Genomic DNA, 288,358 nt, shown 5'->3' on the forward strand with positions numbered 1-288,358 from the left:
AAGGCAGCCAAGAGGTTCCAGAAAGAAAGGAAGAGGAGGAGGTCTACAGTGCCACAGCGAGCCCGGGCTCCCGGTGGGGGGAGGGGGGGTTAAAATGTCTGATGGCCAGGCAGGGCACTTCCCAAAACGCGAAGGCCCCCATGCACACCATGCAAGGGGAGGACCGCACACTGGAACTGCACGCTCCTTTCTCCCACAGACCCAAACCACCACACGTCAGTAGCACAGGGGACACAGAGGGGGAGGGCGATCCCAGGTGGGGAGCTTGGGAGACGCAGACCCAAGGAGCCCTCCGGGAATCGGAAGCAATTGTCCAGAGGGAGGAGGAGGATGACAACGGAGGGAACTACACGGACCAGCCACCCAGCACCAACTGGGAACAGGATTTTACACACACTACAGCAGAGGAGGAAGACCTGTCAGGCTTCCAGCCCTCTTTACAGACATCAGACCAGGCAACCCAGGCCTCAGAAAGGGGGAGGGGGGAGCCTGGAGGGGGAGTGGATGTAAGAGAGAGGGCTTGCAGAGAGCAGCCCACTCTGCTTACTTCCATCAGATGGGAGAGCAGCAGCAGGTCTGGGAGTTTAAATCAGGAACAGGAAGGGTTAAGACGGGTCCAGGGCTCTGCAGAGTCCTGGTGGCTCAGCTCCAGGTTGGTAGCAGGGAAGCAGGGGAGGAGCTAGCTTCAGCAGGGGCTGGGAAGGAGGTAGACCGGCACCTCAGGAGCCTGGTTTGGGACCACGGAGGACCCATAGAGCAAGGAGGAGGGGCGTTTGGATGCCCAGTCTTAAAAGGGGGGTCAGAGCCCACGAGACGCCATTGTGGGCTTCTGCCCCATGCAGAGCAGACATGATTTGAGACATCTCACCACTGTATATAGCATGCACAATAAAACAATGAAAATCCAGAGGATGTGTGGAGTGCTTACTCGGGAGTAGCCAACACCCCATCTGTGACACTAGGTATTACCGAAATGTATACCTACTGTTTCACTAAAGGACTTCTGACTTTGTGCGCTCACTTACCAAAGACACGCCACGCCAGCGGAGGCGCTTGTCATTCACAATGGCACCGTGCATGCAAAATTAACTCTTAGATCGAAATATTATGTTACGTATTGTATTGATCTGCTATGCGACGGCTGGGTCAGCGGCACCTTTGACACAACAGGTATTTCTCCAAAGTAGGTGCATAAGCAATACTTATAATTTAAGTGTAGTGGTGTTGTATACTTAAGTATAAGTGTATTGTAAATAAATGAGCAAATAAAAAAGTTTGTTTCTTTTTCCTCCCTTCTTTCGTAAACAAGAGATAAGGCAGAAGCGTGGTGTCTGACATAAGCATAATGAAAGTTAATTTGGGGGCTAAATTAAATTTGGGAGTGGATCTTTGCACCCTGGTGGCACATATGCTAAAGATAGCCCTGCTGGTAAACTCTGAGGGTCCCATTACGTTACAAACTCTGGCATATAAATCAGACTGAAGTCTCTGGACAGGACACAATGCATAACTGAAGCAGTGTGAATAATTTGAGAACAATTCATTATTTACCACACAAACAGAAGGGTTGGCTTGCTGTTTATCTAATAAATGCAAGGTGATATTTATTTGTGGGCAAAGAGGATGTTCCTGCCTTCACAAACTGACATTGCCCATTCCGTGGTTTAAATGCGGATGGTGGGAGGGTCTGCCTTCTTCTCGGTGTGTCAGTACCATAAAATATTTGAGACCCATTAACGTTGATTTATTCCCACCGAGGCTGGCTGTTCCTTAGCATATGCAAATGGCACGGCATCATTCATTTCCCATAGGAGTCAGCTCTGCTGTCTAATTACACCAGCTGCCAAAATGTTTTCCAAACACACTTAACCTCCCCCCGCCCCAACCAACCAACTTTTACATCAAGATTTTTCTCCTCCTTTTGAGACCATTAATATTCCTCCCAGTTACTAAGCCTATGAATAATTCCTTTTCTTCTCTACACGTTGTTGTTACCTGCCAGGTATTCACAGATCATAATTATGTGCTCTCAAGCCTCCGCTGCTTAAATATTGCCCACTCAGTCTCTGCCTTTAAAATAATGTGCTCTTTATTTCCCCACTAATTTAAGCAAAAGCTAAGGGGATGATGCTCTCTCCAGCGCCATTATGGAGACCATGTTTGTGGAACACTTTGACCAATGCTAAGGGTGAGATTCACCTAATGATGGTTGCCAGTGAAAGCCCTGCAAAAGGACTTCGGCTTGGCTTTTCCCTCTCTGCTCCTCTCACCACCATTACCACCCTGAAATTGGCAGGGGTGTGTGTGGCAGAAGACCCCCAAGAATAGCCTGCAGGGAAAGGAGAGAAGAGGAGAGATCATTCTGGTAAACTGGAATGCTTGCAGTGACAGGAAGTTTGTCATAGTGCAGTGAGGAATTCCACCCTAAGTATTTTTAAAATTAATTTCCCCATAGGAACCAGGAAAGGGCAGGGCTGTGGACTGCCAATCCAAGAACAGTAGAAACCAGAAAATAGTCAAGACTGAAGAGCAATCAGGACCAGAGGCCAAACAAAAATACAGGAGAAGGCCAAGAGACAGGATCAAAGACAAAACAAGGATGTGGAGCAATGACAGAGCTCCAGAAGACGTTGTTGCTTGCATCCATAGCTGGTAGACTTGGACATACTGAAACTGGAGAGACTTTATGAATATAACTCCCCATTTTCATAAGCAATTTCTGAGGCTTGCCTCCTTTGTTTCTGTAGTTTGTAAGTGGAACTTCCCAACCTTCCTTTCCCCTCATGTGACATGCATGTACCAGTCATAATCTGTGGAATATGGTTTAGTAACTGGTCACTTCACTACTCAGTTGGTCACTCAGTCAGACTCCAGTTGGCCACTCCTGGTTGATCAGCTGGCTGGTTGGTCACTGGGTCGCTCTCCATCACTTGGTTGCTTCCTCTCACTATGTCCAGTGCTTTTTTTTCTGGGGGGATGCAGGGGTACACATACCCCTAAACATTTTGTGAATCTAACAGGAGAATAAACTATTTTTTTTAAAAAAAATTAGTTTATTTAGCACTGTGAATCGTCAGTTCCATTGTTACCACCTCTGATGGCGGCCTCATTTCCTGTCACGGTGTTTCCTGAGTCTCAGATGGAAGTGAGTGTTTAATGTGTGAAGTAAGAGTTGGAATCTAACATGGTGATTGGTCAGTTTTGTTGTTACCACCTCCGATGGCAGCTTCGTTTCCTTTCCCAGTGTTTTCCGAGTCTCAGATGGAAGTGAGCATTTAATATGGAAGTTACTGTCAGCTGTCAGCTGTGTAATATGAGGCAATGCATGTTTTTTGTACTTTTGTCCATTTACTGTATTTTCTGTCCCCAATTTGAACTATAAAATGGTGTTTTTTCTTGAGTCAAAATGAAACTAGGCCTAAACAATTTTAAAGAAAAAAGTACTGTCTCTGTCTCTCCTCAAAAAGCTTCTCTCACTTAAAGCCTTTGGCAGGTCCTCCAGAATGAAGCTTGTCACAATGTAGTATATACCATTACTTTAGCAACCTTGACCAACAGAAGTTATTGTTCCATATTAGCTCAGTTTTTATGGTCCTTAACCTGTTAAGCCTATTGAGAATTGCATGTGCATTTTCAGAGGTCTACAAATACCGTGTTCTTGTAAAAGCAAGAATAAAAACAACCTAAAGTGCTCACCAACAATATGTACAAAAGAGCAAATTCAATATTGTTGCTGCCCAAGCCTAGCCATCCCACACTAACCTTTGGTAAAGGCCTTGGCTACTGCCAGGCAATGTGTTTTGCTCAGAGGTGCCACTCTTTCAACTAATAAAGGAAGCTTTTGAGTGGGTGCTTTTCATGCAAGGAATAAAACCAGGAAGCTTGGTAGTTTGGTCTCTCCAGTTTGACATATGCCTTCCAAATGGCCAAGGACAGTGGCAGACTTGGGTACTATGGCTCCCTGTGGAACCCAAAATTTGGCACCCTCCCCCAGCCCTTGCACTGCCTTTCCAGAGGTGGGTAAGGAGGAGACTAAGCTTATCATATCAAGCCCACCAAATGTTTCAGACTACAAACAGTATACCTGAAGTCCAGTATACCTGAAAGAGCGTCTCCTCCCCCATCGTTCTGCCCGGACACTGAGGTCCAGCGCTGAGGGCCTTCTGGCGGTTCCCTCGCTATGAGAAGCCAAGTTACAGGGAACCAGGCAGAGGGCCTTCTCGGTAGTGGCACCCACCCTGTGGAATGCCCTCCCACCAGAGGTCAAAGAGAATAACAATTACCAGACCTCTAGAAGGCATCTCAAGGCAGCCCTGTTTAGGGAAGCTTTTAATGTTTGATGGATTTCTGTATTTTAATATTTTGTTGGAAGCCGCCCAGAGTGGCTGGGGGAACCCGGCCAGATGGGCGGGGTATAAATAATAAATTATTATTATTATTATTACAACTCTCATCATCCCTGACAGTTCATAGAATCATAGAATAACAGAGTTGGAAGGAACTGGAGAGTCATCTAGCCCCACCTCCCGCAATGCAAGAATTCCAAATAAAGTAGACCAAGCTGGCTGGGGCTGATGGGGAAGGTCCAAAACATCTTTTTATTATTAAATTAAAACATTTATAATTTAAAACATTTTATATTGTTTTAAACTGAACCTGTTTCCAAAATGTCTTAACTTCTTTTATAGTGCTTTTCTTTTTAAAATGCGAATTTGCTTGCCTCCCTGGGTTCCTCTGGGAGGAAGGACGGGATATAAATTCAATAACTAAATAATGACAGGTTGAGAAAGGCAGTGACTCTCTAGGGTTTCAGAGTTGTCTTCCCTGAGGTGCCTGGGATTGGGTCTGGGACCCTCTTCAACAACAACAACAACAACAACAACAACAACAACAACAACAAAGCAGCCAGCAGACTGTGTCCCATGAGGACCCAACCTCATTTAAAACTTCTGGGCTCCCATGAAAGCTGTGGAGACTACCGCTATGATCTGAAGCATGTTTCTTGGGAATAATTCCCACCAAGCTAATAGGACCTACTTCTGAGTCAGTGTGTTCAGGATCTGTGAAAAACCAAGATTTCAAGCACGAGCTGAGGACTGAGTGGTCCAAAAAACACAAAAGAAGCCAATAAAGCCCAAGTAAATTAAAGAAGCAATTATGTAAATGCCAATGCAATCGCATCCCGGACCAGATGGAATCATTGCTGGGTTTTATAAGAAAACATTAGTCGTCGTTGCAGGTAAATTAACTTCTCTTTTTAATGAGTCTGAGAGAGCAAGGAGACACACAGAACAACAAAGGAGGCAGATATGGTAATACAAGAGAAAGTGAATCCCTGATGAGAGAAGGGCCGGAGCTCAGGGACAGAGCACAAGTTCTGCGTGCAGAAGGTCACAGGCTCACTTTGCATCTCCAGGTGGGGCTGGAGAAAAATCCTGCCTGAAAGCTTGGAAGGCTGCTCCCCGTCAGGAGAGTAGACAATACGGAACTTGCTAGACCAATGGCCCCAAAATGGTATAAGGCAACTGCATATGATTTGTAGATTATAATACAGTGGTACCTCGAGATCCGAACAACTCAACTTCTGAAGGTTTCGACTTCCAAAGTCGACAACCCCAGAAGTCTTTTCGCCATACGTGCCCCGCGCAGAAGTGGCACGCGCGGTCAGCGCATGTGCAGAAGCTTCGCACATGCGCAGAACGGGTGCTTCAACAACCGAAGACTTCGACTTACGAAGGTGGCCGCGGAACGGATCATCTTCGTAAGTCGAGGTACCACTGTATATGTTATTTTGTTGTTGTTGTACTACCCTTCCAAGTGGTTCCCCCCTCTTTGTACTCATGTGGCTTGCTCATGAGCACCGTATTTTTCTTTCACAAAGAGTCAGTGTGTGGGCCCCAGTACAGCACAAAAGCAGGGAGCTTTAGCCCTTTGTACACACCCCTGCAGTCCCAGTCCAGATTAGCCCCCCAGCCATACCATTTGTGTAGGCGGGGGATGATTCTCATGGGAATGAATGGGAGGTTCCCCAGCATCCAGATTGAGGGCAACATGCTGGCTCTTAAAATGTTTTATGGAAATAGACAGATATTTTCACATTAGCACGGATTAGCATTTCAGACAGTGGCTGTATTAAGAAGGTAGCCATGATAGGATTTTCAACTGATTTCTTTTTTAAGGCAAGGGGAAAATAAAGTTTTAGATTTGGGGAGGCAGCTTGTTTTGGGTTTAGATTTTCATGGGTTGTTGGAGGTGATTAATACCCAGAGGACATCCCCTTTCTGCCTGACCTTCAAGGTCAATAACTTCCTGCCATTGTATATAGGCAAAAACCTACTTATCCAAAGTGTCGTGGAGTAATCAATATTGAATAGTTTCCCCTCTGCAGTTACATTAGGGCTGCTCAGAGGGGTTTCCCTTGGAATCCCTGGAACCAGGTGGAGGAACATGTTTGCAGCATCCTATCCTCACCCAGTAACTATGAATTGTGGGTTAGGATTGCTCTGTAAGTGGCTGTGCAGAGTGATTTGAAAAGTGCTTCCAAGATGCCTTTAAATGTTATAAAACAAGGGGAGCCAATGTGACGCGCAGGCCATTCTGTGAAGGTCCCATGTTCAATTCCTGGTATCTCCAAGTAGGGTCGAGAATGCCCCTGTTGGCAATACTGAACTAGATGGGCCACTGGTCTGACTCAGCAGAAGACAACTTTCTAAGTTTCTGTGTAACACAGAATTGATATGTGCTACCCCATGCAATCACAACTGCTGGTTAAGTCTGGATAGAATTAAACAGAGGCTAAGGTCCCGTCCCCCCTTACTCTTAAAATGTAAGCCACTCTTGGCTTACATTGATATTGATATTAAACTGTAAATGCATGTATACTAGGTCCAGATGGTTTTTAAGAAGTTTCCTGGTTAGATGCTGGACTGTTTTCTGTGCAACTGGAGGTGATCCATAATTTAAATGGACTTTGAAGCAACAAGTGACCAGGGGCATCAGATGCTTTCTGAAAACAGGCCACTCTAAATTCGACAAGGTGCCAAGTACCCTCAAAGTCTCCTGGATTTTAGTATTATTATTTTTGGCTCATTGTTTCATGAGCAGCACCTGCTACAACTGTCCACTCTACTAATTTGAAACAGCTGCAGTATAAAAGGACTTTGAGGGGGGTGGTAGAGAGAAGCACTTACTGAAGCAAAGGGTGAAAATAGATATAAAAGATATGAGATGCTGGTGATACACATATCTTTGATCCCCCAATTCCTTGTGATGTGATATTAAATCTAGATCTTAAACAACTCCTCACCCACAATAATACAACCACCAGACTTAACATGGACACTGGTACCAGAGCCTGCAATAAACCCAGATGCCAACTTTGCTGCCACATACACCCGGACAACATCATTACTGGCCCCAACAACATCCAACATACCATCTCAGGACTATTTAATTGCTCATCTTCTAACATTGTGTATGCCATCAAATGCCAACAGTGCCCTTCAGCTCTCTATATTGGACAAACAGGCCAAACCCTACGCCAAAGGATAAATGGACATAAATCTGACATCAGGAACCAGAAGACAGAAAAACCAGTAGGAGAACACTTCAATCTCCCAGGACATTCTATACAAGATCTCAAAGTAGCTGTCTTACTACAAAAGAATTTCAGAAATAGACTGGAAAGAGAAGTTGCTGAATTACAACTTATCACCAAGCTCAAAACCATGGAGTGACCTGGTTTGAACAGAGATATCGGATTCTTATCTCATTATACATGATAAGCGATCTTCAGCCATCTCCACCCTTGCTTTTTCATGCAAAACCATTTGCAGTCGTTTTCGGTCATCAACAGCTATCAGTCAGTCAATCACCCACTTCTACCACCCTTCTGAGTGATCCCCCCTCTCCTCCCCCTCCCCACCCCCTCCCCACCCCTTCTCTACATAAGTGCCTGGGGACTCCTATTTCACTGTATCTGAAGAAGTGTGCATGCACACGAAAGCTCATACCAAAATAAAAACTTAGTTGGTCTTTAAGGTGCTACTGAAGGAATTTTTTTATTAAATCTATCATCTATCTATCATCTATCATCTATCTATAGGGTTGCCAGACTCAATAGAGGATAGGACTTCTGTGCCTTTAATTGCCCTGCTCTCTTTTGAGTCTGGACACCTTAAAGAGAAACCAGAAGACCCTTTGCTTGGAAATTAAACAAAGGGTCTGCTGGTTTCTCTTTAAGGTGTCCAGACTCAAAAGAGAGCAGGGCAATTAAAGTCACAGAAGTCCTGTCCTCTAGTCTGGCAACCCTATCTATCTATCTACCTACCTACCTACCTACCTATCATCTATCTATCTATTATCTATCTATCTAATCTATCTATCTATCAATCAATCAATCATCTATCTATCTATCTATCTATCTATCTATCTATCTATCATCTCATCTATCTAATTTCCTTCTTTACATATGCTGTTCAAGGTGGCCAACAGTACAAAATTATGTAATAAAACTATAATATAAAAAGAATCATATCTAGATGTATGATGTGACAGACTTATTAGGAAATGGAAAATAGACTGGCTGGATATTGAATTGCTTTTAAAATGTTGCATGAATGAATCAGCAATACTAAGAGAGATCCTCTGACATCAGTACTGGTGCGAATCAATAACATCACCATTATCCCAGATGAAGAATATGGATGGGTGTCAGTGTGGGTTTCCCTCAGTTGCTTGTTTTTCATATCCTAAGCTCAGGACCACATTTCCCCCTCATCATATCATGATTAATTTATTTTTAAAGCCCTTGTGAGAATTCGCCAGCATTTTTGTGTGAATGTCTCCTAATAAACACGTTTGTATTCAAGTTTTGCCAAAGTATCCCCATTTTGTATGTCATTAGCACTAATATGTGCATTTTAATACATATTCTACCCCAGTATACACACTGAAAAATTCAGAGACATGCAAATTTCAATGGATGGCTGTGTTTCTGTTCTCATATTGTTCAGGAAAGTGTGAATTAGGTAGATTCATCTTTAAATGTGAACTGAATTGAATTTATCCCCCATCACTAATGAAGCAGTGAGCAATTTATTCATCATTTTCAATAATGGCACAGATTAAAAAGGGATTGCAAACATCCTAGAGTAGGTGCGGAAAACCTCTGTCCCTCCAGATGTTGTTCCCATCAGCCCCAATAAGCATTGCCAATTGCCAGCAGTGATTGGAGTTGTAGTCCAACAAGATGGTCAAGGGCCTGGAAACGATGCCTTATGAGGAACGGCTTAGGGAGCTGGGTATGTTTAGCCTGGAGAAGAGAAGGTTAAGGGGTGATATGATAGCCATGTTCAAATATATGAAAGGATGTCATATGGAGGGGGGAGAAATATTTTTTTTCCTGCTGCTCCAGAGAAGCAGACAGGGAGCAATGGATTCAAACTTCAAGAAAGAAGATTCCACCTAAACATTAGGAAGAACTTCCTGACAGTAAGAGCTGTTCGGCAGTGGAATTTGCTACCAAGGAGTGTGGTGGAGTCTCCTTCTTTGGAGGTCTTTAAGCAGAGGCTTGACAGGCATATGTCAAGAATGCTTTGATGGTGTTTCCTGCTTGGCAGGGGGTTGGACTGGATGGCCCTTGTGGTCTCTTCCAACTGTATGATTCTATGAAAATATGAAAGGCCACACCTCCTAGATGCTGAGGATAAACGCTCAGAACATTCACCACAACAATATTCAAGAGTTTGTGACAAAATGGAATTCAACAGGCTGGGCAAATGCAGGAGCAAAGAAGTGAAAAACATGAGAGAGAGAAAAAAGGCAAGGCAGGCAGCTGTACCTTCAAGGACATTTGAGGTGTTTGATAGATTATCAAATGCGTTCTTCTGAAAACATGACCTGAAGTTCTCTGTAAGGATCAGGGGATTGATCGACCTAGAATACCACATGGCATACACTTTAGATAATGTGGATGCAGTTCATTGATCGTTATATTTTACCACCATTCTCGTCATTTTGTTTTCGCACAAGTCCCCTTGCTAGAGTACGTTGCAGACTGTATGTTTCTATAATGCAGTTCTGTATCTGAAATGTTTCAGTAAACCCAGTGGGGAAATCTAAGCTTTTAAATATGTCTTTGGTCTACATTAAATGGGGATTTATTTATTTTATTTGGGGGGGGGATGCAGCAGCAGCAGTAAGCTCAGGTTAGGGAAATTGTGGATCTGAGCCAGTCAGCGCGTCCTTAATTCATCCCATTTGTACAGAGGCTTTTGTGATATGGCCATTAATGGCATGATCTCCTCTGGGCTTTGTCCACAGGATTTCAGAGCCTTCTTTGGTGCAGAGGATGGTTAGCGCTGAGAGAGTGCGCTGGCAGCATAACGTTCAAGCTGGTTGTCCGTGATAACCAAATAAAAGGAGAATTATTAATTAAATGCTTTACTTTCAAAAGAGGATTTAATACTAAAGAGGCCAAGTGAACAGCTGCTTTGCGTTCACCTCGCAAAGGTACTGGCATTGAATAGTGGCAACAAAGATGCTGAATGCATTGATGAATGAACACCAGTGCTGTGTTCTTGAGCTAGCCAGCGGTCTCACTTGCACAATACAGTATGTCCAACCCTAGCCAACACCAACAGTAGATGCATGAGAGGGGAGGGTAAAAGCAAAGCAATCACAGAGTGATTCAACTATCCTGCAGTTTACCCCCGCCCCCAATAAACCTGGGGGTGTAATTCTCTTCCCCCTCCTAGATTAAAAATGAAGGCACACCATGCTACACTCAACAAGATGTGTGGGTGTCAGGAGACCACCAGGGGTCAGCGCAGAGTCCAGGAAGTGGGGAAAGGGGCTCTCTGATGCAGGAGGAGCCCGGGGTGGCAGCGCTTCGGAGCATAGCTGCCAAGTCTCCCATATTCCCCGGGAAACCCCCATTTTTCCTGCTGTTCCCAGCTGAAAAAACAGATTTTTTTGTTTCCCCCCAGTTTATTCTGGTGCAGCGGCCATTTTGGAACTGGGCGGAGCATGCTCAGAAGCGACTTTTAATGCAGCTCTGCCCAGTTCCAAAATGGCTGCAGTGCGACTTCTGGTGCGGCGGCCATTTTGGATCTGGGCAAAGCAGCATCAAAAGTCGCTTCTGAGCATGCTCCGCCCAGTTCCAAAATGGCAGCAGCGCTACTTCCGGTCTGCTACTTCCGGTCCGGTCCCTTATTTCTCAGACAGCAACTTGGCAGGTATGCTTTGGAGCAGTCTGCAGAAGGTGGTGCTGACCCTCAGGAAGCAGTGCAGAGCCTTGAGGATGCTGAGAGGGGAAGGTTCCCAGAGGGAAGCGTTGGAGGGTCAGACCAGAGCGCCCAGGAGGGGGAGGTGCCAGAGGAGACAGCCCCAGCCCTCCAGTGGGGAGGGTTCTCCAGCAGCCCCATCACCCTAACAACGGAGGGGTGAAAAGAGGCGTGCAGAGAGGAGGAGATTCAGAACACCCAGCATGTTCTGTTGGCGAAACTCCCGGAGGGCAGTGCTTCCGGATTCTGATTCGGGATAGAAAGGTCATGCTTTTTGTTGCTCTGTCTTGTACATATGTATATAATAAAACTTTGTAAAAACCAGCCACAGAATTTGGAGCTGCTTACTCGTGAGGAAGCAACAAGCACCATTACTCATTGATCAGCATTCAGAACAACTAGGCAAAGTTATGATGGTTGCTCCTTGCAGAGGTAGGACAACCCACTTGGTATATCCTCCAAATGTCCTACCCGTCTTTTTGCCCACTTGCAGCTCAGATCTGGGACCATGCTTTCCGGTCAATGGTGATGTTTGGGGGATTTCCCAGCAGCTGTCAGCTGTAGCATATCAGGACAGTCAGATACATCCTTAACTGGTTCTCCTCAGGAAGATGTTATGACTCATCTACTGGGAGAGAGAAGGCTGGTTCAATGTTTCACAAGGTTTCTCAATTCTGGGAGGTGATTGATTGTTTAATTTTGTAGGGAACACGCCATCTCACACCAAGGGATGCGGGATAAATTTTGCGGTGCGGTTCTCTAGCCAAGAAACATGTTCTAATGCATTTACCTTTTTAAAATTATTATTAAAGACTTTCTTGATTTACAAAATATATGCAATGTCTCTCGTAACGTTTTTACAAATCAGTTTCATTTGTTGAGACATTGCTAATGCATATACTTAGCATGTGATTTTTTAAAAAAAACCCATAAATTAGTGAAAATAGCATACAAAGGTGCATTGTGTTAGGGGAAATTGCACTGTTAGTCTTTTATACTATGCATTTTTGAAAGTTTGTGTTACCATGTGGTACATGCTGTGTTGGTTTCATGCTATGTGGCATCTCAACGTCCTTTTTCACAAGTCTGAACCTATTGCATCAATACACAGGCAATATTTTACAGCAGATAATGGATCAGCACATTGAGTGTTAGGCAAGCGACACTTGTGTTTTCTTTTTTAACCTTCCCATCCTTATCCGTCCTCTCGGCTAGCAAGTGGAACAATTCTAATAATTACTGAGAAAGACTGGGTTTTATTTCTTTACAGAAGGAAATTGAACTGAATGCCATATTGTGTATCTGGGACACTGGTTTTCCATTAACTTTTATGTTATCTCTCCATTCCAGTTATCTCCTCAAGGACAAATGGAGACAAGTCATTTCATTTTTATTTGTATGAACACTGACCGTATGAGGAATTATAGTACACCAGCCTCTACAAGTTGGCAAAAAGCACTGTAAATACTTATAAGTGGCTGTAGAAATAATATAGCAAACCTGCTTGAAAGAGGTGTGTGTGTGTGTGTGTGTGTGTGTGTGTGTGTGTGTGTGTAGCACAGAGTATTTCTACAGATACAACTATTTACAGTGTTCATTTCCCCCCCTGCCTCTTTCTCATTTTTTTCTGCCTCTTTTGAACTGCAATGAGTGTAAGGTAGGGATGAGGGAGAAATTAGATTCTGTTTTCATTCAATGTGACCCTTCACATTTTCTGAAACAATATGTGTACCCAAACACAGCAGTCCTTTGAAATTTGAACTTCAATGAATTTTGCAAGGCAGCCCTTCAACCATGTAATGTGTACAGGAATGCATGCACTAGGGTAAAGTGTGCATACAAATGCATATTTTTTGGGGGGGGGGTGTATTATATTAAGGAAGGGTATATTCTGAATTGTAAAGCAAACATGTGTTTATTACGAGAAATTCATATGAAAAGTCTGGTGAATTTTCATGACTTAAAAAAAAGAACTGATGTGCAAATGTGGAGAATGCAAAACTTAAGAATGCAAATATTAGAAACTGGGAGAAACTGAAATGGACAGATATGCCCATGTGAGGTAGCCAAGAATGGTGTGTATGTTTCTTCCCATTAAAGATTTATCCATAACTTTTCCTGGCTGTCTGATTCCTGACTTCGAAAAGCCTCATAGGAGCAGCTATCTCATTCTGTCTTTCCCTGAGTGTATATCAAAACACAGGACACCAAGACGAGTGACTGACATTTGTTGGGTTCCTCCTTCCTCTCTACTGTTTTTTGGGGGGTGGGGTGGGGGGATACTGTTGTTTTATGACAATATTATGGTTTTTAGTTTGTTATAACCTATCATGACTGAAGCAGAACCTCTCAGACATATGTAACTTGTGTCTCCATAAGTAATTGGATGGAATCTTTTTGTATTCACCACTTTATGGGTCCAAGGTTTTTACTATTTAATATATAAAGCCCTTAGCAGCTTGAAACTATAAAGGTCACAAAAAGGTCTTGAAAATGGTGGAATGGGGGCGGTGCATGCTTATATGCACTCCATCGATGAAGGTGGAATTGTCGTCAACTGCGTATGTTTGTGTGCATGCATATCTATCTATCTATATCTATCTATCTATCTATCTATCTATCTAACATCTATCTATCTAATCTATCATCTATCTATCATCTATCTATCATCTATCTATCTATCTATCATCTATCTATCTATCTATCATCTATCTATCTATCTATCTATCTATCTATCTATCTATCTATCATTCTATCTATCTATCTATCTAATCTATCATCTATCTATCTCTATAATAGCTTCCATCTATATCTTTCATCTATCTATCTATCATCTATCTATCTATCTATCTATCTATATCTATCTATCTATCATCTATCTCTATCATCATCTATTCATGTGTCTGAGAGGTTCTGCCTTGTGCGATAATACAATAATACAAGTCTCTCAACTTGTATTTCAAACATCTTTTACCCCACCCCCCCAGTATGTGTGATCTTGACAATTTACATGCCACAGGTGTGGCCGGGAGGGTTTCTGAGCATTTATCCAGGATATCGAGTGCAAATAAGCTTGCTTTTGCCATTCTCTATCCACAGGGTGTTCTGTATGTGCTTGAGGCTCAATACCCCAGTTGAACTTTCTTTCATCAAATTCCAGGGAAGGTGTGCACACACCTGTTAGTAGTTTCATCCTCCATTGCTGTTGGATCTTGTGATCCACTGTTTACATTCCTTTGTGATAGGAGTATGAGAACGGAACTAGACACTGTACTTCCGTCCTACGTGCTTTTGTTCTTTCTCTTTGTTCGTTGCTTTCGGACAGAGCAGATGTGTGAAGCTGCTGCTCACTCTAGCCATGTTTGTTGTTTTGATTTGTAAATAAAGGAAGCTTTTGCCATGCCAATGCCTCCACAGCCTCGCTTCTTGCTGTTACTCTGCTGATGCATTAGCGTGCCCACAGCTCCACTGGAGGTGGGTCGCTGGACACCTGCGTGCGCTCCTGGACCAGGCCATGGCCGAGGGGGTTGGCACATTCAACACCCTTTGAAATGACATGGATTTCAAGGGGAGTGGAATTTAATTATGCCCACAGGAAGCAATGGAGACAGATGGGTACTGGAATTTTGAAAAGCTTGAGGGCAGACATTTTTCCTTCAAAGCACAGTAGAGAACCTGTAAAACCTCCAGGTACTGTGGGACTTCAACTCCCATCAGCTCCACCTGGCACCGCCAATGGTCAGGGGTGATGGATATTGTAGTCCACTGATATCTGGAGGGCCACAGGTTCCCTATCTATATCTTAAAGGGTGTCTTTTCCCTCCTAGAACAGAAAGGGGGGGATCCACAATTAGGGTTATAGGGTTATTTACTTAATACATTCATATCCCATTCTCTTTCCCAAAGGAGACAAGGAAAGCAAAAACAGAAGCAATGATGATGATAGCAGATCAATCAATAATATATATGCATATGTATATTAGGAACAATGTAAAAATATTTCAGTGAAGGTTGGTGGTGGTGGGGAACTGTTGGAATATTTACCAAACTGGACCTATCTGTACAATGAGTCGAAACATAACTGTATAAATAAACGTATTTAAAGGAATGTCAATGCATTTTTATAACACCTTTGGTCCCTGGAAGATCTCACTGAGCTTTCATTCTCACTTTCAACAGATACTGTGAAGTAATAGTTAAACCTCAGGTGGTTCTGCTGTGAGACAAAGAGCCACAGGCAATAGATTCTGAATGCTATCAAAAGATGACAAGTTGACAGTTATTTAATTTATGATCACAATTTTTTTAACCCTAGGGAGGGCATCATTTATTTATTTATTATTTTTGCCTCATATGCCAAAAATATGTAGGTAGATCTACCTAGAGTTCGAAAAGAATCAACTGATGTTGACAGCAGAAATTTTATTAGTTAAACAACAATCAAGTGAAGACATTGCCACAAGGAATGGAAGAGATTTTTGTTCAGCCCATATGTTAAAGCAAACGAATGTAATTTACTGGTCGTGGACCTATATCAGAACATACTGACTGAACTGCTGCCACCTGTTCACTCTCCCCAGCCACCCATGAGGCTCTCTTCTCTGCAGGAGAGTCAGGGGGAGAGGTTTCCTTTTCCAAAGTGACTGAAGTTGGGGTGGAAATGGGATACCTGCTCTCCTCCAATCAAGGTTTCCATCCTTGCCTCTGTTTCTTCAGCCTCCTCCTCTTCCGTTCGGGCTTGCCAATCCATTGCCCAGTTCCGACTCTGCTGCAGGGTTCATGACATCTAATACAGTGGTACCTCTACTTACGAATTTAATGCGTTCCGAACACACATTTATAAGTCGAAAAAAATTGTAAGTCGAATCCCATAGGAATGCATTGGGAGCAAACATTCGTAAGTCGAAGCAACCCTATCTAAAAATTCGTAAGTAGAAAAAATCCTATCTAAACCGCATCCAAGATGGCGGACGGAGCTCCATTTGTAAGTAGAAAAATTCGTAAGTAGAGTTATTTGTAAGTAGAGGTACCACTGTACACTACTTTCTTCCCTGTCTCCTGACTCAAAGTAATAGGAGTGCTTTGTCCATGGTGCTGATTTTGTTCCACTGCTGGGACAATGCATTTTCTTTTGCTAATTCCACTCAAGATACCTTTACTTTGTCCAATACTTTTTTTTAAGGATAATTTCTCTCTTAAATTATCTGTGCTGGTGGAGACATTACTTACTATAGTGCCTTTTAATTTTCATTTAACTGAAAACACTTCCACAGAAATGAAGACGCCAGAGAGTAAGAACTGTTTATCCATTCATGCTTTGCTGAATGCTCACTTCACATTCCCATGCAAAGGTGAGCACTGTTTTTCCCATTCCAAAGATGTGCAAGGGGTTAGGCGCTGCAAGGTTATTTCCATCTTTCCTCATAGTGGCTCCAGATTCTTGATACTTTTTGTTCCTAGATACTGCAGGGGATAAAAGCAGGGACAGAGGAATTATTACCAAGGTCTAGTCTCTTGTACTATAATAATAAAAAATTCATTATTTATACCCCGCCAATCTGGCTGGGTTTCCCCAGCCACTCTAGGCGGCTTCCAACCGAATATTAAAAACAATACAGCATAAACATTAAAAACTTCCCTAAACAGGGCCGCCTTCAGTTGTCTTCTAAAAGTAAAATAGTTACTTATTGCCTTGACATCTGCTGGGAGGGCGTTCCACAGCGCGGGTGCCACTACCGAGAAGGCCCTCTGTCTGATTCCCTGTAACCTCACTTCTCGCAATGAGGGAACCGCCAGAAGGCCCTCAGTGCTGGATCTCAGTGTCCGGGCTGAATGTTGGGGGTGGAGACGCTCCTTCAGGTATATAGGTCCGAGGCCATTTAGGGCTTTAAAGGTCAGTACCAACACTTTGAATTGTGCTCGGAAACGTACTGGGAGCCAGTGTAGATCTCTCAGGACCGGTGTTATGTGGTCCCAGCGGCCACTCCCAGTCACTAGTCTAGCTGCCGCATTCTGGATTAATTGCTGTTTCCGGGTCACTTTCAAAGGTAGCCCCATGTAGAGCGCATTGCAGTAGTCCAAGCGGGAGATAACCAGAGCATGCACCACTCTGGTGAGACAGTCTGCGGGCAGGTAGGGTCTCAGCCTGTGTACCAGATGGAGCTGGTAGACAGCCGCCCTGGGCACAGAATTAACCTATGCCTCCATGGACAGCTGTGAGTCCAAGATGACTCCCAGGCTGTGCACCTGGTCCTTCAGGGGCACAGTTACCCCATTCAAGACCCCATACTATTCCCTATTATGTCAGCAGCACTCCAGATACTGTAGTACCACTTCACATTGCAGATGTGGCCTGCAAATGGTGGAAGGGGCCTTGTAGACCATCTAGTCTAGAAATGGGGAACCTATAGTCTTCCAGTTGTTGATGGACTAAAAGTCCCATCATCCCCGGCCATTGGTCATGCTGGATGGGGCAGAGGAAGTTGGTGACAAATAATACCTAGAGGGCCACAGATTCTCCACCCTGATATAGTCCAACCCGTTTCTTGATCAATGCAAGAAAAACAGTGCTAGATGACTATCCTGAAGACCTCCGGCAGGAAAGCCCACCCCCATCCCTCAGGAAATTGGCTCCATTGCCAAACCACAACTTTCGCCATCCCTGACCTTTGATCCTTCTAGCTGGGCTGGTGGGCATTATAGTCCAAAATGTCTGGAGGGCACCAGGTTGGGGAAGGTTGCTTCAGAAGTCCAATTTAGAAATAAAGAACCCTGAGAAATGGGAGTGGTGGAAGGGCTTGCCAGTGAACATACCTTCTGTTACTTCTCCATCATCAATTAGTGTCTGGAGAGCAGGCTGAGCAGGCATCTAGGGTCAACTGGCCAGTCTCCCCTGCTGTAGTGAGACGACTATTTTCTAAAGAAACACAGTACGATATTTCTAAATTTGCATCTATACACATAAGTTAGCAACTGCATCCTCTTTGTTGGTTTCCCCTTTCTTCAGCAACGTGGAAGTGGACACCCACATTTTTAAGTCTAGTGTTCTCTGGACAAAAGCTCTGTCTTTGGCATAATGGCCTATGAGAAAACACCAGTCACAACTAAATATTTAGTTGCTGGATGGATTCCCAGCGCAGAGGCTTAACAGCTATTTCCAGAGTTACAGCAAAGGGGTGCATTTCTTTGCTGGTGCTGCAGAGATGTCAGTCAACCACTCTTTTGCTCCTGAGCCCAAAGGTAATAGACTGGCTGAGAAATCTGGACACATTCATTGTACCAGGGGGACGGGGTGCTGCTGGAGGTAATGCACATCAGATGAGATGTCACATTTCTCAAGGAAGCGCAGAGGCGTTAAGGCAAGCCAAATTTCTGTTGCTTATATTCCCTTTCGCCAGTCAAGGGAATTGGGATGGGAATAGAATGCATAAAGCTTCCAGAGGTCCACCTGCATGGCAGGAGCTATTGAGGAAAGGAAGAGAGGTCAAGGTTTGTTTGTTTTTACATTTCCCTTCAAATATGGTTGTACCTGCTTGCCTATTAATTTAAAGAAATCTAATTGGACAAGGTGATGGATAGTGAATGCAAAACACCACCTTCCATTTTAGGAATGAGAAAGCCACTGTGGGTTAAACCACAGAGCCTAGAGCTTGCCGATCAGAAGGTCGGCGGTTCGAATCCCTGCAATGGGGTGAGCTCCCGTTGCTCGGTCCCAGCTCCTGCCAACCTAGCAGTTCGAAAGCACGTCAAAGTGCAAGTAGATAAATAGGTACTGCTACAGCGGGAAGGTAAACGGCATTTCTGTGTGCTGCTCTGGTTCGCCAGAAGTGGCTTTGTCATGCTGGCCACATGACCTGCAAGCTGTATGCCGGCTCCCTCGGCCAATAATGCGAGATGAGTGCCATAACCCCAGAGTTGGTCATGACTGGACGTCAGGGGTCCCTTTACCTTTATTGGACAAGGTGATGGATAGTGAATGCAAAACACCACCTTCCATTTTAAGAATAAGAAAGCCATGGGTTGTTTTTTTCCATTTTAGAAGAAAACTCAACAGTGTTTTAAAATGGCCCTCATAAAAGTTTTAAGTGGAAGCCTGACATGCCACTACATAAAGCTGAATCTGAATCTTGGCAAGTCAGGGGCCTGGTGAACAGGTTATTCTCATGATTGTGAATTAGACAGTTTTCCTATTCTGGATAAGTTGCATTTCCCGTTAAGGAGTGAGTAGTCTGAGGCTGCTCATTGAACCATCATTGCCACTCAAGGCCCAAGTGCCTGCAATGGCATTAGACTGGCTCACCAAATATGACCATTTCCTCACCTGTCAACAAAGATCTATGCTTCATTCAGTAGCCACAGGACTGGACTGTAGTCTTTCCAGCATACAACCATAAGTTGGCTTTTGAGGAAATCCCTTTAATGTGGCCTTGATTTATTATTATCTGTTTTGTTATCTTTGATGCGTGCCTTAAATGCTTTCAGTGGAAGCTGCCGTGAGCATTTTCCCACAGGAAGGAAGTGTATGAATATATTAATAAATGAAAAATAAAACAAATAAAGCATAGAGTGGGCATTGTAAAGGTGATTAGACTTCAGAGCCTCCAGTTCACCATTTAGACACACAAATCACAATCCAAGATGGACTTCAGAGCACAAAGCCTTCTCATGTATTTCAAGTCCCGTTGAACTTTATGAGAATTGCAGATGGTTACATTGTTTGGAGAGAAAGTTCCCATCGGAAGAAGACTCATCCATTTCAAGGTTCAGAACATACTAGGAAAGTTATAGCAAACGATGGGAAATTGAATGTGGGAAGGGTTGTCAAGGGAATCTGCAGCAAAAAAAAAGGAAAAAAGGATCTAACAGCTGTGAAAAATTCTGGATGGAAAACGGTAACAGTGTCAGCTGTGTAAACAACAAAAGTACCTTTAAGTTCCCAATGCATTTCAAAAGCCAGTCTTTCTCGAGGGAAATTTTGCTTAACAAATGGGTAAGGCAGTTAAATCTGTTCCTCTGTTGGGTGTTTTCCTGTCACTTATTATGAGATAAGGCTGTAGTCAGATGCATGCTTACCTTGGAGCAAGTGACCTTGATCTCAGTGGGACCTATTCCTGCGTAGACATGCTTACAATTGTGCTGTTCTGCACTATAACCGCCCAAATAGACTTCAGAACTTGTCATGGCGGCTACTTATTCGTGAGGCAATTTTCCCCTTGAGAAAGACCACTGTTGAAAGTACATCAGGGATTGAAGATACTTTTGTTGTTCGCTGCTACTGTAGCAGTGCTGTGTGGTATTTCTCGCCTCCTCTCCAAGCGATCGTATTAGCAATAGTAGTAAGAATAAAAACAATTGTATTGCTTTGGAAAGACAATGTATGACAACAGAGTGGGTATTTGCCCATTTTTGTTCTCTCTTAGTTTCTCATCTTTCCAGCGTTAAGTTTGTAGGGTCTTTTTCAAAGTCCTCATGAAAGTCCTCATGAAAATTCATTAGCCATTTAGTGTGAATTTCTCCCCCCCCACACACACACTTGCAGGAAATAGTTACAGGTAGGTAGCTGTGTTGGTCTGAGTCGAAACAAAATAAAAACATTCCTTCAGTAGCACCTTAAAGACCAACTAAGTTTTTATTTTGGTATGAGCTTTCGTGTGCATGCACACTTAATCAGATACTTCGTCAGCAGAAAATGTTTGCCTAATACTATATACACATTGTTAAAGCAATGCTTCCTAAGACAATGCATTTTTCAAAATGTTATTTTGTGCATGCTTTCCCACACATATGCATTTTTCTGGAATATTTTTATTTGATTTTACATATATAAAATTATAACTATACAACCATACACATCAACAGTTAAACGATTCCTCCGATTCTCTGGACTTCCCACCTTCCCCTCAATGGGTCCTTGTTAAACCTTTTCTGCTGCATCTTTTTCAATAGTTCATGTTTTATATAACTCCATTATCTCCATAGTCCTTGCTACATTACGAGTTTTATTACAATCCTGCCAGGATTTTATTGCAATCCTGCCAGTGTTTTCATCTGCTTACAGTGGTCTCCAAGATATGCATACGCATTTCTGTACGCATTACGGAGAACTACATCGCAAAACCCAAGGGAGCATGAATTTTAAAGGATGCCTGTGTATCACTTTTCACATTGTTTTGGATAGTGCAAATTACGTAGGTTTGCCTTTAGTTGAAAATTGAATTGAATATCTCCAACTCTATATGGAACGCCTAGCATCAGGGCTTAGCTAGAGCGGAGGGCAACATAGGAACATAAGACAAGTCCTGCTGGGTCAGACCAGTGGCCCATATGGTCCAGCATTCTGTTCTCACAGTGGCCACTGCAGGACTCGAGCACAAGAGCACTCTTCCCACCACTGCCACTGTGGTTTCCGGCAACTGGTAATTCGGAAGCATTTCTGCATCCAAATGTGGAGGCTCAGCTATTATGGCAAATGGCTGTTGATAGTCTTGTTGCCCATCTTCTTTGAAAACCATCCTAGTTGATGCCCATCACTGCCTTTTGTGTGTGTGTGTGTGTGTGTGTGTGTGTGTGTGTGTGTGTTCCATAGTTTCACTATGTGCAGCAATATCTTCTATCTGTCCTGAATCTTCCAACGTTCATAGAATCATAGAGTTGGAAGAGACCACAAGGGCCATCCAGTCCAACCCCCTGCCAAGCAGGAAACACCATCAAAGCATTCTTGACATATGCCTGTCAAGCCTCTGCTTAAAGACCTCCAGAGAAGGAGACTCCACCACACTCCTTGGTAGCAAATTCCACTGCCGAACAGCTCTTACTGTCAGGAAGTTCTTCCTAATGTTTAAGTGGAATCTTCTTTCTTGTAGTTTGAATCCATTGCTCCATGTCTGCTTCTCTGGAGCAGCAGAAAACAACCTTTCTCCCTCCTCCATATGACATCCTTTAATATATTTGAACATGGCTATCATATCACCCCTTAACCTTCTCTTCTCCAGGCTAAACATACCCAGCTCCCTAAGCCGTTCCTCATAAGGCATCGTTTCCAGGCCTTTGACCATTTTGGTTGCCCTCTTCTGGACACGCTCCAGCTTGTTCAGTTTCATTTCAACATTCTGGTGTTTGACCCATACCTGAATTTAAGATTGGAAAAATAAGAAATGGAGAGAAGCCAAAGGTGTTAGATACTCCCACCCCCTAGCTCCATCCTAACAACTTTATTCAAAAATAAGATCCCCTGAGCTCAAATGCGGCTTACGTTTCCTGGTTCAGCATACCTTGGACTGCAGCAGAAGGTCTGAGTAACTGAGCGTGTTGCTCACCCTTCCTCTTCCTCCTCTTCCTCCTCTTTCAATTACATGTTAATCAGACTTGCTCCCTGTTCGTCAAGCAAGCAGAGGACAGCCCATTGCACATTCAGCATGTGTGCAGATGCTCAAGCTGACTGATGATTAATTTGTCGGGAGCGTAAACGGAATGGTGACACACACAAGGCTTCCAGCAGATTGAATGATGTCAGGAGATGTGCCTCTCTTCTTTTCTTCAAAGGCAAACTGGTGGCTGCAGCGAGAGGCTGTCACTCAAAGGGGGGGGGAGCCCCAAAGATGATCTCTGTACATTTCACTCTCCATCTCTAACCCCCAACTGTTTCATCATCTTTTCTTTCATCTGCACTGGCTTTCCATTTGTTTCGAAGCACAATCTCAAAGTGCTGCTTATTTCCTGTGCTCCATGCTCTGACAACCTCCAGATAGAATTATTGCAATGTGCTGTACATGGGTCTTTATCTGAAGCAGCAACACACACACACACCCATTCCCTCACCCTAGAGGTGTACCTAACATCCTCATTGTACAGCTTTTCATTGTAGGCTGAAAATGCATCATTTTACCCTGGTTTTGACAGCTGAGATATGTGTTTAGGACCTGCTTTTATTTTTGTTTTTGTTTAAGTGTTCATTTTATTTGATCTTACATTGCTTTGCGGTAACCCACACTGAGACCTTATGGTGAAGGGAATAAATCCTGTAAACAACCAAACAACCAAAGGAAATGAGTTGCAAAGAGAGAAGTTGTCAATGTACCCAAAACCTATGAAAAAGATTTGTCTAATTTTGGATTGCAGTTTTGGCATTATACAAAAAAGAGCTAGCTTTCTGAGAGATCTCCAAGGTATCAGTGCTCAGCAGATGTTGCTACTCTTTGCTGGTTGCTTCTTCTGCGATGTGTGCATGGCAAATTGGCCATGCACATTACGCTGCCCTGAGCATAAATCTGTACTGTCATTTCACTGACACAGTGCATTGTGGGCTTGCTGGCAAATCTCTCCCATGGCAAGCTGATGCCACACAACCAATACAATATGCAATGAATTCCCAATCCAGGTGAGAAAAATTGACGAGCTGCCTGACTTCATTTATAAAGTAAGGCACATTGCCCAAGCCACAAGAGAATTTGATCAGAGAACGGGGTGGAGCCTATTAAATATAATTGTTTAATGCACATTGAAATGGAAAATGCCTGTAATATGTCTGTGTGTATATTGTAAAGCATGGCGTGGAAATTCCCATTGAAGCTAAAGAAGTGCTGAAGTAGAGAGCCCAGTGTTACTATTTCTGTGCCTCATTGACAAGGTGAATTGTGTTACAATTCTTTCTTTAGCTTTCTTTAGCAATTCTTCTTTAGCTTCCATCTTGGTTGGAGTGAGTCTTTGTTCTTAAGCTACTGGAAAGAATGGACGTGCTAATTCTCTCTGTAGGAAAACAGCCTCAGGGTAAGGAAGAGAGACAGAACTTTGGTTTTTTAGCTCTGGGTGGAAGATATTCATAATCTATGATAGTTAACCTATGTGAGATCAGCATAGGATCTTATGCATGTATCTGAATGTTACTTTATTATTTTAAGTTGCTGTGGAGCAACGTTCTGTTGTAAAGCTTTTGAACCATATTTTTGGAGCAAATAATTTCTTATTTCAAAGAAGAGTCAGTTTTTATTCATCAAAATTGCTTCCATATGCAGAATACTAACAACCTCCATAGAGCCTAAGGCAAGAATGGTGCAGCAACAGAGGTATAACCCGTGACCCTGTTGTGAAGAGTCCCTGGAGACCGCTGAATGGGGCAGGGGAGGAAGAAGCAATAGTCTGCATGGAGAAGTGGGTGGATGTTCGCATCTCTTGAGTTGGTCTTCACATTTTGCAGACTGAGGTGGTAGTACCCTGGACTCAGTGCTATTTTTCTAGAAAAAGAGGTGCTGGAACTCACCATGAACACCTCTTATAAAGTCAATGGCACCCACCTGGCAGGTGTTGGAACTGAGTTCCAGTGAGTTCTGGCTGAAAAAAGCCCCGTCTGGGCTGTACGGATTGCAAGGTGGATGAGTCAGTCTTATTTTTTAATTGGTCTTTCCTGTAAACATTCCATGCATGCAGTAAACTAGTACATCTGGCAGAGGCCTGTTCTGAACCATTCTTCCCAAACTGCCAGCTTACTACCTGAAGTGAGGTGTTTTTTACACGGCAATGCACTAAAATAATGCCCTCCCCAAACAGCAATCTGAAGTGCAGAATTCTCCTGCCTCAGTCTGGTATCTGTTTTGTTCCCATTGTTGTGAGGAAGTAATGCAATGGATTTTTTTTTGGTCCCTCACATATGAACATTCCCCGCATTCAGTCTTTGTCCCAGGCAACACATTATTGGTAGACACACAGGCCAATGCAGATCCATGGCTCTCTCACAAAATGATGCTCAGTGTGTGTGCATGCGGTATATGTGACCAGACGTCACCATATTTGCACTTCCACAACCTAAGCAGCTGCCTTTTCATTCCTAGTCACACATACAGTAATACCTCCGCAAACGTCCGCCTTGTCTAGCGTCCGTTCCGGCGAACGTCCATGGCAAATCCGGAAGTACCGAAATGGGTTACTTCTGGGTTTGCTGCTTGTGCATGCGCAGAAACACAAACTGCTCCGCACACGTGCGCAGATGCAATGCTTTGCCCTGCCTCCTTTTCAGCTAGTGGCCGGGGCTCCGGAATGGATCCCGGCCACAAAACAAGGTACGACTGTACTGCATGCACACACACTGAGCATCATTTTGCTTGTGGAATGGAATAAAGTTGCACGACATCTGTTGTATGTTGCCCCTGTCTCCTTTGGGCAATGTATGACATCCAATTTTACCTGCAATATATGACCAACAAAAAATGAAGTGAATCTGTGTTAGCTATTTCTCTAAGCACCAGCAACACTTGGAACAATACTTTCTTCCCCATTCTCTCTCTCTCTCGCTCTTCGGGCTTTATTACTTCCGTTCATCTTGTAGAGTGTGGGATGAAAATGTGCCCTTGAGACTCTAAGCTTGCACAGAAGTTTAACTACCATCTGCCAACAGACATGCAGAGCTTCCTGCTTAAGACTTTCATACTGCCCATTCTTAGCAAAGGGCTTAACAGCTGTTCCAGTACCTACGGAGGGCATCCTGTCGATCGTCACACTTTTATTGCTGCACTGCTAAAATTTGAAGGCAGGCAAAGTAAGAGTGGGTATTAAAAATTGTGGTGAGCAGCATGCGAAATGTTAGCTGTCCCCCTCTTTAAAATTACTTTGCCCAAGGAGTTCAATAAGGTTCCTCATAAAGGCAGCAAACCTTTGGAAAGATCTGTTTGGAAACAAGTCTTACGCATGTGAAACTGGTGAAGTGTACATCTAAATAACATCGCTGATAGACATGGTGGAGCACAGCTCCTTTCCTTGATTCTAGCATGTCTGAAGAGAGGGAAGGCATGCCAAAAAGACTCATTGCAGCTACAGCAGACAGCCACTGAACAGGAGAGGCAACAGTTTTGCTGGGGGGAATTATTCCCTGCCAAATAAAGTGGACAAGACACACCCCTCAGGAGCCCACTTCTTCTTGTTGTTCTAGTCCAATATACTCTAGGAAAGGGGTCAGCAACCTTTTTCAGCCGTGGGCCGGTCCACCATCCCTCAGACCATGTGGTGGGCCGAAGTATATTTTCAAAAAAAAAATTGAAAATTTTTCCTATGCCCCACAAATAACCCAGAGATGCATTTTAAATAAAAGCACACATTCTACTCATGTAAAAACACCAGGCAGGTCCCACAAATAACCCAGAGATGCATTTTAAATAAAAGGACACATTCTACTCGTGTAAAAACATGCTGATTCCTGGACCATCCATGGGCCGGATTGAGAAGGTGATTACGCCGCATCCGGCCCACGGGCCTTAGGTTGCCTACCTCTGCTCTAGGATTTGGCATGCTGCTATTCTCCCACTTCTGAAGCAGCAAAACCATGCCACTGAGTCAAGGAGATAAGACACTCATGCAGGAGACAGACCTAGAGGGCCTATCAAAACTGTAGCGCTGTCATGGAGGCAGGCATGACCTACCCAGAGATGTCTTCCACATCTCAAGTATTCCTTTCCCTTCCAGCCCTTGCTGTGTGTATCTTGCTTGACCCCAGTGAAGGCTTTTCTTTCTCAGCCGGAACTCTGTTTGCTTCTGAACCTGGAGAGCGATGGAGACATGTAAACAGAATGCCACTTTGTCTTTTCAGAACAACACAACTGTACATTCAAAGATCTGTTCCGTTCTGTACTTCACCCGAAAGGGTTTAAGTATAGAGGGAAAATGTGGTAGACCAGAAATAAAGAAGGGCACTTCTTAACAAGTTCTGCAATAAAAACCCTGGGGTGTACTGCCTGGATTTTGCAGACTTTTAAAAGTCTCAGGAAATGTACTATGGCTGAGAAATTAATTAATCTTACATACTTGGAAAAGGACGTTGAAGAGTGTTGGCAAAACAACGAGCTTTTGTTGTTGCTGTGTGTTACCTGGTAACAATATAATTATAAATGAACTTAATGTGAAAACGGATCAGCTTGAGTACCTAACTTCAGCCACCAGGTCAACAACAGCTGCTGGGATATGACAAAATATACAAGAACTGCTTTATACAACTTTCTGAGTGTATCGTCAATGATTTGGTGTCTGTTTTTGAAGAAATTCTGGTTAGTAAAGCTTTGAATAATATTTATGGGTCGGGACAATTTTTATTCTAGAAGGATTCAATTTTGATGTATCCAATGGCTTCAAGCCGCACAATATGAATATCTGCAATACCATGGGCATCTGGCTGGCCTCTGTGAGACTAGGATGCTGGGCAAGATGAGCCTTTAGTCCTATCCAGCAGCTTCTTCTAATGTTCAGTTTATGCTAGTAATTGCTCGTTCAGTATTACCAGAGTCCTTGTAGATTCTGTTTGCCTTCCTTTTGACAGCGTCTGCTGTCAATATTTCTGAAAGGCACATCAAGGATTCTCCCCCCTTTTTTATTCCCTCCCTTCTCCTGCACCTGAAGTCCAACTCAGACGTGAACTGTGCACCTCCTTGTATAATAATTGTGGGCATGCAGTTTCTAACAGATGGAAGCTCAAGCTGGTTCGTTGCCCCAGGTGTCAAACCTTCTCCATCTCTTCCAGCAACTTCAATAAACAATTGGACTTGCCAGATGTTGTTAAGCCTAAGTTCCGTTAGTAGCCTCTGGCCTGTAGATTTCCATGTTATGGGGAGTGGGGGTGGGGAGGCATGGAGGAAACAGCATAAACCTGGTCTAACTGGTTCACCCTCTTAGATCAGAAAAGCCTTCTGCAGACAGCCTTTTGATGTTTTAGCCTTGGCTTCCCTCCAGTTGATAACATAGCTGCAAATTGCAAAGCAGAGGGTGTCAGAAGTTAACTGCTCTCCTATCACAACTGAAATGTGGCCAGGCCAGGATTACAGCAGGCACAACCAAGCCACGTTTTTTTTCAGTAAGTAAAAATATGTGTTACTGGCAAGCAATCCTGCAATAATTCACAGAGACTTTCCCGCTGCAAGATCTGGAGCACACAGACAATGTTCACCAGAGTTCATTATTTCTTACTAGAGGAAGATTGTCTGTGGGGAGAGGGAGGGCTAGCACACAGAGTCTGTGGGGAGGGAGGGCTAGCATATTATAGGGGGAAACTAGCCCTTTTCAGAGGAATCACTCATAGGATCATGAAAAAAATGGACAGGGGAGCGGGGTTGTACTGGCTAGCCACACCCTAGAGGCCAGCATGAGCTCATGCCCCTTGTGTTCAGATGAATGCATGAAAGGAAATACAACTGGACTCCTGGGTGCTTCATGGAGTACTTTCCATCAGTCCGAATATCTCTACAGGCCTTTGGACTGGTAATATGTAAGTAAGTATGCAGGTAGGGTCTTCTGAGAGGTCTACAGAACATCATCATCATCATCAGCTGCTGCTGCTCATCTGACTGAGTTGCCCCAGCCACTCCAGGCTGATTCCAACAAAATATTAAAAAACCCATTGAAGCATGAACCATTCAAGACTTCCTTCTACAGGGATGCCTTCAGATGTCTTCTAAAGGTTGTATAGTTGCTTATCTCCTTGGCATCTGATGGGAGTGCGTTCCGCAGGGAGGGCGCCACTACCGAGAAGGCCCTCTGCCTGGTTCGCTGTAACCTTGCTTCTTGCAGTGAGAGAAGCACCAGAAGGCCCTTGGAGCTGGACTTGAGTGTAGGAAGCTCCCTTATACTGAGTCACAACATTGCTCCAGAGTGCTGTCCACGCTGACCAGCAGAAGCTGGTTTCAGGGTTTCAGGAAGGGATGCCAGAGATTGAACCTGTGACCTTCTGCATGCAAAGCAGATGCTCTATTGTGGTTCTGCTGAGGCAGTGCCCCATTTAATGTCCCATCCTCCACTTTGTCTTATGGTTTGTAGATCACATTGCAATGCATTTGCATTATAGAATCATAGAGTTGGAAGAGACCACAAGGGCCATCCAGTCCAACCCCCTGCCAAGCAGGAAACACCATCGAAGCATTCCTGACAGATGGCTGTCAAGTCTCTGCCTAAAGACCTTTAAAGAAGGAGACTCCACCACACTCCTTGGCAGCAAATTCCACTGCCGAACAGCTCTTACTGTCAGGAAGGTCGTCCTAATGTTTAGGTGGAATCTTCTTTCTTGTAGCTTGAATCCATTGCTCTGTGTCCGCTTCTCTGGAGCAACAGAAAACAACCTTTCACCCTCTTCTATATGACATTCTTTTATATATTTGAACATGGCTATCATATCACCCCTTAACTTTCTCTTCTCCAGGCTAAACATACCCAGCTCCCTAAGCCCTTCTTCATAAGGCATTGTTTCCAGGCCTTTGACCATTTGGGTTGCCCTCCTCTGGACACATTCCAGCTTGTCAGTATGCCAGGTGTCTCCCATCCTGTATTTGTGCCTTTCATTTTTTTCCGTTATTGCTTTATATAAATGCATTATTGTTCCATATTTACAGTTTCATGTTAAGAGAAGGTCCACATGGCAAGGTATGCATTTCGTTAGAGACTCTAACCATGTTTTCAGTTCCTTGAGTTCCACCATGGAAGAAAGGCAGGGTATAAGTGTGCGAAGAAATTTTTTTTTTTTAAAAAAATGACATTATTCAGTGTTTTCTTCTCTGACATATATAGTTCCTCACAATGCAAAAGGAAATGTTCGAGCACTATATAGAGCTAAGGAGGGCTGGCTGAAGGTGGCATAAAGTGCATTGATAAAAGGATTGAGAAGTCCTTGTTCCATAGATTGCTAATATAGGCTGCTTTACACAATTCCAGGCCCTCCAACAAGAGAATTAATTGCTGATTGATTCATTCCCCACCAAGAAAATGTAATTCCGCATTAAAAAAGGAAAAGTGTATGTCATCAGTCAACTTGTCATTTGTGTTCTTTTAGGGGAAATGACTGGTTTTCAGAGAACGGGGGGTGGGGGTGGGGTTCTTGAGTCATACTGTGTTTCTCAAAAAATATCATAATTAATTACCAAAAGCAGCTGTGCCAATAAGACAGCAGAGAAATGGCAAAGGCCCCCATTAATTACCCGCTTTCCCTCCCTTACAAATTCTGTATTTCTATAAAGCAGGCCTCTGACAGTGTAATAGATATGACAAAAAGAACAGTTTGTGTCGTGAACTGTGGCTGTGCTGGTTCCAGAAAATACAAGCAAGCAATGTAATTGTTTTTTATTGGACAGACATCCATGGCTGGAATAATATAGCAGCTTTCCTTTGACTCTCACAAGGCCATTCTTTCTGGTAGAAGTGGAAAATAGAAGAAATATAGCAGTGGATTCAGTAGGGGGGGGGGAAGCTCTGAATTTATGTACTGATCAAATTCTGTTGACCTTGGGAACAGATGGGCTGTTTGAGGTAGACCGCCTCAGACGGACATTTTACATCTCTAAGGAGAGAGAAACAGTGAAGTATTCTCCGGTTTTCATTTGCAGCAGGTACACAGGAATAGAGGAAGCTGGCTTATACTGAGCCAGACAGACCATTGGTTCATCTCGCTACACTGACTCATAGCAGCTCTCCATGGTTTCAGATTGGGTTTTTTTCCAGTCCTACCTGTAGATGCTGGAGATTGAATTGGGTGTTGGGATAAACAACAGCCTATTATTATTATTATTTATACCCCGCCCATCTGGCTGGGTTTCCCCGGCCACTCTGGGCAGCTTCCAACAAATATAAAAATACATTAAAGTATCACAGATTAAAAACTCCCCTAAACAGGGCTGCCTTTAGGTGTTTTCTAAATGTCAGGTAGTTGTTCATCTCCCTGACCTCCGATGGAAGGGCATTCCACAGGGCGGGCGCCACTACCAAGAAGGCCCTCTGCCTGGTTCCCTGTAGCTTTGCTTCTCGCAGTGAGGGAACCGCCAAAAGGCCCTCGGCGCTGGATCTCAGTGTCCGGGCTGAATAATGGCGGTGGAGGTGCCTCTTCAGGTATATAGGAACGAGGCCTTTAATTAATAACACAGTAATGAGATGAAAAAGTCAATAGAGGGTTGGTGTATATAAGGAACAGGATATTAAGTGAACTGCCTGAGATGTGAGTTTATTTTCCCTTTCACCTTTCCTGCTCTCTTTTGCTGTAACCAGAAATGTATTAGGGTGTTAAGTAAAGATTCAGTTGAAATGTTATAGTCATGCCTGCCTTCTTTGAGGTGAGATGAGGAACCTGTTCTGCAACACCTTGGCCTTCTGCTTTGCCATTATGCTGTAGTCCTCCCCAGAATGGCTAGGTATAAATTAGCCATTGTTGTGGATATAAATCTTTCCTATCCAGGACTTTTTTTCCCTGGGGGAACTCACTGGACTGGAACTCAATTCTGGTACTTCTCAGGTGGGTTCCAGAACCTCTCAGGTGAGTTGCGGCATCACTCAGGTGGGCACCATTGCCATTCTACGAGAAAGAAGAAGAAGAAGAAGAAGAAGAAGAAGAAGAAGAAGAAGAAGAAGAAGAAGAAGAGGAGGAGTAGTAGTAGTAGTTTGGATTTGATATCCCGCTTTATCACTACCCGAAGGAGTCTCAAAGCAGCTAACATTCTCCTTTCCCTTCCTCCCCCACAACAAGCACTCTGTGAGGTGAGTGAAGCTGAGAGACTTCAGAGAAGTGTAACTAGCCCAAGGTCACCCAGCAGCTGCATGTGGAGGAGCGGAGACGCAAACCCACTTTCCCAGATCTTAACCACTACACCACACTGGGAGGTGTTCCTGGTGAGTTGCCACAATCATTTTCTAGAAAAATAGCAAAGCCCATATCACACATAACATACCAAGCATCTTTAGGTAAAGGTAAAGGGGCCCCTGACCATCAGGTTCAGCCGTGTCCGACTGGGGTTGCGGCGCTCATCTCGCTCTATAGGCCGAGGGAGCCAGCGTTTGTCCGCAGACAGCTTCCGGGTCATGTGGACCAAGCATCTTTACTTAGAAGGAAATATATATTTCGTTCTTTACCATTCAGCTATCTTCCTTGGTGGTTGCTCCTCCATTTCCTTCCTTTTCTAATCTAACATGCCCAGTTCCTTCAGCCGTTGCTCAAATTCAGCCAATTCATCATATCTGTGATCTTATCAGAGTCCTTTCCAGTGCTTTGCCAGCGTCTGTTTGAACTCTGGTGCCCAGAATTGAGCACGGATGCCATCTTACCAGCATCAAGCAGAAATATAAGGGCACACCATCAGGTTGTATTACTCATGGGTGATAAATTAGAAAATTAAACTGTCACAAGAATAAAATGTATTGGGTAACACTCCCAGCCTTGCTGGCTAGAAATTATGTTTCTATTTTTGGCAGTCGCCCTTTAGATTCTGATCTTTATATTTGTTATAGCAGGCTGCAGTAGAAAAGAATAGTAGTACTAGCAGCAGTGGTGGTGATTGTATAATTTAATAAGCTTCGCTGCGGTTCCTGAAAGCGGTAAATTGGTGCTGGGAGACTGCATAAGGTAAACAGACAAGGCACCGTCAGCAATTCACTTTTAAAATTTACTTTTTGCGGTGTTTTTATGTGCGTTGCTTTTTCTCAAAACACAACTCTTCTTTACTTAAAGGTCCCGGTTATCACAAGCTATTTGTTCTGGCTATTTATGCATGTCAGTGTTAAAAGGGGCATTTCTACTGATTGGCGTAAAGGTCTACGCAATTGGCTTCTGAGTCAACATGAAAACACGCTGTTTGACCTTCTCCTGGGCACTGAGGCCACTCCATTCTTATATTGCTTTAACATTATTAATAGAGAATGGGAAAAGGCATTTCACAGAGTTCTTTCATATTACAGCACATTTGCCCAGCTCCCCTTCTTCTTGACAGAAGAAAGAATAGCTTTCTTCTAACTTGTACACATTTTCTTCAGTAATATGGAAAGCCGGGCTCTGTCAAGTGACAGAATGAGCAATAGATTGAGAGGTACTATTTAAAGGTAAGAAAATGGACAATTATTTGCCCAATTTCCAGGCCCAGTTTACAGTTCTGCTTTTAAGCACCAAAGCCTGGGAGCAGGTTACCTGAACAACTGCAAACCCTCCAAGTGACCCTATTTTCCAGGGTCAGTCCTGGATTTCCCAGGTTCTGATCTGATCCTGGAATGTCCCGCTTTCCCTTAGGACATCCCTGTTTTCATCGGAGAAACGTTGGAGGGAATGGAGTTATGCAAACCCCCGAGCCAAGGAGATAAGTAACTATACAACCTTCAGAAGACAACAGGGGTTTTGCTCTTGCTGCTTCTAAATAGCATTTGTTTCTATGGTTATTTTGCATTTAGTTTTTATGAAACATATTTAATATATGCTGCCCAGACGATGCCCAGACGATGGTGATGCAATTAAAACTCGCAACTCTACAATTCCATGATGCTAAATGGGAGTGCATAGGGGGCCTTATTCATGTGTAATGTTCAGCAATCTTCACATTTGCATTTAGTGTTAAATGTTTTATTAGGATGGGGATGTTTTATTATTGAGTTTATTGCAGTTTTTGTTGTTGTTCTGTAAACTGCTTCAGGATTCTCCAAATGAAAAGCAGTATACAACTGATTTCAATCAATCAGTCAGTCAAAAAGGAACAAGTAGGAATGTTATCAGTGTGTGTGTGAAGAGCACCTTTAAAATCTTTATGTGGATTATATTATTAGTGTGAAACGTAACCCAAGGGAAGCCCTGCAAGCTTTAGAAGCTGAGTTTTCCAAATTTGAAATGATAGGCCTTTGAACTAACTCGGATAAATCTTTAATTATATACTATAACATAGCTCCAAGTGAACAATTGAAATTAAAAGAATTAGTTACTATTCCGCAATGCTGCAAGGATTTTTAGATATTTAAGTGTTCGGATTCCACGAAATTTAAATGAATTATATTCATTAAACTACACACCATTGGTGAAGAAAATCAGAAGGAACCTGTACTCATGGAGCAGGCTTCAACTATCCATGCGTTAGGATGAATTGCAACAAAACACAATGATTCCCAAATGCTTACATTTGTTTCAAGTGCTCCCCATCTTACTTCATCCTAGTGTCTTCAAAAACTAGCATAAAAAGGAACAGGTAGCAAATGATGGGACCCAACTGATGGGAGGTGAAACAGGGACCCAAGCCAGAGCTAGAATTGACCTTCATTGCTCAGTTTAAAGCCCCACCCTAAAAAGAAAGCTTTTATCACCCTTCCTGTTCATGAGAACCAATGGCCAAGAGGAAGAGATGAGTCAGGCTGGTGAAGAGTCACAGGTGTGTCCTCCTGCTGCTGCCACAAGCTCCCCTCCCCTCTTGTTCCCCAGAACTAGAAGAGGCGTGAAAAGGGCGGAGGAGAGGTTGGCTTCACACAGACACAGTCTCCAATTGCTTGGGGAAAACCCTAGACAGGATGGGACTTTCAGTCTTGGCAGCTGATTCATGGGGCCAGACCTATCAGGGATGAGCTGCTGTGCTTATTAGGCCAGGCACTCAGTGCTTTTTTCCCAGGAGGTACTCAATGGTATGCAGTGCCGGCACCTTTTTTTTGGTTGTTAAAAGTGTGACACTTACTGTAACAACTTCATGGTGAGTACCGGCACCTATTTTTCCAGGGGGGAAAGCACTGCTGACACTCCACCAAGTCTCTGCAGATTGTGTTCTTGCTAATGAAGAGTTAAGTCCAACTTGCACAGTGTGATTTACCGCTGGCTCACTCCTGAGAGCAGAGATGGATTAGAATCACTTCTGTCCCCTCCTCAACTACCTCCAAGGACAAGGAGGGGCTTAAAGCAACAGAAGCAGATGGGGATGCCATGCAGGAAAAGCCACTGCTTGCTTACACACTCCACGTGAGAAGACAATGGGCTGGAGGAGGTTTGTTGCTCTGTTGTGCCAACTGTTGGGATGGAGTAGAGATCTGAAGAAGGAGATGCCCAGCTAGCTATTTAGCAGGAGCTCTGTGTGTGATTCTTGCACCTTTGGAGCTGATGTAATTGAGACCTTTGCCGATAAAGAACTAAACTTCCAATCATGGGTCCTCCTTGCGGGGTCTGGGTGACATGATGACATGGCTCTCCAGGTATTTTGGATCAAAACTACCATCAGCCCCAGCCAGCATGGTCAGAGGTCAAGGAGTTGTAGGCTTGCCAACCCTGCTTTCCTCTTTAGGGCAGGGCTAGCCATGTGGTATCCTCCAGATATTGTCGGAACACAACATCCTTGAACAAACCTGGAAGCTCCAAGATCTAGGCCAGCACCTCCTGACTCCACCTAACCTACTTTCTTATCCATCATCATGGTGGACATTTAGAGAGGAGCTAGCTGTAGCTCAGTGGTAGAGCATATGCTCCATTCTCCAATTTAAAAGGCTCAGGTAGCAGGAGATGGGAAGGATATTTCTCTGCCTGAGACTTTGGATAGTTTATGCCATTCCAGAGTAGACAATATGGAGCCAGACAAACCAATGGTCTGGCTGAGTATAAACCAACTTCCTTTATGGAAATCACCTTGACATGGTGGTGTAGAAGATGATCAATAAATCAATAGCAATAATAATGACAATGCTTGTTTCGTCATAGCTGCCAAGTTTTCCCTTTTCTCGCGAGGAAGCCTATTCAGCATAAGGGAAAATCCCTTTAAAAAAGGGATAACTTGGCAGCTATGTGTTTCATACACTGGCCATTTATCATTACCCGTTTATCTCTGTAAATTATCACTCCATTCATTTGCACGAAGATGCCAGGAATGTCATCTTGCAATACTTTCTTAGCATAAAATAACACTAATTAGGTTCTTTCCCCTTTCTCTGCCTGTAGTTCAAATACTTATCAACTGGAATTTAAATAATTATAGCTGCTTTGGAAGGTTTTTCAAGAACAGCTTCGAAGTATTTAAAAGGAAGTACAAAAAGTTGGTTTCTCACTGGCTCATTTAAGCGCTATTGCGAATAAAAGTATTTTGTAAAAAATATTTTGAGCTGATGGCGTAGAATTACAAAGGAAGACCTCAAGCTCTGATTACTAATTAAGTTCATATTTAGCACCAATAGAACCTGAAGGTTATGAGGAAGCTTGACAAGGCAAAGCGTACAGTGTTCAGTACATATTTTTCAGCATAATTATAGCTGTAATTTTGTATTATAGTTATTAACTTGCCAATACTAAGCAGTGGAAAAACCCACCGCAAACACTCACAAAGTGCCAGTGGTGGAGTATATATCTATATTTCAGTGTGTTAAAATGTTTAAAAGAGTTTTAAAATATTGAACTAGATCATTCATTGAACACCTCACACTGTGTGTTTGGAACACGAGTTGCCTCACTTTACTTTAGACAGGTCATATGCAGAATGCTGTGTGTATTCTGTTGCCCCAGAGGGCAGAACAGCTTCTTCCTCTTATTCTTCTTCTATTTAATATTAGACTGTGTTCGCTTTTCGGCTTCTACTATAAACCTTCCTCTTTTAAGAAGCCTTTTATCACTTGTATGCTTGCTGTCCTTTGGGAAGAAGAACAGGATAGAAATTTTGATGACGACGACGATGTTTTGATTTCTCACTTGCCTTTCTCCCTAAGGTCCCATGATGGGTCACAGCAATTTAAAAACAATATTAAAATCAGTTTAAAACAATTACAAACAAGAGGATAGAGTGGGTCCCTATAGATAGATAGATAGATAGATAGATAGATAGATAGATAGATAGATCATAGAATCATAGAGTTGGAAGAGCCCACAAGGGTCATCCAGTCCAACCACCTGCCAAGCAGGAAACACCATCAAAGCATTCCTGACAGATGGCCGTCAAGCCTCTGCTTAAAGACCTCCAAAGAACGAAACTCCACCACACTCCTTGGCAGCAAATTCCACTGCCGAACAGCTCTTACTGTCAGGAAGTTCTTCCTAATGTTTAGGTGGGATCTTCTTTCTTGTAGTTTGATTCCATTGCTCTGTGTCCGCTTCTCTGGAGCAGCAGAAAACAACCTTTCTCCCTCCTCTATATGGCATCCTTTAATATATTTGAAGATGGCTATCATATCACCCCCTTAAATTTCTCTTCTCCAGGCTAAACATACCCAGCTGGAGAAGAGAAGGTTAAGGGGTGATATGATAGCCATCTTCAAATATATTAAAGATGATAGATAGATAGATGATAGATTAGTGTCAAAGACCAGAACAAAGTGGTGTTTCTTCAGCTTACAATAGAAACCACATACTGAAGGTACACCTCTGTAGGGAAGGAATCCCACAACTTAAGAGCTGCCACAATGAACATTCTCTCTCGCTGAACTGCCCCAAGAATGCTGCCATCTCTGAATTTCTGAGGGTGGTTGAATTACTTTGAATACACTTTGCTGATCTTAACACCTGAGAGGTTCTGTTGCAACCAAGAACTAGCACCAATTGGCAGAATTTGAGAGGAGAAAGAGGAAATTGTGAGGTGAGAGCTGTTCAACCATAGAATAGATTGCCTCAGGAGGTGGTGATCTCTTCTTTGTTGGCAGCATTTAAGCAGGAACTAGGCAACCATATTTTTGGGATACCATAGTTGCATTCTGCATTGCAGAGCCTGCACTGAGCAGGGGTTTGGGCTGAATGGCCTTTAAGGCCCCTTCCACTTGTATTCCATTGATACGGGTCACCACAGTGTTAGCAAGAAAGAGCTTTGGTAAATATTGCATTGCAGCATGGAATCAATGACTTCCTCCAAGCAAAAATCAGAAAAATGGAGAAAGGGTAGTTTGATATGTTTGATTGTTCATTTAAATGTTTTGAAAGCAAATAGATACCTCAGATAATAATATTGCACAGCTTGAAGCAACTGGAAGAATAAAAACTGATTCTTTTCCGAATAAAAACATTGCCCAGACCCATACATTTGATTGAGGCTTTACTCTCAGAACTTTCTTCAAAACAGAACAAAAGCATCAAATATATATATATCCAAATCATTCCATACAATATCTTGTGCATGTCCAGCACAGTCTCAGCATCTTATAAGAAATACAAGATATTTCCAAGCAGACCTAGAAGCAAAGGTCTTACAGTGTCCAATAGCCTGGAGCTGTTTTTTCTCTCCCTTCGGGAGACCCATTCATACATCTTGAGGATGAAGACTAAAGAGAAATCCTTTTCAAAATGGAGATTTGCAACCAAATATCACTTGTTCCAAAGTAAACATTCAGTATTAGAGCAGAGAATATTCAACAGTTAATTATCGACCGGTTAAAGCTCGGAATGCTGCCACGGAAGAAAACCCCCAATGTTAGCAATACACATTCTCGGGCATTCTCCATTTCAGTGTCAATTAAACAATTAACAATAACCCAGTAAGATAGCATGTTTGAAAGGTCAGGATTCCTGATCCCAGAGATTACACTGACAATGGCCTTTGAAAGGCTCAGTAATAAACAAACAAATAACCAACCAACCAACCATGTGGCTGAGCTCTATTATGTTCACAATTTTCTGCACTAGAAGAGAGAGAATGCCTTAAGGCAGGGGTCACTAAACTTACCACGCTTCGGGCCGGTGCCTGCAGCGCCGATTGTGCGGTGGGCCAGAGGGCGGGGGAAGCATGCACCCATACGCGTGCACGCACACAATTTCCGACGCACTTCCGGGTCGCAGGAGCACTGGAAATAGCTTGTGCACATGCGCATGGGCCCAGGGCCGTCTTAAGCGCCCCTGGCGCCGTGGTGCGACAGATCCCTCCAGCGCCCCCACCCCGTTTCCCAGCGCGGTGGGCGGGCGGGCGCAGCGCGGCTACCACAGGCGCTGCTGCATGGTGGGCGGGCAGGCAGGCACAGCGCAGTTGCCATGAGCGCAGCTGTGCGGCAGACCGGCCAACCAGAGGGCGGGCGCAGCTCGTGGCGACCCCCTGGTGGGTCAGCGCCATGGTGCCCTGCGCCACCCAGCCTGGCCGTAGGGCCGGCCCTGCACGGGCCTCCTCTGACCTGGAAGTGCACCAGAAATGATGCTTGCGCATGCGTGCAAGCTATTTCCGGTGCTCCTGCGACCCGGAAGTGGGCAGCTGCGCCATGCCGCACCGTGCCACGCCGATAAGAGTGGGCAGTGGCAGCGGGGGTTGCCACAGGCCAGATAAATGAGTCCTTTGGGCCATAGTTTGGGAATGCCTGCCTTAAGGGGCCACCTCTTTGTCACGAGAGCTCACCCCATCATAGGTCATCCTGCACCCCATTTTAACTACCTTAATTTAAGCAATGCCAAGCAGATTGTTAACCGTGATGAAGCCGCTCTCTGCATGACTGCATGCCCCACGTTGGGAGCAGAGGGCTTTATTTTCATTTGGCCCTCTCTTACCCTGAAAAGAAGATAGGCTCATTTAAACGTGCCGCACTGAGCTATATGACAATAGCTTTCTCCTTAATGGCAAGCATTTATCACATCTTATCTCATTAAAAGCTTTGTTTAACTAAAGAGGGGCATTTTTTATAATCAGAAACGAGACTATATATGGCAAGTGCAAATAAAATAGGCAGCTGCAAGGAAGATACTTCATCTTCCCTTTTCTGCTAGAGAGAGTTCTTTGTGATTCATAGGCCTGCTTCTAGAATCTTCCTAGAGGGGATTTTTTCTTTAACTGCTCCAGGCAAAACCTAGATCAATCTGTTTTAGGTGTTGCTTTCATTGCTGATATTTGGCAGGCAGGCACCAACGCAAGGGCATCTGATTCTCATGGAGGAAGGAAGAGCTGGGCCCAATTTATGGCACAGCAGATGCTGGATGTGTGATTCAGTCTCAGCGGATGGTGACACTGCTAATGAGAGAGTATACCAGGAGCAAAATATATTGCTTGATTAATTGCATTCTCTCAATTTGCTGCCTGCATTAAAAACAAGAACAACAGACAGCAGGCAGAGAAACCACAACTTTGACATCTTTTGTGATTTGGACATTTATCCCTTTTTCAAATGAGGGAAGGATGAGGGAGATATGGATTTAGCATACTTCAGATCAGGCATCCCCAAACTGCGGCCCTCCAGATGTTTTGGCCTACAACTCCCATGATCCCTAGCTAAGAGGACCAGTGGTCAGGGATGATGGGAATTGTAGTCCAAAACATCTGGAGGGCCGAAGTTTAGGGGTGCCTGCTTCAGATGCTTCGAGAGTTGAGATGAAATTCCATACATTTTTCCAGAACATTTTTGGCCCTTCATTCAAAAAATGCTTGCGTTTTAACAAAACTTGCCTTCACGCTTCCTCTGCCCATAGTGACATCATCACACCACCATATCTGATTGGTTGCATACACTGTAGACATTTACCCAGACACTTGGTGTGATCTCTGACTGATTGTGTAGAATCAACCAAGTGTCTAATGAAGCTGGAAGAAGAAGGAAATGGATGTCCTGAAGAAGATTGTGCAGATATCCATAACGATTCCAACTAAATGCTGCTCCTCGTCTGTGGAATGCTTTCCTCAGCAAGGTCCACTTGGAAGCTTCATTGACATTTTTGGCACCAGGTAAAGACTTACCTTTTACTCGGGACCTTTTGATAGGTTGAGATGATAGTATCCTGCTACTGGTATGCTGCCAGTGCTTTCTGTGGCTGTCACGGGCTTTGTTTTGATGCCGTAATATATTTAAATTAATGTTTTGAAAGGTGTTGTAAGTAGCCTGACGAGCACCAGGTAACAAGCAACTGACAAGTCTAACTAATAATACTCAGAGGAGACTTGCTGGAATTGGTTGAGCTAAGTTCCCCATGTCCATTAAGTTCAAAGGGTCTACTCTGATCAGGATTATCATTGGATACAACTGATATAAATAATAATTGATATTTTCAGGCACTTTTAGACTGCCCTTCATTACATAGAATCCCAGGGCAGTGTAGAGAATATACAAAATAACCAAATCACATCAATCCCCTATAGAGCTTCACACCACCAACTTGACAGCCTGGTTTACCCAGTTCCTTCTCCCTTCTGCTGAATAATAATAATAATAATAATAATAATAATAATAATAATAATAACTGACCCAATAAAACTGCATTTAAAAAAAACATTTCAGATATGTTGTCACTCATCATGTTGACTCATAAAATGCAGTAAACTGCCATCATCTGAAGGGGGAACATGATGCTTTCTAAAGAAGAAGAAAAGCCAAGCGAGAGTTATGAAAAGCACTGCAGGGATTTTGAGATTGTATACCAAAAATAAATTGAGATAGCCAGGTATCCAATTCATAATTCAAATGCACAGTACAGACTATTTTATGGCACGGATATTGTGTAAAAAATCAGCTGCTGACAAACGTACAGTGGTACCTCTACTTATGAATAATTCTACTTACGAATGTTTCTACTTACGAATGGAGCTCCGTCCGCCATCTTGGATGCAGTTTAGATAGGAATTTTTCTGCTTACGAATTTTTAGATAGGGTTGTTTCTACTTACGATTTTTTTCTCCCAATGCATTCCTATGGGATTCGACTTACAATTTTTTTCGACTTACAAATGTGTGTTATTCGTAAGTAGAGGTACCACTGTATACAGATTTTGCAAGCAATTTCCCCAATATAATGCAGTTATGTTAAGTTCACTTATTTATACACATTTCCCCATAATATATACATTTTGTACACACTGTTTGTCTGAAGAGCTGGAACACAAAATTTGGAGAAGTCTGAATATCAGGAGATGGCTGAAATTGGTTCAAAAAGTGTGAATTAGTTTCTCATTAAGATGCAAGGAAAATAGTGTTTCTTCCCAATGTGGATCTGGTTTTATTGTATTTTATTGTAAGCCACTTTGATGGAATCTACACACATATAAAAAAAGGCTGTGAAAATGCTTTTTTAAAAAACGTTTTGGAAAAGACATTGAATTTGACATAGCTCACTGTTGCCAACTAGTGTCACATTTGTACATTACAAATGCACTTTACAACACATTTAAAATGTTTTATTTGCAGCTGTATAGCTGAGTCCCAAGTGTTTAATTTTGAAACAAAAAAGGGTGTGCATATATATTTAAAATAAGTAAATATAAGCTGTGTTGACGGACCATCTTTTGTGATACAGTTGTACCTTGGTTTTCAAACAGCTTAGTTCTCAAATGTTTTGGCTCCCGAATGCTGCAAACCTGGAAGTGACTATTCCGGTTTGTGAACTATTTTTGGAAGCTGAACGTCCGACGGGACTTCCGTGGCTTCCGATTTGCTGTAGGAGCTTCCTGCAGCCAATCAGAAGCCGCACTTTGATTTCCTAACGTTTTTGGAAGTCAAACAGACTTCCGGAACTGATTCCATTCAACTTCCAAGGTACAACTGTACATACTACAGTATATTTATTTAATTAAAGCATTTGAATACCACCTTCCATGCACCATCCCAAGGTGGCGTAGAACAGAAATTAACAATAACAGCTGAAATGCTGTAAAATGATTGAAACCTCAGTAAACATCTACATGACAGTAAAAACATAGCAGGACAATAAAATATCCCTACAGAATGCCTCTATTGGTATGTGCTCACACTACAAAAGTTTGCTGGATCAACCTTCAAAAACGGGGGGGGGGGGGAGAAGCAACACCTTGCATTATACAAAGTTACATTGGCAGGCCGACATTATCTTAATTCTTAAGGAACGCATTTGTGGTTTGCAATCTCTAAAAAGCTTGTTTAATGCCTTAATGTTGCTTGAACAAGGGAGTGGTGACCTAAAAGACTGAAGCAGAAACACCAGGTCATTCTGTACTCTTGCAAAAAAAGAGCAAGGGCATAAGTATGTTAGCTTTGGAAAGGTATCACAGAAGAGCGATTACACCTTCACTGACGGGTATAGTATTTAAGGCAGGGGTAGGCAACCTCAGGCCCGTGGGCTGGATGTGGCCCAATTGCCTTCTCAATCCGCCCCACGAATGGTCCAGGAATCAGCGTGTTTTTACATCAGTAGAATGTGCGCTTTTATTTAAAATGCATCTCTGGGTTATTTGTGGGCCCTGCCTGGTGTTTTTACATGAGTAGAATGTGTGCTTTTATTTAAAATGCATCTCCGGGTTATTTGTGGGCAGGGCCGTCTCTAGGCCCGGGTCCGGTGGGGCGGGGCACCAGACCGCCAGGCCACCAGGGATGCCACTGCGCCCGCTAAGAGGTGCGGTGGAGGCCACCCCAGGCGCGCCAGATGCAGCCCTAGGCGCACCTCTCAGCTGTTCAGGCCGCTCGCTGGAGGCGTGGGCCTGGGGCCACCTCTGCCGCGCGCAGGGGCATCGCAACAGGGGGCAGCCAGGCTGGATGGCGCAGGGAGCTGGCCCTCCAGGCGGCTGCCGCACTGTGCCCACCTGCCCACCCGCTACGCCGGGAAACGGGGCGGGGGGCGCCGGAGGGGTCCGTCGCGCCAGGGCACCAGGCATGCTTAAGACGACCCTGTTTGTGGGGCATATTCATTCATTCCCCCCCCCAATATAGTCTGGCCCACGGCTGAAAAAGGTTGCCGACCGCTGATTTAAGGTAACGTATTTCAGTCAACATTTTGGGGTCACTCTACACAGCAAATAATGCCCATTGGGCTATTTTATGTGGTGCCCCCCCAACCCAGGCTTTCCCCTCTTAAATATTTTGGTACTTCAGCAAAATTGGGGTTTCCTAGGGTGGCCAGTTATTCCTCACCAGAGAGAGAGAGAAAGTGAGAGAGAACTTGCATCTGCTAATTTATATGGATAGAAGCAAATTCAGAAATATGGACTGATCCCGTGTTTTTCCACCACCTAGTGGTGCAACAGTAATACTGCTAGCACGTTTTCAAAGCTAAGCAGGGCCCGGTATGGTTTCAAATGGGATGGGAGACCACATGTGGAGATTCTTGCATTGCAGAAGGTTGGACTAGACAACCTCGGGGTCCTTTCCAACCCTACAGTTCTATGATTCCCTTAAATAAGGATAAATGTATGTTTGTCAGAAGCAGCTTGCTTAATGCAGTAGAACTGTGTTAGCTTCCAAAAAGGCGAGTTGCTGAGAGAGGGAGAGGCGGTGGGGGGAGGGCTTTGTATGGGGGGGGAGCACTGGATTAGCTCCTGCCAGTGTTTGCACCATGCCAACCTCCCTGTTGCCTTGCCCCTCTCCTTACGCCTCCCAGTAAGCAACAGCGACCCACCTCCTGAGAAGCTAGTATAGCGGCTCCTTGCTAGCTGGCAAGCTGCTTCTGTCTCCAGCTGAATCAAAAAACTGAAATCAAAATTACTCACCCTCTTTCTAGCCAGCATGCTAGAAATCTTACATTAAAGTTGTGTGTTTTTAATGCCACTTTTTGACCAAAAGCCCCTACCCCCACCCCACCCCACCAGTGCTGGAGTGAATGGATGTGCTTTTGAGCTTTCGTTTCTATTCTCAGCAAATAATCGTGGAAGTGACGCTTCTCGCCATCTGCCATCCCTTCCCCTTTCTTCCTCTGGCAACCCTAATTAAAGCATCACATTAGCCAAAGGTGTTCTAGGGGCTGTGGGGGCTTTGATGGAATATGTGATGTTGTCAGCACAACTTCCATGAGCCTCTGGGAAGAGGTTGAAAAAGGAAAGCGTAGGCTGGGTTGAAAAGGAAAAGGGCTGAGGATTTGGAAAGATTGCCTTTCATTGTTTTTAAAGGTGTCATCCTCTTTCAAAGCACTGCTCAGCATTCTTTTTCTTCTTGAAAGGAGCCTTTCTGTCATGCTGTCTGAGTTGCATTTTGTTACAATCCTCTCTTCTCTCCCCTTTCCTTTGCTTCTGGTAAGTCAAACTAGCAGAAGGCAGAATCCTGTTACATATCACACAGGTGATGTTTCTATTGTCTTTTTGGTGCCTGTTGATGACTTTCAAGTAGACTTCAAAGCGGAGATTTATAGCCTACTTGGCATTTAATTATTATTATTTTTAAAAAATCATTTTATATACCTGTTTTTATATATGTAATTGTTTTCATTTTTTGTTTTAATTGTTTTATATCTGTGATTGCTTTAACATATATATATATATATATATATATATATATATATATATATATATTTAATTCCTCCCTGCAATTTTTTTTTAATCACACTTGCAACAACACAACACACCAACAACACCATTCTTGGGGCTCAAATAATGGTCCTATATTACTGTATAGTCCAAAAAGTCATTCTATATATTACCACGAGATTTTGATGGATTGTGCTTCCTGTCCTCTTGCTGTATGTGGTCCAATAATCATAGAATCATAGAACTGTGGCATTGGAAGGGCCCACAAGGGTCATCTAGTCCAACCCCCATGCGATGCAGGAATCTTTCACACAACGTGGGGCTCGAACCCATGACCCTGAGATCAAGAGTCTCATGCTCTACTGACTGAGCTATCCCAGGTTTTGTTGTTGTTGTTGTTTAGTCGTTTAGTCATGTCCGACTCTTCGTGATCCCATGAACCATAGCACGCCAGGCACTCCTGTCTTGCACTGCCTCCCGCAGTTTGGTCAAATTCATGTTTGTAGCCTCAAGAACACTGTCCAGCCATCTCGTCCTCTGTCGTCCCCTTCTCCTTGTGCCCTCCATCTTTCCCAACATCAGGGTCTTTTCCAGGGAGTCTTCTCTTCTCATGAGGTGGCCAAAGTATTGGAGCCTCAGCTTCAGGATCTGTCCTTCCAGTGAGCACTCAGGGCTGATCCCAGGTTTAACTTTTATTAAATAGGCAGTTGTTTTGTATATATACGCTTGTGTCCCACTCAAAGTAAACCCATTGAAATGAATGAGCCTAAGCTATTCATGTCAATTAACTGCAATGACTCTACTCTGATTATGACTAGCATTGAAAACCCTTGGTTTTTATTGTAAGGTGAATATGCTTTGAGATGCTTAACAGGAAGTGATTCGTAAATATAATATTTCTGCTGCTACTAATTATTATTATTACTTGCAAACTTGCAACCTTACTGCTACCAGCACCATGCTCATCTAACCAACTGAGTAGTTACAGGTAGGTAGCCGTGTCGGTCTGAGTCGAAGCAAAATAAAAAAATTCTTTCAGTAGCACCTTAAAGACCAACTAAGTTTTTATTTTGGTATGAGCTTTCGTGTGCATGCACACTTCTTCAGATACACTGGAAACAGAAGTGTCAGACCCTTATATATATATATATATATATATATATATATATATATATATATATATATACAGAGGGTGGTGGGGGTCTACATGCCTCCAGCTACCATGCCTCCATCTACATGCCTCATCTACATCCCTCATCTACATGCCTCCAGCTACCATCCCAAACATACCAAACAATCCATCGTATACAGCCAGGTCCTACGTTACAACTGCATCTGTTCCAACTCTACAGACAGAGAATCTCACCTAAGAGATCCACAGCAAACCTTTTTAGAACTAAAATATCCACCTGATGAAGTTAAACAACAGATCAACAGAGCCAGACTGATACCTAGAGAGAACCTGCTGCAAGATAGACCCAAAAAAGAAAATAACAGAACACCACTAGTCATCACATACAGCTCCCAAGTTAAAACAGTACAACGCATCATCAGAGATCTACAGCCTCTCCTGGACAATGACAGCTCCCTTTCTCAAGCTCTGGGAGGAAGACCTTTCATTGCCTACAGACAGCCACCCAATCTTAAACAACTCCTCACCCACAATAATACAACCACCAGACTTAACATGGACACTGGTACCAGAGCCTGCAATAAACCCAGATGCCAACTTTGCTGCCACATACACCCGGACAACATCATTACTGGCCCCAACAACATCCAACATACCATCTCAGGACTATTCAATTGCTCATCTTCTAACATTGTGTATGCCATCAAATGCCAACAGTGCCCTTCAGCTCTCTATATTGGACAAACAGGCCAAACCCTACGCCAAAGCTTAAAACCATGGAGCCACCTGGGATGAATAGAGACATCGGATTCTTATCTCATTATGCATGATCAAGCTTTCTTTAGCGCCTCAGCCCTTGCTCCCCCCCCCCCCGGACTAATTGCAGTCATCATCAGCCGTTAACAGCCATCCACAGGTTTACCACTCCCATCAGCCCACCACCCATTCCCACCCACCCCCACCACCCTCTGTATATATATAAGGGTCTGACACTTCTGTTTCCAGTGTATCTGAAGAAGTGTGCATGCACACGAAAGCTCATACCAGAATAAAAACTTAGTTGGTCTTTAAGGTGCTACTGAAAGAATTTTTTTATTTAACCAACTGAGCTAAGAGTTGCTCTTAGAGATGCTTAGCTCTTGGCCTTCAGCTCTCTATATTGGACAAACAGGCCAAACCCTACGCCAAAGGATAAATGGACACAAATCTGACATCAGGAACCACAAGACAGAGAAACCAGTAGGAGAATACTTCAATCTCCCAGGACATTCTATACAAGATCTCAAAGCAGCTGTTTTATTACAGAAAAATTTCAGAAACAGACTGGAAAGAGAAGTTGCTGAATTGCAACTCATTAGCAAGCTTAAAACCATGGAGCCACCTGGAATGAACAAAGACATAGGATTCTTATCTGATTATACATGATCAAGCTTTCCTTAGCACCTCAGCCCTTGCTCCCCCCCCCCCGCAAGACCAATTGCAGCCATTAACAGTCGTTAACAGTCATCAACAGGTTTACCACTCCTATCAGCCCATCACCCATTCCCATCACCCCCACCCCCCACCCTCTGAATATACATAAGGGTCTGGTGGATTCTATTTCAGTGTATCTGATGAAGTGTGCATGCACACGAAAGCTCATACCAAAATAAAAACTTAGTTGGTCTTTAAGGTGCTACTGAAAGAATTCTTTTATTTAGTTTCAACTGAGCTAAGCTTATGTAATGCTTTGGACTGTGTTCAACAGCAACAATATTATTATTTGCAATAATAGTATGTATGTATGCAATGCCTCGGAGTGCTCAGACAAGTCTACATGTACTGCCTCAGTAATTGTTAAAACAATCCTGCCAGGTAGGTCAGTTTTTCTCCCTATATTGCAGGGGAGAAGGAAGCTGAGTGGGAGCAGTTTGCTTAAAGCTTCCTAGTAGGTTGGTGGTCAAGGTGAGATGGGAGCTGGGGGGGGGGGTTGCGGTTCACAGCTTTCCCCCTTAGCCACAGCGGTACTTTAGTCCTGCTAATTAACTAACATTATTAATCTATAAATAGTGAAGTAATACCCGCAGCCATTAGCATCGCTGCCTCCTGTGAAATGCATTATTTGATTGCCACATCCTAACGGTTTGCTGAACCTCAAACCATTTGCAGCTGTGCTTTTGTAAGAGGATGCCCAAGGCGGTTGGGAAATGCAGAGTGTGGGGGAATGGAGGTGCCACGCAAATACATTTAAGATGGCTTTGGATGTTCAGAGAACTGGTGACTATTACCATTATCTGCCCACAGGGTGCTGTGCAGTTTTGGATTAAGCCCTGTGGAGGCCCCTAGGCAGTCAAAAGCTCCAGGATTGGGGCTTCTCGCAAATTATCTCCTAATACGTTTTTGGAATTTTCTCTCAAGATCAAATCAATATTATTTTGATCTGTTGTCGTGGGGCTCCTAAAAGCCATGGGACCCATAGGCCACTGCCTACTCTGCTGGTAACCTGCCAGTGGTCTTATGTATGTGCTTGAAATTGGGTACCTCAGTGCCTTTGATCCCTGCCCACCAGCCATGCTTGCTAGGGCTTATGGGAGATGTAGTTGAGCAACATGTTGCTGTTTAGTTGTTTAGTCGTGTCCGACTCTCCGTGACTCCATGGACCAGAGCACGCCAGGCACTCCTGTCTTGCACTGCCTCCCACAGTTTGGTCAAACTCATCTTCATAGCTTCGAGAACACTGTCCAACCATCTTGTCTTCTGTCGTCCCCTTCTCCTAGTGCCCTCAATCTTTCCCAACACCAGGGTCTTTTCCAAGGATTCTTCTCTTCTCATGAGGTGGCCAAAGTATTGGAGCCTCAGCTTCACGATCTGTCCTTCCAGGGAGCACTCAGGGCTGATTTCCTTAAGAATGATTTCCTTGAGCAACATATGGAAGGCCAAAGTTCCCCCACTCCTGGTCCAAGTATCCTAGTTCCCATAGTGGCCAACCAGATGTTTCTCTGTAACCCACAAGCTTCTCCCATGGCTGCTGTCCTGCAGGATAACAGCCATCGGAGAGGCTTGTAGGTTTGCCACAAACTGGTCTTCAGAGGCACTCTGAATTGCATAGAGTCATCGTTTCATTTAATTTGCTTTTGTCGTTCATTCATTTGCAGATTCATCAAAACACTACACAACAAAAAGTTAACAAAGCAATGTACAGAGTTGCCTCATAGAATTGGAAGGGGCCAGGAGGGTCATCTAGTCCAACCTCCTGCACTCCAGGAATCTTTTGCCAAATGTGGGGTTCGAACACATGACCCTGAGATGAGGAGTCTCATGCTCTGACTTCTTCACTATACAGCTTCCAGAAAATGCTGAAGACGCACCTTTTCACTCTGATGTTTGACACCTGAGATGTGTGCTTTCAAGACCCACCCTATTCATGTGGTTGTCTTTAACTGTTTTTCATTCTGAAAATGAAAATTGTTGCAGCCCACCCTGGTGAAGAGGGGGGTAATCAATGTAATAATGATGATATAAAACAAATTATTCAATACAATTTTATTGCTGACTCAGCAGACTCATGACTAACAGCCATAGATAGACCTACTGTATATAAATTTGTCCAGTCCCCTTTTAAAGCCATTTAATCTAGTGGCCACCAGCTCATCTTGTGACAGTCAGTGCCATAAATTAATTACATGTGTTGCTTCCTTTTGCCTGCCTTGAATCTCCTGCCAATAACTTTATTTTATTTATTCAGAACATTTGTCGGCCGCTCAGTTGACAAAGCCCCCCGGGCAGTTCACAGCAAGTTCAAACAGTATACAACTAAAATATTAAAATATGGGGGGAAAAACATTAATTAAAAAGAGAAGGATGTTTCTCTGAATAACCCCACAGGTCTGAATGTTAAGAGGGAAGGAGAGAGAGAGAACGTATCTGTATATTAGCCTTCTCTACTCCGTACATGATTGTACAAACCTCCATGATGCCTGCCATGGTTACCAGTAGTTGCTTTCCCCACCAAATTAGGAAGACCCAAATTTTATAACCTTTCCTTATGGAATATGCCACTGCTTAGTGTTTCTGCTTTTTGTACCTGTGCATTGACTGCAAGGGAACTCAGACCCACTTATCAGTGTGGATTTGTCTACTCAGAATGTGTTTGCAACACCAACATACAGAGCCCATGCCAACCAGGTAGACAACAGGTGGTTGACCCCATTTGGGACCCCCCCCATTTTTCTGGTAGCTTCAGTGTTGGCCCATAAGTCCCAGCTTCAACTGACCCGAGGGCCTTTTGCAACGGTGGTCCCTCATCCATGGAATGCTCTCTCCAGTAAGGTCCACCAGACGCCATCACTAACATCGTTCGCCACCAACTTTCCTCTTTCCTTCTGGTGTTTGAAGGACTATGAGTCATTGGCTTTTATTGTTTGTTGCTGCCAAAACTTTTACTCCCTTTGGTTGGCCGTTTGTGGGGTTTTTCACGAGCTGTTACAGTTATACCTCAGTTTAAGTACACTTTGGTTTGAGTACTTTCAGTTTCAGTACTCCGCGGACCTGTCTGGAATGGATTAATCCACTTTCCATTACTTTCAATGGGAAAGTTCGCTTCAGGTTAAGTACAGACCTCCGGAACCAATTGCGTACTTAAACCGAGGTACTAATGTGTTATTATGCTATTATTATTATGTATTCTTTATTTATGCTTTATTCTCTTAAATATTTTTGTAACTTACTTGGGGTGCTTTTTGTGTAGCGAGCAATCAATAAGTTCAACAATTCATCATTGCCATTATAATCTACACTGATCAGCAGAGAAGCGTTGAATCCCTGTGTATGTCACATGACATACACAGGCATGTGTATGGCCACACCCACTGCTGGTATATGCCTCCCACCCCTGGAATGTTGGTCAAGATTAATGCAGCCCAAAATAAGAGAAAAAGGGTGAGCTACCCTAATCTAGCTAGATTAGGTTGGGGTTATGGCCCGATTCACACATGCACATTCCTTATTCAATTACTGCAGCATATAGTCATGACTTGGATCATGTCACAGATGAACAACCACACACACACACACACACAGCTTTTTTATATCGCTTTGACTCTGCCTGGTTCCCTGTAACCTCACTTCTTGCAGTGAGGGAACCGCCAGAAAGCCCTCGGAGCTGGACCTCAGTGAACGATGGGGGTGGAGACACATCCACTTTGCATGCGTAAGATGTGATTTCCGACACCTGAAATCACTAAAGAAGATGAAAGCTCAGGTAGCAGGCAGGAGACTAGACAATACTGGGCTAGATGGGCAAACTGGATTTCAGTTTGAGATTTTCAGATTATGTTCAGATTATGCCCCATTACCATTATTCAAGTTGGCACCCCTGCCTCCTGCACGTGAGCCAGCGTGGTGTAGTGGTTAATAGCGATGGACTCGTAATCTGGTGAAACCAGCCCCGGACACTGAGGTCCAGCTCCGAGGGCCTTTTGGTGGTTCCCTCACTGCAAGAAGTGAAGTTACAGGGAACCAGGCAGAGGGCCTTCTCAGTAGTGGCGCCTGCCCTGTGGAACACCCTCCCTGACATCAATACCAGGAAAGATTTTTGGAGCAGATCATTAAGCAAACGGTCTGTGAGCACCTAGAAAGGAACACTGTGATCACTAAAAGTCACTTATTTATCTACTTGCACTTTGACATGCTTTCGAACTGCTAGGTTGGCAGGAGACTCCTTAGGGTAGTGATAAAGCGGGATATCAAATCCAAACTCTTCTTCTTCTTCTTCTTCTTCTTCTTCTTCTTCTTCTTCTTCTTCTTCTTCTTCTTCTTCTTCTTCTTCTTCTTCTTCTTCTTCTTCTTCTTCTTCTTCATCATCTCCATGATGCAGATCTTTATTCCCCTCTCAGTCCTGATGGAGATCTTCACTCGCCCTTTCTTCCCAGGCAAGGGGCGGCGCCACCAATTTCGCTTTTCCTCTCAGGTGCGAAAACCTCTTGGGCCGGCCCTGCTCTTTTGCCTCGCGCGTCACCCCCGGGATGCTTTGGAGAGCCCCAGCCAGCGCCGACAGTCTTGAAACTAGAGAGACTTGTTTCCCACCCGCTAGCCTTTGCCTTAGGGCTGGGTCCTTTCTGGCACATGAAGAGCACTTGCTTTCCCCAAAAAATAAAAAAAAACCCAAAGAGATGCGGAAATGTGGAGACCCGAGCATCAGATGCGAAGCAATACTAAACTGGGATTGCCAGGGTCCTGCCACTGCATGCCTTCCCCCGCGTCCTCGTTTAAATCTGGCGATGGGCGAGGCGCGCCTTTCGCGTTGCGCGCACGTGACACCGGCGGAGGCGAGAGGAGGAGGAGCGAGCGAGGAAGGCAGCGGCGGCGGCGGCGGCGGAGAGAGGAGAGGGGCGGGCAGGCGGGAGGGCGAGTGGGGGGCGGTTGGCAGATCCACGCAGGAGGAAGAGGTGGGCGGCGGACGGAGGCGTCTCCTTTAAATCCTCCCGGCTGCAAGCAAGGCAGCGCATGTGGACGCGAGCGAGGAAGGCAGGGGCAGCGAGAGAGGGATCTCGGCGCCCTCCCGAGCAATGACCAGCCGCGCGATCGCCAGCCCTGCGGGACTCCCTGGCCGCTGCCACCGCGCCTCGCCGGAGCTGCTCGCCATCTGATGCCCCCCTGGCCAAGCAGCAGGAGCAGACGCCACGCAGCATGTCCCGGCGCAAGATCTCGTCGGAATCCTTCAGCTCGCTCGGCTCGGACTACCTGGAGACCAGCCCGGAGGAGGAAGGCGAATGTCCCGTGGCCAGGCTGCTGTGGAACGGCAGCCGGAGCCCCCCTTCGCAGTCCGGGGCCACCACCCCCGTCGCCGCCACAGCCCCTCCGTTAGAGGCGGCGGCGGCAGCGGCGGGGCCAGCCGCGGTCTCGGCAGCCCCCTCGGGCTCCCGGAGGGCTCCTCGCCGGAGGAGGGTCAACCTGGACTCGCTGGGCGAGAGCATCAGCCGCCTCACCGCCCCCACGGTAATTGCGCCGCGCCCGGGCCGCCATCAGGTGCAGGGGCGGTCTCGATGCATGCAACGCAGGGAAGGGAAGGGTTGCGCAGGCAAAGGCGGCCGCAGAAAGGGAAGGGATCGAAATCCAGCAAAACCTCCGGGCGACACCAGGCGCGCGTGTCGCCGCCATCACACGCGACGCGCTGCACGCGGGTTGCGCGTTCTGTTCTGCTTGCCGGGTAGAGAGGTTTTCGCAACGCGCGGAGCGGCCCTCCGTCCCTCGCCTGCATTCGGGTCCCGACTTACGCGCTTGCTGCGGAAAGCCGCGCGCACAACCCATGATCCGGGGTTTGAAAGCGCGGCGCCGTCGGCTCCGGAGTGTAGCCCTCTTGCTCCCGGTCCCCGCCTCGGCGTAACTTTGCTGTATAGCCGCCCTCCCCCTTCCCGGTCCGGTTTCTGCTCGGCGCCGTCCTGTCTCATCCTGGTAACAGTCCACAGCCTGCGCCTCTCCTCCTTGCTTCACCTACATAAATCGAGTGTCGTTGTCTGGTTCCACTATCCTGATCCTCAGCCGGGATCTGGGACTCCTCTTTTGGCTTCTCTCGCTGCAGCTTGCGCTGAAAGTGTGGGAAATCCGCTGCGTTTAGCGTTTCCTAAGCCACCACAACGGAGAATCGGACTGCAAGAGGAGTTGCCGTTATGCACAGAATCATCTCAGGATATTTAGGTGCCTAAGGCAGAAAATTCCAATACCATAGCACCCAGTCCTATAATGCCTTCTCTCCCCTGTCCTTAGCGTGGTGCACAGTCTATCCAAAGTTTTCCCATCAGTCCTGTTGAAAGGGATGAGTGATGGCCAGCCATGCATCTGGTTGGTACATCTAGGTTCCTTGGATAAATGTCAGTTGCTACAGAGGGGCATCGGCCAAAGAGCTCTATTATTGTCTTCATGTCCTTAGGGGGAAGGACCTTAGATCAATGGCACAGCATCCATCTTGCATGCAGAAGTTTCCCAGGTTCAATCCCTGGCATCTCCCGGGAGAGATTCCTGCTTGAAACCCTGGAGAGCTGCTGCTGGTCAGTGTAGGCAATACTGAGCTAGACGGAGTGAGGGTCTGACTTGGTACATAAGGCAGCTTCCTATCTCCCTCTGGGCTCCTGGCTGGCTGCTGTGGTTCTTTTTATGTTCTCTTGTGTGCAAGCCATAAGAGCTTTCCGGCGAGCGTATGGGTCAAGTGTGTCAGCCTTTCCACCTTTGTCAGCTGCCTGACCTTCCTTGCTGCTTATGGTAGCCTGAATCTGTACATGTAGTGGTTTGGATGCAAACATGTCTTATAGCCCAAGCATCTGCACAATTTAAATTGTTCCTTTTTTCATCTGCAAAGTTTCAACTGGGCAATGTTTCACCTGCAATCTCTCCCACCAATAATACTCTGTATCCCCCTCATTCTGTATTTCCTTTTAACGTCTCCCAGGATCTAGGGGATGGTTCAAAAGAAGAGATTTGAAGGTAAGATCTCATTCTTCTGAATTCTCCCTTACTCATCCGTCTCTTGCCAAGCTCCCTGTTGATCTTCTTTACACTTCTTAAACAGTTTGTATCGCAATAACTGTTGGACGCTTCCTCTGTGACACCTTTTCTGTCACTACTGTATTTCAGTTTTTGGTTATCCTTAATTATTCCCCTTGCTTCCGTCCTCAAAAGCGCTGTCCCTTTATTTCCAGATCCTATGGTCAGAGTTTCTCCTAAACCCAACATTTCCCTGCTTCCCCAGCTCTGGGTTCCTTTGTTACTCTCCTAAATGGTGGTGGTGACTTTGGACTTAGGGAAGGGCCATGTAACTCAGCGTCAAGAGCTTGTCCTTGCATGCAGGAGCTCCCAGGTTCAATCCCTGGCAGGTAGAGCTGGGAATATCGCCTGTCTGAAAACTTGGAGAGCTACTGTCAATCAGAGTAGACATTACTGAGCTGGATGGAACATTGGTCTGACTTAGTATGAGGCTGCTTCCTGCGTGGGTGTTTTAGATGCATATGTAACATGCAAACGCAAATACCCGAATTAAGAACCTAAGAAAGAGCCTGCTGGATCAGGCCAACTGCCCTTCTAGTCCAGCATCCTGTTCTCACCGTGGCCTCCCAGATGCCTGTGGGAAAACTGGCAAGCAGGATCTGAGCATGAGAATTCTGATGGTCCACCCCCAGGAAAAGCGATTTTGGGCAATTTGGAGCAAAGGAGAGGAATGTGTGTGCCTGTTGCTTCCTCAAACGAGGCTGCTTTTGCAGCTTGAATCCCACTGGATTCCCAAAGTGTCATTTCCTTTAAAAAGAAATGGGCAGCTGTCGTTTGGTTACATGGATTAATGTGTAAGGTGTAGCCAGGCTCTCAAAACACCAGCTTAGCCTCTTGCACTCCAGTGATCTGCACTGGCTGCTTGTGAAGATTCTCATCTGTGCAGAGAAGCTGCTCTTATTTCTGCTGGTGATTATTGCTTTGCTGTTTGACTTCAGCTCTTACAATTCTGGGCCCCTTTAGAGGAAAAGCCTCTGAAGTTTCCTACTGTTATTAACTGTTGCTCCTAGTTACTTCTGTGCATGTCAGGTGGACCCATGTGCTGAGTTTCAAAGACTGCTGCTGAGAATCCAATCAGAGAACAATGAACTGACCACTTATCTTGGGTGCAGTACACGTTCTTAGGTTCCCATTGTCCTGAGCGCTGAAAGGAAAAATCTGAAGGAGGGGAAAAAAGAACCCCATCTCCTGTTTACAGCATTTCAGGAAGGAAAGCAGCCACGTGTTTCAACAACACTGAAATCTGGGGCATTTCCCAGGGAGGCTGGAGATAACAAATCAATGGTTTGGAATTAGAAGACGCAACTGGTATCTGCAGGGAAATATTGCAGTTTGGAGTGCTCCTGTTTGTGGTTCCAAGATATTCCATCCCATTCTCCCCTTTTCCACACCCTCTGATCATATTCAGTCTGCATTGGGCTGTTTTGGGGTGTCCTCCATCATGGGGGTTTTTCCTCTAAAGAGCTTGTGCTTTGCTGCAACCCTTACCGTTTCCCCAAGCATACTGATACTTCTCTCCTGCATGTGGATGGCGCTGTTTTGTCTTCTTAAGGACCCTTGCGGAGAACGAGTTTGCCATTTATATATAGGACTAGCAAAATTCCAATCATTACGGTGGTTTTGTGAAAGAGAGGATATTGCATAGACCTCTCTGTGTCCCTTGCTGGGTTTGTGATCAGTGATAATAACTAAAGCACCATGTGTAGAGTTTGCCCCCACCACATCCTTGTTCCCAGTTGCTTTGCTTTACTTTCCCACACACCAGAGTTCTCTTTCTGGGTCACACTAGAGTGTGACAGAATCTCGAGAAACTTTTATATGCTCTGCAGGGGTGAAAATAGCTTGCAGGAGTGATTGGAAGTGGTGAAACACTCGATGGGGAAAGGGTTAAGCGCCCTCTTTTTATGCTGCATCTCTGCTCCAAATCTATGCTGAAATAATAGCTAAATATAAAATGATGGAAGCAGGTTTACATATGACACCTGTATGCGAATGTCTGCAATAGCTCACCAGCACTCAGGTCCATAAATTGATTTCAGTGATAGAACTCAGCCCTGGAATAGAGCCTCTCATATATAAAATATAGTTCCCAACATACTTTCTGTCACTGGCTATGTGGAGTCTTGCTTGCCTTATACCAAGTCCACCTAGCCCAGTATGGTCCCTACCAGCTTGAACCTGGGACCATTTTCATTCAAAGCAAGTCATCTCCCAACTGAGCTTCATTTCCTGCACATAGGCTAGTGCTTGTATGTTTGTGATTAGCAGGGACAGGGGTGAAGTTCGCCTCTAATTGCATCCCTTCGTTTCCCCCTTTACAGGCTCTCATCAAAGTGAATCATTGCCTTTCCCTCTGATGGGGAATGATAAATTGGTGCTGTTGGGTCACTATTGTGGTGAAAGTGAAATCTGCCTTCAGTTGGGGGACACTTAGCATTCTACCTGTTAGCCCCGTTTGTTTGGCTTGATGGACATCTAGAACTTACCAGCGTCGTTTTACAGCAACTGCAATGCCTCTCTTGTTTCTCAGCGCTGTGGAGAGAAGCTAAAATTGGTAGAGAGATTATTAGGAAACAGGTGCTTAGGATGAATGCAGTTTAGCCATGGCAGCAAACCTTCTTCCTCCACTCTGATCTGTTTTGTGGGAGCTCTTTGGTGCGATTTTACAAAGCGTGCAAAATAATAAGGGTGGAATTGACACTATCTTGAAATCAGTGAATTGAGTTCATCAGTGTTGTTGCTTTTTACACTTCATCAATCAGCACAACGTTGGGGGTATATATTTGGCATGTTCATAAGTTGTGTCTAAAAATGCAGATGTGCGTCTCTCCTCCCTCATTCCCACTGGCATAGAGCTTTCACATTACCATATACTGGATGTAATAAACAACAATTTTTGCTGTAAATGACCAGTGTTCATTGAAATGCTATTGTAGTGTCCTGAAAGCACCAGCTAAATTTTACTCTCTTATCTGTGCTGAAATAGTTTGTTTTGGAGTTAACGAAATGCTGAAAGCACTCAAATCTTACTCAAAGTCTTAACCTTGGACAGGAGATGTTAGGGATCCTTGTACTGTGTCAGAAGCCAGAGTGAACAAGTTGGTAGCTTAATCATAATTTCTGATGTCAGGCAGGAGTGCAGTAAATTAGATTATGTTTATTCTCTCCCCTTTCTCCCTCCAATTCATGGCATTTGCACCCAGGTTTATATGTTTAGGATTGCAGCATACAATTCTGATTTTTGATAAATAGGTTTTGACACGCGTTGTGGGGGAAAAATTCAAGGCAGTTGGTCATGCAGAATTTTGATGCTAGGGAACTGGAATAATCCTGTGTTAGACCGTGGTCCTGCAAAAGATGATTGCTGATTTCTAGATATTAGGAATCAGAACTGTGTCGTCGTCCCCGTCCCCACAAGAAGGGGTAAACAATTCCACCTATAATATTACAGCTAGAGCTAATGATCTGTTCAGTGGTTGGAGGTGGAGATTGCAATATAAAACATGCTGCAGTTATCATTACACTTGTAGCAGGTGGTATGTTCAGTTCTAGTCAAATTATAGTTGGTAAATGATAGGAATCAGTGGGCAGTCTATTGTCTGTGTGCCACCTTCCCATTTTTTTGGGGAAAAAAAGATTTCTATCCGAGCTCTTGATTTATTGGTCTGTCAATTGCTATGGTTCATCCTTGCTTTTGACATCCTTTTTATTCATCATGACAACAGTGGATAAAGCAAACGAGCAATGGGTTAGATATAGGTAGTATATTACATGGTTAAGTGTAGTACAGTTTGTTTAACTAGCATTTTCTTTCATTGATTTCCAACTCCCCCCCTTTTTTTTTGAGTAAGCAGACCTAACAGTTGGTGCTATGGTGTCAAAATTAACCGAAGACATCCCAGCTAGCCTGCAGTATATTTTGTCTATCTAATAAGATAGTGGCATAATTTTCATAACTCTTGTACGGTATGTTTCAAAGTGATCTGATAAAGTGCATTTTCGTATTCCCCTCCCTACCCCAAGATAATCCAGAACTGGTACTGCCTCAGATTTTAGCAATTATATTTTCACATTTTGATGCCTCATTAACCCTCCCATAATGAGATAGCTTAAAAGGTAGGTCCAGACATTCAGACCATAAAAAGAATATTTATTTGCCACTGTTCAATCTGAGGAAACAAACACACATTAAGGGGAATGCTCCTTCTGACCATTCTGGGTCGTCGTTCCGTCCCCCGGCCACTTGGAGGATTATACATTTGTAAATTAATTTTTCAGATCATGGCTGAGCCAACAGACTACTTGTTGCTTTGGTTTCACAAGTTGCTTCAGTAATTATCACTGCAGATTTCTGCTGCTGATAAGATGCTCTGCACACATCTCTGCCTCTACTTCTTCACAGTATATTTAATAACAATGTTTCAATTTAACATTTTTATATTGTCATAAGGTAAGTCAATCAATATACTTTATTCGACCGATAGTCAGAACAAAAACATTTCACAATACAAAGATAAACATATAAAACTGAAGGAATCAGGGGGATACATAAAAATATAAGAATATAAAACTGAAGACATCAGCGGGATACATAAAAATATAAAAATATAAAACTGGGGGCATCAGCGGGATACATAAATGGGGTATGACCGCACTACTAAACCTCCTAATCAATTTTGGAATAAGGTAAGTCAGTATTATTATGCCCCATATTAGAAAGGGGGTGGGGGAGGCAGAGAGCCATCTAAGAGTGTTTATTGCAGAGCACAGATCTGAGCTGGGGAATTCTCGATTTTTAGCTCAGCCTCTTAGATGCTACACCACATCACCTCTCAACTTGGCAGGATAGTGTTTACTGGGTCTGTAGCCCCGTGGTAGAGCACCTGTTTTGCATGTAGAAAGTCCCAGTTTCAACCCCTGGCATCTCCAGGAAGCAGCGGGAGAGACTTACCAACCAGAACCCTGAAGAGCTACTGTCAGTCTGTGCTGGCAGTATTGAGCTAGATCAGGGTTTCCCAAACCTGCGCCTCCAGCTGTTTTAGGACTGCAACTCCCTTGATATGTATAGTATAGGTAGGTAGGTATTATATAGAGTAACGTATATGCTCTGTGTCAGGGGGACTCCCTACAGGGAGCCTTCCCCGTCATCCTGACCAGCTCTTCGGCCAGCGATAGCACGAGCAGCGAGTCAGGAGGAGGGAATGAGGAATGGAGCGGAATGGAGGGAGGGCTCAGTGAGGTGAGCCCTGGCTACGCTCTGGAGAACAGAGCATGCAGGAAGGGCTCAGAGATGCGTCAGAGCCTTGGCACCGCTCTGGTCGAGGGACAGCAGATGAGGGGCTCAGAGAGACGCCGGAGCCTAGGCGCCCCAGCCAGCAAGAGGGGTGACCTCTCCTTCCGGCACCCAAATTGAGGTGCGTGCCCACACGTAGGGCGAAGGGGCGGCGTTTCAGGTGCCCAGGCTTTTATGCTGGTCCATAAGCAGACGGAAGGTTCTGAAAGTGACTTGGTGGTCATGTTTTCTGCTATCTCTGCACTGTAAATAGTATGCACAATAAAACTCTTAAAGACAGCGCGGACTGGAGTGTCTTTACTCGAGAGTAGCCGCAACAACCCCCTGACACTATGAATATAAGGTAGTGTGTCGTGTATGTGTTTTGTGTAAATGTAAATGTATGTGTTTTATATGTTAATAATAAAAAAGGACTGCAACTCCCATCATCCTTAGCTAGTAGGACCAGTGGCCAGGGATGATGGGAACTGTAGTCCAAAAACAGTTGGAGACCCAAGTTTGAGAAATTCTGATCTAGATGGACCAATGGACTGACTCCATGTAAAAAATAAATCCTGTGCCCCCCAAAATATCCTGCAGTTTCCCATAAGACCAACAGAATTTATATAAAATAAAAAAATTCCTTCAGTAGCACCTTAAAGACCAACTAAGTTTTTATTTTGGTAACTTAGTTGGTCTTTAAACTTAGTTGGTCTTTAAGGTGCTACTGAAGGAATTTTTTTATTTTACTTTGACCCAGACCAACACGGCTACCTACCTGTAACCAGAATTTATATAGCACTTCTAAGTGTTCAAACTGTTTTACAAAATTATTGCACACCTTTATCACAACCCTGCATGATCTGCTGGGGTGCTGCAGGGCTTTGCAACTGTGACATAGTGAACTGAGCAGAACGCCAGGTGAGGCAGGGGTCACACCGAATTTTAGGCTTGCACAGGGCGCCACTGAAATTTGAAAGGCCAAAGTTCGCCCTGGAATTTCTATTCCTATTTTGCAGATTGGGAGAGGGGGGTCTGGTGTAGACTGATAGGGAATTAGCAAAGGCTGCCTATGATGGTTCATATGCAGAGCAATATGGTTTGGAGGATTGGGGATAATAATAATAATAATAATAATAATAATAATAATAATAATAAATTTATTATTTATTCCCCAGCCATTCTGGGCGGCTTCCAACAGAAGTATTAAAATACAATAATTTATTAAACATTAAAAGCTTCCCTAAACAGGGCTGCCTTCAGATGTCCTCTAAAAGTCTGGTAGTTGTTTTTCTCTTTGACATCTGGTGGGAGGGCGTTCCACAGGGCAGGTGCCACTACCGAGAAGCCCCTCTGCCTGGTTCCTTGTAACTTGGCTTCTCGCAGCGAGGGAACCGCCAGAAGGCCCTCGGCACTGGACCTCAGTGTCCGGGCAGAACAATGGTGCTTCGGGTTCCTGAGTTTCCGCAGACCCAACTAATTTATTCTTGTTTAGCTCAGGTGATGTTTTATCACAGGCATAGGCAACATGGCCCTCCAGATGTTTTGGGACTACAATTCCCACCATCCCTGACCACTGGTCCTGTTAGCTAGGGATCATGGGAGTTGTAGTCCCAAAACATCTGGAGGGCCAAGTTTGCCTATGACTGTTTTATCATAAGGTTACTAGGCGTCCCCGTTTCCCGGGGACAGTCCCCAGATTTACAAATCAGTTCCATGACAAAATCCATCTATTTAGTAGGAAGTTGAAAAGTGTTCATTGAAAAAAACACAAAAAAACCTGGTAACCTTTTTTTAAATCATCATGTCTAGCACCCACCCAAACCAGAACTGTAAACCAGAATCAAACCCTGGTTTGCGATCCTTGCTTGGAAAGACAAGTGCTAACTTTAATTTGTCAGTTTGGATGTCATGGCAAATTATGGTTTGTTGCTTGTGGAAGGTAACAAATCAAACCGGAGAAATGCAAGGACAAGGGGGGGCTAAAAGAGGAGAGAGCTGAGCCTCATGCTCACTTGTGGTTTGGCATCAAGTTCATAGCGGAGGAATTCGTTGAGCTGCAGATTTCCTAGTCTACAGTGGGCCAGTCAATATGCTATAGTTCGGGAGAACATTCCATTGATGGGAAGCTAGAATGGGATTGCAGCTTCATTCTGCTTGATAAAAGCAGGTTAATTCTTATCAGAACTTTTACTGAAAAATGAGTCCCATTGAACTTAGTGGGATTTCTGAGTGAGTAGGTGGAATTCAGTCTTGCATTAATACAGTTCTATCTGTGGAGACATTTCTGTCTGCTAGTGATCTCCCCCCACATGCTCTTTGTGTGTGTGTGTGTCTCCGTCTCCTGACCCTCTACATCAGATTTTGGGGAAAGTCCTGTTAGAACTGGATTGCAAATTTCCTAGTCGGAGATGCGTTGGGAAACATGGATATTCCCCTGGTCAGAAGTGTTCAGGCGGTAGGCTACCTCTCACGATTAAATTGCAGATTGCGATACTTCATTGGCATTATAATATCATCATTTCCAAACTGTGTGTTAGGAAGGGAAATAGAGGCAAGTGTCACGGTGCAGTGTGTTGTTATCCTGGAGTTTAGATCTGAATCTCAGGTGCAAAATATTTCATTCTGATCAGGTGGCTGCATTGCACAATGCCAGTTCCATTTGTCTGAGTCTTCTCTCCCAGAATAGTAACCCTATATTATATAAAATCAGGTACAATTCTTAAGTTTCTGTTCTGACATGCCAGAGTATTGGAACATTCAAGAAATTATTTCTTAATTCTTAATAATCGTGATTGCTAGATGGATTATCTAAATTTGGAGTAAGTCATGATTTTGCACATTATGCGCCTGTGACCCACCAAATCAAGTACAGCCCACCTAGTGTGCATTGTGGCCTGCCAGATATGTGACAATCACTTCATTTTTTTTAGTTGTAGACAGGCAGAAAAACTAGGGCGCTTATCAAACCCTTGGTGGTTGTCATAAATGACTGGTGGTTTACATTTGGATTGATGGATTATGAATTGTGTATGCCTGGGACAACTTTTTTCACCTTCTATCGCACTACATAGGATCAGGAGTTTAAAGATGCTCCTGATACACATTTGACAATGCTTGGGTTATATTGCTTTTATTAGAGATAACTGGAGTATATACAGGATAAATTTAGAAAGGAACTGAAGGTTATCCGGCCCAGCCTTTTTATTCTAAGGCAGGATCCGTCAAACACAATTCTTTGTGGGCTGATTTCACACATAATACACATGCCCATCATTTTATGACGATGGCATCAAGTGGGTGACTTGAAACTGGAGATCAAACACCCCAGATAGAACTTCCACATCATCTCAAACGCAAATATTTTCAAAGGAGTTGACTCATGCATTTAGCTGTGATGCAAAAGACGAGAAATCAAGTGATGTACAAGCTATACGCGAATTGGTTCCAAGCGAATGATCACTATTATCTGCAGTAATGAGAGAGTCTTTAGAATAATTGAATTTTGGGAACCGGGAGATATTCCCCCAAAGTCATCTAGCCCAGCTCCTGCTCGGTGCAGACTTTACAATGCAGGGTGCAACTACAGCATCCCAGAAAAGTAGGCACCCAGTTTCAGTTTGAACCCTCCACTGATGGACATTCCACCAGCAGAAGCGGCTGTACGAGGGCTAATGGGGCATGGCCCCAGCAACAGCAGTCTACCCTCAGCCAGCTCCCACCTTACCTGCCTTACTTACAGCTAATCTCGGGGGCAGCATTGCCTATCAGCTTCCTCCTCCTTAGTATTGCAGGAGTTTGGATGAGATGGCCCTTGGGGGTCCCTTCCATTTCTACAGTTCTTTGATTCCAGAACTCTTATGCTCAGCTCTGTTCCTGGCTTCCAGCAGCAGTGGATCAGACAAGCATTTGATTCACACACCCCCCCCCACTCTCCATATTCTTTCAGTCTCACTAATGGTCCATTTTCATGATGGGGAAAGATTGCCAATGACCCATCTGTATTCTTGCTCCACTGTAAAAACCACCATACCACTCATCCCCTGGTTTTGAATCCCGCATAGCTGCCATGTCTCCCGTATTCCCCGTGAAACCCCCGTTTTTCTGGCTGTCCCCAGCCGAAAAAACAGATCTTTTTGTTTCCCCCTGGTTTATTCTGGCACGACGGCCATTTTGGAACTGGGCGGAGCATGCTCAGAAGCGACTTTTGATGCTGCTTTGCCCAGTTCCAAAATGGCTGCAGTGCGACTTCTGGTGCAGCAGCCATTTTGCAACAGGGCAGAGCAGCATCAAAAGTCGCTTCTGAGCATGCTCCACCCAGTTCCAAAATGGCGGCAGTGCTACTTCCGGTCTGCTACGTCCGGTCCAGTCCCTTATTTCTCAGACTGGAACTTGGCAGGTATGGAATCCCGTTGTTGTGAACAGTTGGACCTCAACCATTGCAGTGTGAGATTCCTGCATTGCGTTGCAGGGGGTTGGGCTAGATGACCCTCGGGGTCCTTTCCAGCTTTTCCATTTTGTGATTTTATGATTCTATGGCTCCACCTGTCATTGGCCCTGGCTCTTCCTCCAATGAGTTCTCTGCCTTCTGCCCTGCCAGTCCCATTGGGCACCAGTTCCCCCCATCTCTTGAGGCAGTCTGTGTCACTGTTGAGTGGCTCTTCCCATTAGGAAGTCTCCTCCGGTGTTTAGCTGAAAGCTGCTACCTTGCAATTTCTTTGCAATGCTGTCTTAGCACAGGGGGGAGCTCTCCCACGCTGTGCTTCCACTTGGTAATTGGCAGGTACGAAATGGATGGAAGAAAGCAGGAGATGTTGGAAATAGGAAGTCAAAGAAAGAAAGAAAAATAAGTGAGTTTTCTGTAGCATATGGGAGAGCCATATCCTTATGTAGAATATTATACAGAACACAGAAAAAGTTCTGTAAACTATTCCTCTGAGCGATGCAGGTTGCTGGTTGTTTTCAGCACTTGCGAAAAGTTAGAAATTACACGGTTAAGCAAAAATCAAATCAAATCTGCAAAGACGTGTGCATAACTGGCAGTGAAATATGGACTCCAATCGGAAATGTATCCTTGTGACTATGGAACGAGTGAAAAACCAGTCTGTGGGTACGAGAGGCAACAGATTTATAAAACTTAAAACATCCAATGTGAAAATGCTTTGAGCAAATTGTCTGCAAAGAGACTGGGGTATGAGTGGGGTCAGATGAGCGGGGTACAAATACTGTAATAAAATAATAAAAAAAGACACAGAAAACATAGCTGGATAGATGGCATAAAATTATAACTCAGTTATTAACTAACAGCACAATCTTAATCACGTCTACTCTGAAGTAAGTCATACTGAATTCACTGGGGATTACTCAGAGAAAAGTAGAGTTAGGATTGCAGCCTAAATAACCAAATAAACATATTTACAGTTTATTTATTTGTTTGAAGCTGTAATGCTATATATTCAACTCAGTGGGACTTAATTTGGAGCAGGTTTGCACTGCATGTTTAGAATTTTAGCTTATTTTTCAGCCCCAGGTTGGAGCATAGCTTTTAAAAATAAAATAAAATATTTTTCCCCACTGTGATTTTGTTTGCTTTATGACGGAGTTCTTAATTTGTTGTTTATTTGGACCTGTTTATATGATTTTGCAATGTTTGTATATTGCTGTTTCTCTCTGTTTATTTTTATTGCTTTCCCCACTTGCTCTGCAGTTGAAAATATTTAATGAAGAATGTGCTGTAAATGCTGCAAATCATAATAAAGATAATAAGAAGCCCCAACCTCCCCAACCACACTGGTATAAGTGATGCAAATCAAGCTAATTTGCACATATTTCCTTGGTTAGTATCGTATATTTTATTTCTGGCAGTTATAGGAAGGGACAAAAAGCTGGTAAAGGGCTATTTCCAACTATATTGGTCTAGGCAGTAAGCAGCACATGATCTGAATCACAAAGCATTTATCTTCTTTTGACTTCCATTCAACTATCTGGAAATCACTTCCCCAAAATACCCATGGCATTGGGGTGGATTTGCACTGTGGGGCCCAGTAGGTTGGGATGCAGGTGGCGCTGTGGTCTAAACCACTGAGCCTCTTGGGCTTGCCCATTGGAAGGTTGGTGGTTCGAATCCCCGTAACGGAGTGAGCTCCTGTTGCTCTGTCCCAGCTTCTGCCAACCTAGCAGTTTGAAAGCACGCCAGTGCAAGTAGATAAATAGGTACTGCTGTGGCAGGAAGGTAAACGGCGTTTCCATGCGCTCTGGCTTCCGTCACGGTGTTCCGTTGTGCCAGAAGCAGTTTAGTCATGCTGACCACATGACCCGGAAAGCTGTCTGTGGACAAACGCCGGCCCCCTCGGCCTGAATGAGATGAGCGCCGCAACCCCATAGTTGCCTTTGACTGGACTTAACTGTCCAGGGGTCCTTTACCTTTTTTAAAACCTTTAGTACGTTTTGACAGTTGCAGGGTTTTGACAGTTGCAGCTCAGTGATCACAACTGCAAAAGGTGTCTGTTCACCCAAGATGCAAATGTTATTTTTTTTAAATAAAAGTTGAGGCCTTGGTCTTGGCTTTCTTCTAACCAAGGCTTCTTTTTACCTGGAACTCACAGGAACTCAGTTCTGGCACCTCTCAGGTGAGTGCTGTTGCCATTCTAAGAGAATGAGGGAGGTGTTCGCGGTGAGTTCTGGCACCTCTTTTTCTAGAAAAATAGCAGGCAAAAAGCCTCTATAAAGTCCAAGTGTCTCTGCGTCCAGTCCCTGTGTCCGTGGGATTGCACTACTGCGCCGTTGGGACAGAGCGCGTTGGCAGGCGTGTAAGGGAGCTCAGCCTCTCGGCGTTTGGAGCAGCTCTCGCGAGAGAATCCAGAGGATGCGCGAGATAGCCCCGTGCTCGTGAGCGAGCGCGCTCTGTCTCCACGCAGGCACACTCGCGAGGCCGTTTACTTCTCGCGTGGACTTACTTCTAAGCAGCAGCGGCCGTTACAAGTGGCGGCGGGCGAGCGATGTCAGCTCTGCACATGTCCCCAAGGTTGCTAGAGCAACAGGCCTGTTCTAGCACCCGTTAATTTAACGGGCTTCATGACTAGTAGCTTATAACTTGCCTGAAACTTCAATAAATAGTACCAGAGAACTTAGAATCTAGCCTTGGCTGGACACATTTCTGCAACAGATTAGTCTAGTGTGAATCATTCACTGCACTGTGGTGTATGTATATTTGATACGTTGGCAGAGACCATTAAGCGCACCATTTCTCAAACCTTCAGAAGTCATTTTGGAATTGCTGCTTTACTTATGATATCAGAGTCCTTCTGTATTTAACTTCAGTGCTATGACAAGTATTTGAAATTGCTGTGATCCGTTGTTTCGTGTGGTTTGTGTGTTTTGTTTTGTTTTTTAAAAAAACCATATTGGCACTGTTGGGGCTATTCACTCTTTACAAAACACGGCTAATGTTCAGCAATCTAGACAAGTCAGGGCACTGCTTTTACTGCAGCTGAGGACATGGTGAAACCACCAAGATGCCTTTCTGTTTCCATTTTTCAAATACTTTTTATTTGCAATGCAAAATTATATTTAAAAAATCAATTACATATCATATAAAGAGATTCCTCTGAATCTCAGGGTGTTCCCCCACCCCTCCCCTGGAGTCCCATTTTAATAATTTAAAACTGCATATTTTTTATCAATCCATATTTTCCATGATACACTACAAGTGAAATCAAAATCCTGCCAATGTTTCCATCTGCTTACAGTGGTCTCTTAGATAACTTATAATTTTTCCCATTCTTTTATACAACAGTTGGTTTTTGTGTTTTCCAGTCAGCTTTGCCATTTCAGCATAGTCCATCAGCTTGGTTTGCCATTCTTCTCTGGTAGGGACTGTATCCTCTTTCCATCTCTTATACAGGAGCGTTTTCAAATTCCTCCTGAATGTTCATGACGATGGAATCAGGCAACCCTCATTAGGAAGGCATTCCGCAAATGTGGAGCCACCACTGAAAAGGCCCCATCATGGATCAGGCGCAATTGGGTTTCACCACCAACAAGGCCTCAGCCGATGATTGTAGGGTCATAAATTGTTGATATTGGGGGAGGTGCCTTTAAAGGTACTTGCATCACCAGGTCATTTGGGGCTTTATATACTAGTACAGGGAGGGTGGAAGGCAGGGAGATGGAGCAAGAGCCAATGGCCGAACCCATCGATTTGAATTTTGCCCCCACTCATCTCTTTGCTGAGTTCTACAAGGGCAACACAGACTAGTGTGCCATTCAGCCTAACCGACCAGCCTCCCCACTGCTCTCTGGGGTTGTGGGCCTGGCCACTTTAGCCCAGACAAAAGATGAAAAGCATTTCCTGGTGATTGCCAGTTATTCTCAGGACTTTTAAGTTCCCCTTTTCTTATATTTTGGGCCAGTTCTACTTGCCAAGTGGCCCCTCTGGCGGGCATCGCTGTGCGCTTCGGGTCTTTAAATTTGGTGCGCTTTAGGCATTTTAAGCATGCACTTCATAAGTGCATGACAGTTGAAGGGCCTTAATGGCTCTGCTAGAAGTCACTTAGCTTCTCGCTGAGAAGTGAGGGGAGGATCTTATTAGGTTTAGATGGAAATTCTCCCACAAGAAGTAGTAGGACTCTGTCACGTGAGAAAGGACATGCTTCTAAGATGCTTCACTTCAGACAGGACAGCTCTATATTCCACGAAACCTCACAGAAAATATTTTTCTCCTGGCTTTCTGTTTTCCTGTAACTGCAGGTATCTGTGAATAGGAATCGGATGATGAAAGTGATATAAATGAAGATAAATTTAATGAATAATAATAACAATAACAAAAAGATAAGGATGTAGGTAGGTTAAGAGCACTTGACGCCGGTGAATAACGCAAAGCAAAACAAATGCTTTAAAAAAAGAGACAGGTTACTGTTTGCGTAATTTAATTGTGTGTTGTCTTTATACAGTTGCCAGTTTTTCTTTGTTAAATTTTAATTGTGCAAAATCTGGCAACTGGTCAAATTGACCTCAGGTTTCAAGATAAAAGTCAATGGAGAAAGAGTTTAATTCTTGGGAAATGAACACTGTGTTCTTCTTTCATCCCTTTCTTCTCAGCAAAAATTTGTGCTGTGGAGCTCTTAAATCCCCACCCCAAGCAGCATCTGAAGAGAATTTCTGCTCCATCAGGTCCTTAGGTTTTAAACACCTGCTTCTCCAAATGGGAGGAAGCTGCTTCCTTATGTGTGGTCTCATTTAGATAGAGCTGCTGTTGATTTTTTATTTTATTTTATTTTGCTAGAGCATATCGGATTCTTTTTAAATGCTTTCCTGAGAGAGTAAAATTTAACTCCTGCTGAGGGTAGATGTAATTGCCAACTTGATTTTTTTTTTTAAAAAAACCACAATAATCCCAAACTTGTTCAAAGGCTTAACCCTCTTTCCCTTCTTTGTTTTTCAAGTCGATGCTGAGCTGCACATCTAAATGCAAAAGGGCAGGTAAATTGCTAGCTCCTGCTATTAGAAGAAGGCTCCTAAAAGTTGTTCATTCTACTTACGGCTGATATTGGACATTGTATGGATCTTTCATTTTTGCTGCCGTTGCAGCAAGAATAATTGAGCTGTGATTTATCACAGTTTTTATTAAATTGACTTGGCATGATGGCCTTCCTTTTCTTGCATATTGACAGAACAGGGGAAAGATGACTGAACTCAGCATTCAAGACATAAAATACAGCTGAAGTTCAAGGTCCCTCATCGAAGTACACATAATTAAAAGCAATTTATATTCACCTCTGCAATTTGGAGTCCATGCAGGGATCATTATCGCCAACCTGATTTTCTTAATGTGTGTTTTAAAGTCACATTTATCAAAATTAAGTAATATGTGAGTAATCTTCCCTGTTTTGTTTTTGCAATAAAATAGCAACCATTTTATCCACGCATTTGCAGGCTCAAACACACACATCAGATGTGCCAGGCGAAATTAAAGTGCCTTCAGACTGTCACTATTTTGAAGGAGGGATTCAAGCACATGCCTGGAAATTTAGATTTGCACAATTAAAGTAGGTTAAAGTGGTCTGTCACTCTAGCTCAACAAATCCACTTGAAAAAAAGGATGGGACTTTTTGCAATTTGGAAAGTGACAGGGAAATGCATTGAAAAGTGTGGGATGTAAGAAAGGCATGTAAATGGGGGACATAGAAACATCCTGCAAACAAATCCAGATGCATGCCAAATGTATGATCACAGTCATATAAGAACTCCTACAGGTATTGCAGTGAGGAGGAGACAGTACCTGGTGGTAACCCTGGCTCCCTCGGCTGCCATGACTCAGGGAAGCATTGATGGGGAGAGATGAAGGCAGAAGGGAGGAGGAATGAAACAGAGAGAGATGCAGACAGAAGAACAAGGCTGGGATGGTTCTGCAAGTGACACTTGGGTGATTGGCTCCAGCAATGGCAGAAAGCAGGAGACTGCTTCTGGTGAAAGATGCAGGCAGAAGCTACAGATCCATTCCAGCCTTTTGCTTCTGCCTGTGTCTGAAGAACTTTCCCACTGTCTCATGGTTATGTTTTCCTTCTTGTTTTTTAGTGCTGTTTCTTTATTGCTTTTGCGTTTCTTTGTAGTTTTATGCTGGTTTTACAGTCGTTTTTCTGCTGGTGCAACTTTCGTATTGCTTGTTCTACTTGATAATACAGTGGTACCTCAGTTTACGAACTTAATCCGTTCCAGAAGTCCGTTCTTATACCGAAACCATTCTTAAACCGAGGCACACTTTCCCTAATTAGGCCTCCTGACACTGGTGCCCTTCCACCGTTTGGTTTCCGTTCTTAGACCGAGGTAAAGTTCGCAAACCAGGACACTACTTTCGGTTCTGCAAAGTTCGCAAACCAAATCGTTCATAAACAGGACTGTTCTCAAACTGAGGTACCACTGTATTTGTTTTCTGTTGATTTTTAAATTGTGATGACATTGCAAGTTGGGTGGCATATAGACCTTATGCATACAAGACTTTAAATCCCTATCCACCTTCTCGGGTGATGAGATCAGCAAAGCGGGCCCTCTTGGGAGCCAGTGTGGTGTAGTGGTTAAGAGCAGTAGACTCGTAATCTGGGGAACCGGGTTCGCTTCCCTGCTCCTCCACATGCGGTTGCTGGGTGACCTTGAGCTAGTCACACTTCTCTGAAGTCTCTCAGCCTCACTCATCTCACAGAGTGTTTGTTGTGGGGAGGAAGGGAAAGGAGAATGTTAGCCGCTTTGAGACTCCTTTGGGTAGTGATAAAGCAGGATATCAAATCCAAACTCTTCTTCTTGGTAGTTCCCCGCTCAAAGTGCAGGGAATAGCGGCCCATGAGAGGGCTTTCCCTGTGACTGGCTCCACAGAGCTGGGTCTATCATATTCAGTGTACAGCTCTCACCATAAGCTGATGATACACCTTTTAAAGTTGGCATTTGAGGTATTTTGTTTTGTGGTCCTCACATTTGTACTGTTTTGAACCCTTATGATTTTTTTTAATGTAATTGTAGCAGTTGGTTTTCAGAATTGTTTATTGCATTTTTCTAACCTGCGCTGGGATCTTACAGTGAAGGGCGGGTAAGAAATACAGTCGTACCTTGGTAGTCGAACGCCTTAGTTGTTGAACAAATCGGCTCCCGAACGTCGCAAACCTAGAAGTGAGTGTTCTGGTTTGTGAACGTTTTTTGGAAGCCAAACATCCGACGTGGCTTCCGATCAGCTGCTGGAAGCTATCATGTGGCGTACTGCTCGTGAGTGAACCATGCTCACTTTTCTCCTCGCCAGGAGAAAACATACCATAATCCCTGCCTTAGTATTACGTTTGAACGCTATGTCTCTGCCATGATCAAGAATAAATTTGGTTTGCAAGATTATGGTTTGTTGTACATGAAACAAACCATGATCTCTGGTTAAGATGTAACACTAAGCCAGAGGAGTGTGTGTTTATTGCTCTCGGCATGAGTGGAGAGGAGCGAAGTGTGTATGAGTCCGTAGTGTATGGTAAGCTATGGTTTATGATGCGCTGTGACTTGTGAATGGGGCCCATTGTGTTTTCTGCTTGCTGCCTTTTGTATTAAGCAGCGCTGGCTAAAGAAACCACTGCTGATTTAATGGAGGACTAAAATATCAGGGAAGAGCCTTGAAATATTGATGTGTTTGTAGAACAAAAACAGCTTGCTACTTCTGGGCTGCTTCCTTCCCGTTTCTCTGGGGGAAGCACAACAGATGTGTGAGGAGAGAGAGAAAAAGTGTAATTGGAAAAAAACAACATACCATACATTAGATTAAGTGATAAAATCAGTAGTCACCTCCAGACATCGTGCTGAGCGCTAGGCTGGCTGACGAGCTGCTGATAAGCTTTTTTTAAAATAAAAACAACAACACCATTCTTTCTTTGTTTATTCTATAGCCTCAGACCATAAGGCAGACTCTCCAGAGGACACTGCAGCATTACGAGCATCAAGTTATTGGGTAAGTAGAGCTCATTTCTCAAAAAACGGATAGATAGATGGTGGTGACAATGAGAAGCAATTGACATTATGATTCTACGATGTTTGCTAACACGAACACCTCATGGGCGTATAGGAAGTTGCCCTTACTCGGAGACCTCGGGGATTGAACCTGGGACCTTCGCCATACAAAGCAGACGCTTTGCCACTGAGCTGTGGCCCTTCCCCAGGTGTATTCTTTACTGCTAGCTTGTTACGCCAATTCTCAAATGGCTGTGGTGCTGCTGTTCATATAATTTGGATGCCCACAACTGCTCAGCTTACGCTAGCTTTTTCTTCTTCTCAGTGCAGAAAGTTTATTTGTTGTAAGCTGCTGATGCAGTTTTGTCCACAGCCATGGAATTTCTCTTAGGGATCATTCACCCTTCTCTTTGTCCCGTGATTTCTAAGGAATGGGTGCGAGAGGTGGGTTGTTGTTGTTTTTTTTTGTCCCACCCCTTTCCCCGGAGAAACCCGCTGCCTACCGCTGAATCACCACAAACATTAACTGGCAGAAAACCCTATTGACGTTAGATTCAGTAAACAGCGGGTTTCCCCAGAGAAAGCAGTTCCTAGAAATCACGGGGCAAACAGACGTGTGGATGAGCCCTTAGTGTGGGATGCATTGTAAGAAAGAAACGGAATGGGATTTAAGACTCAACTAGGGGTGAATTTGGATTCCCTCAGGAATATGTGGAACTAGATTTTTTTTTCTAGAAAAACCTCCCTTTTTCTCTTATAATGGTGACGGCGCCCACCTTGAGAGGTGCCGGAACTGAGTTCCGGTGAGTTCCAGCCAAAAAAAGAAAAGAAAAAAAGCCCTTTGTGGCACTACCTCCCGGTTTTGGGAGAAGTAGCTCAGCTTATTTCAGAAGTCAGGGAAAGCTTTGTACTACTGGCTCAAAGAAATGCTGTGTGCGCACTCAACAGCATGGGAAGGGAAAGGTCTGGATTGAGCTCTTAGGGTTTTTTTAACATTTAGGTTTTTTTTATAATTTTGGGACTATTTTATGGAGAAACTGTATGCGGCTTGTGAATTTTATTGTACTGTAATGTTTTGTTTTAAATGCTAATGTTGCGCACTTCTTGGAGTATTTGCAGAAGTGATCAATAAAGAAATCAGCACCAAATAACATAACTAATTCTGGGGACAGGATTAACTTTATTTGTTTTTAAAAAGGAAAAGGTAGTTGGATTCCACACACACACACACACACACACACCAGGTTCAGGATTCTATTTTTTTTTTTAACAGAGTGTAAATACAGTCCTATGACCTTTCTGTAGAATGAATCATGTAATGGTTTATTTATAAACAGTTCAGATATATTTGTCTTGTGGAAGTGATTTCAGACCTCGGCCAGACTGCCTTTCTATTGTGCTAAATGTAAGACTACATCACCTAGTTCTTGCCAGAGAGAGTGTGCTATTCCAGTTAATGCTTTACATACGTGAGACACTGTGTTGTTAGAAAGGAAAGGAAAATGGCGTTGATAGCCAAAAAAGCAAAGCGGAGTGGTGTTGTAGCAATACAATAAACTCTGTTTATGATAATATTTTTTCTTTGGAAAAGATCTTTCTTGTCCAGCATTCTGTTTCCACAGTGGCCAACTGTGAACGCTTCTGGAAAGTCCACAAACGGGACCACAGCACTCTCCTGTTTGTGTTTCCCAGTACTGCTTCTGATACTGGGATGCATGAGCTGGCCGAGTTAGCACGATGCAGATGGATGATTTGCCGGGGAACTGGGGAAAGGTCTCTAGTGAGATGGGGAGGTCTTTGCCAGACTTGGGGGTGCCTGATAATTAGGATCCTGGGGTAGGGCCCCATAGCCTGCGTTCTCACCTCACCCTTGTCTATGGTGAGAGCCACAAGCCCCTCCTCCCTCTTCAGACCCGCTCCACAGTACGGCTGGGTGGTATACCAATATATCGTCCAAAACCAGTTTGAAGTCCACATCGCGATACTGGTTTCATAATTTTTGACCTGGCAATATATCATGATGCGTGCTATGCAGAAATCACAATGTGGGGGAAACCGTGAAGCCCAAATTTCTCTCTCTAGATGCAGTCCCTCTTAACTCTGCTGGGTCAGCGCTCCCCAGCTCATGCAAGGGGGCAACGAATAGCAAGAGCATGGCACTGGCAAAAATCATGATGCGGGGGGAAACTGCGAAGCCAGCCTTTACATAGCTCCATCCTGATTTCAGACATTGTGGTGTATTGAATTATATTGTGATGTTTAGCTGGTAGTTCGGTATAGAGCAATGTTGAAAACCAGATACCACCCAGCCCTACCCCACAGTGCCTTTTGCATTGCCCACCTTGGAGTCATCAGGAGCTGGATCCGTCTAGTCCAGTAGGAAGGATGCTGTTTCCCTCATGTCCTTTCTTCCAGGCTTCTCATCGATCTGGTTGGCCACTGGGAGAACAGGATGCTGGACTAAGAGGGGCCGTTGTTCTTACACAGAGCAGATCTGGGGAGAGCGTGAGGGCATACGGAGAGAAGAGAGGGGGGAAGTTCTGTTGCGCAAATGGAAATTCTTTGGCTAGTGGATCTGTTTTGTTGGCTAACGGTCCCATGTGTCTGGATACACTTGCTGAAATAGGAAGGTTTTCAGCCAGCCTCTAAAGAAGCACAGCAAAGGCAATTGCCTCATGCCATGAGATGTGGAGTTCCAGCGCACACCAAAAGAGTGACTCCTCGCGAATGAGGAGCATTAATATTGTGTGGCTGTAAGCAACAGCAATGGCTAGCACACAGTCTGTGTGTAAATAGTGAGTTTTATTCCAAATAGACAAAACAAAGGCAAGTAACCACAAGAAAGACTGCAACTTCCTGCTCAAGACCACTAGTTAATCAGATGATGACTCATCTAGCTCTCTAGCGTGAGTCCACCTCCTTTTATTCCTACGCTCGAACAACGCCCTCTGCCTCTCTCTCTGTAATTGCCATTTCCTCTTATCCTGTAACCCTCCCCTCCTACGTTCCTGTAACTTTAAAGAACTAGGAACAGACTCGGACAAACTCTCTTCTGAGGTTTGAGTTATTTCTGCCATTTGCTCACCCCTCCCAGCCAGTTCCTTTATCAAAGCAAGCCTCCCTTCCAGTTCCGGGCTATCAGCCAAGTCCGACAGCTGAGCCTCATTAGTTATCGGCTCTAACCTAACATCATCCCCCCCTCTAGGGGCCTCCTCTCCTTCCTCCCGCCTCCGCACTTCCTTACTTGGGGCGTTATGAGATACCTCCCACCATTCTCCCTCTTCACTTCCCCAATAACTGCAACCCGGTTGCGACTCTTCTACTTCTTCCTCCTCTTCAAACCCACCATTCACTTCAGCTTCCCAGTCTGCCTGTTCTGCCTGCTCCTCTACCCAACCCCGGGGTTTGGGTTTATTAGGGTACCTATGGTGAAACTCTCTCTGCAGCCTAGATGCATGTATATCACTCGCATTCACCCATGAGTTCTCCTCTGGTCCGTACCCTTTCCAAGCCACCAAATACTGTACCCCCCTGCCCCTTCTACGAGAGTCCAATAGCTGAACCACTTCATATTCCGGTTCACCCTCCACCCAGATGGGCAAAGGTGGTGGCTCCTTCCTCTTCTGATACCGGTGTCTTGGCGTTACTGGCGATAAGAGTGACCGATGGAACACCGGATACATCTTCATTGAAGTCGGTAAACGTAACTTATATGAAACAGGATTTATTTGTTCCAACACTTCGAATGGCCCTACCCGTTGCGGCAGTAACTTCTTACAACGTCCCTTGCTCGGCCAATCTTTAGTGGATAGCCAAACTTGGTCCCCTACCCTTATCTCCTTGCCCACTTGCCGGTGTTTATCAGCTTCTGCCTTATACAGAGCCTTCGCTTTTTCTAGCTGTTCTCGCAGAATACTGTGCAACGCTTCCATTTCTTCTGCGAACTGTTCAGCTGCAGGCACTGCCAGTCCATCTCCCTGACCTGGAAACACCCGTGGATGTCGCCCATGGCAGGCAAAAAATGGCGTCTGCTGTGTAGAAGCATGCACAGCATTATTATAAGCAAACTCAGCCAACGCTAGTTTCCCAACCCAGTCATCCTGTTGATAATTCACGTAACAACGTAGGTACTGTTGCAACGTCGCGTTCGTCCGTTCGGCCTCTCCGTTTGTCTGAGGATGCCGAGCCGATGAGAGGCACACCTCCACCTTCAGCAATTGCATCAGTCTCCTCCAAAACTGGGAGGTAAACTGCGTTCCCCTATCAGACACAATCTTCTGCGGCAATCCATGCAATTTGAACACATGTTCTATGAAGAGTTGCGCGGTCTCCTGTGCCGACGGTAATTTCTTGCAAGGAACAAAGTGTGCCATCTTGGAGAACAGATCTACTACCACCCAAACCACTGTCTGTTTCTGCGACTCGGGCAAATCAGTGATAAAGTCCATAGCAATGCCTTCCCACGGTGCTTGTGGTGTGGGCAGTGGTTGAAGTAGCCCGGCTGGTGTTTCGCGAGGTCTTTTGGACCGTTGGCACACTTCACATGCCCGGACATACTCCTTGACCTCCTCCTGCATCCGTGGCCACCAAAAATCCCTTGATACCAGACGTTCCGTCTTCCACTGCCCAAAATGTCCTGCTGTTGGACTGTCATGGCATTGTCTCAGCACCCTCGCACGAAGCTCTCCCTCTGGCACATAGAGAGCTTCCCCCTTGTACAGCAGCCCTCCTCTCTCAGTAAACTCCTTCCCTTGGACTTCCCCCTTACGTATTGCCTTCCTCTTCTCTTGAGCGAACCCATCCTTCTGCGTTTGTTGGAGAAAGTCTGACCGTTCTAATGCCGTCATTGTTGCTAGCTGCAGTTGTTCGGGGCTCAGGATCAATCTCCGTTCTAACCCGGTCTCTATTTCGGAATACTCCGGTTTTCGGGACAATGCGTCCGCCCGCTGGTTCTGAGCACTAGACACATACTTAATCCGGAAATTGAACCTGGCAAAGAATTGCGCCCACCTAATCTGTCGTTGGTTCAATTGACGAGCCGTCTGCCAGTACTCTAGGTTTTTATGATCAGTGCGTACCTCCACCTGATGCTGCGCCCCTTCCAAGAAATGCCGCCAAGTTTGTAGAGCATCCTTTATTGCCAACAACTCTCTCTCCCATATAGTATAATTTTGTTCTGACGAGTTTAATTTCCTTGAGTGAAAGGCACATGGTCTCAGTTCCCCTTTGTCATCTTCCTGGAGAAGCACCGCCCCAATGGCTTTGTCCGAAGCATCGGTTTCCACGACCATCGGCTTGTACGGGTCTGGATGAGCCAAGTATCTTTCCTCCACAAACAAGTTCTTAAGTCTCTCAAACGCCCTTTGGGCTTCCTCAGTCCATTTAAACGCCTTTTTGCCTTTCAAACAATCTGTTATCGGTGCTGTAAGGCCTGAGTACCTTGGTATAAACTTCCGATAGTAATTGGCAAACCCCAAGAATCTTTGTACATCTTTTCGAGTCTTGGGTCTTTGCCATGACACTACTGCCTGAACCTTTGCTGGATCCATGTGCACCCCCTCTGGGGTGATTCTATAGCCTAAGAACTCCACTTCTGTTACGTGAAAGTGGCATTTCTCCAACTTAGCGTACAATCGATGTTCTCTTAGACGCTCTAACACTTCCTTCACATGTTGTACGTGTTCTTCCAGACTCTCCGAGTAGATTAATAGGTCATCTAAATAAGCAAGGACCGAACGATCCAACAAGTCGGACAACACGTAATTAATAAATGCCTGAAAGGTGGCCGTGCCCGACTGTAGTCCAAACGGCATGACAAGATATTCAAATGTGCCGTACCTGGTGTTAAAGGCCGTCTTCCATTCATCTCCCTCTCTTACTCGTATCAAATTATATGCCCCCCTCAAGTCCAGTTTTGTAAAAATTTTAGCCGACCGTAATCTTTCCAGCAAATCCCCAATTCGTGGCAACGGGTAACGACTGGGAATCATGCGCTGGTTGATCTTCCTGTAATCAACTACAAGTCTTTTCTCAGAAGTGTTCTTCTTATCCACAAAGAAAATTGGAGCTCCTCCCGGAGTCTTGGTAGGCCGTATGAAACCCCGTTCCAAATTTTTTCGCAGGAACTCCCTCAGTTCTGCCAACTCCACTTCTGACATAGCGTAGATACGGCTGGCGGGTATCTCAGCCCCTGGCACCAGATCTATTTTGCAATCGTACTGGCGATGCGGTGGTAACCGATCTGCCTCCTTCTCGCAGAATACGTCTCTAAAAGACTTATACTGTGGGGGTATTTGTCTCTCTTCCCCAGTGAGCGGACCACAGTCTGGCGTACCATTGGCCTCACCATTCTTCTCCGCCCTGATTCCCAAACAATGTAGTCGGCAATACACTGACGAAAAGGTCATCGATCTCTGGCCCCAGGAGATCATCGGATCATGACGGGATAGCCAACTCATCCCCAAAACCACGGGGTAGGAGTTCAACCTGGTGATATGGAATGCAATGACCTCTCGGTGTCCCGGCAGTTCTAGACCAATTGGCATTGTGGCCTCTGACACACAGCCAGACAGCAACACTCTACCATCAATTGTTCTAACTTCTAAAGGTTCTTCCAATGACTGTGTCTCTATTCCCAACCTGCTCACCAAGTCCATGTCTATAAAATCAGTCGAGGCTCCAGAATCAATAAGAACTTCCACACGCTCGCCCCTTCCATCTGGGAGTCGTAGCATTGCGAATGCTGTAATTACTGGTAAGATCGGTCCAGGTGGAAGCCCTTTGGGTCTCTTTTCCCCCAACCCGAGGCCTCCAGAACGGGCTGGGTCATCTCGTTTCCCGACTGCTCCACTATGCCCTCTCCAGGTGTTGTTACATTTGTGCCAGACAGCGCACCTCGGTTTCTTCCTACAGTACACTGACGAGCCATGTGATTGGGGGAGCCGCAGATAAGGCACAACCGATCTCTCCACCTTCTCTCTCTCTCAGCGTGTGTAATACTAGGTGTTGTACCCCTTCTGATAGAACTACGTTGCATGGGTGCTTCTTCCTCCACCCTTCGTGAATCCGGCAGCTCTAAGGGCACAAATGTCCTGCGGCTCTCTGACCTTCCTTGGCCCCTACGCAACCTGTCCAGCGATTGGAACCTCAGGTCTAGTTGCAAGGCGACTTGTGCCACCTCTTCCAAGGTCTTCAACCCAGGATTTTTTGCCAACTCCACCCGAATCTCTTCACTGAGTCCCGCCTTAAACAATCCAACCAAGGCCTTTCCTTCCCAGCCTAGTTGTCTAGCAAGTCTCACAAAAGAGGACCAGAACTGTGCTACAGTTCCCTTTCCTTGCTTAAGGCTCAAGAACTCCTGTTCCCACTCTGCTTCTTGTGCAGGATTCCTGAACATGCTATCCAGAAGCTTCAAGAAGGCTGATAAGTTGGTGAGCACTCGGTCATTAGACATTAGGTAAGGGGCAATACACTGCCGCGCCTTCCCTTCCAAAAGCCCCACCACCAGGGCCACTCTGGCATCATCATCTCTGTATTCTTCTCCCTTAAGCCTTAAATAATACAAGCAGGAAGCCCGAAATGAATCATACTCTGCACCGCTCCCACTAAAACGTGGGGGAAGGGGAACAAAATTCTTTGCCACTTGCCTGCCAGATAAGTCAGAGAGTTGTCTTGCTTGTTCTGAGGTCACTCCTTCCAGCCGTGCTAATCTTGCCTTCAACTCTTGGTTCTCTGCCCAGAGAGCTTCAGTATTATCTTCTAACTTCATCTCCATTGCTGTTGCGCCGACTGATAAATCCCCAGCCGGTTGCTGCTTCCCCTTTTCTTCCATTCTTGCTTAAATCCACATGCTTCCCCTTCAGCAGCAAGTTAGATGAGTCATGCTGTAAGCAACAGCAATGGCTAGCACACAGTCTGTGTGTAAATAGTGAGTTTTATTCCAAATAGACAAAACAAAGGCAAGTAACCACAAGAAAGACTGCAACTTCCTGCTCAAGACCACTAGTTAATCAGATGATGACTCATCTAGCTCTCTAGCGTGAGTCCACCTCCTTTTATTCCTACGCTCGAACAACGCCCTCTGCCTCTCTCTCTGTAATTGCCATTTCCTCTTATCCTGTAACCCTCCCCTCCTACGTTCCTGTAACTTTAAAGAACTAGGAACAGACTCGGACAAACTCTCTTCTGAGGTTTGAGTTATTTCTGCCATTTGCTCACCCCTCCCAGCCAGTTCCTTTATCAAAGCAAGCCTCCCTTCCAGTTCCGGGCTATCAGCCAAGTCCGACAGCTGAGCCTCATTAGTTATCGGCTCTAACCTAACATCGGCGCCTGTAAAATGGCAAGTGTCGCAGGTCAGATCAGAGGAAGACACCTGCCTTCTTTGTCTTGCCCTCTAAGCTGAATGTTATTCCCAGGGGCCTGAAGTACACATTGTTGATGCAATTGTACCAAATCCATGGGATGCTAGAGCAATTGCTGAGCGTATATCACCTTAGAATCATAGAATTGTAGAGTTGGAAGGGACCCTGAGGGTCATCTAGTCCAACCCCCTACAATGCAGGAATATGCAGCTGTCCCATGCGGGGAATTGAACCTGCAACTTTGGCATTATCAGTGCCATGCTCTAACTAACTGAGCTATCCAGGCTTGACTGCCTTTACAATAAGACTGGCAAGCCCATAAAAGTCGATCATTTGCACCAATATTTAGAAACACAACTCCGCCCCCCCCTCGGGTTTAAAAATGGACCCAAGTAGCAGCACCAGATTATATATGCTCCAGAGATTTACCCAGTTTATCCCTTAACAACCCTGAGTAATTGCCTATGCCTTGTTTATATTGGCCACTATACCTTTACTATATAGTTTGGATGAGGCCTCTGCCAAGATGGGTTAAGCAGCAGTGACGAGTGGCAAATGCCAACTGCTGCCTTGGGCTCTTATGTAATTACCCAGGTGCCCTGGCAGCTTTGGGATGCTGTACAAGTCGGATCAGGTGTACTCATAGGTGCAAAAAATGCACCCCAGGCTTCTGAAACTCTCTACGCTTTAGGGATTTGCCCTTGTGCATCCCACAGCCTCTTTTGTCAAGCTAGGCTGCAGTGCTGTCCTCGGTGTTAATAATGCTTGTGTGTCTGGAGAACCCCTCGGGGGGGGGGGGGGAGAGAGAGAGAGAGAGAGAGAGAGAGAGCGCTATTGCTTGGGGAGTCGTTTGTGCATCCTTACTCATACCTCGATGCAGGATATAGAACAGATGTGGGAGAAAGGGAGTGGAAACCTTCTGGCAAAAGAGCTGCTCTTCTTTTAAAGCTTGTGTTCCTAAGACTCGAGGCTGTGCTGCCTGCAGAACTCCACCCCTTTTTCTCTCCCCTTCCCAAACCATTTGTTGTTGTTTTTTTCCACAAGCGTGCTTGCTCCTGACTGTAGGTGATTCAATCTAATAGCAGGTTCAGGGGTGTGTGTGTCAAATTTGGAGCAAAACAGGGCCATTCAAAATGAAGGTTCCATAGGCATGCAAAATTCTGTAAGCTTGTAAATTAAAAGATACTGTATATGCTTTTCTGAAAACCCCCAAAACTGTCTGTCATGAACCTTTTGCTTACAGAATGCTGGTAGCAATTGAGCGTTTGGAGGGAGGGAGAGAGAGAATACAAAGGTCTAAAGAAACCAGGTCAGGTAAATTGTGGGAGATTATTGATTAAATTTACAGTTGAGAACAGGGGAGGGAGAAGCCTAAAAAGTGGGAGAGTAAGGTTGGGGGGAGGATGTGTGCTGTGAGCTTTAAGAACCTCCGTCATGCACACTCATCCCACAGTCATGTTTCAAGAAGAGGGACGTGAAAACGCATTTTCTCCACTCTCCAGAACTGCATGTCTCCTCCAGTCATCCCCACCATATAGGGCTCATGTTTGGAGCTGGAAGCCTCCTAGTGCTGTATCGCCTAGCAAGGGGAGGTCATGGGGAGCGGTCCCTCCTCCTCAAACTCCTCCAAGAGGTCTGAACAGCACTCCCAAGATTACTGTTCCAGGTTGTTTGGAGTCCTCTTAGAGGACTGGATGCACTACAATGTTATGTTGCAGGTCCTGCTAGTCATTTATGAGATTTATATAGCCCCAGTATAGCCCCAGTATAGATCCTTGGGCAGTGGCTCTGAGAACTAATCATTTATTGCTACTTTCTGTTCCCAGTCCTTTAGCCAGTCGCCAATCAATAAGAGCACATTTCCTCTTATCCCTTGACTGCTAAGTTTACACATAGCCTTTGAGGAGGGATGTTTTGGAAGTCCAAAGTTCTTGGATTACCGGTACTCTCATCTGGCATGCTTTAATAACTCAAAATGTCGACGTGGCAGAACTTAACCTTTGCAGAAGCCATGCTGATTCTTCCTGAGAAGGCTTGTCCTTCTGTGCGTTCAGTCATTCTAGATGCCTAGTTTATTTTTGTTTTGTTTTCATGCACCAGTTTTGTGTTTCTTTCTAGTTACAGGGACGCTGAAAAGAACTTCCACAATCTCTCTAACCGGTGCTCCTATGCAGACCGCCCTGGCAACGACGAAACTGAAGATGTCTCAGGAATCCTCCAGTGTACAGCAAATATACTCGGTACTTGTGTACATTTGTGTCATTGGCAGAAGACATTTTTCTGAGTTTCCCTTCTTGATTTCTGAGCTTTCCCTTCCACGGAGGCCCAATATGCAGAGTTCAGCTTGGTAATGCTGAGGTTGCTTCCATGCAGCTATAATCATTGCCTTATAGTCCAACCTTATGTTCCCAACTGTTAATGGTTAGCAAGATGCCTCTCAGAATTGGGGCAGAAAAGCAGCCACCCTCCTCAGTCGTCATCTCCCCACTTTTCAAAGTATACCATCATATTTGACCCCACTAATAAAATCCCAAGCCTGATGTCCAAATATCCACTGGGTCCTGACCCCATTGGAGTAAGAGCCCTTGATTGGTAAAGGATGCTATCTGAGCATTCCCCACTATGCACACGGTGTACATGCCATGGCTTTGCAGAGAATGCAACAGCCTCAGCTTATGCTTTGGGGCTCTGCATTGCATTGCTGGATCAGGGCATAGCCTCCCACTCTTGTTTTCCTGCTGACAAGCTGCAAAGCCTTGGATAGATTATTTAGGATTTTTTGGGGATGCAATCTACTGCTTGTAAATGGTGTTGCTCATTGTCAAGAGGTTGTGGGTCAGATAATAGATGAGCTTATTTTAAAAACCTCCTTCAGATTCTTATACATGTGCTCGAAATGTTCTAGGGCTGGAAGAGTTTTGCTTCTCCTTGGTGAAATGTTCAGAGTTAGAAACTATGGGATTTTGCTACTGTGGGTGGTGGAAAGCTCACTCCCACTCCATCCTAACTGTGCTCTGTCAGTCCTTGTTGTCTGACTTCCATTCTGCATGATTAAAGGCCTTTTAAGTGGACCTCTCTCTAGTTCTGTAAGCAGGCATTCTTGCTTTTGCCTTCCAGGCACCCTGTTTCTGCGCTTCACTTTGAGTGTGGCCCCTTCTTCACCTTGGTGTCTCTTAGCCCGTTTCCTTCCTCTCCTTCCTCTTTTATTGTCCTCTCCAGTGACTAGACTTTTCTTCTCCCAAATTGCACAGTCTCTGCTCTCTAGATGCCACAGTGACCTCTAGAGGGCCACAGGTTCATCACCCCTGCTCTTCTGAGGGAGAAATTCCTGGCAGGTTGCTCATTTATTTAGTGCCTTTCCAGGAATTTGCAAGCAGCTAAAACATCTTTCCCCACCCCCTCCGCAATGGTGCTTTGCGATTCTCACACTTTAACATTATAGTGTGTCGAAAGCTGTGCAAGGGAATTCTCACTGTTTGCTAATATCTTTGCCTCTCGCATGCGTATTTTTAAGGGTGCGAATTTAACCACCAAATAGCTCCCTGCCCCAAGCCGTGTCTTGGAAAGACCCCTTGAAGCTTTCTATCACGTGTTTGTGCCTTAGGAGCTGGCCTGTTCTATTTCACAGGCCATGTTTTCGAATCCTGCCCATAGGTGTAGAACATTGTCACAGTGGTGGCTTGCTGGAAAAGATTAACTGGGCTGAGTCATGAGATTTATTGAAAAAAAGTATTGTGCAAAGGAACGGGTGCAGGGGGAAAGTGTCCAGCAACATTTCCACACATATAGATCTCTTTCTCCATAGCTTGTAGTTGGAGTCCATCCCATCCACAAGTCCTAGATTAGGAAACAGGGGTGGAGATGAGAAATATTTGATTACAAGGATATTAAGCTACTATGTTAAATTACAAAAAACCTATTTATTAATTAAATATATATCCTGCACTTCCTCCAAAAGTACCCCAGGGCAGCAGCACATGAATGAGAAAACAATAGAACCTCTAAAAACAATTCTAGTACAGGTTGCAGACTGAGATATAATTCCAGTGAGAGCCAGTGTGGTGTAGTGGTTAAGAGCGGTAGACTCCTAATCTGGGGAACCGGGTTCGCGTCTCCTCTCCTCCACATGCAGCTGCTGGGTGACCTTGGGCCAGTCACACTTCTTTGAAGTCTCTCAGCCCCACTCAGCTGACAGAGTGTTTGTTGTGGGGGAGGAAGGGAAAGGAGAATGTTAGCCGCTCTGAGACTCCTTCGCCATGGCTCAGAGGTAGATCATCCATCTTGCATGTAGAAGGCCCCAGGTGTAAGCTGTGGGAATCTGCACTTGCAAGGAAACTTATGCAATGCCTCCAGATTCCCAGAGGACAAAAAGAGAAAGAGAGAGAGACATTGTTAGCAGATTGGCGGATGTTCCTAATTTACGCAAATAAATCTACCAATGAAAGACCTGTGCCAATCACCTTTGAATGCAAGGCCGCATAATTGTGTGATTATGAAAGACTTGGTTAATGTAAATGCCCCCCCCCCAATTTCCTCCAAAATGAAGCGGTTCACGTTGTCGGTCCATTGAGTTCAGTACTGTCTACACTGATTGGCAGCAGCTCTCCAGGGTTTCAGACATGGAGTCTTTCTAAGGCCTATCTGGGATTGAACCTGAGACCTTCATGCAAAGGAAAGGCTTTAGCTCTGAGGCATTGAGGGCCGGTGCTGTTTGGCAGGTAGTTTAATTTTTTCCTGCCCCTGGATATCCTTGCTAAGTGAAAGGAAGGCTGGCATTAGCAGAGAGTGGGAGGGACGGTCTTCATAGAGACTGGGCCTTTGGAAACCCTTCTCAACATTCCTTGCCCTGTTAGGCAAGAGGCTGCCTGCAGAACACTTGCAAATGTCAAAGCCGTTGCTAGAAATATATTTTGTGGTTCCTAGGAAACTTCAGTTTCCCATGTTACCTTTCCCCTTCTTGCTGCTTCTGAGCTGTTCAGCCTAAGAGATAGCAGCGACCGGAGGGTCAACTGTTCAGGAGAGCCACTCCTCAGACTGCAAATGACAAGCAGTCATCTTAAAGCAGGCTGTCCTTATGCAGTCACCTTTTAAGGTAACAGCCTACCCAAGCCAGACAACATTTGGTGCACGTTGTCATTCCGTGGTCTCTTATTTGACAGTGTCAGCTCTTCCTATTCTGACATTTCCTTAATCATAAGCATGAGCTTCTGTGGCAAGAGCTTGAAAAGGCTGGATACATTTTTGTTTTAAATTATAGCTTGCTGGTACTGTCGTCTATCTAACCACTACCTTCCTGGCGTGTCTTTCAGGTAGGCAGTGCTTGAGGACAGTGTAGAAGCCGCTGTTCTCGGTTCTCTGAGCATTACAGGAGAAGGGTGGTGGGTAGGAGATTTCATCTCCTTCATTGGTCCTCTAGCAATTAGTATGTAACCATAGCTCAGTCTGAAGTCCACCTCACAGACATAGACAATAGAGCTGACCTCATCAAGTCTGGCCTCCTATGGAGTACTGCCTGACTTCCCAAATTGCTAACTTACAGTGCAATCCTAACCATGTCTACTCAGTCCTATTGAATTCAGTGGGGCACATATTCCCAGGTTAAGTGGGTTTAGGATTGTGGCTCTGGTAAAGAGAGAGAGATATGTGAAGGGTGTTGTGTCTGTGATAACAATCAGTTTACTTTCTGGTCCGGCCCAGCCCTGCCAATAGCAGGGTGAGTCAGTCGCCTTGTGTGACAGGAATTAGAGGGCACCAGTGCTAGCCTTCCTAGATCTCTGTGTGCCACAAATCTCTAGCTGTGTGTGCCACAGGCCTGCCATACACCTCTTAAACTAGCCTGTTTCTCTCCGGTGCATTGAAGTCATATTCAAATGCCAGTCCAGTCAGCTTCTGTACATGGAATGTGGGCAGGGCACCACCTCGTCCTTCACTTCAGGCAGAAAAACGTACTGGGGCCGGCCCTGTTTGTGGTTGGAGGGATAAGGAATTCAGGCTTTGGTCCTCTACCCCTTTCCATTCACAGAACCTACAAGGAACATAGTCGCTGACCAACCATTAAAACCATATTCTTCAATAGGTGGCCCATAGGTCTTATCACTCCTGCCAAACTTGGCTTAGTAGCCCCCCAAACTGGCCCACTTCCCTCCCCCCACGCCACTGCTGTGCAACAGTGGTCTCTTGCTGATATGTGCTATCTGTTGCTGTGCAGGCTTGAAGTTTGAAGAACTGCAGGAGAAATTTGGGGCCGAATTCTTCAACATCTGCTTTGACGAGAACGAGCGGGTCCTCCGGGCCGTGGGTGGCACCTTGCAAGATTTCTTCAATGGCTTTGATGCTTTGCTGGAGCACATCAGGACTTCGTTTGGAAGGCAGGCCACTTCAGAATCCCCTTCTTTCCTATGCAAAGAGCTCCCCGAAGGCAACCTGATGCTCCACTACTTCCACCCTCATCAGATTGTTGGTTTCGCCATGGTGGGTATGGTCAAGGCGGCGGCCAGGAAAATCTACCAGCTGGAAGTCGAAGTGGAGCAGATTGCAAACGACAAATTGTGCCCCGAGGACTCGAACCCGGGCAATTGCAGCTGCCTCACTTTCGTCATCAAAGAGCGTGAAAATGCAAACATCACAAAAGCACTTCCTCTAGGCTCTTCCCAGTCCCCCTCGGACCTGAGGATAAGCATCAGCAACTTCTGCCGCGCTTTCCCCTTCCACCTGATGTTTGATCCCAGCATGCTAGTGCTGCAGTTAGGGGAAGGGCTTCGGAAGCAGCTCAGATGCGATGCTCACAAGACGCTGAGGTTCCAAGACTGTTTCGAGATCGTTTCCCCAAAGATCGGCGCCACGTTTGAGCGAGTCCTCCTGAGGCTGTCGACACCCTTCGTGATCCGAACCAAACTTGAAGCGTCTGCCTCTGAAAATACAGACAAGGTAATAACGTTATGTTTAGCCTGCTTTTTTTAAAAAAAGGAGGTGTGTTGGCAGATCAAGGAGTCTTCTAGCAAGCACGATCTGTAAAACTGAGGGGGAAACAACATTTCATAAGGGCCAAATTAGACAAAACATTGGGGTGATGGGCACTGGTCTCTGCTTTACACTGCTGGAGTCATTTTACAGAGTGTTACTTCTCACCCCGTCCCCTCCTTCAGGTGCTTTACCTCACCTAAATAGTTTAAATATCAACAAATTAATTTTCACTGATGAAAGGTTTTTAATAAATTGCTTCGCTCAAGAGATCTTTTTAAATCCAAATGTATTTTTTCACCTTATGAAATCAACAGGTCTGACGCTAGCCAAGTCATTTAATATCATAACTCATAGCCTGGAGGTGTTGTTGTTGTTGTTGTTGTTGTTTTGTCCCATTTAAAATTCAAATGGAATGGCCTGAAGGTTATTGGATCATGAGGGACATCTGCCAGGTATAATTTCGGGGCTCTAATTCTTCCTTCATTCACAATCACTGAATGACGACGACGACAACAACAACAACAACAACAACAACAACAACAACAACAACACTTGGCTGGTGTCTGGAGCCTTTGTATAAAAATCCCAGATTCAAATTCCGGATGTTTTGCCCCTTCCTTCTCCCCGCCAATATTCCTCACGCTTAGTTGTCAAAACTTGTTTAGAGACTGATGGTTTCCAAAATGAATTATGTTGGCTAATTTGACAGCTGTCAGTGGCTGTAAATGAGAAAAGTGAAAGAATAGATGGCAACATGGCTTTTTTAAAAAATAAATAAATAAATCACCCAACACACTAATGGTTGTGCTTCATTGAACTTTAATAACATCTTGGATATCCACTTAGCATTTTTAATTAGGGATATGCAAAACTTTCCCTATTAATTCCAAGGATGCCGAACATTGCATGTTGCTTGGATTTACTTGGGAAAGCAGGTATGTGTTTTTCACAAGGGAACACGTTTTTTGAACGGTTCGTTTTCATGTTACTTTACATCCTAGCATGAGTGCCCATTTAAGAAAAACGTGGGAGAAAAATGCAATTAAAAGTTTCCCCATTCAAAGTAAGAACTGGCTTGCTTTCACTTATGTTCTGGTGTAATGTCAACTGCTTTCTTTGCTTATTGTCATTCCCTATTGATGTATTGCATGTCTTGCTCTTGAGAAACATGTCAGCTACTTCACAAAAGACATGCCTATTGCACACCCTTCTCTGTTGCTAGTAATTGGAAGCGGTTGTGAAGTATCGAGTGGTATCTGAAGAAGTGTGCATGCACACGAAAGCTCATGCCGAAATAAAAACTTAGTTGGTCTTTAAGGTGCTACTGAAGGAATTTTTAAATTTTGTTTTGACTCAGACCAACACGGCTACCTACCTGTATCGAGTGGAAAGTTATTGTTTCTTTGCAACTTTATAATTACTATTAAAAGGATCTACAATTACTATTAAAAGGAGTTCAGAAACTCTTCTTTATCTGCAGTACTTTTATGCAAATATGCAGTTACGGCTTCTGAATACAGAAATCACAAAATTTGTTCCATCCCTATTTTCATTTGGGTTTTTTTCCAGATACGTCAATAAAAACATTATTGTTATTTGCAGTTGTCACAGTGGCCGGAGTGGGCTACTTCAGAGTAACGACTCTACACAGCTCTGCATTTTATCTTTTATTGGTGCTGCGTATTTACAGTGCTGAAGGCAATGCTATTTACAAGGACACATCTTCTCAGCTTGAATCAGAACCTCCGAATGGTGTTTGGCGCGTTTTTCTCCAACATAACAACTTTGGTAGACCCATCCTCTTCCCTCTCCGCTTTCTGCGCAATTCCGGAGTTGGGGGGATGGGTCTCCCCCCCTTGCTTGCCCCTTCCTGTCCCACCTGGGACCCTGGCTCCGCTACCTTGTCTGAGCCTCGGACACGACTTCCTGCTTCCCCACTGGAATCGGAACTCTCCCTGCTTTCCCCTGCACTCGGGGATGGGCTTGAACTCAGGAGGGGAGGGACTTCGTGATATCCCCTGTCCCTCACAGCAGTCTTTTGTGATTAAATAGTGCATAATAACAACCTCAGATCGACGAGATTGATCTGTACTGTATTTTGTTGATCAACTTAGAACAGGCATCCCCAAACTGCGGCCCTCCAGATGTTTTGGCCTACATCCCCATGATCCCTAGCTAACAGGACCAGTGGTTGGGGAAGATGGGGAATGTAGTCCAAAACATCTGGAGGGCCGAAGTTTGGGGATGCCTGACTTAGAACCTGAGGACCCAAAAATGAAGTGAAATGCAGAAAGAAGTATATTTGGAGCAAATCATGTCTTTACCTTCCTGGGTTTAGAATTGATAAAAGTTATATATTCACTCATGGCCTGGTTCAAAAATCTGAAGTAGCAAAAAACCAAGACCTTCGTTTGTATATTTTTTTCTATTTTGTTTGCCTCTTCTTTTCTTTTGCCATCTGAAGCTAAGAAATAAGGTGCAAAGACTGGAGAGGAAGAAACTTATTGCCGTATTTCCTCCTATTAACTGAACTGGGTGCTGTGGCTGCTCCTTTGCCTTTAAATTACAGCAAAGAAGGAAGGATAGCTGCTTCTCTTCTCTGCATAGCTTGTTATGAAACTGAAACCATTAGGGCTTCTGGGAAGAGATATGATGTCATTTCCTTTTCTTTTTCTGGGATGTTGTATATTCAAAAGGAAACTGAAATGACATTGCTTTCCTTCCCAGGAGCATTTGAGGTTTCAGTTGGCTGCAGCAGAGGCAATTTTAGGGTAGTGCAACCACTGTGGTTGCAGGGGGCACTGAAACTGTAGAGGCAGGAGGTGTCAAATTTTAGCGTCACACAGGTTGTCACTGAAATTTCAGAGCCCAAAGTCCACCACTGTGCACAGCAGCAGTGAACCTAAACTTGCAGCTAGGGATGTGAGAGACATTTGATTTTGTTTGTATTTCAATAAGAAGCTACCTTCCCGAAGCAATATGCACACCCTTTGAAAAATTCAAGCTTCTCTGAATTGTGCAATACAGGTCTCCAAACAAATGTAACATGCCCTGGGATGTTAGGGTGAAGGGTGGGTAAATATTATTATTACTATTAATGACAACATCTACAAATGTGCAAATATTGCATTGTATTAGGGGAAAGTGTACATAAAAATGCATATATTTAGTGAAAATGACATTTAAAAAAGCACCGTATCCTATATAATAAAGTCCCTGTGTCTCTGTGTCCAGTCCCTGTGTCCGCGCTACTGAGCATGTGCCCCACGGACACAGGGATTGGACACAGAGACTGGACGCACACACGTGTGCGCTCTTCCCCCCCTCAACCCTCTGCCTATTGTTTACCTGCGGCCGCCAACCGCCGCTCCCGGCCGGACAAGCGCCTCACTGCCTCAAAGCGCGAGGAGGAGGAGGCTGCTTTCTTTTCCTCCCCCCCCCTACGCTCCCCCCGGCAACCACCAGCAAGCGGGCATTGCGCACATGCGCTCTCCCCCCCTTCTGCCTACCGTTTCCCTCGCGGTGCAGGGTGAGAGGCAGACAGAAGTGGGGGCAGCGCATGGGGGGAGGAACAGCAGCCGGGGGGAGGAGATGTTTGACAGGGAGCAGGGAAGGAGGGGCCAGTGGCAGCCACCCGCCTCTCTTTCCCTGCTCCGTGAAGCATCTCCTCCGCTACCCTGCGCCTCCTCCGCGTTCAGCAAGAAGCCGGTGGCAGCGGAGGGATGCTGCTCATTCTTCCCTGCCAACCCTTCGCAAAAGCAGGCTCGAGCCCAGGGGGAGGGCAGGAAGGAAAGAGGGCCCTGGCCACCCCTACCTTCCCTCCTCCCCTGCCTAGGCAAGGACCGCAGCAGCGGAGGAGGCGGAGCAGCGATGGAGCGCAGCCCAGGAGAGTCCCGGCGCGTGTGGGTGGAGAAAAGAAGGGAGGGGGGGAGAGAGAGCGGGAATGGGCGGGGGGAATCGCTTGTTCTAGCACCCATTAATTTAACGGGCTTCAAGATACTAGTTAGGGAATAAGCTTGCGATCTGTTCCGTGGCGCTCTTCGTAAGTTGGAACCTTCGGATGTCGAAGCTTCCATTTTGCGCATGCGCGAAGCGTGACGTTGTGCTTCTTTGCATGTGCAGACCGCGAACACCGCTTCTGCACAGGCGCAAAACGCACGCGCGGTGAATATACTTCCAGGTTTGCCGACTTCGTAAGTCAAAACCTTTGGAAGTTGAGGCATTTGGAAGTCGAGGTACCACTGTGGTTGAAACCACATATAAAAATGTGTATGTTAGGAGAAACACACAGTAAAAGGGTGGTGAGTTTTCATGAGCATTTGTAAAAAGAAGAAGAAGCTGCAGAAGCGTGGAAAATTGAATTTAAGATTGGAAAGAACGACACCAAGAGAGAAATTGAAATGGACTGATTTGTCCGTCTCTGTTAGCGACGGCAATGCAGCTTAGCAGCCAGCTTGCTCTTATTTAAGTAGAAAGAAAAGAAGAGAAACACATCTTTACCCCCACCCTTTCTGCTGCCTGCAGAGCTTAGGGCCTGGGGAGAAGAAGCAGGGGCCCTGTAGGTTATTGCTTAACAATACCCCTGGTGCCGCCAGTCCAATCCAGTGTGCCATTCCTTCACTTTATTCTGAAGCACTTGTACTGCAGACTCAGGCACAGGGGGCCTCCTCTGAGGGAGGATGAGTCTTCCGGCTCCCAGCATGAGCATCTCTGTTCAGGGACTCTGCCACCTCCTTATGCTACGTGCCTTGGGCTGTGTGGGTAGCTGCTCAGGCTCAGCTTCCCAATTGGAAGGCGACAGGCCTGTGGATTCTCGGGGAGATGCATTATACTCCGAATGGCATATACTTCTGGAGTCTTCATGAGGGCATGATTGAATCGTGCCAGTGTAAGGATACAGCCAAAATAACCTGCCCTCGGAGGAGACTGTTTGGATGAAAAACAAGCCGAGAGGTGTTTCCTCACTAGAAAACTGCTTTACATTTTGGAAAGTTGTTTGTCTTTCTGTTCTCTTGCACTATTGCAACCAGAATTGTTGATATTATTATTGTTTATTGAATTTATATACCGCCCTATACCCGGAGTTCTCAGGGCGGTTCACAGAATTAAATCAAAATATAAAACCACAAAATACATAATCAAAATAAAAGCAACAACCCAATAACACCCCTCCCCCCAAATAAAACCCTGCCACATTTTAAAAGGGCGTAGGATGTCAATCAAATCAAACAAAGGCTTGGTTAAAAAGGAACGCTTTTGCCTGGCGCCTAAAGGTGTATAATGAAGAATTAGGTTTTGTCTGTGTCTGGGTACGATTTGACTCCATTTTGAATCAAAATGGCAGGTTGAATCTTTTAAGAACGGCACTGATTTTAACCACTGATTTCAAAACTTTGCTGCTTTGTTGTTGTTGTTTTGGCTTCTTAGAATTGCTGGGCATTTCTGCATTTTATTTAAGTTCCATATATGCACACACACACACACCCTCCTCACATTTTATTTTGAGGCTTTTTTTCTTTTCCAAATCCCTACTCAGGCATGAAAACACGTGAGGGCCCTTTTCTCTCTGTCTCTCTCAGCCTGATTTATCTTGTTGGGAGTTAAACCTGGGGAAAGCGAGCTACGTGTAGTGCCTTGATCTCCTTGAAGAGCAGTGGGATATTAATGCAAGACATGAATAAAAACAATTGGTGCAGCACGTTGACATACCTAGTAGCAGAATCCTGAGTTTAAATAACTGCTGCATTGGAGCGATAATCTTACATATTATATTAGAGGCCCATAAAGGGGATTCGAGGGAGCTTGTACACCTTGCTACTCGTTTTTAAAATGCCAAAAGGAAAGAGCTTGATCTACTGTTAAGTGTTTCCAGTAGAAGCTTCATGAAAATTCTTAGAAGGCTGTACAATCATGATGGGGAGAAATATTACACAGCCGGAGGGCTGAGGGTGGAAGCACCGCCATCAAAACCAACGTTGAGCAGACTCATAATTTCATTTAACGTTCATGCAAATGTGTGTCCTTGTCTCTTAGCTGGAATGCTAAACATTAAAAAGAGCCTCAGATTTCCCTCACTCTCCCCATCATCTCAGCCGACAGGTCTTTCATCCTTGTAGTCTCTGCTCGTGAATCACGAAGAATTCAGTTCTCCGGGATTGGGCCAACATTCTGTCCCTTCGCTTGAACACAGAGTTTCTGGCATTGAGCTCTGGGAATATGGGGGACGAAATGGCACATGATGCTTTAGCCATCCAACTAGCGCTCTTAAGATCTGAGATCTCTCTGCTTTGATCCGACAGTGGCAGTTTTAGAGAGGCCCCTGCTATGTGCTTTGTGGGCCATTTGGGAAATGGGTTGAAATTACAGAGGCCCTTGGGTATGTTGGGAATAGAACACTCTCAGACCCGTAAACAGTCTCTCAAAAATAAGCATTGCCTTCGCTCAGCCCAGTTCTCCCCACTGTGTCAAATGTTCACCGTATGTATAATTAAGGGTGATGTGTCCAATGACGGCAGGCGGTGGGACGAAACGGTGGGAGAAATCTCATGCTGTCCAGCCCAGGCTGTTACTAATAAGAAAGGCTTTGGCAGGCTTCTGGGGTTTCATATTTTTGGCTAAAGCAGACCGTTAAAATAAATAATTAAACAAAATGCTCCGTTTCGTGTACTTCTCCACCAGGAACAGAAGCGGGAGAGATTTGAAATTCGTCAAATAACTGTTGAGCATCTAAAGCATTCATTTATGAGAAAGGCAGCAAAAGTCAGGGTACTACCAATTATAGCAATTGCTCTTTTGCAGAGTCTACTTAATTATTTTCGAAAACAGTAGCGGGCCCGAGCCCACTCTCCAAAACACAGTGTCTCAAAAGCAATGAACTTACACTTAAATCAGTCTGCATAGGGCTACAGCAGCCACTCAAATAATTCCAGATTTTGCAACCCTGTCTTGTGCATGTTTACTCAGAAGGAAAACAATAACAACCAACTGAAGTCTGAAGATTAGAATTCACAGAACACTGGGCTTTCGGACTTGCCTTTGCTTGTAAGATCTGGACTGCAATTCATTTGAGGCACAGTGTGCCTGTCGCAAAGTTTATCTTACGCTGCAGAGCCCAATCCTATGATGATTATGCAGAAATGTGGAGATTACACACCTCCTTTTCCATTGCTGACTCTGTTGCTCTCTTTGTGCCTCTATTTTCTCTGCACTGTGAGTTTCTAAAAATGGATCTGGATGCCCACACTAGAGCTAAGCTTGAATATAGACCTGCAATGGGTATCTATCTAATCTTACGTCTTCTCCTATTGATCTCAATGGTGCTTACTCTCAAATAACCCAATAAGTAGCGGGAGAAGTTGGCCACTGATCAGTCTTTTCCGTTCCTCTGATTATACATTGCCATTATACAGTGGTCCCTCGACTTACGAAGTATTCGACTTACGAAATTTCGAGTTACAAATGAAAAAAAATGGCCGCACGCTTACGGTTTTTTCGATATCCGAAAGGGAAACCGTTGCGGTTTAGATGGGTTTTTCTTGACTTATGAATTTTATATGCGGTTTACTCGACTTATGAATTTTTCCGTTTCCAATGCATTCCTATGGGAAACCGCTTTTTCCGACTTACAAACTTTTCAACCTACGAATGTGCATTCGGAACGGATTAAATTCATAAGTCAAGGGACCACTGTACTTTTCTCATGGATATAAGTTAGCATCCTCGATCAATCAATTCTTAATTAAGATGCAGAGTTATATGCACAGATAATTGAAATTCCTGCCCCTTTTGTCTCCTTCCCTTTTCAACCCGCCACTTTTTCTTATTTCTTCTATTTTTCTGTCAGCATGATTGTTTTAAATGTTTTTTATTGCATATGTGATCGGACATATTGCATTCTGTAGTGTAAATATTTTTCATCTTTCTATATATAGATAAATAAATAAAACCTCACCAGCACTGTCAGCATAGGAACTTAACTTTGATTGATCTCACAGTGCCTTGAGCAATACATATCCTTGAAGTCTGAGGCTGAGGTCTGTTAAAGGTGCTTGGAATTGTAGCTCTTTGAAGGGTAAACTACAGTTCCCATGCTTCTCTGGGGGAAAATATTGTGCTTTAAATGTATGGTGTGTACACAGACTGAGTTTGACTAAGCAAGGTTGATTAAACCCTGGAAGAATTTTACTGGAGCTTAATAAAATAGTGTTACACCTGAAGTTCTTAGCTTCTGCACGGTTGCTTTACCAGTGCATTCATTTGCCATTCAGCCAAAGCCACGACCTGGAAAATCCTATAAGCTTTATCTTTCTCCTGCGTGTATAATTTTTAAGCTTCTTTCCTGTAGTCAATGTAGTGCTAGGGAAGAAGCTTGCCATCTAATTAACAGTAAGCAGTGACTCCAACTTACTGCTTCCCGTTAAACATTCTGTAAGTAATACAGTACGTAGCGCTTAACAACCAGGAGAGCATCTAGCCCCCCCCCCAAATATTATGATATAAATTTTGATTCACAAGCTTTTTAAAAACAACAACAAGCCAAATTCTGCCCCCCCCCATTTGATTGCATGAGAAGTAAGAACTACAGCCATAGTTCAAAGCCACTGGCTTAGTTCCACCAAACTTCATTTTTAAAGAAGTTGGTGAGTTTAGGTTCAAGGTGCATGTCCTGCAGAGAAGACAGATTCCAGGAATGGAGCTTGTTAGAAGTATTAAGATTCAGCATGAGGATAGCTGAAGATGGAACGGCGTAGGGGTCAGCCTGATTTGTTTGCAGAGAGATTAGACCAGGTTTGCTATTTAATGAGCATCCAGCCTCATTTGTTCGTGGTGGGAATTAGACAGGGCTGCAGCAAGCAAGGGTTATCTCACACATTCATTGGCAACTTCACTTTGCTTATCACAAGAAGTCCGATATTTTTTGGGGAATTAGGTTTTGTTTCACAAGAGCCCCAAATTAGCTTCAATTGCACACCTCTTATTTGCCTGGTTAGGACTGAACCCTACCCGAAAATGATGATAGTTTGGAAGCACCCTTGGGGCATCATGGACCATGATTGGCAGGTGTGAGAGAGGTTCCTTAATACCCTCCACACTCACTGACCCTCTTCCTGAAAATCCCTCCTTCTCTCACTACCATTTTGCCTGCGGGACACATTTCCACTTCTGGAGCCCACCTGTGGATTAAAACATAGCTGCCAAGTTTACCCTTTTCTCACGAGGAAGCCTATTCAGCATAAGGGAATTTCCCTTAAAAAAAGGGATAACTTGGCAGCTATGGGATTAAAAGAGCAGCCGACACAGTCGAAAATGCCCTTTTGTAGGGAAGAATTAGCAGGTGAGAAAGTGTTATGCACTATCTCTTGCCCACCCAATTCCCACCCAGTTCGCACATTAATATCCTGAGGCAAATTTGATGTTGGGTCTTCCTAGGTTTGCCTTGTAATGTGCTGCCCCCCCACCCCCACCCCGGTAAGCCTCATTGAGGGAATCAGCAATGGAAACCAGTTCTAGTGACATAATTTTACCTGAGGTTGTTTTTTAATGAGGTGATTTATTGTTCATCAATGCTCGGTGCTCATAATGAGTAGTTTTAATGAGGATATTTAAAATCATTGTCTACTCTCTGGTATTCCGGAGGTTGCAAATCGCTGAGGTGAGATGCAATTTAATAGAGATGAGCATCTCTCTGCCATGGACAGCATGCGCCGGGGTTGAATAAAATTTCCTGTAAATCAGCAAGACGCAGCGTAGAGTACATCGCAATCAATAGTAGTTCTCTGACCTAGACCTGCAGTTTGAAACTGTGATCGTGCCCACCTTGTGTTAGTACAGGAAAATAGTATTTTAACAATATTCTAAGGTTACCAAAGCCTCTGTGTGCATTTTGTAAGGCTGCAATCAGGGAGAAAGAAAACCAACTTCCCAAGCCAAGAACTAAAGGCAATGGGGTTCTGTTTATCGGTGTTGAAATTCTTGGAGCAAGAAGCCAACAAAAGCAAATTTTAAAACTCAATAAAAACTATTGTCTGTAGTGAATAAGGTTGGGATAGGGGAGTTGGAAAGGGATCATTTTTGTGAGAAAGTTTGAAAATACTGTAAGCATTTACTTGCCTTTACTAGTAAGCAAAGATGTTGGGCAAGACTTTCTGGGCAGAGAATGCCAATGGATGAGGAAGTATATATAGGAAATGGAATCATAGAGTCATAGTATCATAGAATTGTAGAGTTGGAAGAGACCCAGAGGGTCATCTAGTCTAACCCCCTGCAATGCAGGAATCTCAATTAAAGCATCCATGACAGATGGCCATCCAACCTCTTCTAAAAGGCCACCACTTCCTGAGGAAGTCTACTGCCGAACAGCTGTTATTGTCTACCGACCACAAAAGGTTACAGAATTTAAAGCACATAAAAGCATTAAAAGAGGGAGGGGAATCAGAAAACATTCAGATTATGTAAGAGAAATTGCAATATTTAGATATTTTGCAACTTGCTTGGGAATGTTTTAAAAATAACAGCCCTCCAATACAAGGATGAACAGAAACTTTGCAGATGGACTCTGTAATGGGATCTATCCCAACCCCCTGATAAAAACTATATTTAAAAAGAACACTTGACTTCACTTCTTTATTACTAGGGCAGTATCTGGGGACTTTTGTTAAATCTGCCCCTTAAACATTATTATTATTTATCAGATTTATTAAACATGTTGAGGGGAAGCCATTGAAGTGTGCTAGAGAAAACAATGTACTGTATTGAGCCAACAGTAAGTTAAAATAATGCTTTTTCCCCACCCAAAGTTGTGGCAGTTGGCATGGGGAAGGCAAAAGCCCAAACAGGTTCAGTAGGTCTACTGGCAAATTCCTCCCTGGCCCTGACTACAACAAGGCTATACAATATACCTAAGAAGAATCGGTTACGTACATATTTGGTCAACTCACTGGTTTTGCACACTATTATTGTTGTTGTTTAGTCATTTAGTTGTGTCCGACTCTTCGTGACCCTATGGACCAGAGAACGCCAGGCACTCCTGTCTTCCACTGCCTCCCGCAGTTTGGTCAGACTCATGTTGGTAGCTTCGAGAACACTGTCCAACCATCTCGTCCTCTGTCGTCCCCTTCTCCTAGTGCCCTCGATCTTTCCCAACATCAGGGTCTTTTCCAGGGAGTCTTCTCTTCTCATGAGGTGGCCAAAGTATTGGAGCCTCAGCTTCATGATCTGTCCTTCCAGTGAGCACTCAGGGATGATTTCCTTCAGAATGGATAAGTTTGATCTTCTTGCAGTCCATGGGACTCTCAAGAGTCTCTTCCGGCACCATAATTCAAAAGCATGAATTCTTCGGCAATCAGCCTTCTTTATGGTCCAGCTCTCACTTCCATACATCACAACTATAATAATCACTATTATTATAAACAGCTAAATCTGCAACCCTATTCACATTACCTGGGAGCTAGTAATATAGAACATAAGAGGACAGACTTCCTAGTAAACGTTGAAAAGATTGCACCGCACACAGGCTATGCATTTAATAAGTAATGCTTCAAAAACAAAACAAGACTATTTGACCTATATTCATAACATACCTATAGTTTTTATGAAGTATTAAAAAAGGAGATAAACACAGATGATGGTAAAACCCATTTTTGTGTGTGCAAGGGTGTGTTCACTTTGTCACCTTAAAATGCAGTGAAGTTATGGGGGGGGGAAGCATTTCACAGCTCTTTTCCCCTACGGCTTCATTTGTGTCAGATTAATTTCGGTTTGTGTATACACCAAGAGGTGTTGATAGGCCTGTACCCTGTGCAAAGGTGTTAGCACCTTTGTATGGACTAATCAGGAATGGCTTAAGGACTCCAGTTAGTGTGAAGCTGGTTTGAGAAACAACCTGAAGCATTTGTAACCTGACCTGAGGCGTTTGTAACTTGAGGTACCACTATCCATTAGTACAGCCACACAACATGGTGAGCAGGTAGGACAACTGCTTCCCAACTGTGCTCTTTGCTGGAAGCGCAGCTGGTTTCCATGCTTGACTGGCGGACGGACCCCACAGAAGACTGGCCCTTCCAGGTCTGTCACCAGAGCTTCACCCACCCAGCAGGGACCCTAATTGGCCTGATCATATTTAAATTTTTGGTGGGCAATCCCACCAGCTCTGCAGCCGGCTGATGCCAATGTCGGCCAACCATGCGGGCAGATTGCCTCTCCTCCTTTGTTCCCTGGCAACCGCACCGGGCCGCAATTGCTGCCACTATCTGAGTTGAGGTAAGTTGTCTTGGTAAGTAAGTAAGAAGGAGAAAGTAAGAAAGAAGGAGAAAGCCTGAAAGGTAAGTAAGAAGGAGAAAGCCCCCCCCCCAAAAAACATTCTGTAGCAATTCCTTCACCCAAATTCAAATATAAGTTTCTGTTATGTTGTCCGAAAGCTCCTATGAATTTAAACCTTGTGATTAATTGCTGGCTTACTAGCGGACTATTTCTAACAAGAATGATAAAAACTGTTGTTGTTAGAAATCAAGCTGTCATTGATTTGGCCACTGTACCCAGAATCTCTGACAAAAACAACATTGCTTTTTATTTTTGTACAGAGTAGTTGGATAAGTAGAACATGACACGACCAAATGTGTTGTGGGTCAACACAAGCCCAGCTTGCTATGCAGATATAATTTTCGCAGTCCGAACCATAAATGGCTGTTTCTCAGTAAATGATGGTCAGCAGAGATTTTGTACCAATTTCAAGTCCAGGGAATGCTTTCCTGATGAAGTTCTGTTAGAACATATTTGGGTGGGGAAATAAAAACATCTAAATAAATATGTCTCAGCGAGTTGTATTTTTTTGAAATCCCACAAAACTGAGTGCACGCAGAGTGCTTCCAACAAAAGCCAGAACAGCCACCAGTCAGGTTAAAAGACTGTGGAATTAACAGCATCATCGGTGATAATTTATATTTATTTATTTAACAAAAGCGATATACCGCTTGATTGTAATTAAACTCCCAAGCTGTTTACAAGAAACATCAAAACCACCAATAAAAACAGTTAAACACAAGTAACTGAAACATTTAAAAGTAAGATGAACAGTTAAAAGATTAAAGCACATTAACAGCTACATGTTTGGAAAGGCTTTTCTAAATAAAAATGCTATTATATTATTATTATTATTTATTCAATTTATATACGACCCTTTATCAAAAGATGCAGGGTGGTGTACAACATTAAAAACACATTACAGAACATCACTGATAAAAAACAGTAAAAAAACAACAACATACTGGCAGACAGCCTAATAATAAAATAATCATAATAATATCAGGCCTCTCCCTCACATTTTCATAGCTACCAAGTTCCTGTGGGAGAAATAAGGGACCGGACCGGAAGTAGCAGAATGGAAGTAGTGCTGCCGCTATTTTGGAACCGGGCGGAGCATGCTCAGAAGCGACTTTTGATGCTGCTTTGCCCAGTTCCAAAATGGCTGCCGTGCCAGAAGTCGCACTGCAGCCATTTTGGAACTGGGCAGAGCTGCATCAAAAGTTGCTTCTGAGCATGCTCCGCCCAGTTCCAAAATGGCCGTCGCACCAGAATAAACCGGGAAAAAACAAAAAAAAAGTTTTTTCAGCTGAGAACAGCTAGAAAAACGGGGGTTTCCCGGGGAATACGGGAGACTTGGCAGCTATGCATTTTTACAGGTCATAGATTATTTAATAGCCATGGGCCTGGGTAAAAATCAGTTTATTACAACTGCAGAATGAGTATTTATTGGCATCTGTAACCATGCCAGGTCTGTAGATCCCAAAGTCCTCAAATGGACTCATATGGGGTAAAGTGGTCCTGCAGGTACTTAAATCAATGTTTGATTGCACCAATAGTTTGCACTTGAAGAAGAGTGGCTAGACGAGCAATAGTGAGCAACCAATCAATAAAGATTTAGGGCACCTCCAGTTTGTCAGAATTTTGTGGGAGGGATTTCAGCACATACTGGGAAACTTGGGTTTGCTTAGCTAAAGTGGATTGGAGCGCTCTGTTTCCCTAGTGAATCAAATCCACTTTAAAAAGAAACAGACTTCTTGTGGTTAGGAAAGCGACGTGGAGATGCATTGTAAAGTGTGAGATGAATATAAAAGGGAAGGCTTACAGACGCTCTGAAAGCAAGTCAGGGTGAATACTCGATGTCATATAACCTCACCGCAAAGAATGAAGTACCAGATATAATCTAATCTCCGTGTAAACTTTGTAGAAGCAAATGAGGATGAATGCTCCGTAAACAGGACATCTGGAAGAGCCCTTAGGATTTTGATAAACTGGCTGAAGAATCCTTTAACACAGCACTTCCGAAAGTTTGATACCTCAGGCACTATTCCCCCCCCCCCTGGATTAAAACTATAGGCACTCAGGGAGATGCATTTATGTTTCCTTGTTCGGATCTCAGGCCGTCTAGGAAGGCATCCTCCTTGCAACTGCAGAAAAGATTGCTTCATGCCATCCCGCCCTTCCATAGGCCCAGTCCATGGCTCAGAGATGGGACCACACTTCCTGGGCAACAGGGAAGCTTTAAGCCTTGAATAATAAAATAAAATCCAATAAAATTGCAAAGAAACATTTAAAAATGGGGTGAGGAGGATACAGTTGCGGGGGAAGAACTATTTTTAGCACTCCTAAAAGTATGTAAAGAATTAAAAATAAAAAACCTGACTGTGCTTTTTAGAGATAAGTGGGAGGGAAGGAGACATGTTTGGAGAGAGCTGGTTTGAGACTGGACAGGCTCAGAACAGTGAAGGACAGGCCTCTGTAGACTGAAGGTATGAGAGTGGGATTCCCAGAGCAGTGGCTGATGTGCCAGCAGAAACCAGGGGGAACTGACTTATACTGAATTATTGGTCCATCAAACTCTATTGTTTACATTCTGACTGGCTACAGCTCTCCAAAGTTTCAAACAGGGTCTTTCCAAGCCCTGTCTAGACGCTGGATGCCAGCATCCAAGTTTGAGACAAATACTCGTTGGCGACAGAATTCTAGCAGAGATTTAACATGACAAAACTTGCGGCAAAGTAAAAGTGTGGCAATATAGTCTGCAAAACCTTAAAATGTGGCCATTTCAGTGAATTCCAAAGTTTTCCACTTCCACCAACACAGAAAATGACCACACGTTTGGTAAGTTATAGAACTGTTTACTCACAAACTCTCCAAAGGTTAGGTTCATATGCATTTCCATACAGCAGACAGAAAAATCACACAGGCCGTAAAACTTTGCTTGGTCACAAGGTAGTACCGTAAATGTTTCTAAACTACCGGTATTTTATTGTTGTTGGTTTTTTTTAAAAAATTGTATACCGCCTTTCATCCATAGATCTCAGGGTGCTTCACAGCATAAAAATACAACATGAAAACACAAAATACATAATGAAAACAAAACAAAACAAAACAACACACCCATGCCCTCCAACAAACAGATTTAAAAGAGTATAGGAAAAGATAAGTTTCATCCTGCATTGTTGTCTGAACTGAGAGAACAAAGGTTTAGTTACCTATTTTCTCTGAAGGTGAGGGGAAATGACGCCTGGCAGGTCAGCTGACTCTATGTCATTAACCCCTTCATGCATTAGTTAGGCTCAAACATGCTGGTTATATGAGGCTGGTTTATCAGTTCAATATGAGAACCAAAACACAGCCATCTTTTAAAATTCAAAATTCTCCAAATTTTCTGGTGTAGTTCTCCAGCCAACTAATGTGTACAAGATTCATATACTGGGGCGAAGCGTGTGTAAAAATGGTTGTTATATTAGTGAAAATAGTGCACAAAAAGGCATTATATCATGGGGAATTGCTCTGCAAAATGTGTGCTGGGCAAAATTGCATACAAATCTGTATACTGTATTGTGAAAGATTCACACTAAAATGCTGGTGAATTTTCACGAGGACTTCCAAATTGATGTGGAAATGGGAAAATGAGATACTGGGAAGTGGAATTTCAGGGGGGAAACACAGTTGAGGGATTAGACCCCTCCTCTTCCTTGTGCTGCAATCATAATCTGTTTCAGGGCTCCTTTTTGAAAAGAAACTGATGTGACCAATCCGAAGCACCTGATATAAAAACATGATTGAAGCAACATCTTGGTAGAACATTTATCAGCCTCTGGTTTTGCAAAGAGTACTTTTAGGTAATGAAAGGAGCACTTGATTGTCCTTTATGCATGGCTGTATTCTGTTAATATATTAAGATAGTTCACATAGCATAGTTTGCTGACAACTTTTGTGTTTCAAAGACTCTCGCTTTCCCCCCATGGTGTGTTCTTTCTCTTTATTGGGCTTTGGTGGGTGTTTTTCTTAACTCTTCTGCTGCATGTGCTTTGAACCAAAGCAGCCTGTTCTGCTCTTATCTTGGGTCCTTCACTTGCCACATACAAATTCAGCTGCATTCCAGGAGTTACTCATTTCGACCTTTGCTCCCTTCCAAATGTTTCTCTCTCATGCATTTTTCCCCTCTGTACAGAATCGCAAAATTGTTCCTATGGTGATAACCCTCCCCCATTCCCCCCCCCCCATGCTTCTTGCGCTTTTCCCATGACAAGTATGATAAATGGTGCACTGGCCTCATGAACGTGCTCAGAAGTATCTCTTGATTTCTGGCGTAAGCATTCTCTTTGAGATAAGTCAGGAGTTGAGTCCGTCTAGCTCTATAAAGCTTCGTCTTTGTGCTGTTGGTTCACCTAACCCAGGATAGTCCAGTCCTGCTTGATACATAACCCACTAAACCAGGATTCACCAGTGTTTCTTTTGTAGCTCATGCAATTGGCTGAGATGTGCGCTTGGTTCCCAAACGCAGTCTACAAGTGGTCAAAACGGTTTTATTTGCACCATGAATGTTGTTCTGATATTTAATCTCTGCTGCTTAGTTTATGTTTTAAATCAGGCATAGGCAAACTCGGCCCTCCAGATGTTTTGGGACTACAGCTCCCATCATCCCTGACCACTGGTCCTGTTAGCTAGGGATGATGGGAGTTGTAGCCCCAAAACATCTGGAGGGCTGAGTTTGCCTATGCCTCTTTTAAATTTTGTATAGTGCTTGGTTTTATCTCAAGCTACTTTGAGACCCAGGTGCAGTGAAAAGCGGAGTACTTTACATAGAAATAATAGTAAAAGTCTTATATTGCAGTTCTGGCAGCTTCTCGACACTCACTTGTATTTTTGAGCTCCCAGTGGCCCACTCTTTGTGATTGGTGACCTACACACAACTTGGTGGGTCACAAGCTGTGGTCTACTCTAATGGGAGCGGCCTTTCAGGATCTTGGAGAAAGGTCTTCTCCATCCTCCCTTATGAGCTGAATTCTTTCTGATGGGACATCATTACAGAGAGCCTGGGATCTTCTATGTGCAAATTGGGTGCTCCACTACTGAGTTACCTTATTGGCCTGAATATAAGCCACACCTGAATATAAGCTGCACCTTTAAAATTGGAGGGGGGGGGAAGGAAAAAATACCCGAATATAAGCCGCTCCCTTCCTCTCTACTCCTGGCCATACCTGCCAAGTTGCTGTCCGAGAAATAAGGGACCGGGCTGGAAGTAGCAGACCGGAAGTAGCGCTGCCGCCATTTTGGAACTGGGCGGAGCATGCTCAGAAGTGACTTTTGATGCTGCTTTGCCCAGTTCCAAAATGGCCGCCGCGCCAGAAGTCGCACTGCAGCCATTTTGGAACTGGGCAGAGCAACATCAAAAGTCACTTCTGAGCATGCTCCGCCCAGTTTCAAAATGGCCGCCGCGCCAGAATAAACCGGGGGAAAAACAAAAAAAATCCTTTTTTTCCAGCTAGGAACAGCTGGAAAAACGGGGATTTCCCAGGGAATACGGGAGACTTGGCAGCTATGCTCCTGGCTGCATACTGGGGGGGGGGGAGTGTGGCCTTTTTACTTCCTCACTCTCCCTTCCCAGCCATGGGGGAGAGGATGGGACAACATGTGGGGCGGGTGCCGCTTCGCTGCACTCCTGGCTCTGTTTGCCCCACACTCCTGGCTGCATACCATAAGGTCGTGTATATAAGCCACACTTTAACTTTTCACAGTCAGAATTGGGGGGGGGGGGAGTACGGCTTATGTCCGGGCCAATACGGTATGCGCAACACCACCACATTTGGTGAACATGATCATTTATGTGAGTAAATAGGTCTGCTGTACCCACTTGCTCTCTTATCACCATCATGATGCCTTCAAGGTTGTTGGAATACTGCAGTGTACTCTATGTAAAACTTCCATTGCATTTGACCCTGAAGCTGCAGGTGGTTTCAGAGTGGTGTGGACCCAAATGTACAGAGGTCAGACAGCAACCGCCCAGTTCCCCCCCCCCCCGTACTTTCGGTACTTACTGAAGGACCCCTCCCAAAAAAGCAGGCATTTTAATTGAAATTTGATTTTATAGATTTAAATGATTTTTATTTGTCTCTGTGTGCCTTTGTAAACAGAAAGGCTATTGTAGTTAAGTAGCATAGAAATGATTTGATTAATTAATTGTTTAGTTAATTAATTAATACTCAACAAGATAGCTCAGTCAGTAGAGCATGAGACATGTAGGGGAGTGGGTTTCAGCCCCACGTTGGGCCAAAAGATTCCTGAATTGCACTATGACCCTTGTGGTCCCTTCCAACTCTATGATTCCACAGTTCTATTAATCTATGATTCTAAGTCATCTGGCCACAGTCTGTTGCCCAGGCCCTCTTTTTGATGATGTGATTTATAAGTGGCATCTCTGCTTGATGCATGCAGCCTGATGGAAATGGTCTATGTTTCTGAAATAATTGCCTCTTTTTCAGATACTTCTAATACCCGTGCCATGTATGACCAGAAATTATATTTTCTAGAGTTGGTTCATGACCACATTTTTGGAGCCGTGGGGTTGGAATGTGATCAAGGGCTCCTTACCAAGAAAGAGTTATCTTCCCTTGAGTCTGAGGCTGGCGCATATGTTTCCTTGCAACACCCATTAAGAAAACAAATCCCCAGCTGCATGGACTTAGCAAGGCTTTCTAAGGGCACAACGGGGAGCAGCCATGCAGTTAGCCTCTTGCCGGAGGCAAGTAAGCATTCCTTCTGCGTGGTTTGTTTGCCTGATCACTCTGTTCAAGCTGTGGCTCATAGACTATGAGGAAACAGGCTAGCATTAACTACGAAAGAAGCGATCGGAGGAAAAAGAGAAAAAAAGCAAATCCACTTTCCAATAGCTTGTATGAACACAAAGACTTTGTTGTGTGCATGTTCTGGAAATTAGTGATGTGTTTGTTCATACTGTTCCACGGTTTATCTATTTTATGCTTTTATTTTTTGCTTTTTTATGGTTTGTTGGTCATGCATCATTTTTTTGATGACGTTAGGGGAAAAGGATGGGCAAGAAATACCAGAAATACCAGAAATAAACAAAATAAAAAAATTCCTTCCAGTAGCACATTGGAGACCAACTAAGTTTGTCATTGGTATGAGCTTTTGTGTGCATGCACACTTCTTCAGATAACTGAATTATCTTCAGATAATCTGAAGAAGTGTGCATGCACACGAAAGCTCATACCAATGAGAAACTTAGTTGGTCTCCAAGGTGCTACTGGAAGGAATTTTTTTATTTTGTTTCGACTACGCCAGACCAACACGGCTACCTACCTGTAACCAGAAATACAGTAAACAGACACTAGTGGACACCATTTGGGCCAATCCTGGGTTAGATTGTTGGTCTAGGACTGGTATTCAACATTAGTCATAAGCAGGGCTAACCTGGGTTCATTAACTTCCATATGTCTACTGTGAGTAGGACCTAGTTAAATACTGCCCCCATGTTCAAAGTCTCATTTGGCTATAATAATAATAATAATAATAATAATAATAATAATAATAATAATAATAATAATAATTTATTATTTATACCCCGCCCATCTGGCCGGGTTCCCCCAGCCACTCTGGGCGGCTTCCAACAAAACAGAAATTCTAAAATACAGAAATCCATCAAACATTAAAATACAGAGATCCATCAAACATTAAAAGCTTCTCTAAACAGGGCTGCCTTGAGATGCCTTCTAAAGGTCTGGTAATTGTTGTTCTCTTTGACCTCTAGTGGGAGGGCATTCTATGAAGCTCACTGGGTAGCTTTGGGCCAGCCACCAATTCTTCGCCTGATCCGACAGGGGCAGAATGTGAGGATCATTGTGAGGATTAGGCAGGTTCTTGTGTTTCCTAAGAGCCATCTCATACTCTCCAAGAGCAATGTGCCACTCCATAAAGCTTTGAGTTGCACTCAGAGGTGCATGTATTTCCCGGTTGGTTGTTGTTGTTTTTTCTAAAAGGAGTATTCTCATACAGTGCATTTTTAATGGTAGTAATAGTTTCCTCCTACCATGTTTCTCAGCTCAGTAGTGAATGTTCATTTTTCACAGAAATGATGTTGCACAGTAAACTTCAGTAAAAGTCCCCTGTAGGCCTCCCCCACTAAACACAGATAGGTGGGGGGCAACGTTGTGGACAGGAGTTGCATGTGCCCCCTTGCCCCTCTCTCTGCATTTAAGTATCACTTGTTCAGACAAATACCTGAAGATCCTAGTGTTGTACCTAAAAGTGTGAACTGTGGATCTGAGCCACAAATCCTGTGCCTTCCTATCTACAGAGCATGCTGGTCCTAATACTGGCCTGTTGCAAGGATTACTGAGATACTGAATACGAGGCTTTCTGAATACTTGAAATGTGCAGCATAAATGTGAAGCAATATCTTTATATCCTTATGGTTTTCAGAGTTTCTGTTACCACCTATAAAATGATTACAGGAACACCAAAGTATCTCAGCATGCTGTTGTAGGGAAGCTTAATTAAGAGACTGTGAATTGTCATAGACAGTCAGATCAAAGGTTTGGCTAGCTCAGCAACCTAGTGTTTTTAATTAACGTCTTTTGAACCCCCCCTTATGGGAGGTGATGGGATGCTTTTGAAACGCCAAATTGTCTTTACCACCTTTTCTTTTGTCCACTGTTTTTAATTGAACGCCTTTCAAAGGATACTGTAAACTGAAGAGCATCTTCTCCCAAACCCTGCTGGTTTCTTCTCTGTTTTTCTGTCTGCAGGGGTTTCTTTCTCCCCCGTTTTCAAGTTTATGTAATATGTAGGTCAATCAATCAGTCCCTAGTTACAGTTTTCACTAAACAGTAGCATCCAAGTGCAGCTCCTTGGTTTGTCTTTCAGCCACCCTCGAAACATTTTGAACCGTGAGGTGGTTAAAAAAATTAAAGGGACCCCTGACCATTAGGTCTAGACGTGACCGACTCTGGGGTTGCGGCGCTCATCTCGCATTATTGGCCGAGGGAGCCAGTGTACAGCTTCCAGGTCATGTGGCCAGCATGACAAAGCCGCTTCTGGTGAACCAGAGCAGCGCACGGAAACGCCGTTTACCTTCCCACTGTAGTGGTACCTATTTATCTACTTGCACTTTGACGTGCTTTCGAACTGCTGGTTGGCAGGAGCTGGGACCGAGCAATGGGAGCTCATCCCGTCACAGGGATTCGAACCGCCGACCTTCTGATCGGCATGCCCTAGGCTCTGTGGTTTAACCCACAGCGCCACCCAGTTACTCCAGTTCTAAAACCGAATTGGCAAACCTGCTTTCATTGCCAGAGACCAGCTTGCCAATCTGTGAAGTTGTAAGAGTGGCTTTGAGTATAGACTGTTTCATTTCTGTGTTCTGTACAGCACAATGACATTCTTTCCATCTACTATTTCCAACTTCAGTGTCAGTTTTAGGCATGGGCCATGACTCACTGATAAAGTATCTGCCTTGTCAGATTCGATCCCCAATATCTCCAGCTGGGTTGGGGGCAGGGAACCCTGCCTGAAACCCTGGAGAGCCACATGCCAGTCAGTTAAATGGGCTAATAGATTAAATTGGTATAAGACTGCTTCCTGTGTTCCTATGCTTTACAGTCTACAATGTGGTTGAATGTCAAAGCATTCATGTGTGAGTGTTGACAATCCCAAATGACTGTTGTGAGTGTCCCAAATGGAAAACATTGTCCTTTACATGTAGATGTCCTTCTCTATCTGTTGAAGCTGAGATTGAACCTTCTCCTGGCAGCTGATGAGTTCCTATCACTGAAGACACCATCTAAGCAGGAGAACAGACTCTTGCTTGCCCACACTGTGCTACAGCAGTACATAAGGAAACAACTGTTTGCTGCTACAACTCCAACAGCTGCTAGATTCCTTGCAAGGAATTGATCTTTCAGTGTGGCACCACCTGCACTTTGGGACTTCCTGCCCCTTCGACATTAGGAAGGTTTCTGTGCTGTACTGTTTTTGTCACCTGCTGAAAACTTTCTGTTTTGTTGTTTAAAGAAGCCTGTCCAGTCATGTAGATTTGCTCAAGAGTGCAATATCGAAACTCAAAGTGCAGGATGCATTTTCAACTGGGATGTACGGAAACAGCGCTGTGCCTGGTTTGGAGATAGCTGCTAAGGATCAGAGGTACCAGATCTGGATAGAATATTCTGTCCTTTCTCTAGGAAGCTCTTCAGCGGAGGACCATTTGTGTTGTCTGCAATACTTAGCCAATATACTCAATAAAAGTTTTTGGGTTTGTTTGTTTGTTTTTTAAGAAAGGAAGTCCTGCACTCTGTCTGCAAGATTTGAGCATGGATAGGCTGTTCATTTTTCCTCTTACAACTATTTTATAGGAGTCACAGAATGTGAAAATCTTTCACTTCTCCCACCAACACAGTCAATGCTGACAGGTTTTGGGAGGTTGTTGTTGTTTTGATGTTGCATCTGCGCAATGTCATTTATGCTCAATAGCACTGGTCCAGCTACAGGTAGGTAGCCGTGTTGGTCTGAGTCAAAGCAAAATAAAAAAATTCCTTCAGTAGCACCTTAATGACCAACTAAGTTTTTATTTTGGTATGAGCTTTCGTGTGCATGCACACTTCTTCAGATACACTGAAACAGAAGAGCCAGACCCTTATGTATATTCAGAGGGTGGTATATCCCCCGGGTGGGAATGGGTGATGGGCTGATAGGAGTGATGAACCTGTTGATGGCTGTTAACGACTGCTATGCACTGGTCCAGGCCACAATGATTTCTCTCTGCTGTTAGTTGGGATGCCATATTTCTTTTCTGCCAAAGTGAGGTTGGTGTACAACATTTGTTCAATGTACTGTAAAACTACACAAACACATACACTATTACTCAGGTGGTTTCCCCACCCCCCTCCTGGCAATACCTCTGTTTGACAAATGACCCGATTAGCTCTTGAGAGTTCGTGTTAAATTTAATTGGAAATTACCCAGGTGGGGTGCAGAGAGAAAAGAGCTTGAAAACCCTTAGTTTACAGATATCAGCTCAAAGAGAAGGGAGCCCAAGATGGATGGGAGTTTCTTAAAGGTGAAATATTGAAGGCACAAATGCATACAATTCCAACAAGACAGGAAAATGAGAGGCATCTGAAGAAACTGTTGTGGCTGCATAAGGCGCTTACAGATGAGCTGAGATTTAAGAAGTGCATGTATAAGTAATTGAATAAAGGGGATATCACGAAGGAAGAGTATGCATGAGTAGCCAACATTTGCAGAGAGAAGGTCAGGAGGGCTGAAGCTCAGAATGAGCTTAGGCTTGCAAGAGAGGTTAAAAATAATAAAAAAACGTTGATGTTTGAGGTAAGAGGAAGAACCAGCAAGTAGTAGGTCCCTTGCATGGAGAAGAATGCTATTGGGTGACAGAGAGAAGATGGAACTGCTTGACCTCCCTGGCCTCTGTCTTGACCCAAAAGGAGAGCAGTGCTCAACCTGGTGATAACAAAATAAATGATACAAGGAGAGAGCTGAAACCCAAGATTGAAAAAGAGGTGGTAAGGGAACAAAATGAAATCAAACCTCCAGGGACTGATGATCTGCACCCAAGGGTACTAAAGGAGCTTGCGAATGTAATCTCAGAGCCTCTGTCCATCATATTTGAGAAATCTTGGAGAAGAGCTGAGGTCCTTGTGGATTCAAGGCAGGCAAGTGTTGCCCCCATTTTCCAATATGTGAAAAAAGAAGACCCAGATAATTACCGACCGGTCAGCTGGACGTCGATACCAGGAAAGGTCCTAGAACAGATAATTAAACAGTCAGTCTGTGAGCACTTAGAAAAGGACCGAACATGGGTTTATCAAGAACAAGTCATGCCAGACGAATCTCATTTCTTTTTTTGATAGCACTATGTACAAGTTTGTTGGATCAGGGGGATGCTGTGAATGTAGCATCCAGCTATTTTGATTTCAGTAAGGCTTTTCCTTCCGGGGAAACTGGTAAAATGTGGGCTGGATGAGGTAACTGTTAGGTGGATCTGTAGCTGGTTGACTAACTGAACCCAAAGAGTGCTCACTGGGAAAAAAGTGACAAGTGGGGTGCCATAGGGTTCTGTCCTGGGCCCATTTTTGTTGAACGTCTTTATAAATCACTTGAATGAAGGAATTGAGGGGATGCTCATCCAGCTTGCAAATGACACTGAATTGGGAAGGATTCAACAAATTGGAGAGCTAGTCCCAAACTATCAAAATGAATTTCAATAGGGACAAATGTAAGGTTCTACATTTAGGCAGGAAAAACCAGCTGCACAAATATAAGGTGGGGGACATCTGGCTTGCCAGCAGTACATGTGAAAAGGATCTAGGGGTCTTGATAGACCACAAGCTTAACATGAGCCTACAGTGTGATGCAGCAGCAGAAAAAGCTAACTCTAGTCTACGCTGCATCAACTGACTGTAGCAGGGTAGGGAAATTTGTGGTTCTCTAGATGTTGTTGTACTCCAAATCCCATCAGCTTTAGCTAGCATGGCAATCAATGGTGAGGGGCCTTATGAACTGCAATCTCGCAACATCTTGTGGGCCACATGTTCTCCATCTCTGAAATAAAACTTCACCTTTAGGCTGAGAGCAAGCCCCATTGAACTCAATGGGACTGACGTCTGAGTTAGGTTTGCCAGACTCAACAGTGGACAGGACTTCTGTGCCTTTAATTGCCCTTCTCTCCTTTGAGTCTGGAAACCTTAAAGAGAAACCAGCAGACCCTTTGCTTGGAAATTAAACAAAGGGTCTGCTGGTTTCTCTTTAAGGTTTCCAGACTCAAAAGAGAGCAGGGCAATTAAAGGCACAGAAGTCCTGTCCTCTATTGAGTCTGGCAAACCTAGTCTAAGTAGATTTGTACAGGATTGTAGTGTCAGTTTAGCTGGATTGTATCTTCTGTGTTTTGACTGGGATTTGATCATGCATAGTTACTAGCTAGATGCGGGATGACAAACAGTAGCTGAATGGCCGATTCCCTAGCCAGGCCCAGCAGCCGGCATTACACATAAGTGTTCCCTTTTTAAAATCTCAACCATTTAACCAGTCAACCATTTAAAAGAGGATAGCAGAGTAGGAGTGAATTTGGGGCCTACCTTCCCCATGAAATAACAGGTAATATTTTTTAAGCGGTTATGTGTGCGTTCTGTTGCATCAAAACCCTTGTGGTCTGCCATTTTAATGTGCAGTATTGTGGTGCATGTAAACATGAAATGAAGTTAATGTAAAATTGCATTTCAATTAATTGTTGTAAATTAGAATCCTGCTCTTTCGCAATCTAGTTAATTACGATAATTTACAGGAGACAATTTCCTAGAGGATTCCGCCCACTGCCACATAATCTTTACAGAGGTTAAAACATTTCCCATCAGCAAGATTTGTGCTGGGAACACTTGTTAGGAAAACATTTGTTTCATGAACCAAACACATTGTTTATCCAAAATGGTAACAAGGCAAATCAATGGTTTCTGGGAGCCTGGTGCCATTATATAGATTAACTATCCAAGTCTTACTTTGGTGTCCCACATGGATTGGTAAGAGGTCATGTATTTTAATTGCATTATTCTGTTTCCTCCAAGCAATTTATGAATTCCTTCCCTTTAGCTGCATGAAAAAAAATATCCACACTTCATCTTTTTCAGTGTGTGCAAGGCAAGTGATTTAGAGTGTGCTCATCTAAGTACGTTTCTTTAATTTATTATAGGACAATGATTTGCTATAGTGATGAAACTTGGTATGAAATTGGAAATGCTTGGTTAATGATGATAACAGCAATGTGACTTTTCATTTCCAGTTTATTGTGTATGCTGAAAATAGAATTACACTTTGCTGTTCAACAGACAAAAGTGCGGGGAGCAGGGGACTTTAGAAAGCGTTTTTACAGGAACAAAATATATGCCTGGGCTAGCAATGGGTTTCTTCATAAGGTGTGTTCAGAAGAATTTTGTTGTTTGGAGGAGAGAATTAATTGAATGAGGAAGGTTCTTTCATTAACACTGTACTTTGCTTATTGCTAAAGCGCATTTTGGTAATTTTCATTTTGAAGGCTTTTAATCTTTTAATAGTTATTTGTTTAGGACAATCCTCTGATAATTACATTTTTAAAAATAATACCCCACTCCCCAGTTTAATCAAAGAATATTTGCTAGGTACTGTGGATACAATAGGTTGCCCCTGTAATTGATGGTTTTAGTAGAGCTGGAATCTGTACACGCAATCTTCTTTCCCCCCCAAGTTTATGGAGGAAAGTAATCACCACTTTGAGTATGCAGTAGGGAATTCCATATTAAAGGTAAAGGGACCCCTGACCATTAGGTCCAGTCGTGACCGACTCTGGGGTTGCGCGCTCATCTCGCATTATTGGCCGAGGGAGCCGGCGTATAGCTTCCAGGTCATGTGGCCAGCATGACAAAGCCGCTTCTGGCAAACCAGAGCAGCACATGGAAACGCCGTTTACCTTCCCGCTGTAGCGGTTCCTATTTATCTACTTGCATTTTGACGTGCTTTCGAACTGCTAGGTTGGCAGGAGCTGGGACCAAGCAACGGGAGCTCACCCCGTCACAGGGATTCGAACCGCCGACCTTCTGATCAGCAAGCCCTAGGCTCAGTGGTTTAACCACAGCGCCACCTGGGTCCACCTGGAATTCCAGTAGGAAATTCCATATTACTTATTGATTAATTTAGCATACAGTAGCCTGGTCATTGCAAGAATGTATATGACTGGACGATGGTTGAGATGCTACATTTTACATTATGCAATAAATGAAGTAAAAACTATTTAAGCCTATCTGAAAAAACATCATTCAGTTGTGCAAATCACCACTCCCATTAATTTCCCAATGAATTGTGTGCCACGGAGCTGGTTGGATAGATGGGTTGAAATCAACAAAAAGCTTTTAGTATTGGATGTAGCAGTTGCAGGTGAAAAATGCTGACTCAAAACAATATGGATTTTCTGACATAGGGGCTTTTCTTCTATTATCTTTTCTCTGTGTGTTCTGGATTTCGTTTAAGAATATTGATGGATTACATAATCTAGGAGTTAGACAACATTCGTAATCTAATCTAACGCCTTCCTCAAGTAGGATTCTTTGCCCAGGATTCAGAGTTCCATATGTAGATCCTTTTTGTGGATGCATTTGGATTTCTTTGTTGTTGTTTTTCTCCTGTTTCTTAGTCAGCTTGGTAGTCGGAGAATTGCACTAGAGACAATTTAACTAGAAATGGAAGATAGGGTGCTGCCTTATACCAGAGTTTCAGACAGGAAGTCTCTCTCAGCCCTATTGGAGGTCCCAGGAATTGAACCTGGGACTTTTTGCATGCAGAACAATCTCTTCCACTCTGCTACGGCCCTTCCTCATAAAGTGGGCAAGCATTTCTTTTTAAATCAAAATATGTTGCATGCCTGTATTTTATAATTTGAGTGGTACAATCTTATCCATGTCTGCTCAGATGTAAATCCCAATGAATTCAGAGGGAATTAAGCCGTGTTAACTATAGTTTGTCCAAAAAAGGCAGGATCAGAAACCTGGTTTGATTTTTTTTGAGCTTTTTTGAGCTTTTTTTTTTTGACAAAACATGGTTTAAACTAACCACAGTTTGTCCTGCTTTGGACAAAACGGGAAACCGTGGTTAGATGAAAATGGAAGTGGGTGCTTCCAGTCTCCTTGTCACAGCCAAAGCGTGTACATCTGAACAAAGCCATAGAATAGAAGGTTTTTTCCTTCTCCTCCTTTCTAGACATGAGTCTGTTCCAAGTAGTAGTGTACAGGAACAAAGCTAGGAAGTAACTTGACCTTTTGAGGTTATTCTTTCACACTGAACACCCTGGGAGATATAGAAAGGCTTATTTCAGTATGTTACTTTTATTGTGCCAGGAGACAGCTTACAGAAAGGAACCCATTAAAGCTTTTACTTGCTTTTTAAAAACACCCTTCATATATATTTTCTCCTGCCACTCTTTCTGTAGCTTGTACAAAGACTAAACGGTCCTATTGAGCTGAGTGTTTTGGCTCTAGTCCAAAGCAAATAGCCTTTTAAAAAGAACTTTTAACTTTTGTGACATTCAATTTTCTAGCAGAAAAATTGACTTGTTTTCATTAGTCTGAATAAACTTATGCTGGTGACAGATATCCCTGGCATTGCCATATGGGTTTCGGATGAAGGAGAATTCAACCCGGAATTAAAAGAAAAACCTGTCATTCCAATAACAATATTGCACAATGCTAAAAAAATAATTCATACTAATAGAGCTGCATAGGAATTGCCTAATTGCATTTATCGCATTGTGCTTAGTGCTGGACAGAATACTGCGACATACTGTTTTCGCCAAGGGTTTTGCTCTTGGAGACCCAGCAGATTCTGGCTCATGAACCTGTTTGCTGCCCTGCGTTTGGTTCACACAGTGCAGATCAACAGGAACAATTGAGCCACATGAACCACCATGTCTGCATTTAACTAGTAGTGGGAAAACTCTGGTCCGTGGGCCTAATTAGACCCACCAGGCTTCCCCATTTAGCCCATGAGGCTGCTTTGGCCAAACCACACCTGCCTGTCCTACATTTGACATCAAGTACGAAATCAGGGGTAGGGCAGGTAAAGGTACAGTTCACCTGGAGGCATTGCCGATCAGCTTTTTAGTGGTACCTGCAAAACCTTGTGACTTTACACCTGTCAAACTTTGCCGGGGGGGGGGGGGGAGAGAATCTGACCTGTTGTCTGGATCTAGTTCCACACTCCTGCATCCCTGCATTCAATCATAGTTTATTTTGGACTGTGGCTTACTTTGACGTGTGAACGGGGCATTATATCCCACGATTCTTGCAATGACCACAAAGTGGTTCCCAGGCAGGCTCTCGCCCTGGCATTGACCTCTGCCTTCTTTGCTGCATTTTGTGCCCCTACAATCTTTCCCACTCACTGTGAGTTTCTAGCTTTAGAAGGGCTTCCAGCTGGGATTTCGGAGGGGAACATTTAACCAACTTTGGATTTTTTTAAAAAATACCATTCTAATTACATTTTTTGGGATCAACCAGGAATCTAAGGCTTGACTCCACCAGTTGTTCCCTGCTGGTGATAGTCATAATTCCTTTTTTGTTTCTTCGTTTGCTTTTTGCTGCCGACCTGCTTTGAATGTTTGATCTTGGGAATAGTAATAATCAGTGATTTGACCGGGGTTATCCATAAAAATCTCGCAGGGCTCCAAAGTTACTTGTTGCAGGGGCGAAGGAGGGATCAAACCTTTTAAAAATGTTTCCGTGGAAAGCTGCCTTTCGTTTTGTTAGGCTAAGAGCCAGATCCCACTGCCTGCTTGCTGCCAGGAGTCTGGTAATTACCATCCAACCCTTCCAGTATATTGCAGCAGCCTTTTTCTTTTTTCTTTAAAGGCCGAATACATAAAAAAAAAACCATCATTAAAATATATACTTTACAAATCATTAAAATGCAACCCCAATACGCTGGATCAAAATCCCAACCTTATTCAGTCAAATAGTAGCTCCCTTTCAGCCACCGGGATCCATTTCTACAAGATACAAGTAGGGAAGGAATTCCATGAAAGCCATAAAGAACTCCTCTCTCTGGGTGCTTCTTGTTTTGCAGATTTAAACTCCATCCACAGCACAGTTGAAGAAAGATTCTCAGTTGATACTAGAGTCCTAAGCTTCTGTTTTGATGTTGCCACATCCCATTGGACATAGAGGACTATAGCCTCGGTGTGGGGATAAGTAACTCTTGAGGTATCCACCGTTCCCATCATCCCTAGTCACAAAATATTGCACACCTATAAAGAAGACAAAAATGCATTTATTACATTCCAAGGTAGCAGCGATAGTGATGGCGGCTACCTGTCTGCCTGGATCCCAAGATCAGCGGTACAAGCCCAAGGAAAATTGTGCCCCCAAGTCCCCCTGCTTTATCCATTTTTCTACAGTTGTGCACCTGTCTACCATACATTTCCTATTCCCCACCCCTTGTGATGACCTTTACTGTTCATGTCCCTTGCACCTGCAAAGCCCAGATCTCCACATGTGCTGCTTATGATTCAAATGTCCCAGCAAAGTCCAAGGTGTCTCCTTCCCATTTCTGCTTCATGTAAGGCACATAGCCATGTGCAGAGTGCCTTCTTCCTTCTCCCCAGCTTGTTTCGTTTCCCCTGTTTTCATTTCAACCCAACTGCAAGCTGTCCTGCTCTGGCTAACTGCTAACCTTAAGTGTGAATATGCAGAGTCTCAGCTTCATACGACTGGAATACATTTATGGGTGTGACTTTCTCCTACAAGAGCTGGTGGCAGAGCCACTTACCTTGCCCAAGGGCCAAGGGGAGGGGGTATCAGTCACTGACATGCAGAGTACCTCTCTCCTGTGACCTGTCTTCCCAGCACACTCCCCGATGAGAAAAGACTACGTTCTCTGTGGCAGGAGTGCTAACAGGAGGCCTCAGCAAAAGAAGTTACTATGTGCAGTGGAGACACTGAAAATGAGCCACAGGAAATCTCCTTCTCAGAACCTAGCTATGTCCTGCAGTAATGATATGATTAGCAATCAAGACTCATTTAAACATCAGGCCTAGGTGGGGAGCGATTGTCATCAGCACTGAAAGAGGAATTAAGGTTTTCCCCAAAGCCATGATTTTTGCAAAATGCTTCTTGAGAGCTGGTTTATGCTGGCTTGCTGATAACTGCAAACTGCTGTGTGTGACTAGAACTTTTCCAATCTGCTCGCCACACCACAAATCCAATGCTTTCCAGCAGAATCAATTTGCACATTCAGCCGCCAGTTAGCAGGTCATGTATCTACATATAACTATTTATTACATGTTTGTGTCCTACGCTTCCTCCAAGGATCTCAGGGCAACATACTGTACATGGTTCTGCTCTCCACCTTCTCACAACAACCTTGCAAGGTAGGTTAGATGGGCAGGGTTAGGTCATCCAGTGACCAGGGCCGTCTCGAGAAGGTCAGGCACTCTGGCACGGAGATCGCTCCAGCGCCCCCGCCCTCGCAGCGCGCAGCATGGCTTCCGCACGGCTTTGCCGCGCAGCGCCCCTCCCTGCCGGCCCCGCGCCCTGGCGTCCCGCGCCACCGGGACTGCACCTAGAGCCGGGCCTGCCAGTGACCTTGATGGCTGGATGGGGATCTGAACTTGGGTCTCCCCAGTTCAGCACTCATCACCACCACACCACATTGCCATACCCTCCACATCACACTGATCAGAATCGGGGTGCTCATTTTTTTGTTCCACTGCTCTGGTACAAATAAGTTCATTCGCGCGAGACCCAAAAATGAGTTTCTTTTGGTCTGACGCTCTGGCATAAGACGGGCTCATGCCAGAGTGCTAGACCCAAAAGTAGGACATTTTGGGATCCGCTCAGAAGCTGGGATGACTTCTGTAGTTGCAGGATGTCCTGCTCAAATTGGGAGAGTTGATGGGTATGCATTGCCATAATGTATGAAACGGGCTCATGATTTTGTGGATATAATCCCTGGAGACAAGTCTAACAAGGTGGTGAGAGGAATTTGGGGCTGGTACAGAGGTGCTCCAATTTTTAGTTGGGTGGGGGAGTACTGGGCTAGACCTGGGAAAAGGTGGGTGTTGGCCAGTGGTTATAGTGGTATCTCAGTGGTCTCCTGCTTGGCTCTGTCTTTGAAATCTGCTTTTAGGATGGTCACTTTAAGATGCATGCAGTTAAAATGGTTACTGGACAGTCTCTACACAAGAAAATAAATGCATACAAATTTTGCATTGAGAAAGATAATGAAGAAAATATTTGAATCTTCTTGGCTGTTCAATTGCAGGAGTCTTGTTCCCCCCTTCATTCAGAAGGGTGACTTAGCAGTATGAAATGGAATATATTATGCCTTCATTGTTGTTGTTGTTTAGTCGTGTCCGACTCTTCGTGACCCCATGGACCAGAGCACACCAGGCACTCCTGTCTTCCATTGCCTCCTGCAGTTTGGTCAGACTCATGTTGGTGGCTTCGAGAACACTGTCCAACCATCTTGCCCTTTCTCGTCCCCTTCTCCTTGTGCCCTCCATCTTTCCCAACATCAGGGTCTTTTCCAGGGAGTCTTCTCTTCTCATGAGGTGGCCAAAGTATTGGAGCCTCAGCTTCAGGATCTGTCCTTCCAGTGAGCACTCAGGGCTGATTTCCTTATGCCTTCATGGGTAACGTTTATTTGACAAAGGCATGGTTAGAGTCCCTGAACAAGTGCAGAATGCAAAACAGTTGCTTTGAACTAACTCAGTTGCTGAATCACCTTTCTCTTCCTACACAGTGGACAAGATGCTAGAGAAAGGGCAGGAAAACAGGGGTCGGATCTGATGGGAGTTGTAATCTGCCAACATCTGGAGGGCCATGGGTTCCTCATCCTGTACAAGAGTCTTGCGAGGAACTTTGCTTAGCCCATGGAGGTGGTGGCAAACTTTCATAAGTGCTTCCTCTCATTTATAAGCACTGTACATTTATCAATACGCATTGTCAACAATGACTGGCTTCTGATTGGCAGGGCCGAACTCCTTTTAGGATTTAGACCCTGAGATGAAAGAACCACCCACCGTTCTGCATTTGCCCAGCGTACCTTGAAACCAATTTGTTTACCCTGTTCTCTGAGTAATGTGATGTTACCTGAGCTGAAGACCTTTATTGAGATGTAATGAGTGCCGAGGTTCCTCAATTCGTGGCACTAATAAAAGCGCTCCTCCAAGCAACACTTGGAGCTTTACATCATTGTAACACTTGGAGCTTTACATCACTTGGAGCTTTACATTATTTAATTCACAAACGGCGAGGCTGCATTGCTTCAGGAAAGATCCTGCGGCTAATTTGGTTGCAAAACTGGAAATGCACAAATCTCTGTGCATGAATAAATAAGTTTAAGTGGGTATTTAAAATGATAATAATAATTCTGCTTAACCTTTTCTGCGTAGTTATACAACGACATTATATCTAGCAGGAGGCAGTACTGCATCACTGTGAAACTTCTCTCTTCTGCTACTCGTTGCCCTGTCTCTAGATTTCACAGCTCCCTCCGCAAGTTACACATCCCATCTGCACTATACACTTAGCACTTCTGTCAAATAGCCATGGCTTCCCCGGAAAAATCCTGGGAACTGCAGTTTGTTAAAAGGTGTTGATAGGTGTTAGGAGATCCTTATTCTCCCAACAGAGCTGCAGTTCTCAGTGTTGTACAATAATTCCCCTTTTCAGAGAACTCTGGGAATTGCAGCTCTGTGAAGCGAATAGAGCTTTATTAACAACTCTCTGCACCCTTAACAAGCTACAGTTCCCAAGGTTCTCTGTGAGAAGCCATGATGGTTTTTAAAGTGGTGTGATACTACTGTATGAAACACTACACTGATTCTCTGCGGAAGAAAAGTTAACTCTCTCTTCAGTTTGCTAAAAGTTCCTTTCCTGGGTTTTCTGGAGGTGAGGTGGAATGACACTTTCAGGGACTTTTGAAAAATTCAGGGCTACCACCAAAAATGGTTGCTCCATTTTTGACAAGGAAAGGAAAGGAAGAAGAATTTTACACAAAGACTACTACGGTGTGTGTCATAAAGAGAAGCTGTTGCAGTCTTCAAGCTTCAGTTTTGGCTGGACTTTTTAAAAAAATTCTTATTAAATAATTCATAAGAAGCTGCAAGGGCTTTTGATGCCGCCTGGGTCTGATTTAATCACAAGTAAAAATAGAATGGTTTGCCTGAACAAAATCACAAATCCCAGCTTTTGAGACTTGGGCATGAATTATTCCTACTAGTGCATTTCTGGCATTTATTGTAAAATATTCTCTTGCAGGAAGTATGCCGATATTTCTGAAATTGAATCTGGAGGAATAGGTGTGCAGTATTCTATGTTTCCCTTGATGTGAATACTGATTTATTTGTCGTAGGGAGAATGGAAAGATGCAGTGCTAGAAAAGTCAAGACAACACAGGCATATCAGTACTAAAAACCTTGGAGAAAATCTGCTTTTTTACCATATCAGATAATATGCCCACCTGGCATCAAAACATGTGATTTAACAACACAGTTGAAGCATAGTGATCAACCTGAGACTTACAAAGCCCTTACTTTGTTTCTTGCCCTTGCCACAAAGAGGTGGTCTTAGGAAAGCCACATTCTGCAATGTTTTGCGGATGAGAATGGGTGACATAGTTGTGTACTTGTACTCTGCCCTGACATCAGCAATCACTGCTTAAATCAGGGAAAGGGAAATCCATGGCCCTCCGGATTTTGTTGGACTCCCAACTCCTATCAATCCCAGTCAGTATGGGCAATTGTCAATGGTGATGGGAGTTGTAGTTCAACAACATCTGTACTTGTAGTTCAACAATATCTGGCGGGCCACTGGGTCCCTATCACTGCCCTAAGTTTCTGCCCTTCTAAAAGCTCTTATCTGACTGCTGCGTACTATATTAATTCACTCGTTATAGTAGAATGTCCTGACCTGATTTCTAAATTGGATGTGGTTGTAAACTTACATTAAGGGTTTCCTTACTCTCTCTCTCTCTCTCTCTCTCTCTCTCTCTCTCTCTCACACACACACACACACACACACACACACACACACACACACACTGTTCAATCTCACTATGGTTCTCGTGACACTTTTTATAGAATACCTACATCTCTGAAAACCTTCTGCAGTATTTACTACTAGACCTTTCCTGTAACGATTTTCACATAGCAAGGGATTTCAGTAATTCAGCAAGGGGTGTTGTTTTTTACTGCAGGTAGAATGAAATGAAATATAAAATACAAAAGAAATCCCCTGCTGTGCTTTCAATATTTCTGATTTATTTATTTGACTTACTTATTTACTGCTTTTGTATCCCAGCTTTTTCTTGAAGCAGCTCAAGGTGGCATACATGCTTCTTTACCTCATTTAATCCCCACAACATCCCTGTTGGGTAGGCTAGGTTGAGAGGCAGTGACTGACTCCAAGGTCACCTAGTGAGCTTCATGACCCTAGCCTGACACTCTAACCACCATACAGGACATTTTACAAAATCCTCCTTATCTGAAGGAACCGTGACACAATTTCTAGAATTTTCAATCGATCGTAAAAGGGTTTCCCCAACCTAAGACGAATGGTGTGCCAGTTTGTATTGCAGGCTTGGCTGCAAGAATATATGAGAACTTTCTGTGGTCTCTTGCAGGAAGAAGCAATATCTGCCATAAGGAACTCTTTGCAAAGGAGGGAGCTTGGGAAGATACAGTTATTAGGAACATGATCTTGCCTCGGGGCCTGGTATTGGCCCAGGGGAGTGGGACAGCAGGAGCTACCAGGAACACAGGTGGCGTGTGGGTTAAAGAAACACATGGAGCATAAGCCACTGTTGATTCTCCTTTTAAAAAAAAATAAAATAAAAATAAACCCTGCAAAATCCCTAAAGCAAAACTTATCTGATTATATCAATGATGATGGGAAAGTTAACTGTATTTAAAGCAGCCATACTGATGTCATAAGAGAGCCATCTGAGTGAAGCTGTTATCTAAGAGCTGCTTCACAAGCGGCAAATTGCTCTACAACAGGAGTTGTCCAGTTCTGGGCACCACAGTTCAAGAAGGATACTGACAAGCTGGAACGTGTCCAAAGGAGGGCAACCAAAATGGTCAAAGGCCTGGAAACGATGCTTTATGAGGAACGGCTTAAGGTGCTGGGTATGTTTAGCCTGGAGAAGAGAAGGTTAAGGGGTGATATGATAGCCATGTTCAAATATATAAAAGGATGTCATATAGAGGAGGGTGAAAGGTTGTTTTCTGCTGGTCCAGAGAAGCGGACACGGAGCAATGTACAAGCTACAAGAAAGAAGATTCCACCTAAACATTAGGAAGAACTTCCTTGACAGTAAGAGCTGTTGGGCAGTGGAATTTGCTGCCAAGGAGTGTGGTGGAGTCTCCTTCTTTGGAGGCCTTTAAGCAGAGGCTTGACAGCCATCTGTCAGGAATGCTTTGATGGTGTTTCCTGCTTGGCAGGGGGTTGGACTGGATGCTTTTCCAACTCTATGATTCTATGATTCTAAGATCTGTGGTCCTCCAATCGTCGTCGGACTCCCATCTCTCTTCTTCCTCAGCCAGGATGGCCAGTGGGCAGGGATTATGGGAGTTGTAGTCTGGAGGGCCACAGGACCCCTGTGACTATATAGGAATATTCCTTTTGTGGGGAAAACCTGTTTGTGTTCGTATCATGTACAATGAGTATTCCTTATATCTACACATAAGGAGCTTCCAGACAACAGTAGCAAAGGGACCCCTGACCATTAGGTCCAGTCGTGACCTACTCTGAGGTTGCGGCGCTCACCTCGTGTTATTGGCCGAGGGAGCCAGCATGTAGCTTCCAGGTCATGTGGCCAGCATGACAAAGCCGCTTCTGGAGAACGAGAGCATGGAAACGCTGTTTACCTTCCCGCTGCAGCGGTACCTATTTATCTACTGGCACTTTGACGTGCTTTGAAACTGCTAGGTTGGGAGGAGCTGGGACCGAGCAACAGGAGCTCACCCCGTCGCAGGGATTCGAACCGCCGACCTTCTGATCGGCAAGCCCTAGGCTCTGTGGTTTAACCCACAGTGCCACCTGGGTCCCTTAACAGTAGCAAAGGACTAGTCTAAAACAAAAGCACAGCACCCGTAGCTAGTGCTAGGCCTCTTCTTTCCTAACTGTGCAGTTCTGTATCTGGTCTCCACACAATATATAGCTGTCTTTCATACCCTGGACCCACTCTAATCCCAAATATGCATATGGGGACCCATTTCTTAACCTTTTACCATATATTTTGGGGTAGCGCTCCTGTTACGACCCAGCTAGGATCAGTCCTCACCAACTGAGGACCAGGGCAGTAGACAACCTGCTTCTCGGGGACTTTCCTTGGTTCGTCCTTCCTGTAAAGAGTTTCTGCTTTTGCTACTGCTCTAGAGTGGGGAGAGTTTTTTTACTGCCTCCACGGCCAGTGCTATCTTTCTTGAAAAAGAGGTGCCAGAACTCACCATGAACGCCTCCCTTGTTCTCTTATAATGCTCTGAGAGGTGCCAGAACTGAGTTCTGGTGAGTTCTGGCTGGAAAAAAAAGCCCTGCCTTCACTCCAGAGATGGAAAAGGAACATACATGCCCAGCAGCACTGGCACACACAGTACTTTCATCCCCCCACCCCTCAAAAGGAAAAGTTCCTCTCCTGTTAACTGGAAGACCTGCTGGTTGAAGCTGTTGGAGACACACTCATCCACCCACCCCAGTTCCCTGTAAAAACTTTTGTTGCCATAGCTGCTGTTGTTGTGGAAGAAGGGAGGGGGTTGCTTCTCTCCCCACCACCACCTAAAAAGCAGCTTGTGTGCCCCAATGTTAGAGTAAGGCAGCACACAGTGCTTCATACAAAGGGAAAGAATGGAAGAGGTAAGCCAGGCAACTTTGGAAGAGCAGTTATGTATCTGGCCTTAAGTGGCTCATTGCAGTGGTAATGACGTGGGTGGCGCTGTGGTCTAAACCACTGAGCCTCTTGGGCTTGCCGATCGGAAGGTTGGCGGTTTGAATCCCCATGACAGGGTGAGCTCTCGTTGCTCTGTCCCAGCTCTTGACAACCTGGCAGTTCGAAAGCATACCAGTGCAAGTAGATAAATAGGTACCATTGCGGTGGGAAGGTTAACAGCGTATCTGTGTGCTCTGGCACTTGTCACGGTCCTCCATGCACCACCAGCAGTTTAGTCATGCTGGCTACATGACCTGGAAAGCTGTCTGTGGACAAACGCCGGTTCCCTCGGCCTGAAAGCGAGCTGAGTGCCACAACACCGCCTCCCTCAACAAAGCACTTGCCACTTCCAGGAGTTGCCCCATCAGCCCAGTCCTCCTAGCTTTCTAGACTAGGATCAAGAAGGCAAGTGGTTGACCAAACTCCCTCAAGCATCTTGTCCATGTCCTTGAGTCACAGTCATGGGAACTTATCCCAAACAACTAGACCAGACAGAACTCTAGTTGTTAGGGCAACACTCATGGAGCTACAGTTCCCAGAATTCATTGTGAAAAACCACGGCTGTTAAAGTGGTATAAGTGCTTTAAATGAATGGTGCGGATGCAACCATACTGAGATTTAGGGCATCAACAAAGAGTCATGCATCCGTCAGATTTTTATAATAAAATATTATTGTGAATATAAAAAGTTAATATTTAAAAACAACAACCCATAAATCCAAGTTTCCAAATGAAACTCCCCCCCTCCCTCCTATTGTGCTTATTTTGTTGTTGATGTTGTTGTGAGGGATTGTTATCTTATCATGTTAATTTTATTTAATTTTTATTTCGGCATCCCTCATCTGCTAGCTGAAGTGATACACCACCTCTTCATTCTCCCCCAAGTGTATATGATCCAAGCAGGCAGTGCTTTTTTCCTTATTACATGAAGAGTTGGGAAATAGCTCCTGTATTTGGACTAATGTCTTATTCAGCCTCGAGGTTCTCATGAATGTGCTCAAGCTACTGCATTCTTTATTAGATGCCGTATTCCGTGCTCCGAAACACAATAAGGGGCCCGCATCTTTTCAGAACCCCTGCTTGAAACTCCATTTTCCGAAAGCCAAGCAGGTGTGTTTTGTGGGTGCTGCATCACTGGGAAGGCAACCTTTGTTGGCTAATTGGCTCTGCAGTTCTTTAATGGGTGTGTTCTTTTATCTTCCACGTTTATCTTCTTTTCACAGCAAATTGGCTGACGTTTATCAATCCCACATGTCTCCTCCCTCTCCCTTAATAACAGCTGCTTGCATTCCTGATGCTGTTTCTCCTGCATCACAGATAAATCAAAAAGGCTAAATTTGCTGTCTCGGGGGTTGGAAGTCTGTTGCACATTGCATAACACCCTGGAGACTTCTATAAATAACTTGAAATTTGTAACGGTAGCTCTTCTGCGGCGAGGAATAATGTCTCTTGACAATTCACTCGGCTGGAAGCTCAAATGGGGGAAAGATCAGACAAAAGGTGCCACCTTTTTATGGTCAAGGGGGGGGGACCACCAAGAATCTTTATGCCCCCCCCTATGCACAATGTCCTAATCATATGATCAAAACTGCTGCTTATCTCTGTTGCCATGTTTATTGCAATGTTCAAGTATGTTATTGGGTTTTAACACATGAGTAGTCTTCTAGGGCCAAGATCGTCAGCATAGTGCCTTCTGGGTAGCAATGGGGAGAAATGTGATTTAGTTTGTACTTAAAAGGGTGTCTACCTAGTTTGCAAGGGAATGGCAACATGGCCATCCTTCCTAATTTGCTCTTCTCCATATTTTATAATGTAGTTCTCCCGGGAAGGGATGCTTACAAAAATATATATCCTACAATTAATTGTACCCCAAAATGCATAGATTGGTGAAAATAAAATGCATTGTTTTACGGGAAATTGCAAAAAAATGTGCATATAGGGCAAAATTACACATGAACGTGTATATTAGGAGAAATTCACACTAAAAAGCTGGTGAGTTTTCATGAGGATTTAAGAAAATACTTGCAAACTGACATGGAAATGTGGAGAACTGAAGTTTAGACTGGAAAAATTAGAAACTGAGAGAAACCAAAATTATAATTTATTGCATTTATATCCCACCTTTTTTCTCCAAGGACCTCAAGTTGGTGCACATGGTTCTGTGTGTCTTCATTTAATCCTCACAACAACCCTGTGAGGTAGGTTAGGATGAGATGCAGTGACTGGCCCAAGGTCACCCAGCAAGCTTCATGGATGAGTGGGGATTTGAACTCTGGCTTCCCAGGTCCTAGTCCATTACTCTAACAGTTGTGCCACACTAGCAGATTTGTTCATCCCTACCTACAGATATTGTTGAACTGTCATCAGCCAAAGCCAGGATGGCCAGTGGTAAGGAATGATGGGAATTGTGGTCCAACAACTTCTGGAGGTCTACAGGTTCCCTAGGTTCCCAATATCTGCTGTAGGATTTAATGGGAGTCCCTATTCACCTCTATCATGCTTGGTGTGGTGCTCTTAAGGGATTATCATATTTGATAAATAGGTCTGTAATATCCTTGGAGGTAGAAGTGAAAGTCTCTTATCATGAACTCCTATCATGAATCCTGCTCCTGGTCCCCCGAGTTTGGACTACATTTAGACCCAAGACTCTAGGATTGTCAAAGCTATCTCCTATGAATTCCTCCTTCATGCTGTATCGGAGTCCAAGATGATGATGATGCTATCTGAAGAAGTGTGCATGCACACGAAAGCTCATACCAATGACAAACTTAGTTGGTCTCTAAGGTGCTACTGGAAGGAATTTATTTATTTTGTTTGTTTCGACTACGGCAGACCAACACGGCTACCTACCTGTAACTAGATGACTGATTGGTTAGCCAGCTTTTACCCTAAGATGCTAGGGCAGTTTACAACAATTTACAACAATTTAAACAAATTTAAAAGCAAAGAGCAATTTTTCATACAAATGACCCAATGTGTCAAGCTAGAGGTGCCCGTTTTGGGTGCTTACAGATATAATGTATGCAAAGTGCACAATGAAAATACTCTGGTAGTGCTATCTTAACAGCTAGTTTTCGTAATAAGTTTAGATGGCCCTTAACATACACCGAAGGTCAGCTATTGCTTACTCTCAAATTAGGTACTAGTTACAGGTAGGTAGCCGTGTTGGTCTGATGCTGTCAAAACAAAATAAAAAAATCCTTCCAGTAGCACCTTGGAGACCAACTAAGTTTGTCATAGGTATGAGCTTTCGTGTGCATGCACACTTCTTTAGATAGCATCATCATCATCTTGGATTTTGATACAGCATGAAGGAGGAATTAATAGGAGATAGCTTTGACAATTCTAGAGTCTTGGGTCTAAATGTAGTCCAAACTCGGGGCTCAGGTATCTGAAGAATTGTGCATGCACACGAAAGCTCATATCTATGACAAACTTAGTTGGTCTCCAAGGTGCTACTGGAAGGATTTTTTATCTCAAATTAGGTGTGAGGTTATTACGTGCTTGCAAGGATGCAAGGATGATGACTGCAAATGTTTGAAAACCAGGACCTGATGCTAGAGAAGGCTGAAAGATAAAACCCGTTAGCATCAAATGAAAGGCTTGCTCTCACAAGGCACATGAAATCACTTTAAGCCAGGGCGGACCTTTTTCAGCCTGAGGACCATGTTTCCATCAGGGCAACCTTCTGGTGGCCACATTTGGGTTGGACAACCTTCCGGGTGCAGCCAAAGTGGATGGAGCGATGAATTTTACTTTTTCAACAGTAGGCTAGTTCCGATACATACAGAGCTCTGTAACCTCCAGCAAGGCAAGCAAGAGGTATTATCAGAGTTCAAGTGCACATTGCAGCCAGGCTGTGAAGTGGGAATGGTGAGGTTTGAGGTCTAGAGAAAAGTTGTGTGGCTAAGGAGGAGGTATATAGAGAGAGTCCCAAGGCCCAAAAAAGAGTTCTGCGGGGCTGTATTGAGGGCATGGGGGCTGAAGTTATACATCCCTGCTTTAAATGGTTGCTCCACCATCACTTAAGAGATTCAAGCAGTTGCCTTTATTGAGAGAGAACGAACTCATTTCCTCTTTGGCCTTACATTGGTCTCAGAGTATGAGGAGAGGTAATTCACTGGGTCCATATCTACGCAGCAGTTTAGGAGTCGATGTGAGACATTTAAACACATTTAAATAATAATAATTCCAGAATATTGTGACAGAGCAGTCCTACGCATGTTTAATCAGAAGCAACCCCCAGCATCACAAATCTTTATAGTGCATTGCCTAACAAGGTATTTTCTAAATATGAAGGTTCCTCACCAATATATTTGAACAGGTTAACTTTGTGAACGTCTCAAGAATTTAAATGATTGTATTCCCCCCATCACACTTTGAAATTGGTCTCTTTCTATTTGATTCCCTTTCCCCTAAATTACTTTTTGTGAGCCTTTTTGTGAGTCTTTTGGGATTTCATTTCATGCTGGGAACAATTTTGCAATGTTATAGTCAAGGACCAGAAAAAAACCCTGTGAGGACAAACTCTTGTGGAGCAAATGTTCACAGTTACCAGAGTTAATAAGATCTCTAGTTCCAGGTTGACAGAAGATGTTGCAAGTGCAACTTTTATGATACAACTAAGTTTGTTATTAAAAAGATGTTTGTGTTCGGGGAACACTATCTTTTTTTTTTACAGCTTGTTTCTCTTATGCTGTTCCATACCTTGCACACTGATGGTGTAAAAATAATAATTATATTAATAAGCAGAAGAGTGGCAGCTAAAAAAATAAATACATAAATAATGTTAATGCTGTATTAAGTAAAATAATACTGATAATTAATACTAATACTCTTTGGGACATGAACAGGGCTGGCCAAGTTTACTCCTCCAACATCCTATTAGTGAGTGTCTGCCACGAGCTTTGCAGTGGCATGCCGATAACTGAATCCTGGGTGCCTGTTACCAAAACCAAATGAATGTAAAATCTTTTAACGTAGCAGCAGTTTTTGTGCACGGAGCAGCAAAACATGAGTAAGCCTGGGAGAGACATCAAAACCCAGATTGCAAACTGCTGAGCAAGTTTCTTCTGTTCTGCAGAGTTTCAACCTTCTCCTAATGTGGCCTTTTCAACTTATTTACAGATCAAGTATGATATGGTTTTTAAAATAAAAAAATGAGGTGAGCATTTTAATATCTTGGTGTACCAACAGCTGCTACATCCAGGACCACCTACATGCAATTATGCTGGATATGCTCTTTACTCCCAACAGATGGGATGGGATGCAGAGACATGAGTTCCCTCATTAGGAGGACAGTGTGTGAATCAGCCCTCCATCTGGGGATCCCGCTTTCAGTCAGCAGACAATTGCGCTTTCGGGGTGACCCTGTGGCCTAGCACGTGTCTCTCTAACTACATCTTTACATTTAAAAAAAACTTATGAAAACTTATTAATTCCCTTGCAACTTTGATGAACTCCCTACTTAATCTGCAATTTTCATCGTGTATTTTCTTTCTCTGTATTTTCTTTGTTTTTTTGGGGGGGGGGTGCTGTCTTCTGTTGTAATTTATCAGCATTCTTGAGCATTGTCGGTAGTCCTGAGAATTAGCTCCCAGGAAGATCTATATACAGTCACACCTTGGATCCCGAATGCCTTGTGAGTCAAACGTTTTGGCCCCTGAATGCTGCAAACCCGGAAGTGAGTGTTCTGGTTTGTGAAAGTTCTTTGGAACCCGAACGTCCGACATGGCTTCCGTGGCTTCCGATTGGCTACAGGAGCTCCTTCAGCCAATCGGAAGCCACACCTTGGTTTCTGAACATTTTGGAAGTCGAAAGGATTCCGTTCGACTTCCGAGGTACGACTGTACAGACTTTAGATATGTACAGAGAATGTATAATGGGCAAATTAGTTGAACCTGCAAGCTGATGTTTATATGTGTTTCCTGGTGTTAATGATACAATAGAGCCCTCCCAAACAGTGGCTGGTTGGGTGGCGGACTCTTCTTCTCTGGAGGTATTTAAGCAGATTCTTGGATGTTCTTCTGTCAGGGATTCTGCAGTTGCATCCTGCACTGAGCAGGGATTTGACGACCTCCCAATGTACTTTGTAACTGTAGTTCTGTGCATCCTAGGAAGCACATTGAAATTCCCCTTTGGACCTTCGACAGATTTGAAAGCTTACTTTGAGATTTCTAGCCATGCATAATTGCTAATATGTATATATCTATATCTATATATTATTACTGCATTTGTGTACTTTGCAGGTGATGGAAATCAAAGGACAAATGATTCACGTCCCGGAATCAAACTCCATTTTGTTTCTGGGCTCCCCTTGTGTGGACAAGCTGGATGAGCTCATGGGCCGAGGCCTCCACCTTTCAGACATACCAATTCACGATGCCACCCGCGACGTCATCCTCGTTGGGGAGCAGGCCAAAGCCCAGGACGGCTTGAAGAAACGGATGGACAAACTGAAGGCAACGCTGGAACAAACGCACCAAGCCCTGGAAGAAGAGAAGAAGAAAACGGTGGATCTCCTTATTTCCATCTTCCCGGAAGAAGTGGCTCAGCAGCTGTGGCAAGGGCAGCAAGTTCAGGCCAGGAAGTTCGATGACGTCACCATGCTCTTTTCTGACATAGTTGGCTTCACAGCGGTCTGCGCCCAGTGCACTCCCATGCAGGTGATCAGCATGCTCAACGAGCTCTACACGCGATTTGACCATCAGTGTGGATTCCTGGATATCTATAAGGTAACACCCTTCCGCTCCCTCTGGCCCTATTAAACTCCTCTAGACAATAGCATAGTAAGGATATTGTTTTCTCAGTAACATAAAGGTTGGTCTAGGTGACTGGTAGTTATATGGTGATCACTGGGCAGTTGACTTGGGGTGGACGGGACAATTTTGGTATGGTATGGACAGGTGGAATAAGCAATTGTATTTCTACTGACTTGGGATTGTTACTCTCGCTGCAGATTGAGGCTGGAATGAGGGGCCAGAGATTGTGGCAACTTTGAACTTAATAGGCTAAATGCTGGGAAGATTCACGGAGCTGTATGGTACTTACTTACGAAACCATCAGTCGTGGAGACATGGAAGAAGGAAATGTAGAGAGAGGCTGTGTTTGGGGTGCTGGTTACATACATGTGAGGTGGAAGTGCCCAAGTCCATTGTTTTTGAGTGGCAGGATCCCTCATGGGAGTTGATGAGAGACCATTTTTCTTAAGGCAGTCCTCTTTGGAGGAAAGAGGACTGGAGACTTGTACTATCTTCTGTTTATTTAATACATATGTTGAGCCGGTAGTAGTGGGGTACTTAACAATCATGTAACTACATCTGTTCAGCCATCTCAAAATCCAGTCAGATTTCAGTACATAAAAAATTAGCTTGTCTAATCCCTAAAAAAAAAAAAATTCAAGTCATAGCAGGCAAATGTTTTTCACCCCACCCCCCAAACTTTCCAGGTGATTGTTATTTCTAAGTACCTGACAGCTTGATGCAAAGAATTTCTCTGGAAGATAATTATCCATCAATCAGCTTCCTTTGCCCGTAGTTCCAGCATGCTTAAGAGGCAAGGAAATTCCTTCAAGGTTTGTGTGATGGGAGGGGGGGGGAATGATCGCAAACCAATTGAGGATGAGCCTTGGCATATTTTAAGATATTATAATTTAAAATATTTGGATGTTGCCTTCTAAGTACCCAGTCCAACATAAACAAGAAGGGAGGGATTTGAGAAAGCTGTTTTAAGGAGGCAAACCTTTTTTTCTGGCTCCAAGGGGCCACACTTTGAACACTACATAAAAATAAATAGATAAATCACAAGCTATCCGCTCCCTTCATCCCCGAACCGCACTGAAGCTTAATTGCATTCTGTTTACATGCTTGCCTTATGGTGTTTTTGATTTCCCACAGCTGTAGTTGAGCCTCCCTAATCCATATTCATGCAGGGAGTTTCTTGAACAGAGAACCAAGGTTTTATCGTTCTAGTGACTACGAAGAGGGAAGGCCACTGGCATTTCTCTCTCTGCTATGGATGGCCACATTTATCAGCAGCTGCCCGACTGGACCCCAAATCACTGTAAATAATCCATTTGCTGCTATCCATCACTCTCTGCAGCCTCACCTTGAAAACTTGTCCTTCAGGTTTTGGTGTCTTCTGCTTTGCGGTGTGCTTTGTTTAAGGCACTGTGCAAGGTAGGCTAATGCTTAAATCTAGCAGGCTTGTCTTAAGATGGTGTTAGGATCACTCAGGGCTCTGGTTCCAGTGAAGCATCAATCTCATGAGTTCCCATAGCAAGTTCCTGGTGCCAGTCATGTGAACAAATGAAAGGTCTGTGAGATTGAAACTTGAAATTGCTGCATTGCACTTCAAAATTGGGGGCGGGGGCGGGGGGGGGGATGGCATAGAAACAGAATCATAGAATCATAGAGTTGGAAGAGACCACAAGGCCATCCAGTCCAACCCCCTGCCAAGCAGGAAACACCATCAAAGCATTCTTGACAGATGGCTCCAAAGAAGAAGACTCCACCACACTTCTTGTCAGCAAGTTCCACTGTCGAACAGCTCTTACTGTCAGGAAGTTCTTCCTAATGTTGAGGTGGAATCTTATTTCTTGTAGCTTGAATCCATTGCTCCGTGTCCGCTTCTCTGGAGCAGCAGAAAACAACCTTTCACCCTCTTCTATATGACATCCTTTTATATAGGTATTTGAACATGGCTATCATATCACCCCTTAACCTTCTCTTCTCCAGGCTAAACATACCCAGCTCCCTAAGCCGTTCCTCATAAGGCATTGTTTCCAAGCCTTTGACCATTTTGGTTGCCCTCCTCTGGACACGTTCCAGCTTGTCAGTATCCTTCTTGAACTGAGGTCCCCAGAACTGGACACAGTATTCCAGGTGAGGTCTGACCAGAGCGGAATACAGTGGTACTATTACTTCCCTTGACCTAGACGCTATACTCCTATTGATGCAGCCCAGAATTGCATTGGCTTTTTTAGCTGCTGCATCACACTGTTGACTCATGTCAAGTTTGTGGTCTACCAAGACTCCTAGATCCTTTTCACATGTACTGCTCTCAAGCCAGGTGTCTCCCATCCTGTATTTGTGCCTTTCATTTTTTTTTTTTGCCCAAGTGTAGTACTTTACATTTCTCCCTGTTTAAATTCATCTTGTTTGTTTTGGCCCAGTTGTCTAATCTGTTACGATCATTTTGAAGTGTGATCCTGTCAAGCAAACAGACATTTGCTTGACACACCACCTCTTTGATCCTTTTCACAGCTCGGGTTCACTTGTGGGATCAACTCTTTGGTCTCTGATGAAGAGACAACAACAATAATTTATTTGTACCCCACCCATCTGGCTGGGTTTCCCCAGCCACTCTGGGCGGCTTCCAACAAAAAGTTAAAATACATTAAGATGTCACACATTTAAAAACTTCAGATGTCCTCTAAATGTCAGGTAGTTGTGATCTGAGCGTTATGTACAGCTTTTCAAATGTGCTGAAGCAGAGCAGGTTTTGTATATGTGTTTTATTTATTAATTGAAATATTTATAACCTGGCTTATATCAGATTGATCTCAGGATGGGGGTGGGGGATCAGAACTCATTTAGAGCAGTTACAGGTAGGTAGCCGTGTTGGTCTGAGTCGAAGCAAAATAAAAAAATTCCTTCAGTAGCACCTTAAAGACCAACTAAGTTTATATTTTGGTATGAGCTTTCGTGTGCATGCACACTTCTTCAGATACCTGTGGCAAAGTTTCCTGGCATATTCTGTGGGATACGTTGATTGAAGGGGGTTCTTAATTCTAAGACCCTTAGGAACAATATCCAGGTTCTTGCATCTGGTCAGAAATATTATGTCAGTTTGTACCTGTGCCAGTTTCTTGGTGAGGTTGATGGACTTCCATTTCATGCGGCTCAATGTGGTGCCTTCCATAGTTCTAGTTACAGGTAGGTAGCCGTGTTGGTCTGAGTCGAAGCAAAATAAAAAAAATTCCTTCAGTAGCACCTTAAAGACCAACTAAGTTTATATTTTGGTATGAGCTTTCGTGTGCATGCACACTTCTTCAGATACTGAAGAAGTGTGCATGCACACGAAAGCTCATACCAAAATATAAACTTAGTTGGTCTTTAAGGTGCTACTGAAGGAATTTTTTCATTTAGAGCAGTTAGTGTATCCAAAAAGCAAATAAAACATTGTGTCAAGAAAATGTATGGCTTTGAAAATAATTATTAAAAGAGATTGGCACAAGTGTGAAACAAAGGTTAAATCAGACATCTTCAGATTCTGGTTTGTAGGTCTTAAAGCACTTGCTGGCATGGAGGTGGCTCGCCTTTTTCGTTTCCTGCTGCTAAATTACACATTAAACGGCATCTAAAAATATACTTCTCTGATGTTATTCTCCCGTGTAAGTAATTGGTGTAGTTGCTATAGAGATATTAGATTATCACAAAGGAGATGGCTTACGTGATAGCAAAGGGGAGGAGAGATCATGTATGAGCCATAATCTACGCTCTTCTCTCTCTCTTTTTACAAAAATGCATGTAGGCAAGCAGAACATTACGTGTGCAATGCAGTCCTGTACAGGTCTACTCAGGAGATAGCCCCATTGGGTGCAGTGGAATTTGCTATGTAAATTATCATAGGATTGCTGCTTAATCCACTGTTGCTAGAAGCAACTAGAAATGGAGAGCTTCAGTTTTCACAGAACATTTCTGAATTACTGTGTTAACTTGCCCCAGAGTTGAGCAGACGCTCTTCTTAACTTTCTCCTTCTTCACGTTTTCTGCCAAAGAAAGGATTCCCTTTAGGCATTCCTTCTCAGCATCCCTTACGGAAGTGTTTGCTTATTCATGTACACCTTGTGTCCTCAGTAAGGTCATCACATAGCTAAAGCTGATTGAGAGGAATGCTGTCCCATTCACTACATGAAACCTGATTTGATCATCCATATGGTTAAGCCAAAAAGGCAGAGGAGGCAGCAACAGTGTTTAGATGGGCAGGAATAGAGCAGAAAAGGGGCTGGCACAAGTTTTCGATGCTATTTGAGGGAGAGCTGATGCTTCCCGAGGCTCTCAAGAGCGTTACATACAATCATGTTTTGCTCTGATGGAGGACCCAGGGGAACGGAGGGTCTTCCCAGGCCATGGCGGGATAGGAGAGTGCTTGCTTCGCTTCCGCTTTGCCGCAGTGGTAGAAAATACCATTTAACAGCAGGAAACTATCAATCTTGTAGAGTTTAACAGCAATATTTGCAAAGTGGCAGCGGCACAGGCACTCTCTGGGGCTGCCTCTCTCAGTATGCGCCACTCTGAAGAAGGACCCTCCCAGGATGCGGCTGACCCACTGCCAGAGAGCCCTGTAGGAGTGCCGCTAATGGCTTTGCTGCAGTAGCAAGGTGGCGGCAGCTCTCCTAGACCTCAATAGTGGCAGGTAAGCAACTTGTGCTGACTGAGGGCTGGTCCACACTTTCACTTGTCCCGTGCCTAGAAAGTACAGGTCTGAGAGGTTTTCTGCTTGACACCCAAGTGGTTCCCCACTTGCCACATTCCTTTCCCAGGGAAAACACACACTTCCGCTCTAAATCGGAGCAAATGTTGATCCAGAAAAAAATTGAATTGCTGTTTGCTCCAATTGCACTCTAAAGAGCAGTTTTCCCCGGGAGCAAGCAGGAAGTGTGGATAAGCCCTCAGACAAATATCTCTATTCCTGGCTAGTTTGAGCATCATCTTCACAACCTGATGGGGTGGGTCAGTGCAGAAGCAGACAAAGCCAAGGAGACAATGACCTGAGCTGGATTGTAAAAGATGAATATTTGCACAATCTTAGGCGGGTTATATCCCACCAAAATTACAAATTTTGTACTTGGAAATTAAAAGGCCAAGGTTTCAGCTAGAGAGACCAAACCCCTGCTCAGCAATGACATTCACTGATTGACTTTGAGCAAATCACCCTTTCTTTCGGGTTATCTTCCCTCAAGCAGTCTTTTCTGAGAATACAGTAATAAGATCCTGTGTATACCACTCTAAACCGCTCAGTGAATGGGCACGATGTAAATCTGATAACCAAATCTGATTGAATAAATAGGCTTGACAACTTAAGTTGTTTTACTTTATATTCATCAAGGCTTATGTGCTTTCACGAGCCCTTTGATCGGCAGAAATGCCACCAAAGCAGCCGGCATGTTGCTGCAAAGATTAAAAAAGGAATTCACCTAGAAGCCTTACCAAGAAAAGAGCCAGCTCCGAATTTTGCAACACAGTTGGTTCTCTAGCCAAGTAATGTGCATAAAAATGCATGTGTTGGTGTAAATCACATACAAAATAGGCTAGGGGAAGATTGCTTTCAAAAGCATGTATATTACGGGACATTACATATAAAATTGTGCACTATATACTAGGAGAATTGGTACACCAATAAATTTCCAAAAGGACGTTTATCATAAACTGATTCAGAAACGTGTAGAACTGAATTTACTGTTGGAAAATTGAGAATCTGGAATTGACAGATTCACCCTGGGGGAAGGCTTGCAGCCTCTTTGGTTTTAAAAGGAATTTATGTATGATGGACCCTACTGGTGCAGCAATAAAATGGCTAGTAGGTCAGGGGTCCCTTTACCTTTTTTATGTTTGCAAAGCTAAGCAGGGGATGGTATGGTTTCGGATTGGATGAGGCCCCACGTGTTGAGATTCCTGCATTGCAGGGGGTTGGATTAGATGACTCCAGGGTCCCTTCCAACTCTATGATTCTCTGATGCTTCTCTCTCTGGTGACATGGAGATCCATATTCCATTTATGACTGATAAAACTGTGGCTCACACACCCTCATCATATGCACCGAACTGCATATTTCAGTTGAACCTACTGAGCCTAGCAGCCCGATCTTATGCATGCCTACTTAAAAGCAAGTCCAGTCAATTTCAAAGGCGCTTGCTTTGATTCATGATTCCTGTGCACTTTTGAAAAATTGTTCCCATGTGTTTTGTTTTTTATATAGTTGAGGTTTTAGACTGCCAGCGCTGTAAAGTCTTGTGTTTGGTTTTTGTTTTTTTACTTGGAGGGGGGGGGGGAATGACAAAATGTCATTTAATATCAGGTAGAGAGAGTACATGTCGAGAATTGATTGCTTCTTTCCATTCCCTTGAAAATAGCTGTCTATGGCTCAACACATTGTTCTCGTCAGAATTTCCCTTTATCCTGGGTTCTCGAGGCTTCCTGCCCTGACTGCTAAGCAGAGGTGGTAGAAAGAAGTTAGTACCAGTGCTTTCCTGGGCTTGCCAGTGTGAAAGATCAGAGAGAGGGAGAGAGAGAGAGGGAGAGAGAGAGAGGGAGAGAGAGAGAGAGTTTAAATGCCTGTAGGGCTCACGAAAGCAATTGCTTCATAATTAGACTCTTTTTTTTTTTTGAACATACTTTTTATTAATTTTACAAAATACAAAAAAGCAAAAAAAAAAAAGGTACATACTTAAACCCCTTTTCCACCTCCTTCCTACCCACCCACATGGGTCCTCCCCTGCCACAGAAGTATCCCATGTATGTGAACAGTCAGAGATGGTCCATTTTATGCTTGGGTTTCTGTCCTCCCCCCCCTCCCCTGACCCCAAAGCCCCCCCCTGCCACCAGGGAGCTCCAGCAAACCAGGGCAGTACGCAGGAGGACATCCATCCAACCATCTATTGTCATACCAAAAAAAAAAAAAAATAGAAAAATAGAAATAGGAAAAAAGGGGGGGAAAAAAAAAGAAAGGGCGAAAAAAGAAAAAAGAAAGAACAATACAAAACAAAAAATTTTTCTTGCATTCATAGTTGTAAAACCATATTTTGTGGGCATAATTAGACTCTTGGGGAAGGAACTGGGATTTGCAGGGGGGAGGCAGCCCTCAGAAGAGCACACTTTTAAGCAGATGGATGGGTTGCCATTTGGAATCTCTTCCTGTTCGCTTGGGTGGGAATGGTTTCCCACCAACCTGTGGACTGTGTGCTGCTCACGTAGGCTGGTTTTCAAAAGCCGGCTCCCTTGTGGATGCAGCATTGCTACGCTGCTGGAAGAAGGAGCACCAGGTTTTGCACGGAGAAAGAAACTGCAGGAAAATGAAGGCCTGCAGAAGATTTAAGATACATGCATTGCATGGACAGGTGGAGTCCCCCTAACCCCAGGCGACCCCAGAGCGGAATAATGACTCAATACAACGTGCTATGGGATTAAAATTGGCCACAACTTTTTTAAGTTTCAGGTGTCTTGTGCTTGGTTTTTCAGATGACCTTGGCTCAGTCACCGCTTCATGCCCCCCCACCCCGTTTAGGAAGATAGACTAAAGGTTGTGTGGGCAAGGCAGTCCTTCCCCCTACCTGGCTGATCCCCTGGCAACACCTCCCCAGGTATCCAGCCTGGGGAGGGCAAAGCCAGCCCATACTACCGGGAACCACACTGGGATCTGGGGGCTCCGTGTGACCCCATTTGATGTGGGGAGCAGTCATATCTGTCTCTAGATTTGGATCAGCAGCCAAATCCAGATCTCTTTCCCACTACCAACACAGAAGTAAAAATGATGTAGGTTTCTCTTTGTGTGGTTGAATATGAGTATTAATCTACTTTCCTGGGCCTGAGTATTATTAGAAGCATAAGCTGAGTATGGCAAAGAATATAATTAGAGCTCCCTGAGCATGAGAATATGAAGCATAATTGAGTGTGAATAAAGGAGAATGTACGTAAACGAGTATAAACTTTCAAAGAGTTGAATTGATGCGATTAGCCACTGGTTTGCATGCTATGAAGACTCTTGCAAGTAATGGCCACGACTGGATTTTTCTTGGCATGTAGAAACACATGTGGATGTGGCTTATACATTTACTGACATTCTGCACCCGTTTTTCTGGAAGTAGGCCCTATAGAACTCAGTAGGACTAGCTTCTGAGGAGATGTGCTTAGGGTTGCGCTGTTACACAGGAGTAGGAAGTCTAGGCTGCCATTTGCAGTGCCTGTGGTGAAAGGTGTGGAGTGCTTTCTGGTTTCACTGCACCTGCTCCAGGTAAGCACAGCGGAGGGACTAGAGGATCAGGGCCCCCAAGGGTTTGGAGACAGTGGATACCAAATCCCCCTGGCACCCTGAAACACTCTGGTCTGATGCATTCTCCTGGCTGGCGTCAACTGGAGAACTAACCAGTGGTAACCTCTTGCCCACTTGGGCAAAGCTCAGGGCTTCTGCTGCAGTAGAGCTCAGAGCCTCCACCCTGGCCTTCCACTTGCAGCGCACTCTTAACCCCTTCACAGCCACCAGCATCAAAGGGTTGGGAAGGGGAAGCACTGCACTCTTCCCTGTCTGTAGGATTTGTAATGTGCCTTTTGAGAAGTGCCTCAATGCTGATTGCACAACAAACGGGAATAAAGAACATGGCAAGTGGCGTATCAAATTAAAAACACCCCACAAAAACAACAAAAGATAAAGCAGTGAGTGGAACTACTAAAATATTCTGAAAGCCCTAAAAGCATTTGCCAAATATGGAAATGGAGGTATTGAACTTTGGCTTCCTATCGCAAGACATTCAAGCTCATGGTCTGTTAAGACGGCAGTATCCCTGGTTTGGCTTGTTGGGTCACATGGTGCATAGCTTTGCCTTGCAAATGGGCATGCACAAATATCTTTACCAAATCAAGTTGTCAAGTTGTTGTTAAAATCATAGGACTGTCTTGAATGAGATATTTTCAAGGTGCTTCTTTATTTTAAATTTAGCTCTGAGGATCGATGGAGCTTTAGCCTAGCTGTCCCCTTATCTAATCTGTTTTTTAGGTAATCCCAGACAGACTCTCAAACAGAAATGTATCTTTCTCCTCTTCTCCAGGAATAGCTTTCTTGTATCTAATCAACTCTCAATCTATCCTGAGTTCTTCCTGGAAATTCTTTCTTTTTACCCTTGCTTGTGAAACCTTTTTTTTAATTAAAAAAAAATCTGCCTCTTTATTTCTCCCCTTTTAATCTTCTTCCCTATATTTAATTCATAAAGCATTTTGGGAGAGAAGATAAAAATGGCACATATTAAAAGGAATGTAACAGTTGTCATCCATTTTAAATGAAAGCAGTAATACAGAGGAGCACTTAAACACAAGTCTTAAGCACATTTGCTTGAAGGCAGGTCCCATTTATTTTTGTGGGACTTCCAGTTAAGTATGTTAAAGAGTACATCCTTTTTAGTGCCAAACTAGGCAGCATGCTGGAGATATGTGTGAAAGTCTCCTGATAGCTTCTTCTTTTTTAAAAGGAATTATTATTATTATTATTATTATTATTATTATTATTATTATTATTAATTAGACATTGGATGGCTTCACGGTTTTCCCCACCTTGTGATTTTTTCATAACGCGCACCACACCCACCCACCCACACCATGATTCACAATATATTGCCAGGTCAAAAACTATGAAACTGATACCACGACATAAACTGCAAACCGGTTTGGGGCAATATAGTGATATATATTGATATATTGAAAGTAGTGATGTATGGAAGTGAGAGCTGGACCATAAAGAAGGCTGATCGTCGAAGACTTGATGCTTTTGAATTATGGTGCTGGAGGAGACTCTTGAGAGTCCCATGGACTGCAAGAAGATCAAACCTATCCAGTCTGAAGGAAATCATCCCTGAGTGCTCACTGGAAGGACAGATCCTGAAGCTGAGGCTCCAATACTTTGGCCACCTCATGAGAAGTGAAGACTCCCTGGAAAAGACCCTGATGTTGGGAAAGATTGAGGGCACAAGGAGAAGGGGACGACAGAGGACGAGATGGTTGGACAGTGTTCTCGAAGCTACGAACATGAGTTTGACCAAACTGCGGGAGGCAGTGGAAGACAGGAGTGCCTGGCGTGCTATGGTCCATGGGGTCACGAAGAGTCGGACATGACTAAACGACTAAACAACAACAACAACATTGATATATTGCCCAGCCCTATTCATCTCATTTTCAGGACTCACTGGGGCAAGTTAATCTCTGGCTAGTGAGGCCTTTTCTTCACTGTGGTTGGAGGAAGGTGGATGATAAAATACCCCAGGCTAAAAAATAATAATCTCCCAAAGAGGTGAGGATCGCTGCACCAACACAAAGCCAGCACAAGTCTTCATGTTCTGAGTCACTTTTGCTTTTCTGTCAGTCCCCTGTACGTTGCTTTTAGACAAAATAGATAAAAGGGATACAACAGGATGAAGGCAGGGAGGGGTTGTTTTATTGGCAGTCTCCAGCAAAGGCTAAAGAAATCTCTGAAATCAAGGCAGAGAGCTTCCTACAGTTTGATTGGCAGGGAAGCAGAGGTACAGCAGCGTCAAACAGCAGTCCTGTCTATAAAACTATCAGGCATAAGGTTGTCCTAAGATACAAGATCACAACATCTAGAACTATTTTTTTTATTTTGCTGAGGTTCATACTCTTCTTTTTCAATGGGGAATGTGTGTGTGTGTGTGAATTCCTCTACATTCACGTGCTAAATGTTCCTATTGCTATAGGTCTGGTTCACACATCATGCGAAGACAAACCATTGCTTAGTGTGAGCATGCAGGCTCTGGGGGAAGAATTTTGCTCTTGGTTTATAGCTTGCGTTTAGTCTGGAGAGAACAAAATCACAAGCTCAGGTTCAGACTGCACACTAAGCCAAATCATGACTTAGCTCAGTTTGGCACAGCAACAAAACAGCCAGGAAAGAGACCTGCAATCTACTCTCATGCTAAGCCAAACCATGGTATGGCTAAGGATAGTTTTGAACCAATGGTGTAAGGGGGAAGAAGCCCCCTACTCGGTCTGGTCTGTATGCCACGGAAAGGAATGTGCAGGAGGGGAAAGGAAGATCTGTCAGATTTCATACTAACTTTGTTATTGGCACCCATCTGTTTCGCCTTAAAATTAATGTGGCAGTTGTCACGGATGCTATGGTAACATCTTGGCTTGACCGTTGCTGCAATGTGTTTTGTAGTGACAGTCTAGAAGACTAACATACAGTTGGCCCAGAATTCAGCAGCATGTCTTCTGTCAGGCATTAGCTAGTTGCCAGGAACATGTGAAACTGGTCTTTTGTGACAAAATAAAAAAAATTCCTTCAGTAGCACCTTAAAGACCAACTAAGTTTATATTTTAAAATATAAACTTAGTTGGTCTTTAAGGTGCTACTGAAGGAATTTTTTTTTATTTTGCTTCGACTCAGACCAACACGGCTACCTACCTGTAACTGGTCTTTTGTGAGTTTCACTAGTTTCCAGAATGTTTTTTGTCTAAATCCATGGTCTGACTTTCTTTCTTTGTAGTCAAAGGTTTATTGGCATAAACACCTACAGAATACAATAAAAATAATGGATATGGTGAATAAAAATGAATGTGAGAATAGAAAAATAAAACACAGATAGAGGAGGGGTAGAAAATGTATATTACCTGGGTTTGAGATATGGCTTAGGGAATGCCTAAGAACAATTGATTGTAGCCAACTAAATCTTACTCTGAGTAGACCCATTGAAATTAATGGCTCTAAATTAGCTGTATCCATCAGTTCCAATGGGTCTACCATGAGTAGAACTAATATTGGATGCAACACACTAAATTGTTGCTTCAAAGGGCTTGTGAGGAAAGGGATATGGCAACTATGGGATATATTGAGCTTCACACCCCATTCTGCACATTCAGTCCCTGTCTAGAAAATCTGGCTAAAGGTTGGGCCCTTTTACAGCTTGCAAATGACATAGCACAGGGGTGGACATTTTCTCTCAGCATTAACTGGAGGGAGGACTATTGAGGTGTGGGATTTGCATTGCTTCTTGAATATTTTTATTTGGGAGAGCAGAGCAATCTCAGTTGCAGCAATAAATACTGATCTTTAAATGCAAACTTCATTTCTCTCTCTCTCTCTGTGTGTGTGTGTAGAATTATACATAACATATGCTTTGTATGTAATAATAATAATAATAATAATAACAACAACAATAATAATAATATTTTATTTTTACCCCACCCTCCCTGGCTGGAGCCGGGCTGAGAGCGGTTAACATAATATAAACAATACAATAATACATACACATATCTGTAAGCTGAAATGCAGCGAGTGGATTCATTTTAGCAGATACTCATGAAACTATAGAACTTGTTGATCAGCTCAGAGTGAACTAGAACAAATGCTTTCTCTTTACTCCCACTGCCCAATCCATTTTAATCAAAGGTTATTGAAGTGGAATAATAAAAAAAAGATGTACACTTGCCAACAATTTTGCAACAGTAAGTAGGTTTGGCTAATTCATTGAGTTGATTCTGCTAACATCCCCACAAGGACACCAAAGGCTCTTACAAGGGTACTTATGTGTTTGTGTGATAAAAGAGAGGAGCTCCCATTATGTTAAAAAATGGGCCTTTCAGAAGCTGTGTTTGGGGGGCGATGGGTTCATGGGTTCCTCTTCTTCTTCTCCTCCTCCTTTGGTGATCATTTGTAGCCGAGTGAGATTGTCTTCCAATGGTTGTTAAGTCAGCACTAGGCAACAACTGTAGATACCAACAACCATCTTGGAAACAAACTGGGGTTGATGGGTGGGAGGAATCAATACATGCACTTATGAATAACCAATAAACCACAGGCTGTGTGTGCAACTGAAATAACTGTTAGTGGTGCAGCTCTCAAGTTCACTCCATTAAGAACATAGGAAGTGCTCTAAGTGCCAGCAAACCTTCTTCAGCACTGTGGACAGCTCCCTGGTATCAAATCAGCTTTGCCTTCCCCACCTTTCTTTAGCTTTCTAGTCCCTATAGCTGTAACTCTTGCATATGTGTGCTTTCCTGTACAGCAACTGAATCATCTTGAGTTACAGCCGGGAATTATTCAGCTCAACCCAGCCTAGCCTTCCCTACCTTGGACTGCAGACTCACCTGAAGTCCCTTAAGCTTCCTCACTTTCTTTGCTTCCACCATTCCAGGTCCTCTAACAGGCACAGCTGGTATCGAGAAGCAGCCTGGTTAGGCATCACACCACACACTAGGGAGAAAATAAGACATAAGACATAACCATAAAATAAGCCGTAGCAGGATTTCTAAGAATTTGCGCAATATAAACCATACCCCGAAAATAAGACATAGTGATAGGCGCAGTTCTGGAGGGCTCCAAGGAAGAGGCTAGGCTGGACATGTAATAAAAAATAAGACACCCCCTGAAAATAAGCCACTGTGTTTGTTTGTTTGTTTGTTTTAAGAAAAATAAATATAAGACGGTGTCTTATTTTTGGACAAACATGGTAGTGGGATTGTCCTACTATGGATTTTTGCATTTCCTGTGCTTTTTGGTTACATTACTTTGTAAAGCAGTGTGCACAATGATGGAGCAATAATTAAAATAATTCAAGATTAACTGGAAATGCAAAATGCAGCATTTCTTAAATTTCCGACCTGGAGTCAAACGTCCACGTTGTTCTAGAATCAACCTCAAATCTTTGCCCTGTAATCGGAAGAAGCTTAGATACTGAATTGTGAAGTGGGCAGTGTGTGTCCACTCTACCCCTCCTCCAATAAAAGGCGATTTCCCCTCTTTTACATTGTTCAATTTTATAGCATTGGTGGGATTTAAGCTTGGATTGAGAGAGAGAGACGTTGCAAGCTTGTTCATTTTAGGGTGGGGTGGGGGTGGAGAATAGTGACAAGTCCTCAGCTGCAATAGTTATAATCCAAATTGCCTATTAAGCTTTTACAGGGATCCTGCTGCGAGGAGCCAGGCCAGAATAGCAGCATATTCCCTCTGCAGCTGCTCTTTTCAGTGCACCGGGCTTGTCTGATTTTCCCCGCGAAAGGCATGCATCAGACAAGCCATAAGTGTGACCCCCTGTGATCACATTTTGATGCTTATTTCAAGCCAGTGTTTTAAAGCAAAAGAGAGGAGGGGAAGCGGAGGAGAGAGTCCAGAGAGCAACAATTGGAAATGCTACTATTTGACACAAGACATCTCTTCCACAAGTGGAAGGATCATAGCTGAGTGGTGGAGCATTTCCTGTTCATGATGCCCCTGGTTCAGTCCCCAGCATTTCCAGGATGGTGGCAAGAGACTCCTGTCTGAAACCCTGGAGAGCGGCTGCCAATCAGTGTGGACAGTATTAAGCTAGATAGCCATTTGGTAAGGCTTGTTAGAAGATATTTTCCTATCTTCCACCTCTAATATAACACTAGCTTATGCCTGAGGTTTCTGTTTTTATCTTTCTTTTATGCATCAACATTAGAAAAACAACATATCCTTCATTCTAAAACAAATTCCCTTATTCATTTTCTTGGGCACCAGATATATCTGTGGTCAACAAGTGATGGTGCTTTAAAATTCATTGGGGTTCAACTACTCAGCTCGCAGTCTTGTGCTGTCAGTGGGACAGAGAGTTAGGACTAGGGTTGCCATATGTCCGGGAAAACCTGGATATGTCCTCTTTTGTGGGGCCAACATGCCCACCTGGGCGGATTTTTACATTTTAAAGGAAGTCTGGGGTTTTTTTTGGGGGGGGGGGGTATTAGTCCCATGGACTGCAAGAAGATCAAACCTATCCATTCTTAAGGAAATCATAGAATCATAGAGTTGGAAGAGACCACAAGGGCCATCCAGTCCAACCCCCTGCCAAGCAGGAAACACCATCAAAGCATTCCTGACATATGCCTGTCAGGCCTCTGCTTAAAGACCTCCAAAGAAGGAGACTTCACCACACTCCTTGACAGCAAATTCCACTGCCGAACAGCTCTTACTGTTCAGCCCTGAGTGCTCACTGGAAGGACAGATCCCGAAGCTGAGGCTCCAATACTTTGGCCACCTCATGAGAAGAGAAGACTTCCTGGAAAAGATCCTGATGCTGAGAAAGATTGAGGGCACAAGGAGAAGGGGACAACAGAGGACGAGATGGTTGGACAGTGTTCTCGAAGCTACCAGCATGAGTCTGACCAAACTGTGGTAGGCAGTGCAAGACAGGAGTGCCTGGCATGCTCTGGTCTATGGGGTCACGAAGAGTCGGACACAACTAAACAACAACATTTTATTTGGAGGGGCTTTGGGGGTGGGTGGGTTTTGGGCTTCAGCTGCTCTGCACATCATAGCCACTGCCAATCCGAGCTGGGGAAACAGTCATGCAGGCTTGGTAGCAGCGGTCCCACATGCCCGCACACCACTTTCCCTGTCTTGGGCTGGCAGTCACTCAGGGAGTTCTCTTTTTTCTCTTCAAGATATGGCAACCGTGCCTAGGGCATACATAGGCAACTATGTGAATGTCTCATGACAGCCCCCAGCTCTAAAGCAACATCCTCTGTTCCTGCCTACAAACATCGACTCCTTGTTGTCTTCCTCTAAGACTGTTACCTGAGCATCTGTTACCTGAACTCAGTGGGACAAAACTTGCAGAGCGGGCTGTAAAACCCATCAAGCATCTGCTTGACAAAGGTGGTTCTTCTGCCAGCTGTCATGTATGTTTTGCATTTCTCTGAGAACAAGCAGGATGATCTTTCAAATGTTATTGTTAGCATTTCACAAAAACATTTCCTCTGTTCGTCTGCAGTTTTAAACCCTTCCAAAAAACCCGCCCCTTTTCTTGTGCATTCACGAGGATTTGTGCTGGTGATGGTATCGGGGCGCTTATGAGCAAACCTGCTTTCAGTACTGTTTGTGCCTGCAGAAGTTTTGCAACGGGCATCCTGTTTCATTTCCAGTCAGCGTGTGTCTCGTGGATTCCCGCTGGCATCCTGAAATTTTGTGTACATCAAAAGTTCTAGTGATGATGTTGTTCTGTCCCACTGTTGTGCAAGAGTTCCCTCTCGAGACAGCAATAATGTGTTAACAGTGGGAGTGCATTATAGCAAAACTAATAAAGGGGAATGATGTAAGGATGCTCCACTTTATCTACCATCAATGCACTGATATTGTGCCAATGATATGTTGCCGAATACACCTGCAGAAAAAGCAGCAATCTGGAGAGCCCTGAGTTAGGCGCTCATAAATGTAACACTAATGTCTCAGCAAATGAAACTGATCTGTAGAAAATGTAACTTGAAAAAAGAGACATTGCACATACATTTGTAAACCAAGAAATCTTTAATAAAAATAGATTTTTAAAAATGAAAATAAATATTTAGTCTCCATCTACATGGTTCTTTTCCTCCCTGTTCTCTCTAATCGGCAAGCCCTCAGATGTTAGAAGGGGATGTCTGGCACGGGTCAGCAATAAATCACACAGAGTAAGTGAATTGAACATTTTATTAGAAGAAACAAGATCTGCTCAGGAGTGCCAGGCCTAATGAGCACAGCAACTCTTCTTGGTAGGTTGTGCCCCTATGAGGCAGTTGAGACTGAAGATGCTTGCTTTCCCACAGCTTCCTCTCCTGAGTCCTTCCCAAGCAATCTGAGACTCTGCCAGGATGACTGTCTTTGCTCCTCCCTCTACATGCCTCTTCTGGTTCTGGGAGACCAGGGGAGAGGGAAGCTGGTAGCAGCAGGAGGGGGAGACACTGTCGATTCTTCACCAGCCTGACTCATCTCTGTCTCTTGGTTTCCCTCCTCTCCTACTTCTGCTTCTGATTCTGGACTTCTCTCTGCCACAGAGTCTCCCTGCTCACTAAACCCTGTTGCCTCTTCAGCTTCCGACACCACCTCCTCCCTCTTCTCCCTCTCACCAACTCATCGTCATCTTGTTACCACTCCCCAGGCTTCATCCCTTGGGGGTTCCTCAGTTGGTCCAGCCAGTCCACAACATGTATAGGTACTGTGTTTTTCCAAAAATAAGACACTGTCTTATATTAATTTTTCCTCAAGAAGACACAGTATGGCTTATTTTCAGGGGATGTCTTATTTTTTAATTACATGTCCAGCCTAGCCTCTTCCTTGGCGCCTCCAGAACTGTGCCTATCACTATGTCTTATTTTCGGGGTATGCGCAAATGCTTAGAAATCCTGCTACGGCTTATTTTAGGGGGAGGTCTTATTTTCAGGGAAACAGGGTATCATTATCCTACAAGAGGAAAAACTACAGAAGCACCTCCCCCACCTGCACATTTGCAGTAGGCTCCCTGATCCAGAAACCCCCCCCCCACTTTCTTATGGTTCAGTGTTGTTACAACCCACTTGATTGTCCTCAATTCTAATGATTTTGCACTCACTAATGATGAACAACTGCGCAATGAGATGTCAGGATTTGATGGTGCTTGTTTGCAAACTTGGGGGTAATTATACTCCGTTGTCTAATAGCTTATCTTATTGATGTTGCGCTGACATGTTTTTAAGCAACATTTAGTGATTGCAGAGACTTAATGGTACCAGTTCCTGGCTCATTATCATATATTTTTTTGCATTTGATTTGTCTGATTGCTGCAGGTGGAAACAATAGGTGATGCGTACTGTGTTGCAGCAGGGCTCCACAGACAGAACCTAAATCACGCAAAGCCCATCGCGCTGATGGCCCTGAAGATGATGGAGCTGTCGGAGGAGGTGCTTACACCGGATGGAAGACCTATTAAGGTAAACTTACTTGCTCTGCATCCTGAGCAATCGAATGGATAGCACCTGCAGCACAGGCACAGTTGAAGTGCTCTGGGTGCAACTTATAGCCCTTACAGAGCACAGGTCTGCAAGGTGTTAGGCAAAGCTGATTGGAACCTTCATCTCCAAGAGCAGTATACCAGTAAATACCACTTGCTGGGGAGCAAAACCACAGGATGTTGCTCTCGTGCCTTGCTTCTGGAGGCATCTGGCTGGCTGCTGTGGGAAATGAGATGCAGGATTAATGGGCCCTGGTTTTAGGAACCTGCAAAGTTATCTTTTAATAAATAAGAATAATAATTTATTACCCACCCTTCACCATAAGGTGCCAGGGCAAATTACAACAATTTAAAAATACAATATTAAGAGGAGTTAAAACAGATTACAATCAAGAGAATAGGATGGGCCCTACATATTTTTATATAGCTCAGTCAGTAGGGCATGAGACTCTTAATCTCAAGATTGTGGGTTCAAGCCCCACATGTTGTTGTTGTTTAGTCATTTAGTTGTGTCTGACTCTTCGTGACCCCATGGACCATAGTACGCCAGGCACTCCTGTCTTGCACTGCCTCCCGCAGTTTGGTCAAACTCATGTTCGTAGCTTCGAGAACATGTTCGAGAACAAGCCCCACATAGAATCATAGAATTGTAGATTTGGAAGGGACCCCAAAGGGTCATCCTGTCCAGCCTCCTGCAATGCAGGAATGTCAGCTAAAGCATCCATGACAGTTCGCTTTATTACTCTATGAGTGAAAGATCAATTTTCCATGTGCTTTCCATTTGACCAGCTGCTTACAACCCCACATTCCCTCTCATGGCAAACTCAGTGTCCCTGTACTAACAAGAAAGGAGACAAACATGGAGCCAATGGGAAATGTAACTGTATCAGCATTTGCCTGTCACCCAAACAGCCCAGTGCGGACTGAGCATGCTCAGTGGACACGAGGTGCCAGAGAATGCTGTGGTATTTGGGAAGGAAAGGCATGAAATGGAAAGGATAAGGAAGCCTACTTGAGTTACGGAAAGCTTATAGTAGACAGCATTGTTGGCCAGAACCCTGAACAGCAGCACTCCTGTTAGGGGGTAAGGATATACAACCCCCCCTAATGTTTTTATGATAGTGTTGGGCACAGGCTTTTCTCCCCCCCCCCCATTTCTTCCCCCCATATTTTCTTAATTTTTTGCATTTGGGGTGTGGAGGTTAAGCAAGAACACTCCCTTAGATGTTAATGCTCTTCAAGGTTTGGAATAAATTTCTCATACACTTTTTTGTTGTTTGCTTGTTTTTTAAGAAGAGCTTTGCTCCTAGGTCAATGTTGCATTCTTAATAGAGAATGGTCCAATGGGAACAACATTACATCACAACGTGGTGTCATTTTCAGGGGCACTCTTGGTTAAAAAATGAGAGAGGAATATGGCACAAAGTTTTTCTCTTTGAAATCTCCACTGCTCAGTGGCTGGCTATCATGTCAAGCAAGTGATCCATTTTCCATTCTCTTTACCTCCTCCCTACCTGAAGTACAAGCCATAAAGATAGCATGGAAAAGAGATGGTATATCCTCTTCTTCCTTTGAACTGCGTCAGTCGAAATGTTGAGCTGCGGCGTCCCTTTGCATCCACTAAGTAGAACATGATTTTCTGATAAGTCCAACATGATGTATTGCTGGTTACATTCGTCCCCCAGGCAGACACTTCATTCCCAGCTACGTTGGAGCATGACAACACAGAGCTTATCTGCACTGAAATTAGCTTACCCGTTTCTTGGGGAAAATAAATACACAATGTGCTTTGTTTGCAATATCTTTCACTAAGCCTGGGGAAATGTTTCTGGATGCTGAAATGTCTTGGAGATATATTTAAAGCCTTTCATTAGGCATCATATGTGTCACCTGATGTGGTTCAGGTAGAGGCATGGCTGGATCAGCTACAGGGTCAAGTTTCCTTTGGGAGAACTCAGTTGCATAGGTGTAGCTAGTTTTCTTTTCCTGTGGTACTTTGGCGTCCCCAGTTGCTAATCGCTGCAATGTTTTGTGCACCTTTCTTGGGTAATAATAGCACCTACTTTAACAGCAAGCAATTGCTAGCAAGACATTCCATGAGATATAATAAACTACAGATCATTAAAGTTTGAATTCATTACGGAGCTTGCAGTACAGATTGTAAAATAATTTTCCAGCTCCCCCCCTCCTTTTTTTAAAAAAATCTCCCTAACAGTCGGTAGAACAGACATAATTGCATGATTTTGGCACTAATGGAACCATCTTCTCCGGAGATGTAACTCTTCACTGACTCTTGTGGGGGGTCATGATGGGAGACTGAAAAGCTAAGAACCAACCACTGACAATGCAGTGGTGCGGCTGATGTGCTGGATTTCAGAAAAGGAGATACCATATAGATGAAGTGGTTCCTACTTTTGCCTCCAGTTCTTCTTCCTCTTTTAACTAGAAACATGGTGCTAAGAAGATGTTGCTGAATAAGTGCAAGGAATGCAGACAAGGGCTTCTCACATTCGATGTTCCACTTCCTCTTCTAGAATAATAAATGTCTGGAAATGCTTCAGAGGAGTGCCAATATCTTGCCTTTTCCCTCTGGACTTGAGTTGCACGTGTGTGTGTGTGTGTGTGTGTGTGTGTGTGTTTGTTTACCACTATCTAGAAATGGGGGATAATTTCCCTATTCAGCTTCACTATTTCCTTCATTTTGTGCCGGTATTATATTTTCAGTATAAACAGGACTCCATTTTTGCACACACACACACCACTTTGAATTGTTCTCCCCTCTGAGATGAGGAGGGGAGGAAACAGGAAAACCTGGACATTCCGGGATCTAATCAGAAACCATTATGGATTCTGTAATTCCAGAACTGTCCCTGGACACTTGGAGGGGTATGTAATGCATCTCAGAAAAAAGTGTGAGATAATGATAAAAACTGTAAATGCAGTTCTCTTGTCCTAGCTTTGTACCTTCCTACTCTAGAAACTGGGCAAACAGATGAAATAGTGGGCATAATGGCCCTGACAAAGACTCTGCGTATGCCCTCTAGGGGAAATAGGAAGCCCAGAGCACTTCCTCTTCAGATGCCCCCTCTATGAAGAAGCTCGAAGGGAGATCCTGGATCCCATACTGGTGAGGTTAGCAAGCCTCCCGGAAAAGCAATTATACAACATGCTCCTGCTAGGCAAAGACCAGGAGATAACCAGTGCGGTCGCCAGATTCTGTGCCCAACTATGCAGACACAGACTTTCTCCTGAGTCCGTCTGAATTTCCCAACATATGGTACCCGAGCGAGTTAGGCTCAGTTTTCTGCAGCTTCTATTTTAAGGGTTAAACTTTCAGCATTGTATATATAATTAACAATGTATTTTAAATGTTCCATAAAGCGTCATATATACGTTATGCTCCCTGGAACTGTTCTTTCAAAAGGGATTCACAGTTTGTTTGTTTTTTCTGTATTCTATATTTTTCTATGAACTGGTCCTCGACCGTAATAATAAATAAATTGAAAAAATAATGGCCCTGATCCACTCCCAGTGTTGCGTGATGACAGGTGCACAGACATCTCCATCTGCAACTGTGTGGTTCTGTGTCCAGCCAGTTCAGTGGCTCCTGATGAACACTGCAATGTGGAAAGGGATGCATGCCCAGATTTGCATCTCCATTGTCTGTATAGACACACACATCCACAATCTCCTTTGTTGGTTGTCCAGGGACCTGGTTTTCCATAACAGTAAGCTGAAAATGCCTGCCTGTAACATCTAGTAATGGAATTGTGTTTGTTGGAATAAAAGTAACTCCATTATCATCACATAGTTGGCTGGTTTTGACTGGGGATTGACAGAAAAACCGAGTTAAGAACACTGAGATTTGTCCTTGTCTATAAAATTGATGTTTATTATTTTGGGGAGAAGCCTTCATTAGATTGACCTTGCGCTAAAATACAAGGTAGCTGTAGTTTCTTGAAAGTATTGATCTGAAGTTGCCCTGTACATCCTCAAACAGCAAATTAGAACACCATTGAGGCTAAGGAAAGCAGTTTTAAATTGATTTCAATAGGAGAGTTCAGGGATGATCAAGCTGAACTCGGTGGCTTTTAAAGTGCTTAGCTTTGGCACGACCATACCCTGAATTTCTCCCCAATTTTCTCCCCTGAACTCTAGCAGAACGCTAAATGTTAATAGGCAGAGCTTATAGGATTCCTCTAGAAGGTTGACCTTCAGAGTGAAAGAGAGAGAGAGATTGTTGCTTCTGCCACATTTACCATATTTAACCCGTTGGAATTAAAGGTAATTTTTGGATGTACATTTTAAAAAGCATGCTTAAACTATTGCCCAATTAACTCATGCTCTGGTGAAACAAAAATGGATAAGGAGGGAGGTGTTTCTTTAATTCTGCATAGCTCTAGTCTTACAATCTTGCTAGATGGATAACTTCAATAACCACATGTTATTGACGGGTGGGAAGTATACAAATGTGATCAATGGCTGGGGGATATTAGGTTGAGGGGGATTAAATTTAGACCTCACCGTAAAGGTAAAGATAAAGGGACCCCTGACAGTTAAGTCCAGTCGCAAACGACTCTGGGGTTGCGGCGCTCATCTTGCTTTACAGGGCCGAGAGAGCCGGTGTTTGTCCGCTCCGCAGACAGTTTTTCCGGGTCATGTGGCCAGCATGACTAAGCTGCTTCTGGCGAACCAGAGCAGCGCACGGAAACACCGTTTACCTTCCTGCCGGAGTGGTACCTATTTATCTACTTGCACTTTGATGTGCTTTTGAACTGATAGGTTGGCAGGAGCTGGGACCAAGCAACGGGAGCTCACCCCGTCACAGGGACTCGAACCGCCAACCTTCTGATCAGCAAGCCCAAGGCTCAGTGGTTTAGACCACAGCGCCACCCACAGAGGTCTTTCTTTGGTAGTCTTCTGGCTCTTTGTTTAATTTTAAAAGTAGCTTCTGGCTAGGGTGGCCGCAGCAAATGCATAGGCACCTGCTTTTAACTCTTCTCTGCTACCTGTAGCAATGGCACAGCAAAATGTATCGATATACTGCAGACTCCATGTTGTTTTTCCTGAACTGCCCCAGGTGCCAAGTTGGAGCTGGGCTGGGGGGGCACCATACAAAAACGAGTGAACAAGCGGTGAATCTGACAACCACTCCTGGAAATTTGTGGAGGGGCCTCTGAAGAATAGGCAAAAGAAAGGAATGTTTCATTAATGGGTTCCGCATAATATAGCATCATTATACAACTTACCTGTATGTGACATTAGTGGGACTTTCTGTGGCTTGGGGATTTCGTTGTTTTAACTGTCTCTCTAAAGTTTTTCGTCATTGCACACACTGTTATTGTGTGCAATGCTATGAAAAATTTAAAAAAACGAGGACTTGCTATGATAGTTATTTTGTTAAATACGCTATTTGCGAGTCACCTCCTCAGTTTGCTGGGAGACACTGAGCATTTGACGTATGAAGCTTATGCTTGAGGTTTCTAGTCATGCTGGCTACGTCAATGAGATTCTTGACTAAAGAGAGTTTTCCCTTTAAGTCACTCTCAATAATTATTTGCATTATTTATTTTTTTAAGTGTGTGTTAAGGTGGCACTAATGGGTCTGAGGAGCGAGAAGAAGAACTAAGCAGGCGTAGAGGGAAAGCAAACGTCAATTTGCATGTGCTGCTAAAATTAACTCTGCAATTATGCAGATTTGTTGTGTGCAGTCTTCCTTGTTGAAAGCTTGCAGGGCATGGAGTGATGATAGAGAACCCAGAACTATCGCAAACCTCCTTTAAAATGTGCTTCTTAATGTGGGAGAAGTTCACACTGAATAGTATGGGGACTGGCAATCAGAATGAACAGGGAAATGCCTATGAAGATTCTTTATGAATCGTCAAACTGTTAGTCCTTCTTTTACTTTTAAAAGTACTTTTACCTTGCACCAAAGAAATCTACCAAATAAATGAAGTGTAATATTTAAAACACTGGTCTAAAACTGGAAATAATTGCAGTATAGAATGTGTTGGATCCAAACTTAAGGGCTAACTTGCATCCGATTAACTTCAGCAGGTCTACTCTGAGACTGCCATTAATCCCAGATACCTGTAGACCTAAAAAATCCTTCCAGTAGCACCTTAGAGACCAACTAAGTTTGTCATAGGCTCATACCTATGACAAACGTAGTTGGTCTCTAAGGTGCTACTGGGAGGATTTTTTTTTTTTTATTTTGACTGCGTCAGACCAACACGGCTACCTACCTGTAACTAGTACTATGGAAGGCACCACATTGAGCCGCATGAAATGGAAGTCCATCAACCTCACTAAGAAACTTGCACAGGTACAAACTGACATCTTCTTTCTGACTAAATGCAAGAACCTGGACATTATACCCAAGGGTCTTAGAATTAAGAACCCTCTACAATCCACTTATCCTACGGAATATGCAAGGAAACTATGCCACACTTTTTTGAAGGTATCTGAAGAAGTGTGCATGCACACGAAAGCTCATACCTATGACAAACTTAGTTGGTCTCTAAGGTGCTACTGGAAGGATTTTTTATTTTTATTTTGACTGTGTCAGACCAACACGGCTACCTACCTGTAACCTGTAGACCTGCTGACTGTACAAGGCACAACATAGGTAAAGGTAAAGGGGCCCCTGACCATCAGGTCCAGTCGTGTCCGACTCTGGGGTTGCGGCGCTCATCTCGCTCTATAGGCCGAGGGAGCCGGTGTTTGTCTGCAGATAGCTTCCAGGTCATGTGGCCAGCATGACAAAGCTGCTTCTGGCGAACCAGAGCAGCGCACGGAAACACCGTTTACCTTCCCGCCGGAGTGGTCCCTATTTATCTACTTGCACTTTGATGTGCTTTCAAACTGCTAGGTGGGCAGGAGCTGGGACCGAGCAACGGGAGCTCACCCTGTTGCAGGGATTCGAACCGCCGACCTTCTGATCAGCAAGCCCTAGACTCTGTGGTTTAACCCACAGCGCCACCTGGGTCTACTCTGAGACTGCCATTAATCCCAGATACCTGTAGACCTGCTGACTGTACAAGGCACAACAGAGAGTTTTCCATTCAGCAATTAGTTTTTCCGTGCTGTAGAAAATTGGTGTTGTGTTGGCATAGAGTGATGTTGAGTTACACCATCAACCTCCAGATACCCTGTGGATGTCTGGAGCACTCAGTAAAAGGCTCTTGAAAATGTAAGGGGCCCTTATCAAATGGAGTGGGGTGAATATCGTCCTGCATCCAGCAAGGCTGAAAAAAGGCTTTGCTCATCCCAATCCTGAGAGCTAGAGTGATGCTCAAGCCAAAAAAAAAGGTTCCCCACCTGTGGATTATAGCATGTTTCGGTATGCACATTCAGGTCTCATAGGCCAGTGTGCAGGTTTGTTGTGCAACAATAGTGTTCCATATGAATTAAGGAAGTGACCTCAAACATACCTTCCAGTTCTCTGTGAATGCACAGTGCAGGGAAATGGTAGATACAGGGAAGCTGTTTCGCTATTACATCTGAGCTTTTCGTTGAGGAGCCCTAAGGAACTCAGAGTTAAATCAGAAAATAGTTTGAAAACCACCAACCTAGAACCCTCTGCCTTGTGGAATTCAGTGTGTGTGTGTGTGTGTGTGTGTGTGTGCGTGCGTGCGTGCGTGTGTATGCGTGTATTCGGCTTTCCTGAAAAATGTTACCTCTGTCTTGTCTCAGCGAACCCTTCCAAATTTGCCTTGAATTTTACACTAGTCAAATTTTGATGGCGCCTCTCTTTAATCTTGTGGAGCCCATAGTTCCTCAGATGCTTGATGGAACTTCTGGCTTAGTTGCCTACAGGTACATTTTAAGATTAAAAAAAAGAAAAAGATGCAGGTACGTTTTTATGTCGGAGCAACATTCTTCATAATCTTGTACCTTTCTTGGAATGTTTATTCCCATCTGCTAGGGTTGCAGGTGGTCAACTTGACATGAGGATGCTTAAATCACTTGAGCTGTGTACAGTTATGCCAAACATAACTCTCCTCCAGAAAAGCAGAGCCCTGTGTTTCTGCTGATAATCCCATCACTGGTACGTGGAAATCTTCCTTCCAGTATCCTAGCAACTTCTCTTTTTTTCTTTCTCCTTTCTTTTTTCTCCTTTCTAATGTGTAAATCATCCCCCAAAAACTACAAAATAGCCTATTTCAGGGTGGCTCTCCTGAACTGAGAAATTATTTGTCGTTTTGCGCAATAACATTACAGCAAAAGAGTACATTTGCATACGGAACAACTAATCATGTTTTTAATGCCTCAGCAATGTGGTTATATAACCAGATCCCCACCCCCACCCCGCTCTGGAGCTTGCTTTCTTGGTGTTAGCGATCCAAGAGTTGGTGGTAACATTTTTTTCTCCACAGAAACAAGCTCACAGAATTAGTGAGAGGGTATCCAACCCAAGTCCGTTCAAAGATGCAAGTTTTCCATCCACACAGAACCCTTCTTCGGATAAAACTGGAGTATTACTCTCTCCCCCCCTATAAAAAAACTGACATAAATGCTTACATAACATAGTTCATAGCGGGTTTTTTTAAAGAGTCTGTTTTCAGGAATCATTTGCCATGTGACTGCCGAGGGAATGGTGTGTGTTGCAAGGGATTCTGGGGCACATTATACCAAAACAACAACAACAACAACAACAAACCACCCTGGAATGTGGAATCAACTGAATTCTAGAATGTTACAGAGTGAATGCTGCTTTGCTCCTGGATAGTTCAGTCAGTAGAGCATGGGACTCTTACTCTCAGGGTTGTGGATTTGAGTCCCATGTTGGGCAAAAGATTCCTGCATTGCAGGGGTTTGGAATAGATGACCCTTGAGATTCCTTCCAACTCTACAATTCTATGATTCTTGTGAACTGAGAGCAGGCACACTCCCCAGTAGCTATGCAGTACAGGCTGGTAGTGATGAGTGAGCTATTTTTCAAAAAATACTGTTTCTGCTCTTCTTATTGAGGGCGGGAAGCTTAAACTGGGGTGGGCTTTAGGTTGCAAATACTCCTCTGCGTCTCATTTTGAGCTGTTCTGAGACCCTTTCAAACTAATTTTAGACTCTGGACTTTAAAAAAGGCCCCCCTACTTAGAAGGCAGTGTGTTTTACTTGACGGACTTCAAAATATGGCAAGCCAGCCCTAGATACGGTGGGAGAGATTTGATTCCGTCCACATTAAAGGCAAACTTGCTGAGTTCGGATTTCCCAAAACAGTACGAGATCTGAAACACAGCCATCTTTCAGAATTCTCACTTCTGCATGCAAAGCACATAGAATCATATTATTGTATGGTTGAATTATGGTGCTGGAGGAGACTCTTGAGAGTCCCATGGACTGCAAGAAGATCAAACCTATCCATTCTTAAGGAAATCAGCCCTGAGTGCTCACTGGAAGGACAGATCGTGAAGCTGAGGCTCCAATACTTTGGCCACCTCATGAGAAGAGAAGAATCCTTGGAAAAGACCTTGATGTTGGGAAAGATGGAGGGCACTAGGAGAAGAGGACGACAGAGGACGAGATGGTTGGACAGTGTTCTCGAAGCTACGAACATGAGTTTGACCAAACTGCGGGAGGCAGTGCAAGACAGGAGTGCCTGGCGTGCTATGGTCCATGGGGTCACGAAGAGTCGGACACGACTAAACGACTAAACAACAACAACATGGTTGTATTGTATTGTATTGTACAACTCCCATGATCCCTAGCTAAGAGGACCAGTGGTCAGGGATGATGGGAATGGTAGTCCAAAACATCTGGAGGGCCAAAGGTTGGGGATGCCTGATCCAGTCGAACCCCCTGCAAGGCAGGAATATGCAGCTGTCCCATGTTCTACCCCTGAATCATGGTCCTTCCCAAAGGGCCCAGAAGTTGTAACTGTTCCAGGGGCACACTGTTTGCAACTGTCTTTTGAATTGCTTTCTATTTTGAAAGAGCTTTGCAGAGTCCTCTCTTCAGCAGTGTTAGTATTGGAAGGAGGAGTTCCCTATTCATCTCTTTCATGAGTAAGAGCCAGGGGGAGAAAACATGGGGGGGGGAAATAAATAACAGTCCTGTCTGCATTCAGAAGCAAAGGCATTTATTTACTCAAGGCCAGAGATGCTATTAAATCATAGCACTGTGTGGGAGAAGGTGCTGAAATGTACAATCCCTTTGGAAGCAGAAGATGATGTCCTGGCTTTAGGGCCAAGAGAGAGCACACCTACTTCATCCTTTTGCAGTTATACAGGGCACACATACTCCTGTAACTGATATAGCCAGAGGGAGATGACCTTCACCTATTGATCCAGCATTGCGGGAGCGAAATTTCCACGGGTTCACACTGCAGTGCTTTGGTGATGTTTCAAAGCATCTTCACACTTTGCTGAAATGCACAAATCAGAGTTCAGCCCCCATTAATGCCTACTTTTCGCAGCTTGTGGCACCTTCCTATGAAGCACTTTTGTGACGGGGAGTGAGCCAGCAGTAAATCACAACATTCAAGTTGGAGCTAATTCTTTATTAGCAAGAACACGATCTGCACAGACTTGGCAGAGTGTCAGGCCTAGTGAACACAGTGGGTCAGTTGTCGAGACTGAAAGTCCCTGCCTCCCCACAGCCATCTTAAGTTCTCTCATCTCCATGGTTTTTTCCAAGCAGTCAGAGGCTGCGCCTGCATGAAGCCAACCTCTCCCCTGCCCTTTTTATGCCTCTTCTGGTTCTGGGGGAGGGGAGGGGATGGGAGCTTGTCGCAGCAAGAAGGGGAGACACCCGTGACTCTTCACCAGCCTGGCTCATCTCTGCCTCTTGGCCTCTTCCTCCTCTCCTGCTTCTGTTTCTGCCTCTGATTCTAGACTTCTCTCTGCCACAGCCTCTCCCAGCTCACTAAGCCCTGATATCTCTTCATCTTCCAACACCACCTCCTCTTCCTAGTCTCTGTCTCCTCCCTCTGACCACTTATCAGCATCCCACCACCAATCCCCGGGCTCTGAGCCTTCTTCCCCCAGATGTTGCCCAGCTGGTTCCTCCAACCTGTCCGTGGCGTTTTTGATTAGAACAGGCATCCCCAAACCTCAGCCCTCCAGATGTTTTGGACTACAATCCCCATCTTCCCTGACCACTGGTCCTATTAGCTAGGGATCGTGGGAGTTGTAGGCCAAAACATCTGGAGGGCCGCAGTTTGGGGATGCCTGATTAGAAGAAGGCTAGTTAGAAATGACGAGATAAGAATACTTTTTAAAACAGCGGGGCAGATCCTGATCTCCACACAGACCTTCCACCCAGTGCGACAAGCAGTAGAGCTGTCCAGCCGACAATTACCTGGCATCACAATGACATCAGGTGGCTGCACAGTGTGAAATCAAATTACGTGGTGTGGGGGAGTGTGTGTGGCAATCTTCTAGTGCAGCAAATCAGCTGACATTAGGTGTAGGGCAGGTGGGCATGGCTCAACCTTCAGCATCTCTAGGTACTTCAGGGAGAGACTCCTGTCTGAAATCCTGGAGGGCTTCTGCCAATCAGTGTAGTGAGTGCTCAGCTAGATTGGCCAATTGTCTGACTTGGTATAAGGCAGCTTCCTACCTTTCTAGGAGCTGGAGGTGCCAGTCCTTTTTGGCTCTCCACCAGGCTGATTCACACTTATACATGCTTCTCTGTCCTCTCAAGTAGCCTTACATATAGGTATCTAGGAACTTCTCTAGTGCCCCAAAGCTTATAGCTTGCTTGTGATCTTCTCTGGTGTTGTGGCCCTAAAGGTTAATACTACTACAGTGGTACCTCGGGTTACAAACGCGATCCGTTCCGGGTCGCAGTTCGTAACCCGAAAAGTTCGTAACCCGAAAAGGGCCCAAACCGCCGTTTTGCGCATGCGCAAAGCGCTATTTTCGCTATTTTTGCGCTTTGCGCATGCGCAAAGGCGCGCGGCGAAAATACTTCCAGGTTTGCGAAGTTCGTAACCCGGGTTGTTCGTAACCCGAGGTGTTCGCAACCCGAGGTACGACTGTACTACTACTACTAATAATAATAATAATAATAATTTATTATTTATACCCCGCCCATCTGGCTGGGTTTCCCCAGCCACTCTGGGTGGCTTCCAACAGAAAAATAAAAGACGGTAATCTATTAAACATTAAAAGCCTCCCTAAACAGGGCTGCCTTCAGATGTTTTCTAAAAGTCTGGTAGTTGTTGTTCTCTTTGACATCAGATGCGAGGGCGTTCCGCAGGGCGGGCGCCACTACCGAAAAGGCCCTCTGCCTAGTTCCCTGCAACTTGGCTTCTCACAACGAGAGAACCGCCAGAAGGCCCTCGGTGCTGGACCTCAGTGTGTGTGTGTGTGTGTGTGTGTGTGTGTGTCAAGCTGACAAGAGCCCAGGCAACTGTTGTTGAGGCTCCCATTCCTGGGGCAGGAATGTATGAATACAACAACTCATCAGGGTTGCTGGTGGTGCAGATAACCTCTCAGTGGAAAGGAGTGCAGCCCAGGTTCCAGGTCTGAGAAGCAATGAATCCTGATAATAATACCCTGTCAAGTGTATTAGATGTTCCAAACCAGGGTCCCCAGGGCACCAAAGGAAAGTTTGTCCGTTCTCATCTTTCTTGAGGTGCAGTTTGTTTTCACAGAAGGCTTTTAGGGTCCTCTGCCTTCCAAGCTATCACCTCTCACGCTAGAAGGAATGTGCCTTCGTAATACCGCGCCATAAATAAATTCGCCGCTTTAAGAACGCAGGTCGGCAAGTTCTGAGAATTAGCTGGGAGTTCAGCAGGGGCTTGGGAGAGCGGAGGGTGCCACTCGGCCTTGGGTTTGAAGCTGGCAGGAGGAAAAGCATCCATATGTTTCAGAATGATTTAGTAACCTGAGGGTTGAATACGTTTCCTGCTATAAATAAAGACGCGGGCAGAATATTGAAATGCCTCAGCTTCTTTTCCTGTGAGATTGGGAGGAGAGAGATGATCTCAACCGCTGGGAGCACAGCGAGAGATATCGCAGTTCTCAAGCCTTTCCTCTTAATCCAAAAAGGAGTAAAGTTACATGCTTCAAGAAGTTCTAAGAGTGCAGTCCTACTGTCATGCACGTTGGTGGCTAAGGAGGGAGCGATAGGATTGTGTAGAGTGGCCTCTCAGCTAGCCTCTGTTGGCAGATGGGAGCACTGGGGGTACAGGGCAGGGGTTGGGGGGGGGAACTCCACTGTTAAGAATGTATTTTAACCTTGTTGGAAGCAGCCCAGAGTGGCTGGGGAAACCCAGCTGGATGGGCGGGGTACAAATAATAAATTATTATTGTTGTTGTTCTTGTTGTTTAGTCGTTTAGTCGTGTCCGACTCTTCGTGACCCCATGGACCATAGCACGCCAGGCACTCCTGTCTTGCACTGCCTCCCGCAGTTTGGTCAAACTCATGTTCGTAGCTTCGAGAACACTGTCCAACCATCTCGTCCTCTGTCGTCCCCTTCTCCTAGTGCCCTCAATCTTTCCCAACATCAGGGTCTTCTCTTCTCATGAGGTGGCCAAAGTATTGGAGCCTCAGCTTCAGGATCTGTCCTTCCAGTGAGCACTCGGGGCTGATTTCCTTCAGAATGGATAGGTTTGATCTTCTTGCAGTCCATGGGACTCTCAAGAGTCTCCTCCAGCACCATAATTCAAAAGCACCAGTTCTTCAGCGATCAGCCTTCTTTATGGTCCAGCTCTTTTTTTTTATTTTTTTATTTTTATATATATATATTTTTTATTAGACATTTTATCAACACACTTAGAAAAACAATACAAAATACAAAAACAATACATAATGCAAAAATACAAATACAGCAAAAAACAAAAAACAACATCCTCAACACAAAAAAAACAAAAAAACAAAAAAAAGAAAAATATATCATCCCGAATCCATTTTAATATCCATTGTCTTCTGGCTTCCCCAGTTCCCCACTAATTGATTTTCATTTTTATAAACTTCTGTAGCAGTTTCTAAATCATCTTTCTTACCCATCATATAATCTCATTAACACTTCAACATTTCATCTTATATCATCCACCATAATTTCTCCCTTTCAATCTTCTATTATCTCCCTATTGCCTTATCTTCTTTATTTTCCTGGATGTTCAAAATCTAATTAACAAATACATTGCCTATATATAATTTGAATTTCTTCCAATCTTTTAGAACTTTGTCATTTGTTTGGTCCCGGAGTCTTCCTGTCAATTCTGCCAATTCCATATAGTCCATCATTTTCATTTGCCATTCCTGCTTCGAAGGCAATTCCTCTTTTTTCCAATATTTTGCTATTAAAATCCTAGCAGCTGTGGTGGCATACATAAACAAATTAACATCATCTTTGGGAATTTCTTCCCCAATTATTCCAAGCAAAAAGGCTTCCGGTTTTTTCAAAAATGTGTTTTTAAACATCTTTTTCAACTCGTTATAAATCATTTCCCAGAAGCCTTTTATCTTAGGGCATGTCCACCACATGTGGTAGAATGAGCCAACATCCTGCTTACATTTCCAACATTTATTATCGCTTTTGTGGTACATTTTAGCTAGTTTAACCGGCGTCAAATACCATCTATACATCATTTTCATCAAATTCTCCTTCAACACAATACAAGCCGTAAATTTCATTCCCTTCTTCCACAATTTTTCCCACTCCGACATCATCACATTGTGTATGGTCCAGCTCTCACTTCCATACATCACTACTGCGAAAACCATGGCTTTAACTATACGGACCTTTGTAGGCAAGGTGATGTCTCTGCTTATTATTTCTATTATTATTATTATTATTATTATTATTATTATTATTACTATTATTATACTAAGAAAGCCCCCAAACAGGACTGGAGGACAGTAGCTTTGGCTTGGCAGGATCCAAACCCCAGGAGATCCCCACGGGGCCCAATCCTCAGGCTCAGCAACCTGGAACAGACATTGTAGATGATTATACACTGTACAACAGAGAGAGAAAGAGAGAGAGCACAGCCAGACTGGGCTTTGGACAACATCTCCCCAGAAAGATGTGCCTAGTGCCATCGCTATCAACCTTTAGGGGCCAGATGAAGATGTTCATATTCACCCAGCCATTTTGTTCTTGATTGGTGTTGATATTTTAGTAGAGTATGGTGCTCTTTCAGGATGGGCACTTTCAGCTAATGTTTTCTTTAAACCTTCGGATATATTTCAATTTGTTATTGCATGTTTTAAAAAACAAAACTATACGTCGCTTTGAGACCAATTTTTCATAGTGACAAATATAAATAATAATTTGAATACAGCAGTAGATAAGTTCCTCTGCTCTTCCATGGCCTCAAGTTAGGATTCATCTGCTTGTTTCAATAATTTAAATCTATTAAGAAAACAAGAGGACTTGTAACGTTGGGGTAGAAACTTTTCCGTCCTGCGGTTTAATCATTTTCTCTGCCGCTTCTGCGCTCACCTTCCTGAAGAAAGTGGGCCTCTATTGAATCGATACCTGTTGGATACCATTTTGGAGCCTAATTAAACGGCTGCTTTTAATTTCTAAAATATCAGGGGAAGGAGGCAGTTTGAAGTGGGTGAAGGGTAGGGAAAGATACAGTGGTACCTCTGGTTAAGAACTTAATTCGTTCCGGAGGTCCGTTCTTAACCTGAAACTGTTCTTAACCTGAGGCACCACTTTAGCTAATGGGGCCTCCTGCTGCTGCCGCACGATTTCTGTTCTCATCCTGAAGCAAAGTTCTTAACCCGAGGTACTATTTCTGGGTTAGCGGAGTCTGTAACCTGAAGCGTTTGTAACCCAAGGTACCACTGTACTTTAGAACCCTTCCCATGCCTGCCATTTCCATAGCACAGCTGGAGTTCTCAGGTTGTTGTGTTCTGTTCTGCTCACAAGAAAACAAATCCCCTCCACCAAAAGGGGCAGTGTTTAAAGGCTCTAGAGCAGGGGATGCCAATATGAGGCCATCTAGAAGTTGTTAGACTGCAACACCCATCATCCATGCAGATTATGGTAGTTCTGAATGGTTCACACCACCTGAAGGGTATCATATTGGCAGGGCCGTCTTAAGCATATCGGGCGCCCGGGCGCCGTGGTGTGAAGATCGCTCCGGCGCCCCTACCCCACCCCGTTTCTCACCACGGCTGTCTGGCGGGCGCAGTGCTGTTGCAGCGGGCGCAGCCGCGCGGTGCCCCCTTGCACCACCCAGCCTTGCCTTAGAGCCGGCCCTGCATATTGGCTAACTGGGCTCTAGAGATCAGGGGGCAAACTCAAGTCTTCCGAAAAGTAATAATGAAGCTGGAGTCCTCAAAGCTTGTTTAACTAGCTCTGATAAGCTTCTATACCCAGTCAGCCAGTAAGCTTGTTATTACTGACTTAGCTAGCTCTCCCCGGCATATGTTTTTATGACCTCTTTAGAAGCTTGAGAGAGAGAGAGAGAGAGAGAGAGAGAGAGAGAGAAAACTTCATTGGCTTGATACTCAATGCAAATTGCAATACTAATAATTGCAATACAAACCTTTTTTTTTTTAGAGAGAGAGAGAGAGAGAGAGAGAGAAGTCTAAGAATAAAAGTGTTCTTCCCCAGAGTTTTCCAGCAACACTTGTAATTAATTCTCGGATTTTTGAATAGAAGTGAGTGGAGTTCACTCATCATTAGTCATAAATATTTTCTCTATTAAGAATGATATTTGCACACTTTTAGTTGAATTGTGAAAAGAAGTATCAGTTGAGTGTACGAGCTGCGTTCTGCTGAGCTCAATGGCAAAGCTCCCACAGGCTTTAATGGAGCTGAATCCCACTCTGTTGCTGGACCTTTTAATCAGCAAATTAACACCTTTGTATCTGTTTGCCAGTTGTTAATATATGCTCATTTCTTATGTATGATGTAAAACCAACTAAGACGCTTCCCATTGCTGGCCATCATCTAGCTATGTATTGTAGCACGCCTTTATTTGAACCCTTTTAAAATGCAGGCCTTGTTCTTATGGGAGCTAACTCCAATTAAAATGTCCCAACATTTATCCAATGAAAATAGGGACATCCTATTCCACTATTATTATAATCAATCAATCAATCAATTAATAATACCCTGCCTATCTGATTGGGTTGCCGCAGCCACTCTGGGCAGCTTCTGACATATATAAAAACATAATGAAACATTAAACATTGAAAACTTCCTCCAACTTTTCCTTGATGAAAACAGGGATGTCCTAAGGAAAAACAGGATAGTCTGGGATCATTTCAGCAACTGGGACGGCTTCTGCAAATCCAGGACTGTCCCTGGGAAATAGGGACACTTGGAGGGTCTGCAAATGCTGGAAACGTTGGATATAGCCTCCATGCAAGCCTATTAGGATGAACAGGCACACTTTATAACTTCGGTGCAAGCTTTGTGCAAACACAGCTGCTTGGATGATTCGTGCGCAGCTGGTCTGGAAGCTCCCTGAGAAGCGTCTTACGCTGCTCATGGAAAAGGGGGCCTGTTATCGACTTGGCAAACCTCAATTTGTTCCTCCTAAAAATAAACTCGTATCTTGTTGACACCAACCCAGAATGAGAAGGAAATGACTTCTAGGAGGAGAAATCGCCAGGCAGCGTTTCCAAATAAAGCAAAGCCCAGACAAGAGCCCAGGCAGGCAATAAACGTTAATAATGATCATAGCAGTGCAGCGCACTGGAGAGAGAGGCATCTGGGTCCTTTAAACTACCAATTTTGCCCAATTAGTGGCATTAAAGGGTGGCTGCAGAGCAATAACAAACAAGGAAGTTAGAGACATGCCACACCATCATCTGTCAGTGTATCTGCTGCCAAATCGGCATTTTCATTCATCTTGCTGTTTCCACACCACCACCACCCCCCAGAGAACATGCTGTGTTCAGTCTAATCTCTATATTTATTTTGTGCTTCTGGAGTACAGATGAACAAGGTAGCTGATCAAAGGCCTGGGAAATCAGGTCAATATAGTTTTGGGTGAAGCCCAAGTATATTAACTTTGTGCATCTCCCCTTTGTGCTTTTTGGGAGGGGGAAAGGTTATTTGAGGGGCAAATTACATTTTTTTAATATATGTGGTTGCATGTAAGGAAACCCCAAAGGTGGATTAAAGAAAATAGAATTTGGTGGATGGAAATTAAAGCATGAAAGTGGTTTCTGGTGATGGTGCTTAGCCCTTTCACAGCTGACCACTTTTCTGCTTAAATTTGCTCTCCCCTTTTGCATGGTTCCACAAAGTATTTTTTTTTTTTTTGCATTGTGGAGTGGGTGGGTAATCAGGAATCTGGAAGTGGGAGAGGAATTTGGTACAGATTTTGAACAATTTTCTTTTAAAAAAACTGGGTGGGTAAAGCTCCTACTTCTTCCTCCCAGTCCAGCTCTCTTATTCAAAGGCTCAGGTTTCCTGATTATTGTTTTAATTTTTAAAGCAAGCAAGCAAACAAACAGTGGTTTTTTCCCCTCTCTTTTTCAATAGTTATACCCTCCTTTTCTGCTTCAAGAGCACTTATATCACAAACCCTGCAACTGTCCTGGAAAAACCGGGACATCCCATTTTTTAATCACAAGAGAACTGTGGCCTTTTTTATTGCCATGATTTCACACAATTTCACAGCATGATTACTCCCTGAAATAAGTGCTTTTTTGCGGTGCTCGATCTCATGTGGTGCCCCAAAATGTGCATTTTTGGGCAACATGCCCTCGAAGGCACTTTCTGGGGGGAAATTGTGGTGCAAAATTGCACAAGATCACAGCAACCAAAGTGTGTACCATGCTCTTGTAGTAAAATACAGGAAGGTGGTGTCCGGGAAGATGGCTCCCCAGATTTTGACTTCAAATTGTAGGAGCATATGACATCAGCTCAAATGTGCAATAGAAAACGAAACAAATCACAAAGATATGCATTTCTAAAAACACACAGGTCTCACCATCTTTTCAACTTTGTCCTAGTAAAGAGAAAAGGGATGTCCTGCACTTATTTGGCTCTGGCCCAGCTCATAGCTGGCATGCCCCCCCAGCAGAGTAAACCCCCCTCTTCCCGATGATGCAACCCTCAACATTAAAAATAAGTAAAGGTAACGGGTAAAAGGACCCCTGACCATAGGGTCCAGTTGCAGACAACTCTGGGGTTGCAGCACTCATCTTGTGTTCTTGGCCGAGGGAGCCGGTGTACAGCTTCCGGGTCATGTGGCCAGCATGACTAAGCCGCTTCTGGTGAACCAGAGCAGCACACAGAAACACCATTTACCTTCCCACCACCTATTTATCTACTTCCAATTTGACATGCTTTTGAACTGCTAGGTTGGCAGGAGCAGGGACCGAGCAACGGGAGCTCACCCCGTTGTGGGGATTCGAACTGCCAACCTTCTGATCGGCAAGGCCCTCTGTGGTTTAACCCACAGCACCACCCATGTCCCACCTCAGAAACCAAACACTGGAAGCAAATGTCCAAAAGGGTCTAAGTGGGAACGACTGCCTTGACAAATTAGCATCTTGAGGAGGTCACAATCCTTGGCATGACCCACTTCAAATTTCAGCCCTCCAGCCTCAGGCTGAAATGGGTATATGCCCAGTGCCTGAGCCAAAGTCCACCTAGATCTGTAACTGATAAAGTTGTGGCCAATTTTTATCCCAGATGGTTGTCTTGTCATGTTTGTTCCCTTACACCATAGCTATTGCCTCGTGCAAGGATTGAGGATGCCGTGGCTCAGTCCACAACTTCCTTCTGCTTATTTTAATTGTTTTGTTTTATTGTTTTATACGGCTTGGCTTACATACCTTATTCTGGGAGCAGCCGCCGAGACCACATAACATCGGTCTTGAAAGACCTGCATTGGCTCCCAGTACATTTCCGAGCACAATTCAAAGTGTTGGCGCTGACCTTTAAAGCCCTAAACGGCCTCGGTCCAGTATACCTGAAGGAGCGTCTCCACCTCCATCGCTCTGCCCGGACACTGAGGTCCAGCACCGAGGCCTTCTGGCGGTTCCCTCGCTGCGAGAAGCCAAGTTACAGGGAACCAGGCAGAGGGCTTTCTCGGTAGTGGCACCCGCCCTGTGGAACGCCCTCCCATCAGATGTCAAAAAGAAAAAACAACTACCAGACTTTTAGAGGACATCAGAAGGCAGCCCTGTTTAGGGAAGCTTTTAATCTTTAAGAAATTAGTGTATTTTAATATTTCTGTTGGAAGCCGCCCAGAGTGGCTGGGGAAACCCAGCCAGATGGGCGGGGTATAAATAATAATAATAATTATTATTATTATTATTATTATTGCAGGATTCATCTTCAGCATAAAATAAAATGTTTTAAAATTATTTACTTTTACGTTAATGGAAAGTTGAAATCACTTCTGTTAATGGAAAGGTGTCTTAAGTACCATCATGAAGATAATTCCTGACAGGGGATCATGTTTCTTTCCTCTGTCATCTGAAACGAAACCAGCTTAGGTGTGAATTGCAAGCAACCCTGGTGTGAGCTTCCTATTTTCACTTGATACAGGGCTCACTGAAGCCAGTGGGAGTCTTTCAGTTTATGAAAGTTGTTAGATTGGGCCTGGAGTGAGGATAGGTCTTAGAATGGTTCCTCCGGCCCAATTTTTCTGTACCCTCTTAAGAAACCAGTTGGAAAAGGCTGGAGCTGTACACAGTCGGACAGAGCCTAAGGAACCCTTCAGCTCCTGGAAAGGCCGTTTTGTGTGACGGGGTAGCGCTGTGCGTGAGAAAAATGAAACTAAATCCAAAGATGTTATGAGAACCTCTGTAGAATGTACCTATAATAGGACTGCAGGGGACCCTTCTGCCAACGCATGTGCAAGCATTAATAGTTATCCAAACCCCACCTGTCTTTGTTTGGCTCACATTTCCTCGATTTCAACCCAGTTACTTTTGTGGAGTGGCTATATAGCCGCAGAAGTATCCAGGCAAGCATTTACTTATTTAAATAATCCATGCTTTACATAAGGCATTGTCATTAGCGACCCCCCCTCCTGTGGTTCTTTGTGGGCCACACACTTGCTAAGATCATCTTCAAACCAGGACTCACTTCCAGCTGGCTGCTCATGCTGGTTTCCACTTGGGGAACATTGGAAATGTGGGGCGGGGGGAGTAAAATATCAGCTTCGGAAATATTACTATTAATTATTATTATTATTTATTTATACCACGCCCATCTGGGCAGCTCCCGAAAGAATATTAATAATAATATAAAAAAGTAATAAAACATCAACCATTAAAAACAAGGCTGCCTTCAGATGTCTTCTAAGTGTCAGATAGTTGTTTATTTCCTTGACATCTGGTGGGAGGGTGTTCCACAGGGCGGGCGCCACCACCGAAAAGGCCCTCTGCCTGGTTCCCTGTAACCTCACTTCTCGCAGTGAGGGAACCGCCAGAAGGCACTCAGAGCTGGACCTCAGTGTCTGGGTTGAACAATGGAGGTGGAGACGCTTCAGGTATACTGGGCCGATGCCATTTAGGGCTTTAAAGGTCAGCACCAACACTTTGAACTGTGTTCGGAAACGTACTGGGAGCCAATGTAGGTCTTTCAGGACCGGTGCTATGTGGTCTCGGTGGCCACTCCCAGTCACCAGTCTAGCTGCTGCATTCTGGATTAATTGTACTTCCGGGTCACCTTCAAAGGTAGCCCTACATAGAGCGCATTGTAGTAGTCCATGGAGATAACCAGAGCATGCACCACTCTGGCAAGACAGCCCACGGGCAGGTATGGTCTCAGCCTGCATACCAGAAGGTTTCCAGTCACCAGTTTAGCTGCCGCATAAGTGGGGGGGAGGAGTATTAGCATCAGAAATGGGGAAAGTGAAGAAATATAGCAACTAACCCACTTGAGTAGAAGAGTGGGGCGTGGTTTGGTTCACATCAGCTGCGTTTCTCTCAGGGAGGAAGGAAATGTAACAAAGAGAGAGGGGAGATTGGTTTGAATACTTTTCTCTCACTGCTGCATCTCACACTTCCCAGAGGGCTATTTGTTCTACGCCTATCTCTGGGCTTTTTGTTCTACGCAGACCACCGTGTGCCTACTGGCTGGCCGAAACCATGAAAGACTTATGAATGAATCTTTTACTAGTTAATTTGTCATTCATAAGCCATGACTCAACAAAGCTTTATGGATGCATATAAGGAGGACCATAGATATAGCTAGGTCTTTCTCTGAAGTTTGTTTTAAAGAGCACCACTAAAGCTGGGGTTTTCCCTCCAACGCTAGTTGGAATATGTCAACAGTGTGATGCAGCAGCTAAAAAAGCCAATGCAATTCTGGGCTGCATCAATAGGAGTATAGCATCTAGATCAAGGGAAGTAATAGTACCACTGTATTCCGCTCTGGTCTGACCTCACCTGGAATACTGTGTCCAGTTCTGGGCACCACAGTTCAAGAAAGATACTGACAAGCTGGAACGTGTCCAAAGGAGGGCAACCAAAATGGTCAAAGCCTGGAAACAATGCCTTATGAGGAACGGCTTAGGGAGCTGGGTGTGTTTAGCCTGGAGAAGAGAAGGTTAAGGGCTGATATGATAGCCATGTTCAAATATATAAAAGGATGTCATATAGAGGAGGGTGAAATGTTGTTTTCTGATGCTCCAGAGAAACGGACACGGAGCAATGGATTCAAACTACAAGAAAGAAGATTCCACCTAAACATTAGGAAGTACTTCCTGACAGTAAGAGCTGTTCGGCAGTGGAATTTGCTGCCAAGGAGTGTGGTGGAGTCTCCTTCTTTGGAGGTCATTAAGCGGAGACTTGACAGCCATCTGTCAGGAATGCTTTGATGGTGTTTCCTGCTTGGCAGGGGGTTGGACTGGATGGCCCTTGTGGTCTCTTCCAACTCTTATGATTCTATGTGTCTATGAATAGACACTTCCATTCTCCAGCATTTTCCTTCCTGCGTTTTCACTGTGATCTTGGGTACCATGCATGACTTGCCTACTACAGTTTATTTGCCACTCTTCTAACACTTAGTTCTGGCCACAGTGGTTTATTTAATTATCGGAAATATTTTAGCTTGCTTTTCTGGGTTCATGTCCCTCCAAAGTAGCTTACAATCAGAACGAAAAGGAAAGGAAGCAATAATGCAAAACTTTAAGCATAAAACTACCGTGCTGTAATACAGTTTGAGAAATCAGGATTCCTGAAATTATTATATCTCTTTTATTTCCCTCTTCCTTTTATATTTTTGTATTGGCAGCATCTCCCCCCCCCTTTACAGAGAGTGGCTTGCTTGCATCAGGAGACCCCCCCCCCCCCGCCAAGCAGGGGTCTGAAACACAAGTTTTCATGAGATTTGAATTTTCAGCAATTAACTGGATGGTATCTGGCATGAAAACAAATTGATTGGCAAGCTAGCTGTTAGGAAATCCATTAGTAATGGTGGAATTTAAGTTATTGCACCCCCAGCTGCTTTAATTTAGTATGCAGGTGCTTTAATGAAATATTTATGACTTCAAAAAAAATGGTACAGGTGAATATTTTAGAAGGGAATGTTCATAAGATGGTGTGTTGTTTTTTTTCAAAGTGGGTGCAACATTCTTCATTTGAACACAGACGTACGGTTATTGTTGGCCCACCCATGAGGCAAGGTGAGGCGACTGCCTCAGGGGGCAGGATCCACAGGACAGCAGATCCAGCCTCCAAGGAATATGTGGGCTGGTCTCCTGCTGCTGCTGTGGTAGCCGAAATGGCTTCGGCACATTCCTCAGCAGCCCCACCAGTGCTGCCTCTACAGTGCCCTGTAGATTAGGAGGTGCTACTGGTTAAGACTGGGTGTTATCTGGTTTTCAGCATCGTGATACATCGCGTTACACTGATATATCACAAGGTCTGAAATAAGGATAGAGCTATGTAGAGGCATTGGCTGGCTTCACAAAGCCCTAAACGGCCTCGGTCCAGTATACCTGAAGGAGCATCTCCACCCCCATCGTTCTGCCCGGACACTGAGGTCCAGCTCCGAGGGCCTTCTGGTGGTTCCCTCGTTGCGAGAAGACAGGTTGCAGGGAACCAGGCAGAGGGCCTTCTCGGTGGTGGCACCCACCCTGTGGAACGCCCTCCCATCAGATGTCAAAGAGAAAAACAGCTACCAGATTTTTAGAAGACATCTGAAGGCAGCCCTGTTTAGGGAGGCTTTTAATGTTTAATAGATTATTTTATTTCACTTTTCTGTTGGAAGCCGCCCAGAGTAGCTGGGGAAACCCAGCCAGATAGGCGGGGTATAAATAATAATAAATTATTATTATTATTATTATTATTATTATTATTATTGCTATTTTCCTCACATTGTGATTTTTCCATAGCGTGCACACACACACATCATGATTCGTGGTATATTGCCAGGCCAAAAATTCTACAACTGATCTCACAATATGGACTTCAAGTGGGTTTTGGACGATATATCGCCCAGCCTTAACACACATCATGATTTGCAATATATTGCCAGGTCAAAAATTATGAAACCGATATCATGATATGGATTTCAAACCAATTTTGGACAATATATTGATTTATCGCTCAGCCCTACTGCTGGTCTCCTAGACTCTGAACCCGCCCAGTGTGATTCAGAGCAGGCCTATGATTCCACTTGAGGAGCGGATCATCATCATCATCATCATCATCATCGTTTTATTATTTATACCCCACCCATCTGGGTGGCTTACAACGCATACAAAAATGTAAAACATCAGATATTAAAAATATCTTTTTAAAGTAAGATACAGTGGTACCTCGGTTTAAGTACACAATTGGTTCCAGAAATCTGTACTTAACCTGAAGCGTACTTAAGCTGAAGCGAACTTCCCCATTGAAAGTAATGGAAAATGGATTAATCCGTTCCAGGTGGGTCCACGGAGTACTCAACCTGAAGCGTACTTAACCCGAAGTATGAGTGTAATTGGTTCCGGAAGTCCGTACTTAACCTGAAGCGTACTTAACCTGAAGCGAACATTCCCATTGAAAGTAATGGAAAGTGAATTAATCTGTTCCAGACGGGTCCGCGGAGTACTTAAACTGAAAATACTCAAACCGAGGCGTACTTAAACCGAGGTATGACTGTAGTTGCTTATTTCCTTGACATCTGATGGGAGGGCGATCCACAGGGCAGGTGCCACTACCGATAAGGCCCTCTGCCTGGTTCCCTGTAACCTCATTTCTCGCAGTGAGGGAACCGCCAGTAGCCCTCGGCGCTGGACCTCGGTGTCTGGGCAGAATGATGGGGGTGGAGATGCTCCTTCAGGTGGGAATAGGTGGTCCTTGATGGAAGGCAAGCTGTTTCTACCTCCACAGTGGAAGACAATGTGCCCCTGAATGCCAGTAAAGGAGAGGACTGTTTCACTCAGCTTCTGCTTGCAAGCTTCTCATAGTCATCTGGTTGGCCACTGTGGGAACAGGATGCTGGACTAGAGGGGCAATTGGCCTGATCCAGCTTGGCTCTGATTTTTATTCTTAACTGTCTGCTGTTTATGCCTTTTTTTGTCATGTTTTAACATTTGGATTCCCCCCTGCTCTTTTATGCATATACATTTTAACCATTATTATTTTTATTGTATTTTTGCTGTCCTGTTAACCACTTTGAATACCATTGACAGCAAGGAAGAGCATAAATTGAAGCCTAGTCCACCCTAGTATTACTTTAGAATCTAGTAAAGGTTTGGAAATCTTATGGATCAAGCTGGAAAATAAATCCTATTTTAGATCAACTGCTTTCTTGAAAGTACTAACAATTCTTTTCCTGAGCAAAGCTATTGACTAGTAGTAGTAAAGAAAAAAGAGTGTAACAATCTATTTTTAATCTTTTACCATTGCATTTTCCTTTCAATGTGGACATAAACTTTACTGCTCACAGGAAATGTTAATAGACTGCAAAGGACATAACACAGATTTCTGATTTAATAAAATAATTCTGTTAGACTGGGAGAGGAAATCCTTCATATATTTATTTTATTTTTGAAGCATTGAATAAGTGATGAATAAAACATTATCTGACATTTAAATATGCATAGTGTAAGTAAGGAAATGATTAAAAATATTCAAAATTGAAATGAAGAGATGCCAGCACTAATTGGTCATGCTTGGGCTATGAAAGTGCATGTACTCAGTATTTGCAAGTATTGACAATTTCTTAAGAGAGAGAGAGAGAGACTGTGCAGCTCTTTCCCATTCAAAGCTTAGCTGTGTCCTCTATTGCAAAACCCCCTACAGGTCATGAAGGCCATAGCATTCTTCCACTTGTCTTCCTCAACAGCTGGTATTCAGGGACACGCTCCCTCTGCTGGTGAAGTCAGAACATAGCCATCATGCCCAGTAGCCTTGCAATACATAAACTTGTCTAATCCTCTTTTGCACCTATGCAAACTAGTAGCCATCATTACCTAGTCTGGTAGAAAATTTTACTGCTGAACCATATATGGGCTGTGTGAATAAGCACTTTCTTTAACTGTCCCGAATCTTCCATCATTCATCTTCATTGGATGGCCTTTAGTTCTACCTCTCATCTTGTTATATCCCCTTTAGCTGAGGAAAAGGTTGTGGAGACAATACGGTGGATGGGACATTCAAGTGGTCTATGACACTGCGGCTTTTCATTTGATTGTTGAAGGTATAGCCCACCTTTCCATATTTAAAGCTCAATAAAATACATTGCCAACAAGGGTTTTGTGACACCTGAAAGACAGATTAGTCCATGAAAGCTTGTGCTATGTATGTTTGTTAACCTTCAAGATGATACACAGGCGGTTGTTATAGTTGTTTGCTACATCTAATACTGGTATATTCTACATGGCTCACTGAAGCTAACAGTAGACCTACGCTGGGCCAAGCCAGCCCTAGGCTTCTTCCTAGTTTGTAAGCCATGTGACTTAAGTTTCTTTTTGCTAAGTCTGGAAAAGTAAAATATTACACATTTCCCCAGTCTTTAATGCGGATAAATTCTGGCATATTGTATAGCACTATGGTAACAATTACAGAGAAATGTGAAGTTCTGTGAGCCCTTCGGAAAGAACTGTAAAATCACTGGGTATCTCGTCATGCCATACCCTCCAACACAATGCAGGCCATATCTGGGACAACATCTGCTTGGTCTTAAGTCCTGCTTGAGATCATGGACCTCAAAAAAGCGCTTTTTGGGGCGAGATTTCACCCTGAAATCATGTGAGAGCAAGGCGCCCCAAATGGCTGCCGTGCTTTCATGGGATGTCCCGATTTTTCCGGGGCTGTTGAAGGGTATGTCACAAAGCTGCCAAGTCTCCCGCTGAAAAATGCGGAATCAGCAGCGGCGCGGCACCGGAAGTCGCTTCTACACATGCCTGGACATGCGTAGAAGCAACTTCCGGTGCCACTCTGCCCGATTTCCGGTGCCCATACATGGGCAGAGCGGCACCCAAAATGGAGCCTCTGGCAAGTAGGAAATCCATGGGATTTCCGGGATTTTTTTCCATTCGGGAGAACAGCGGTAAACGGATTAAAATCCGGGGGTTTCCCGCGAAAAACGGGAGACTTGGCAGCTATGGTATGTCATGGTTGTGCTGAGATATATGAGCAAGAGGTCACAAGCTGAGTTGTGCAGCTTAATTCCATAGATTCTATGAAGCAGGCCTGTTTTGCCTGAACATATGGAAGAATCTTGACTCAACACATGATGAAATCCTCTGAAAGCGAATACCTTTGGATTTTATTTTCACACAGCAGTTTAAAAATTCTCTTTCTGAAAACACTGGAACGAAATGGGTGGTTTTATTTTGAAGGTTGCTGAGAACACACCAGGTTTCACAGAACAACTCACCCATGAGAAACTCTGTTAGAGGAGTTGTCTGTGTGTCCAAATTTCTCTCTCTGCAGTGACACCATAAGACCTGCAGCAAAGTCCCCCAGCGCTTGAAGATATGTCACATACTCACAGAGGCCCAGTTCCCTGGGTTATTTTCTCCTCTTTTGAAAGACCTATGAATAATCCTGCAAAAAATTATATATTTCTTCTATATACTATGTCCTTGTTTTTTACCCTCCTTTCTCCTTACAGAGAGCTTCTTATTTTTGCTGTTTCTATAATATTGATTAAATTCTCTGTCCCCAAAGGCCTCATAATACTAGAGAAAAGGATATTTCAGAGAGCTGGAAAACATTCACGTACAAGATAGTGAAGTAATATTCTCATATTTCCTCTCACAAATCCTGTCTTTTTATATAAAAAAAATAGGCTTTGGCTTTCTTCCCTTCATGCTTGGCTAGCGATCTGAAGTACATTTTGTTAACTCCCTTTTGAAAAATAGCACTGTCCATTACAGACTTCCCTTCATTTACAGCTTGCGGAGCCCAAGACAATGCGCAAGGATTTAAACCTGAAATGTATTAGTAACCAAATTGTAAAGCAAGGACTCTTTGCAGGGAACATGTCTAGAAAGGATCATGTATATGCCAAGGAAGGAGAAGAAATAGGGGAAAGCAGAAGTCAACCAACCGTGATCTTAAAATAAAAAAACCCTATGAGGAAAGAAAGAAACCTTCTCATTCCGCCCACAGTAGCAAACTAATAATAAAAATGTATTGCCAAGCAGGTTGGACACTGAGCAGACGTTTTGCAGAAAGCTGATTTGATTTGGTGACCAAATTTAACCGGACTGATTTAGATACCGTACTTATTTGGTTTAAGCCATGTGGTCTCCTTCAGCTGAGCGTGTGTCCTGCTAATGTTAATTAGCTAAGAAATGTCTCGCTGAAGGAAACCAGGTCCAAGATGCACTAAACATTGTTGTATTCCTTAACGGAGGCATAGTTTAAACCGTGTTGCAGAAGGAACACTAGTGACCTGAAGGAGGGCAAGTGGGGATGCAGCTGTTGTACCATCCAACTCTGGCCAAAGGATGGAACTGCCTGGCCTCACACCAGCCGTGGATGCCTCCATGCCATGGCTGTCCACTTTCGGATTTGAAAATAAGGGATCAGCAGCAGCCTCACCTGTTCCGGGGACAGTCTACGCCGTCTACGGTATATCTAACAGTCCAGGATAGCAGCGGGAAACGGTGCTGGAATAAGGCAATTTCCAGCAAAAAAAGGGAAGGTTGACAGCTGTGGCTTGGAATAAGGGAGCTTCTTGCAAAAAAGGGAGGGTTGACAGCTATGCTCCATGCCTCAAATATTCCAGAGACCATATTCCTTGACCCCTGTAAAAACTTACAGGTCAAGCATGGTGCCTGCTCTGACCTACTAGATTTGGTAATAGGACTGCTTTTGGCCCTCTGTCCTATCTCACCCCATAGAATCACAACTAAAAAATGGAGTTTCTCAGATATAAGGTGGCTTTCTTCTATGCACCACAGTTGAGCATAGATTGAGCACAGTTGGGCAAGATTTTCATGTTTCCATTTGTTTCCATGACTAAACACCTGATTTGTTTCGTCATTCCTTTGGTAATTCATATTGGTTGCATTCTTCATTTGTTGAGTTGTCATTCATCTAATTACATTTGTTTTCATCTGCGTTGTTTTTCTTTCTTTGTTCCTTTAGTGCCAGTAGCAAAAGCAGAGCTGATTTCCATAGCCAGATGCTGGCAGCCTTCACTTGGTTTCTGCAGAATGCCCCAAATAATGCATTGTCCCCCTTTTGCTTCAACCTCCCACAGAAATATTGGTGAAAAGTTTTGAAAATGAGAATACAGGGCTGTTGTAAAGAGAACTGAAGCCATGTATGAATGTGATGATGATGATGATGATGCCCATCTTACTGGGTTGCCCCAGCCACTCGGGGCAACTTCCAGCAAATTAAAACATCAAACATAGTAAAACATCAAACATTAAAAGCTTCCCTAAACAAGGCTGCCTTCAGATATCTTCCAAAAGCCAGATAGTTGTTTATTTCCTTGACATCTGATGAGAGGGCGTTCCACAGGGTGGGTGCCACTACCGAGAAGGCCCTCTGCCTGGTTCCCTGTAACCACGCTTCTCACATTGAGGAAACCACCAGAAGGTCCTCTGAGCTGGACCTCAGTGTCTGGGCAGAACGATGGGAGTGGAGATGCTCCTTCAGGTATACAGGGCTTTGAACAATGGGAATGCCAAGTGCTGCAGTTTAAATACCAAGTGTTGCAATTTAATGTTCGGAGACCTGAAAGGCCTGATTCCTTGGCCCCAAAGCAGGATTGCTGTGGAATCCAAACCACTGGCTCCACGGAGTTGACAAAGCAGATCATTCCAAATGACATGAGTGGACGAACCAAACCAAGAAGCTGTAGGAGGAGGCAAACATGGATGGCTGCTCTTCCAGTAAGGAAGCTATTTCCCAAACCTGAACGTTCTTTCCTGGGCAAGCGAAGCAAAACCAAAGTATAATTCCTCTTTATAAGCATTTGTGCCAAAAAAAGAAAGAAAAAGACTTCTGGTGTCGTTCCAGTTTCCCCAGTCCAATGTAATATGCTTTCATGCCTGACAGTTACAAGAATATATGCAGGCTGACGGGTTGCCAGACTTTTATTTCAGCTCAGGCCGGAAGAATCTCAGGGAGATGAATGGTTTCTCTTTTAAACAGGAGTGACATGGAAAGCAACAAGCTGGTTCCGCAGCCTTGTTCCTGAGCCTGACCATAGTGCAGATTGTGTAAATCCAAAAGGCCACAAGTGCTATGGAATATTTCCAAAAAAAGGACCCGGTGTGTGTCTGGGAAAGGGGGGAGCAGGCATAGCCATCATTCAGGCTCTCCCACCTCTCAGATTTATTTGATTAGATGCAAGGAGACATTGGTTATATAATTTTTCTTACCCTTTCAGCCATACTTAATTTGCACTCCCACATTAAACAGACTTGGGAAGATGCAGCTGTTAAAACCAGCAGGCCATTGGGCTGAAACTCCTGATAAAAAAAATCTCATCACATCTCATCAAGGTCACACTGTTTTGTAGTCACCCCAGCTCCAACTGCGGTGAGCTTTTGTGAAAATATCCATAGTTTGATAGTGAGTTGCTTGGTTGGTTTGAATCTGTTGGCAGGTCCAAAGGTGTATCTTAGTGGATTTTTTTTATACATGGTGCTTTCCCCATTAATTCACACAACTGGTTGAGGAGACTGTAGGCCCAGGAGTGGGGAATTTTGTGCTCCTCCAGATGTTACTGGACTACGGCTCCCATAATCCCTGACAGTTTGCCATGCAGCCTGGTATATTCCGTTGAAATATATAAAAATGTTACGCACAAACCGTTTTAAATTTTTTTGTATGCCGTTTTACCATTTCATAAAATTGTATTAACAATTCTATATATATATTTCGTATCAAATTTGGACACAACACCACATTCCACAATGGGGAGTGTTCTTAGCAACGTAGGGTATACAAATGTCACACCTGCGCAAGGTAAAAGCCCCTTTTTGGGACCTCAAAACTCAGCCAGCAGACCCTCCCAGCCATGCTGGGAAAAGAACCTACAGGAAAGGTAGCAAAACATCGTCCTCTAGCAGCGTCTATACTGTTACTGCAGCTTAAAAAAAGCTTCCTTGTGTGTTTGATGACCCTATATAATGTTTTATATATGTGACTCTAAAGCTTGGGTTCAATTTTATATCTGCTTACAGTGATTTCAAAAATGGTCAAAAAATGGATAAATAAAATTTCTAAAATCATTTTGTGCGTGAGGTTTTTTAATCAAATCTCTTTGAAAGTAAGATTTTATCTAACCTTTAATGAAAGCTCATCAAATTATGATACAGGGAAATGAGGTTGTAAAAAAGTCATCACCCTAGTACATGCATATACTATGTATATGCATATGTATATGTAATATGTATATAACTATACTACTGATTTTGAATATGCCATGAGTGTATATTAATTGGCCATGTTTTCTTATACTCTGTCAGTGGCCACAAAGTTGCATACCATTGCATCTGTTGGTGTGTGTGTTTTTTGTGATTATGAAAGTTAGCAGAATGAAATATTCTGGCGTTAACCCAAATGAAATGAGATGTGTTTTACTACAAGGAAACGTGGGCTCATGCCTATGCGCATGCACGCGCACACAACCCTCTTTCACATCTTTATCTGTCTTCTTCAGAAATGCAAACCAGAATATTCCTGACCATCTGAATCTGTGGCTGTTGATATCAGTTTAAATTAACATTGCGCTGGATTCTGAGCATCTATTCATTTGCTAGGGAAAATAACAGAAGATTCAATGTAAGAGGTTTGATTTTTTTTCCCCTTTCCCTTAACAGATGAGGATAGGGATTCACTCAGGATCTGTTCTGGCTGGAGTAGTTGGTGTGAGAATGCCAAGATACTGTCTCTTTGGCAATAATGTCACCCTAGCAAGCAAATTTGAGTCAGGAAGTCATCCTCGTCGCATCAACGTCAGCCCGACAACATACCAGTAAGTACTCAACAGCCTTTCTTTGCACAGTCTGCTCTATGCATCCCATGATCTTCTTTTAACTATGTTTTTATTCCTAAATGTATTATTATGAGAGAAATACATAAACGTCTGGAAATAAAACAATATGTCCCAAAATACCAAAAAAAGAGAGAAATTGTTACATATTTCTGAAGGATAAAAGGTTAGCTGAAGGATAAATTAAGAAGATGTTAAATTAACCAATAGAGGATTTGTAGCTGGATGGTACGGACAGGGAGTTGGCAGGCGATCCATAACTTCCAGGTGTTTCTGTTTAGATTTTTTATTGATTTAATTACAGTGGGCCCTCTGGATATGAAGGTAATTCATTCCAGGGGTCTGTACGTATCCCAAAAAATCCGCAAGCAGAAGTGCTGCTTCTGCGTATGTGCGTTGCACAATAGAGTGCTTCTGCGCATGCGCGCATGGCAAAACCCGGAAGAATACACTTCCGGGTTTGCCACGTTCGCAACCCGAAAGTTACGTTACCCGAAGGTAACGTAACCCGAGGGTCCACTGTATAAAGATTTCTACCTTTGAGTGTGAGGAACCTGAGGCCTTACAGATATTGCTGAACTACATCTCCTATCAGTCCCAGTCAACATGCCTGATGGCCAGGAATGCTGGGAAACGTTGTTCAGCAACATCTAGAGCACCAACGCTTCTGCTTTGTGCACTTGCTTTCAGGTGAGGACATTGGCTTTTTCTTCTCCATTTTTTTTAAAAAATTTGACAGCAATTTGGAGGCATGCGGCTTTCTCAGCCTTCAGCATTGTTCATATGATTTCTCTTTTTAAGCAGCACCAGGGCTTACACTGTATTTATACTTCCCTGTAAGCCTCTACGTAAAGAAAATTTTATGTAATTGTCTGCACTCAGGACGTGAGGCATTCACCACGCTAGAATACAAAGCAGCTAGAGACTGGGCGTTTTTTAAAAACTCATTAAATACAGGCGAAAGAAATGAAGCAAGCTCACTTCAGATAAAAATCATGCAACTGGGGAGGAAGGGCGGTTGCTTGTACAAAAGGCAGGCATGTTGAGCAGACTTTTGACGGCCAAATAGGCAGGGACGGATGGTGATGGATGAAGAGCGGCAGAGCAGAGACTTGGGAATACAAAGTAGTTATGGACACGGTCAGGAGAAAGCGAAGCCCATCTCTGCAAATGCTGTTGTCAGAATCCGCTGCAGTACTGACTTGACAGTATATCCGAAGGAGAATAATCGGGGTCTAATTTCCCTAATGCAGTTCTGGTACAGGCTGCTTTTGTTCCGTTTTTGCTTTGTTTTTTTTAATTGTTGCTTTGATACTCAAACTCCCTGTGTAGATTGGTATTCAACAGCTGGTCCCTAGAAATCAGAATGTGATTTAGGATATTGGAATGTGGCTTACAATGTGGGGGGGGGAAATTAAACTATAGCTTGTCACCTGGTTAAAGAAACTGTCAGTTAATCAGAAGCCACCTGGGATCCTTTGACTGGAGGTGCCAGGATTGCATGTTCTGCTCCTGAGCTATGACCCTTCCTTCACCCGTCCCCACTGTCCTCCAAGGATAGGGCAAGAACATTCTTGCCAGCATGCAAGATCAGAAGCCAACCGAGACCCAACAACCCAGCCAGGACGCCTTCATTATTTCTGTACAAAACCCATGAGTCATGTGGCACGAGCCATCTGGCGAATTCTGGCACGCTTTCGGCATCTGTTGGCGTTAACAATCCACTGGCAAAACCTGAAACACAGATTTTGACTTTTGACACATTGTGTGGCAGCTTTAGTCCCTTAAACGCTGAGACTCTGAACCTGACCTCGGTGGAAATTGTGCAGTACAGTATAGAAATAGTTTAAACGAAGAAATGTTAGTCATTTGGAAAGGAGAAAAGACCCATTTGGACCACCTCACCCAACAGACAAACACCATCTTGGTGATGATGGCAGGAGATGTGGTCTCATGAAGCAGAATCAGCACTGACTCCAAGGTCTGTACAACAGTTCTGTTTTTCATCGCAGTACTTTTTAGCATTCCTAACCCCATGGTTAACATGAAGAGGGCCCCAGGTTCAATCCCTGGGGTTTTTGTTTTTGTTTTTTAAGGATTTGGTAGTAGCTGGTGGGGAATTATCTCTCCCTGGTTCGCCAGAAGCAGCTTAGTCATGCCTGGGGCGGAGGTGGTGTTGTGGGCAGGCCCGACCGAAATCTCGCAATGGAGGCTGAGAGCTCAGCCCCCTCGCGATTGGCTGTTCCCATCTCCGTCAGTCCCAGGCCGACCAATGAGGTTGGCCAGGGGGCGGGGCTTGTTCAGAAGGGGGGGCAGGTTACGTCATCACCCGCCCAGCAAATGGAGAAATATTCCGTTAAAGGTTTCCGGGGGCGGAGCTTGGTCCAGAGCCTGGAGAGGCAGGGCCGTAAGGCACACCCCAACGGTGGCCACAGGAGGAGTTCCGGTAGATGTACATCACTCCTTACTGGTGGTCAATTTCTCCCAGACTCCAACACACGGGTTGGTGTCAGATATAGTCAGTTAGGTTCCAATGCCTAAGCCAATACCACTCAACATCCGTAACCAATAAAAGTTGTAGCCTTATTCGCCCACTTAAAATCTATCATTTGTGTCTTGTGTCTTATTCTCAAGGGGAGGGAGGGACATAGCCACACAAGGCAAGTTGAGCACTGCAACCCCAGAGTCGCCTGCGACTGGACCTAACGGTCAGGGGTCCCTTTACCTTTACCTTTTACAATCCTGGAGGCTCACCAACAATCTAGATCAGGGCTTCCAAAACTTGGGTCTCCAGCTGTTTTTGGACTGCAGTTCCCATCAACCCTGACCACTGGTCCTGGTAGCTAGGGATGATGGGAGTTGTAGTCCAAAAACAGCTGGAGACCCAAGTTTGGGAAACACTGGGCTAGATTATTCTGGGCTAGCTGATTAAATAGTGTGGCTTGCATAAGTCAGGATCCTATGTTCCTAAGAGGTGCAATCTGATGCTACCATTCAACAGGAAGGACTTGCTTCTATGCCTGAGTTGTTGCAACTGTTTCAAGTGTTTGTTTCACAGAAAACAATGATTTTGCTGTAAAGCAAAGGGAGCAGAGCTCATTAAGGTAGATACACTGGAAGACTTGATTTTGAAATGCCTCCTCTTCACTAATATGTGTACAATATATGTGCAATACTCTGGCTACCTTTGTAAACAACCTATTCCTGTGAACATTAAAAATGAAAAAAGGAAGACATGATGCAAGGAACAGCTTTACTAAATGCCCAGCCAGCGAGCTGTGAAACTGAAGTAATTGCTTGTTTTAGATATAATTTCTCTGGTTTTTTGAAAACTGCATGAATAATGAATTTGTCCAATAGAAAAAAAAGACTTTGCTCTTTATAATGTGGTGGGGGGAGGCGGTGGAGGCGGTCCATGATTAGTGTGACATTAAAAAAATCTAAATAACCAACTTTTGGGGGGGGGGGTAAGCAAATGGTTAGTTACTTAGATTAGTTACCGTAGTTAGGATTTGTTTCGCATTCTGCTCAGAAGGACATTTGAACATGTGAAGCTGGTTAGACAGAGATTGTTAAATGATTCCCACTTCCAAGGCTGGGGATGCTTTGCTTTGGCCATCCAAATGTTGCTGAACTACAACTCCCATCAGCCCCAGCAAGCATTGCCTATGCCCATGGATGATGGGAGTTGTAGTTCAGCCTACCCTTTCCCCATGTAAGAACTCTCTGCCACCATATAAAGGGAACTTTATTTCAACAAGGCTGCCCTTTATCAGTCAGCCTGAAAGCTTCCCTTGGGTCACCCTGAAGCTTCTCCAAGTAGCATAGTTTATGACCAATACAGGAGAGACATGTTTTGTTGCAGCTGGGGCAGGTGACCTAATAAAACCCTCCAACAAGCAGACATAAAAGATTAGCATTCCCATATAATACACAAGTCTATAAAAGCAGAGTTCATGCAAACAGCCCATATCAACAAAGTTCCTTCATATTGGTATGAGGCTATCAGTAGCTGCTAGCAGGCCCTTGCAGTGGGAGCCAGTTAGGTACCCCAGGCCTCCATACCCCCCAACCGACTGGGGACTTCCTCCCCAGGCCCCAGTTCTGCATAGGTATGGCCCAGGGGTCAGCAAACTTTTTCAGCAGGGGGCCGGTCCACTGTCCCTCAGACCTTGTGGGGGCCGGACTATATTTTGGAAAAAAAATATGAACGAATTCCTATGCCCCACAAATAACCCAGAGATGCATTTAAAATAAAAGGACACATTCTACTCATGTAAAAACACCAGGCAGGCCCCACAAATAACCCAGAGATGCATTTTAAATTAAAGGACACATTCTACTCATGTAAAAACATGCTGATTCCTGGCCCGTCCGTGGGCCGGATTGAGAAGGCGATTGGGCCACATCTGGCCCCCGGGCCTTAGTTTGGGGACCCCTGGTATGGCCGCTAGTTATGGTGGCTGTTTGCTGCCTCCAGTATTAGAGGGCATATTCCTTGGGACACCAGTTTCTGGACAAGGCAGCCATGCCTGCAAGCTTTCTCGGAGGAATCCTGTGAGATACTGGACTAGAAGGGCCTTTGGTCTGATCCAGTAGGGATGTTTTACACCCTTACGATGGAGCAGTAAGAGAGAAAAAGGGGTATCCCGTGCACTTCTAACTCAAACCACTTTGGGCTCCATCCTCACCCACTGCTGGTGTATCTTTGCCCACATGTTGCCTCCAAAAGACAGAAGAAGAAGAAAATCCCAAGATGTGGTGGCAGCAACTAGTTTTGATGGTTCTAAAAGGTGATTAGACAAATACTTGGGTGAGTCTATCCGTAGCTGTTAGTCGTGACGTCTGGTTTCAGCTTCCAGATACCAGCTACTGGCAAGCAACAATGGGAGAGAGCCCTTGCCTTCATATCCTATTTGTTGGCCTTCCCAGCGGCACCTAATTGGCCACTGTAGGAAGCAAGATGATGGATTCAATGTACTTTTGGTCTGGTGGGATCTTACTAGTTTCTTGCAATTTATCCCTGTGTGCAGGGCTGGAAAAATCACAATCGTATTTCTAGATGATCTGTTATTTTTCCAATCCCACCTATGACTCAAGCAGACTGAGGCTATAAAAGCATGGATGTTTATTTCTAACCATAACCACGATTTGGATTATAAATGTAACATTATACAAAGCCAGAGATACTATTTTTTTTCCACATGAGAAGCTGGCTTACCAATGTGCATTGTGAGCAGTCTTCACGTCAGCTTTCACATGGTAATCGCATTTCGGAATGATCTTTGTGAGCGTTCAGCACCCATAGCCTGCCTGTGAAGTAAGAGTTTACAAATCTAAATATAAGATTTGCTGTCACCTAGCAACAGCACTGAACTTTGGGTAGGCCTGCTCCAATCTAAACCTGCTTGGAAAGAAAGTCAAGATGCAAAGATAGGAGGATTTGCATTAGTTGTTGTTGGGGGGGGGGGTTGTAATCTTTTCTGAATGAAAAAAGTCCTATTTATTCTGGAAACATCTGTGTGTCTCACACCTGTTTTCTTGTTTGATCTCTATGTCCAGCTCAGCATACACATGCACAACGCTGGCCCTCTTCAGGTTTTATGGAAATTTAAACAAATGGGGGCGGGGATTAACGGTATGTAGAACGTGTGGGAAGCTGCCGCAGATACAAAACACTCTAGACTTTAGACACCTTCCAACTTGTGGAAGATGACAAGGCAATGAAGAGAGCAGAGCTCATGCACTCACCCATACTGTCTGCACCACCACCAATTTACAGTCATACCTCGGTTTAAGTATGCCTCGGTTTGAGTATTTTCAGTTTAAGTACTCCGCGGACCTGTCTGGAACGGATTAATCCACTTTCCATTACTTTCAGTGGGAAAGTTCACTTCAGGTTAAGTACACTTCAGGTTAAGTACTCCACGGACCATCTGGAACGGATTAATCCACTTTCCATTACTTTCAATGGGAAAGTTCGCTTCAGGTTAAGTACGCTTCAGGTTAAGTACAGACTTCCGGAACCAATTGTGTTTGAAAACCAAGGTACCACTGTACTAAACTAGCACTAGTTTAAAAGAGTTTTAAAATACTGACCCACCTGCACTTAAGTTGATTCAGAAAATGGACACCAGGATCCTTCCGTCTGAAGTGGCGGAACCACTGTGATAAGAAACATAGGAAAAGGTAATCCTATGTTCCATTCATCCTCCCTCTCTGAATCATGTAATGCACTTTACCTCGTGCTGTTGTTGTTGTTGTTGTTGTTGTTGTTGTTGTTGTTGTTGTTGTTGTTGTTTGCATCTTTCTGTCTCAGGAGACCATGGAGGAGTGCATCTTTGCTTAATTAAATTTGTATACCGTCCTTCATCTCGGGGCGGTTCACAACATCAAATTACAATATAAAAAAACATGCATAGTAAAAATGAGAACAAAAACAAACCAATAACCCCCTCTCCTACAACACATTTAAAAGAGCATCAGATGGCAATTGGCTAAAGCCCTGGTTGAAGAGGAACATTTTCACCTGGCACTTAAAGGTGTATAATGGAGGCGCCAGCCAAAGCTCCTTGATTAGAGCATTCCACAAATGGGGAACCACAGCAGAAAAGGCCTCTTCTCGAATTGCCACCCTCCGGACCTCTCCTGCAGGAGGCACGCAAAGGAGGACTTCAGGTGCTGTTGCGCTGATCATTTGTTGCCTCACAACGTCAGGACTCGGGGGACTTTGCATTGCACATGACAAAGGAAGGGAGCGGAACTTGATATGGATTGACTGTGGTTTTTTGTAGCAGTCCTTGTTTCTTATAGCAAGTAACACATTGCACCCTCTTTTTTTCCATGTTTACTTTAACACCTCAGCAAGATCTTCCTTGCTTTTCATAGAGGACAACTCAATGGACAAAAAGTAAGAGTAGCCACACTGACCCTTATGAAAACGATCTGTATTAGGTCAACAAAATGCAACAAAAAGTGACCAACAACTCATTACTATTATTATTTTATTTATTTATACATACATACATACATACATACATACATACATACATACATACATACATACCCCGCCCATCTGGCTGGGTTTCCCCCACCACTCTGGGCGGCTTCCAACAAATACCAAAATACATTAAAATATCACAGATTAAAAACTTCCCTAAACAGGGCTGCCTTTAGGTGTTTTCTAAATGTCAGGTAGTTGTTTATATCCTTGACCTCCGATGGGAGGGCGTTCCACAGGGCGGGTGCCACTACCGAGAAGGCCCTCTGCCTGGTTCCCTGTAGCTTTGCTTCTCGCAGTGATGGAACCGCCAGAAGGCCCTTTTGCGCTGGATCTCAGTATCCGGGCTGAGCAGCACGGGTGGAGACGCTCCTTCAGGTATATAGGACCGAGGCCGTTTAGGGCTTTAAAGGTCAGCAGCAACAGTTTGAATTGTGCTCAGAAACGTAGGAGTCACCAATGTGATGCCCACCAGATGGTGTTGGACTATAACTCTTTTCCTGCTTGATCTAGGGCCCTGGTGGCTAGGGCTAATGGGAGTTGGAGTCCAGCGTCTTTTGGAAGGCACCATGTCAGCTAGCCTTGGACTAGATGGAAAATAGAGCAAGCAGGTGGAGGAAGAAAATGTTGGCTGATGGTGAAGTCATGGAGTCTGCATCTGATCACAGTCGTAAAGATGGAACGTGGGAGGAGGTAGCAGACATTCAAATGAGGCTCCCTTGGGTGCATTTCCTTTTCAGAATGCACTTTACTTCTTGACAGATAATGCTCCTTCTTGGCTCTTTTGTACATTGTGCAGGAAAAAAATCAGGCTGAGTGAGCAGTATGAAGTGGGTTGAAAAATGGGTATTGACCTCCATTTTCTTTATCTCTGCTGAGGTTAAATTTCAAGAAAGAACAAAGGGGGTGTGGGGGTGTGGAGTTACAGGCCAACACCAGCAATTATTCAAAATATTTACCAGCCTTTTGTTAATTGTACAAAGTACAAAGATATTGTGTTTACTTACCTAGGAGCACTGCAGGCATATCCACAAGATACCTACATTTCTCTTTTTATCTTGTGGTATTATAGAGCTTTGTACAGGAAGAAAACATTTTTTTTTAATGTGAGCTTCTGGTAAAAATGAAAAACCTAGGAGAACACAGAGTAAGTATAATTTCTGCAGACTGCCAAGGTTAAAAAAGAGCTTAATTTCCTACAGGCTAATTCATACCACTACCACTTGGGGGCCATAATTATTGCTCCTTGAGGGATTAAAAGTTCATGCAATTGTGTGTGTTGGCTGCAATCAATGCTGCCTTTGCCATGGGTTTCCCCCACACAGCACATTGTGTGTTATATATATATATATCAGCCTCAGTGTACATTGCACTTCACAGCAGCTTTCCTCAGTTCCTCAAGCAAGAGAGGAGAGTGTTCTTGTGCTTTCAGGGTTCCCACAGGCAGCTGGTTGGCCACTGGGAGAACAGGATGTTGAACTAGATGGGCTCTTCATCTCTTATGCCCCTCCCCCCAAAGTTGCTGGACCACAACTCCCATCATCCTTTGGCCATTAGCTATGGTGGCTGGTTCTGATGGCAGATGGGAGCCGATCTGTAGGGTTGGGGGAGGCTGCTTTACAGCAACAACATTAAAAAAGGATACATCTCTGTCCATAGAATGGTGGTTAACAGGCTGAGGTTGAATCCCGACAAGGCAGAAGTACCGTTTTGGGGGGTGGGCAGGTGTGGAGGACTCCCTGGTCCTGAATGGGGTAACTGTGCCCCTGAAGGACCAGGTGTGTCAAGGGCAGCTGTCTACCAGCTCCATCTGGTATGCAGGCTGAGACCCTACCTGCCCACAGACTGTCTCGCTAGAATGGTGTATGCTCTAGTTATCTCCCGCTTGGATTACCGCAATGCGCTCTACGTGGGCTACCTTTGAAGGTGACCTGGAAACTACAATTAATCCAGAATGTGGCAGCTAGACTGGTGACTGGGAGTGGCCGCCGAGACCATATAACACCGGTCCTGAAAGACCTATATTGGTTCCCAGTATGTTTCTGAACACAATTCAAAGTTTTGGTGCTGACCATTAAAGCCCTAAACGGCCTCAGCGCAGTATACCTGAAGGAGCATCTCCACCCCCATCGTTCTGCCCGGACACTGAGGTCCAGCTCAGAGGGCCTTCTGGTGGTTCCCTCAATGTGAGAAGCGAGGTTACAGGGAACCAGGCAGAGGGCCTTCTCGGTAGTGGCGCTCACCCTGTGGAACACCCTCCCACCAGATGTCAAGGAAATAAACAACTATCTGACTTTTAGAAGACATCTGAAGGCAGCCCTGTTTAGGGAGGTTTTTCATGTTTGACGTTTTATCGTGTTTTTAATATTCTGTTGGGAGCCGCCCAGAGTGGCTGCGGAAGCCTAGCCAGATGGGTGGGGTATAAATAATAATAATAATATTATTATTATTATTATTATTATTATTATTATTATTATTATAGCCTGCAATATAGAGGCAGAAATGGGAGATGCATGTCCTAACACTTGCTTTTCATTTTGCCAGGTGTCTGTCTGCCTCTCTCATAGACAGTGCCAAATTTGGTTGCCTCTCGTATGCTATTTTGTCTTTAATGTCTCCCACTGGTAAAACTTCACATCTTAGTCATTGCACATTGCAAGGTATCTTTTGTGTTCAGTATTGGTTCTATTTTATTTGTTAAGATATATTGGAAAAAATTAGTAAAACATTATATATTTATCTTTTTAAAAAGAAAACAACCCTGTGAGGAATGGCAGTCACATTTCGTTAGACTTCATTAATCTTAGACCTCATTAAGATGGTTCATATGGTTGCCTCCACACATTTAGTTTTCATGCAGAGTGGGGAGCTTGGTCCATGCCTGCTGGCTACATCCCCAATGTTGTCAGCCCAGTGTTCATGTATTTGTCACAGAGACCTAAAAAGAAGAACTTCAGCATGCCAAGATCTACGCACATCATCATTATTAGATTATATCCAACTAAGTTCTAGTTCTTGGGCTCCATGATCACTGCAGATGGTGACAGTAGTCACAAAATTAAAAGACGCCTGCTTCTTGGGAGAAAAGCAATGACAAACCTAGACAGCATCTTAAAAAGCAGAGACATCACCTTACCGACAAAGGCCCATATAGTTAAAGCTATGGTTTTCCCAGTAGTGATGTATGGAAGTGAGAGCTGGACCATAAAGAAGGCTGATCGCTGAAGAATTGATGCTTTTGAATTATGGTGCTGGAGGAGACTCTTGAGAGTCCCACGGACTGCTAAAAATCAAACCTATCCATTCTTAAGGAAAACAGATCCTGAAGCTGAGGCTCCAATACTTTGGCCACCTCATGAGAAGAGAAGACTCCCTGGAAAAGACCCTGATGTTGGGAAAGATGGAGGGCACAAGGAGAAGGGGACGAGATGGTTGGACAGTGTTCTCGAAGCTATGAACATAAGTTTGACCAAACTGTGGGAGGCAGTGGAAGACAGGAGTGCCTGGTGTGCTCTGGTCCATGGGGTCATGAAGAATCGGACACGACTAAACAACTAAACAACAACCAAGTTCTACTCAGTCTAGACCCCTTGGAGGAAATAGTCCACTTGAGTGAACCCAATGTGAACAACTCAAATTCAGAATACACTTTGTGATGACGATGACAACTATAATTTATTAGATTTGTGTACCACCCTATACCATAGGCATACACTGAAGTTACATTCTGGATTTTTTCCACAAGTTATAACACAAAATATATCTAATGTGTAAAAAGAAGAAAGAAAAACAGTGTCAGAATGACTTTTATCTATTATTTATTTATTATATAAACCACAAATATGCATCTTCTCTTGAGCGTATAGACAGCTGCATCTATATAAATATTATTGTATTTTTATCTATATCTATATATATCCAGTGCTATTTTTCTAAAAAATATTTAGGGGTACTCTCATTTTCCTACTCATATTGAAATACTGCCCCTCAATGAGGCCAAACTTAGATTCACAAAATGTTTAGGAGTATACGTACCCCCAGAAAAAAGCACTGTATATATCTATATACATACTTGCACACTTGCATGCATAGACAGATAGATATACTGTAATGCAAAAACAGAAGCTTCAGGAATTTAGGGGGAAGCGGGGCACACTGATGTCATTTGTGTCACGACATCACTAAAACATGTCTATACATGTCTATACAAGAGTTGCGACCGCGCCACCCACCAGTTAGCTGATGGCGTTTGACGAGAGTGTGTTTTTAGCACGGCCAACTACAAAATTACGTGAAATGTAAAAGTGTTCCAACACACTTTTACGTCATTTAGTTAAGATTTAAAAATACCAAAGGTAAGTTATTCCACTCAGTAATCAGGATTACACGTGATTTTTAAATAAGTTCAGTGGTTTTATTAATAATTGTTAGATTTTTAAAAAAAAAAATGTTGGGGCACTTTTACACTAAGACACGGAGCACATTGGTGCATATAAAATTGCCCCGCTAGTGTACAATAGTGCCCCAATGTACAAGTTTGCATGAAATCTATAAACTCATTAAATTTGAAAAGAAAAAAAACGGTTGTTTACTATGTGGCCAAAGTCATTTCTAAATATAATATGACTGGTTATCAAGTGTCATATTTCAGGGAAAACCCAGGATCTTGTATGTTTGTCTTCCCCTTGTAGAAGATAAGGCAAGCGTTGATTTCAAGGATGTTGTTTTGCTGTTGCCAAAACCAAATTTCCCAAAGGGCACATCTTGAACATCATCTCTTTATACTTTTTCTATTGACTTAAGTGGATATAATGTGCAATAGAAGCTAAACATTAAGTAATTATCTTATTTTTTATAAGCATGTTGTTTAAATTACTATTTTTTGGCTACCTAATGTGAGTTCTTATTCTTTTTAAGTTTTTCCAAAGTTTTTTTTTTTTTTTTAAATGGATAGGGGTTTGAGGAAAGATTAATATAAGTTTTGATGTTTTGTTAAGAAAACCTGCCATAAAGTCTATGATATGTGTGAAACACTGTTAGTTTTGATACGTAATTTAGATTTTAAGTAACAAATTGTAAGGCTGATTATGATCTCTCACAATAAAAATGGTTTTTTCATTAAATTTGTGCAAATAATTACCATTCTCATAAAATTTACGCTTTGTATCAAAGTGCCCCGTCCAATGTATCAAATGCCCCGTAGGTGGGGCAGAATGATACAAAACCCATTTTTTTACTGAAGTCATTATATGCTCATTATCTTCTAACTTTAACGGTTATTTTGATTGCTATTATAATATTGATTAGTTATGCCATGCATCAGGCAAAAAAAATTATTGTTTGACTCATTTTTGTTACATAAAATATGAGATTAATTTTTTCTGTTTCAATCTGCCCCACTGGAGAAAAAATCTTGCAGAGAAATTAAGACGGCTCCCCTGCCCCTTGTCCTGGCAATTAGTGGCTAGCTGTGATATCTGTATTGTATACATAGCTGCCAAGTTTTCCCTTTTCTCGCGAGGAAGCCTATTCAGCATAAGGGAAAATCCCTGTAAAAAAGGGATAACTTGGCAGCTATGATTGTATAACCAACCAGCCAGTAATTACTCTATCTATCGTATTGCATTTTCTAATCCACATTTATGTATTATTCAGGGGCAATAGTGCATGAATTGTTCAGTTGCATGAGAAATCTAATGAGATAGGAAACATTTTAAAAAATACAGGAGCAATCATAATGGGTACTTTATTATCATACAAATAACTTTGGCTGGTTTATCTTGCTTTTACTTGCAATTTGGGAACGAACTTTTGATCTCAGATCATCAGCATAACAATAATGAGCATAACAACCTTTGCTTGTAACAAAATGCGATGTTTCGACCAATTAATAATACACAGATATATATATATATACAGTGTGTGCATGATTTTCACAGTGGGTTGCAATCTTCTTCCCATTCTGAATGCTGCACAAGGCAAATCAAGGCGGGGCAGTGTTCCTGTCTGGCAACAGAATGGAATCCCCCTTCCCCAATTCCATTTGCTTGGGGTACATACTGAAGGTCTCTTAATTACCTTTGTTAGCCATATGCAACAAAAGTGATTAAGAATGATAGAAAGCTAGAAATTCTCTCACCCTTCCAATTATGTTGGGCTTCTGAAAACTGTTCTGTGGCTTAGTGTGGCATGTAGGCAATAGAGAAATCTATGTAAAATCTAAAGAGCAAATGTGATTTTTTCAGTTTGAGCGTATGGGGTCCCCCTACACAAAAAAAACCCCACAAGGGTTTTTTTAATTGGTGGAATCATCTTCTCTCTGATATAAGTCAGGTTTTGACACTGGTGTTATGTCATCACTTTTTGACCTGGATCCAAAGCTTTTTGGTGGCTCCATTCTCGAGGACCAGAGGAGGTCCTCCTTCCTTCACCTCCTCCAATAGTCCTAGGAGTTCCTCATCAGGGCATCCTCACATTGGTCCATGTGCTCCTCAAGGACTTTGTCTTTTGGGATGTCCAGTGTGGCCTTTAAGGACTCATTGCCTGGCACCAAGCCAGGCCTTGGCATGACTAGAGCTCCAAGAGGACTTCTCCAAACTAAGTAAATGGGCATTTAAATGGCATATGCAATTCAATTTTTAAAAAGGGTAAAGTGATGCACGTCAGGGCCTAAGAACCTTGATTTCACATATATGGCCGTGGGATTTGAAGTGGCAGTAAGTGGCTGGGAATAAAAACTTGGGGTCATAATGGATGACTGCTTGATGAAGATGTTGACCCAGAGTGCAGCAGCTGTGAAAAAGACAAATTCCATGCCGAGGACCATTAGAAAAGGAATTGAAAATAAAATTGTGCTGATATCCTTCTTAAGTGAGAGGTCACTAGTGCATGAACAATTTAGCTTGTCTTGCAAGTTTCTCCTGCTGAATAACTAAAATGTATGCTCCCAGCCATCTTTAGCAGCTCGCCACCTGTGAAAGAGTTGTGAATGGGATATGCAGAGCAATTCTTTGTTGATCTAATTTGAAGCCAGTCCCTTTCGGCTCAATGTACAGAGTGGTGTGTTTTTTACCTTCCATGTCTCAAATACTAACTCTCCATATCACATTGCTCTGGAAACTGAGGAGAGTATCGAAAAGGATATAGGACATAGTGGTATGCTGCTCAAGGGGGAGAAAACCCTACTGACTGTGCTAATCCCTTAAAAAGGTAAAGGGACCCCTGACCATTAGGTCCAGTTGTGACCGACTTTGGGGTTGCAGCGCTCATCTTGCGTTATTGGCCGAGCGAGCCAGCATACAGCTTCCAGGTCATGTGGCCAGCATGACAAAGCCGTTTCTGGCGAACCAGAGCAGCACACGGAAACACTGTTTACCTTCCCACTGTAGGGGTACCTATTTATCTACTTGCACTTTGACGTGCTTTCAAACTGCTAGGTTTGGCAGGAGCTGGGACCGAGCAATGGGAGCTCACCCCGTCGCGGGGATTTGAACCGCTGACCTTCTGATCGGCAAGCCCTAGGCTCTGTGGTTTAACCCACAGCGCCACCCACGTCCTTTCACCACCCACGTCCCTTGGGAGGACTTAAAAGAAGCACTTGGGACACCACCCCCTTTCTATACAAAGGGTGTCCAGAGTTTCATACCAGTAATAGGCTTAGGGAAGGAAGTATTTGTTACAAGGGGAAAATTCACTTTATTTTTTTTTTTTTAAAAAAATATTTTTATTAATTTTCCAATTAAAACCAATTATATCACATTCAATATTTCAAATTATACACATATATATATCAATCAAACCGAATGTTATGCCAAATCATCTAAAGAATTTTTTTATTTGGGTTCCCATGCTTCAAGAAATTGGAAATTCCTCGCAACTGTCCACTGCCGTCTTTTTTCTAAAGTTCAAATCGTCCTCCAAGTTCATAATAATCTAGATCTTCCCCTTACAGTCACATAGATGTTTTCCACTTTCATCCGATTGTTTCCCAGCCGCTGAGATAAATATCAAACAACGTTTCACAGATGTTCTTTCTCCTGTGTGAGTTAATCAGTCCAGCCTCCCCATAAATCTTCTTAATGGAGCTCCTTGTTGCGTCGAAGCAGCCCGAAGCAGCGCCATCTCAAAAAGCTCAAATCACTTTCGCTTTCTCTCATAGTCATGAAGATTCACGATCATTATAGAATTTACAGCTTTTTCAGGCAGGAGACCCAAACATCAAACCATAAACTCTTGGTAAATTAATGGATCTCCTTGCCCTATAGCTGAACTTAGCTTCAGGTCGCTGCTCCAATTTAAAGTGCGTCACAACTCATAAATCCTCCGAGCGCGTCCAGAACTCCTTCCGCCCAACTAGGGGGAGGTTTTTCTCATCGGCAACTCCACATCTTTAAAAAAAAATATGCTCAGTAACAATAGTTATAAAGTTCAACTCACACAGTCTTTTGCTTCTCTTTCACTCCAAACAAGCCAGGACATCGCGTCCGGGAAGGTACGAGGCAACAATATGAAGGAAAATAAAAATAAAAACTCGCTTCCCTTATCGCTCCGTCCCCATCAATCCTTCTTCCAGATGCAGTACAATCTTTGACTCCTCTCCTTTCAGCAGCATAAATTTCTCAGCAGTAAACAGCGCTTCTTCCCCTCCTTCTGAAGTATGTCCATAGATTTAAGCCTAATTATCTTCTTTAACCATGGAAATCCCCGCCATGCAGATTAGCGTCCGGGAGTCCTGGCCCTCGTAAGTGCTCAGCCCAAGCTCCCCCCACTCCAAAAACAGTCGGAGTGGGTCTGGGGGCATCGCGGGCCAGCGGCCCCTCTCCGTAACCCCCGGAGAGGGTAGGGGGTTGCCATTTACTCCCCTAGCAACCGCCAAATTCCTTACGAAGGTCAGAGAGATGGAAAACAGGTCCGCCATTCCTGCAGGCGGAAACCGGAACCCTGGGGAAAATTCACTTTAAGCTACTTAAGTTGTTGAAAGGGTCATAGGTAACACCGTTGTGGCTGTGGAAGGCCATCAAATGAAGAAATAAAAACCTCACATCAGAATTTATAGCTTGTGCTAGCAGGACTGAGAAAAGGAGCCTTGATGGAAGAGAACTGGATAATGAGGACTATTAAATAACTTCTTGGTCAACAGTCCTGTCATATATTAGACCAGTGTTCTATAGGCCACATACTTTCTACTCTTAACTGGTAGTAACTGGTAGTAGCCAAGGCCTGAAGCAGAAAGAAATTGGCTACTTGGCCTGAAAATAAAGCAAACCACAGATGCCAGGTTTAATTCAATATATCTAACAGTAGTGTATACAGTTACAGGTAGGTAGCTGTGTTGGTCTGATGCAGTCAAAATAAAAATAAAAAATCCTTCCAGTAGCACCTTAGAGACCAACCAAGTTTGTCATAGGTATGAGCTTTCTTGTGCATGCACACGAAAGCTCATACCTATGACAAACTTGGTTGGTCTCTAAGGTGCTACTGGAAGGATATTTTATTTTTATTTTAGTAGTGTATACAGCAGAGCATATATTTTCTGTAGAAATCTTTAAGGGGGCATATTTAGTCTGTATTGCTAGCACTAAAATTAAAGCTGTTTGTATTGTTCATGATAAACAGGACTTGGAAATTCAAGGAGGTTGCATTAACCAAAGGCATATTTGGTACTCTCTCTAGTGTGGTTGATTTATCCAGCTTTATAAACAGTAAACCATCTGCCCAAAAAATCTACACCAGAGCTTTCCAAACTGTGTGTCGCGACACATTAGTGTGTCGGCTGCAGTGTGTAGGTGTGTTGTGCGAAGGCTCCCCACACTTCTCCCAGGGCTGGAAAGAGGTTAGTTTAACCTGCAGTTTGCTAGTAAAACCAAATTGGTGTGTTGCGAAGTGATGCATGTCTCAAAAGTGTATCACCAACATGAAAAGTTTGGAAAGCTCTGATCTACACTTATCAGCAGAAGACAAAGTGAGCCGCTGGGGTTTTGAACCCTGGTCACTCAGGTCAACCAATCAGTTCATGCTTTTTAAATATAGCAATATTCCTATTTTTGCTTCAACCCACAACCTCATGGCAACCATTATGGGTCAATCCTTGCAGCAGCCATTTTGTGGCTGGTGCTCACAATGGTAGAGTCATGAATAAAAGAGTGTTGGACTAGCAGGTAAATTAATTGTTCAAAACAGGCCAAATGCAAACAGGTCTACTGTCAAATGTATTTCTGTATTTACTGATGTCCATCTGTTATGGTAGATATCGCATAAGCTTGATACCCCAATATCTGAATCTACTAAGGCTAAATTGTATATTAACTGAATTTTCTTTCAGTTAGAATCTCTCTCTCTCTCTCTCTCTCTCTCTCTCTCTCTCTCTCTCTCTCTCTCTCTCTCTCTCTCTACACACACACACACACACACACACACACACACACACACACACACACATGAATGAATGCTAACAGCTTTTAGGTCCATTTTGTATAAGCAGTTATTAGGTCCATTTTTTCTGAAAACAGGGGAAAGCAGCAAGAAATGGATTTGGCTAGCATCTGAATATTTTGTAAACGCAGTTCTTGTTTGCTGAGGGTGTATATCATCAGCTGAAGCCATATGACTCCCACAGAAAACATTCGGGGATTATACTGGCTTTTTGCAGAAATGTAAGCTTCCATATAATTTTTACAGCTGAAAGAATGGATTTTGCTATCAAGCTCAAGGGACCTGCTTGGGCTCAGTATAATGGTCTGAGACTTGCAAGGTCCCTGGCAGGGACGGCTGGTTCCAAAACACTTAATCCCCAAGCAGATACTTATTTATCCCACACAGCTCCTCTTGAGATAGTGTGTGTGTGCATTTCTACTTTTGGCACAGTCTTTGCATTGCCTCTCATACCCTTACAGGATCTGTCTGGCCTCTGTATGGATAACATATTGACTGTGCCTTATGGTAGCACAGAATCCACTGCCAGCAGTGGAAACTGTGCCGTAAGCTCCTTTATTTCTTGTCGTAAGAATAAAACCTGCTCAAAACGTCTGAACGAACAAAAAGGATACTTTTACCAATATTGTATTGAAAAATACAGACAAGTTGTGAGTCGGAAAGATTGGGGAGGGGTGTCTCTTCAGTTCAATCAGCCATATTGGTTCTCTCTCGCCAAAACAGAGTTGGGCCATTGGCTCGGGCATAGCTCCTAAATTTCTATTTCTAAAGCACAGGTGGCAAACGGAACTATTCTGAATCCAAAGCACACATAGCACAAATCCACGTAGTTTAATGTGTTAGCTTTTAGGCAGTCTTTCCTAATTGAGTTCCACACTTTGGCAGGGAAAGGAGAGGTGAGATTTCCAGATTTAGCTATGTTCTCTTATCACTAAGGGTATAATGGTGCAGCTACTCACACTCTTGGGTGAGACTGATTATCTAGACCCATTTCAGTCTGGGTCCCCCAAATTGGTTGGAGGATCAAATTGGCCCTGGTGGATGACCTTTATTAGGACAGAAACAGAGTGTGTGACATCATTGTTTCTCCTTGATCACACAGAGGATTTGGATATCATTGGCCAGGCCATGGTATGCTCTTGGATCACCTCCATGTTAGGAGTTGGAGGCACTGTGGTTCTGCTCCTACCTTCAGAGTCAATTTCAGTGAATAACATTGCCTTTGGGTCCCCCTCTAACTGAGCTGTGGGGTTGCGCAGGGCAGTATTCTGCCCCCAGTGCTACTTGACATCTATATGAAGCCATTGGTGACAGTCATTAGGAGATTTGAAGAACAGTATTGAATGAATAAATATATGAACATGGATTGCTCAATCTGCTGTTGCCAATTGGCCACAATATCAAAGTGGCCAACCGACGCTATATTTTGTGCAGAAATTATGAGAAAGTTTATTTGTCCTTAATCTTCTGAGCCTTGTAAAGTTGGTCTGCATTGTAGTTTGAGAACTGCAATTCAACACTGACTTTTTGTTTAATCTCTCCTCCCCACCCCATCCACTCCCAGGCTCCTGAAAAAGGAAGAAAACTTTATCTTCATTCCTCGATCCCGTGAAGAGCTTCCAGACAACTTTCCAAAGGAAATCCCTGGGATTTGTTATTTCCTGGAGGTCAGAACTGGTCAGAAGCAGCCAAAATCTTCTGTCACATCTGCCAGAGTGAGAAAGATTTCCTACAACATTGGCACCATGTTCCTCCGGGAAACGAGCCTATGAGGCCTGCTGCAGATCAAAGACTCATCAAAAAAGCACAAACCCAGAACTGGGTCATGACAGGAGAGAGGAGATTCTTTCTGTTTCACTGCATTGTTCCAAGCAAGCAGTAAAAGCTCCGTGAAATGTCAGGCAATAATTCTTTTTAAAGGTGGGTGGCTGCAGTCCATAAACAAACTGGGAAAAGGGTCAAGGGAGGGAGCAGGGATTTTTATTTTTATTTTAAAATCAAATTAAAACAAAATACCTTTCTGTTGCCAGAGCTACTGTTGGCCATAAATATCAAAGTGGTAAAAGAAAGAAAGAAGAAGAATCCAGGTTAAGTTGCTATTAATGGGGGAGGCATTCCACAAAGCATTGGGCCTCTTCTGCAAGGCCCATTGAAATAAATGGAGCTTTTGGTATATTGCTTTGTTCTGTTCAGAAACAGGTGGGCATTTCCTTTTATCTGAAGATGTAGTACCCCTGCTACTTCTTTAAACATCCAGCATTCACGCCAACAGAATTGGCGTAGGCCCCCTTCACATACATCTGCGAAATACATGTAAGAGTCACGGTAGCGGTACTTGGTGAATTGCTCTCATAAGTTGCACCAGCTAAACAGATTATGATGCATTCCTGCATTGAAAGGGAGGTTACCTAAATATGCTTCTCGGTATTCTTTTTTTTATTTTAAAAAAACAACACTTCATACAAATACTGTAGAGATCATTTATAATCATTTCAGCAGGAGGAATTATAATTCTGCATATAATATCATAGGGGTTTTGTCTACTTTTTATACATTTCACTATCTGGACAATATTTCACATGCTGTATCACATGGGTAGGCAAACTAAGGCCTGGGGGCCAGATCCGGCCCAATCGCCTTCCAAATCCGGCCCGCAGATGGTCTGGGAATCAGCGTGTTTTTACATGAGTAGAATGTGTCCTTTTATTATAAATGCATCTCTGGGTTATTTGTGGGGCATAGGAATTCGTTCTCTCCCCCCCCCCCATAGCCTAGCCCCACATGAGATCTGAGGGACACTGAACTGGCCCCTTGCTGAAAAAGTTTGCTGACCCCTGCTGTATCAGATGTGAGGCTAGGCTGCTCCTGTATATTTTCTGCCATCTATCTGTCAAAGTTTCTTCTTCTTCTTCTTCTTCTTCTTCTTCTTCTTCTTCTTCTTCTTCTTCTTCTTCTTCTTCTTCTTCTTCTTCTTCATATAAGAAATGCCATTTTGCTGGGGGTTTGCAAGAGCTACACTTTGATCATTTTCATTTTCTGTTTAGTAGATGTTTATGTCTTGCATATTTAAACTGATGTTCAATATTTGTCCCGCTGGTGGTGTTGTGTCCTGGCACCAGAACAATGCAAGCAAAGCAGTTATTTTCATACTCAGTGATTGGTATATTATTGGAAATCCTAAAGCCCCAGAGTAAAGTAATTGTCCTTTGTAATGAAACGTGCCTAAAAGTAGGCGGTCCAACATCATGACCTCATTGTGCTCTGAACTTCTCCCAAGCTTCCAGCTATCACTTGGGGGGGGGGCGCAATAATATACCTATCGCCACTGGCTTTGCATTTCCAGTTACTAACATGGGTAGAATATCCAGTTATTAATGTTGACGGGGTGGGGACAATCCATTCAGTTTCTCAAGATTTAATATATTTTTAGAAGTATCCCCTCAAAATACCTTTCATATTCTAGAGCTTCAAAAGTCCTGGTGCCATTAATATCCTTGAGACTACTCTAGAGTAAGCAGTTTGAGGACTGTGGTCCAGCTACTGCTTTGATCAGCAGTAAAATTTCACTTGTATATGTAGATAATTTCACGTTCATTTTTTCATGCAGACTAATTCAGTAAGAGATTTTCATTTACAAAATTGTAGTGTTCCTTTGCATCAGTGGTGCGTCATGCCAAGCCAAACTTTAATATACTCTGAAGAACAATAAAACCACGCATGGGGCTTTTGTCGTGAAATCAGAACTCAGAACTGGTAAAGGGACGGATTCTTTAAAAATGGCCCATTTAGCTTGTTGCAGCAAAAACAACAAAGATCTTGTGCCATCTTAAAAAATTAGGCTGTAATCCTATACACACGTAACTTGGATTGAATTCAGTGGGATTTACTTTTGGGAAGACTTGTACAGAATTGCACATTAGAAGATTTATTGTGGCATAAGCAGGGCTGGCCCAGTTACAAAGGAGATGGAGACAGTTGTCTCAAGTGGTCAGCACAAGGGGCAGAGAATTTGCAATTGGACCCCCTGTTCACTTTTGTTATTAGCTGGGTTGGCTGCCCATCAGCCCCTCTCCCTCCACCCAACAAGGCAAGAGTCTTGGCGTCCTACTCCTCCCCCCCCCCCCGCGCCTCATCCTGCTCTCAGTGTCCCTCAGGGCAAGGCCTTTTGGGTGAGGTAGGCAGGAGACTGCCTAAGGCAAATCACAGTGGCTAAAGAGACTGTTATAAATGTGGAATGCCACTGAGGGCCCCCTTGGGTGAGGTGAGGAAGGAAGGAAGGGTGGAGAGGGAACAGTGGGAAAGACAACAGCACCAACACTTACTTAGGAGCAAAGAGAAAGGACGAGAAGGAAGGAAGGATGGCAGGAGGGAAGACAAGGATGCCATCATCAAAACCTCAATGAAGAGGGGAAGTGGTGATGGCACAGCCACTGCCTGCTTCAGGTGGCACAACCCCTTGCACTAGGCCTGAGCTTGAGCTTTCGTAGACTAGGCTCCACTTCATTGGATGCATAGAGTATTATCTTTTGTTGGCACATAGGTTGCTGCCACATAGTGATGCGTGGAGAGCTGAGCTAACAGGAAGATCCTCAAGCCCTTCCCCCTTGGACATTGATGCCCAACTTCAAGCCAAGGCCAGCTTCTGGGGAGGGGGGGGGGAGCAACATATATCTGTTGCCACTGTTTTGCAATAAAATAAAATAAATTGCTCCATGGAGAAGCAGCTCCCATCATTGGCCAAGTATGGGTTGGGAACATAAAGGCCAGATGGAGGACCTTTGTTGAATTAATTATTGGATTTGATCGATTGTGTTTTACATTGTTTTGACATGATTTGGGTTTGACTTGTTTTACATTCTGATATATGCTGTGTTTTGTTATAATGACATTCCTTCAGATATTTTGTGTTAACAAGAACTGGGGTGGTAGTACTGTTTTGCTGTTGGCGGCTTTTGGCTTTTTTTGGAACCAAAGCTGAGTGGGGGATGTTGAACTGTGTACAATGCCTTGAGCTCCTTGGAGGAAAACGTGGGGTAAAAATGTCAATAAATAGCCAGCCATGCAAGAGGGAGCATTATGCTTCTGAGATTGCTGTGCAGGGCAAAAGTGTATACACGATAAAAACTGGTGCTTTCTGGAACATGTGGGCTCTGCATCCCCCCTGGGATTTGAAACCGAACGTTTCCATTTTTCCTCAATACTTATGGATGGATAGGCAGAGATATACATGCACAAGATTATGTTTCATGCATCCAACAAAGTGCTCTCTAGTCTACAAAAGCTGATGCCACGATACATCTTGTTAGTCTTTAATGTGCCACAAAACTCTTGGCTAACTTGCACAGAAGCAACTCAACACAATTCCAGTGGAATCTTGGTGATTTATGCCCTGTGTGATCCTTGATACCCGAAGGTGAAGCATAGAACATACTGTATTTCTCTAGTATTGCATCCCTGGAGCTTTCTTGACAGTTAAAGAGTTGACTGGCATATTACTTCTGCAATGGTACCTTGAGTAGAATGCTAATTCGAAGGTGAACGTTGCCCGTGTCTTACAGCTGAACACTCGAAGTGCATGTTTGTACAGCGGTTCTGAAGTTTAAAAGCAGAACTGGAATTTAATCTGAAGTCAAAGGTTTTGGAGGATGCTGTGCTCTTCACTGCAAAGAGTGTGTTGCTTCTGAGAACAAAGTTGTTTCTCTAGATTCATTCATTTACAGCAAAGGTTCTCAAGCAGTGAGTTGCGGGTACAGCCATCTCCCAGACCCCCTTCCCCTGTTGATGGGTTCAGGTCCCCATGTGGATTGTTTGGTCCAGCAGCAGGCAGTTTTCCTAATCCATCCTCATGACTGGACCATTCACTCAGGACATCAGTGAGGGTAACATATTCATTGCAAGTTTGATATCCCTTTCCCAGGGCTGGGGCTTTCCAGACGTTTCAGCCAATGTGGTCAATGGTCAGGAAGGATAGGAATTTTAGTCTGAAACATCCAGATAGCGTCATGATGGGGAGTTCTGCCTTAAAATATATTGTGATTAATAGCGGTTGAGAGTGAACCCCTGATGATAGGAATAATAAAATAAGTAATAACTAGGGATAAGATAATAAGATAATAAAAAGTCATTTACACACTTGCTTGGAAACAAGTCCCATGGAACCCAGTTCAACTTACTTTTGAGTAGACATGCATAGGATTGCATTGTTAGAAGTCTCTTTTTGTAAACTGGCCACAGATGATGCTCTATCAATATCGGTCATTTTTCTCAGAACATGCTAACTCTCCCCACCCCCACCCCCACCCCCATTACCTAAGGACATTATTAAAAATTAGAGGTTCTTCATTGGTGTCCACCCTCTAACTGAGCAAAATTAGCCATATTACCTTTGGTTCAAAATCTGTTTTCATAGGGTGCAAGGCAGGGCTTGAAGTATTCCAGTGTCAAAGGTTGTACATTTTCCCATACATTGTAGCCAATCATAGCAGTCTCAAGTTACTATCACATTTTTGTTTATTCACTTTTAGCACAGCAGATTACTCTGAGAAAGCTATTGGTTGCTGCTTTATCCAGCAAGATGCAAGCTGTTAGCAGATAGATTTTTTGGGTGGTGGTGGGGGGTTTGGCATCTTATACTACATTTGAATCTCTAAACTGGAGTCATCATGGAAACAATTTTGCAGTGAAATAGCTTCATTTAGATAGGAACTTTGAAAATTTGCTTCTGAGTACTGAGCTTCCAACACACACATGGTCCCAACAATGGAAATCATTATGATTATGGAAATCATAGGGACAGTGGGAGTGAAATCTACCAAGCATTATGGCTATGTAATCTCTTCCATTCATTGCATTAGGATTTGCAGGGGCCTTCTGTTCAACCTCAGTTATAATTAAGGGACGTTGCATGGCAACATTGCTTGGTGAATTGTTCCCATTGTTTCTAGACAGGTAGAGAGACTAGGAATACTAATTCCTTTGAACAATAGTGTCCAGGAGGTAGGAGTGATGGTCCTGAATGGGGAAAAAAAGCAGAACCACTATAATCACAGAGATCAGTGCAAAACCTAAACAATTGGATGTCATCATCTCCATGGAGATAATTGCTGTGTTTGCAAATAAATCAACTCTCTCTCAAAAGAAAGAATAGCTTCCCACAAAGAGCCTGCAGACAGTGCTTTTCATATATAAGCATGTTCAAATGCGACACCTCCCAGACACCCATTTTCAGTGCATTGTACCCAGTGATGTGCTTCCATATTATGACAACTAAAGTTCCTTTGGGGGCACCTTTCTCTAGCTCATTGTGTGAGGGAAGCTTGAGTGTATTGCCAGTCTTGCCTTTTCATACTGCTGCAATGGCCAGATTATTTAATATCTTGAAGAGAAAAGCATGGGCATTTTTCATTAAATCAAGAATGACCTTCCCGCCCCCCAGCTTTAACTCAACAGATGCTGTGGACCATATGGCCCAGTTGCCCCTCGTTGAGAGAGACATTTCGGATTCAGCAAAGCACTGCGGCTTTCTAAGTGTTGGAAGGCTGTGCAAATTGCAAGGTGTGAGCAGACAGTCTTTTGCAAAACTTGTCAAAAGGAACTAAGGCAACATTTTAGAATGTAAATGAATGCAGTGATCCAAATGAGAGACATGCTAAGTTAGCACCTTTCAGTGGCACACTATCCAAGTTCTGAATTATAGGCTTGTTGGTCTTGCCTTTGGGACCTATGAGTGGAGTAGAGGTTAGATCACTAACTCCATGGATCTAGGGGCTTTAAAAAGAAGTTGGCCAGGCAGTCTAATCAAGACCCACGCTTGAGAAAACTAATTCTCAGAACTTGTTGCAGCATAATCATATTTCAGTCATACATGACAATAATACTATCTGATTTTCATGTTTCCAACACAGCAGACCATTTCTATAGCATGTGCTTCAATAGGACGTCTTCGTGCATACCCATGAAATGTACCCCTTAGGCTGAAATAGATATTACGGTTTATTGTTGATTATTTCTACAGGACTCAGAGTGTACAGAATGCTGTACCGTCGTCATCTCAGCAACCTTGTAGGGCAGGTGTAGCCAACACGGTGGCCTGTAGATGCTGTTGGACTACAACTCCCATCATTCCTGACCATTAGCCATGCTGGATGGGGCGGATGGGAGATGCAGTCCAACATTTGCAGAGCACCACATTGGCTATCCACGTTAGACCCTGTGGGGGCACTCAGAGAGATTTATATTCAAGCAAGGATTTGAACTTTGATCCTCCACAGATCAAAACCGCTAGTAGTGTTCCCTCTCAGAATATTCCAAGTCTTCCTAACCAAATCATCTCATTCAGAATGTTTTAAAACTAAATTGAACTGCAAACTTACAAAGTAAGTTTTGCCAAGGCACGCTCTGGTGCCCTCAAGCTTTTCACGTGTTACTTACACAAAGCCCTTGCCAGGGTGCAGTCAAGCAGAAGTCAATAAGGCTGCGCCTATGCAGACTTACATGGGAGAAAGCCTCATTGCATATGGGCATCCATAGCATTTTGGTTAGTCCCTCTGCATTGCTCTTAGTGGGATTTAGCCATGCCTAACTGGCAGGGTTGCATCTTTTAACTTCTGATGGTGCCTCTCATCTTCTGAACTATCTGAACATCTACATCTTACACTGCGGATGGCATGTATGTCACTTGCAGTTCTATATTAAATCTTAATTTACCTAAGACATCCCTATGACATTCTTACAAATCCTAGAACTCAACACACAGATGATGCCCTTCAAACAAGCCAGTACGTCTCCAGGCAGAGACTATGTGGGGAGGGACATTTATACAATCCCCAGGCACTACACTCTAGATTGCCGTGGATTTTAGGCTATCTGTTAAATTATATTTCTAAATTGGTAGCAAACCGAAGGATTTAATATCTCCACACACTCATTACTCACATGCACCAAGTAACTGTGCTGTAAATAATTGGAGAGATCTGTTTATAAATTGCAGGATTGGCTTCCATGGAGATTTTTCGAAAAACGTTGAACAGGTGTTATTTTAGAATGCTTACTAAATACAGTGTTTTGTCTTAAAGCATGGGTCCAAACTAGACCCACTGAGTATTTGCAAGCTCTACTGAATCTCCTCTGCTGTCCCATACCTCTTAATGTACAGGAACATAGGAAGCTGCCTTTATATTAGTGGCAGACCACTGTTCCATCTAGCTCAGTTTTGTCTACACTGACTGGCAGCAGCTCTCCAGGGTTTCAGGCAGGAGGCTCTCCCAGCCCAAACTGGGGGTGCCAGGGATTGAACCTGAGATCTTTTACATGCAAGACAGATACTCTATATCCTATCTTATTTCACAATGGCCAGTAGGTTTCAGAGCCTTCTCCAGTCCCTACTTGTGCCAGAAAATAAATTATATCAAGAATGGATCATTGGCAGATGGCACTAGGATTGCCATACAACATTTACCACTGGTAAGTGGTATGTTACACCTGCCAGAATTGAGAAGAAGGAAATTTAAGCAGTGCATCCATGTGCCACCTGTCCATTTTCGGTCAGTGCCATTATTTTGATCACTTCCAGCTTTGTTATAATCACTTACATATTTATGGGTCACTCTCTAGCCATTCTAGTAATTCTTCCTAATATATCAAGTACTCAACATTCAGCAAATCTGCCAAACATTACTAAGAGACTCAACCGCCATTTACAAAGCAAAGCAAATGCAGTTGAATAAACGTTGCGAGATGAGTAAAAGTATCCCATTGAAAACAAATATGTGCTTTTTAGTAGGGCTTGACATAATCCATTCCTTGTCATTTTTGTATGTGTTCTCCTATCTGTCCATTCTGCCATGTTTCCACATCATTCTGCAAGTTAAAATAATATTTGCACAAAAAGAATGCATTTAAATATGTGCTTTTAAAATTTATTTTGTTCTGGGGTTTTTTTTAAAAAAAAACTGAGAACTTCATCAGAACATTTGGGAAGCGGGAATGCTGGTGGATAACTTAAGTTCAGATCAACGCATTAGTCTAGGAAGTTGGGGATCAGGTCAGTTCATATCAGAATTTGCAAAGGATGAATTCCTCAAACATCCCACCTTCTAAGGATCTAAGTCATCCTTAGGATCAGAAATAACACTGTTTGGCCAGCACAGTCATTTAAGTGCTCTCATCCCACAGCTCTTGAATTCACTTATTTAAACATCACTTTATGCATGTATGTTTATTGCTTGGTAACATTACACCCAGCCTGTAGAACTTAGTTGGATACAGTCCAAAGGTATGATGCCCATGTGTTCTCAGCTCTTAGCCTAGTTCGGCTTTTAGGCAGCTTTCCTAAATCCTTCCCAGATGTGATATTATTAATCAACAAGTAGGCAAAGAAAACAAAGGCGATTAACAAGTTGTGTAAATGCAAAGAAAGCAGAGAGATCTTTTGCTAGGACCAAGCTGCGAATCTGCACTGAAAATTCATATTGTACTTGCATAGCGGCCCATTACGAATTGTGCATGTGCGCTTGCGAGAATTAGCTCCTAGCAATAACTTACAAGTACAAAGCAATAAAAGAAAAAGCCATGATCACATTGGTGTGGGTACATACGGCGTACCAAATTATTTGTGCTTGTGGCAGTTAAACTGAATATAAGCAATAAACCAGTAAGTCATACCTTGAAAATTAGCCTCCCTGGCATACAAAGCAATAAGTGGCTTCTGAGTTGGAGCGATGGCTATAGAAAACATGGCAACATTTAATGTCTCTCAGCATCCATCTTGTGCGACCAAGCCATTATCTCGTTCTTTCCGAGTGCATTTCACTTCAAGGTCATTTTCTCACATGCATTGCCTGCAAGGTTGCGGGTGAGAATATTTAACAACGGGAGATAGGAGATAGGACAAGAGCTAGTGCTTAAAAACCTAGGGAAAGCGTAAAAAGGTACCTGCTGGTTGGCAGGTTGAGGTAGCCACGGATTTTGCAGAGCTTTGAGATTGGCTTAAGTCCTATCTGCAACTTGCTGGTATAAAAATTCAAGGAAATTATATTTGTTCCTTGCAAAACTTATAGATAAGGTAAGAACAAAACTGGCCCACAATAAAAGCATGGAAACACTGTTATGCCACCTCAAAGCTTCTGCCAGCATTTGTCCAGGCAGCTTTTATTGATTAGAGGCATCCAAGAAGTGTGGTTGTTTGATGTAAGAAATTTCTACGTAGGATACCGTAGCATCATGTGTCTTTCTATCACAGGCTACTAGATGGTTGATGAAGCAAGAAACATAGCTGCCAAGTTCCGGACGTAAAGATCCGGGATCGGCAGCACGTGCATGACCGGAAGTTGCGTGACGCAACTTCCGGTGGCGCTTCGCCCTTCTATGGGCACCAGAAAATGGCGGCGCTAGCGCCGGAAGTCGCTTCCGCGCATGACCGGAAACACGTAAAAGCGACTTCCGGCGCCGCCGGCGCCATTTTCTAATGCCCATAGAAGGGCGAAGCGCAACTTCCGGTCATGCGCGGAAGCGACTTCCGGCGCCGCCATTTTCTGGTGCCCATAGAAGGGCAAAGTGGCACCAGAAAAATGGCCGCCGGGCCGAAGCCGATTTAAGGGACAATACCGGGATTTTAACCTAAACGGTAAGAAAAAAGGGGTTTTCCCGGCGGATACGGGATACTTGGCAGCTATGGCAAGAAAGCACTCTTTGCTTTGTGCAAGGAGCTTTCCAACTCTTGTTCCATTTTATCTTCCCATTGGAAGTGTGAGATAAGTGAGGTTTGGAAGAGAAGTATTTGCCCATGGCCACCAAATTATGGGTTTGAATTTGGGACTTACGCAGCCAGTCTCCAAAGTGTATCTTTTGCAAGGTTCACATTTCAGCCATTGCTTTACTACTATTGCCTAGACTGTTTTTCAGAATTCACAGCTGATGTTTCCCTTCAGCACATACTCAGCAGTGCCTAGCAGCCAATGCTGTTCCCATCTGGCATACAGTGGCACACTGCTGTGCACTCCAGTTAAAATAATCCTCGAGAATAGCAGTATTGACTTCTTTTACATGAGAGTTCTTTGAAGCAGTGCTATCTACGCCTGGAACTGGTTGGTCAGTGGCAGAATGGGAGACCATCTGGAAACCAATCATATACTGCCTTCAGTTGTTGTTGTTGTTAAGAAAGTTGGGCTATAAATGAAATAAATAAAACTAAAGCTGGAAGTCTCCCAGCTGATGTCTGACCAGAGGTCAGTCAGAAGCTGTACAATGTAGCTCCATCTCTGTAACTTAGAAGGTCTGGGTTGGGCTATTGCCTGAAATAGGAATCCATCTGAGAACACTCCCTGCCCTAATTCTCAGTTCCTTGGAGGAAATATAGTATCCAAGGTAATAAACAGTGCAAAATTGCTTCAGTGTGGCTTAATTAGCTGTGTTGCTGCATGGAGGTTTCATCAAGTCCCTCCATTAAGGTCACAGAAAAAATGAGTCCGTTCATTAACGGAAGTGTAGAACAGAAAGTGTTTGGTCCATAGGTGCCAAGTTCCAGATTGAAAAATCCGGGGGCATTGAAAGTCGCTTCTACACATGTCCGGAAGTGCATAGAAGTGACTTCTGGCACTGCAGACATTTTGGAAATGGGCACAGCAATATAAGAAGTCGCTTTGACACATGTCCGGAAGTGCGTAGAAGCGACTTCCGGTGTCGGCACGGCACCAGAAGAACATGGCCACCGGCAGGAGCTCTGTAATCCGGGGGAATATGGGGTATTTTGCCATTCGGGACACCTGCGGGAAATGGTAAGAAAATACAGGGGTATCCCGGGGAAAACGGGGTACTTGGCAGCTATGGTTTCGCCACCTCTCTGGCACATACAAAGCATTGCCTTAAATCCACCTGTACTTTATTTTCCACATTTTCATTTCAAAATTAAGGATTCATACAGCCATTATCCAACAAACTGTTGCCCAACTTCTTTTATTAATTAATCAAGAATAATCCCATATTATTCATTCTCATCAATAAACAGCATTAGAGAGGAGGCGGAGAGAGACTACATTATGTTTATAATAAGCTGCCTTTAATTGTTTATAAGGATAAATAGGTAGTCAAAAACTATGAAGGAGTAGCTAGCTTATCTTGTGAGCTTGAGCGTGCAACTGTATTTTTAGCTACAAATAAGGTTGCAGGAGGCAATATACACTTACTGTGCTGTCATATAGTCACACAAGAATCAGCAAGACTGTCACAGGGTTAGTTCTATCATTGCTTTGGTTAATGGTGAGATTGGAGCCTGTGTCACTAACACATCATGTCCCTTTCATGCAAAGCCGTTGATAATAATGCAAAATTGAACTCATCGCCAAAAAAACACCAGCCTTTAACCCCTGATCATAAGTCTGAACATTTGGGCAAAGGGTGTTTAAATGACAATTGATTAGTATTGAGAATGTGCCCAAAAAGTAGAGAAAGTGGGAAAAGTTCCAGGCAATCACTGGCACAGTCTGTGTCAAGCACCTACAGCTATCAGTGATCCAAGTTTGTCAGTATTCTCCTAGGACGTGGGTCTTGAAAAAGTAGGTCATCATGGAGATTTGAAATCTGTTGCTGTTGTTGTTGTTGGTGGTGGTGCTACTATTGTCACTTGCCCATCCCTTGCCACTTGACCACTTCAGTGCCCTTGATAGTCCTTGACAGCCATGGAGCAGCAACCCAAAGGTGGATGGTAGCTTTCAGCATCCCGGAAGAACAACCAGACGATGTTGTTTTTCATCAGGGTCTGTTCAGAGGTGCCACCTACTGTTGCCCTGGGCATAACCTGCACACATTACAGCTCACCGATTCATGTTAATGCCCCCAGCCAATGGGGTAGTGTGCCATTATCTGTAATTTGGAGCTGAGCACCAACTTGCCTAGGGGAAGGAAAAAATGATGTCAACAGAGAGTGACCAACTTGGATGACTTTAAAAGAGAACCAGCCAAATTCACGGATAAAGCTATTGGTGACTGTTAGATATAATGGCTGTACTCTTCTACCACTGCTGGAGGCGATATGCCTTTGAATACTAGTTGCCAGGATTCAACTTGTGGGGAGAGTGCTGTTGCATTCAAGTCCTGTTTGTCGGAGCTGAATGCAAAGGCCTCTTGTTAGCCACTATGAAAACAGGATGGATTTGGTGGGCCTTTGTCCTGATCAAGTAGGGCTGCTCTTTTGTTCTGAGACAAGGGGCAGTGCAAAAGCCTGGGTAAATTATTCACCATCTCAACTCTGTAGGTGCAGATAAAAATCAACTGTTACACAGCACTTTGGCCTAGCACTAGAAGGTGTTGTTTGGAAACAGATGTGCTTTGTCTAGGCAACTGGGACTGCAAAATACCCTTTTTCTGTCACGACATCAAATAGCATTTATTTATTTCAAAGCAAGAGCAACTTGAACCTAAAATAAGTATTTATTATTATTATTATTATTATTATTATTATTATGCTTCAGCTGCAGCAGTTCTATGTCAAATAAGGTTCGGCTAAAATGATGACAGTAAATGATGCTTTTGATATTAATGGCCGACAGAAGACTTTCGAGTTATATTGCTCAACATTTAGTAATTAAAACACTGATGCTGTATTCTCAAAAAAGGTGCCTATAATTTCAAGCATGCAGTGTGCCCTCTGGTGGTGTAAGCATATGGCCAAACATTTTAGGCTTCTTAGAAATAGAGTTATTATGCTAGCAGGGAAAGCAAAATTAAGGTCATGGTCCTAAAGCCAAGGAAGTCCACTTTAACTCAACTGGATTTATGTCTCAGAAAACATGCTTAGGTACAGGCTGAAGGTAGTTTAACAGCTGGTTTAGGAATCAAAAGCAATCTCTTCTGCATCTGGAAAAGCCATGCCTTTATTTGTTTATGAAATTTATTGCCTGCCCTTCACCATAAAGTCCCAGGGCAGGTTACGACAATAGAATATATAACTATAAAAGCAAATAAAACCATTAAAATGATAAAAGATGTAAAAACAACATCATAAATTCAGCAGAAGAGGTGGGTCTCACAGATCAAAATACCTTGCCTGAATGCTGTATAGTGAAGATCCTGGCATACCCTCTATAGGGCAAGAGTTCCTCAGTTTGGGCTTCCGTAGAGAAAGCCCCTTCCCAGGCCGACATTCTCTCTACTTCTGAGGGTGGCAAAACTACCAAGCCTACTCTGCAGATCTTCATGCTCAAGAAGGTTGGTAGGGATGGAGATGGTCCTAAGTCATGAGGGCTTGAGGGTATTTGGGATGGGGGCAGGATCTGACACAGTGTGAGATGCTGCAACAAGAGGGGCAAAGGGTGGGCATGCATGGAAGTGTTGTGTTTACTTTATTACATTTAAAGCTCATACGTTCATTACTGGGGATACCAGCATTAGTGTTTAGCTGGTTTGTGGATGGCCATCAAATAGCCACCATTTCTGGAAGTGGTGTCTGCTTTGTGATGATTGAGTTAGGATTGCCTCCCCCAAAACAACTGAATTTACATCTAACCAAAGATTTAAATTACCTACTTGAATAGACCAAATCTGGGGCATGATCCATCCACAATGAATTGCATTTAAGTTCCCATTGATCTGTTGGAGAATTAAGCTCACACTTCAACCTTTCTTACTGAAGCCAATGGGACTTAAGCATTCATAATATGGGGATACATCATGGCCTTGTTTCTTGAGTGATGGTGGTATATGAGATACACAGTAAACATAATAGCAAAACAGTGGAGAATATTGACCAGGGATTACTGGAAAGCAGTCATGTTAGAAGAGCATGGAACAAATACTTAATTACTTCCTTCACTGGTGTGCACGAGTCTATAGAATAAATTCACTGTCATATGACAAGGTCATGAGATCAATTGTCTGTGCATAGTAAAAATTGCTCATTTTCTTAACACTTTAACCTTTGAACCATTCTCCAGGATAGCTGAATGTATTTTTTTTGGAGCAGTCACCCTTGTCTTTTGCTGAGGCTTCTTCGCTGTTTCCATTTCTGTCCTGGGAGCCCTTGTTCCCGCTTCCCATTAGGCCTGTGTTGTTATGCTTAACGCTGTGGGGAAAGGGGATGAAGCAGCCCAAAATACTACATACAAGAGCAAGAAAGAGCAAGGGAGTTGCCAGGCCTTATACAGAGTCACACCATTCATCCACTTAGCCTTGTACTGTCTATGTTCAGGACATTTTGCTGTCTGAGGTAGAACAACATATGGCTCCCACCCCAAGTCAAGTGCATAGACCCAGGGCTGGCCAAATTATTTTGACACCTGAGGCTGAAAAATATCTGAGAAACGTATCTGCCTGGGAGGAAAAAAGAATAATTTGCTTGCCTTTTATGAAATACAGAATATGCTGCGTGTTTTGTCTAATGGTAGGGCCGGCCCTATGACCATGCCAACTGAAAACAGCTCTCCAAAGACTTAGGCAGAGGTCTTTCCCAGCCCAGATTTACATGAGATTGAATGGGTTGGTGTTGGGACCATCAGTATAGAAAGCATGGATTCTATCACCGAGCAATATCCCTTTCCTACAAGATAATTCATCGCTTGCATTACTTGAGATGAAACTTTGCTGATGGTTGCCTTTTGGGAGAACAGGGCATTTGCAAAGGGTACCTCTGCAGCTGTTGTTGATTCAGAGCATTCCTCTTGTGTTGTGTTTCCCCCCCTCAAAAAAACTCCATGCCTTGGAGACAAGAACTGAAATGGAGGGCAACACCAATGAGCAGAGGAAACCAGAAGGGGAGATAAGCTCAAGAGACGCTAGGAAGCATTTGTTTCTGTAGAAAGGCTGTTGGCAAACATGTTTCACACAATACAATATTTTTTCAGGAGCAACTTGGTCTGGGAGACATTAGAAAGCAACCATATTTCATGAGTATCAGTTGAGCAGTCCCTTAGATGGTGCTTGACCCAAAATAAGTTGGCCCACAGCATTTCTACTGGTGTCCCACTGTCTTCCATCAGCACGGCGGAAGCGGGCAGTTGAAGTCATAGTCATAGCACATGTCAACACTTGGTTCCTTCATGCTTATTGTGGTTGCTTGAAAATTTCTATTGTTCACATCAGGAAGCAGCCTGAAGCGCCACGAGTGTAGACATCTCTGTACAAAAATGGCAGAACTGCTGTGCTGGTGGCAGCCAGACATTTTGTCTTTGTTACTATCAGTTTAAAAGAAATTTTACAGTACACAAAACCACACAATTCTCATCATTAGCATTGGTTGACAGCGGCACCAAACATTGGCAGCTTTTTACCACAGGAAACATTGGTAGTCTTTGCCACACGAAAAAGAGTGAATCGGCAGCCATGGCCGATCTGGGTCACACAAAATGGCCACCCTTATGCTACTGAGGTAAATAAAAGCTGAGCCTGCAGTCAGCCAAGGAAGACTTTGCTCCTCCAGTTTCCTTGAGAATTGCAGTGCCACTTCTAAACAAAAACATCTTTTGAGCTTACCTTGTAATAACTCCTCTGATGTGTGTTGTGACTCCTCATATGCCTTCTGTAACAAAATCTCTTGCTTCAATGCTGTGTGTGTATGTGCCTGTGTGTGTGTGTCTGTATTACAACACAATGTTTTTACTTTGTCTTGAAGAACCTTGTTTGTTGCCATATTAGTAAGCCTAAAGTACACTATTTTAAATAAATAAAAAAAAGTAAAGCAATATTTACTCTACTCTGCATCAAAGCCTCCATAGCGGTAAGCTATTTCTTATACATGTTTATAAACAGAATGCAGTTTTCTAATATTCGCTGCACCAAGCAGAGGCGACTTGCTTTTTCCCCGCAAACATTATTAATACGACAATAAATAACAGTGTCAGCGTCTACTTCTTCCACACCCATATTTTCTAACTCCTTGACCAATCTGCCACATTTTATAATACTGCTGACAAAAAAGGGTTTTTAAAGAGAAAAGGGAAACTAATCAGCTCACGTGTGATGTTGACACAGTACCTGATTCATAAAAAGGGGGAGGGGGGAATAATTCAGCATCTCAGTTCAATACTTTTATTTCTGCTGTTCAGATTGCTAAAGTCTCTGAAACTTTGCTAGGTAAAGACTCAGGGATATGGGCATTTCTTCAACTTGTTCTCCAATTCTTGAGTCATTATTTTTCAGCATCTTCTGTCACTCCCTCTGACTTCTGCTGTGCTCATGTAGACCCTTATAAAATAAAATTTGAGATCCAATCAATGATTTTTTTTTTAAAGAAATGGGGAGTACCTGGATTCAGTCCGCCATGCTTCATTTCCCTTGCTGATCAACTAACCAGTGTGATTATTGCTATATGCATGTGTTTCCATGAAGACACAGCTGAGTCAGAGCCTTTGCCAATAAGAGGCGGGGTGCAGTACATGGCTAATGTAAATTTACAGCATAAGCAGCTTTCTATGAGGTCAGATTAGCTGTCCTTCTCGTGGAATAGTCTCTACTAGAAGAGGCAGTAGCTTTTCCCAGACTCAGAGCAATGTCTTCTCCTACCTGATCTTTTCAACTGGAGTTTCCAAGGATTGAATCTGTGATATTGATGTATTTTAATGTTTGTTGGAAGATGCCCAGAGTGGCAGGGGAAGCCCAGCCAGATGGGCGGGGTATAAATAAATTATTATTATTATTATTATTATTATTGAATGTCAGATCTTTGGCACGTCAAAGTGCTCCACCGAAGAGCGTTTGTCTCTCCCGCTAAAATTCTATTATGTGCTTCTCCACAAAAGAAAGAGGAACTTTTTGAAAAATAAAAATGTAGCATTCTGCTTTCAGAACTGAAGCCTTCTCAGTAAGCCCTCTTAAGTGCTTACAATGGTGTGTTGAGTTGAATGGTGTGACTAATTCTACCAAAACTGAGGGGGTTTTGTGCCCAAAGATGGAAAGTCGGTGGGAAATTATCAGGGGCATTCAGTGGCCCAATATGCTTCTGTGATTGGACAGACTTCATGTAGTCTCCATCATGGCATAGATGTCTTCGGAGTGACTTTGCTGGAGGTCAGTTAAGAATGTGGAGATGCCAACATGCTTTAATTATTTGACCAAACAAAAATGTCAGAATGGGGTGTCTTCCATTGATCGTGTCATCTCTCGGGGAAAGTTTCCGAATACCACTTGATGTATGATTGTCATTGCATTTCATTCTTCTTGCCTAAACATAATTTAAATAACATTTTAAGCTAGATGTTATAATCATCCATTGTGTGTGCAGAATGGGATTGGTGACATTATATATATATATATATATATATATATATATATATATATATATATGGTGTTTGGGGATCCAAAACCAGGCATAAAGCGCTGGATTGGGGCATGTTTGTAACAGTGACTTCCTTTCCTTTTTCCTTTCTTTCATTCCAGTGCTGCTTTTTCACAGTGACAGGTTTGTTTGTTTTTTTAAAAAAAGCCCTGTGACACACAGTTGTAAAAAAAAAAACACTCCATTGATCCCTTTTGCACTTGTGGGGCACCAACCACCCAAATTTAAATGCTCTTGGAGCACAGTCCTGTGTTAACTCAGAAGTAAGCCCTCGTAAGTTCAGTTAAGAGTGCTCAGGACTGCAGCCTTAATCCCCGCTTGTTTCAATGAGCAAAATTTTAAGGATGCTTAATATCAGTGGCAGCCAAAAGGCTTTTTAACTTTAGCTGCATTGTACCCACAGAGTTCAGTGTGAGGGAGAACTGCTCCCCTGACTTTACCAGGGGGGAAAGCACCTTATGGGAATTCCTATAGAAGTGAATGGGGTGGCTGCTCTTCAAACAGAGCTCCACATACTGTATGCAGAAGATCCTGCAACTCTGCCCTGGAGCTTCTAGGTCATGTGGATTTTTGTTTAATTCTGAAATGTCCATTTCTGGTGGAATGGAGAACCCAGTTTTTTTTTAAAAAAAATCTCTAGTAGGTATTTTAGCAACATAAATAATCCTTATGCTCTTGCTCCATTAAATTTTATACATGTTCATATACTATATATAAGTATATATAAATATATATAATATACATATACATATGCATATATTTTATGAATCAGGTCTGTGATTTTTACTATTCTGAGCAATTTGATGCATTTTCATAAGGTCATTATCTCTTATTTAGTTTGCAGTGTAAATAATAGTGTACATCTGCTATTTTATTATACCAGTATGCCATGGGCATTTTTGTTTGTTTGGAAACTGTACTAGATATATCAAATAGCAATTGCAATGCCATCATTCCACATTGCTTCCATATACAAAAGTATCTGTGAGGCGTGTGCTTTTCAACAGCTAATATAATCTGCAGCGTCAGAAATAATTTGGTTTACATTTCCCTCCCAGCTAAACCCACCTCTCAAAGTATATACAGTTCCCAACAATGTTTTCTCTTTGGTAATTTCCACTTGGTTCGCATCCCAGGTATTTCCTATCAGAAGTGAGTGAATCATAAGGTATAATGTCAATAGCCATTTCAGATTGGAATTAATCTATATCAGTCTGTATGCATTTATAGTGCTGAGGAACAACACAGCAAACACTGCTGCTGTGCTATTTCCACTTTCTCGCTGGGGCTTGTGAGGTAAATAGCAATAGATGATTGGTCGGATCCAGCATGAGAGACCCATTTGCAAAAGCGGGCTTCCCCACACATACCCATACACCACTCACAATTGGGTGTGGCACATTCAAAAGGTGGACATTGGACAATGCGATGATGCCACCAGATGGGGGAAATGGCCTCCGGTCAAATTCCAAAGCTATTTGTCCCATCTTCCAACATGGCTGCAGTGAGAGAGAGAACAGCTTCAAAGATTGCTCTAAGCATTGATATCCCACCCTGTTTGGTCTTAAAAGTGACAGTTGACTAGCTGAGAATCGATTCCCCATATTATCAAAGCTCTCAGTGCTGACTATTGGTCTGACAGGGAGATACTCACATAAAGATCTCTGGAGTAGATGGAGGAAGCACAATAGCAGTGCTTGTTGGTTTGTGCCCTCAGTCAAAACATGAAATGTATCTTCCATGCTTTTCACACAGCAAAAGCCTTTTAAACACTTTTGTATATTTTTGTGTGTGTCATACGCGGTGTAAATAGCATGTTTCATTATGCAAAAATTTCTAGGTCACCAACTTCAGAACAAGATGAATTTGTATATGAGGAAAATCGAAACATCGACAGTAAATCCGGATGATTAAAACAAAATATAAAGTGGTTATGACTGTTGTGTGTTCTATTTATACTGTCCATATCCCGGTTTTATGTTTTAAAGGAAGGGGGGAAAATACATTTTCTTTACCCTTGAGTGTATGATCAATTATTTAAACTATATTTACATCAATAAATCTTATGCCAAACCTATTAAATGTTGTCAGACTTTGCTTTGTGGGCATGATGACAAATATCCTGGTTTTTTAAAAAGCGTGTGGTGTGTGTGTGCCATTTTAAAATCTGTATTCCTATTCCACTCAATTAAAAAGCAGGTTTAAACGAGCAAACATTGAGATGAATTGTGAAATCCAACACAGTAAGAAAGATTGTATTAATATGCACAGAGCCTCTGCACAGAGAGGAAATGTGTTGAGTTCGTGTGGACATCCCCACACACATGTGAAGCACTCACACACATGTGAATCACATGAGAGCCAGTGTGGTGTAGTGGTTAAGAATGGTAGTATAATACACCTGCAGTCCTGGGAAGGTGCCAGGGAGAGGCAGATAAGCAATTCATTTCCCCGAATTTCAGTAAAAGGTGAGTGCTTATCAGTTTGAGCAGATGGGTGCTTGGATAGCGCCTTTTCAAGGACAAAAATGTGAAGCTACTCAATGCTGCAGCAATGGCAGGCTGTTTCAAGACTAGGGATGTAAGCAGACATGGTTTTCCCTTCTGCCCTGCATTTGTCCCAGGCAGCACTGTTTCAGTTCCACGAAATAGTATAAGTTACCACTGCCACTGTGTTGTTCCACCTGATTCATTACAATGAGAAGGAAATGCAATCCAAATGTAGAAGGGAATGTAATCAGTGATGCATCACTTGCTGGCTGAAAGTATCAACAACAATTGTATTCGAAGGATTGATTTCCATTCCAGACATGGGGCAATTTAAGTTAATATAAGCCAAGCTGGTATTAGAAGACTCCCTGGAAAAGACCCTGATGTTGGAAAAGATTGAGGGCACAAGGAGAAGCGGACAACAGAGGACGAGATGGTTGGACAGTGTTCTCGAAGCTACTAACATGAATTTGACCAAACTGCAGGAGGCAATGGAAGACAGGAGTGCCTGGCGTGCTCTGGTCCATGGGGTCACAAAGAGTCGGACATGACTAAACAACTAAACAACAACAACAACAAAATGATTCATATAACACCAATTACCCATTTCAAATGCTTCCCTGACAGATGTCCCCTATCCCCAGATTTTCCTAAAGCTGGTTCCCCACTCCACCTTCTCTTGGCCCAAATTTTGTCTGTCCCAATTAAACCAGGACATCCCATTTTCTGGGGCCAAGCTCTTGCATGAGAGCGAAGAGCCCCACAACACATGAGATCATGTCCCTGAAAGATGCTCGGTTTGTAGCACCATGCTCTCATGTAGGTCATGTGACCCATGCACTTCCCAGAAGATGGTCATCCTGGTTTCCTGTTGCAACATGGTGGAGGGTATAATACTGTATATGATGGCTTAAAGAGCGGACCTATGACTTCCATTCCCCTTCATCTGCTATATATATTAAATTCAATTTATAGAAACTAAATAATCAACTAACAAGTTTATCAGTATTTAAATATAACCTACAGCTCTGTAAATAAAGGATACATTTTAAATGGAATAATTATCTTCCATTCCATTGCTTATAATGCAACAAAAACTAATCCTCATTTTTAAGATTCTGTCGGTTTTAATCCAATCAAGATTCTCTAAAAATACACATTCTTATAATTATTTAAAAAGTTATTTGAACAGTCCATCTAACACACTCCTTCTCATTTCTCCCTATTTTTAAAAACCAAAACGTTAGCTTTGCTAATTTAATCATTTCCCAGCACCTATCTTCCAATTTATTTCTCTGGAGGCTTCTTCTAGTTCAGCCTGATTAAAATTTTAACTGCCATTAATATATTTATTATTCTTCCACCTCCAATCCAGTATCTTAAAAAAACACAGAGAGAGATATAATAAAAATATCCATAGGTCTTCATTAAGCCCCAAAGCCTTACCAATAGACAGGTCCCAGCTTCAAAAATCTCTCAAAACTGTATTTTGCTAGTGTTCCAAGTCTTTGCTAAAGAACTAGACTCCATGAGAAGCTACACTTTACAAGGATGTGAACTTTATCCCAGCCCAGGGTCCCAAGGCTGCTCTGGACTACTCAGTGCTGGGCGACGCTGATGAGAGTTGCAGTCCAAAACATTGGAGGGCACCAGGTTGGGAAAGGATGATGTAAAGTGGTGAGGCAGGAGGCAACATGGAACATCCCAAACACTGTTTAGCAAGCTCAAGCGATAGAAATCACACAATTTACTTAAGTTGAAAGAGAGCGCCACCTGAATCCCTTCTTAATATGATCTTGGTTTCTAGTTGTAGGTGGTTAATGAGCAGTTCATCTGGCAATATATTCCCCGCAGCAGATAAAAGCAACAGCTGATATTGGAAAGGTATCAAGTCACGGAGAGCAAATAATTCCAGTGTTCATGACAGCATTGTTAGACTATGCAGACACATCTGTCTAGGATTAAAGGATTTCCTATAATATTGGGAGGAATTTATGTGACATCTTTTTGGGTGCAACTGGATTTGCACCCATCTGAAAATTATTGCACAGTACTGTACTTTTATCTGCTAACAGAAGAAGAAGAAGAAGAAGAAGAAGAAGAAGAAGAAGAAGAAGAAGAAGAAGAAGAAGAAGAAGAAGAAGAAGAAGAAGAAGAAGAAGAAGACAGTGGAATTTGCTGCCAAGAAGTGTGGTGGAGTCTCCTTCTTTGGAGGTCTTTAAGCAGAGGCTTGACAGCCATATGTCAAGAATGCTAGATGGTGTTTCCTGCTTGGCAGGGGGTTTGACTGGATGGCCCTTGTGGTCTCTTCCAACTCTATGATTCTAAGAAGAAGAGAAGTTGTTTAGGCCCATATTGTGAAATATATTTCTTTACTGCAATGGAAGGTTGGTACACAGATCTATTTCAAAATCGTTTCTTCTTTCCTGCAAATAGAGAGCTAGATGGAACACGAGACAGACTGTGAGTGATTTTTCTTTAATTTTGTTTTTATATAGGATTATGCTACTTTCCTCAACTACTGTTCAAATACAAGGCCACCCATAAAATATGTCTTCCAACCAGGGCCGTCTTAAGTGTATCGGGCACCATGGCGCTATCATCCCTCCGGCGCCCCTCGCACTCTGCCGGGCAAGGCCAGGCACGGCGGGCAGCCGGAGGGCGTGGCGCGACAGGGAGGGACGCTGCCAGCTGTGCTCCGCCTCTGCCTGCTCCGCCGAAGCAGCGTAGTGGCACTGCAGTCCAGGGAGCCCTAGCTGCCGCCCCAACAGGTTTGCCGACAGCATTGTGGGGCAGCGCCTGCCCACACTCCTTCAAGTCACAGCGAGCACAGACAGCACTGCCCCACAATGCTCCGTGGCACCTCATGAGGTGCCGCGGAGCATTGTGGGGCAGCGCTGTCTGTGCTCGCTGTGACTTGAAGGAGTGTGGGCGGAAGGTAGCCCTGTTCCTCTTCTCTGCCGCCCCTCGATGGAGGCAGCTCCGATGCCGCTGCTGCCGGGAAAGGAGCAAAGTGGGCGAGACGGAGGCGTGGGCGGCTCCGTGTGCCTCATTGTTGCACCCCCTGTTGGGCGGGCTGACTGGAGCACCGCACCAGTCAGCCCAATGGGAAGGACTGTCCTGCTTCCAACCAAGTAGGTTAAGGGGCTGCAAAGTTGTGATGAACGAGAATCTGATCATTGATTAAAATGGTGCAAAATGTGACCAGGGTGGGGTGGAGACAGAAGGAATGGACTTAAGGCCATTGAAAATGTGGCTTGCTTTATGGATGTTCCCAATGCAAACCTCCCATTTTCTTAGCTAATTACCTACTCAAAGCCAGCATGGATTCCTCCGGTTTCTAACTGAAGGCCATAGATTTCCAATAAAGCGCTGCTGCAACTCTGTGAGAAGCCTACCATGTTGCTTCAACAGCAGTCAAGCTCTATTATGGTCACTGTCGTATCTGGGAGAAAGGTGCTGAAGGTCATGCTGTCTTCTTCCAGGATCAACATTTCAGCTAATTATCCCAATTCCAGAAGAGTCCTCTCCAGGAAGCCATTAGGGCCTGGGGTTTGCAAATCTAATGAAACATGACAATGTGCTGGCTTCTGCACCATTGAGACAAAATGGTCGCGAAAGTCACATTGTCTTTCTCACGGCTTCCTGACCTGTGTGCGCTGTGGGTCTCCTAGCCATGGCCAGTCTTAGTTATTCCAGCATGCCTGGAAACAAGCCTCTATTGCAAAGTAGGGCTGCAAACCTGAACCAGTTTAATATAGCATCTGCTGTAGAGATGGACAACCTGTGGCCCCCCAGATGCTGTTGGACTAGGAAGCTGCCTTAGACTGCGTGAGACCAGTGGTCCATCTAGCTCAGTATTGTCTAAATTCCAGCTCTGCCTGAGATGCCAGGGATTGAAAATGGCACTGAGCTATACCTGTTCACCATTTCCCATCACCCTTGAACATTGGCTACAGCTGATGGGATTTGGAGGCCAACATGACCTGGAGAGTCACGGGTTCCTCACCTATGATCTACTTAAATGTTACTTGGACAGTTATAGGGAACACATCTTATTTTAGTATTAAAAGTGTACTTGTTTGTCTCTGAAGGTTATTTTGGTTCCGCCATTGTTGCAGAATATTAACAATGGCCTCCTAACTTGTGGCAGCGTTTGTTTATTGAGTCGCAAATCAACTCGCACTACCTGCAATTCCTCACCTTTGCAACTATTGATTTTTCTTTGGTTTTGGTCCATTCCCCTTGATGGTGCTGCTTTTTCAAATTATTGGCTTGCCGCTTTTATTGGGTTGTGTCCAGCTAAGTTACAGAGTAGACTGATTGAAATTAATAGACCAACATTAGTCGTGGCCATTAATTTCAATGGGTCTGAGTTAGACCTAAATGCTCCTGAGCCCAATACAAAGCCCCCAATGTCTTCCTACCCATCAGGAAAAATGAGCCAAATGCCTTGGGCAGCAGGGGCAAACGACTAGTTTTGTGGTGTTCTGTTCTGGTGGTCAGGCTGCATTTGGTATGTGTGTGTCCAGTTGTGAGCCCAACACTTTAAGACAGGTGTTGACAAGTTGGACCACGTCCTGAGCAGGGTGAGCAGTAGGACGGCCATCTGTTAGGGATGTTGCATCTCCTGAATTGAGCAGTGGGTTGAACTCGATGATCTCTACGGCCCTTTCCAAATATGTTTCCATGATGACACCTGTTTTTAAGGGCTGCTGCCTTATCGCCAGTCTCTGCACTTACCTCCTCGGTTCTGTTCTGGTGGGAGAATTGTTTCTGTAAGATATTGTTTATTTTAGCGCGGCTCACCCTTGGCGTGTTTGTTGGGATTGTAAAATGTAATCATCCATTTCCATTCAGTGAATTGGAAATACCAAGTACGGTAACAGGCTAGTCACTGTGGAGGCATTACTATTGATTCCTGTCATTTCTGTTTACAGAGGCTGACCAGAGGCGACAACACACCTCCACAGAGAGCCCCTCACTCCTGTAAATAATATCTCGTCTCTCCCAGGCTTCTGGCAAAATGTGCCTACTCCTTGCTTGGTCTTGTAGCAATGGAAATGGCTGTTATCGACAAACAGCACTTTTGTCGTGTGAGGTCGTTTTCTTTATTCTCTTCAGAATACCCCTGTGAGAAAGGTAATTATAAATTGCATTTTTCAAAGAGAGAATGGGAACTATATGCCTCAGTCTACAGACAGGATGAGGTTCAGGCTGCGTATACAAAACAGCAATCATGTGACTTCCCCCAAAGAATCCTGGGAACTGTAGTTCCTTTTGGAATTTAAGCTGTAAATAAAATACGTTGTATTTTCACAAACTTCCCTGTAGTAAAAGCACTAGTATTCCTGACCCGATCCATTTAGAGCCTACAGAAATGATATGCCGAGAGAGCAGGTAAGTGAAGAGGAGAAAACAGGGACTCAATTAGCAGAAGATTGAGATGTGAGGGCCTGATCAAAATGTTGTGGCTTCATTGTGCCTTTAAGTTAAAACAAAAGGGCAATGTAAACAGAGTGAGGAAGAAGCAATAGACAGCCAGGGCTCACATGGAACGATGCACGACAGGTCCGTTTAGGATTGATTTCTATAATAGAATCACAAGAGAATGGAGAGAGAATGTAGTTGGTATAGAATTTCTGGGCATGAAGGGGGCATTAATAAAAGGCTTTTTGTGAAATCTTAAATGAAAAAGCAGGTTGGAATAAAGGCTCTACTCTAGGGGGTTGAAACACATCAGAAGCTGACAGTGATGAAAAACAGACATGAGATGAATCCACCCAGTAAAACACTGCGGTTGATTTGAAGTCTCCTGGCAAAATAGCGAACCAGACGCAGCACAATTATTCTTAGTCTATGGATCATTGGTGGTCTACAGAGCAATTTGGCCCGGAATAATGGTGTCTTGTTTGACAAATGTCTCAGTCACTCACTTGCAAGCCTGTGCTGTCTCCTTCCAGAGGAAGCTGTTCCTCTTTCCTTTCCTACTGCTTGTTTGGGAGGACTTCACTGGAGAGCAGGAGTTCCGTTTTTATTTGGAGGCTTTTTCAAACTGTATCTCCTAGTCAAGCTTTCCTTTCTTGCCTGGAAGAGGTGTAGCAAAATGTGATAGTAAGGGTACAGATATGGCAAAGTAGACTATACTGTACTAAGTGTGTACAGAGTGGTAGACTCATAATCTGGTGAACCAGGTTCGTGTCTCCGCTCCTCCACATGCAGCTGCTGGGTGACCTTGGGCTAGTCACACTTCCCTGAAGTCTCTCAGCCCCACTCACTTCACAGAGTGTTTGTTGTGGGAGAGGAAGGGAAAGGAGAATGTTAGCTGCTTTGAGACTCTTTAGGGTAGTGATAAAGTGGGATATCAAATCCAAGCTCTTCTTCTTCTTCTAAGCTCCCTCAAACCTGGTGCCCTCTAGATGTTTTGGACGGCGGCAAAACCTCCCTCATCCCTGACAGTTGACCACGTTGGATGGGACTGCTGAGAGTCCAACAACATCCGCAGGGCACCAGGTTGGGTGTGTGGGGGCTATACCACTTCAGGCGGCAGGGGGGAGGGATGCCATTTTTTTTAATGTGCCCCCAGTTAGAAAACAACATTTCTCTGTGAGTTCTAGGAGACCGGGGGTGGGGGGGTGGGGAGCTGGTTGCAGCAGGAGGGAGAGACTCTCTGGATTCTTCAGCAGCCTGCCTCCACTCTGCCTCGTGGCCACCCTCCCTTCCAGCCTCAGAGTCAAGAGTCTGAACTGCCCCCTGTTACAAACACTTCCTGCTTGCTAAACCCTGTCACCTCTCCTGCTGCTGACACCTCCTCAAGCCAGTCTGCTCCTTCTTCCCCCTCTGACCACTCATTGTTGTCCCACCACCAACCCCCCTGGCTTGGAGCTTTCTGTCACGAGACAAAGGTTCTTGAGAGCAGAAGAAGCAGTAAGCCCTACAAGGCCTATGCAATCATTCAAACCTAAGCCTGCTAACTGCTAAACTGTTAACAGCAAACTGCTAAGTCACTGTGACTCATCTTGGGTGATGACTCATTCTCCCTATAAAAAGTAGCCAGCCTCTCTATAGGCCTCAGTGAGAGAGCTTTATGGATTGTGTATGGAGTAGTCAGGGGCAAGAGGGGGGGCGATGGGGGGCACCCCGGCTCCACTCGGGGGGGCAGCGCCCCTCCCCCAACAATGGCCGCTGCTTCCGCGGCGTGCCCGCCATCGCGTCCGCCATCGCGGAGAGGCCCCGATGTTGTTTGGCGTGTGCTTTGCTTGTTCCTGGGTGAAGAGCGGGCCAGGGAGGGGCATCAGTGGCGGCTGACAACCCTTCCTTGGCCGACCCTCGCCTAGGAACAAGCAAAGTGTGCGCCGAGCTGGTGAGCGAGCAAGCTGCAGAGCGAGGCTTTTTAAAAACCTCGCTCCGTGGCTTGTCTCTGCCGCCGCTCTAGCACTGGGATCCTCTGCTCGCGGTTCCACACATGCCCTGCACATGCGTCGGGCACATACGCCACATGCGGGGATGCGTGCTGTGTGGGCAATGCCCCATCCCTGGGTGCACGCCCACGAGGCCGCCCCTGGGCACCAAAAAGCCTTCGTCTGCCCCTGGGATTAGTCCATGGAATAGTGCTTTTGTTGTTGCTATGGAAAGCTAAGGCAGACAGAGTGGCTCCAGGACTCTAGTAAATCAGTAACTAAGACTGTGCCTCTGTGAAGAGTCAGATACCATAGCTGCTATGAGCACTCTGTGTAGGCTCTTTAATTATGTTTCCCCCCCCAAACCATCCAACCAGTCCATGACTGAGCCCCTGGGGCCCTCAGCTAGTCTTGCCAACCTCTGGCACCAGGCTTGATAATCATCAAGTGATGAGCATATATGTATGAGTGAGCTAACCCAACTTGGAAATCAATGCCCATTTCTTTCTTTCTATTATTCAGACCTAACCCCTGTTTATATATATATATATATATATATATATATATATATATATATATATATAATCTCCTAGTTCTACGATCCTCTGACAAGAGACCAGGAGTTGGCTATACAAAGCAGTTGTGCACTCAAGCCGTCCCTGGATGCCTCATTTAATTTCGTCTCTATACAAGGGAGCGGCAACGGAGATATCAGTGACAGCCTTGTTACCATGCTGCTTCCAGTCACATCAAATTGGGATCAGAGATAATAAACACAGCCGCTTCTGCTGTTATCAGGCTACCCTTCTTGCCACCTACAATGTTGTGACCCCATCAGATTCCAAGAGTGCCGTGTCCCTCTTTCAAATGACTGACTAGGTGAAATTCGTCGTTCTTTTACATGAAAGGAAAGGGATGTCACCAAAGGGATGTCACCAAAGGATGGGGACAAATGAAAAAGAGATAGCCCCACCTCCAAAATAGGAAGGGACAACCATTGCCTCCTAGCTATGCAGGAGGGCACTAGGACTTCCAATGTGGTATATTTTTCTTTTTCTCTGAAGATGTACAACTTGACAGGGCATATTTTCATTTCTGCTGTTGACATACATTCTGTAATGCAGGGGTCCCCAGACTTACCGCGCAGTGGGCCGGTGCCCGCCGCGCCGACCGCGCGGCGGGCCGGAGGGCAGGGGAGTGCGCGCGCAGCGGGCCGGAGGGCGGGGGAGTGCGCGCCCGTGCGCATGCGCACACGCACACGGGTGGGGGAAAAATCGCCGAAAATCGCTTGTGCGCATGCGTATGGGCCTCCCCCGACCCGGAAGTGCATCAGAAATGACCTCTTCTGGGTCGGGAGAGGCCCATACGCATGCGCAAAAAGGATTTTCGGCGATTTTTTGCCGATTTTTCTGATCGTCGCCGCGCCGCGCGCCGTAAGAGCGGGCGGCGGCAGCGGGCGGCGGGGGTCATCGCGGGCCGGATTGGGAGGCCGATTGGGCCACATCCGGCCCGGGGGCCGTAGTTTGGGGACCCCTGCTGTAATGCATATTGATAGAGTGATCAATATCCTGCCAATTACTCCCAAAGGCACCCAGGGCAGCATGTTGGTGTTATATGCTATGGGTGTCTTCCTACCAAGCTCGCTGGGATTGGAAAATTGCATAAAGCTTTGTGGGATAGCTCAGTTGGTACAGCATGGAACTCTTAATCTCAGGGTCGTGAGTTCAAGCGCCACATTGGGCAAAAGATTCCTGCATTGCAGAGGGTTGATCTAGAAGACCTTCACGGTCCCTTCCATCTGTAAAATTCTATGATTCTATGACCTCGGGCTCATCCGGACTTCCTTTTGCACTGCACTTCCAGGCACATGTCTGAGCTTTCAAGTTCCATGTCAGAGTGTGCACACAATTTTTTTTGTGTGTGTGTGTGTGTGATGGCGCCTTCCCCAGGAAAACCTGTTTTGCCACTGAAGTGGTATAGCCCACACACACCCAACACAATTGCGTGTGGAAACCCTTTAACCTGGCCTAGAAATAAATTCAAACAGGACTCAAATTTTGGTTTGGTTTTTGGCAGAATTTAGGCCACAACTTTATTGATTACAAATCAAGTGAGTGGTTGCAAAGCTACCTAAGGTAGCGCTGACTCTGGGCGCACCATGAGTCAACCTGGGTGAAGATCTGGGACAGGGGCCCTCGCGCAGCCTGGCCCATGGTTCCCCCAGATGTTCCCCTGAACTCTGGAGAGGGGCACAACCCGCTTGGGGAAGACCAACCAGAAGTCCTAGGATTCCCCTTAAAGGAATACCATGGATAGGGTTGGCTAGGCATCCTGCCACCCCAATCAGCATGAACCAGAGCCTATCCACCAACCTTACAAGTTGTGACGATTTGCTATGTGGCAGGCAAAACCCAAGTGCCACCAGCCAATCAGCCAAGTGGGAAAATTCCTGTCCAAGAGCTGGCGACACACGACGGCATAGTAAGGTCAAGCACAAGCCCTAAAAGTAGGGAGAGGTGAGCGGGTGTTTCGGTGCACAGTGACCCGAGAAGAGGATCTCTAAGGTCACATGCAGCGCTTAAATAGTGGTCTCTCTGACTCTTAAGACTGGCATGCCCTTAGCCCAATTGCACCCCGTCAGAGAGACCACCAATAGGGTGTTGTGGCTGCTCCAATAGTCCTCGCCCCAACACCTAGGCCTGATTGCTGGGACCCACCACAACCCGTGCCCTCTCTTGCAGGGAAGACCCGATTTGCCATTTGCTCCAATCCAGCAGTAAAATGTGGGTTTTCCTGGGGAAAGCTCTGGGACAAAGCAAGACAAACAAACAAATCCTCGGACATGGAGCTTTAAAGCCCAGTCCTGGGTGGATGGCCCCTTACAGTGTGGTTTATTTGTTTCCTTATTTATTTCATTCATTTCAAGTTCATATGCAATGTTTCCTCCAAGGACAACAAGGGCACTGCAACCAGAAGTGAAGACCACAACAGAGAAAACTGTGTAGTCATATGAAACCTGGTTTTCCAAGTTTCAGTGACACGGATGTGTGCCGAGTTTCAACAGGGCTTTCGCCTGTTAAACTGATAATTTGTCTGGAAATGTTTCAGTTCATGCACAAGTTATCAAGAGAAAGAAAGAGGGAGGGAGGAACAAATCCTGCAGAGACAATAAAAGGAGGCTAAGAGCAGAAATATAGTCTTGGGAGGGAAAAAAATGTCTCTGAAATAAGGAAGGAAGCTTTTTTGGCTTCAAGTTGGCTTTGCTCACCTGCGTGAAAACAATCTAATTATGAAGTGGTGACTGAAACCTATAAAGACGCTTAGGAAGCAATCAACTAGAGGTACTCTAATATTTCCAGGTCATAGGTATGAGCAAAGTACATCTCAGATGCTTTGACCTTCAATGACTAATGAAAACCTTTTAGTGTGGAAGGTTTTTTGAGATGGTGGGTTGATATACGGAGGGTTCCTCTTACCATGCTCTGCTGTGATTTCAGAGTTTTGATACTATTATTTTATATCAGCTCTTTAAAACAGATTTTAATTGCTTTTATGAAAAAAGATTGTGGGCCGCCCAGAGGGCTCGGCTAGGCCAAAAGGGAGACTATAAATTAATGCAATCAACCAGTGCATGACTCTTGCTGAACACGTGAATTATGCAGCTGGGTTTTAATTTCAACATTGAAGCAGGGATATCTGCCTTGGCTTCTAAATGGGAAGGATCTTTTAATTATGATGTTCACAGATACCAGTGTGGCATCTGCTGCTATGCAGAAACAGATGATCAAAATGATGATGGCAATGACATATTTATTTAAAGCCCGCCTTTCCCCCCTGACGGGACTCAAGGAGGCTTACAGATAAAAATAAAAACTGCAAAAAAAGTTTTTTAAAAAACCCAAAGTTTAAAAAAGTAATCACTGATAAAATTAAAACTAAATGCATATATAAAGTCCATTAAAACCAATAACTACAATAAAAAACAGCATGGCACCAGCCCTTTAATTGTTGTTGTTGTTTAGTCGTTTAGTCGTGTCCGACGCTTCGTGACCCCATGGACCAGAGCACGCCAGGCACTCCTGTCTTGAGCCCTTTAATTAAAAGCCATCAATTCCTAAAGGTCTGTTGGAACAAGAAAGTATTCACATGCTGGCAGAAGGACAACAAGGAGGGAGCCAGTCTAGCTTCTCCAGGGTGGGAGTTTCAAAGGTCCTTGAGATTATGGGTTGAAACACATTCCTTATGAGGAAAGGCTTACTGGTTTGGGACATTTTAAAATTTATTTAAAGGATGACTTTTAGTCATGATGGTGGTACAGATCCTCTGAAGGGACACGGGTGGCGCTGTGGTCTAAACCACTGAGCCTCTTGGGGTTGCCGATCAGAAGGTTGGTGGTTCGAATCCCTGCGACAGGGTGAGTTCCTGCTGCTCTGTCCCAGCTCCTGCCAGCCTAGCAGTTTGAAAGCACGCCAGTGCAAGTAGATAAATAGGTACTGCTGTGGTGGGAAGGTAAATGGCGTTTCTGTGCACTCTGGCACTCATCACGGTCCTCCGTGTGCCAGAAGCAGTTTAGTCATGCTGGCCCCATGACCTGGAAAGCTGTCTGTGGACAAATGCCAGTTCCCTTGGCCTGAAAAGTGAGATGAGTGCTGCACCCCATAGTCACCTTTGACTGGACTTAACCGTCCAGGGGTCCTTTACCTTTTACACGTTTTTACAGATCCTCTGTCACGGTCCGGTCGGCGGGCGTCAGGACCAGAGGCAAGATGGTGGTGAAGAAGCAGGGTCGAAGGCAGAGGCGAAGGTCCACGGGGCACGAAGCAGGGCGAAGGCAAAGCGAGGGTCCAGGAACAAGAAGCAAGGTGAAGGTCCACGGGGCAGGAGCAAGGCGAAGGCGAGGCAGGGGTCCAAGAAGCACGGCAGCAACAAGGCAAGGGTCCAAGGAACAGGAGGCCAGATGCAACCAGGCAGGGATAGCGTTGCTGTGGCAAAGAGCTGAAGGGAAATGCTGGGCTTTTATCCCTCCCAGCTCCTGCCACCAGGTGCAGTGAGATCTCAAGTGGCCTCACCTGGGTGATTACTCCTTGCTTCTCCAGCACAAGCTGAGGACTTCACCTGTGTGGCCACGCCTTGCTTCTCCAGCACAAGTTGAGGCATGCCCCAGTCCTGCAAAGCACTACAGGCCCCAGAGCCTGACTCCTGCCCATACTCCTGACATCCTCCGTGTTAAAGGGTACCTGCTGCTGAGTGGGTTTGGGGTAGATGAACAGCTGGAGGATTAATGCATTCATGTCATGCCTGTGGACTCACTAGAAGCATCTGCCTGGCAATGTGGAATTTCTGTAAAACTCGTTATCAGCAAGACCAGTGTTATGTGTGCAGGAGTGTGGCCTGACCACAAAACTGGCAAGGGCCACTAAATGGGGAACCTAAGAACTGATAAAGTTAGGGTGAAAAGCAACTCAACATAAGGTACAAGGAGGGCTCTGACAGCTACAGTGGAAATGGGTTGAGAAAGTTGCATTTCAAGGATTTTGGTGGGATGAAGAGACAGTCGGATGCTGTCAGGATGCTGTCAGGAAAGTATAAAGACAAGGAAAGGTTTCTGACCATCCTTATTTATTTCAATCTTTACAGAGAGAGGCTATAGAACCCAGCGTCTTGGGAAATGGCATTGTCACAAATGAATCTCCACCCCCTTGTCTCTCCCACTTCCTCATTCATCCCTTCTATGGGTGCTGCTATGTGCCCTCTGTCTTTGAGCTCTTTGCTCTCCTGCTTTTAAGGCTCGCCGGGTTCTGGGAGATGGAGGGTCTGGAATGCTTTCTAGTGACAACATGTCAGCCAGCTGCTGCTCCAGCTCTGCCTGCTTCTCCTCTCCCATTATTTCCCAACTTTCCCCCTCATCTGACTCTGAGCTAAGACCTCCCACAAACCTCTGGGAGGCTTCCAACAATATATTAATACACAATAGTCTGTTAAACATTCAAAGCTTCCCTAAGCAGGGCTGCCTTCAGGTGTCTTCTAAAAGTCTGTTGTAAATCTATACTGTCTTCCTCCTCCTCCTCCCTGGAAGGTTCAGGATGGGGAGGTGGTCTCCACCATTCCTCCTCAGTCCTGTCCCTGACAGGTGATGGGGGGGGCAGAAAGTGTTTGGGCAGAGGACAAACAGCTAAGATGGCATATATTTTTCCTCTCTAGAGTTTGTTCTAATGGGAAGTTCTCACAGACTCGCTGGACTCTGGACTGAATGAAGTCCAACAAACTGGTAGTTTGGTATGAGCCTCCATACTTGAACCCCAAAGGGAAATTTATCCCACAGTGGGTGGTTGGAAATGAGATGAAGGACTTGGTGGCTGGAGATGGGGAAGCTTTGGTCCTCCAGATGTCATTGGACTATTACAACTGCCATCATCTGAGACTAATGGCCATGCTGGCTAGGAGATGATGGCACTTGGAGATTCACAGGTTTGGTACCCATCTGGTCCTGAATGGGGTAACTGTGCCCCTGAAAGACCAGGTGCGCAGCCTGGGAGTCATTTTGGACTCACAGCTGTCCATGGAGGCACAGGTCAATTCTGTGTCCAGGGCAGCTGTCTATCAGCTCCATCTGGTATGCAGGCTGAGACCCTACCTGCCCGCAGACTGTCTAGCCAGAGTGGCGCATGCTCTAGTTATCTCCCGCTTGGACTACTGCAATGCGCTCTACGTGGGGCTACCTTTGAAGGTGACTCGGAAACTACAACTAATCCAGAATGCGGCAGCTAGACTGGTGACCGGGAGCGGCCGCCGAGACCACATAACACCGGTCTTGAAAAATCTACATTGGCTCCCAGCACGTTTCCGAGCACAATTCAAAGTGTTGGTGCTGACCTTTAAAGCCCTAAATGGCCTCGGTCCAGTATACCTGAAGGAGTGTCTCCACCTCCATCATTCTGCCCGGACACTGAGGTCCAGCACCAAGGGCCTTCTGGCGGTTCCCTAGTTGCGAGAAGCCAAGTTGCAGGGAACTAGGCAGAGGGCCTTCTCAGTGGTGGCGCCTACCCTGTGGAACGCCCTCCCAACAGATGTCAAAAAGGAAAACAACTACCAGACTTTTAGGAGACATCTGAAGGCAGCCCTGTTCAGGGAGGCTTTTAATGTTTAGTAGATTACTGTGTTTTATTCTTCTGTTGCAAGCAGCCCAGAGTGGCTGGGGAGACCCAGCCAGATGGACGGGGTATAAATAAATTATTATTATTATTATTATTATTATTATTATTATTATTATTATTATTATTATCTCTAGCCTAGACTTTTCTTCAGTTCTTATGAATGAGCACAAGTGTTGAATGAACTGTAAGCAACCTCCTAGCACTGATGCATCCCTTGGCATTCATACATGGTGGTTGAACTTTAGATGATCTCTCTCTAGGGATGATTGATAGTAGATACAATAAGTTCATCTGGAAGCAAATTAACTAAGAGACAGTTAATACAATACACAATGGATAAAGCAAGTTCATTTAAAAATATGATGTTGGATAGTGGACAATTGTGCTTCACAATTGTTTATTTCTTTCTAGGTTATTGCTTTATCACTAACAATACACTTTGATGTATCGTAGTAATATAATTCAATATCCAGCAGAGGCTGCCAGACTGGAGAAAGCAGATATGTGGAATTTTAAAATGCTGAAATAATGAGTGAGTCAATATCTAAGGGCAGGATATCAAAGAGGAAATGAGAAAACTAGTACCGTATATTATCCATGAAGCTATACAAATACAAAACTTACAGAGCGCATTGTACCATTTGGATAGTAAGAATCATCAGGCAGCCACAGAATTATGGTGGCAACATTAGCATTAATGATCATAATGGGTTATCATTTTATCACCCCCCTCTTAACAACAAACTCAGATGGGGCCACCTCATAATAAGAAACCGGCTTCTACATACTCGGCATGGGAAACATTCTAGACATGAAGAAGTAAATTATGTGACAGGTAGGTAGCCGTGTTGGTCTGAGTCGAAGCAAAATAAAAAAATTCCTTCAGTAGCACCTTAAAGACCAACTAAGTTTATATTTTGGTATGAGCTTTCGTGTGCATGCACACTTCTTCAGATACACTAGAAACAGAAGTGTCAGACCCTATATATATATATATACAGAGGGTGGGGGGGTGGGAATGGGAGATGGGCTGATGGGAGTGGTAAACCTGTAGATGGATGTTAATGGCTGCTGATGGCTGCAATTAGTCCTGGGCTGAGGTGCTAAAGAAAGCTTGATCATGCATAATGAGATAAGAATCCGATGTCTCTATTCATCCCAGGTGCTTCCATGGTTTTAAGCTTGGTAATGATTTAGCAGCTGTTTTATTACAGAGAAATTTCAGGAACAGACTGGAAAGGGAAGTTGCTGAATTGGAAGTATTTATTCTGTTACTAGGCTTACTGTGTGCCCTGCCAGATCAGAAAATGCACCCTAGAAGACAGGAATAGTTGGGGTGCTGCTAAGGACCTGATGCCCAATCTGGGTCCTTCTAACGGATCTAGGAGTCTTGGTAGACCACAAACTTGACATGAGTCAGCAGTGTGATGCAGCAGCTAAAAAAGCCAATGCAATTCTGGGCTGCATCAAAATGAGTATAGCATCTAGATCAAGGGAAGTAATAGTACCACTGTATTCCACTCTGGTAGACCTCACCTGGAGTATTGTGTCCAGTTCTGGGCACCACAGTTCAAGAAGGATACTGACAAGCTGGAACGTGTCCAGAGGAGGTCAACCAAAATGGTCAAAGGCCTGGAAACGATGCCTTATGAGGAACGGCTTAGGGAGCTGGGTATGTTTAGCCTGGAGAAGAGAAGGTTAAAGGGTGATATGATAGCCATGTTCAAATATATAAAAGGATGTCATATGGAGGAGGGAGAAAGGTTGTTTTCTGTTGCTTCAGAGAAGCGGACATGGAGCAATGGATTCAAACTACAAGAAAGAAGATTCCACCTAAACATTAGGAAGAACTTCCTGACAGTAAGAGCTGTTCGGCAGTGGAATTTGCTGCCAAGGAGTGTGGTGGAGTCTCCTTCTTTGGAGGTCTTTAAGCAGAGGCTTGACAGGCATATGTCAAGAATGCTTTGATGGTGTTTCCTGCTCGGCAGGGGGTTGGACTGGATGGCCCTTGTGGTCTCTTCCAACTCTATGATTCTATGATTCTATGACAAGAGCCCCATAGACCTGCCCCTCCTCTTGACCATTGCAATCCTGCTTGTTCACCATCTTCTGGCCCAGGGATGAACAAATCTGTAAATTTCAGTTTTTATCCATTCCTCTCTTTTTCCATCTTAATTTCAGCTCTTCACATTTCAATAGCAATTTACATTTTTTTTAAAAAAGTGTCATGGAAATTTGTCAGCATTTTTAGTGTGAATTTCTCTTAATATACACATTTGTCTATGCAGTTTTGACCAATATGTCCAAGGTTCCTCAGCAGGCAAGTTGATACCATGGGAGCAAATCAATGTTAGAAAGGTCTCATCTGCACAAGTATTTCTGCTTGCCCAACAGAATGGCCTCCACTCGCCTCCATTCATTGTTCTGGAGATTCTCCCAACCCCCCTGAGCAAATTTGGAGGAGTATTGGGGGGCATGGGGAGAGGAGAAGGGCTCCCCAGTTAGTCGAATCCACCCCAAAAAGAAGTGGCCGCTGGAGGCAAACATTTGAAACTTCTTGGATTCACAACTTTCTTTGCAGAACAGCACATTTAAGCTGGTCTCTCTCCACCCTGCCCTTGTCAAGACACTTTGAAAAATGCAAAGCAGCCTTATGGAATCAAATTCCCACTTAAAAGACCTGACATAAGATTAGGGGAGCTGTAAAAGTTGGGAAACCAGGGGGAACAGATTAAATCAAATAACGGAGATCTGTGACAACAGGAAAGACAGAGGGAAGGTTTGGAGTTGACAGAAACCTGGAATGGAAGAAGAATAGAGATTGAAAACAAAACCCATAAGGCATGGAAAGGCTGGAATTGAAACAGAAGGGGCAGGTGGGTACCAGAAGATGGCTATCAGATGAGAAAAATAAGGAATAAAATGCCTACGATTGATTGCATTGAACAGGAAAATCACTTTCTCAGATACAGGTTGCACAAGAGGGTGGGGAGAATGAAAGCAAGAGCAAGACGAAGGAGGAAAAGTTTCTGCAGTTATATTTTCTAAGGTGTTCTCTTCAAATGAACACTGAATCAGATATATATCCCCCCCTCCACGAAAATATCAAGCCAATTTTCCATGAACTGCTGGGTGGGAAGTCAATGCGAACAGATTGGCTTTCTGCTTCATTCACTGATGCAAAAACGCAGTTGGGGGCATTTCCTCTCGTGGATGTGGATTACACCCAGGGCTTTGTGCATTTGTGATTAAGAAGATGAGAAGCGCCTTCTGGATCAGGCCAACGACCCATCTAGTCCAGCAACCTGTTCTCGCAGTGGGCACCACAGGCTATAGGTAGCCCCAAAGCAGGGCCTAAGCACAATTCTCTCCCCATTTGTGATTGTCAGGTGGGATTCTGGGGCATATTGCCTCCGACAGTGGAGGCAGATCGCAGCCATTGTGGCTAGTATCTACTGGTAGCCTTCTTCTCCATGAATTTTTCTAGTCCTGTTTTTAAAGCTACTGGAGTTGGTAGACATCGCTACCTCTTGTGGCAGCGATTTCCACAGTTTACTTATACACTGTACTTTCTTTTGTCGACCCTGAATCTTCCAGTCTTGTGGATATTCACAAGTTCTAGCTTTGGGAGAGAAGCTTTTCTCTATCTGCTTTCTCCGCACAATGCATAATTTTATACACCTCTGCCATGTCTCCTATTATTCGCCTTTTCTCTGCACTGCAACCCCCCCCCCCCAAATGCTGAAACCTTTTCTCTGGATTATGTTGATTGCCCTTTGCTGAACCTTTCCCAGCTCTAAAAAATGAACAGAAAATAAAAAGACTGTACACAGTCTTCCTAGTGTGTTTGCTTTATAGATTTGTATAATGGCATTGTGATATTGGCAGTTCTGTTTTTCCTTCTCCTCCTAGCATGGAATTTGCCCTTTCCACAGCTGCTGTTCACTGGGCTGATTCTCACGCTGCACTTAGGTAAGTGTGGAATTTCTTACAAAGCATATATATTTTTAAATCTCATTTTTAAAAGAGGTTTGTAGCCTCGAAGACTGCAAAGACACTGATGTTAAGAAATATATATATTTCAGCATTTGAAATGAATAGTTCATGTGCCTTCTCAAGTTTTAGATCCTTGGGTTGGGGGGGCTCAGTGGTAGAACACCTGCTTGGCATGCAGAAGTTCCCAGATTCAATTCCTGGCACCTCCACATTGGGCTGGGAGAGACCTCCATCTGAAACCCAGGAGAACTGCTGCAAGTCAGGGTATGCAGCACAGAGCTCTACTTGACAGCTTCCTGCCTTCCTATGCCAAATTATTATTAGTTGAGCTCAAGAAAGTACTTCATTGGCGTTGTGGGTCTCCGGTTGCGTGCAGTTCATCAACACTCAATAACCAGACCCTTGGAGCAACAGCGAAAGGAACAGCTCAGCTGCCAGATATGAGAAAACATCTCTGCATTGAAAACCGTGCTGGCGGAGACAGGTGTTGAAAACAAATGTGCAGTGATTTGCTCATTGTCTCAACTGCAGCACAATCAGGGCTGGAAGCAATAGTGCTATATAGATGCTTTCCAAAAGAATGAAGCGACATCGTCTTATTAACTCGAAGGAAACGGGTGGTTACTCTCAGCATCCTTCAAACAGAGGGCACCTTCAAGCAGAGGACTGCCCTCTGATAGCGCTTCAAATAGAGGACTGTTCTATGTACAGTGAGACATTAACACTTATTAAAGGGACCTAGAACTGTGCTGTGCATTTGCACTTTTATTTGGTAGAAGCTGAATTACGGTTTGGATGATTTGGATTTTATTGAATTTGGTTGTTTTAATTGAATTAATCTTAATCTCAATTTTAATTAATTTGTTTGCTCCTTTAAATTCATCAAATTGTTTTGTTAGTTGTATGATGAATGATGTATTGTTATGTAGATATGGGCCTATGGCTGTAATAAACTTGAACATGAACTTGTACAGTGAGACACATGCCTACTCTAGCCAGGATGGGGATACAACATAATATTTCATTGCAGGTCCTGAGCCAACCCAACTTTTTTTTTCAGCCTGAGGCAAAGGACAAGATGGCAACTTCCCTCCCATTCCACACATAAAAGATGACTGGACTGGTAGCTGAATTTTGCATTTTGCAGCCTAGCTTCTGCATTGCGGGGCAGGCTGTACAGGATTCTATAACACCTTGCTGCCATTCTTTGCTCCACACCCTTAGCACACACCACCTGAGGCAGCTGCCTCCTGCCTAATGGTAGGACCGGCCCTGCACAAACCTTGCTTGTCTTTCTCATTTCTCATTTCGGTTCTGGCTCCTCTGCTTCCCCCTTTCAGAGTTTCTGTTTCTACCACCGCTGACAGTTTAGCCCACTTTCCTGCTCCCTGAAGAGAAAGCTTATTGATTCCAGCAGCAGCAATTTGACATTTTTTTCCACAGAAGGACCTCGCAGCATTCAAAGGGGGATCATCCAGATCTGTTAGTGATGCAACTTCTGCAGACAGGTCATCAATGCAATTCGTTTCTTCACCCCCTCCTCCCTTTGAGAACCCAATATTTCAATTCGTTTGCTCCTGCTCCTGCTCCTTTTTTTGTAAAGTACACAATCGGAACGAACAAAAGCAATATAGCTCTAAGTACGCAATCTAGAGGAAAGCAATATAGCTTTGTTTCTAAGCTGTCATACTGTGTTTCCGGTTGCCTGGCATACAAACTGGTTTCTTTTATTGGATTGCAACGTAGCTCGCTCTCCCTGGCACTGTGCAGCTTCAAAATATAATCATTCTGCTGACATTCCTCTTTTGTTATTTAATATACTATCGCTATCAATACAAAGTGGCATGTCTGGCACAGTTAAGACCACTTTAAAACCGAAAAGATATCTGAAGGGGGAAATGCGGTATAAGCCTGCACATCAATACCTCTGTCCCCCAAACAAGTTGCAGGCTGAAACACACACACACACACTACACACTGCAAATTGAGATTGGGTCAGCCTTCCAATAGCTGAGATGAGATGCAGATAGCGATTGAATGGAATAGCTGTCACAGTGGTGGGTTTATTAAAATGCTTATTTATTTCATTTCCAGCCTGCCTTTATTCTTCGAGGTTCAGAATGGGGCTCGGCCTGGGAAGGTGGCCCATTTAGGAGAAGGAAAACTCTAAACTCTAAACCTCCATTGCCTTGTGACATATCTTCAGGAGAAGAAAGGGCTGAGGCAGGCATCCCCAAACTGCGGCCCTCCAGATGTTTTGGCCTACAACTCCCATGATCCCTAGCTAACAGGACCAGTGGTCGGGGAAGATGGGAATTGTAGCCCAAAACATCTGGAGGGCTGAAGTTTGGGGGTGCCTGGGCTAAGGAGTAAACCCTACACAAATCCGAAGTGGAGTCCATAGTGGAGTGATGCCTTGTACGCCTCCTACCAGGAACTCTTGCAGCCAAGCTAGTCCCAAACATATTGCTCTGATTTTGGTGGGTCTTGTCATCTGGGCAGCCCAGGACCTCCATGCACACTGCCCAGGCTTTTGCCCTGGGAATACCACTTTGGTATTGCCAATGCAGCAGTTTGACTTCACCCCCAGAGGTGCACTCCATTTTCTCTTGAGACAGACGGATGCCAATCCCATTTTGTTCTGTAGAACGCAGAGCAACGTACATAGTCCCAGGCATCAAACAGACCAAGACCCGCTGAGTTTCAACAAGCCTGTTGCATTGTGAGCTTTCAGACCATGCTTTCCTGGCCTCCAGGGATTACATGGTGTTATGGCAGTGGTGGGGAACCTCTGGTCTGTGGGTCTAATGAAGGCCAACAACCTTACCGGTTTGGTCCATCAGGCCATTTCTCCTGCCTTACATATGATATCATATGCAATGTCAGACGTTAGGTAGAAAGACTGGGCTGAAAGATTGGCAGCCACTAACAGTCAGTTGATCAGCCGGTTCAATGCCTGCCTGAAACCCTGGAGAGCTGCTACCAGTCAGTGTGGACAATACTGAGCTGGGTGGACCAATGGTCTGACACGGTATAAAGCAGCTTCTTATGTCGTGGCAACGCGAGAACAGGGCCTTCCCTGTGGTGGCTCCCCGTTTGTGGAATGCTCTCCCCAGGGAGGCTCACCTGGCACCTTCGTTACATATCTTTAAGCCCCAGCATAAAACCTTTCTCTTCAACCAGGCTGATTAACATTCTAAGGTTTTTAAATGTGTTTGTGGGAGGGGAATTATTGGTTTATTTTGGTTTCATTATGTATTTGGCTGAAAAGCGGTATACAAATTTATAATAATAATAATAATAATAATAATAATAATAATAATAATAATAAGAAGAAGAAGAAGAAGAAGAAGAAGAAGAAGATATTTTTTACATGGGAATTAACAGGTACCTGTGCATGTTTTCCCCCCATTGCCCACCTCACCTCCTGCTAAACTGGTCTGCTCACATTAATCTGAAACATCAATGTCTGAGCTGTTGGCTCTGCAGATTATACTTATCATTTCAGTTAGTTTGCGCAGAATAGATGAAATGTGAAGTGGCAGCTTTGCTACCGGGAGCTCAATGCGTTCAACCTGAAAGGCTGCTTTAGATTTGTAGCTGCCCAATGTCAGGAATCAGTGTGGCATTTATGATTTTGTTCTCCGGGTGCATTTTAGCTAGGCGTTCTCTGCCTCCAGCTTGACTGAATGCTGAGCAAGACAATGCTTGGAGATATCTATCTATCTATCTTTGGAAAGCCTCTGCACCAGAAATCATCCACTTTTGTTCTGGCCTCCTTGCTTGCTGCTCCTTAATTTGTGCAGTGCTAAGATAGCACAGTGAATAGAGGAACAGAAATAGTGCATGGAGCAAGATAGGATCCCCTGTCCCATTTTGTAAATAGATGGCACTAGTCGGTAAGGGGGAAGAAGGTGATAACGATAACACCAAATGGGTTTTAATCTCTGAGTGCTGTAGAGTTTGCAAAGTAACACATTTGGGAAGAGGCGAATACCTTGGCCAGCATAACTGAACAGGTGGGAAATGGGAATGTAAGAAAGGAACATTCAGCTAGGAGCCATTGATAGCTTTCTCGTCCATGAATTTGTCTAATGCTCTTTTAAAGCCAGACTACAATATTTGGTACAATGCAATAGTATTGTTGGAAGATTCAGGAGTGATAAAAGCAAATACTTCTTCATGCAGTGCCTAGTTAAACTATGGAACTCACTCCCACTGAGATCCAGCTCTTAGGTTCCTTCTGGCAGTTCCCCTCACTGTGAGAAGTGAAGTTACAGGGAACCAGGCAGAGGGCCTTCTTGGTAGTGGCGCCCGCCCTATGGAATGCCCTCCCATCAGATGTCAAGGAAATAAACAACTATCTGACTTTTAGAAGACATCTGAAGGCAGCCCTGTTTAGGGAAGTTTTTAATGTTTGATGTTATATTATGTTTTTATATGTGTTGGAAGCTGCCCAGAGTGGCTGGGGAAACCCAGCAAGATGGGTGGAGTATAAATATATTATTATTATTATTATTATTATTATTATTATTATTATTATTATGGTTCTTGAGCTCAGGTCTTGCTTCAGAGTTTCCCACAGGCATCTGGTCAGCCCCTGTGAGAACAGAATTGGCCTGATCTAACAGACTTTAATTATGTTCCCTCCTGTAACAACGTATTTCTGGTTGGAAAGTTTTGACTGCTTGTGATTTTTCAATCTTTAACTGTCAGTCCTGTGCACAGAAAGGTGTGCCCGGCTGATGAAGGTCTGAGACGGGAGAATGCGGTAGACAATAAAAACCAATGCGTTTCATTTAGCAGTTTCTAAGGAAGGCTGCAGTTATAATTGTTTTGAGTCTCTGTCCCGGGAATACGAGTTCTTTTGCTCTGACCCAGCCTTTTAACTCAAGTTATCCCAGAAATAATAACTGTGAGCACTCAGGCCAGAAAAACATTTTCTTGCTCACATCTTTCACCTCCCCAGTGGCTCATTTGGAATAGGAACATGTACCAATTGGGTCTCGTCCTCTGCCGCAGTAAGTTACAAGTAAGTTGCAGTGCTTAAAACAAGAGCACATCTTCCTTAGTGGGTGAGAGAGAACCATTGTTGTATATGTCTCATAACTAGCAAGGACATGCAGTCCAGCCTCAACAGAGGTTATCCACTAGGGCCACAGTCACCCCACATATTTAAAGAACTATGATACAGTCATGACTCCCTCTGAATAATTCTGAGAGTTCTGGTTTGCTGAGATTGCAAAGACCCCTATTCCCCTTAAAGGTAAAGGGTAAAGGGACCCCTGACCATTAGGTCCAGTCACGAACGACGCTGGGGTTGCGGCACTCATCTCGCTTTATTGGCCGAGGGAGCCAGCATACAGCTTCCGGGTCATGTGGCCAGCATGACTAAGCCGCTTCTGGCGAACCAGAGCAGCGCACGGAAACGGCGTTTACCTTCCCGCCAGAGCAGTACCTATTTATCTACTTGTGCTTGACATGCTTTTGAACTGCTAGGTTGGCAGGAGCTGGGACTGAGCAATGGGAGCTCATCCCGTCGCAGGGATTCGAACCACCAACCTTCTGATCAGCAAGCCCTAGGCTCTGTGGTTTAGACCACAGCGCCACCTGCCACCTATTCCCCTCACATAGCTACAATTCTCAGAGTTCCCTGTGAAGAGGGATTGATTGTTAAACCATTCTGGGAATTTTTGCTTTGTGAGGGGAATAGGGGTCTCCTAACCACTCTTGGCAGGAACGCAGGTGGCGCTGTGGGTTAAACCACAGAGCCTAGGGCTTGCTGATCAGAAGGTGAGCTCCCGTTGTCGGTCCCAGCTCCTGCCAACCTAGCAGTTCAAAAGCACGTCAAAGTTCAAGTAGATAAATAGGAACCGCTACAGCGGGAAGGTAAACAGCATTTCCGTGTGCTGCTCTGGTTCGCCAGAACGGCTTTGTCATACTGGCCACATGACCTGGAAGCTGTACGCTGGCTCCCTCGGCCAATAATGCATGATGAGCGCGCAACCCCAGAGTCGGTCACGACTGGACCTAATGGTCAGGGGTCCCTTTACCTTTAACCACTCTTGGCACCTTTAACAGCTCCCAGGATCCTTCGAGGGAAGCCATTACTGTTCTAAGTGGCATCACAGTGCTTTAAATATATGGCGCAAATGCGGCCTAGGGCAAATGGAGTTCCGCCCCAGCAGGCTCAGTCTGGCTTCAGCCAGTACCCTCCTGCCTTCTTCCTTATGAGCAACAGTGGTCAATTGGGCAGAGCTGCATTGCCTTTGTGGCTTCCCAGTGTCAGGGCCGCTCCCAAGAGGGAGTGTTGTATTGGCTCAGCTGTTGTGCCCACCCTGCAAGGACCTCCATGCTGCCTCTGCCTGCAGCCCCAGCATTAGGAAGCCAGGTAAGGAGTGCAGCCCCACCCCCACCCTGCTCACTGCTATTGCTCACAAGCAGCCCAGGAGATGCATAGGCTTGGGGTTTGATTGTCCCTATTCCAGGACACCCACCCCACATCATGCCATGCTGTCACAGCCACCGCCGTGAGGCAGGTTAGGCTGAGAGGCAGTGACAGGCCCTGGGCCACACAGGGAGCTTCCCAGTCCAGTGGGGATTTGAACCTCGGACTCCCAGGTTCTAACCTGACACTCCTAACCACAACAATGCAGCAGCTCACCAGTATTAATAATGGCAGGCAGAATTAGACTGTGGTCATTTTAATTCCTCACTCAGTTCTGAGCATTCACAGAGTGCATTTCCATTTCCAGTATCAATCTCAGATTACTTTTATAATTTTCTGCTTTGCTTGTTGAAAAGCTTAGAGATTAGTTTTTGGATTAATTTCCTTCCACTTATTTGCCTCTATCTCTCGCCATGACAAACATTTGCAGGATGGCAAATTTGACAGATCCGTCTGTAGGGGAAAGGTTTGTCAATGGGACAGGTTGGTACAAGAGAGCTCCTGCAGCTGCAAGACATGCATATATTAACCACTATTACGTTAAAAGGAGGAGAGTTTTGTTAGAAAAACTGGAGAAAAGCGATGAATGGCTAAATTGACAATATTGCCTTTTTTATATTGCCTATTTAATCCCAGTGTATTCAGCAGACATGAATCTAATGCAAAGAGAAAAGTTTGGCACTTTGAATAACAGGCTGCTATTAACTTCCAGCTATATTATATCCTAGTGAACTTTCCTTAAAAGTGACAAATGTAAGCTTATCCCATTCAAACACTATACTTCCTTCTTTTCTCTTTAATTCTATCCATTTAGATGAACTATTATTGCCTAGCAGTGCAATCTTCCACATGACTAGCCAAGAAGAAGTGCAATGAACTTGGTGGGGCCTGCTCCCAGGAATCGGAGTATAAATTTTGTGGGCTTGTGGTTTCCATTCCCATAACAAGTGTGCTGGAACTGTTTTCAGGAGAACCACTCAGGACTGTCTAAGGTGGTTGGCAATGTTCTCTAACTGTAGCTCTCCTTGTTGAACCCATCTTAGAATCTTAGAGTTGGAAGGAGGGCCATCTAGTCCAGGCATCCCCAAACTTCAGCCCTCCAGATGTTTTGGACTACAATTCCCATGTTCCCTGACCACTGGTCCTGTTAGCTAGGGATCATGGGAGTTGTAGGCCAAAACATCTGGAGGGCCGCAGTTTGGGGATGCCTGATCTAGTCCAATCCCCTGCAATGCAGGAATCTCAACTATAGCATCCATGACAGGTGGCCATCCAACCTCTGCTTTAAAACCTCCAAGGAAGGAGAGTCCACAACCTCCCAAGCGAGACTGTTTTACTGTTGCACAGCTCTTGATGTCAGAATGTTCTTCCTAATATTTAGTCAGAATCTTCTTTGGAGAGAGAGATCATTGGCCTATCTGAGCCTTCAGACATTGAACTGGCGAAGGGGTGTAGGTCAGTGCAGAAGGTCTCAGGTTCAATCTCTTGCATCTCCAGGTAGAGCTCAATCTCTTGCATCTCCAGGTATCTGAAGGTTCAGTCTCTTGCATCTCCAGGTATCTGAAGCCTTGGAGAGCTGCTGCCAGTCAGTGTGGGTGTCGAGGGTGCTCCCTAGCCAAAGGAATGCACATAGCAGGTCCTCTTTAATTGTCAAAGGTGGCACTTAGTCATTTCTATGGCAACAAATACCCATGCATACCAGTCTAGCATCTGGGCCAGTGATGGCGAACCTATGACATGCGTGTCAGACGTGACACGCAGAGCCCTCACTGCTGGCACGCACCCCATCGGCCCATTCACGCTGTTGTTGTCCCCCCCCCCATTTGTTCTCCCGCTCCTTCTACAGCTTGTCTCCGCTAGAACTTGTCTCCGCTACAGCTTGTCTCTCCGCTGTTAAAACCCGGATCCTTTTTTGTTGTTGTTGTTGCTGCTGGTAGCCAGAGATTGGTTTTTTAACCCTTTCTGTGCTGTTTTTTCTGGCTCTTTGGCAGACGATGATTGGGTGTAACAGCATTCGTATTTTAACCCGTTCTGTGCTGGGGTTTTTTGGCGCTTTGGCAGACTATGTCGGTGCTGCGTGTTAGTTCCAGCAAAGGTATTATTTGTCATTTATTTCTGTTCTCTTTCCCCCCCCAAAAAGTGCAGCAGCTTTGGGGCATCCCCTCCCAAAAGCAAAGCAACTTTTGCACACACCCCAAAAAAACCTCCAAAACTTTGGTCAGCAGCTCCCCCCAAAAAGCTCAGCAACTCTGGGCACTTTGTGATAAATAAGGGGTTTTTGGTTTGGTTTGGTTTGGTTTGGTTAAATAATTAGTTTTTGGTTCATTAAATTCCGTTATATATTACAATTATACATTTTTGTTATTTAAACTGTAAATATCGCAAAATTATGGGTTTTTTTCTCCAAGATACCACCCGAGTTATGCTCGGTTTTTTGGTAAATTTTGACACACCAAGCTCAAAAGGTTGCCCATCACTGTTCTAGGCTGCTTTTTCAAGGTCTGCACTCCATGGAGCAGTTGCAGCAACAGGGGGCCACTCCCTTCTCTACTAGTTTACGAACCTTCCCCCGAGGGGCTGCGCACATGCAGCCAGAGACTACGCCTGCGTGGAAGTTTCCTCTGCTCTTCCCTCTTCAGTCCCCTCCTGGTTCTGGGAAACAGTGATGCAGGAGAGACATGATGTGCTTGCTCCCCCTCTTCTTCTAACCCATCCCGTGCTCAACCCTCCAGCTCTGAAGCTTCCCTTGGCTTTGACTCTTGCCACAAATCACTGCCCCCCTCTCCCGAGTCAGACTCCAGTCCCTTTTCTCCCGGGGCACACTTGCCAGTCTCTGATACTGAGCTCGATGAACCAATGTTCTGAGTTGGTGTAAAGGCAGATTCTAATGTTCATATGAACAGCCTTCACTTTCAGTTTCTGAGGGAAGAAGCAATCATTCTGGTACACTTCTCCCCAAAGATTCTAGAATATGCACTTTGGAAACAAACATGGCTGCACATTAGTCACATGGGTAATCCCACCCAATCATGTAAGGGTGGGAAACTCAGGTACTAGGACAAAATGCATCTCCAGGCCTCTTTACGCAGACCTTGGGATTTCCCCTAGTCCCTGGATCCTCACCAGTGAAGTGTGCAGTTCTACAGCCCCTTTCCCTGGGGTGAACTTAATCCAGCTGAATTTGCAGAATTCCACTAAAGGCCTTTTCTCCTGTCCTTGCTGCTTGGTTAGTTTATTAATGCCTGGTGTTCCTGTAGCTGACATTTTAAAATAGCACAGACATCTGCTCTCAATAGATGGGCGAGCTCTTCAGTGTCAGAGGGCTCAGCTATCTTCCAAAAATGAAAAGGTGTCTTTTGTCAGCCCACAATATATTACGGTGACATAAGGGTCATAAAAAAAACTTCCTCAGCCGTGAACAATTCTAGGGAACTGGATGAATGCAGCATGACAATGTTTCCCCCACAAGCCAATCAACCAAATAAGCAGAGGCATAGGCTTTCTCACCTAAAACGGCTGCTTTCAGTGACTTAACAACCGGCATTTTCAGGCATAGCAATTTTAGCTGTCTTAGCTTCCATCACCTCATGGCACTTGAGGTTTCCAAATTATTTTGTCCCATGTAAAGTGGGTGACCTACTCAGCTTCCAGAGTCTCTGGGGAACGTTAATGGTAGAGGCAAGTGATATTTGAACGAACAAATATGATGGCTTGCATCCAAAGCAGTGCTACATCACCTTCCCATCAGCACAAGAATTTTAGCCTGTGCAGTGAGACTCCCCCCTCCCTTGTGGGCCCTCCCTGCACCTACCCCAAATCTGCTCTAGAGTGCTTGGGGAAAGCCCAAAACAGATGGGGGGTGCAGGAGGGTGGGGGAGATGGTGGAAACCCCATTAGAGCTGCAATGGATACAATCCAATGAATACAATTTTTATCCAAGAGCTTTTGAAATTTTGCATTGAATATTATGTTGATAGGGATGCGGGTGGCGCTGTGGTCTAAACAGAGCTCCCATTGCTTGGTCCCTGCTCCTGCCAACCTAGCAGTTCGAAAGCATGTCAAAGTGCAAGTAGATAAATAGGTACCACTCCAGCAGGAAGGTAAACGGTGTTTCCGTGCGCTGCTCTGATTTTCCAGAAGTGCCTTAGTCATGCTGGCCACATCACCTGGAAGCTGTACACCGGCTCCCTCGGCCAGTAAAGCGAGATGAGCGCCGCAACCCCAGAGTCATCTGCGACTGGACTTAATGGCCAGGGGTCCCTTTACCTTTATGATGTTAATAACTTACCTGCATATTTAACATACTGGACGGCGGGGGTGGGGTGCCCCTCTGTCCCTTCCTTGCTCTGCTTGTCAACCCTCCCACCACTCCCCCTTGGTAACTCTATGCAGTATTGCATTATAAACTCCCCCCCCCAAGCAATTTACGGAATAGAATACATTTATGTAAAAGGTGAACCTCACTCAAGAGTGAAATGCCTGGGTCCGTAGAAACAACTAATAGTTCTACCTTCTGGGCTACTAGTTATTTCTACTGACACTCTTAAGTGACGTTCATCTTTTAGTTGGGTGGGATAGGTTATTCCCTTTTTATGTTATTGCAGGGTGAGCTCTTTTAGTTAATAATATTTTTTAATCTTTTGGTATTATATGCTAAGAAATGTAGCCATTGTGAGGCTGTCGCACCCCGCAATAAATGACAAACAATAACAGTAACTACTCTTTAAATATGCATATGGGACTTACATACAAACATCATAGCTGCCAAGTTCCGGCCTGAGAAATAAGGGACTGGACCGGAAGTAGCAGACTGGAAGTAGCGCTGCCGCCATTTTGGAACTGGGCGGAGCATGCTCAGAAGCTACTTTTGATGCTGCTCTGCCCTGTTCCAAAATGGCCACCACACCAGAAGTCACGCTGCAGCTGGAAAAACGGGGGTTTCCTGGGGAATACGGGAGACTTGGCAGCTATGAAACATGCAGAAACTACCAAACCCGATGTTTCTGGTGTGTGTGTGTCCCGCTCCTTTTTAAAACCTGCAAGCTAATCCTCATGCCACCTGATATCCTGTTTGCAAAGATCCAAAAGCTTCAAAAGCTTCACGAAGTGTATATCTTGTTGCTGTTTGGTCGTTCCCACCTCAGGGTGTTCTCCTGGCCCCTACTTCTGAGGCATCGAAATGGCATCGCACAAAATCCTTATCAACCAGAATCCATAATCCAAAGAAAGACATGGTTGGCTATCTGAATATTTTGTCTCACATTGGGGCTTTTATACTTCCTTTGCTTCTGATATTCAGCTGCTAGCTAAGACGTTGGATCTGCAAGATACACAATTTTTCTCCAACAAGATAAGAAGCAATTGCATTGCCCTCTAACTGGGAGCAGGCTTTGAAAGTTGGGGAAGTCAGTGCTAGGAATTTCTGACACATCGTCAGGATTTTGGTTTTTTTTCCTGGCACTTGAAAATAGGGTTGCCATATTTTGAATTGCAAAAAAGAGAGGATACGTTTGCCAACCTCTACTTTTAACTATGGATTGCTATGACGACTTTACCCATGAGAAAGAGGATGTGTCCTGGGAAAAGAGGGCATATGGCAACCAGTTCACACTTACCTGGGGGTAAGCCCCATTGAACTCAATGGTCTTACTTCTGACTTAAAAGGATCTCGGGTAACCTAAGAGCGTAAGAATAGCCTGCTGGATCAGGCCCATGGCCAATCTAATCCAGCATCCTATTCACAAGGTCCCCAATGAGGTGCCTGTGGCAAACCCTCAAGCAGGATTCAAGCACAAGAGCAACTCTCCCCTCCTGTGATTTCCCAGCAACTGCTTTTCAGAAGCATCACTGCCTCCAGTTTGCTTCATAACTTTCCACAAGGGCTAGAGACACTTTTTTGTAGGAAAAAAAGAATAAAAGCTCAAAATTGGGGGTGCCTGCTGGGGGTATATCAGTACCCCCTGTGCCACTTCTTGGTGACCCTGTTTGTTCCTGTAACATTTCTAGATTCCCTATTTGTAATGACGCAATCCTAAGTTAATCACAACTGAGACATCCTTCGGGTTTTCGAAGGCCAAAGGGGAGGGGGAGAATGCAAATTCCTCTTAGTGATCATAAGCAATATTGCTTTTTAATGCTGCGATTAATATCTTCTCGATTGATGAATTGCTTCTGACACTTGCAATTAAAACAGAAGATTCAGTCATTAGAGGCAATCAATCTGAATATGCACCTTAAAAAAAAGAATAGAATTAGATTGCATTGAACTTTGGGTATTAGACCAGCCAAACCTTGTGACTTCTCCTCGTATCACTCGGTTTCATTAAGGACTATCTGGATTATGAGGCTGTAATGCAATATATAATTTGCTTTTAATGTGTGTGAAGCCCTAGAGCCTGCAAATGAAATAAGATCCAGACACTTGTCCCATGTAAAAAATAAACCAAACAAGACTTTTCTGCCATTATTACCATATATATTCAATTGGGTGGAATGATGCCAAGCATGCATAGCAGATCAATTCGAACTAATGGTTAGACAGTTGAACTTGAGGTCAAATGCTACATCAGCTTTGGGCCTGATAGGGTGGCTTCAGAGCAAATCATGGAAATTAGATGTGCATATTATAATTTTTACATTCCAATTCAGCCTTCCTTTTAAGGCTGGGGTTGAGGAACCAATGGCAAGGAAGCTCCCTTCTGTCTGGCCCTTGGGACTATCCCCTGCTATACACTTGCTCCTGAGGCCCTATGGTTTGGCTTCATACCATTCTTGAGTGTTCTTTGCTTGATGGAAATGTATCATTGACCTCTGATAATGATGCTTGCTTGCTTGCTTGCTTGCTTGCTTGCTTGCTTGCTTGCTTGCTTGGATGGAAGATAGAGGCATGTGTGTAGAAACAATTGTAGATATTAATATTGAACAGCTTAAAGCAATAGGAATAAAAAGTGTCCAGACCATAGCTGCCAAGTCTGCCGTATTCCCCGGGAAACCCCCGTTTTTCCAGCCATTCCCAGCTGGAAAAACAGATTAATTTTTTTCCCGGTTTACTTACCGGCCGGGGAGGCTCCTTTTGCGCAGGTCCAGAGACTCCAGACATGCGCAGAAGCGATTTCCGGCGTGGCGGCCATTTTGGAACTGGGCGGAGCATGCTCAGAAGTGACTTTCGATCTGCTCTGCCCAGTTCCAAAATGACCGCAGCGCAACTTCCGGAGCGGTGGCCATTTTGGAACTGGGCAGAGCAGCATCGAAAGTCGCTTCTGAGCATGCTCCGCCCAGTTCCAAAATGGCGGCAGTGCTACTTCCGGTCTGCCAATCCCTTATTTTTCTGGCAGGAACTTGGCAGGTATGATCCAGACCCATAAATATGATTCAAAAGCTTTAATTACAGAACTTGTTCCAAAAACATATACAAAAGAAAAGAAAAGAATGATATATCCAAACAGTTGTATGACATCATGTGCACATCCAGCACAGGTTCCATCTTCTTACTAATTTGAAATAACTCCAAACAGACCTAAAATCAGAGATCTATCTCTTTCGACACAGCCTCCATTAGCCTGGAGCTGCTTTCTCTTCAAGGGAGACCTCATTAGCACATCCCTTTTTTCTCTGTGGCTTCCAGACAAAAACTCAAGCATCAACTCCCCAAAATGGTGTTTTGCAATTGATACCTCTCTCACATAATCTAAAGTTAAACACCACATGAGAACTAGCAGGGGAACATCAACAGCCAATTATCAATACATGTAGGTGCTAAGAGAGCTCTTCTTAGCTTCAATATACCCCAGTAGAATTTTCCAGTTAAACCTTTGGCGATACAGATACAGGCATGTTCCATTTCAATGTCAATCAAGCCATTATACTTAACAGAAACTAGCCAACTGAGAACACAGAACCTGTGTGAGTATTTCTCTAGTCTATTCCCTTTTTTCTTCATTGCCTTCTCAGCCACGACGTTCCCCTTTTCACCTCATCTTCCACCTTCGTTACTTCCCTCTCCCTGGAGATCCTGGACGAAGGATTTCCCACCCTCACCCCAGGCAAACCAACTTTCCATTTCTCCAGCGGCAGCACTGTTGCTCAGCATTCCATGTCCAACTTTCCCTTCTCCCGAGCTATGGCAGGTTACAGCAGGGCAGAGTGGGAAAGACCTCTCAACATCCCAGTCTGGTTCACAACCAACAACACTGGAACCTCCCTTTTGGCTGTGCTTCAGGGTGTCCTAAACATCTTTCTCATTGCATGTGTGACACTTCCCTTCTTCCAGTTCCCCCCCCCCCTTTGCATCTCACCACAATGCCAGAAGATGGAGAAAGTCAACTGGCTCCCCTTGTTTCCCAGGACTATGTTCCATATCACAACTTCAAAGTAATCAAACTGACACCGAACGAACTAATTTAAGGTATATTTGGAGTGGGGGTAGGGGGCCCTTCCCCAAGGGGACACCTTACCTTCCAAGTCCCGGACTGCAGAATCCGGGACCGGCAGCCGTGTGACACCAGAAGTTTCGTCGACGTAACTTCCGGTGTCGCTTTGCCCTTCTATGGGCACCAAAAATGGCCGCCGCTGGCTTCGAAAGTCGCTTGTACGCATGTCAGGAAGTGCGTCGATGCAACTTCCAGTGTCGCTCTGCCCATCTATGGGCACCAAAAATGGCTGCCGCCGACACCGGAAGTCGCGTCTATGCACTTCCGGACATGCGTAGATGCGACTTTTGAAGCCGCCGGCGGCCATTTTTGATGCCCATAGAAGGGCAAATTGGAAAGAAAAAAATGGCCGCCAGCAGGAGAAAATAACAGAGAAAAACGGGAGACGAAGTGATACGGGGGACCACTGGGAAAAGGTAAGTAAAATCGGGGTTTCCCCGGAGAAAATGGGGTACTTGGCAGCTGTGGGGGACACCCCACAAAATCTCAGTCTCGTCCCGGACTTTCTCATGGTCAGTAATTTGCCCCAGTCATTCATTGCGCTCCCAAAGATACAAAGACTATTGCTGCCTTCATTGAGAGACCAGCCTCTGTAAAGCTTGGGTTAAGAATGAGACTCCCAAACCACTTGTCTGCAGCAGATGGCTGCAACAGATGCCTCAATGGAGGCTGTGTTTAAATCTGGCAAAACAGCATCTAAAATGTAGGTTTGTTAAAAATGTAAAATGTGACTCAGCCATGCTCAAAATATGATATATTTACAACACAGTGTTGAGAAAGGAGGTAATTTTGAATGCCAAATTGAGCTCCATAAAGAATTATGTTATACACATATACCGTAATGTATCAACTTAGGGAGGTTTTTTTATTTTTTTAAAAACCTATCTTTTAAAAATCATGTTTTAAAGACAGGAAGAAAACCCTTCACTCTGCATTACTACCTTCTGAATCTGTTTCAGTCATTTTCAGCACAGTTTAGACAAACACTTCGAATGCTGCAGCTCCACATTTTTCAAACAGTTGGACATGAAAACTGTTTGGGAAACAGAACTTATATCTTGATTAAAAAAAGAAAAAAAAGTGCAGGCATACACAGCTGTTGAACATTTGTGGAGAACTTTTAGCCCGCAATCTGTTTTGGGCGTATATGTGTGTGAGTTTGTAAAGGTTTGAGTATGTGTGGAGAGATTTTAGCAACTTTCCCCCAGGTGTGGGGGGTGAGCAGTGGAAAGCACATCTTCAGGAGGGGGCCTCTTCTGCCCCCTCAATATGGGGGGGGGCTTGGCTCCCTGCCTAAAAATATTGTGGGGGCAGAGGCATCCACAGCCCTGTGGTGACGGCTCCTATGCACCAAACCTATTCTCTAAGAGACCTGACACATTGGAGAGAAGCTTGGTGTGTATTTTAGGGGTACACACACACACACACACACACACACGATCCCTGGGTTCTTTAAAGCACCACTTTCAAACAAGTGGTTCTCTGCATTGAAAGACCTCCCTTCCCAGCAATCATGAGATTCTCTCTCTAAGCTGCATAGCTTTTCAGGACTGCAAGCAAGAGGAGAGTGAGAATCAATGTGTTGCCTTAGATAACACTGCCCCATTCTGGGTAGACGTGCAAAAATCTTAGCAGGGAAGCATCTCCACGTCCGGCCATCTGGATATGAATTCATGTTGGCAGATAGATCTTGGGGGAGTTGCATGCCCTGTCCTTTTGACATAGTCCACATTTTGTGATGTTCCCAGGGTTTGTTTACACTGTTTGAAGTTAGAATGATAGCAAACTCCCCTTCCCTAACATTAAAGAGATGAGAACCATGTTGTTTTGTGAGGTTTTTTTTTGGGGGGGGGGATTTATTTGAAATGCCGATGAAGATGTGACACAGCCTTTTATCTCAGAATCCTCTCCTGGTGGCGGGAAGCTGGTTCCATTTAGCACAAATTTCATTCTGATTTCTGCAGAACAAGCCTCTGTTTCGGGGAGAAGGGCAAGAAAAAATCATTAACTAGCTTCACCTTGACCCTAATGGCAAAAATCTGTGTGGAATTTAGGAGAAAAGCCATAGCTCTGTTGTAGAGCATCTGCTTTGCACACAGAAGGTCCCTGGTTCAATCTCCAGGATCTCCTGGTAGGGCTGTGAGAAAACCGTGTCTGAAATCCTGGACTGCTGCTGTCAATCAGTGTGTAAGGTAAAGGACCCCTGGAGGGAGGGTTAAGTCCAGTCAAAGGCGACTATGGGAAGAAGAAGAAGAAGAAGAAGAAGAAGAAGAAGAAGAAGAAGAAGAAGAAGAGGAGGAGGAGGAGGAGGAGGAGGAGGAGGAGGAGGAGGAGGAGGAGGAGGAGGAGGAGGAGGAGGAGGAGGAGTTTGGATTTGATATCCCGCTTTATCACTACCCGAAAGAGTCTCAAAGCGGCTAACAATCTCCTTTCCCTTCCTCCCTCACAACAAACACCCTGTGAGGTGGGTGGGGCTGAGAGACTTCAAAGAAGTGTGACCAGCCCAAGGTCACCCAGCAGCTGCATGTGGAGGAGCAGAGACGCGAACCCGGTTCCCCAGATTACGAGTCTACCGCTCTTAACCACTACACCACACTGGCGATGCTCATCTCGCTTTCAGGCCAAGGGAGCTGGCGTTTGTCCACAGACAGCTTTCTGGGTCATGCATGAGTAAACCGCTTCTGGTGCAACAGAACACCGCAACATAAGCCAGAGCACACGGAAATGCCATTTACCTCCTCGCCACAGCAGTACCTATTTATCTATTTGCACTTGCGTGCTTTCGAACTGCTAGGTTGGCAGGAGCTGGGATTTCAACCGCCAACCTTCCGAGGCTCAGTGGTTTAGACCACAGCACCACTCGCTCCCTTACAGTCAATGTGTAGATAATACTGAGCTAGATGGAGCAATGGAACTCAGCAGAAGGCAGCTTCCTTTGTTGATGGCATCCATCCATCTCAAATGTGGTCTGAACCACCAGTCATGGAGGAAAAAGAAGATGTGCAGAACCTCACAGATCTGCCCTAAATATTTTAATAATATCAGGCATAAAATATCTCCCAACCTCAACATCTCATCCATGTATTGAGAATCTTCAAGCTCTGCCTAGGAAATATTCAAACAAATGTTTCTAAAAAAAATAGAAGCATTTTTACTGGGAATATTAGAGCCAGATATTGCAAAATGAAAATAAGAGAATTTTTCTTTATGTGACAGCAGCAGCAAGAATTCTAACTGCCAAAAATTGGAAAAATGAAACAATCCAGAAGAAGAAGAAGAAGAAGAAGAAGAAGAAGAAGAAGAAGAAGAAGAAGAAGAAGAAGAAGAAGAAGAGGGAGGAGGAGGAGGAGGAGGAGGAGGAGGAGGAGGAGGAGGAGGAGGAGGAGGAGGAGGAGGAGGAGGAGGAGGAGGAGAAGAAGAATGGCAAGATAAGCTATTTGATTATTTAGAATTGGCTAAACTGACAGAGACAATTAGAGACCAATCCAAACAAAATTTCAAAAATAATGGGGAAAATATAGTGAATACCCAAAAAAGCAGTGCCCTGAAATTAATACTTGGACTTGTCTGGACTAATTTCTGCAAAATAAGATATGGTGTAAAAATGTAAGTTATAGAGGAAAAAATAGAGAAGAGGAATTGAGAAAGAAACAGTTTGTTAAATACTGTGGTACCTCGTGTTATGGACGGGATCCGTTCCAGAGGCCTGTCCGTAACGTGAAATGCCCGCAGCTCAAAGCACTGCGTCTGCGCAGGCACACAGCACGATTTGGTGTTTCTGAACATGCACAAAGCACAATTTAGCACTTCTGTGCAGGCGCAAGTGGCGAAACCCGGAAATAAACCCATTCCAGTACTTCTGGGTTGCCACAGGATGTAACGATAAAAGAACGTGAAGCAGAAGCAACACGCAACATGAAGCGGAAGCAACACAAGGGATGACTGTATACAACCGGACCCACATTGAGGGGGAAGGAAGTCAAATAGAAATGAATAAGAATTGAAATAGGGGTACATGTTCTATATGTGTAGTTATATCTTTTTTTATGCTTGTCTTGTGAGTGACGTCTGTGTTGGTGTTGGTATAATAAGTCAATAAAAGCATTAAAAATAAATTTAAAAAAGAATCTTCAGCTTTGCCTAGTGGCTCAAAATCCATTGGGATGATCACATTTCATTCCTTATTCTTTTATTCTTGGTCTTATTAAATGTTAAAAGTTTTTCTTTATCCCCCATCTGTTTGGTTTTCCACATTTTCCCTTTTTGCACAAATATAAGGCCACCTACTTTGCATGAGTTCTTAATTCACAGAGTCCTTAATTCATAAGCCATTTTGCTAATTACACACACACACTCTCTCTCTAGTAATTAGCAAAATGGCTTATGAATTAATAATTGTTGTTGTTGTTGTTTAGTTGTTTAGTCATGTCCGACTCTTTGTGACCCCATGGACCATGGCACGCCAGGCACTCCTGTCTTGCTAATAATAATAATAATAATAATAATAATAATAATAATAATAATAATATTTATACCCCGCCCATCTGGCTGGGTTTTCCCCGCCACTCTGGGCGGCTTCCAACAGAAATATTAAAATACACTAATTTCTTAAAGATTAAAAGCTTCCCTAAACAGGGCTGCCTTCAGATGTCCTCTAAAAGTCTGGTAGTTATTTTTCTTTTTGACATCTGGTAGGAGGGCGTTCCACAGGGAGGGGGCCACTACCGAGAAGGCCCTCTACCTGGTTCCCTGTAACTTGGCTTCTCACAGCGAGGGAACCGCCAGAAGGCCCTCGGCACTGGACCTCAGTGTCCGGGCAGAGCGATGGAGGTGGAGGCGCTCCTTCAAGTATACTGAATTAAGGACTCTGTGAATATATATATATATATATATATATATATATATATATATATATATATATATATATGCTGCAGTTCCCTAAATTAGTCTTTAAAAAGATAACAGGTCTCTTCAAGATTACCACATAAAACGGAGCAGAAAGGCTGCCTTGCGACCCTGATTGAAGACCCCCAAGCCATTTACATTGTGCCAATTGTGCCAAACAAGTCACTGTAAATCCTATTGGATGACACTAAGCTTGCTCCAATGTGACAATGGTGAGGAAATGGGGTCTGCCAGAGTTTAAATTGTTGCTGGAATGGTGACAGCCAGCTTTCTGCAACCTGTGTATTCCCTGTGGCAGCAGCCTCTATATACAGACCTGGCAGAAGTGAGGCATGATTTCTTGGCACACACTTGAAAGGAAGACTGGAGAAATTGGGTAATCTTACAGGGACAGGCTATGTGTGATTGTATCAATCAGATTTAGCCAGTAAAATTGTGCACTGTCCAGATTCTGTCAGTTTCTAGGAATGGGTGAATCTGTCAATTTCAGTTTCTCATTTTCAAAATCTCCACATTTCCATATCGACCTGCAATTCTTTAAAAAAGTCCTCATGAATATTCATCAGCATTCTCCTGATAAAGACATTTGTATGTACTTTTCCCTTCTATATACATTTTTGCAAAGTACCCCCCCACACACACACCATAATGCATTTTTACATATTCTTTTCACTAGTGCATGCCTTTCCATGCGCACTTTAACATTGTATATGCATTTTCTGCAAAATTCAGAAAAGTGTGAATTTTGAAGGATGTGTTGGTTTTGCCTTTAAATATGAACTGAATCAAATTTCTCCCCCATCCCAAGCTCTACCAATAACCCCTCAAATAGCTGAGACTTCTAAATTGCAGGGGGTTGGACTTGATGACTCTCAGAGTCCCTTCTAACTCTACAATTCTATGATGCTATGATTCTATTCCTTCTAGGAACATGCTGTTGACTCACCAGATCATAGAACTGGAAGGGGTAGAATCATAGAGTTGGAAGGGAACCTCAGGATAATCTGGATCAACCCCCTGCAATGCAGGAATATGCAGCTGTATCATACAGCTGCAAACTTGGCATTATCAGCACCGTGCTCTAACGAGAGTTTATCAACCAGTGTGCCTCCAGATGTTTTGGGACTACAACTCCCATCATTCCTGACCACTGGTCTTGCTAGCTAGGGATGATGGGAGTTGTAGTCCCAAAACATCTGGAGGCACACTGGTTGAGAAACACTGCTCTAACCAACTGAGCTATCCAGTCTTCATGATTTGGTTCCACTTCTTATCCATGGCATTCCAACCTGACTCTTGCACTGATCTCCTGATTCCAGCTTTCATCCACATGCCTAAATTATCTACCCAACCTCACCCTGCTCTGAGGCTTGCTCCCTGAGACTTGACAACCATAATGGCAGTTTGCCTGTTATAAGCTGTTAACCTTGCTATGGATGAGTTCGGCTGGCCACTTCTGTGCTATTTCCCTTTCATTCGTAAAGTGCATTGGATGGTAAACACAGTTGTGGCTATTTGACAAGGCATTATTCACAGTGTAAAGGCCTTCTCCAGTCTAGTGGAATAATATCTAATGATCAAGATTACATGCCAAACATGGCAAATTCATTGACAAAGGCAATGCAAAACTTCAATAGCTTCAAGAAGGAAAAAATTATTGAGAAAACAGACCCATGTTTGCCTAGTTGTCTCTGATCACGTGGTTTGCTCAACTATTGACAGTGTAAAGCATGAATGAGGAAGAGCGCAAAATATGGTCTGAAGCTCAACATCAAAAAAACCAAGATCATGGCCACTGGTCCCATCACCTCCTGGCAAATAGAAGGGGAAGAAATGGAGGCAGTGAGAGATTTTACTTTCTTGGGCTCCTTGATCACTGCAGATGGTGACAGCAGTCACGAAATTAAAAGACTCCTGCTTTTTGGGAGAAAAGCAATGACAAACCTAGACAGCATCTTAAAAAGCAGAGACATCACCTTGCCGACAAAGGTCCGTATAGTTAAAGCTATGGTTTTCCCAGTAGTGATGTATGGAAGTGAGAGCTGGACCATAAAGAAGGCTGATCGCCGAAGAATTGATGCTTTTGAATTATGGTGCTGGAGGAGACTCTTGAGAGTCCCATGGACTGCAAGAAGATCAAACCTATCCATTCTTAAGGAAATCAGCCCTGAGTGCTCATTGGAAGGACAGATCGTGAAGCTGAGGCTCCAATACTTTGGCCACCTCATGAGAAGAGAAGAATCCGTGGAAAAGACCCTGATGTTGGGAAAGATTGAGGGCACTAGGAGAAGGGGACGTCAGAGGACAAGATGGTTGGACAGTGTTCTCGAAGCTACGAACATGAGTTTGACCAAACTGCGGGAGGCAGTGCAAGACAGGAGTGCCTGGCGTGCTATGGTCCATGGGGTCACGAAGAGTCGGACACGACTAAACGACTAAACAACAACAACAAAGCATGAATGAAAATGTTGCCAGGACATAGTAGAAATGGAGGTGGATTGCTTAGCTCATTTTTAAGCTTATATATTTCTTGCTCTGATAGTTAATAACCTCCAGGGCTATAGTAAGTAGTAAGGGCTCAAGGTAAAGGTAAAGGACCCCTGGATGGTTAAGTTCAGTCAAAGGTGACTATGGGGTTGTGGCACTCATCTAGGCACTCATCTCACTTTTAGGCTGAGGGAGCCAGCATTTGTCCTCAGACAGCTTTCTGGGTCATGTGGCCAGCATGACTAAACCGCTTCTGGCGCAACGGAACACCGTGATGGAAGCCAGAGCTCATGGGAATGCCGTTTACCTTCCCACCACAGCGGTACCTATTTATCTACTTGCACTGGTGCGCTTTCAAACTGCTAGGTTGGTAGGAGCTGGGACAGAGCAACAGGAGCTCACTCCATCGCTGGAATTTGAACCAACCTTTCAATTGGCAACCCCAACAGGCTCAGTGGTTTAGACCACAGTGCCACCCTCGTCAATGTGGAGTTTATGGGGACCTAGATTTGAATTTTCTAACAGACAATAGTGGACTCGATCTAACCTAGTGCCATCCAGATGTTTTGGACTACAAAGCCCATTAGCCTCAGCTGGCTGATGAGAGCTGAAGTCTGACAATCTGTATAGCACCAGGTTGGGAAACAATAGACTGGATGGACAAATAGCCTGACTCATATGATGCTGGATGTTATTATTATTAGCTGTGTTATTCCTGCAATGCAGGCGGTTGGACTAGATGACCCTCAGGATCCCTTCCAACTGTACAATTCCATGATTCCACAATTCTATTATTCTATCATCATCATCGTGACCACCACCATCTCTTTGTTTCTCCATTTTTGTATTATGTATGTACTCTAACACGTGGGATGAGGAATATCTCCCTTCATACCTCAGATTACTGTAGAAAAAAACCGTAATTGTTTCAGGAAAGCAAGTCACATTTCAAGGACAGAACACAGATTCATTTTGCATCACAGGACCTTGCAGATTCCCTATTTAAATGCAAACCCTTTCCCCACGTATTTTCCAGCCTGTTACTAAACAGTAACCGAGAAGGAAAACATCATACATTTTCGCTTTTTCACCCTTGCCAGAGATCTTGTTAATGAAGAACTTTTCTGGCCAATCCGTTTTACAGATTGCCAGCCTTTAATATGCACAATGACACACACACACAGCATATCTTACAAGGTGACTGTGGCTGCTTCCGGACAAATATTTGTATATATCCCATCACCACTGAGCTACGGAAGAGCCATGGTCCAGTAGCAGAACATCTCTGAAGCATCTCCAAATAGGGCTGGGAATGTCCCTACTCTCAAACCCTGGAGAGCTGTTGCCAGTCTGTGTAGACAATACTGAACCAGATGGGCCAACAAATCTGATTCAGAATAAGGCGGCTTCTTATGTTCCTGCATTTCCTGCTGCTCCAGTGGTCCTGTTGGGAGTCACCAGGGTCCAGCCCTTAGCCTCAATGAGACCCCCTTGGAAAAACACAAGGAGTGTGATCCTGGGAGGGGGGGCTCTTAGAACAAATGGGCAGCCTAGGGACTCAGTACCCACTGAAGAAAACCAGATGTGCATGGGAATATGCTTGGGGATATGGCCCTCAGGCCGAAAAAGTTTCCCCGCCCTTCCTCTCATCAGGATCCAGCATGGCCAATGGTCCCCTAAGTCCCATCAGGATCCAGCATGGCCAATGGTCATGGATGATGGGAGTTGTAGTCCAGCAACACCCAGAAGACAGTACTAGGTGGGAGAAGGCTGAGCTAATGAAATATGTACCAGTGTCAAACATGCCTTTTCTAACATATACTGGCTTCCTCAGAAAAGCCACATGTAGGACAAACAAATTGTATTTCTTCGCCCTGCCCATTTCAACTTGAATTAAATACTGCAATTTGTTTTCCACAGCCATCAGAGTCGGGGGGAGGGAGAGCACTTTGCTTAGAGGATATTTATAGCTTTCATTTGTACTATTTTCCAGTTCTCTCTCTCTCTCTGCCCGCGTCTGCGAAGACAGATGCTTTCATTAATTCGAGTCCCCATTGCCCAAACCTCAGGAGGAGAGAAATATTAAAACAAATAAATTATTAAGTGTTCGCAAAATACCTCTCCCAGATATTAAAAAGGTGGTGACTTTCATCTCTGGCGGTGATCTCAGACTCGCTGCCGGCAAGCAGTGAAGCATGCAGCTCAGCAGAAAAACTGGCTTTGCAAAAATGTGGGCCGGCAGAAGACCCATAGGCATTAATAGGGGGGCGGGGAGGTGAAGAGGTGGACAAGAGCAACATTTCAAATGGACGCATGTTCGGTGAGTCACAGGACTTTGCCCCATCAGAGTGTGGCTTCTGCTGGAAAGCAGTCCAGATCTAGCAGTTGATGGGCATGTGCTGAGTTTTGCATGCACTGTGGACCTACAAGACGCAAAGCTTATGACATGCCTCCAGTCTTGCTACAGAACTTGCTTGCACAAAAGGTAGTAATGGCTGCCAACTCAGATGGCTTTAAAACAGGGGTCAGCAAACTTTTTCAGCAGGGGGCCGGTCCACTGTCCCACAGACCTTGTGGGGGGGGGCGGACTATATTTTGTTGGGGAGGGGAAAATGAATGAATTCCTATGCCCCACAAATAACCCAGAGATGCATTTTAAATAAAAGGCCACATTCTATTCATGTAAAAACACCAGGCAGGTCCCACAAATAACCCAGAGATGCATTTTAAATAAAAGGACACATTCTACTCATGTAAAAACACCAGGCAAGTCCCACAAATAACCCAGAGATGCATCTTAAATAAAAGGACACATTCTATTCATGTAAAAACACCAGGCAGGTCCCACAAATAAGCCAGAGATGCATTTTAAATAAAAGGACACATTCTACTTATGTAAAAATCTGCTGATTCCCGGACTGTCCGCGGGCCGGATTGAGAAGACAAGTGGGCTGCATCCGGCCCCCGGGCCTTAGTTGGGGGACCCCTGCTTTAAAACAAGTTATTCGTGAAGGATAAGGCTATCTAGGACTCCTTGCCATTTCAATGATGTTATGCCCGCAGTGTTGGAGGCAGTATGCCTCTGAAGGCCACTTGCTGGGAATAACAAGTGGGGAGAAAGCTGTTGTGCTCAGGTCCTGCTTCTGATCTTGCCACTGAGACAGCGGGCTGGCCACTGTGGGGAGCAGAAGTCTGAGAGATGGCCAAGAAACCAGGCACACAGTGTGGACACCTCCGGTCCTAGGACAGGGCGCCGGGGACTGGACTGAGGAGGAATGGTGGAGACCGCCCCCCTCCTCCTGCACCTCCCAGAGAAGAGGAAGACAGTATAGATTTACAACAGTGGTTTGCAGAGGGTCATGGCTCTGAGACAGAAGAGGGACAAAGTTGGGAGATAATAGGAGAAGAGGAGCAGAGCCGGAGCAGCTGGTTGACACGCTATCACTAGAAACCATTCCAGACCCTCCTTCTCCTAGGACCCGATGAGCAGTTAAAGTGGTAGAGCAGAAAGTTAATAGGCAAACAACAACAACAATTTATGATTTCCCCAGCCACTCTGGGTGGCTTCCAACAGAAGTCTTAAAATACAATAATCTATTAAACATTAGACAGTGTTCTCGAAGCTACGAACATGAGTTTGACCAAACTGCGGGAGGCAGTGCAAGACAGGAGTGCCTGGCGTGCTATGGTCCATGGGGTCACGAAGAGTCGGACACGTCTAAACAACTAAACAACAACATTAAACATTAAAAGCTTCCCTAAACAAGGCTGCCTTCAGATGTCCTTTAAAAGTCTGGTAGTTGTTTTTCTCTTTGACATCTGCTGGGAGGGCGTTCCACAAGGTGGGTGCCTGGTTCCCTGTAACTTGCCTTCTCACAGCGAGGGAATCACCAGAAGGCCCTCAGAGCTGGACCTCAGTGTCCCCGCTGAACGATGGGGGTGGAGACACTTCTTCAGGTATACTGGGCCAAGGATGTTTAGGGCTTTGAATTGTGCTCGGAAACGTACTGGGAGCCAATGTAGGTCTTTCAAGACCGGTGTTATGTGGTCGGTCTTGGCGGCCGCTCCCTGTCACCAGTCTAGCTGCCGCATTCTGGATTAGTTGTAGTTTCCGAGTCACCTTCAAAGGTAACCCCACATAGAGCACCTTACACAGGCGTCATAAAGCAGGTGCTGCTGCTGACGATGACTGAGAGGGAAGGGGGTAGGAGATTACTTGGAGCAACACCACTATCCAAGGGATGACATTTCTACATCTCTCTCTGTGAATATTGAATAAAAGACCTTGGTAAGAGCTTCTTCTCTTTCCATTACTGGCAGCCTGCCGTGAGGGAGGGGATCAGATTCCCTGAAACCTGACACAGAGTGATCTGGGTCAAATGGCTCCCCAAGGCTGCTGGGAGCTCTCCCCCTACTTCTCTGAGGAGACCCCAAGTTCTGGTTCTGGGCAGGGCTGGACCACCCACATTGCAAACCTGATTGGAGTTTTACTGACCTAGTCTCCCCACATGGTTGGAATATTTCCAGCTATGTGAGGTTTCCTTGTGGGTAATTAGCTCCTACATACCTAGGAGATTTAAAGAGTAGCCCTGTTGTTTGCCTTCTAACCTTCCTTCGGCTCAAAGCTGATCCCCACCCCCTTCCCATCTCCTTAACTGCTGTTGAATAAAAACTGCTGCTGGGGAATTCTAATAGCTCCTTACAGTTGCATTTACCCAGACCTAGCTGTGGTTTCCCTGGGAGATGTGGGTTTAAGCTGAATGCTTCATCGAAAAGGTGAGTTTTGGAGAGAGAACTGAGACGTGTGCTTGTTTGTTAATGAATTCACTGAGTGAACAATTATACTGTGTGAAGCTCTTCCTCTTTTTCTGAATCTCTGGCCCGTGAGTGGCTAGTTCATTCCAAAAGAACATAATAATAATAATAATAATAATAATAATAATAATAATAATTTTATTATTATTATTTATACCCCGCCCCTCTGGCTGTGTTTCCCCAGCCATTCTGGGTGGCTTCCACCCGAATATTACCATAAAAAGAATACAGCATCAAACATTAAAAACTTCCCTACACAGGGCCACCTTCAGTTGTCTTTAAAAAGTAAAATAGTTGCTTATTGCCTTGACATCTGCTGGGAGGGCGTTCCACAGGGCAGGCGCCACTACCAAGAAGGCCCTCTGCCTGGTTCCCTGTAACTTCATTTCTCACAGTGAGGGAACCGCCAGACCGGACCGAGGCCATTTAGGGATTTAAAGGTCAGCACCAACACTTTGAATTGTGCTCGGAAACGTATTGGGAGCCAATGAAGGACTTTCAAGAGCGGTGTTATGTGGTCTCGGTGGCCGCTCCCAGTCACCAGTCTAGCTGCCGCATTCTGGATTAGTTGTAGTTTCCAGGTCACCTTCAAAGGTAGCCCCACGTAGAGCACATTGCAGTAGTCCAAGCGGGAGATAACCAGAGCATGCACCACTCTGGCAAGGCAGTCTGTGGGCAGGTAGGGTCTCAGCCTGCGTACCAGATGGAGCTGGTAGACAGCTGCCCTGGACACAGAATTAACCCTGCACCTCCATGTACAGCTGTGTGTCCAAAATGACTCCCAGACTGCGCACCTGGTCCTTCAGGGACACAGTTACCCCATTCAGGATCAGGGAGTCCTCCATACCAGCCCACCCCCTTTCCCCCAAGAACAGTACTTCTGTCATGTCAGGATTCAACCTCAATCCGTTAGCCGCCATCCATCCTCAAACTGCCTTCAGACACTCACACAGGACCATCTGGTTCTGATTTAAAAGAGAGGTAGAGCTGGGTATCATCCGCATACTGATGAACACCCAACCCAAAACTTCTGATGATCTCTCCCAGCGGCTTCATATAGATGTTAAAAAGCATGGGGGAGAGGACGGAACCCTGAGGCACCCCACAAGTGAGAGCCCAGGCAGGGGCGTAGGTGGGGGTGGGCCGCCCCGAGCGGCAGGTTCCAAGGGGTGCCATCGCGGGTGCCCGCCCCGCCACAAAAAGACACCCCGCCCCCGGAACGTGTGTCACGCCCCTCCGGGAGGCGCACCACGCCCCTGGAACATGCGCCATGGCCCTCCGGGAGGCGCATCATGCCCCCGGGACGCATGCCACGACCCTGGAACGCACGCTCCACCCCTCTGAAAGGTGCGCCCCGCCCCCATAACAGGCGCCAGCCCCGCCCCTGCCCCCGGTGCCGGAGCATGAAGCTCCGCCACTGAGCCCAGGGGTCTGAACACTCATCCCCCACCACCACTTTCTGAACACGGCCCCGGAGGAAGGAGCGGAACCACTGTATAACAGTGCCCCCAGCTCCCAACCCCTCTAGACAGTCCAGAAGGATGTTATGGCCGATGGTATCAAAAGCTGCTGAGAGATCCAGCAGGACTAGGAAACAGCTCTCACCTTTGTCCCTAGCCCACCGGAGATCATCGAGCAGCACAACCAAGGCAGTTTCAGTCCCATGGTGAGGCCTGAATCCCTGATTGGAAGGGATCCAAATGGTCCGCATCCTCCAGGCGTGCTTGGAGTTGTTCAGCAACCAGCTGCTCTATCACCTTGCCAAAGAATGGTAAATTTGAGACTGGGCGATAGTTGGCCATATTGGCCGGGTCTAAAGATGTTTTTTAAAGAAGCGGTTTAATGATCACCTCTTTCAGTGGGCCTGGGAAGGCTCCCTCACAGAGGGAAGCACTCACCACCCCACAGAGCCTATCGCAAACTGAACTGGAAAGCAAACCGAACTGAAGGAGGAAGTTGGAAAGGTGACACTCTTTCTCCCTTCCTTTTTCAACTCTCTTTGCTTTCCAAAGCTCAGATGAATTCTGACTTTCACCTAGATGTCTCTAAAAAGCATAGCTGCCAAGTTTTCCCTTTTCTCGTGAGGAAGCCTATTCAGCATAAGGGAAAATCCCTTTAAAAAAGGGATAACTTGGCAGCTATGCTAAAAAGTGAAGTGTGTGCTTTCTCTCTTTCTGTCTCTCAGGGATGGGGCTGATCCAGGGAAAGAAGTGACCAGAGAGAGTGATGCGCTCACTCTAAAATCTGAAAGAAAGTGCAGGCCTAAAAAGTTTGGCCACCCCTGAAGGGTTATATTCAGTGGGGGTTTTTTCTAGAAAAATAGGTGCCGGTACTCACTATGAAGTTGTTACAGTAAGTGCCACACTTTTTAACAACAACAAAGAAGGGTGCTGGTAAAAGAAAGGACACTGGTTCTATCCCATAGTGTTCCTTCCATTAGCAAAAGGCTCTCTGATCCAGCAATCTTCTAACCATGGGATGAGAGCAAGGCGTCTTTTGCCGAATCCTTAATTGCATTGTTTCAAACACCTTTTGAAGACGTGGCTTTTTAATTAGGCTTAGGGTGGATTAAATCGTGTTTGTGCTGTCTTAGGTTGTGTTTATTTTAATGACTGCTGGGTTTGATAATTTTCGCTTGATTGTAATGGGTTTACTTTGGAATGTTATTTGCTTCACATGGTGTTGCTGCTTAATCTCTTACCCGCTCCCCAAAAGTTTCTTTGAAAAGCAAGCTGAGTTAGAAATAAAGAAGTAAGGCACCCATTGGCCTTGCAGCACCACCTACACTGTTCCAAAGGGTCCCTGGAGCAGATTTTGGAGAATGCAAGGGGGCTGGAGGAGGGAGGAGGTATCAGCAAACATTGACTCTAGGGTTGCCAGACTCAATAGAGGACAGGACTTCTGTGCCTTTAATTGCCCTGCTCTCTTTTGTGTCTGGAAACCTTAAAGAGAAACCAGCAGATCCTTTGCTTGGAAATTAAACAAAGGGTCTGCTGGTTTCTCTTCAAGGTTTCCAGACTCAAAAGAGAGCAGGGCAATTAAAGGCACAGAAGTCCTGTCCTCTATTGAGTCCGGCAACCCTAATTGACTCCCTCCTCTTTCTGTTGATCAAAGGCTCAGATGGATCTGCCTTCCATCAATGGGGCACCTGCACCTTTAAATAGTTGTTAGAAGAGAAAAATTCCCTCTTCAGCACAACTTATTAAAGGTGCAAGAGCGCCTTATATTATTGGCATTCGGCCACCATATATTCAACCCATAGCACAGATAATTGCCTTTGATCCTAAGATAAGTAAACACAAGGACTTTCACAGAAGGAACATCTCCAGACTACTCCACTACTGAACATGAAAGCCTTTCCTGAACAATTTGAGATGGGGCATGGAGGGTTTCTGGGGGCAGGGTAGGAATGGAAGACTTCATCCCTGTGAGCCGACTATTAGTTTTAATTGTTTTGACGTGTTGCATGCCCCTCACTGTTCACCCATCTCAGGGTAGGCTGCAACAAATTAAAAATACGACAAAAAATTAAAAACACAACAATAGTGCATTTTAAAAAGATTTTTTTTAATGCACTATTGTTTGTATTTTTAATTTAAGGGTGTTTTTTTTAAAAAAATGCACTATTGCAAAAAATATGCACTCACAAGATATAGGGGTGCGTTCTGCAAATATACACCTCAGGCGTCAAAGGCCAGGGTAGAGGGGTGTCAGTATTAGAATCTGACAACCAATAAATGAGTGCTGAAAAAGTTATGGAATGAATATGTTACCCCACCCCATTTCAGCCTGTTCCTCTTTGGCGCTATTTAGTTGGAACAGACTATATATGTTCAAGGTCCCATCATACTCCATTAGCATGCACACCATGCAAACCGCCCCCCCCCCAAGGATGCCACCTCCTAATATTTCTTACATATAAAGAGAGTTCTGTTTTTGGAGATGACAAGATACTGCCAAGTCTGATCTTCACTGTTATTTATCACAGAGTGCCCTTGGAGTAACCAAAGGGAAAAAAACTCTCAGCAAAAACATACCCTAGAATATAATGTACTAAATAATATTCTTCAAATGTTGGCTGTCAACACACACCATGAGTATTGTGACAAATAGGTATTTGAATCGCGGTTATTTAGGCATAATTTCAGGCCAGCAATCTATGTTCTTTTTCATTCCCAGTAAGCACCAGTTTATAAGAATATTGTAGTTCTTTGACAAAGGAAAGATTGATGTATACAGCATGGGGGCGGCAGCAAAATATAAATAAACCTTTGCAGTTTAAAAGACAGCCCAGCATTTTTGTGGAAAACAAGACTAGACTAGACTGAAACATCTCTCCTGCCCCAGCACAGACAAACCCCAAAGTGTGTTACATTAAAAAGACCAATTTTTCTGAGCTAAATTGACTTTCCCTTTTCAATTTATTTCAAATTGTTTGTTTATTAAATGCCTACAAATTATCTGCAATAATTACTGAACTATCAGTGCAGCGAGAACAGCTTGATGGAAAACTGAATCCTTAATACAATTGAAGCCATTCTTAATAGCAATCGCAGATAATTAGGATCACCAAGCTAGCACAACATGTTGATGAGTCATTGAAACTAGCTAACCAAAAACTGGAAGAAGAATACTGGGATCTTATTACTGTTTTGCCTTCAATTTAAGTAGTGTGGTATACTCTACACCGAAAGTCAGCTGTGAGATTTTCAAAGGCCTTCCTGAGTTCTTTGTGGTAAACCTCTTTGAGCATGATTTCCTTGTGGTAAATAAAGTGATAAATGAAAATGCTTCCAGACTTTTCCCTAATGGAGGCTCCATGTCTTCAGCATCAACACATCCCAGACTGCTGTTAAATTCACTGGCAAAACGCCAGGGTGCTGAAAAATAGCTATCTGAATCCAGAGCTCCATTAGGAATATGCAAATCTTCCACCCCGTGCCTTAAAATGAATGCCGGGTGAGAGGGAACGACAGCAAATGCAGGGTGAATGAAAACTGAAGATCTTACAATGTTTTATGAACCAAAAGGCATGAACAAGCTGCAGCACAGCTCTTCCAATATGGCACATTCCCTGCTCATACTGCAAAAGTGCCAAGAGAAAGTGGCAGCAATCCTTGAAAAGCATTTGCAGCACAACTACGGACAATGAGGACACTGCTTGTGAATATGTGGAAAGAATCAATGGCACCCATGGAAGTTGAAAGAAATTAATGCCAGATTAGACTCAATGTATGAAACAGCCACATCAACAGCAGCAGCAACAAAACTGGGGCTTAGCTCATTATAAGGAAATTAAATATTTGCCAGCACCTTGAATTTAGCCTGGAAGCAAATGAAGAACCAGTAGAATATTAGAGTTATATGATCAAATAAAGGGGCTGTCATCGACAGCCTAGCTCAGGCATAGGCAAACTCGGCCCTCCAGATGTTTTGGGACTACAACACCCATCATCCCTGACCACTGGTCCTGTTGGCTAGGGGTGATGGGAGTTGTAGTCCCAAAACATCTGGAGGGCCGAGTTTGCCTATGCCTGGCCTAGCTGCTGCATTTATGTCATTTCTACTTTCCTAAAGTAGATGACCACCAATGCAAGTTTTCGGACATATTTCAAAAGCTGCTCCATGTAGAACACATGACAGTTGGTATGTGATGAAAGCATACTAGTGATTGTCCCACGATATGACCGTGGCAAGACCTCCACCCAAGGCCACTGCCAGTATGCCAACAGAACTGGTGCAAAAAAATTCAAACCATAGTTAACGTACTCAGGAGGTCTAGTGCACACCCAAACCATGAACCTTATTCTTTGAGGAGGAGTGAAATCCAGGACAGGCTCAGTGCTTATTTCTTGATTGGCGATTCCTCCCGCCAACAGGACTTCTGCCTTGTCCAAATGAAGCATCATGTTGTTCGCCCACATTCAGTCGCTCATTGATCTCGGTTGATAATTTGTGGCCTCCAGAGGATTCCCCTTGGAGTCAGGTAGAAAGGAGAGACAGAGTTGGGGTTCGCAACCCTCCAAATCTCTAAGCAGTATAATGTTAAACAGTATTGTTGAGGATGAGAATGGGACCTTACATGAGCCAGGGGTCATTGGGACAAGCAATTACCAATGTTAAGATGGATCAAGAATGCTGAGGCTGCGAAGATCAAAGCATTTAGATTAGACAACTGGGCCAAAGCAAACAAGATGAATTTTAACAAGGAGAAATGTAAAGTACTACACTTGGGCAAAAAAAAATGAAAGGCACAAATACAGGATGGGAGACACCTGGCTTGAAAGCAGTACATGTGAAAAGGACCTAGGAGTCTTGGTAGACCACAAACTTGACATGAGTCAACAGTTTGATGCAGCAGCTTAAAAAGCCAATGCAATTCTGGGCTGTATCAATAGGAGTATAGCATCTAGATCAAGGGAAGTAATAGTACCACTGTATTCTGCTCTGGTCAGACCTCACCTGGAATACTGTGTCCAGTTCTGGGCACCACAGTTCAAGAAGGATACTGACAAGCTGGAACATGTCCAGAGGAGGGCAACCAAAATGGTCAAAGGCCTGGAAACAATGCCTTATGAGGAACGGCTTAGGGAGCTGGGTATGTTTAGCCTGGAGAAGAGAAGGTTAAGGGGTGATATGATAGCCATGTTCAAATATATAAAAGGATGTCATATGGAGGAGGGAGAAAGAGTGTTTTCTGCTGCTCCAGAGAAGCGGACATGGAGCAATGGATTCAAACTACAAGAAAGAAGATTCCACCTAAACTTTAGGAAGAACTTCCTGACAGTAAGAGCTGTTCGGCAGTGGAATTTGCTCCCAAGGAGTGTGGTGGAGTCTCCTTCTTTGGAGGTCTTTAAGCAGAGGCTTGACAGGCATATGTCAAGAATGCTTTGATGGTGTTTCCTGCTTGGCAGGGGGTTGGACTGGATGGCCCTTGCGGTCTCTTCCAACTCTATGATTCTATGATTTCTGCTCTCTGGTATAACACAGAAATAACTTAAATTTAATGATTCCTAGTGTTGCAGTAATCAAAACCTAAAAAGATATCTAAATCAATGTGAACCCTTCGAATGCTTTAATTAATGGAATACACAGTTTGAATTCATAACCCTTATGTTAACTTCATCGTTTCAACATTATCCATTTTGATTTTAAGTAAGCTGCCTTTTGTCATATTGATTTGGTGTTGAGACACTACTGACCTGTCCCTGAGGAAAAAACAACCTTAGTGTTAAACACAGTTACTCAGGCATTAATCCCATTGACCTCATTTTATAGATGTTGCAAAAAATAAAAAAATCAATGGGACTTAATCATGAGTAAGCTTATCAAGGATTGCAACCTTAACCTTTATGCCAGCTTTCCAGTATTTTAGTCCCATCATCTGAGCACCCTGACACTACGCTAGAATGAGCTCATTTGGAAATACCACACAATATTGAAACAAAAGAGATCAAATTAAGTACATAAATCTATATTTTAATACCTCTATAAGTAGCCTGATTCACAAGGGTGCTAAGAAGTAAATTGCATCTTCTAATCCAGATAATGCAGGAATGTCTTTTTAATTAACCATTAACCCAGGGATCAATCTGGTCTACAAAACATTTATTGAAACCTCTCTCTCCCTCCCTCTTCCCTCCACCAGAAAAAAACCCCACCTAAGGTGATTCGAGGTGGGTTGTGATCTAGCTATGCAGTAAATTTCCCTGCCCCCAATTCCTGTTCATTGGCTGTCAATTGCGAGGCTGGGGAAATTCCTAGGCAATATGATTTTGTGTATCAATTATCCATAGCATAGGTTTTATGGAAATATGGGAGAAAACAAGACACTGGCTACAGCCTCTAGTAGTAGTACCCTTTGCCATATAGTTGGGAAACCATGGGTATGCATAGTTAGCATGCTAGATTTGGAATTGGGAGGCCTAGGTTGTGTACACACCAAATCTTAAAAGCACATTTGAAACACATTCTTTCCTTCAAAGAATTATGGGCACTGTAGTTTACCCCTCACAGAATTGCAATTCCCAGGCAGTAGCTGACCAGTGAGGCACAATTATCTCTTCCACCAACAGAGGCAACCCGTAGTGCTCATACTTTATGTCAACCAGGTTGAGTTTATAACTTGTAACTGCTGCCTTTCGCATTGTTTTTGCTGCGTTTACAGCACTGAAGTGACCTCCTCAAGCCTGGGCAGTGTTTACGGAGGTCCTATGCTTCCCAGATGACAGGGCCCCCCTATTGGCCTTGCGATGTGGTCCAAAGGAAAGCAGGGCAATACATTTGGCTGTAGAAGTTGCCAGAAGGAGGCATACAAGGCACCATCCAACTGCCTTAGGGACACCACTCCAGATTTGTGTAGGATTTAGTCCTTAGCCTTTTCTTTTCCTGAAGATGTCCCACAAGACAACGAGTACTGATTTCTCCTCGAGGTTTACTCCTGAAGCCTTTCTCATGAGTGAGTGTATCTGCAAGGCAGCAGAGGTTTAGGCTCAGAGTTTTCCTTCTCCTAGATGGGCTACCTTCCCCGGTTGTTGAGCCCCACCTGCCTCTCATTTCCATATACCGGTACATCTCATGCAGAAACTGCCTTCTTGACTGTTGGACCCACTATTGGTCTCATCTGCTCAATCTGCCGGAGTCTGTCTTCACATGGAGAGCACATCCCTAACTCACCAATGATTTGCGACCCATTGGCTACCCTCACCTGTTTCAGCCGACCAGACAATATATTTTAATAAACCTTTAATAATAACCTATGTGGAATGTTAATCCCAGCCAAACTGACAATTCCCCCTTCCCTTATGTAAAGCTAACTGCAAACTTCCTAACAGCTCTGTTTCCGATTCAGAAGAAGTTCCACACTGTCACACACAGCTCAATTGGTGTCAGTCTTCACAACCATATGCATAATACAACACAGATGCGATGTTCTAGGCAACTAAAAATGTTCTAGGCATCTGCCTTTCAGCTTAACAAGGCAACATGCCCATCGTCAGTACTATTGATCTGTTTGCCTTTCTTTCACCCCTTCTGTCAAAAAAGGCACAGCCAAATCCCAAGCCTGAAGGAATTGGCCTTTTAAAAGATAGAAAACACACACATCGTATGGTTAGGAATAACTCAAAAACACCATGGATCAGAATGAGAAAGGTAGCTTGGTACTCCCAAGGTAATTAACAAATAATAAAGAGTTTTCTTGGCAATGCATGTGTGTTTTGCAGCTTCCGGAGAAAATTATTCTGAACTGATATAATGTGCCTAAAGGCCAGGTAGAACTTTGAATGATGAAACTTTTAAAAGGAGGGAAGTTCATAGAGAATTGGGGAGAGAGGTACCCACATAAAAGAGAGGTTTGGCAGCTTTTCAAGTGCTGAAGCCTGTCTTTGAACAGGTTCAACCTGCAGACAGTCATAATGAGCCATGCATTTCAGAATCAAAAGGATAAAAAGCAGACCATCAAAGGTTCCCTCGTGATTATTCGCGTTGCCAAAAGAAAGGCTTTGGGACTTCCATATGCTTGAACAGGCCAGGTTCACAATATGAGGACACAGCTGGGATGAAGACACCTGTCGGTTCCAGTTCCTTAAACGGGGGCAGGTAGTCACTAGCCTTTCCTCACGATTCCACAAGGGCAGTTCACGCAGAGGAGCACCCTCCTGCAATTGGCTCCTGTAGTTTGCCTTCTCTGATTGGCTGCAGGACCGTCTTGACCATATCTGGCGCCCTGGTGCCAAGATCCCTCTGGCGCCCCCGTGAGTGAGGCGGGCAGGAGGGGCGTACAGGGAGCTGAGAGGCGCGGAGGAGGCAGCCCCAGGCTTGCGCTCCCTGCGCGCCTCCGGAGAGCGGCCTAAAGCCGCTCAAAAACTGAGAGGCGTGGGGGAGGCAGACACCAGCGTCCGACGCCCCTTCTGCACCCCTGATGGCCTGGCGCCTTGCGCCACCCAGCCCGGGCCTAGGGACGGCCCTGATTGGCTGCTTTCACATGCCCCTTTCCCCAACTTCTATCAGCCTCACTAAGGGGGGGGAATTGATTCAGTTCACCCTAAAAGCCAACCTAATTTGCAATTTCTGAATCAATACGCAGACTGTAACACAGGCAGCCTGGAATCTGTGCAGATTGTGGGCAAATGCAGTATTCTTTAATCCCCAAAGAACCCTTCTAAGGGCAATTCACTTGATAGCTTGTAAGTTCACATCTTTTAAACATGCAGGTGCATTTTTAGGAAGGCAACCTCTGCAAACAGCAAGCACCACAGCTTTAAAATCAAAACCTGTGGACTGTGTCGAATGCTGAAAGGTTACATTCACTAATGATCTCTGGTGGAGTGCCAGTTCCTTAGCAAGTGTCAACATTCCTTTGATTTCTGGCCTATGACATGACAAATGACCTATTCGCTCCATGTCACCTCTCAAAAGCCAAATCCACCGAAGGTGTTTTCTCTGATTACTTGAAATATCTATTAGAATTTTATGAGGATTTGAATCAACACTAGAGATATGCAAAAGCAAAACACACACACACAAAAAAAACCTCTAGAGATTTCAAAAAACTTCTTCCAGTCCCCCTTGAAATTGCTTAGGTTTTTTCACCTAAAGAGTGACCTCAAAATCTGGGACTAGATTTCTTTTTCAATGCACCTGCTGAAAACATTACTGTTCGGACAAGCCTACCCAGACGCTTAGAAAGTTGAGATAATTTAAATCTATTTCAGTATACCTGAAGGACATAGCTGCCAAGTTTTCCCTTTTCTCGCGAGGAAGCCTATTCAGCATAAGGGAAAATCCCTTAAAAAAGGGATAACTTGGCAGCTATGCTGAAGGAGCATTTCCACCCCCATCATTCAGCCTGGACACTGAGGTTCTCCTCTGAGGGTCTTCTGCTGGTTCCCTAGCACTGCAAGAAGCAAAGTTACATTGAACCAGGCAGAGGGCCTTCTCGGAAGTGGTGCCTGCCCTGTGGAATGCCCTCCCATCAGATGTCAAGGAGATAAAGAACTACATAACTTTTAGAAGACATCTGAAGGCAGCCCTGTTTATTTATTCATTTTTTAAAATATATTTATTGAAGATTTTCAAACACACTCACTCATACCAAAAATACAAAACATAAAAAATACACACACACACACACAAAAAAATGCAAAATACAAAAACCAAAATACAAAAGTACTAAAAACACAAATTCTAACTTAAATCTTAGTCATCACCTTTTGGACTCCCCCGACCTCCCCCCCTTTGGGTTCCTGTTACAATATTATTTAGACAGTATTCATTGTACTTTTACTTATCTTAAACATTCTTTTCTCAATCCTTTCTTCTTATTTTCCACTCTTATTCCCAATATTAATACAATCGCTTTTAATCTAATATTTCAAACCAAATAATTCTAGTCCCCTTTATTGATACTCTAAAACTTTTCCCCTCTGCCTATAATTTTTATTAACAACGAATCCTCGTTCTAACATTAATTTTTGTATCACATATTATTTTAAACCGTAATAGCATAATTCCCCCCCTTCTCCCAGATCCAGATTTTCCAGAAGTTTACAGCGAGATCCATATATCAAACCAGTATAGGGCCAAACCGTTTCATCCATCTCATACAACATTTATAAGTTTTTACCTCACTCCCACTCTTTCCCACAGCTTCCACCAACCACTTTCCCCCCTCTTCTGCTGTCTCCCACCTATGTCTTTGCTTCTAACTTCCCAGAGCGTGCCCTGTCCTCCCCCTCTCACTGGGAAGATTAGAGTCCACCCTGGTTCGTCTTTGAGGAGTTCTTGAATCCAGTCCTTTTTCTGTTCCACATCTCCCACTTGTGGAACATTCTGCCATCCTTCTTCTTCCTCTTCCTGTTGCGCCAGTTCTCCGTCTGTCGTGAAGGTGTCCAGTGTTTGTACTTTCTTTTTTCCTCCATGTCCAATTTAATAATTTCCATGTCCATCCCTCTTTCTGTGCAGCTTTCTCCATTATCCTCTCTTGATTGTTTCTCCTGGTTCAGTGTCAGAACGCATTCCCGCAGCAATGTGGTATACAAGTTCAATCCCTTTCTGATGTCATGTAGCTCTGCAAATATCTTGTGCCAAGGCTGTTCTTTTGCAGCTGCTGTGTCCGAAGCCATCTTATCTGCTCTAGTCCCGTGGGAAACCAACCAGTTGCACTACAGGAAATGGCGGAGGGCTCATTCCATAACTTTGTAATCCATTTTGTTGCCCAAACTGGTTACTTTGTCTTTTAATTCTCTTGCAATCACCTCACTATTTTTTTTAATTATTCACTTTGTATCCCAGTCCAAATGTCCTTTCTTTTAATTTCTTTTTAGGTACATTCCTCTTCTTCTTTTTAACACTTCCTTCACTCAGGGTTCACTAGATCTGGTTCCCTGGGGGTACTTCTTTTAAGCCAATTGTTAATAAATTATTTAATTCGTTCCCCTTCCCGGCAGGGGATCGGTTATTGTGTCACAGTCTCTCAATTGGAAGAGGTCGGCTTCCTTTTTATACCTCTTCCGTGTCCAATTTCATCAATTCAAACTTTTTTAAAAAATTTTTTGAATCCTTTACTCACGGTTCTCCAATTTCGATTTCTTTGCGTTGGAAGAATCTGCCGCTCTCCGCCGCCGGCAACGAAGCTTTGCTGCCGCGAGGGTGACAGTGACGCTCAAAATGGCCCCTTCGACTACCACCCCACTCTGCCGGGACTCTTATCGAGTTTGCCGGCAAGTAGGGGAGTCGGAATTCGGGCACCGCTGAGCACATTCATCCTCATAAAGCTCAATATGAGGCTCTTGCGGGTAGCCGCGACGCTTTTCGCGGCTTTCCCCCCCTCGCGGCGCCGTTTGCCTCGGAGCTCGAGGCGAACGCAGCCGGACGGCGCTGGCAGCAAACCGGAAGCCCTGAAGGCAGCCCTGTTTAGGGACGTTCTTAATGTCTGGTGTTTTATTATGTTTCGTCATATGCTGTAAGCTGCCCAGAGTGGCTGGGAAAACCCAGCCAGGTGGGCATGGTATTATTATTATTATTATTATTATTATTATTATTATTATGTTTTAAAGTAGGGTTGCAATTTTTCTTGAGTTTACTGTTTTATCTTTTGTAAACTGGATTGAGAGGGTTTCTTTTACAATCAAGCGGTGTATAAATTTTATTAAATAAAATAAAAATAAATGCAGAGTTGGCCCTAGACATTTTGCTTGCTTGAAGCAAACCAAGAAATGGTGTCTCCCCCCCCCCCCAGGAACCATAGTTTGTTAAGGGTGCTTAACAACCTATCCAGAGAATTGTAGCTTAAGGGTGGTTATTTGTTAAGGGTGCGTTAAAACAATTCTGGGAATTGTAGTTTGTAAAAGGTGATTAAAAAGCAATCAATCACCTTCCTGCCCCACTTTTTTTAGTGAACCCCCCAAAAATAAGCTACAGCCATACCTCGGTTTAAGTACGCCTCGGTTTGAGTACTTTCAGTTTAAGTACTCTGTGGACTCGTCTGGAATGGATTAATCCACTTTCCATTACTTTCAATGGGAAAGTTCGCTTCAGGTTAAGTACACTTCAGGTTAAGTACAGACTTCCGGAACCAATTGTGTACTTAAACCGAGGTACCACTGTATTGGAATGAAAGGGTGGACATAACATTCTTCCCCCCCCCCAACCTATTTTCAACTGACTCTGAGTACCTTTCTTCTGCACCACACACACACACACACACACACACACACACACACACACACACACAAATACACACGTCCCTCCCTCTTTTTTCTTGCCTTTGCAGTTGTTGATTCTTTCTCCTCTCTCCCCTTTCCCTTTTAGTCTCTCTCTTTTTCTTTCTGTGGTGTCTTCTATCTTGGTTATTACTTTTATTGTTATCAGTGATTTTCTTCTAAAACAGCAGGTGCCCATAATACCCTGAGGAAAAAAGCACCGATTGTTATTATTATTGGTTTTGTTTCAATGCACCTTTCCCTACTAGTTTACCGTGTTTGTGTGTGCTGTATTTAATTATGCTAGTGTAGTTTCTCATAGATGGGGTCTGGGGGTTGAGTGTGTGTAGTCACACTTGATAAATGTGTTGCTTTTCTTCCCATTTGTAATAATAATAATAATAATAATAATTTTTATTTATACCCCACCCATCTGGCTGGTAGATAGATAGATAGATATAAAGCAATAATGAAACAGCATTAAGATGTCTGAACTATATGACAATACAAAAGTGTTGATCTGGGATTTTGAATAAAACATTTAAAATAAAAATGGCTTTGTTGGAGCAGAAGACCAATAAGCAGATGAATGCCCTTCTACAGAAAAAGCCCCAACTTAACTACAGAAGGAGAAAAGGGTTTAAAGGACAGAGAGGAAGGCAGAGAAGAGAGAAATGGCCATGACTGGGGGAAATTAGAAGAGCTTCTTATTAAAAAAAAAAGGCTCAGCCATATTACCCCCCCCCCCTGTGTGTGTGTGCTCTTCATCCCTAGATTCCCTTTGCCCTTTCCATATGAAACACAGCCTTGTTTGGAGCTCTTTACGCACATGGAGCTCAGTGGGATTTACTCTTAAGTAAGTGTAGAGGTTTGCAACCATACTGTTTGAGTCTCAGGAGGAACATCACTAGGGTTTACTTACGAGTTGCAGTGGAGGAAATGGATGCTGCTTCTACACCCCAAACCAGCACCAGGAACCATACTATTGCCTTTTCGCATGCACTGTTCCAACCCAACCAACGGGCACAAATCGCAGCAGTTGCCTCTCTTCCAGTTTTCAGAAGGAAAACGCGTACGATAAAACAAAGGAAAGACTGAAGCAATAACGTTTGGCTCAAATGAGGAGTGCTTCATCTTCAAAGCTCTTGGAGGGAAACTAATTAATTAATTCTGAAGCAATTCTAGAATTCAAACTTATAGTATAGTGATAGTAAAAAAAACCAAATCCCCCCAAAACACCACACACTTTACATTAGTAATGTTACAGTTCCACTGAACTTCCAAGCTATGCTAAAAAGGGAGATCTCTTTTGACAGCAGCATGCTGCTGCTGAAGTATTAAGGGTAGCTGAGAATGAGAAATTATGTATAATAATACCGTTCAAAGATACATTAAAGGTCAGATTAAATTTTTAAGGTGTACTTTCTCCTGGGCTGTAAACACTCCCTCTTTGAAGAGTCACTGTAAGTTCTTCTAAGGGCTTTACTTTAAATCCTTTTGTCTTTTCCCATTTATGTGCTGTGGCAACTATTTTTTATTCATTCCTAGTCACAATTCAAAGTATCCCTGAACTCCAGAGCATACATGCAGCAGGACAGTCCAACTCTAGGTCACTCAGAGAAAGACTTCCAGCTGCACAGATATAAAACGGGGGACACATGGATTGCCGGTAGTACATGTGAAAAGGGTCTAGGGCAGGGGTAGGCAACCTAAGGCCCGTGGGCCAGATGCGGCCCAATCGCCTTCTCAATCTGGCCCGTGGACGGTCTGGGAATCAGTGTGTTTTTACATAAGTAGAATGTGTCCTTTTATTTAAAATGCATCTCTGAGTTATTTGTGGGGCATAGGAATTCGTTCATCCCCCCCCCCCAATATAGTCCGGCCCACCACATGGTCGGAGGGACGGTGGACCAGCCCACGGCTGAAAAAGGTTGCTGACCCCTGGTCTAGGGGACAAGCTTAACACGAGTCAATAGTGTGATGCAGCAGCAAAAAAAGCTAATGTTAGTCTAGGCTGAATCAACAGAAGTATAGTGTCCATAATACCACTCTATTCTGCCTTAGTCAGACCAGATCTGGAATACTGTGTCCGGTTCTGGGCACCACAATTTAAGAAGGAAATTGACAAGCTGGAACATGTGCAGAGGAGGGCAACCAAGATCATCAAGGAAACCAAGCCTTATGAGGGAGTTGGGTATGTTTAGCTTACCTGCATCCTCTGCCCACACCTTCTCCCAACTCTCATGCTCCTACCCATCCCTGACACTTCAGCAAGGCTTTAAGTCCTCCCCACTGGGAGTTTGAACTTCTAGAGATGGTGGGAAAGGAGCAGAATCTGGAAAAGTGACAAATATCCTCCCCCACCCAAGGCCAGAGCTGCAACTGCAGTAGTGTGGAGATTAATAGACAGGCAGGTGGCTTTGGGAACGCTTTGGGGAAATATTACATCTCTGCCTGTTTCAGCATGCAGAGCAGATGCTCTACCACTGATCAATGGTCCTTTCCCTTCTTTTTCACCCAATAGAAGAAAGTTGCTTTTATCAGAGCCCGGCTGTTAGGGAAACTCTTCCAGAACTCATGACATGTTTGCTGTTTGCTGGAGATGGAGAGGTTTTGTGCCTCCCTATTTTCCTGGTCTTTTCTCACCCCTCTGCGATTTTTGATGTTTTATTAATACTTCTGAGAGTTCTTGTAACGCAAGCATCTAAAAATCCCTTTGTGGGAAAGCTGCCCAAAGTTGCCAATAAAATATGAAGTTTTTATCATCTACCCGACATCCTGAGCTTTAATCATATTTCATTTTGTTCTCAGATGCCGACCTATGCTCTTTGGCGGCTCAGCCAGTCTCTTGAGCTAAGCTTCTCTCCCAATTTGGTTTTCTCCTGTTACCACGAGACTCCAATAACTTTGTACTTAAAAACAAACCCGAGCTTATGTGTGTGTACGTGATGGAATGCATAGATAAACAGAGCTAGGCTGCAGCAGCTGGCATATATCCACACCCAAATCTAGACCTGGATAGGACATTCTCCACAAGAAGACATGTGAGGTCAGTGGTTTAAAATGGACCCTCGACTGCAAGGATGTGGAACCTTGGGTCTAGGGGCTGGATGCAGCCCTCTGCTTCCCTCTGTTTGACCCTGACTCTCCGCATGTAACACCCTGTGCTTGACTAGATTGATTCTGACTTTTGGATGCAGGGGCGTAGCCAGGATGAAAATTAGGGGGGCCAAGGGGCGGGGCCAAGGGGCGGGGGAGGGGCCACAGCGGGGCAAGGAAAGCTCCCTTCTCCCTTGTCAGCTTTCCCTCCACCCGCCCCGGCGATCGCGGAGGGGGAGGAGGGGATCGGAGCACCCCGATTTCGGGCTGCTCCGACCCCCTCCTCCCCCTCCTCGAACGGCAGGGGCGAGGGGGCACCAGGATCAGCCCGAAATCGGGCTGCTCCGATCCCCTCCTCCCCCTTTGCGATCGCCGGGGCGGGTGGAGGGAAAGCCCCAGTTTGTGGAACATGGATGTGACAAAGTGGACCAGGCTAGTGCCTTGGGTCTAGGGGCTGGATGCAGCCCTCTGCTTCCCTCTGTTTGACCCTGACTCTCCGCATGTAACACCCTGTGCTTGACTAGATTGATTCTGACTTTTGGATGCAGGGGCGTAGCCAGGATGAAAATTAGGGGGGCCAAGGGGCGGGGCCAAGGGGCGGGGGAGGGGCCACAGCGGGGCAAGGAAAGCTCCCTTCTCCCTTGTCAGCTTTCCCTCCACCCGCCCCGGCGATCGCGGAGGGGGAGGAGGGGATCGGAGCACCCCGATTTCGGGCTGCTCCGACCCCCTCCTCCCCCTCCTCGAACGGCAGGGGCGAGGGGGCACCAGGATCAGCCCGAAATCGGGCTGCTCCGATCCCCTCCTCCCCCTTTGCGATCGCCGGGGCGGGTGGAGGGAAAGCCCCAGTTTGTGGAACATGGATGTGACAAAGTGGACCAGGCTAGTGCCTCTCCACTCTCCCCACAGGAGAAAGGGTGACAGAGCGGAGAGAGGGTCGCTTCCACTGTCAGTGAACATCCAGGGCTGTTCTGGTCAGACTGGGGAGTCCGGGACTAGATAGTCGAGCTTCTTCTTTGAGCTGGAGCTTCCATGTAGGGCTGGTATCATATCATTGTGGGTTCTTGCAATGGCGAGACTCAGATCTCAACCCACATTCAATGCATAGATCAGATAATCTGGGATAACTCATAAAATTCTTAATCTCATGGTTGTGGGTTTGAACCCATCAGGCAAAAGATTCCTATGGGTGTGTGTGTGTGTGTGCGCACACACACACACACACACACACTAGATGTCCCTCAGTGTCCCCTTACAACTCCACAACTCTATGATTTTTTGCTTTTCTCCTGTCCTCTGCATCCTCCTTCAGTGCCTCAGGTCTTCGAGCAACTCGTTAGACATTTCTGAAGTCACACTCAGAATGACTGATTGAAATCCCCTGCAGCCCCCCGAAGTGCTCCCCACTTTCTTTTCATTCCTCCATCCCATATATATGTGGATTAGCACTTTGCTATCCACAGAGGGGCTAAAAGGTAATTTAACTCCAGCTCTGCCCTCTCTGTGTTCTATTATATGTTATGAAAGCCCAGGGCAGGAACAAGATATGATGTTTAATAGAAATAATACCCCCATGGCACTATAGTTCATCACAAGTTTCTCTCGGGTAACCAGCTGCTATATTTTTTACGTCCAACTGAACGTTATCTCAGCCCGGAGGGTTTTTTACCCCCTGTCTGCCTGTCTGTCTACAAAGCGGAAGCATAACGATGCCCTCAGTGTTCTGGATCTAGGTTTCATTTTTAATGGAATATTATCCTTTAAGCTGAGGGTTTCAGGTGCCACAGGCCTTCCATCACATCCTATGCAGCCGAGAAGCTTAATGTTAAGAATGGAAAAATACACTTCACAGAATGGGAAGAATGGGAAGATAATATTCACAGAAAGGCATAAATGTCTCCCCCTCAGGAGCTACAAAAATTCAGAATGGCGGTATGGGGATCAGTGGGAAAATAAAGATGTTAATATCAGATTGAAACAAAAAATAAAAAAAATTCCTTCCAATAGCACCTTGGAGACCAACTAAGTTTGTCATAGGTATGAGCTTTCGTGTGCATGCACACTTCTTCAGATACACTAAAACAGAAGTCACCAGACCCTTATGTATAGTCAGAGGGTGGGGAGGGTATTACTCAGAAGGGGGGTGGGAATGGGTGATTGGCTGATAGGAGTGGTAAACCTGTTGACAACTGTTAACGACTGCAATTGGTCTTGCAGGAAAAAGCAAGGGGTGAGATGGCTAAAGAAAGCTTTATCATGTATAATGAGATAAGAATCCAATGTCCTTATTCAGACCAGGTCTCTCCATGGTTTTAAGCTTGGTAATGAGTTGCAATTCAGCAACTTCTCTTTCCAGCTAATATCAGATTGGTTAATACAGATCTGGGCTATTAGACAAGTGGACAAGTTGGTTGAGGAATGAAGCATTTATTTGCATAATGCAATTTAATTTAATTGCATAATGCATTGCAAGGGTAGCCAATGTGGTGACTTCCTGATGTTGTGGACTCCTACTCCCATCAGCCACAGCCCGCATTGCCAAAAATGAGGGATGATGGAAGTTGTAGTCCAAAACATCTGATGGCTACAACAATATTCTTTATATAATCATGCAGCATTGCCAGGATGTGGAATCTTTGGCCCATCAGAGAGTGCTCCCAGAAGCCCCAGCAAGGAAAGCACCACTAGATTTAGGGTAGTGTGTTGGTGTACAATGAACTAAAAAAAAAATGAGATATACTTTTCCAAAAAAGCCGAAGGCTTTTCTGTTGGGATTAGTAGATGAAGAAATTTTAAAAGTGGATCAAATGTTCTTTATGTATGCCACTAGGCTGCTAGAATACTAATCGCCCAGAAATGGAAATCACAAGAAATCCTATCAATTACAGAGTGGCAAACGAAGGTTTTGGGATATATGGAAATGGCCAAATTAACCCACAGAGTCCGGGACCAGGACGATGCGAAATTTTGATTAGAATGGAGTAAATTTGTTGATTATGCTAAGGACAATTATAAGGGAATGAAAGCGTTAGCGGTAATAGCATAACTCCTACAACGTAGTAATTATTAATTATCTAGAAAATACGAAAGAGGATTGAAATAGTTTACCATTTGGTGGGAGGAGGGACGTCACAATGTATTAAATGTATATTGTACAGTTGTATTAATGTTTTTATGTTTAATTGAAATGAATAAAAAATTATTGGTAAAAAAGAATAGATTTAGGGTAGTGTGGACAGTCCCCCCACAAGGGGCACAAAATTGAGGGGGGGTGCAAAATTGAGAAGATCCACTTGGGGGTGCCAAATTGTGGCCTTGCAAAAGGGTGCCATATTAAGAAAGATTACCAAAGTCTGCCCTGCCCTGAGCAAGGTTTCCTACACCTGCTCTGCCCACCTCTGATTTCCTAGCATCTGGTGTTCAGAAGCATAATGCCTCAGACTGTGGAGTCAGAACATAGTCATTGTGGTTCTGGTGGTCTTGTCCTCCTGTCTAATCCTCTGACAAAGCCATCCAACTTGGTGGCCAGCTTCTGGGCTAGGAGGACTCCCCTGCTCAGCTCCTGAAGGCCCCAGTCCTGCCACTCACTCATAGCTGCCAAGTTATCCCTTTTTTTAAGGGATTTTCCCTTATGCTGAATAGGCTTCCTCGCGAGAAAAGGGAAAACTTGGCAGCTATGCACTCACTGTATAAAGGATTGTTGCCGCTGCTGCTGCTGCTGGGCAGAGAGGGCTCCATTTTGTTTTGTTTTTTGTTTAAATTCCTGTTATTTTTTACTGTATTAAGGCTGTATTCTTAGTTTTAGATTTTGATTCATGTGGAAATTGTTTTCCATTCGCTTGTGTATTTTTTGATGTGGTTTATATATTGTTTGTGACTTTTGTAATTGTGCTATTGCTGTACTGTTTTAATATTCAATTGGAAGCCGCCCAGAGTGGCTGGGGAGACTCAGCCAGATGGGCGGGGTACAAATAAAAAAATATTATATTATAATTATTATAAAGGGTTGCCTTAGGAAGTTAGAGCTGATTGGGAATTCCGCCATCTTTAATGGCTGTAAATAAAAGCAAAGGCAGATGCTTTCCTAGGAAACGCAACACGAAGCATCGTCTAGTGAGGCTTTGCAAAGGAAGTCGGTGACATTTTACCATCTGGCCCAGCTAAGAAGTATTCCTAAGTCTGGACAAGTATAAATTAAAGACAAAAATCCTATTTACCTGGAGATGGAAATTCATTATGTTAAGGTCAAATGCATCTGGAGCTGTCTGCAAAACCGGCAAATACTATTAACAAGTTTTATATGAAGTGGAGTGGAGACAACTCCGCTCTTCTCATGTTAAAGGTGCATTTAGAACAGGCGTGAGGAAACTTTTTGCACTCCAGATGTTGC

General features: G+C 44.1%; 1 protein-coding gene and 2 long non-coding RNA genes across 4 annotated transcripts; 2 read left to right on the top strand and 1 right to left on the bottom strand.

Moving 5' to 3' along the window:
- Positions 1-15,676: 15,676 nt before the first annotated feature.
- Positions 15,677-26,812, bottom strand: LOC148686026 (uncharacterized). Its single transcript, XR_015949707.1, has 3 exons — positions 26,690-26,812; positions 18,099-18,201; positions 15,677-16,748 (listed from the first exon to the last, which is right to left on the bottom strand). It is a non-coding gene; the product is annotated as an uncharacterized LOC148686026 (long non-coding RNA).
- Positions 26,813-27,176: 364 nt separating this feature from the next.
- Positions 27,177-52,291, top strand: LOC148686027 (uncharacterized). Of its 2 annotated transcripts, XR_015949706.1 has the most exons (5): positions 27,177-27,310; positions 31,756-31,898; positions 33,286-33,356; positions 40,363-40,615; positions 49,354-52,291. It is a non-coding gene; the product is annotated as an uncharacterized LOC148686027 (long non-coding RNA). The 2 variants fall into 2 exon arrangements; XR_015949705.1 differs by lacking the exons at positions 40,363-40,615; positions 49,354-52,291 and having other exon boundaries at positions 33,286-35,315.
- Positions 52,292-52,453: 162 nt separating this feature from the next.
- GUCY1A2 (guanylate cyclase 1 soluble subunit alpha 2) lies at positions 52,454-209,686 on the top strand. Its single transcript, XM_035114362.3, has 8 exons — positions 52,454-53,194; positions 72,419-72,480; positions 82,958-83,079; positions 87,048-87,766; positions 131,829-132,314; positions 149,898-150,041; positions 182,182-182,336; positions 201,350-209,686. The coding sequence occupies exons 1-8, from the start codon at positions 52,886-52,888 to the stop codon at positions 201,555-201,557; spliced, it is 2,205 nt and encodes a 734-aa protein (XP_034970253.1). The 5' UTR covers positions 52,454-52,885; the 3' UTR covers positions 201,558-209,686.
- Positions 209,687-288,358: the final 78,672 nt, after the last annotated feature.

The sequence above is a fragment of the Zootoca vivipara genome, chromosome 4, assembly GCF_965207765.1.
Source record: "Zootoca vivipara chromosome 4, rZooViv2.hap1.1, whole genome shotgun sequence".
In the NCBI taxonomy this organism is placed as follows: domain Eukaryota; kingdom Metazoa; phylum Chordata; class Lepidosauria; order Squamata; family Lacertidae; genus Zootoca; species Zootoca vivipara.

Coding starts and splice junctions, on each gene's coding strand:
- GUCY1A2 (XM_035114362.3), top strand. CDS start 52,886: ATGTCCCGGCGCAAGATCTCGTCGGAATCCTTCAGCTCGCTCGGCTCG. Junction 83,080..87,047: donor GTGTACAGCAAATATACTCG/GTACTTGTGTAC, acceptor GTTGCTGTGCAG/GCTTGAAGTTTGAAGAACTG. Junction 182,337..201,349: donor GTCAGCCCGACAACATACCA/GTAAGTACTCAA, acceptor ATCCACTCCCAG/GCTCCTGAAAAAGGAAGAAA.